The sequence below is a fragment of the Equus przewalskii genome, chromosome 12 (genome assembly GCF_037783145.1).
Source record: "Equus przewalskii isolate Varuska chromosome 12, EquPr2, whole genome shotgun sequence".
NCBI classification, from domain to species: Eukaryota; Metazoa; Chordata; class Mammalia; order Perissodactyla; family Equidae; genus Equus; species Equus przewalskii.
This window is the reverse complement of record NC_091842.1, coordinates 18,424,747-18,711,835: the sequence shown is the minus strand read 5'-3', so window position 1 is coordinate 18,711,835 and position 287,089 is coordinate 18,424,747. Positions and strand designations below refer to the sequence as shown.

At 41.2% G+C, this 287,089-nt stretch overlaps 9 protein-coding genes, 2 long non-coding RNA genes and 2 other non-coding genes across 48 annotated transcripts; 7 read left to right on the top strand and 6 right to left on the bottom strand.

Annotated features, from left to right (window-relative positions):
* The first annotated feature begins 658 nt into the window (after positions 1 to 658).
* Positions 659 to 30,441, top strand: NIPSNAP2 (nipsnap homolog 2). 2 transcript variants are annotated; one of them, XM_070567896.1, is made up of 10 exons: positions 659 to 873; positions 10,504 to 10,643; positions 10,725 to 10,770; positions 14,029 to 14,123; positions 14,457 to 14,527; positions 15,553 to 15,693; positions 16,611 to 16,642; positions 23,902 to 23,996; positions 28,089 to 28,172; positions 29,272 to 30,441. In XM_070567896.1, exons 1-10 carry the CDS (start codon positions 782 to 784, stop codon positions 29,334 to 29,336), a joined length of 861 nt encoding a protein of 286 aa, XP_070423997.1. In that variant the 5' UTR covers positions 659 to 781; the 3' UTR covers positions 29,337 to 30,441. The 2 variants fall into 2 exon arrangements, with proteins under 2 accessions (XP_070423997.1, XP_070423998.1); XM_070567897.1 differs by lacking the exons at positions 10,725 to 10,770; positions 14,457 to 14,527 and having other exon boundaries at positions 704 to 873.
* Positions 30,442 to 48,572: 18,131 nt separating this feature from the next.
* PSPH (phosphoserine phosphatase) lies at positions 48,573 to 94,739 on the bottom strand. 20 transcript variants are annotated; one of them, XM_070567916.1, is made up of 8 exons: positions 94,504 to 94,630; positions 62,571 to 62,705; positions 54,929 to 55,062; positions 54,029 to 54,187; positions 53,170 to 53,304; positions 52,580 to 52,725; positions 51,160 to 51,308; positions 48,573 to 49,087 (listed from the first exon to the last, which is right to left on the bottom strand). In XM_070567916.1, exons 4-8 carry the CDS (start codon positions 54,166 to 54,168, stop codon positions 48,980 to 48,982), a joined length of 678 nt encoding a protein of 225 aa, XP_070424017.1. In that variant the 5' UTR covers positions 54,169 to 54,187; positions 54,929 to 55,062; positions 62,571 to 62,705; positions 94,504 to 94,630; the 3' UTR covers positions 48,573 to 48,979. The 20 variants fall into 20 exon arrangements, with proteins under 20 accessions (XP_070424017.1, XP_070424014.1, XP_070424018.1 ...); XM_070567913.1 differs by lacking the exon at positions 54,929 to 55,062 and adding an exon at positions 50,175 to 50,238 and having other exon boundaries at positions 94,504 to 94,584; XM_070567917.1 differs by lacking the exon at positions 94,504 to 94,630 and adding an exon at positions 68,448 to 68,536.
* Positions 93,915 to 105,372, top strand: CCT6A (chaperonin containing TCP1 subunit 6A). The gene is made up of 14 exons (XM_070567881.1): positions 93,915 to 94,462; positions 94,898 to 94,961; positions 96,319 to 96,453; positions 97,801 to 97,974; positions 98,530 to 98,633; positions 99,471 to 99,581; positions 99,852 to 100,011; positions 100,105 to 100,187; positions 101,080 to 101,176; positions 101,792 to 101,939; positions 102,355 to 102,488; positions 103,043 to 103,145; positions 104,054 to 104,126; positions 104,385 to 105,372. Exons 1-14 carry the CDS (start codon positions 94,326 to 94,328, stop codon positions 104,455 to 104,457), a joined length of 1,596 nt encoding a protein of 531 aa, XP_070423982.1. The 5' UTR covers positions 93,915 to 94,325; the 3' UTR covers positions 104,458 to 105,372.
* On the top strand, positions 97,290 to 97,423 carry LOC139074980 (small nucleolar RNA SNORA22). The gene has a single exon (XR_011524997.1). It is a non-coding gene; the product is annotated as a small nucleolar RNA SNORA22 (small nucleolar RNA).
* Positions 101,989 to 102,125, top strand: LOC139074979 (small nucleolar RNA SNORA15). Its single transcript, XR_011524996.1, has one exon. It is a non-coding gene; the product is annotated as a small nucleolar RNA SNORA15 (small nucleolar RNA).
* Positions 105,373 to 105,605: 233 nt separating the features above from the next.
* Positions 105,606 to 117,767, top strand: SUMF2 (sulfatase modifying factor 2). 3 transcript variants are annotated; one of them, XM_008542280.2, is made up of 9 exons: positions 105,606 to 105,765; positions 107,020 to 107,176; positions 111,047 to 111,161; positions 111,604 to 111,648; positions 111,982 to 112,132; positions 113,029 to 113,084; positions 115,015 to 115,099; positions 115,282 to 115,426; positions 116,917 to 117,767. In XM_008542280.2, exons 1-9 carry the CDS (start codon positions 105,624 to 105,626, stop codon positions 116,999 to 117,001), a joined length of 981 nt encoding a protein of 326 aa, XP_008540502.2. In that variant the 5' UTR covers positions 105,606 to 105,623; the 3' UTR covers positions 117,002 to 117,767. The 3 variants fall into 3 exon arrangements, with proteins under 3 accessions (XP_008540502.2, XP_008540505.2, XP_008540504.2); XM_008542283.2 differs by lacking the exon at positions 111,982 to 112,132 and having other exon boundaries at positions 113,034 to 113,084; XM_008542282.2 differs by lacking the exon at positions 115,015 to 115,099.
* PHKG1 (phosphorylase kinase catalytic subunit gamma 1) lies at positions 117,633 to 126,564 on the bottom strand. The gene is made up of 10 exons (XM_008542278.2): positions 126,329 to 126,564; positions 124,147 to 124,260; positions 123,443 to 123,621; positions 122,967 to 123,021; positions 120,235 to 120,300; positions 119,887 to 120,050; positions 119,379 to 119,469; positions 119,086 to 119,239; positions 118,785 to 118,910; positions 117,633 to 118,402 (listed from the first exon to the last, which is right to left on the bottom strand). The coding sequence occupies exons 2-10, from the start codon at positions 124,227 to 124,229 to the stop codon at positions 118,157 to 118,159; spliced, it is 1,164 nt and encodes a 387-aa protein (XP_008540500.1). The 5' UTR covers positions 124,230 to 124,260; positions 126,329 to 126,564; the 3' UTR covers positions 117,633 to 118,156.
* A 2,485-nt stretch (positions 126,565 to 129,049) lies between these two features.
* Positions 129,050 to 139,161, bottom strand: CHCHD2 (coiled-coil-helix-coiled-coil-helix domain containing 2). 10 transcript variants are annotated; one of them, XM_070567872.1, is made up of 8 exons: positions 138,791 to 139,161; positions 138,046 to 138,207; positions 135,969 to 136,079; positions 134,854 to 134,932; positions 133,644 to 134,039; positions 131,483 to 131,732; positions 130,135 to 130,291; positions 129,050 to 129,349 (listed from the first exon to the last, which is right to left on the bottom strand). In XM_070567872.1, the coding sequence occupies exons 5-8, from the start codon at positions 133,691 to 133,693 to the stop codon at positions 129,339 to 129,341; spliced, it is 468 nt and encodes a 155-aa protein (XP_070423973.1). In that variant the 5' UTR covers positions 133,694 to 134,039; positions 134,854 to 134,932; positions 135,969 to 136,079; positions 138,046 to 138,207; positions 138,791 to 139,161; the 3' UTR covers positions 129,050 to 129,338. The 10 variants fall into 10 exon arrangements, with proteins under 10 accessions (XP_070423973.1, XP_070423972.1, XP_070423974.1 ...); XM_070567871.1 differs by having other exon boundaries at positions 138,050 to 138,207; XM_070567873.1 differs by having other exon boundaries at positions 134,812 to 134,932; positions 138,791 to 139,146.
* On the bottom strand, positions 138,003 to 139,093 carry NUPR2 (nuclear protein 2, transcriptional regulator). The gene is made up of 2 exons (XM_008542284.2): positions 138,791 to 139,093; positions 138,003 to 138,207 (listed from the first exon to the last, which is right to left on the bottom strand). Exon 1 carries the CDS (start codon positions 139,091 to 139,093, stop codon positions 138,797 to 138,799), a length of 297 nt encoding a protein of 98 aa, XP_008540506.1. The 3' UTR covers positions 138,003 to 138,207; positions 138,791 to 138,796.
* A 1,268-nt stretch (positions 139,162 to 140,429) lies between the features above and the next one.
* On the top strand, positions 140,430 to 193,068 carry LOC139074864 (uncharacterized). Its single transcript, XR_011524738.1, has 3 exons — positions 140,430 to 140,560; positions 153,753 to 153,952; positions 192,737 to 193,068. It is a non-coding gene; the product is annotated as an uncharacterized lncRNA (long non-coding RNA).
* Positions 193,069 to 193,966: 898 nt separating this feature from the next.
* Positions 193,967 to 271,317, top strand: VKORC1L1 (vitamin K epoxide reductase complex subunit 1 like 1). Of its 2 annotated transcripts, XM_070567870.1 has the most exons (3): positions 194,013 to 194,337; positions 263,715 to 263,824; positions 267,460 to 271,317. In XM_070567870.1, the coding sequence occupies exons 1-3, from the start codon at positions 194,144 to 194,146 to the stop codon at positions 267,684 to 267,686; spliced, it is 531 nt and encodes a 176-aa protein (XP_070423971.1). In that variant the 5' UTR covers positions 194,013 to 194,143; the 3' UTR covers positions 267,687 to 271,317. The 2 variants fall into 2 exon arrangements, with proteins under 2 accessions (XP_070423970.1, XP_070423971.1); XM_070567869.1 differs by lacking the exon at positions 263,715 to 263,824 and having other exon boundaries at positions 193,967 to 194,337.
* LOC139074865 (uncharacterized) lies at positions 271,244 to 271,727 on the bottom strand. The gene is made up of 2 exons (XR_011524739.1): positions 271,626 to 271,727; positions 271,244 to 271,521 (listed from the first exon to the last, which is right to left on the bottom strand). It is a non-coding gene; the product is annotated as an uncharacterized lncRNA (long non-coding RNA).
* Positions 271,728 to 272,874: 1,147 nt separating this feature from the next.
* GUSB (glucuronidase beta) lies at positions 272,875 to 286,527 on the bottom strand. Of its 4 annotated transcripts, none has more exons than XM_070567865.1 (12): positions 286,170 to 286,454; positions 284,435 to 284,620; positions 283,907 to 284,088; positions 283,624 to 283,766; positions 282,958 to 283,145; positions 282,428 to 282,580; positions 282,004 to 282,182; positions 281,776 to 281,922; positions 279,461 to 279,545; positions 277,572 to 277,748; positions 274,832 to 274,967; positions 272,875 to 273,253 (listed from the first exon to the last, which is right to left on the bottom strand). In XM_070567865.1, the coding sequence occupies exons 1-12, from the start codon at positions 286,377 to 286,379 to the stop codon at positions 273,084 to 273,086; spliced, it is 1,956 nt and encodes a 651-aa protein (XP_070423966.1). In that variant the 5' UTR covers positions 286,380 to 286,454; the 3' UTR covers positions 272,875 to 273,083. The 4 variants fall into 4 exon arrangements, with proteins under 4 accessions (XP_070423966.1, XP_070423965.1, XP_070423969.1 ...); XM_070567864.1 differs by having other exon boundaries at positions 279,368 to 279,545; positions 286,170 to 286,443; XM_070567868.1 differs by lacking the exons at positions 283,624 to 283,766; positions 283,907 to 284,088 and having other exon boundaries at positions 286,170 to 286,443.
* Positions 286,528 to 287,089: the final 562 nt, after the last annotated feature.

Below are 287,089 nucleotides of genomic sequence, written 5' to 3'. Positions count from 1 at the left end.
CACGGCTTTCAGTTGTTTCCTCAGTCAGCGGGAGCAGTCGTCACTCCTCACACTGGCCAATTCGTCTTCCCTTGGGACTGCGCTGTCCTGCCAGCTCCTTGGAGGTCTATCCTCCATTTCACAGCCACTGCGGGGTACATGCTCTCTCATCCGTGCTCCCTTCCCGTCTTGTGAACCCCTTCATTTGGACACTTGACACACCCGATCCAATCATCATTTCACATCCTGCCCCGCTAGACCGGGACGATTTAGGGGCAGGGATCGGGCAGCGCCAACCCTGCCGAAATGAACTGGAACAAAGGAGCCCCAAAACTACGAGAGAACTTGAGTATGTTTCCACCCAGAATGCTTTTATTAAAGCGTTATTTATTTGTTTGTTTTTGAAAAGGCAATATATTTACAAGGTATTGAGGGAGAAGCCCGCCTCCCAGCTTTGCCCTCAGGCCCTGGATGCCCCTAGCAAGTGTCCCTCCAGCCTGTGGAGCTTTCCGCGTACATTCAGGCCACGCCCATGTTCCTTTCGCGCGCCCTGTTGTGGCCGCAGCGCGCGTTTCGCTGTGGATTACTGTCTCCCAGTTGGCTCCTCTCCGGCTTCCCGCTCCTTTTTTGGGGCTACCGGGCTGCCCGCCGCCGCGCGCCCTGCTCCCCCTGGCGGCGGCGCCCCCTCGCTGCAGCGGCCGCACGCCCCGCCCCGCCCCAGCCTCGGCGGGCCTGGCGGGGGGAGGGGTCGCGGCGGCGGCGGCGGCGGCCCGGGCGGTGGGAGCCGAGGCGCCGGAGCAAGATGGCGGCGCGAGTGCTGTACGCCCACGGAGCGGCCGCGGCCGGCGGCCTCCTGCGGCGGGCCGCCCCCTGCAACCTCCTGCCCGGGCTCCGGTGAGCAGCGCCGCCTTTTCCGGGAGCGGCCGGGGAGGGGCTGCGCGGGGCAGAAGGCGCGGGGTCCCCGGCGCGGGTCTCCGCCTCAGCTCGGCCGCGCTCCCCCGGGCGGGGCTGCGGGGCGGCGGGGGCAGAGGTCGCGGTCCGCGGGGTTGGCCCGGCCAGGGCCTCGACGGGGTCGGAGCGCCCTCCTGGCCGGCCGGACTCAAGGTCACGGCCGGGACCGCGCTCGGCGCCGAGGCCCCGTCCGCCCGCCGCGCGGGCCCGGCCTGCGGGACCTTGACCTGTCGCCACCCGGAGCAGAGGCCGAGGGCGGGCCCGCAGGCCCTGGCCCGCTTCCCGCCGGGCGTCCTGAGCAAGCTGCCCGCCCCCGCAAGCCTCGGGGTCTGCACCTGTAAATGGCAGTAGTGATACCGCTTATCTCCTAGGTGGTTGTGAGGAAGAAATAACGCACCGTCCCCGGTGGGCCGTCATTGAAGGGAGGGAGGGAGTAGTGAGGCGGTCTCAGCACGACGGAGTCTTTGACTTACATCTTAAAATAGGTAGCCGATCAAACAGTGTTCACAGTTACCAGCACTGAGTAGGCGTTGGGTTCATGTTTAAACTTTTTTCCTAACCTCCTTGGATTACATGTTTGGTTTTCTGAATCCATCACTTTGACATATCCACGTCCAGTTTTCCACATTCAAAAGCCAAAGCCCGTGCTAACTTACCTGTAGATTTGCTTTATCGTTTTCTTTACATCGGGTAATTTAAATGTTAACCGTTTTGTTTGTTTTTAATTAAATAGTGAGCCTCTAGAAAATACAGTTGGCGCTTAAAAATGAAAGAGCAAAGGAACTGCCTGTTTGTTAAACTCTTACTATGGGCCAGGGAGCTTTATATCATATGGCTTATTTAATTTAATCCTAGTAGCAATCTTTAGAAGGAATAGGATCTGCGTTTTAGAGATGAGTTGGAACCTCACACTGTCGGACAAGGCGTTTGAACCCAAGTTTGTCGGGCTTCAGGCCCAGCGCCCTTCCTAGGACTGATGCTCAGCTTGTATTTCCAAATTTGATGTTTATGTTTCCATGTTGATTAAAAGTTTTATTTTTATTCCGTTATTGAGCAAATACTGAGTGTCGTATTTTCTCACACAAGTGATATGAGCACATGAAATTCATAGTTTCTTCTTCCCAAAAAAGACAGCTGAGACTGAAGGTGTTCATCCAACATGTTCACCTAAAGTGCCCAAGATCACAAGGCTAGTACCTGGAGTTGCCACTCATTCTATCAAATATTGAATGTATACATTGTCTTTGAAGCCCTGTGGAACTGAGCGTAATAGCCGTGGTCACTATCCCAAGGAAGCCATGGCAGGAGTAAAGACCCCTATAGACTTAACGACTGAGATAGGTGCTGTGAGAGAACATCAGGAAACCTACCACACGAGATCATGGAAGGCCACTCCAAGAAGGTGACGTTAAGCTGAGACCTGAAGAGCCAGTGTGCATGAAAGCCCTGACTGGGAAGGAGCCATGAGTACTGGGAAACCCCAGAACAGTCTAGAAGGCTGTAGCACAGGAATAAAGGGAAGACTGACCGGAGAAGAGGTGGCAAAGAGTGGGGCCAGATAATTCTAGGCCTTACAGGCCATTTTAGAGAGCTTGGATTTTATTCTGAGAGCCATGGAAGACATTTAAAGGTATAAACTCTAGTGTAACGTGAACTGATCTACATTTTTAAAAGATCGGTCTGACTTTGGAAAGGGGACAAAATCAGGGGTAATGGCCAACTGGGCAGATGCTGGTGCCATTTACTGAGTCATTTTTTCCGTAGGTATGTGAGTGCCTGCCACGTGCCAGTTGCTGTTGAGAAACAGTGAATAAGGCACTCAAGATCCTTGCCATCTGGGAGCTTGCTAGGAATTCAGAGAAGGAGGAACAAGTGCTGGGTGGAAGGGGTGATCCAGAGCAGTTTTGAATCTGGTAAAGTTTGAGATGGCTGTGAGGTATTCAGATGGAAAGGCCATGTGGGCGGTTGACCTATATGACTCCTCAAACAAGGTGTCTGGGCTACTGGTAACGTTTGGGAGTTGTCAGCATATAGGAATGCTAAATGTTGATAGACACATGGGTTTCATTGTATGTTTCATGCTTGATTGAAATTTTTCATAATAAAACGTTTTTTAAAGCCATCGGAATGGATGAGATTGCTTGAGGAGAGCGTGTGGATAGAGAAGGGGCTGAGAAACGGGACCTGGGATATGTGAACATTTACAGGTTGGATACAGGAAGGAGAGGGGGCAAGGGAGCCTGGGAAAGAGCAGCCAGTGAGGTGATTGTTATGTGACAGTGCCTAGAGGGAAATATTTCAAGGAGAGAGTGGTCACCTATGCCAGATGCTGCTAAAAGGTTAAGTAAGATGACAGAAGAAAACTGAATTTGCCAACAGGGATGTTGTGGGTGACCTTGCAAGAACGTTTTTAGAGGGGATAAAGAAGTCTTCCTGGGAGACTTACTTCCCAGCATAGAGTTCCAGCTGCTTACTGGACATTGCACTAGTGTCCCACAGGTGCTTGAGATGCTTTTGTACCCAGAATTTAACTCATCTTCCTCCTACAAAGCCTGCTTGCTCTTTCTGGGTTCTCTCCCCCCAGTAATGGAATGTCTTGTGTTTAGTGGCCCAGGCTAGAAACGACAAGGTCTTCCCCAAGCCATCACCTTCTGGTCCCTCCCATCTAGTCAGTTGCCAAATCTGTCAGTTCTGCTTCTGGCCTGTCTTGGCTCCATCTTCTCTGTCACCACTCCCCTAGCTCAACTCTTGGCAACACTCGTCTGGATCCCTAGGAAGAGTAGTATGGACTTGAACCCATTGGTGAAGTGGACAACTAAAGAATTCTGAGCAGAACTTTTTCCTATTAGAAAGATCTCTATGACATGAAACTTGACTGGATCCTAATCCCTCTTCCCTTCCACCCTGCCCCACCCCGCCAAGAAAACTATAAAAGACATTTGGGGAACAATTAAGGACATTTTAATATGGAGTGGAGATTAGATATTACAGAACAATTATTTTCCTTAGATGTGAAAATAGTATCATGGTTTTGTCTGTTCTTAGGAGATGCATGCTGAAGTATTTAGGGATGAAGTGTCATACTGTCTGTACTCTGCTTTCAAGTAGTTTGGTAAAAATAGAAAAGCAAATATATAGAGAAGGATTTAAAATGATAAAATGTTCATCATTTTTTCCTCTGGATGCAGGGCATAGGGGTCTTCGTTGTACTATTCTTTCATCTTCTCTGTGAGGTTTTTCAAAAGGAAAAGTTGGAGAGCAGCTTTCTATAGCAGCAGTGTGGAAGACACACTGACTGGGGTTGAGTGTGGGGAGGGGGTCGGGGAGCTGTTGCTTTGATGCAGGACTCTTTGGATTGGGCCCTTCACCCCCCTCTCTCCCCCCCATAGTATTCACACACTCCTGGCTTTGGCAGGTATAGTTTCTTTCTTAGAATGTCCTTCCCGTGGGCGTCTTCCTGACAAACTGCTCCTCGTCTTTCAAGTCTTCAGCTCAACAGCTTCTTCAGAGAGTTGGTCCATGTCCATGTCTCCCTCAGGCCCACTTAGACTCTGCTTCCTCTGCCCCCCGCCCCCCCCAACCTCCTGCGTCACCACCGTATGTCTCCATCCAAGAGCTCATCTCACATTGGGCTGTAATCTTGTTTGTCTATCTGCTGCTACCAGTAAACTGAGCTCTGTGAAGTCAGGGCCAGGCTTATTCATCTTTGAACTCTCAGCCTGGCCCACTGCTTGGCACATGCAGTGCGCGTCAATAGATATTTGATGATCATGTAAAACAAAGCTCATTACACTACTGCTGCCTCATCCTGTGGTCTCAGTGTTAAAGGTATTTCCCTTCTGTGATTTGCTCCAACCACACCACCAGCTTCCACTTCCAGCTTTCTAGTAGGACCCTTGTCTTCTCCTTTTTGCCTCAGGAATCTCTTTGGAATGTATTCCTTCCCCTTCGTCCCCATTGCCATTGTCTTAACCCAGGAGCATCCTTTGGTCCATCCGGGGAGTATTAAATGCTCCCTGCCTTTATTGCTGCAGTCCATCCACCGCATCATTGCCAGGCTGCTTTTTACACGTAGATCTTTTTTGAAAACTTGCTAGCATTGCACTGCGTACAGGATAAAGTCTAGCTGACAGGTGTGGTACACAAGAGCCTGACCACCCTGCCCCTTTTGCCCTCCCATTCTCTCTGTTGCCATCCTCCCACACCCTGTTCTCCTGCCTCACTGAACTCTTTGCTGCTCCAGAAATATGTGATAACGGTTTCGTGACTCCGTTGCCTGGATGTGTTGTTCCCTTTGACTAGAATTATCGCCTGCCTTGTTCACTTGTCTTTCTTGTCCTCCAAGACAGGACTGGAGCGTCTCCACAGGAGTCCCTCTCACTCCTCGCAGGCCAAGCCAATGGTTCAATCCCTTGAGCTCTCACAGTGTGGTGTGTGTAAGTCTACACTATCTGTGACCACTCTGGCTGCTTACTGATAGGTTTTTCCCATGAGACTCAACAGGCTAGGCATCTGCTTCATCTTTGTATCCATAGAGCCTGGCACATAATGCTTATTCTACGTAAAGTCTAGTGTTTTGTAGAATGCGCTCTCCCTCCCCAACCCTCTGTAAAGTGCCACACAAGAACATATCTGATATTATAACTGATAGTGGTGCTATCAGTCAGATGACTTATAGTGGTGTTTATCACAGTGAAGAACCCCAGCCTGGATCTTATCAGCCTGACGCTGTTGCACAGCTGCTCTACCCTCTTCCGAGATTCAGCTTGGACAGCTAGGTGGACTGGGCATGTTAGGCAGCTTTCGTCGCCTGACGCTTGGAAAGATTTCAGAGTTTGACAGTCAGTTGTGGGTAATCTCGGACTGTTTTTCATTTGTCAAGACAATTGCTACCCAAGTTCACAAGCAAACACCACTCAGGTTCTGGTATGTGTTCCATGATGCTGACTATTTCTTAGGCTCATCTTTGGTTTACAAAGCATTTCCATGTCCTTTACCTCATTTTACTCATCCTAAAGTAAATCTCTTTGGTATTATTAAAATATGGAATGAATACTCAATTGGAGAGATTTGTGTTTGGGAGGTATCCTTATTAGTGAAAATATTTTGAACTGTATAGTTAGATCTGGGTTCATATTTTTATTTTGCCACTTCTTAGCTCAGGGCATTTAACATCTCTGAACCAATCTCTAAAATGCGATAATCCCTTCCTTGCTACGTTGTTCTGAGGATTAAGTGAGATGACATAGACAAACTGCCTAGTTGAGTGTCTAGAAGTAAGTATGTACCTATTAACCTGTAATCCCCTTAAATTCTAAAGAGAAGGAGAAAAATTACTTTGGGATTTTCCCCCCTCCAGACTTAGTCTACCAATAATTCTTTATTATGCTCTCTTATTTTGTAAAGTATTAAATGCCATAGAAATTAAATATCTATATCTATCTGTCTATATATATATATATATATATATATATATATACACATACACATGCTATATGCTTGTCTATGCATTTCTGGAAGGATACATTAAAAACTGTTAGTGGTGCTTGCTTTGGTGAGTATTTCTTACTTTAAATGAAATTCTCTAGTGCTGATATTTTTAGAAATTTTCATTGTACCTCTTTCTCAATTGTTGATAATTGTTATTCCAAGCTTAAGAATTTATTTATTTAACAATCCCCCAAAATCTTTTACACAATTTCTGCGTAGTGAACTTAAAATCTAAAATAAATAAAAAACAGGAATTATACAAAGTCTCATTAACAAATCTTAAAACTTTCTATTTTGTATGTCACTAATTTTATATGCTTTCCATTTTGCTTCTTGAAATTATTAAGCAAATATCACAAAATGTATGTGTAGAACACCTTAAACAAATTGACACAGTGTTTTTATTTTTAATGAATTAAATTTTACCGTGATTCATTTGGAAAATTGCCTTCTTCAGAATTAGTTTATTTATATAATCAAAAAGTGAATTGAAAACAGAAACAAGTAGCATGTGATTTTGGTTTTTGCTAAAGGACTAATAGTTTTTGTATATAATTTCTTTTGGTTTTAAAAGTTAGTTTTATTGAAAAAGTAGTTTTAAAAACTGAATTGTTTAACCTCTCACTACCATCCTAAGTGCTTTCAATTTGTTTACTAGGAGTGTGGGGTTCAACACGTACTTAAAAATATACAAAAGTCAAAAACAGTGCAGGTATATGGGGAAAGCTGTCTCTTCTACTTAGCTCTCTATCCTTCCCTCAGGGATACCACCATTAACACTTTCTTAAATCTAAGGAATTTTAGCTTGTAATAAAAGCAAAGTGGAGGAATTTCCAACATCTTTTTATAAATGCCATTTTTCGGGTTTTATATTTTTGTCCTATGCACTTACAAGAAAAATTGCTTATACTGGTATTGTTATTTTGCTTGTTTAGTATAAGATTGCTGCTTTTTAATCTTTGAAGAATTTGAAAAAATATTTTTATATTTCTTGATCATTATTTATAGAAAATATTTAATTATTAATTTTATATTTGTGTATTTTATGTTTGTATATCTGTAAGCTTAAATTATTCGTAAGTCTTTTTATCTGGTTTCTAGCTATTTGTGATAATATCCTATGAATTGTTTTTAAATTAAAAGAACATCTTAAGGGGAGAAAATTGCTCTGTAATATTTGTTCATTATAGCAGCAAATCGACTCTTTAAGCAACAAAAGGAAAAGGCTACCAATATAACACATGAAACTTAGAGTTCTGTTATTTCTAAAGCCCCATAGTTGAATGAGAATAGGAAATTGTATTATTGTAATGTAGAATCTACATGTGCATCTCATGAGGCAATGGAAGTTTGCTTCTCATGAGTTTTCTTGCCTCTTGTTTAAATTCCAGGTCCCCTTCCTTATACCTGGGGTCTCATTCTTTTCCTCTTACATTTGCTTTGTGGTATCTGTGTCCTTAAGCAGGCCTGCTAGGCACATTGGAAATGCAGTCGTATCCCAGGTTCCACGAGTCCGTGAGTTCAAATGCCTACAGTGGTTGCATCTGTGCCAAACATGTACAGACTTTTTTCCCTTGCCATTATTCCCTAAACAGTACAGTTTTTACATTGCATTTACAACTATTTACTTAGCATTAACATCATATTAGGTGTTATAAGTAATACAGAGATAATTTAAAGTATAGGGGAGAATGTGCATAGGTTATATGCAAATACTACACCACATTATATGAAGGACTTGGGTTTCTGCTGGGAATTCTGGAACCATCCCCAAGGGATGACTGTGTGGAAAATCATCTAATGTTTCCATAGCGATCCCCCAGAAAAGGCTCACACTGGCCTGTCAGCCTCTCGACTTGTGTTGAAGCACTGAATAAGATCCTAAGCATTTATATTGGCCATTTGGAATCCCAGCACGTTACTGCTCCTGGCATGATCTAGCAAAGGGCAGGAAAGATCATTTATGTGTACATGAGTTAAGATCAAAACTATAAAGAATATCCTGTAATAACCCTGGCCAGAGATGATGGTCATCAGTTATAAAAGGAATTGTGCAAAAAGAATGGACACAGACTCAAAAAGCTACATTATGTATGATTCCACATGTAAGACATTCTGGAAAAGGCTAAACTGTAGGCACATAAATGTATCAGTGGTTGCCAGCAATTGAGAGTGGGGAGAAGGGTTGATTACAAAAGAAGGAATTTTAGAGAGTAAAGGAACTGTTCCATATCTTACGCATTTGTCAAAACTTGCAGAACTGCATGCCAAAAAAGAATAAATTTTACTGTACGTATATTTGATTAAAATGAAGAAGATAAAGAGACACAGTTTGCCGTTTGATTGTGGTCATGTGAGATTAGGAAGAGGATGAGTCTCAACCAGGTTCTTATTTTTAAAATCCTGTTTTCAGGTTATATGTACTTATATACCTTACCTGTAAAGGGGTTTCTAAACATGCACCTTGAGATATTTTAGCTAATTTTTAAATATAAAAATAATGTATGTATATGGAAAAATTTCAAATAGTCCAGAAAGTTAAACAATGAAAAGGAGAAATCGCTACTCTCACCCCATGCCCAGTCACGCTCCCCAGATGTCATCACTATTAACAGTTCACTTTATTTGCATGTATGGTACTGTTCTGTGCCCGCTTTTTCCACACAATTTGTCTCTGAGATAGCAACATTTCAGTGCATGTAACTCTACCTCTTCTTTTAATGATTGTAGTTTATTACGATTTTTGAATATTCCCTAATTTGTTTGACCAGTCCCCATTAATGGGTACCCACATTGCCTATACCAGGAAAAAACTGGAAACAAGGCGGTAGTGAACAATCTTGTGCATTCACCTTTCTGCACTTGTCTAAATATAGCTGCCTGTAGGACATAACACAAGTGCAGTTATGTCCTGCACTTAACAGGGCCAAAAGGCCTACGCACTTTTAATTTTGATATAGATAATGCCACACTGCCCTCTAGGGAAGGTATGCAAATTTGTAATCCCACTAGCAAGTATATGGGAATTACACGTGCACTTTACAGTTCATGTTTAAAGTATATTTTGTTACTTCAGTCAAATTTATCCTCACTTTCTGACAGCATATATGGTAGAAGTTCAGTTACAAGATGAGAATTAACAAGTTACATTTTTGTTAATGAAGTTGTATTCTTAGGTTTTTGTGACTGTTAAAAATCTTGATCCTGAGGCTGCCCCGTGGCCAAGTGGTTAAGTTCGCACATTCTGCTTCGTCGGCCCAGGGTTTTACCAGTTCGAATCCTGGGTACGGACATGGCACCACTCATCAAGCCATGCTGAGGCAGCGTCCCACATGCCACAACTAGAAGGACCCACAACTAAAGATACACAACTATGTACTGGGGGGCTTTGGGGAGAAAAAGGAAAAATAAAATCTTTAAAAAAAAAATCTTGATTCTAAGGTTAGTTTAGAGGTAAAATAATTTTTTTTAAGGAAAGAGTTTACTTCATTTTCCCTGTATATTTCTTTTCACATTTTTTTATTGTGGTAAAATATGTATAACGTAAAATTTACCATTTTAACCATTTTTAAATGTACAGCCCAGTAGCATTAAGTACGTTGTTGTACAAACATCACCACCATCCATCTCCGAGCTTTTCCATCTTGCCAAGCTGAAACTCTGAACACATTAAACAATAACTCCTCATTTCCCCACATCAGCTCCTGGCAATGACCAAACTACTTTTTTTCCTTGTGAATTTGATTACTCTGTTTCCATGTATATTTTTTCTATGTCAGAAATTGCTTTGGAGGAGGGAAAAGCACATAGCGGAAATTGCAAAGATAAACGTGAGAACTCTTAGAAGAGCCACCAGTTACATCTTTTACACTTCGCTCCTGCTGTTTAGAGTGTGTGTTGTCATAATAGAAAGTGGACATTTTGTGGCATCCCAGGTTCTAGAAGAGTGCCTAGAACAGGTAATCAAGGCATGTCTGCGGAGTGCATTGATGAGTTCATCAAAACAGTGTGCTGTGTGACACTGTTTAAAGACATTTTTGTACCTCTGATTAGACTCAAATTTTTATATTTGTTATTCCATAGGAGATTGACATCTTCTGACAACAGACCTCGAGAAGACAGCTGGTTAAAATCCTTATTTGTCCGGAAAGTTGATCCAAGAAAAGATGCTCACTCTAATCTCCTAGCCAAAAAGGAAACAAGCAGTCTATACAAATTACAGTGTGAGTGATAGGTTTGCTATCTTCATAGAGTTGACTTTTTTCCTTTTGTTCATAAGTTTATTGAATTTTCTTTTGTTTCAGTTCACAATGTTAAACCGGAATGCCTAGACGCATACAACAAAATTTGGTGTGTATACCAAACTATCCTTTACTTGGGGAAAAATAGTGCTTTTAATATTTGTTGGTCAGCTAACACTTGACAGCAGAATGACAACTTTCATTCCTCTTCTTAAAGCTGAATGTTCAGAGGCTCTTAAATTGAGCTCTGTATGGGATTACCAAGGACATTTTGATTTTAAGCACTCATATAGCTAAATTATCACATTGGCTATCAGACTTTAGGATGTTACTAGACTCTAAGGTTAGAAGGAACCTTACAAGGCTGTCTAGTCCATCTGCTCTTCTAGTGCTTGAGTCCTTTCTGGAGACCGTCCTGACTGTCCGTGCTTAAATACATTCAGACATTCCATCTCTGGACAGGTTTGACCGTTAGGAATTAGAACGCACTTCCCTTTGTCCTCCTTTGTTTCCAGTTTACTCCTAAGTAAAACTGCCATATGAAAGTCCTATAGGTATTTGACTGTCCTGCCATTTCTTCCCAAGCCTTCCATTTATCAGGATCCAAGTCCCTTCGGTACATTGTCATGTGAAATGAGATCCATATGCTCTTATAGAATTTGTAAACTTTAAGACTGAAGAGAGAAGGGCATCAGTTCTTAAGTTATCGGAAATAGTATTTTAATGATAATGGTGAGCAAATATAATTAAAAAGCAATTTTTACCTTTAATATCTGCTACTTTCATGAGAAAGCAAATGATTTTGTAACTGGAATCAGGATAATTTTCAGAAGCAAAAATCTTGTGTTTTATTTTTGGAGATGGTTCATGAAATGTAACATTAGCATAGGATTCCTTAGCTCAGCACAGTTTTCTTTATTAAAAAATGCTCTAAACAGAGCAGATGCTTATTTCTAAATCTTTTCTCAGAAAATGAAATTTTTTTCTCTATCCTGATGTTTCCCTGGATTATCTTTCCTGTCCTGTTTTATCATTTCATCTGTCTCAGATTTCTGTCTATTCATATATCTATTTGGGTGTCTTGCTCTCCCTTCAAACTCAGCATGTGGAATCAACTCGCCCTTCCAGCTTCCCTGTGTGTCACTCACCATAGTTTTATTTAACCGTTTCCTTAGTTCTTTGTGATTAGTTAGTCACCAAGGGCTGTGCATTCTTCATTTGACATGTATTTTGGTTCTCTTTGCTTGTTTCCTTCTCCATCTCCGTCTCCCAGCCTGTTGCGCTCCATTTCCAAGTAGCCTCCTTTCTGACTGCCTTCCTGGGCTCAGAGCTCTACCTGTACCTCCACCCCACCCCACAATCTATTGCAAAAAAGTTTGTCAAATTGATTCACTTGAGTTCTGTTTTCTCTTTCATCATGTTTTTCTTTTCTCTGAAACTTTCAGCAGCTCCCTGTTTCCAGTACATAAAGACTTAACTCCTGCTGGTTTTTAGGGGCCCCAATAATGAGGCCCAACCCATCCAGTTCTGGGTACAAGTACTGCCTACCTTACAACCTCCATTCAGGTAAGGCCAGGGCTTCCAAGAGCAAGTTTGGGGCCCCCCAAAAAGAGAATTGGCTACAAATCCATATATAATTTTGTATTGGTGAAACACGTAGGCCCCTTTCCGGACCCCGCCTGGGTCATCTATACTGGGTTCCTTCTTCCACATTGGTCCTATTCAGGATTGTTTACTTCCTGCTCATGTCATATGGCAAAAAGGAAACTCATGTCCATTTCCCTAACATAATCCATCTTTACCTGTCTCCAGTTGTCACCAATCCCATGTTATTTCTAAACATGTGTTTATGACCCAGTACAATGACACACCATATATATTTTTTTTTAAAAAAGATTGGCAGCTAAGCTAACAACTGTTGCCAATCTTTTTTTTTTTTCTTTCTGCTTTTTCTCCCCAAATCCCCCCAGTGTATAGTTGTATATTTTAGTTGTGGGTCCTTCTAGTTGTGGCATGTGGGACACCACCTCAGCGTGGCCTGATGAGTGGTGCCATGTCCACACCCAGGATCCAAACCAGAGAAACCCTGGGCTGCCATAGTGGAGTGCACTAACTTAACCACGCAGCCACGGGGCCAGCCCCCATGTATATTTTTTGAAGAGTGGCATTTACTGTTAAGATCTTAAGAGCAAATGCCACCCTTCAAAGAATACTTATAGTATGGTCATTGTACTGGGTCATAAATACGTGTGGGTTTTCATTTAGTTAGACATAAAGCCATGCTGAGCTTTTCTCTGTTAACTTTTCATATATACCGAGTCCTGGTACCCCAGCATCTGGTGGTGATCACTAGCTTAATATCACTCAATGTCAGCAAATAGTTTGAACAGGTTCTATTTCTGAGCTTTGGTATCCTTTTGCATCTATTGTTGAATCTGTATTGTACTTTTTCATCATAATTTTTCTATTAAAAAAGTGTGCAGGTTTTAGCTTTCCTCTTAGTATGATACAGTTATGCCTCTTCCCTTTGCCTTTCCCCGTACATTTGAATCTGTACCATGGGAAGGTTTCCATAGAACCAAGCTCTGACACCTCCGTTAAATTAATACACTGCCTTGTGTACACTGTCATGGCTTTGCCACTGCTCCTGTACAATCAATGGTAATGAACTAGGTGGTGTGTTCAATATGGGATTATGCTGTACCTCTCAGATCCCCTCAGCTGGTTGAATTGAGTAGAACCTAATTTATGCTTCATGTTGTATCTTTAATTTGGATTCTGCCACATTGATGCCCTTCGGGACTGTTGGAGTTGGGGTTGCTTCTAGGCTGTGTTTTGTTCTAGCTCTTTCTTCTTCCTCTTTCCTTAAGTCCAACTTGTTCTCTGCCTACTTGTGCTGCTTCTGTTGTTTCCCCTATCTTAAACATTACTTTCTTCTCTTTCTTATTTCTTCCATGTTCTTTTTCTACTATTTCCGATTCTCTCATTCTTCCTATCTTTGGAACCAGCAGAACTTAGCTTTCATAAACATCGCTATTCCTAAGTACTTCTTTTTTCTTCTAAAATGGCAAATAGTAGACCCATATTTCCTGGAATCTTGGGACCTTTGTCTCTTCTTTATCATTTTTATCACTAGAGTTTCTTACAGCTGTTCTAGATAGTTGGGGTATCAGAGACCTAAGCTTCTGATAAGTGGAATATTAGAGTACAGTAGAATTTAGCTAAAAGGTTAATTCTGCACATCATTTTGTCATAAATATATTCTGAGATCATTTGTTAGAACACAAAGTAAATGGCTTTTTCCATGTGTTGTCCACCTGGTATAATTTTATTGGTTTAATTAGTGTTGCTCTTTCTTCTCTTTAAGTCAAGAGGTGTTGCCAAAGGTTCATGAAGATAAACATTACCCTTGTACTCTGGTGGGGACTTGGAACACGTGGTATGGCGAGCAGGATCAAGCTGGTAGGAAGCAGAAGTCTTTGGAATAAGGACTTCTTCCTTAAGCCTTTATTATAACAACTTAAATAAATAAATTTAATTCTCATTTTTATAATCAGAGCTTTCCAAGTCCCAGTCTAGTTTTATGGTTAGTTTCTCCAGTAATTCGCTGCAAAAACTACTTTTTATTGTTTTTAATGTTTGAATCTATTATGGAAACTTTATGGTGTAACCCGTAGGCCAACACCCAGCACATTACAGTTTGTACTGTGTTAACATTATTTGTATCTAGAATATTTTCAAGGTAAGAGTATCATGAAACTCTAAGTAAATGTTATCTTTTAAAATATATTTCAGTCCACCTCTGGAGGTATGAAGGAGGCTATCCAGCCCTCACGGAGGTCATGAATAAACTCAGAGAAAATCAGGTAATGATTTTGAAAAGTGTTTACTTATTCAGGTTATTGATATAGTAGATGTTAGTACAGAATTAAATGACTCTTGGGGCTGGCCCCGTGGCTGAGTGGTTAAGTTTGCGCGCTCCGCTGCAGCGGCCCAGGGTTCAGATCCTGCGCGTGGACGTGGCACTGCTCGTCAGGCCCCGTTGAGGTGGCGTCCCACATGCCACAACTAGAAGGACCTGCAACTAAGATATACAACTATGTACAGGGGGGATTTGGGGAGATAAAGCAGAAAAAAAAGATTGGCCACAGTTGTTAGCTCAGGTGCCAATCTTTAAAAAAAAAAAAAAAGAATTAAATGACTTTTCTGTCATCAGTTTTTGTTAATAAACTGGTTTTTGTAGTAGGAATTTTATTATTTGGATTCTTGAAGTTGTATTAAAACGTAAAGTAACCAGTTGTACTACTATTAAAATAATAGCTTTTATTGTAAAAGTCAGTTGTACTTTGAAACTGATAAGCTGGTGCTTTGAAACCTGTAAGTCAGCGTGGTTGACAGTCAGCCCTGGATTACCTAACACACATCTGCTTCAGAAACTGCCAACCACATATTCTTGACCTTGGGCTGACTTTGCTATCCTCCCCCTCCCTTCACTAATAAGTGCATGTTAGTGGAGAAAATTTTAATAGCCATACATTATTAGGAAAGAAAACCTTTTCTTTAGATTCCAAGTCCAAATATAAATGGCTTTTAGATTATCTGATGTCTTGTAGTGTCCATGTTGCCTCTATTAATATGCTGTCAAACACTGTTAGAAGCACCTAAAAACGTAGGAAATTAAATTTATTTATATTGTCATTTAGATAATTAGGATGATCATATAGTTGTCATCTAAACCTAGACATACAAGAGGTAAACTGGGACTTTGTCAGGCCAACTGGGCCCTACTCATAATAATATTCTATCATGGGAGAAACAGAAATGTTACTTAAGTAGTGGGTTTATATATAAGTTTTGGATGATTTCATGAACACATTTTTTTCACTCAAAGGAATTTGTGGAATTCCGTAAGGCCAGAAGCAACATGCTTCTCTCTAGGAAGAATCAGCTGCTATTGGAGTTCAGTTTCTGGAATGAGCCTGTCCCACGGTCAGGACCTAATATTTATGAACTCAGATCTTACCAACTCCGAGTAAGTACTAAACATGAGTTAACTGTTCCCTCGTTCTTCTCTGAAGAAGCATGAGCACCCCTAATGCTGACAGTGAAAGTTGAGTGTGTGTGCACTCTGTGACGTGTATTTGGCATTACATTTTGATTGGCTTGTTTTCTCCCCCATCCAGTCCTTCTCTTATTTCCTTTTTTTCCTTCTTTCTTTCTCATTCCTTCCCTTCTGCTAAGCTCTTTTGTTTTTTATAATCTTACACATAATGTTAATTATTGGACATTTTTCCTATAGTGTTTCTATTTTTAAGAAGAACCATCTAAAATACAGGACTAGGTACAATATGTTAGCGTGTATTGTAATTGAACTAGAGCAACTTATAAATGTGACTGTTGAATAAATTATATAACACTGTAAAAGTAAGAGGGAATAATAGTTTATGAGACTTTCTAGATGTTTCCCTACTGACTACTAGAAAGAAAGCTCCAGATAACAACATTGTTAGAAGGAATACATATTAGTAGATCTCAACTGTCTAATACTCACCATTATGCTGGAAAAAAATAAAGTGACGTCCTTGTTAAGTTTACTTAAATTGAATTCTTTTTAAATTTCACAATACAGTCTGAATGGATACCCACAATTGTGACTTCAGTACATTTGGACGATGGGCCTAAGTATGGTTTTGATAACCATGATTGGATGATTTACTCTTACACTGTATATATGTTGTCTTCTCATATGATGCTGTGGGATATTACTCCCACTATGGGATAGGTATGAATACAGTGAATAGTATTATTTTGTTACTTTTTTTATTTGTTAATCTCACATTTTTAAAAGTTAATTTTTAAGTTAGTTTTGTCATTTGATATTTTTTATACTGCTATTCCCATATTTCTTGACAGAAGAACTAACAAACCAAAATCCAAATCTCTTTTCAGCCAGGAACTATGATTGAATGGGGCAATTATTGGTAAGTATATTACCATATGGTGAGTTTCTAAATCTTCTTAATAGATTATTTTAGGCCATAATATTAATTTTAAGAAGAAAATCTGGGGATAACGCCATGATATTTTGTTTGACGTTTTTATTATCAAACTTTTTAAACATATGCAAAACTAGAGGGACTAATACCATGGATCCCCCCGCCATCCCCAGTGTTTAGTTTCAATAATTATCACCACATGGCCAATCTTGCTTAGGTTCAACCCCCAAGCCAGATCATTTGGAAATAACTCTTAGACAATATACCATTTTATCCATAAATATTTTAGTATACATCTCTAAGAGATAAGGACTCTTCTTTTTTTTTTTTAACAAAACCCAATGTTACATGAGGTTATTTCATATTCTTGTATATTATCTTTTCTGAAATACTGCTTTTGTCGCATGAATGGAGCAGCTCAATGATACAGTTGGGTTTTTTTTTCTTCTTAGTCTAGGTAGCAAAATACACGTCTTTCCCCAAACTTTCTATAGATTTAGCACAATTGCAGTCAAAATCCCAGCTTTGGAGATGTACATGACCCCAAATAGCTAAAATAGCCTTGGAAAAGAAGTACAAAGTTAGAAGAGTCACACTTCTCAATTTCAGAACTGACTACAAAGCTAGAATAATCGAGACATTATAGTACAGGCATCAGGACAAGCATACAGATCATGGAATAGAATTAAAAGTCCATAAATAAATTGTCACGTATATGAGCAGTTGGTTTCCGACAAATGTACTGAGGCAATTCAATGGGGACAGATAGTCTCTCCAACCAAATGTGCTAAGACAACTGGATATCCTTGCAAAAAGATAAATTTGGACACCTACCTCACATTGTATATAAAAAATAACCAAAATTGAACTGTAGACCTAAATGTAAGAGCTAGAATATAAAACTTTTAGAAGAAAACATAGGAGAAAATCTTCTTTTCATAAAAATTAAAACCTTTTGTAATTCAAAGGATATCATCTAAAAAATTAAAAGACAAGTCACAGACTGGGAGAAAGTTTTGCAAATCATCTCTCTGATAACGAGTGTATCCCAAATATATTTTTTAAAAATCCTGCTACTAAATAATAAGAAGATAAATAACCCAACTAAAAAATGGGCAAAGGACTTGAATAGATAATTCTCCAGAGATATACAGATGGCCCAAAAGCATTTGAAAAGATGCTCAGCATCACTAATCATAAGAGAAATGCAAATCCAAACCAAAGTATTATCTCACACTCTTTAGGATGGCCATTATCAAAAGAACAGGAAATAGCAAGTGTTGGCCAAGATAGAGAGAAATTGGAACCCTCGTGCACTGTTGGTGGGAATGTAAAATGGCGCAGCCGACACGGAAAGTAGTACAGCGGTTCCTCAAAACGTTACAGTAGAATTGCCGTGTGATCCAGTAATCCCACGTCTGGGTATGTAATTTAGAAGAACTCAAAGCAGCAGCTCAAAGAGATATTTGCACACCCATGATCATCACAGCATTATTCACAGTAGCCAAGAGGTGAAAGCAACCCAAATATCCATCTACAGATGAATGGATAACGAAAATGTGATATATACATATAAGGGAATATTATGCAGCCCTTTAAAAGAAGAAAATCCTGCCACATGCTACAATATGGATGAAACTTGAGAACATCATGCTAAGCAAAATAGCCAGTCACAAAAGAGCAAATATAGTTTGATTCCACTAATACAAAGTATCTAAAGTAGTCAAAATCACAAACGGAAAATGAAAAGGTGGTTGCCAGGGCCTGGGTGGAGTGGAGTTGGCATTTAGTGGGTATAGTGTTTCAACATTGCGAGATGAAAATGTTCTGGAGATCTGTTGCACAACAATGTGAATATTCTTGGCACTACTTTATTGTTTCATAAAACAAAAATATAAATACTATTTTAATAAAAATTCAGTAAAACTAAATTTAATGTTACATGTTATTTACCGTAATAATAAATAAAAATGATAAAATAAAATATATTTTTTTAAAGATTGGCCCTGAGCTAACATCTGTTGCCAATCTTCTTGGTTTTTTTCCTTCTCCCCAAAGCCCCCCAGTACATAGTTGCATATTCTAGTTGTAGGTCCTTCTAGTTCTGCTATGTGGGACGCCGCCTCAGCATGGCTTGGTGAGCAGTGCTAAATCCACACCCAGGATCTGAACCAGTGAAACCCTGGGCTGCTGAAGCGGGGCACACAAGCTTAGCCACTTGGCCATGGGGCTGGCCCCAAAAATCATAAAATAAATTTTTAAAGATTTTTTAAATGGGCCAAGAATTTGAATAGACATTTCACCCAAAGAGAGATATGAATGCCTAATAAGCACGTGAAAAGATGGTCAGTCTCCTTAGTCATTATGGAAATGCAAAGTAAAACCACATTTCATACCCATTAGGGTGGCTGTAACTAAGACAGATAATAACACATGTTGGTGAGGTTGTGGGTAAATTGGTACCCTCATACATTACTGATGAGAATGTAAAATGGTGCAGCCATTTTGGAAAACAGTCTGGCAGTTCCTCAAAATGTAAACATGAAGGTACCATATGACCCAGCAATTCGACTCCGATGTATATACCCAAGAAATGAAAGTGTGTACAGTAAAGTTTGTGCAGAAAGTATGTAAAGTAAGTTTGTATGTACATCCATACAAACTTATGTACGATGATCATAGCATTTGGGGGGAGGGGGAGAGGTTCAAACCATTTTATTGAGGGGCTTTGGGGGAGGGTCAGAAGGCTGGAAAGACAATGAGATTGGACATCCTTGGCCTGGCTGGGTTCCAGCTTCACGTTTTCCCTAATCATAGCATTTTTCATCATAGCCAAAAAGGTGGAGATAACCTAAATGCCCATCAGTGGCTGAATGAATAAACTTGGTATATCCATGTAATGGAATACTTTTCAGCAATGAAAAGGAATAAACTACTGATACATGCTACAAATGTGGATTAACCTCAAAAACATGCAATATAAAAGAGCCTAATACAAAGGAGCACATATGCTGTGATTCCATTTGTATGAAATGTCCAGAAAAGACAAATCTATAGAGATGGAAAGATTAGTGTTTGCCTGGGACTAGAGGCACAAATGGATTGTGGTGATGGTAGCACAGGTCTGTAAATGAGTAAAAATGGAATTGTACACTTAAGTGAATTTTATGGTATGTAAGATATACCTCAATAAAGCTGCTAATGACATGACTAAAGAGAATTTATACCACAAATCTAAGAATGATTCAAAATGAAGAAACCGATTAGTATAGCACATACAATCAAGGCTGGAATAGGTGTCTTAACACACACGCTTTCTGAAGGTGCCTGACCCCTGCACGCCCGTGCACATCACCTCCATGCCTCTGTTAGAGCACTTCTCACACACCCCAGGGGAGCCTTCAGTTTCCAGTTCTATGACTAACTACCAGGTCTGGCACATCCTGGGTGGTAGTAAATGTTAAATGGATGGTAGAAAATAGTGGTTACATAAAAAAAACAAGGTCAGTTGTAGTGGCCAAAATTGTAAACAACCTGTGTGCCTTAGGGGAATAGATTATAGCACTTTCATGCAGTGGAGTCTAATGCGGTTAAAGTAAAACGTCTGCACGTGGATAAATCTTGAAAACACCAAGTTGAGGAGAAAGAGCTGGTTAAAGAATATGTACAACGTGTTGTCTCTTACGTACATTTTTTTTTTTTTTTAAGATTGGCACCTGGGCTAACAACTGTTGCCAATCTTTTTTTTTTTTTCTGCTTTATCCCAAACCCCCCTGTACATAGTTGTATATCTTAGTTGCAAGTCCTTCTAGTTGTAGGATGTGGGACGCCGCCTCAACGTGGCCTAACAAGCAGTGCCATGTCTGCGCCCAGGATCCAAACCCTGGGCCACCGCAGCGGAGTGCGTGAACTTAACCACTTGGCCACGGAGCTGGCCCTCTTACGTAAATTTTAAAAAGATGTAAGAAGAGAGTTCTATAAACAGGTTATGTATAACAAGAGTTATATAAAAAGATATAACTACTGTTCATGGATACATACATACAAAGTAGAAATATGAAGCATGGACAGGAAGACTTGAGAGCTAACTGTTTCCAAAGAGTGGTGACGGATGGGGGGATAGGAAAAGATTTGAGGCGACTCTGAAGTATTCATGCTTTAAACATTTAAGTGATTAGAATGTTTGGAATATTTCATAAGTAAAAGAAAATTTAAAAATCATAATGTGTGTTCAGAAGGCATTTGATAAGATTCTACACCAGTTTTATTAGACACTAATTCTTAATGAAAAACATTTTAAAAATTGGTAATAGAGTATATTTTATTTAAATCAGAGGTTGACAAACTTTTCTGTAAAGGACCAGATAGTAAATATTTTAAGCTCTGAACCGTGCTGTGTCTGTTTATTTAACTCTGCTATTTTAGCGCAAAAGCAAACATGGGCAATTTGTAAACGAATGCGCGTGGCTACGTTCCCACAAAACTTTACTTATGGACAATGAAATTTGAATTTTATAGCTTTCATGTGTCATGAAATATTCCTTGTTTTGATTTTTTTTTCAAGCATTTAAAAATGTAAAAACCATTCTTAGTCCCTGAGCCATAAAAGCATGCAACAGAGGATACGATTCAGTCTGAGGGCCAGAGTTTGCTGGCCCTGATTTAAATGACGAAACTTATTTTCCCCATTTTAACGGCTACATTAAACTCAATGGTAAAACACAGGAAGCATGCTCATTACCATTATAACAAAATACCAACTTTCACCATTATAATTTTATATTCTTTTTGGAAATCCTATTGTAATAGAAAAAACCAAAAGATATAATAAGATAAAGTCTCAATAATTAAGAGGGATACGCGAATAGATTATTGGCCCTTGGTCAGCTATTGACTCTTGGTTTCTTTATCTTTAAATGAGAACCTGTGACTTTTTACTTACTTTCAATTTATATATGTTCTTTTTTCAGTTAGGAAATTTCTTGCTTTGGACTAGATAATTTCTAAGACCTATCTGCAAAATATGGTTTTGTGATCTTTATTTGTAATGAATCTTTTCCTTCTTGGTGATCACAGGCTAAATAATTCAAGTTAGAATTTCTTTTAATTAGAAAACTGAGAAATACGTATTTGATTGTATACTATTATTATAGGTACCATCTTATTAAGGGATTTTTATAGTTGGGGGGGTGCTTATAGATGTAGTAATTTAGTTGCCCACAGAATAGGATCACTCAGCAGCTCTGTTTTTGCAGGTTACTAATTAAGACTTGCCCAGCATGGATCCACAAGGAAGCACTGAAGTGATTCTTTAGTTATTTTAAAAATTATTTATAAAGCCAGTTCAGCATTCAATTTATATTTTGGCACATAGGTAACTATTTAAGATGGTGATCTCCTCTTCAGTACATGCTTCTGATTATTACCAGGCTAAGGCAAGTATGTTTTCTTTGCCTACTCTAACTGAATGAGAAAAATTCAGAACGAAATGAATTATCCTAAATATTTATCACTATCAATGAAAGACAGTTTTTTCCCCTTCTGAGTAGAGTTAGAATGCACATTAAAGTGATTTGTTTAATTTCAGTAATTTACCAATCAGATTTGTAATTTTTGTGAAGATATTGATCACTTAATTCTAAATCTAAGGTTAAAAAATTTACTGTCATTTTGGGGTAACCCAAGAGGGCAATAGCAAGAGATCCCTCCTTCACCCAAGAACCCAAAACCTTAGGTTAGCCGTGTGGAGCTGAGTGCATGGAGGATGAGAGCTGAGGTGTACGAAGTGATCTGAGGGAGACTAGCTCCCTCACTCCCGAAGCAGGGTGCCCTTGCTCTGATTCCATACCCACCTTTGTGATATTCTAATTCAGTTGCTATGAAGTTGGCCTCCGGGAAGAGAATGTATAGTCAAGCCCACTCAGATCTTTTGTCCCTTGAGAGTTCTGTCTCTCACTATAGATATCAACTCGGCCCCTGTTGTAACACACTTTGACCAGAGCCTGGGCAGTGTTGATTCCAATTTACTGCATAATCTGGGTGTGGAGTCTCTTGAGAGACTCCAGCTGTGCTGCTCCTGGTAACTTCCTGTCGCTTCCTCCATTTTCAACTTTTATTCCAGGAAACTGTTTTTAGAAAAATATCTACATTTTAAAAATATTTTCAGGATTTCAGATGCATCACTAAATAGAAAAATAAAGTACCTGGTGCAAATATGAAAGAAGGTGTTTAGAGAGCTGATACCTTTTGCAGCAGGAAATCTTGAAAAGTTTGTGCCAATTTTTAACCAATTTAACCACAATTTCATGTTACATGCATAGACATAATATATGTACACACTTTCGTTCACACATATACATAATAAATGTCATTTGGCACTTATTTTCCTAATGGTTTGCTCTGGTAAAAAAAAAAAACAAAACAGGAGGCAGCTCCAGTGTTGATAGTGATGGTGGTGATGGTGTGTCGCCAGGAAGCTCTGCTTTCGTGGTTCTCCCAGATGCTGTCCAGGAGGTTGCAGAATGCCTCTTAGAGTTCACAAAGCTCACGTGTTTCTCAGAATTCACTGTCTGCAACTGCTTTGAAGGTGTGCTCCCTCCGTCTCTGTTTTAAGCCTCATTCTTGAGGGGTGGTCCCTGTCTTGGATATAGTACCTGTGGCGTCTTGGATGGTCTAGTATCCGGGTTTCCCTCACTTTCCCTCAGCATGCTCTTGGAGGTGCAATTCTTTTTCCTTCTCCCCAAAGCCCCCGCCGTACATAGTTGTGTATTCCAGTTGTAGGTCCCTCTGGTTGTGCTGTGTGGGACGCCGCCTCAGCATGACTTGATGAGCAATGCTAGGTCCACACCCAGGATCCAAACTGGTGAAACCCTGGGCCATCGAAGCAGAGCACACAAACTTAACCACTCGGCCACCGGCCAGCCCCAGAAGCAATTCTTTTTAAGTTGACTGGTCCTATCCTCTGCCAATTTTTTTTATGTCAAGAATCAGCAGGGCAACCATGTGTCCTCACGTTTTTATTTTAATAGCCAACGTTACTTACTGTCTACTCACAAAAATGACTAGTATAGCTACAGAAAGGTATATTTACATCTTATATATCTTAAAATAACTTTTGATTGCATTTGATAATTAAAAAACAATTAGTCTTCATTCTGAACAACTTGCTCTGAATATGGAGAAAATTTACTAATTCTTTTTAACATATCTAATTCAACATCTGAACATTGTTTTATTTCTTACAGGGCTCGTGCAATTCGCTTCCGACAGGACAGTAATGAGGCAGTTGGAGGATTCTTCTCTCAGATTGGGCAGCTATATATGGTGCATCATCTTTGGGGTATGTAGTTTTTTCCCTTCAGTTTTGTGTTACTGGGATTTCAGAGTTGATGACTAAATAAGTTGTCCTAGGCAGTAAAGCATGTCTCAATTCAGTAACCTCAAACACTGTAGCAAATCCAGTGGCAGGTAAGTGCTGGGCTAGCCCTAGATTCATGGGACATGAGTAAGCTGATCGTGCAGGTGGGGATAATGGTGAAAGGAATGAGAAGTGAAGCAAGCAACCATGGGAGAGGGAAGACGGTAAAGCTGCTGAGTGCCTTTCACAGAGTGGTCCCAACCCCCCTTTGTAGCCACTTCCCGTTGCTCCCTCAGAGACAGTCCTGCATTTTACCCAAAGGAGCAGCTCCCCGCACGCACACTCTGCCTCCCTTGGGTCTGGTTCCATCATCCCGGAGGCCATTCCCCTCTCGCCTTTTCCATCCCACCCACTTTGGTTCAGCACCATCTTTGGTGTCTTTCAGGGCCTAACTCACATGTTCCCCTTCCCCAAAGGGGAACGTCTCTCTGCTCCTGAGCCTCCCAGAGCCCAGTGTGTGGATTATCACAGTTGTGGCTATTTGCTTCTGTCTCCCTGCTGGAACAGGAACTGGGTCTCAGTAATAGCTTGGTACATTCTGGGCACATTTGTAAATGGTTATTAAAGTTAAAAAAGTGAAAAGTATAACTCATTTCCAGACCATTATCAGTTAACTGAGGTATTGGTTTGACCTGTTTGGTCCTATCAAGTGTTGCACCCTGTCTGCTTGCTGTGTTAGCAAGGCAGGCTTACAAACATAAGGTGACAAGTCTAATGAGGGATAAAGCAAACACGAACGACATGCCACAAGACAGCATGTGATCAGTAACGTGGGGAGTTACATTCAGGGTACTCCTAACACTTAAAGGGATATAAAGTTACATGTATTAGGGGAAATCACTAAAAGGTGGAATATGAGCTAGACTTCAGGATCTAGATGGGGTTGACAGGTAAAGGTGGGAAGGAAGGGCTGGAACAGTGATGGAGATCTGAGAAATCATAAAAAGTGCTCAGAAAAGTACAAATAGTGCACACTTGCTAAATGGAAGGTTATCTGCCAGGGACCTAAGTCTGAAGGGTAAGTTGAGGCATGAAAAGCAGTTTTACATTGTGCTTCTGGAAGCCTCCCTGCAGACCCTCAGGTCTGGGGAGGAGACCGCCGTCCTTCCCCTGCCAATCACTGCTTCAGCTAGGTGCTCGTCTCAGCTGCAGACGCTGGGCTCCTCTGGCATTTAAGAGATGGAAGACCTTACACCAAATGATAAATACCACACATAACCCTCAGCTGCCCAGAACGTCAAGGGCAGCCTTGTCCTAGGGAGCTTAGTTTTCTAGCTAGCTGAGATTTGACCTCATAAGTATCAGTGTTTTTAAATGTAGTAGATTTGGAAACAAATCTCTAAAAAATGTCTTCTGTGCCCTTGCCTTTTGAGATTATACTAAATGTAATTTAACCTTTATGGGTTTGAGGTAGGGGTGAAGTAGATTCTATTATTTTTCAAATAGTGTAGATGGTCTCTCCAGGGGATACAAACTGAAAAGTCAGACCACTCCTTTTCCCGCCCCTTCCTTTCAGCCTGGAGAGGCCACTGAGGGCATCTCCTGCACGCCTTCCCAGACATCCTCTGTACATGAGTGAGCACAGGGACTTGGTAGGCCAGGATCACCACATGCTTTGGCTCATAGGCGGAGGTCAAGCCATGCATACGCTCTGTTCACATGAGAGCCTACAGCACGTCTGGATAGGGACTGCCAGGTGTAGCAGCCTGGAATTGCAGCCAGGCAGGCACCAGGAGGTGTGAGTGGCAGAGCTGTGACAGGGTGTGGGGAGTACAGGGCAGAGCCCTTGACTCTGCCCCATGGAGAGGACGTGAGGCTTCACACAGCAACAGCAAGATGAGGAGGAGTCCTCTAAGATCCTGCTCCACGCGGAGACGCAGAAGCCAGGAACAACGTGGTGATTTGGCATCTGAGAGTAGCTAGATTGCAGCATGTGTCTTTTCTTAGCCAGTGCCCTTCTCCACTCTGTTGTCCCCGGTCAGTGTCCCAGATGTCCACTGCCTACTTCCTACTTTATAGGAAAAATTATTAGGATATGCAGAGATGAATTCTCACTTGCCTGCCCCTAAAACTTACCCTCACTTTTCCCTATATTTTAGAGAAACAGAACCAACATCTATTGAGCACCTCCATTGTGTTGGTTATTTTACTCATCATTCTCTTTAATCCTTACAACCGCACACCACAAATGAGATACCTGTGACTCATAGATGGTAAATCAATTACCCAGAACCCACAGCTATTCAGTAACTTAGCCAGGCTTGGACCTTGGCACAGTTTGGCTTCAAAGCAGGTCTTTCCACAACACTGCACCCGTTCCTTTCCCCCTTGCGCTTGATGCCATCCCTCCCCTCCCCTCCAGGCCTTGCTCCATCCATTTGCTCCACCACCACCCCATCTGTGGGCTCCTTCCCTCAGCATGAATATGCTCAAGTGCTGCCCATCTTTAAAAGCCTCCGAAACCCAAATGTCCATTGATGGATGAACAGATAAACAAAGTGTGGTATGTACATATATAACAGAACATTATTCAGCCATAAAAAGGGATGAAATTCCAATACACACTACAACATGGGTGAACCTTGAAAACATTATACTAATTGAAATAAGCCAGACACAAAAGGACAAATTGTGTGATTCCGCTTATATGAAGTACCTAGATTAGGCAAATTCAGAGAGACATAATACAGAAGAGAGGTTACCAGGGGCTGGGCGACGGGAGCAATGGGGAGTTATTGTTCAGTGGATAAGAGTTGTAATTTGGGATGATGAAAAAGCTTCAGAGTTGGATGGTAATGATGGTGGCACAGTGTCAATGTACTTAATGCCACTGAATTTAATACCTTTAAAAACGGTTAAAATAGTAGATTTTATGTATATTTTACAATAAAAAAATTTTTAATTATGAAAATTTAAAATTAAAAAAAGAATGCAGGCCTCTCCAACCTGTGTCCTACAAGGGGGCTCATACAGTGCACTAGTTAGGCACCTGACCTCTGTGAGAAGCTGCTGCTTGTCACATGAAGGTTAACTTTTTTCCTGTGCTGGTGAGAGGTAAAAGTTTTCTTTTTCCTTCTATTTTTCAGCATCTTCAAAATTTTATGTAATATATGTATACTCCATTCCTACTAGAGGGACATTTTGTCTTTAGATGGTTAAATCACTAAGCCTACAAGGGTAGGGCTTCTCATAGGAAGAAGTAAGTCACTTAGAGAAAAGGCGTGTGTCCCAAAACAGAAACTAGAACTGAGGGAGGTAGTCCTGGGTGATCTTTTAGTCTTGACTGACCAATACCAACACCACTTCGAGATGCCTAGGAGGTATTTCCCTGGTAAGTAGTTGGAAGGATCTTGCCCACGTTGGGAATCAGAAACTAAGGCACCCAAATGAGATAGCTGTGAATTGTACCACATGACACCAAGGACTCTGATGCCTTCGACCCTGCTCTTCCTTCCACCTGGAGTGTCTTTCTGTTCCGTTGCTCTAGGTCAATGACTTTCTTTTCAACCTTCCACGCAGCTGTCCCTGGTCTCCTCCCTGTTCTCCTTGTGGACTCTGTTCTGGAGGATACCACAGTTCTCAGCAGGGGTTGACCTTGCCTTTACCTGTCTTTTTGTTCTCCACCGCATTGAACACAGTCTCTCACCCAGATCGTTGTAGTACTTCATAAATGTTGAGCAAACTTGAATCTAATATTGCTTACCTATAGTCTGACAGTTCCTGGTTATGAATTTAACATATTATTAAAGAAGTTCACTTGGTTTGTAAAGGTATGTCTTGGAACCACTAGACTGTAAAACTTAAGAGCAGATTGTTTTGCTTCCCCCACAAAGCCTAACGTAATTTTGCTCAGAATAACCAGCTCACAGTGATCCAAGCTTAGTACTAAATTCCTGAAGTAGTCTCTTTGAGAAAACTAGACGAGCAGGTGAATCAATACTTACTGGATATACTAGTGGAATGTAGGGCATTATGTTTGGTTTAAGTCTTGCTTCTTCTCTGGTTATTTTTAAGCTTACAAGGATCTTCAGATCAGGGAAGATATACGAAATGCAGCATGGCATAAACATGGCTGGGAAGAACTGGTGTATTATACAGGTAATTTTTTAACAGGCATAAAACATTTCATTCTTCCTGTCTTATGGTTTTATGTTCCCTCACCCTGAAGCTAATATGTATATAAAAATACAGTATGTTGCTCTAGGATGGTGAATTTTAAGGTTGGGGGGATGGAGAATTAGTCAAATTTTTCTTCACCAGTTACAGATTTTTTTTCAATAAAGAATATTCATTCTTTCAACCATATATGTTGCCTTGTACAGTTTTGACACTCTTGTATATTGTAAATTTTACATCATTACCCTTTTTTGTACATTTATATATTCTCTGAAAATTTATTACACCAATAAATTTTTTTCTAAGCTTTCCCTTTCTCATCAAAATTGTCCATTCCCAAAAACATTACAATTTAATACAGCAATTAAGTAATTTTGAAAACTTATTTGATATTTAAACTTTCCATATGTACACGTGTATGCCTATACATGTGTGTATACCCACATACATATATGCTATGAAATCCTGGTTGCTTGACTTTAATAAGAAAACAAGAAATTGGGCTGAATACAACCCAGTGATGCCAGCACATGTAATAAGTACCAACCATGTTGCATGTCAAGTACATTTAAGCCCATATACTACCAAGAAAATCAGAGTAATTCGTTCTAGAAAATGAGTATTATCTTTTATTTCAAAAAAACCATATAATTGCACGTGACTTTACTGCTTATTCTTATACTTTCGTCAGTTCCCAGAGGCATGTTTTAACTCAGCAGTGACAGTTTTGCAAGTACAGTGTATCTTATCCCTTTATACAGGATACAGTCAAAGGCAGTATTAGTTGATTTTATATAAATTTATTTTAGTTGAAGGAACCTTTGGAGAAAGCACCATTTTTCTCACAATATGGACTTCCCTAATTTCCTGCAAATGAAACATGTCTACAGACAGAATCTGTTTTAATTTTAATAACATCTTATAGGAAGTCAGCTTGTATATCTCTGAGCTCAGTCCTATGTTTTCCAGTACTCTATTCTGATTTCAAGCAGCACATTCTCAGCAACCTGTTTGTTCCTATGTACTTACCATGATCTGTTTAGAAAAGAACAAGCACAGTAATCTTGATCCTTGTTTTCAGTCCCACTTATTCAAGAAATGGAATCCAGAATCATGATCCCACTGAAGACCTCGCCCCTCCAATAAAGCTACAGAATTTAGATGTGCCTACACAAATTTATGTGACAAGTATTTGTCATAAATTAATTTTAATTGTATATCAAGTGAAAAAGAAACACTGAAGTGGAAACTGCTGTATATAGCTTGTGAGAGACCTCTTTTCTTTAAAATTTACATAATCACAGGAAAGGAAACTATTACAGTCTGGCTGATGATATAACAGTGCTCTGTAGTCCTCTCTGAAACATCCCTCTGTTTGCTGAATATACCTTATAGTACCGAACTGCCCCTCCCCACTCTCTGGGAAAGGAGGGCCCAAATTAAAACTGGAATCATTTCCAAATGAGAATCTAACCGTGAAGAGAAAGCTAGCCATTCTTTATAAAAAGCAAATCTGTTTTATAATTACAGATGTTTAGACAAACTTCTTGTATCAGGAAGAAATACAAATTTTGTGATGTTTCTCTAGCAGTTTTTCTGAGTCTCAGACTAGGAGCAAATTATGAATGTACCCAGTACCTGAAAATGTTTTAATTCACTCTCATTTTTGACCAGTTGGCATAGTAAACAATAGGTCATTACTAAGCTGGTAGTGGTTGCCAAGGTACATGTAATCAGTAACGAATGCACTCTTTACATAGTGTGTTGTAATGTCTCCACATGAAGGAAAAAATGGCTTGAACCTGTGTATCATATGTGATTTTGAAATTAGCAGCTTGAATAGCACTAATTTTTATTTGTAATATTTTTCTATAACAAAATGAGTAGAACTAGGAAAAGAGGTTTTATTTTGTAAACAATCATTTGTGACCTCAGATATTCTCTAGTTAATACTTTAATAAGCCCACAGCAGATTCTTCCAAGAGAGGGGTGGTGCATGTTGAGATTTAAATTGGCATAAAGCTGCATACTTTGTCTAGCTGTTTTATTTAGTTTTTTTAATATAGTGTGCCAATTTTGTGACTATAATCATGTGAAAGTCCTGTTAAAATGAAAAATTGTCTGACCCCCAAATTAAAGAATTTATGTGTAAAATAAAGCATGAATAAATCTCATATGAAACGTCAAACTTTTACATGTGAATGGTTTTCTCCAAGAACATATATCAGTGAATAAAATCTTCTTAATTTCACATATTACATGTTTGCAATCTTTTTTTATGAACTTGTGCTGAGAATGACCCTGTCACTCTTGAAAAATAGCTTGTCCCAGTTCAGTGGGCATATGTGAGTCTACAGAATAAAATATTAAAGAAGCTCATCAGCCTCTCCCTCTGGCCGGTTGGTAGGATGTTGATGGGGAGTGAGAGTTTGCGTCCCACGCGTGGTGTCTTGGTGTCTGGGCTGCTGGCAGAAGAACAGGCTCTTCGAAGCCCAGGCTCTGCTCCTTGAGGAGGTACTTAACGCTCTCTGGTGTTGGGTGCCTTCATCTATACAATGAGGAGCTTGAATCCAGTGACCTTTAAGGCCCCTTCAGCTCTGAATTTTTGTAACTAGCTCTTATTGGTGCCAGGGGAAACAGCAGAAGAGAGGGTTTAGCAAGCTCTAGCATAGAGAACCTGCATTTTAGCACCAGCAATTCTACTGATGAGACGCTCAGAGCATGTTTGTAGGATGTGAATGAAAGAACTATTTATATGAAACTGCTTTCTAAACTACTGAAAGAAAAATGGTAGAATTGTTTTATTAGTAAAGGTAATTAGCTATTCAGAACTGAAAAAAAAATTGCTGGGAACAGAGGAAATTTTCACTTACAAATTCTGTGGACTTATAAATGAAATGAACCCTGCAGAAGTCGGGAATCTTCTATCATTCACTGGTGTGTTAGGGTTCTCCAGAGAAACAGAATCAATAAGATATCTAGATAGAGATACATATAAGAGATTTGTTATAAAAATTGGCCAACACGGTTATGGAAACCAAGAACTCCCACAATCAGCCATATGCAAGCGGGAGAACCAAGGAAACCAATGGTATAATTCTATCCAAGTGCAAAGGCCTGAGAATCAGGGAAGCCAGTGGTGTAACTCCCAGTCCAAAGTCAAAGGCCCAAGAACCTGGAGCTCCAGTGTCTTTAGAGCAAGAGAAGATAGATGTCCCAGCTCAAGCAGAAAGGAGGAATTCACCCTTCCTTGGCCTTTTTGTTCCATTCGGGCTCCCAACAGATTGGATGATGCCTGCCTGCTTTGGGGAGGGTGGATCTCTTTACTCAGTCTATTGAATCAAATGCTAATCTTCCAGAAACACCTTCACAGACACACAGAGAAATGTTTTACCAGCTATCTGGGCATCCCTTAGGCCAGTCCAGTTGACACATAAAATTAACCATCACAACTGGGCTCAGGGGCCTCCCCAAATTGCCTCATCGACCCAACTCCCTGTTCACAGGCCACTCCATGTCTGGCGAGCAATAGAGTGTCCAGGTGCCAGATAGAATATGGAAGAATGATGTTTTCTTTTAGAAATAGCTTCTCTTTTTATCTTGCTTTCTTAAAGGATCATTATGTTCAGAAAAGTATAGAGCAGTAAACTGACTTTCAAAAGTGGAGTTCTTTCAGAATACACCCTACTCTCAGAGAAGGAATTTCTGTCCTGATTAAGTCATTGCATTTCACAAGCCTGCCTAACTCACACTGGACTTGAGTCTTCATTCAATTCAACAAATAGTGCGCTTCTGCTCTGTGCCAAGCACCAGGCACTTGGAATAACAACATGAACAAAGTATGATCCCCTGCCCTTGTGAAGCTTACAATCCAGTGAGAGGAGACTGGCAATTAAAATATGAAAAATTGTAAGTGACATGGTGTGGTAGAAGTTGATAAATGCTATAGGAGCAGAAGATGGAACAGGGTAATAGAAATCAGGTACCTAAGGGTGGGCTGGGAGGGGCAGGACATAGTATCAAATATGCCTGGTCAGAGTCGGCCTCACTGAAAAGCTGAGCTTTACGCAAAAAATTGAAGGACGCGAGGAAGTTAGCCAGTGTTAGGGAGGAAATCCCTCCATTCTAAGGGATTGGCTACAGCACAGGCCCTAAGGCAGGGTCATGTCTGGTGTGCTCTAGAGCAGCGGAGCCCACTGGCTAGAACAGATGACAGGGAGAGCTTGATGGGAGGAGTCAGAGAGGTCACGGGGCTGGATGAAGAAGGGTGTTGGAGGCCATTGGAAGGACCTTGGCTATTACTCTCAGGTGGGATCCACTAGAAAGTTTTGAGCAGAGGAAGAGCATGATCTGACTTGCATTTTAAATGATGGCTTAGACTAGTCGTAGCAGTGGGAAGTAGGGAGAATGGTCAGATTCTAAATGTATTTTGACAGCAGAGCCAACACAATTTCCTGAATGATTAACTGAAGTGTACAGGAAAGAGAAAAATCAAAAGTGACTTAAGTTTTCAGCCTCAGCAACTGGAAGGATAAGGAAGGCTGTAGATGGAACAGATTTGGGGGAATGGAGATCAGGAATGCTGTTTTGCTCAAACTGAGTTAGAGATGTCTATGCAGATATCCAGGTGGAGATGTCAGGTAGGTAGTTGGGTATATAAGTCTGAACTTCAGGAGAGCTGTCTGGCCTGGAGATAACACATTTATGAATTATCTGCATATAGAATTTAAAGTCATATGAGGAGTGAGTGTAGATAAAGAGGAACCAGGAAGGGAGAGTGAGAAACCACTAGGGAAATAGGAAGAAGCTCCAGGAAGTGGGATGTCATGAAAGCCAAGTGAGGAATGTCCATTAAGGATGAGACCATGGGGCCGGCCCGGTGGCGCAGCGGTTAAGTTCACACGTTCCGCTTCTCGGCAGCCAGGGGTTTGCTGGTTCAGATCCCGGGTGCAGACATGGCACCACTTGGCAGCCATGCTGTGGTAGGCGTCCCACATATAAAGCAGAGGAAGATGGGCATGGATGTTAGCTCAGAGCCAGGCTTCCTCAGCAAAAAGAGGTGGACTGGCAGTAGTTAGCTGAGGGCTAATCTTCCTCAAAAAAACAAACAAAAAAAAGGATGAGACCACCTGTGTCAAATGCTGCTGCGAGCTTGGGTTAGATGAGGTCTGAAAACTGATCCTTAATTTAGCAACATGGTGGTCACTTAGTGACTTTTGACAAGAACATTCTATTATTAAGCTAATTTACCAAATTATTACTTTCTTGTAGCAATTCCTGCCCAATTTGTCAAATCCTCTTATTAAACCCCCATAAAACAAACTGTATTATTTTTTCCCCACTATTAATTTTCACTGGCAATATTCAAAACCTCCAAACTCATTTTCCATTCATTGGGTATAAATCTGGTGAATATTACTTATACAAGCCAACTCATTTTTAATTATCATTCCTGTGATATCACACCCTTTTTTTTTTTTTTTTTGAGGAAGATTAGCCCTGAGCTAACTCCTGCCGATCCTCCTCTTTTTGCTGAGGAGGACTGGCCCTGAGCTAACATCGTGCCTATCCTCCTCCACTTTATATGTGGGATGCCTACCACAGCATGGCTTTTGCCGAGCAGTTCCATGTCCGCACCCAGGATCCGAACCAGCGAACCCCAGGCCACCGAAGCGAAACGTGTGCACTTAACCACAGCGCCACCGGGCCAGCCCCCTCCTATTTTTTAAAAGCCCTCTTGGACTCACACTTTGCTCTCCTCCAAACCAGCACTTGATAGAACGTGCTTCTTTTCCCTTATTTTCACACCTGCCTGTGAAAGATCCTTTTCTTCAGTTCTACATTATACTTCTTTATTTCTTATTACATTTATACTTTCAGTTTCTGGCTGGGACATAGTAGATGTTCAATAATGTGCTTGATGAATCTATAGAGAGAAGGAGGAAGTAAAAGAAGGAGAAAGAGAGAAAAGGAAGGAAGAGAGAAAGTATGGCGAATGTCACTTCTAATTAGATGATACATTTTGAAAGCAGGGCAGGTCTTTATTCATACTATTTTGGATGCAAATTCTAGAAATGATTTTAAAATTATTTTGATATGCCTGGATAAGCTCAGTAAAAACAATTCAAAAGGAGGACAGTAAACATAGAAATATGTTCAGAGTTGGAAAATGTGATCAGCAAAGTACTGAATAGTCCTCTATTAACTAACACTAAAATTGGTACTTTTTCCAGAGTTCAGTGACACTAAAAAAATCACTAGAATTTTTTGTAAAACAGGCCTTCCATGTTAGGGAGTAAAATTTCATCTACAGTCTTAATATATGTTGACACTGTGATCACATATAAGTATTAGCTTAGGGTGGGTTCTCCTAACCCCAATAAATTGTTAATTCTTTAGTAACAGAGAGCTGGGCCTGGGTCCCAGCACTGAATGTAACCTCATAGTAGTCATTAACTTTTTTGTTTCCCATCTATTAAAGAGAGGACAGCGATACCTATACTGAGGACCTCAGGGTTGTGAGAATCACATGAGGAGACATGTGAAAACACCCTGGAAAACGTGTAAAGACGTAGTGTGACTTGTGGTCAGATCACTCCCCAAATTTTCTCAACATGATCATAAAGATTCTGAGGATCACAGAGGCAAAAGCCCTCATCCTTGTGCCATCACTTACTGAGGCCAACCACCTGAATCTCTGGAATCTCCTGCTACACTCCTGCCCCAGGTCTGGAATGCCGTCCCCTGCTCTTGGGAAGAGCAGCAAGTGGGCCTCCCCAGGTGTCCTGGAGAAACACTTGTGTTCAGCAGGAGAGAGAGAGAGAAGAACCATTAGAGCAGCAGTCAAACCAGAGGAGAAGGGGGTGGGAGTAGGGTATGAAGGCCGGACGGTTGTCCTGTTTGTTTTTTCAGGCATATAAAAGCTTTGAGGGAGAGGTTGGAGAGGCAAAATGGCAGGGTGAGCTGACCCGGGACTCTCCCCTCCAAAGTACAATAAAGGACTGAAAAAAAAAAAAACACCTGAATTTCAGCTAATGAACCTAATGCCAGGACTCAGAGACCTACAGTATCAAAAGACAGAAGACGAGCCCCTACTGCCCGCCTCAGAGGAGGTGGATCCGGGTAAGAGAGAACATCGCTCCATCCCCTAGAAACTGGGATCGCCGCCTGGGTCCGGGAAGGAGCAGGGGAGGAGCTGCGCGACCAGGGGATCATCCAGGACTCCTGCCGCCGGTACAGTGGAAACCTGCTGACCGGGGAAAGCTTCCGGGCATGGGGACACCATAAACGCGCGGCAGGAGACCAGAGAACGGAACTGATCGAATCCAGATCGGTCCGCGAGAGAAACCACCCCCGCCCCCGCCCCCGCCCCCGCCCCGGCAAAGCGCACTGGGCACTGACATCTTGCCCGAAGGCAGAGAGCTCAGAACATGCAACTCTCGACCCCCATCTAGTGGCAACAGGCGGTAACTGCAACCGAATTCTACCACCATCCTCTACCATCCAGCAATTTATAAAAGCCCCAGACCAGAAGGAAAACAATAAAAACATAGAATTAAGTCCTGAGGAGGTAAACTAAATGAAAATGAGTTCAGAGCAGCTATAATCAAAAACTCAATGAGGTAGAGAGAAAGATAGAGAAACAAGCCGAGTTCTGGAGTTACTTCACAAAAGAGATTGAAATCATAAAGAAGAACCAAACAGAATTACTAGAGATGAAAAACACAATGGACCAGATAAAACAGAATACGGATTCCCTGAATGCCCATGTAGACACCACAGAAGAGCAAATTAACATAATTGAAGATAGACAGGCTGAATGGCTCCAGACAGAGGAAGAAAGAGAACTAAAGATTAAAAGGAATGAGGAAAGTATTAGAGAGATAGCAGATTCAATGAGGAGAAAGAATTTAAGGATCATAGGAATTCCCAAGAACGTAGAAAAGGAAAATGGAGCAGAAAGTGTGTTTAATGAAATTATAGAAGAGAACTTCCCAAATCTAGGGATTGAGGGAGAAATGTGTGTGGAGCAAGCTTTCAGATCTCCTAGATTTGTCAAGGTAAAAAGACCTACTGCAAGGCATATAGTAGTAAAAATGGCAAAAAGGAAAGACAAAGAAAGAATACTCAGGGCTGCACGATCTAAGAGAATTACCTACCAGGGAGCCCCTAACAGACTTTCAGCGGATTTCTCTGCAGAAACCTTACAAGCTAGGAGAGAATGGAGTGACATATTCAAAGCTTTAAAAGATAAAAATCTTCAGCCAAGAATACTCTATCCAGCAAGAATATCCTTCAGATATGAGGGAGAAATTAAATCTTTTCCAGACAAACAAAAGTTAAAAGAATTTGTAACCAAAAGTCCTCCACTACAAGAAATCCTCAAGAAGGCTCTCATACCTGAAAAAAGAAAAAAGGCAGAAAGGGGACACAATCCACAGAGTAGGGAGACAGATAAATAGAACCAGAATAGGATAGCAAATATTCAACTATAGCATTAGGATTAAGGTAAGGAAACTACCAAAGCAAAGACGATCTTATCACTCTAAGTAAAAACTCATAACACAAGTTGGAACAAGAAGTGAAAATAATTTAGGAGGGGAAGAGCAAAGGGACTAAATTAGTCTAGGCCAAGTAAGTAAGAGACCACCAGAGAATAGACTATATTATACACGAGATTCTAAATACAAACTTCAGGGTAGACACTAAACTAAACAACAGAACAGAGACACAAAACATAAATAAGCAAAAATCTAAGAAACCCAGCATAAGAAATTGCAGTATCAACTGGGTAGGATAAAGCACACAGGAAGAGAAAAGCAGGAAAGCCAGATAATGAGCAACAGATTGACAGCTTTAAGTCCACATGCATCAATAATCACTCTCAATGTAAACGGATTGAACTCTCCAATAAAAAGACACAGAGTGGCAAAATGGATTAAAGAACAAGATCCAACAATTTGTTGCCTCCAGGAAACACACCTCAGCCCCAAGGACAGACACAGGCTCAGGGTGAAGGGGTGGAGGACAATACTTCAAGCTAATAGCAAGGAAAAAAAAGCAGGTGTTGCAATTCTTATATCAGACAAAGTGGATTTCAAAATAAGACAGGTTAAGAGAGACACAGAGGGACAATATATAATGATCAAAGGGACACTGCATTAAGAAGAAATAACGCTTATAAATATCTATGCACCCAACACAGGAGCACCAAGATTCATAAAGCAACTATTAACAGACCTAAAGGAAGATGTTAAAAACAACACAATAATAGTAGGGGACCTCAACACCCCACTCACATCAATGGACAGATCATCCAGACAGAAAATCAACAAGGAAATAGTGGAGCTGAATGAAAAACTAAAACAATTGGACTTAATAGACAGATATAGATCACTTCACTCTAAAAAAGCAGAATACACAGTCTTCTCAAGTGCACATGGAACATTCTCAAGGATAGACCATATGTTGGGAAACAAGGCAAGCCTCTACAAATTTAAAAAAATTGAAATAATAACAAGCATCTTCTCTGATCATAATGCTATAAGGCTAGAGGTTAATTACAAGAAAAAAGCTGAGAAAGGCACAAAGATGTGGAGACTAAACAATACACTACTGAACAAGCAATGGATCATTGAAGAAATTAAAGAGGAAATCAAAAAATACCTGGAAACTAATGAAAATGATAACACGCCATACCAACTCATATGGGATACAGCAAAAGCTGTATTAAGAGGAAAATTCATCATAATACAGGCACATCTTAACAAACAAGAAAAATCCCAAATAAGCAATCTTAAACTACACGTAACTGAACTAGAGAAGGAAGAACAAATGAAGCCCAAAGTCAGCAGAAGGAGAGAAATAATAAAAATCAGAGCAGAAATAAATGCTATTGAAACGAAAAAGGCAGTAGAAAGGATCAATGAAACAAAGAGCTGGTTCCTTGAGAAGATAAATAAAATTGACAAACCCCTAGCCAGACTTACAAAGAAAAGAAGGGAGAAAGCTCAAATGAACAAAATCAGAAATGAAAGAGGAGAAATAACAACAGACTCTGCAGAAATACAACGGATTATAAGAGAATACTACGAAAAACTATATGCCAACAGAATGGATAACCTAGAGGAAATGGATAAATTCTTGGACTCCTACAATCTCCCAAAGCTCACTCAAGAAGCAGCAGACAATTTGAACAGACCAATCACAAGGAAAGAGATTGAAACAGCAATCAAAAGCATCCCAAAGAATAAAACCCCAGGACCAGACGGCTCCCCTGGGGAATTCTACCAAACTTTCAGAGAGGATTTAATACCTATCCTTTTCAAGCTATTCCAAAGAATTAGGGAGGATGGAACACTTCCTAACACATTCTATGAGGCCAACATCACGCTGATACCAAAGCCAGACAAGGACACCATGAAAAAAGAGAACTACAGGCCAATATTGCTGATGGACATAGATGCAAAAATTCTAAACAAAATTTTGGCCACCAGAATTCAGCAATTCATCAAAAGGATCATACATCATGATCAGGTGAGATTCATACCAGGGACACAGGGATGGTTCAACATCCGCAAATCAATCAACGTGATACACCACATCAACAAACTGTTGAATAAAAACCACATGATCATCTCAATAGATGCAGAGAAAGCATTTGACAAGATCCAACAGCCATTTATGATAAAAAAAAAAAAAAAAACTCTGAACAAAATGGGCATAGAAGGGAACTACCTCAACATAATAAAGGCCATATATGACAAGCCCATAGCCAACATCATACTCAATGGGCAAAAACTGAGCACCATCCCCCTGAAAACAGGAATGAGACAAGGATGCCCTCTATCACCACTCTTATTTAACACAGTACTGGAGGTCCTGGCCAGAGCAATCAGGCAAGAAAAAGGAATAAAAGGAATCCAAATAGGGAGGGAAGAAGTGAAACTTCTGCTGTTTGCAGACGACATGATCTTATATATAGAAAACCCCAAAGAATCCATTGGAAAACTCTTAGAAGTAATCAACAACTACAGCAAAGTTGCAGGGTATAAAATCAATTTGCATAAATCAGTAGCATTTCTATATTCTAACAACGAAGTAACAGAAAAAGAACTCAAGAACACAATACCATTCACAATAGCAACAAAAAGAATAAAATACCTTGGGGTAAATTTAACCAAGGAAGTGAAGGACCTATATAATGAAAATTACAAGGCCTTTCTGAGAGAATTGGATGACAACATAGGAGACGGAAAGACATTCCATGTACATGGATTGGAAGAATAAGCATAGTTAAAATGTCCATTCTTTTTTTTTTTTTTTTTATTAATGTTATGATAGATTACAACCTTGTGAGATTTCAGTTGTACATTTTTGTTAGTCATGTTGTGGGTACACCACTTCCCCCTCCGTACCCTCCCCCCACCCCCCCTTTTCCCTGGTAACCACCGATCAGATCTCCTTCTCAATATACTAATTTCCACCTATGAGTGGAGTCATATAGAGTTCGTCTTTCTCTGACTGACTTATTTCGCTTAACATAATGCCCTCGAGGTCCATCCACGTTGTTGTGAATGGGCCAATTTCGTCTTTTTTTATGGCTGAGTAGTATTCCATTGTGTATATATACCACATCTTCTTTATCCAATCATCAGTTTCTGGGCATGTAGGCTGGTTCCACGTCTTGGCTATTGTAAATAATGCTGTGATGAACATAGGGGTGCAACGGACTCTTGAGATATCTGATATCAGGTTCTTAGGATAGATACCCAGTAATGGGATGGCTGGGTCATAGGGTATTTCTATTTTTAACTTTTTGAGAAATCTCCATACTGTTTTCCATAGTGGCTGTACCAGTTTGCATTTCCACCAACAGTGTATGAGGGTTCCTCTTTCTCCACAACCTCTCCAACATTTGTCGTTCTTGGTTTTGGATGTTTTTGCCAATCTAACGGGGGTAAGGTGATATCTTAGTGTAGTTTTGATTTGCATTTCCCTGATGATTAGCGATGATGAACATCTTTTCATGTGTCTATTGGCCATATTCATATCTTCTTTTGAGAAATGTCTGTTCATGTCCTCTGCCCATTTTTTGATCGGGTTGTTTGTTTTTTTGTTGTTAAGCAGTGTGAGTTCTTTGTATATTATGGAGATTAACCCTTTGTCGGATAAGTGGCTTGTAAATATTTTTTCCCAATTAGTGAGCTGTTTTTTTGTTTCAATCCTGTTTTCCCTTGCCTTGAAGAAGCTCTTCAGTCTGATGAAGTCCCATTTGTTTATTCTTTCTATTGTTTCCCTCAACTGAGGAGTTACAGTGTCTGAAAAGATTCTTTTGAAACTGATGTCAAAGAGTGTACTGCCTATATTCTCTTCCAAAAGACTTATTGTCTCAGGCCTAATCTTTAGGTCTTTGATCCATTTTGAGTTTATTTTGGTGTGTGGTGAAAAAGAATGGTCAATTTTCAATCTTTTGCATGTGGCTGTCCAGTTTTCCCAGCACCATTTGTTGAAGAGACTTTCTTTTCTCCATTGTAGGCCCTCTGCTCCTTTGTCGAAGATTAGCTGTCCATAGATGTGTGGTTTTATCTCTGGGCTTTCAATTCTGTTCCATTGATCTGTGGACCTGTTTTTCTACCAGTACCATGCTGTTTTGATCACTGTAGCTTTGTAGTATGTTTTGAAATCAGGGATTGTGATTCCGCCAGCTTTGTTTTTCTTGCTCAGGATTGCTTTAGCAATTCGGGGTCTTTTGTTCCCCCATATGAATTTTAGGATTGTTTGCTCAATTTCTGTGAAGAATGTTCTTGGGATTCTGATTGGGATAGCATTGAATCTGTATATTGCTTTAGGTAGTATGGACATTTTAACTATGTTTATTCTTCCAATCCATGTGCATGGAATGTTTTTCCATCTCTTTATGTCATCGCCTATTTCTTTCAAGAAAGTCTTGTAGTTTTCATTGTATAGATCCTTCACTTCCTTGGTTAAGTTTATCCCAAGGTATTTTATTCTTTTCGTTGCGATTGTGAATGGGATAGAGTTCTTGAGTTCTTTTTCTGTTAGTTTATTGTTAGTGTATAGAAATGCTACTGATTTATGCACGTTAATTTTATACCCTGCTACTTTGCTGTAGTTGTTGATTATTTCTAATAGTTTTTCTGTGGATTCTTTGGGGTTTTCTATGTATAAGATCATGTCGTCTGCAAACAACGAGAGTTTTACTTCTTCGTTACCTATTTCGATTCCTTTTATTTCTTTTTCCTGCCAAATTGCTCTGGCCAGCACCTCCAGTACTATGTTGAATAGGAGTGGTGAAAGTGGGCACCCTTGTCTTGTTCCTGTCCTCAGAGGGATGGCTTTCAGCTTTTGTCCATTGAGTATGATGTTGGCTGTGGGTCTATCATATATGGCCTTTATTATGTTGAGGTACTTTCCTTCTATACCCATTTTACTGAGGGTTTTTATCATAAATGGGTGTTGGATCTTGTCGAATGCTTTCTCTGCATCTATTGAGATGATCATGTGGTTTTTGTTTTTCATTTTGTTGATGTAGTGTATCACGTTGATTGACTTGCGGATGTTGAACCATCCCTGTGTCCCTGGTATAAATCCCACTTGATCATGGTGTATAATCTTTTTGATGTATTGCTGTAATCGGTTTGCCAAAATTTTGTTGAGGATTTTTGCATCTATGTTCATCAGTGATATCGGCCTGTAGTTCTCCTTCTTTGTGTTGTCCTTGTCAGGTTTGGGGATCAGAGTGATGTTGGCTTCATAGAATGTGTTAGGGAGTTCTCCATCTTTCTCAATTTTCTGGAACAGTTTGAGGAGAATAGGTATTAAGTCTTCTTTGAATGTTTGGTAGAATTCTCCAGAGAAGCCGTCTGGTCCTGGACTCTTGTTTTTGGGGAGGTTTTTGATTACCGTTTCTATTTCCTTACTTGTGATTGGTCTATTCAGATTCTCCATTTCTTCCTGATTCAGTTTGGGGAGATTGTAGGAGTCTAGGAATTTGTCCATTTCTTCCAGGTTGTTCAATTTGTTGGCATATAGTTTTTCATAGTATTCTCTTATGATCTCTTGTATTTCATTGGTATCTGTTGTGATTTCTCCTCTGTCATTCCTGATTTTATTAATTTGCGATTTCTCTCTTCTTTTCTTGGTGAGTCTGGCTAGGGGTTTGTCAATTTTGTTAATTCTTTCAAAGAACCAACTCTTTGTTTCATTGATCCTTTCTATTGTCTTTTTTGTTTCAATATCGTTTATTTCTGCTCTTATTTTTATTATTTCCCTCCTTCTACTGACTCTGGGCTTTGTTTGTTCTTCTTTTTCTAGTTCTGTTAGGTGTCGTTTGAGGTTGCTTACGTGAGCTTTTTCTTGTTTAGTGAGGTGAGCCTGTATTGCGATGAATTTCCCTCTTAGGACTGCTTTTGCTGCATCCCAAATGATTTGGTATGTCGTGTTCTCATTTTCATCTGTCTCCAGATAATATTTGATTTCTTCTTTAATTTCTTCAATGATCCATTGTTTGTTGAGAAGCGTGTTGTTTAGTCTCCACATTTTTGCACCTTTCTCTGCTTTTTTCTTGTAGTTGATTTCTAGTTTAATAGCGTTATGATCAGAAAAGATGCTTGATATTATTTCAACTCTCTTGTATTTATTGATGTTTGCTTTGGTTCCCAAAATATGGTCAATCCTTGAGAATGTTCCATGTGCACTTGAGAAGAATGTGTAACCTGCTGTTTTTGGATGAAGTGTTCTATATATATCTATTAAGTCCATCTGGTCTAATTTTTCATTTAATTCTATTATTTCCTTGTTGATTTTCTGTCTGGATGTTCTGTCCATTGGTGTTAATGGTGTGTTGAGGTCCCCTACTATTATTGTATTGTTGTTGATGTCTTCTTTTAGTTCTATTAAGAGTTGCTTTACAAATTTTGGTGCTCCTGTGTTGGGTGCGTATATATTTATAAGTGTTATGTCTTCTTGGTGGAGAGTCCCTTTTATCATTATATACTGTCCCTCTTTATCTTTCTTTATCTGTTTTGCTTTGAAATCTACCTTGTCTGATATTAGTATAGCGACACCTGCTTTCTTTTGTTCATTATTAGCTTGGAGTATTGTTCTCCATCCCTTCACTCTGAGTCTGTGTTTGTCTTTGGGGCTGAGGTGTGTTTCCTGGAGGCAGCATATTGTTGGATCTTGTTCTTTGATCCATCCTGCCACTCTGTGTCTTTTGATTGGGGAGTTCAATCCATTTACATTTAGAGTGATTATTGAGACGTGGGGGCCTACCACTACCATTTTGTGTCTTGTTTTCCGCTTTTCTTCAGTTTCCTTTGTTTCTCGTCCCATGGTTTAATCTGTTCTGATGTAGAGCTGCTACTCTCTGTTGTTGTCCTTCTACTTATTTCCTCTGCTCTTGGTTTTGTAGCCCCTTTCCTTTTTTGGATTTTTCAGGAATGAGGGTTTTCCTGAGGATTTCCTGAAGAGGAGGTTTTGTGGCAATGAACTCCCTTAATTTTTGTTTATCTGGGAAAGTTTTTATTTCTCCATCGTATTTGAAGGATATTTTCGCTGGGTAGAGAATTCTCGGCTGTAGATTTTTGTCCTTCAGATTTTTGAATATATCATTCCACTCTCTTCTAGCCTGTAAAGTTTCTGCTGAGAAATCTGCTGATAGCCTGATGGGGGTTCCTTTGTAGGTTAGTTTCTTTTGCCTGGCTGTCCTTAATATTTTCTCCTTGTCGTTGACTTTTGCTAGCTTCACTACTATATGCCGTGGAGTTGGTCTTCTTGCATTGATAAAGTTTGGAGATCTATTGGCTTCTGTCACCTGAAGATCCATCTCCCTCACCAGATTTGGGAAGTTCTCAGCCATTATTTCTTTGAATAGGTTTTCTGCCCCTTTCTCCTTCTCTTCTCCCTCTGGTATACCTATAATCCTTACGTTGCATCTCCTAATTGTGTCTGATAATTCTCGGAGAGTTTCTTCATTTCTTTTAAGTCTTGCTTCTCTCTCCTCCTCTGCCTGCAACAATTCTATATTGCCATCTTCCAAATTGCTAATTCTTTCCTCCATATTATCGGCCCTACTGTTCAGAGCATCTAGATTTTTCTTAATCTCCTCTATTGTGTTCTTCATTTCCAGTATTTCTGTTTGGTTCTTCTTTATCGTATCAAACTCTTTTGTGACATAGCTCCTGAACTCGTTGAGTTGACGGTCAGAATTCTCTCTTAACTCATTGAGAATCTTAATGATGGCTGTTTTGAAGTCATCATCATTTAGGTTATATATCTCATTTTCTTTGGGATTGTTTTCTGTGTATTTGTTACTTTCTTTCTGTTCTGGAGACTTAATGTATTTTTTCATATTGCTTGATGTTGTTGATTTGTGCCTCCGCATGGAGATAGAGTTTAGTTGCTCCTTTCACTTGTTTCAGCTGCTGCAGTGCGGGGAGCAGCTGTTTATACTTCACCAGCCAGGAACCCTGTCTGTAGTTGCTAACTGGGCCTGGGCCCCTCTTCGTAGCCACAGTGGCCCTTTGGATTCCCTCCTCTGCTGTGGGGGCTGTCACAGGGGGGCTTCAGGCTGCAGGTGCCTACTGTTGCAGCCCACCTAGATGTGCTCTCTCCTTGGGGTCTGCAACAGTGTTATGGGCTTTTCCAGCGGCCAGGGGTGGGATCACTTATATTTGTCGCTCCGTTGCTGTCAGCACCCACCGAATCTCACTTGTCCTCTATGGGTCGCAGGAGAGCTACTGGCATCTTCTACAGTCTGTGGTTAGTACACCTAGCTATGCTGCTTTTGCCCTGGGGTCTTCCAGCCTTGTGGCTGGCGGCTGGGTGCCTTCTACTGGTGCTGTGCAGAGGCTTTCCCTAAGGCTGCTGTGAGCCTGTAGGGTTTCCCCCTAGGCTACTAAGCTGGGTCTCTGGAACTCTCTCCAGCCCCAGTCCTCTCCGAGATCTCCAGCAATCCCTAGTCTCACGGGGCGGGCAATGGCAGCTGGGGGTCGCCCCGCCCTCTGGGCTTCTCTCCGGGCCTCTCCCGGGAGCCCTGAATGCTGGGCGTGGCCCCTCTGCTAATGGCAGACAGAGAGTTCTGTCTGCTGCCTGGTGGAACTCCGGCGCTTCCCCTCCGGGTCGCAGAACCGGCCTTTGAAAGTTCCCCCCGGCCCGGTCCTCTCCGAGATCTCTAGCAATCTCTAGCCCCAAGGGGCGGGCAATGGCAGCTGGGGGTCGCCCCGCCCTCTGGGATTCTCTCCGGGCCTCTCCCGGAGCCGTGAATGCTCGGCGTGGCCCCTCTGCTAACGGCACACAGAGAGTTTTGTCTGCTGCCCGGGCGGAGCTTAAAATGTCCATTCTACCTAAAGCAATCTACAGATTCAATGCTATCCCAATCAGAATCCCAATGACATTCTTTACAGAAATAGAACAAAGAATCCTAAAATTTATATGGGGCAACAAAAGACCCCAAATTGCTAAAGCAATCCTGAGAAAAAAGAACAAAACGGGAGGCATTACAATCCCTGACTTCAAAACTTACTACAAAGCTACAGTAATCAAAACAGCATGGTACTGGTAGAAAAACAGGTGCACAGATCAATGGAACAGAATTGATAGCCCAGAAATAAAAGCACACATCTATGGACAGCTTATCTTCGACAAAGGAGCAGAGTGCATACAATGGAGAAAAGAAAGTCTTTTCAACAAATGGTGCTGGGAAAACTGGAAAGCCATACGTAAAAGAATGAAAATTGACCATTCTTTTTCACCATTCACCAAAATAAAGTCAAAAAGGATCAAAGACCTAAATGTGAGACCTGAAACCATAAGGCTTCGAGAAGAAAACGTAGGCAGTACACTCTTTGACATCAGTATTAAAAGGATCTTTTCAGACACCATGTCTTCTCAGAGAAGGGAAACAACAGAAACAATAAACAAATGGGACTTCATCAGACTAAAGAGCTTCTTCAAGGCAAATGAAAACAGGATTGAAACAAAAAAACAACCCACTAACTGGGAAAAAATATTTGCAAGTCATATATCTGACAAAGGCTTAATATCCATAATATATAAAGAATTCTCACAACTCAACAACAAAAAATCAAACAACCCGATCAAAAAATGGGCTGGAGACATGAACAGACATTTCTCCAAAGAAGATATACTGATGGCCAATAGGCACATGAAAAGATGCTCATCATCGCTGATCATCAGGGAAATGCAAATCAAAACTATACTAATATATCACCTTACACCCATTAGAATGACAAAAATATCTAAAACTAATAGTAACAAATGTTGGAGAGGTTGTGGAGAGAATGGAACCCTCATATACTGCTGGTGGGAATGCAAACTGGTGCAGCCACTATGGAAAACAGTATGGAGATTCCTCAAAAAATTAAAAATAGAACTACCATATGATCCAGCCATTCCACTACTGGGTAGCTATCCAAAGAGCTTGAAGTCAGCAATTCCAAAAGACCTATGCACCCCAATGTTCACTGCAGCATTATTTACAATAGCCAAGACATGGAAGCAACCTAAGTGTCCATCAACAGACGAATGGATAAAGAAGATGTGGTACATATATACAATGGAATACTACTCAGCTGCAAAACAGAACAAAATCATCCCATTTGCAACAACATGGATGGACCTTGAGGGAATTATGTTAAGTGAAATAAGCCAGTTAGAGAAGGATAATCTCTGTATGACTCCACTCATATGAAGAATTTAAAAATGCGGACAAAGAGAACAGATTAGTGGCTACTAGGGGAAAGGCGGGGTGGGGGGTGGGCACAAAGGGTGAAGTGGTGCACCTACAACACGAATGACAAACATTAATGTACAACTGAAATCACACAAGATTGTAACCTATCATTAACTCAATTAAAAAAAAAAAGTTTTGAGGGACTTCTAATGTTCCAACTCCAATTTGTTAATACCGTGACAAATTTCAATTCTTTACTTTATGACCCCAATTCTTAACTTTTTCTGTTTACATAAGAAGTGTTCATAATCAAAATGAAAAGCAGTGTCAGAAGGATAGGAGGCCGTATAAACACTACCACCATTTTCTGAATCCTGCCCTAGTGTAACCATGTACATAACTCCTGAGAGAGCCATTCTGTAGCTGTTTCCAGTGAATCCAGAATTAGAAAACAGGTTAGCACAGTTCTTGCATCATTTCAGACTCACTCCTCCAACATAACAAAGAAGGGATTGTGCATGCTGCTTTTGTGCTGCTTGCTGAGAGCCTGTGGGCCAGAGGAGGGGTTGTGTACTTGGTATAAAGGTTCTATACAGACATCATGATTTTTCAGCAGATCAGATTCCTATGAACTAAATTCAGTGTGCGCCTCCTAGTCAGGCCATTGCCCTGTGGCCAAAAGCTCCTTACTCTTCCATCTATCCACTGACGGCTTGCTCCAGTTCCTGCACACCAGGTCATGGTGAAGGCTGAGGCAGTTTGCAGCATGCTTCACAGCCCTGGCATGCCTAGTCCTGCCCAGAGCACAGCACTGCTAAATAGCTTCTGGAATTCCCCATAAGCATTCACAATTATGAAGCTACACCTCATTGTTTGTGGCCTCATTTAAATGTTGTCAAACCTATTTCATGTTTCTGCTATAGACACTCTGATTTTGAAGGAAATTTGATTGATCCGAATTGATTATTTGACTAAATAATTATCTGATTATTTGGTTAAATTATAAATTTTCCAAATAATTTCAATATTAAATCCTTCCGGCCTTTTCTACTAAATTATCCAACAGTATCCACTCACTGCATGCCTCTTCCTAAACCTGTGTTTTTATCCTCCCCAATTTTTCCACCAGGGAAGGTATATAATCTCAGAGTATCAAAGCATGTTCTGAAATTTCCCTTTCTTGGCCCTGCTCAGAATACACATGAACCTGGCTTTAAGGTCCTTCCAACTCATCTGTAAGAAATTGTTCATATATGCTATTAGGAGTTATTTCTTAATTCATTTAGGGAAAAACGCTGATCTTCATTTGGGATGAGTAAAACTTTTTAGTTCTTCACATGATTATCAAATATCCATTTTTTAAGGTCAGTACTTTTGTTTAAGTTTCCATTGTTATTTTTTTTTGAAGCTTTTGTAACATTCCCTAAATGACAAATTCCAAGAAGTACTAAAAGAAGTTCCATCCCTCTGGCCAAGGCTTCACTCAGTGCAAAGATTGGTTGGGGCGGAGTGGTGGGTACATTGTGACAAGCACTGTGTTCCAGGGGCGGGTCTCGACTCCTTGGTTCCTTGCCTGGAGGTTGTTTCTACTCAGACACTTAAAGTACTTGAAATACTGGATATTGAGATACATGATAGGCAGAACTGAAACTTCTACCAATCTGTTCTGATACATGGATGAACTTTTATTTATATGCCAAAGGGAAAACGAATATTCACTTCAGTTCACTTAATATTCACTTAAATTCACTGCCTAATCCATATTTCCAATAGTGAAGGTGTTTAATTTACTATCCATCTTCAAAAGGCTTCAAATAAAATATAGCCAGGAAATTCATAAAGAATTCACATTATAAAACTCTCCAGGTAATTAATGGTCATAATAATAATGGAACTACACTTAAAAAGAGCGATTTTCTAGGAGGTGTAACTATAGTTTACTTAGAAGTACAGATAATCAATACCAAATTCATACATTAAGTTCTAATAGGCAATTGGAAGCAAACAGTATCAAACTGTATAACTTTTAAAAATTAACCTGAAGTTGTTATGAACTGTATAAAACTTGCTATTATTCTTCCAGTTCTCCCAAAAGCTCTACAAAATCAGTTATGTACCATTCCGCGTTGTCCTTTACTTGTTGCCTGATCACATTTCCTCCAAATCCAATGAAAACATCCTAAGAAGGAAAAGAAAAGAGAAATAGTTGAAAGAAAAAAACGATACAGTAGCAGTCTAGGGCACTAAGTGTTGCTTGAAAAAGTAAACCATTCCATGCAAAGAGAGGTGAGCCCAGCCTCCCCAGCTGCCTGGGAACTTCCTCCTGCCCTTTGAATGAGCAAGTGCACCAGGCCCACAGATCCACTCAGCTGCACATTGTCGGTTTCAGGAGAATTTAAGCCCTCTTAAAACAAGACAGTTGCTTACAAACAAAGATAAAATCACATCAGGTGGTAAATGTCTGAGCTCTAACCTGGATGGCCATCACACCCAGACCAGGCAATTTCAAAGGGGGGAAATCAGAGAGGGCTGTGGTGCAGTGGAAATCCCCTCGTGCCCGGAATTGGGACCAAAGCAGGCATCTCCTGACTGGCGCCCTGGGTGAACCAGGGAGGTATGTTATTCTGGGCTGAAGGAGATGATGACCCCAATAGCTGTTGGCAGTACTCTACTTTTCATCATTCAAATTATTTAAAGTTACATCATTTCATTAATTTATACTAAGTGATACCTTCTTTTAATCAATGATCTTTTAAGATGGTATTTTTTTTCTTCCAGGATATAGACACAATACCCACTAATTTGGAAGTACAAAATTCTCTTATTTGCCCTTTTCATTTTTATTTTCATACCACACAGGGGAAAAAAATAACTAGAGTTCTTACCTTCCAGTTAAATTTAGTCTCCCAACTGAGCCTCCTGCCTGTGGCAGCACTTTCTGCATGCTGGCCCCAACTTAGCTGTCCTAACACAAGGACTCATTCCTTTTCCGTCCAGAAGCCTTCTAGGGCTTCCCAGGACCTAAAGGTCACACCACGGTGCCTAGTATGTGGAGTCTTCGGCAGTTGCTGAAGGGAAGGCCCACTCCCGCTGGCTCTTGCCCACTGTCCAGCCCAGGACTATACGTAGTGTACACATGCTCACTCTGCTCTGCTGCCTCCTTCCCTCTGGAAACTTCCTCCCCTAAGTCCTGCTAAGCCTTCACATGGTGGCTGTTAACCTTCCTTAGCTCACAGGTTCCTCTACCACCTTCGAGGGCTACACACCTGCATGCGTGCCACTTTCTCTTGGTTCAGTCAGGCTCTGTCATCTTCCGATTGGTAGGGTCATCTGGAATTTATAACTTTGTCATTTCTCAACCCTGGGATTGGGAACTCCCTGAGAGAAGTGTTATTTTATGTTTATGTACTAACTAGCCCAGTGTTCATTACTTAGTCAACCAACATTGGTTGTAAATCATCTAAGGACTTGTTATCTTGAACTGATTCAAGTAATGATAAAAGGATCCAAAAAGATTCTTTAACCCCCTTTGGTTAATCATTTATAAAGATAATTACTATTTTTAGATCTCAGGAAACTAGGCAGTAAAAAGTTCACCACTATATTTTTGGTTCATTTTTTCTTAAGTTAGAATGAGATTATAAAGGAAAGTCCTGCGTGAAATGAACATATTTGATATTTAGGACACTTGCTATATAGTACTTGTTTCCTGCTAGTCTCAGAAAACAACAATGTTAATTCAGAAGAATAAAATGCTTTAATATAAGCAAGTTATCAAACCTCCATGAGCCTCAGTTCCCCAAGTAGGAAAAAGGAGGAGATAATACTTTACCTCACAGGGCCATTCTGAGGACAAAATAAGATAATATATGAGGAAATAGTTTATCAAATATAAAAGGGCATTGACGTTTCGGTTACAGCTATAAGAGCCACATTCTTATCTGTGGAACTATTTGGGGAAATGAAGCTCAACCTTGTCGAGCACATACTTGGGCTAAAAGGTGGTGGCCATACTGTAGAGACAAGAGTCAATGAAAGTTTTAAAGGTTTTTAGTTCCTTATTTGCAACCTTTCTTGGGTTTGCAAAAAAGTCAATCGACGTATTGAGATTGTATTTGTTTTCTTTTGTTTTTCTATTTTACAATGATACTTAGATGTTTTTGTTTAACTCTTGTAAATCTTACTGAGCTCTACATCACCTGTCTAAAGCAAAAATACAACCGGAAAAATGTTAGTCCACTTAATACATACAGCAGGAGGACAGGCTTCCATGTCTGTAGCTCCATCTCCAATCATGACTATTTTCTTAAAATGAAATTTTTCCTTTAAAAGTTTAATAACTTTTCCTTTCCCACCAGATTCAGCTGTTGGCTGCATCTCATCAAAACCTGCATATTCACCTAAAAAGAGAAGTTAAAACAATGTTAAAGAGCCTCAGAATTGTATCAGTAGGGCCTGCTTTTTGCATAGATGATATACTCACTTAAATGTCACTGAGGAAGCTAAACATGGCCCTCAGTAAAGTGACACAGCCTGGACTTCCACACCTATTCCTCAGAATAAACAAGCTTTTCTTTTAAATTACAAATACTTCTTGTAGAGGTTACTCCTTTAGGTAATACACACCTTGGGGTAAATTAGTTTTATCTTTTAAGCTTCCAGTGTAGTAATTCTTAAACCTTGTTGGGTGGCAGAACACCATGAATATATTAAATTTAAAATAAGTTAATATATAATTTCATCTAAGAGGAAATTTCAAGTTATATTTGATCGATTATTTCCATTCTTATAGTAATTACCACACTCATTCTCTACTTTTTTTCAAATGATCTCTATCTGTAGTTCCTTCAAAAGTGTTCTATTGGGGCCGGCCCCGTGGCCAAGTGGTTAAGTTTGCACGCTCCGCTTCAGCGGCCCAGGGTTTTGCCGGTTCGCATCCTGGGCACGGACATGGCACCGCTCATTAGGCCATGCTGAGGTGGCATCCCATATGCCACAACTAGAAGGACCCACAACTAAAATATACAGCTATGTACTGGGGGGATTTGGGGAGAAAATAAAGCAGAGAAAAAAAGATTGGCAACAGTAGTTAGCTCAGGTGCCAATCTAAAAAAAAAAAGTGTTCTATTAACACATTTAAAATTTTTAAATTAATATTATTTGGTTTTAAGAATGTCAGCCACCCTTTGATGTCATTGGAAACATCTTGAGATGATAGAAAACTACAGCTATGGCTCTGTGGTAGTCCAGAGAGGGGCCAGGAGGCATCTTGAAAGGCAGCTATAGTGCAGTGACTTGCTAACACATTAACTCTCCTTCCTGAGTCTAAACTGGCTCAAATACATGACAGCTCTCATAAAATTGAAATATAATGCATAGCAAAATAAGTAATGTGGGTTATATAGGAATTAACATTAACATTTTACCAGGCACAGACATTTATATAGAGATAGACAATTATATGGATACTAAAGCGAGGAGAGATGATGACCTAAGTCTATTTTGCAGAGCAAAGGATACCAAGGAGCAAAAGACATCAGTCAAGAGAATCTTTTATCTGAATATTTAACTCCAAAGCCACTTTGCCTAAGTTGTATTACAACAGACATTACCTAGGATATTGAATACAAAAACTGATATGAAAGGGAAAATGTTACCATTAAAGTCTTACCATTAAAGTAGAATTTCAGCCTGTTGGCAAATACATTGGTTGGAGGGATGTTGAGCTTTGAAGCTACATGCTCTACAATGCTCCTGAAGCCACCAGATATTAGGAAAACCTGAACATTTCGCTCTTGAAGGCGACTTACTAGCTCCCTGCAAAAAAGAAACATAAAATACCAAACACTGATTAATACAAAAGAGAAAACATGAAACATGAAAAGGAAACTAAAATATTTTTTTCTCCTGAATGCATTTGCCTGAGGTACATTGGACAAGGTATATTGCCTGGTGAATTAATGTTTTATATATGTTTTTCTAAACGCATTCGAAATTAATGGGTGAGGCTTGACTGCTTTAGGAAACCATTCCACAACTCTATTCTGCCCATGGATCTAGAAACACAAAATGAAGAGGAGGCTTAAGCTCTCTCTGGGGAGAGAGGGAGGGCAGACACGGGCAGGACCAACCAGCCACACAAGACCATATGTAAGTGCTGAAAGAACCACAGGGAAGGGAGTTCTTCAACAATAGTGAGATACTCTCAGGAGGACGCAGGTGCTGCTAGGGAGACAGTACCCAGACCGGGGCTCCTCTTACCTTATACCAGGGGTCAGGTGTGGGGGGTGCTCTGCTATGAGCCTTTGCACCTGTTCCCTGGAGGGCTGGATCAGAGATAGGCGCTCTGTGAGGGCAGCCTTGAAAGGCACTGCCCCACCCATGGCTCGCCGTGTCCTAGGAGGAAGACCCAACAGTCAGGCCAGACAAGTTAGCTGTCGTCGAAGTTTACATGCCTAACCTCCCCAGCTCCTCACAATGTCCACTCATGAGGAAGGTGCTGCCTAGAGCCCCACTGCACAACAGACACGCTATGATGCATGGGAGCGAGGCCTGGGAATAAACTATTGAAGGTTTGCTTGAGAATCACAATAATATTTTGGAACCATGTCTTGCATCAAATGCAGCTGAACATGAAATGGTCCATGACCAGGTGAATGCAGGTGGTACTGGGGGGGACAGGAGGGAGAGCGGGGCTCTCACCTAGGCATCCCACTGAGAGATTCTGAACCAAAACTAGCTTCCCAGCAAACCACTAAGGCCACAGTGTCAACCACGACACAAAGCACTGGACACCTGGAGCCTCCTCTACCCCCCCGGCCATCTTCTTTGGTTAGTTATGGTCATTGTTCCCCTGACCAAGCTAAGAGTGTATCTTATCCTCATTTGTCTGTCAGAGACAACTATTTTTTTTTTGCCATAAATATTTGTATAAATGGAGGATTGGATAATGTATACTACCAAATTCAGCTCTAAGTGATGGAAGAAAAAGCCTAGTGCTTATGTTCCATAGCCAGGGACTGAATCAGGGAATTGTGGCTCTGGTCCTGCATGTCATCCAAAAATCACTCTCTTTTGCAATTCTTGATCATTTCATAAAGTGAATAAATACTGTTCCTACATTTCTGACACAGCATCCTCAACTCCACAGAATTTGGCCAGTTCATCAATTCCTTCTTCTCTGATGACTGTGCTATCAACATCGAAGCATACTGCATCAGCTGCACAGAAAAGCTCCCTCAACTCTGAATGGGAGACCATCCTTGGAAGAAGTCTCCTCCTACAACAGAAAGAGATAAATATAGTTAAAGACATAAAATACAATCATGAAAAGGTCCAATTTTGCCTACTATTGTCAACATACTTTGATTTGTATCAAAGTCAGTGTAGACCTCATAAGCACGGAGTCATTCATTTTTTTAACACAATTTAAGCACCTTCTAAATGTCAGGCTCTGGGGTTACAAAAATGAGCAGGACCAAAACTCTGTTCCCAGGAACTCAGTCCAGTGAAGGTACCAACTTGTAAATATATTTGATATTTAACCACTATTCAACTATTTTTGACCTAACAATTATAGCAATAAGGCAAGTGCTACAATGGAAATGTGCATGTGATACTATGGGCACAAAGAGAAAATGCTTAACCTTGTCTATGAAAAGGGCTTCCAGGAGGGACAGGCATTTGCACTGAATCTTGAAGGGTAAGTGGCCCTCTGAGTGGGTTCTCAAAGGGCAGGGTATCAATTTGGTGTGTGCTGGGAGTAAGGGGGAGAGAGATGACAGCAAGGAAAGAAGGTAGTGATGGCAGAGGGAAGAGCATGGGCAAAAGCAAGGAGGAAGAATGATGGATGACGTGCTGGAAGCTGCCCAATAGCTCAGACCAGCTGCCAGGCAGTGCACGAGGAGTTCAGACCAAGCAGGGCCTTGGGCCAGGCTAAGGAGCTTGCATTTTAACTTCTAGGTGATGAGAAACCTTGAAAGGCTTTCCGCTTCAGAAGAGAGATCAGAGTTAAACATACACATTTGTTAGTTGCCCGTGTAGAGGCGGTAATTGAAGGCATGGCCTGACGAAAGTCACAAGAGAAAGTAGAGAAGGAGAAACGAAGAGGGCTGGAAACCAAGCCCGCAGGAACGGAACCTTCAAGTCAGGAGCCTGGGAAGGAAAATGAAAAGGAAAGGTCACCGGAAGAAACTCTGGGAGACCACAGTGCTGCAGAAGCTATGGAGGACAGAGTTTCAAAAAGAATTTTGAGTTTTTTCATTTTTTAGAAAATCACTGGACTAGAATCACGAGGGTGAATAGGATCCTAGAGGTCACCTAGACTAGACTCCCATCAAAGAGACTAATATGTCACGTACAAGGCCACACAGGTTATGCAAATTAACTATATTTAGAATAGATAGTGGTTGAAAACAGACTCAAAGGAGCTGGCCAGGGGCCGGCCCGGTGGCACAGCGGTTAAGTGCATATGTTTCTCTTCGGTGACCCAGGGTTCACTGGTTCTGGTCCCGGGTGTGGACATGGCACCACTTGGCAAAAACCATGCTGTGGAGGCATCCCACATATAAAGTAGAAGAAGATGGGCACAGATGTTAGCTCAGGGCCTGTCTTCCTCAGCAAAAACAGGAGGATTGGCAGCAGATGTTGTTAGCTCAGGGCTAATCCTCCTCCTCAAAAAAAAAGGAGCTGGCCAACCCAATTCATAACTGATTTCTAACCAATGCATTTGGCAGAATGATCCAGCTCAAAGCTGACCTGGGAAAAAAATCTTTTAAGCCAGGGGTTAAACTACAGCCAGTAGACCAAATCCAGCCTGCCACCTGTTTTTGTACAGCTTATGAAGTAAGAATGATTTTTACATTTTACATAATAGTTGAAATAAATCAATAGAATATTTTGTAACACATGAAAACTACATGAAATTCAAAATTCGGTGTCCACAGATAAAGTTTTATTAGAACACAGCCATGTTCATTTGTTTATATGTCTATAGATGCTTCCACATTACAACAGATGAGTAGCTGCAACAGACTGTACAGCACGCAAAGCCTAAAATATTTACTAACTGGTCCTTTAAAAATTGCCAACCATTGGGACCGGTCCTGTGGCCGAGTGATTAAGTTCACTGGCTCTGCTTTGGTGTCCCAGGGTTTCACTGGTTAGGATCCTGGGCGCCAACATGGCACCGCTCATCAAGCCATGCTGAGGCCGCATCCCACCTAGCAGAACTAGAAGGACCCACAACTAGAATACACAACTATGTACTGGGGGGCTTTGGGGAGAAGGAAAAAAAAATAAGAGTGGTAACAGATGTTAGCTCAGGGCCAAACTTTGAAAAAAAAAAAAAAAAAAGCCAACCCTTTTTATGAGCCTATACAAGAGAGTAGTCCAAATAGGAAACATGAGTTTCATTGGAGACCCACTAAAAAGGGGAAAGAGGATAAATTAATGAATCCAGTTAGCAGAATCTTAAACTCTGCATTACCCATATAAATGTGAATAAAGTTTCCATTCAACAGAAACTACAAAAACACACATATGCTACTGGTTATCTGCAATCTGTTTTTCTCCCCACCATCATGCTCTTGTTCAAGCTAATCCCTCAACTCTGACTTCCCAGGTTCACATATTGTCCCCTCATTGAGGCTGAGCTCCTTTGCTGGTTGGTTCTCTTCTGTTCTCTTAATGACCCACAGCCCATCCTTGGTCTTCTCCACCTATACTCACTCCCTTGAATTCATCCAGGCTCATGGCTTTAAATGTCATCTCTATAACAGTAACTCCCAAATGTATACCTGTAACCCAGTCCTCTCTCCCAAACTCTAAACTCCAATTACCTACCTTTCACTCAGATGTTTAGTAAACACCCCAAGCTTAAAATGTCCAAAACTGAACTCCTGATCTCCCCTCCCAACAAAAAACTGCCATTCTGGCAGCCTTCCTTCTCTCCCTTGATGGCACCTCCATTCTCCGTTCATCCTTGACATTTCTCTTTCTGTCAAATCCCACATCCAATCTTTCAGGAAATTCTGTTGGTTCTACCTTTAAAATCTAACCAAAATCTGACCACTTCCATCATATCCACTGCTATCTAGCCTGAGCCACCAATGTTTCTTGCCAAGATTGTACCAATAGTCTACTAAAAGGTCCCCCACCCCAGTATTTGTTCTCAACATAACAGCCAGAGTAATGATTGTAAAGTATAAGCCAAATCATGTCACATCTCTATCTCAAAATCCTTCAGTGGCTCCTCATTTTGCTAAAAGTAAAAGCCAAAGTTCTTATGATTACCCATAAGGTCTGCCCTCCAACACTGGCACCACCACCACCATGCCCTCCCCATTTCATCTCTGACTTCATTTCCTACACCTCTCCCCCTAGCTCACTCTGCTCTAACCTCACTGGTTCTCTTGCTGTTCTGCAAATACACTATGTAGTCTCCCCACTTAGGGCCTTTGCTCCAGCTGTGCCCTCGGTGGGAATGTCCTTCACTCAGATAGCCACTTGGCCAATTCCCTCAACAAGAGTTTGCCCAAATATCACCTTCTTCAATGAGCCAACCCTGACAACCCTGTTTATCATGGCAACCTCCCCCTCCCCTATCGTTACTCCCAACATTACTAATCTCCCTCACTAGGCCCTACTTTTTCTTTCTTCTGTAACAATCTATCATCTTCTAGCATATAATAAAATGTACTTATTATATTATATATATGTATTGTCTATCCGTCCTAATTAAGATATAAATTTCAGAATAGTAGGATCTTTATCAGCTTTGTTCACTGCTAGATCCTTAGGATTGAGAATAGTACCTGGCACATAGTGGGGCTCAATAATATTTGTTGAATTAAGTGAAAGAATAAAGCTCAAATGCCATCTTCACTGTAAGTCTTTTCTGATTCTGCTGAGCTGGAAAAAATTCTTCCCAGAACTTCCACAGTACTTTATGTAGACCTGTTTTTAATATACAGAATTCATAATATGCCAACTTATCTTAAATTTATTCATGTGCATGTCACTTTCATTTCCTGGATTGGAGGCTCTTTATACTAAGATCCAGAATTTTCCAAAATACCCATAGTGAGTAGATGCTCAATTAATTTCTGAAGGGTGAATGAATAAACAAAAATGATATAATTGTGAATTACATACACACAAGTAACCACTTTTTAACTTTTTATTGTGGAAAATTTCAAATACATGCAAAAATAGAATGAATACATGAACTCCATGTATTCATCATCCTGCTTCAACAAGCATAGCAAACCCTGCTTCATCAACAACCCACTAAAAATAATTCTGCACCCCAACTTTAACTTGAGGGGGAGAGTTCCCACACATCCAAGCAATTCTAGGACACCAGCAGGGTGTCCTACAATTCAACTCAGTTCTGACACAAGCCACCCAGAGAGAGCATCAGATTCCACAGGCTAATGGTTCAGTCCCACAAAACTGAGCCCTGACACACACACTTCACATGCCAGTTGCAAGTCCAGGTTGTCACCTGTGCTTCTGATGGACTAGCTATAGATTGGAAGTTCCCAGGACTCCCTCCTTAGGTTTGATTAATTTGCTAGAGCAGCTCACAGAACTCAGCAAAATATTTTATTTACTTATTTATACATCGTTGATTTATTATAAAAGGATATAAGTCAGGAACAGCCAAGTGGAAGAAAGGCATAGGGCGAGGTATGTGGGAAGGGGCACAGAGCTTCCATGCCCCCTCCAGGTAGTCCACTCTCCCCATATCTCCATGTATTCACCAACGCTGAAGCTCTTCGAACACATCCTTTTGGGTGTTTCTGGAGCCTTCATTACAAAGGCACGATTGATTAAATCACTGCCATTGGTGACTGAACTCATCTCCCAGCCGTCTCCTCTTCCCAGAGGTCAGGAGGTGAGACTGAAAGTTCCAACTCTCTCATCACATGGTTTGCTCTCCTGACAAACAGCCCCCATCGGTAGGTCCAGTCCAAAAGTCACCCATTAACATAGCAAGAGACACCTTTATCGCTCTCATCACAGGAAATTCCAGGGGTTTTAGGAGCTTTGTGCCAGACATGGGGATGAAGACCAAATATATGCTTCTTATTATAAATCTAAATTACAATATCACATCCACACACTTCCACTTTCCCTCATTATCTCAAAGCAAATCGTATCATTTCATACAAAAATATTTCAGTTTATATTTCTAAAAGGTAAAGATATTTTTTAACATAGTCATTGGCATTTTACTTTTAACTATACTGTACCTGCCTGTATTCAGGTTTGGCTGCTGAGGATTCTAGAATTTAATCAGGTCAAATCAGGTTCTTAGGGGCTGCCCCAGTGGCGCAGTGGTTAAGTGTGCATGTTCCACTTCGGCGGCCTGGGGTTCCCCAGTTCTGATCCCAGGTGCGGACATGGCACCGCTTGGCATGCCATACTGTGGTAGGTGTCCCACATAGAAAGTAGAGGAAGATGGGCACAGATGTTAGCTCAGGGCCAGTCTTCCTCAGCAAAAACAGGAGGATTGGCAGCAGTTAGCTCAGGGCTAATCTTCCTCAAAATAAATAAATAAATAAAATTTTAAAAATTTAAAAAATAAAAAATCAGGTTTTAATCATATCAGACCTCGAGATGCCCGTGCTAATCCATTCCCCATCGTTAGCATATAAATTAACATAATGTCTGTTATTCAATTGGTTTATGCCCTTCATGATTTGGATTCTGTTTCACCAATCTATTCCCCCATTGCTGTGCTCCTCCAACAAATGCACACATACACACTCACACACAATTTATGCTCAAAGAATACAGAGGACTTCTTGTTCCTTAAATATGTCATGGTCTTTCATTCCTCCACACCTTTGCAAATGCTGTTTTCTCTGTCTGAAAAAACCTAATCCCTCATGTCTAATGGGCAAATTCCTATTTATTCTTCAAGGTGCAGATTAAACGACCTTCCCTATTCTACACCATCCCCTCCTTCCTCCTCCTCTCAGAGAATTATCACTCCCATTCCTCTCCTAGAACGTGAGTTCCTTCAGGATGGGCACTTTGACTGAATTATCTTTCTATCTCTGTCTCCAGCACCCAGTAGGTGTTAAGTAAGGTGTCTCACCGATTAGAGTTGAATGTAAGCAGTTATTGAGAACTTAACACAGTATTGAGTAGATTACTGTTCTCCACAAATCAATTCCAGTTTAGTGCACTATTAGCCTAAAATTAAAATCCTTAACCAGCAATGACGAAAATACTAGTGAAACAGAATCAACATCACATATTCTGAAGTTGGAAGAAACCTCAAAGCCATCATTTGGGTCTGGTCCCACACCTTTCTGTAGGAACAATTTTGTGTCTATTTCATAGATTAACTAAAAGAGGTATAAGGAAGCTAAGTGCTTTACCCAAGGTCACACAGCTCCTAAGAGATGGATAAGAACTAAAACTTGGATCTCAAATGCACAGAGACAACATAAAACAGGAGGATAAATTAAGCAGAACTAAATAAGGTTAAGAACTGAAGAGAACCTAATGTGGACCCAGGAAATGTCAAAGATTTTCATCAAGGATTTAGACCAAAGTTCTCCTAGTTGGACAACCCAATGGGCGATAATTCATTAACAGTGAAAGCAGAAAGTCCACACATTTTTGGAAAGACCAGCAAATAGGAACAGATTTAATAAATTATCAAATTCCTATGAAGCCAGAGAGCTCCAAGGACCTCCATATCCCACTCTCTCTGTGGCTCAGAAACCACCAAGTTGGCTCTAGTCAAGAGGGAATCAAGTTAATTCACATGACAGGGTTGGGCAGGCTCACTATAAAAGTCTATAAGACAGCTGCCTATCAGCAGAGTAGCAGTGCTTAATGCAATGCAATTACACTGAGCATGGAGAATAAGCCACATGTAAATGGAGAGAAAGCCAGGAATAGACAAACAAATGATCTAAGAGAGGCTAAAATGAGATAAATGGGACAGGCTAAAGAATCTTTTAAGAAAGTGCATGAGGCAATACAATATAACTAAGAATGGACAATTCTCCTGAGAATGACTGACAGGCTCCTGAAGCCTCAAAGCTAGTAAGAAGACAAATGCCACTCCGTGCCTAGCACAGGTCCTCGGAAATAGAGAATGAGCACCATCTTTAAGAAGCTCCCAGTCTTGCTGACATGATCAGACAAAGCATTACTGCACATGTTCGAAAACCAGCGATTTGAGCCTCTTTCCAACCACTAATATCAGCAATAGTTTCAATCAGACCATCAGCCTCAAATACGAAAGGAAACGTACACTTCCTCAAATAAAGTGAGGACTGATTTCCATATCCCCAGAAGAACGCTAGTCCTGACTTATGACTCAGAATTGCTGACACCTGCCTCCCAGGTTGCACTGTGATTCCAAAGACAGAGAAAATAGGATGTTTGAGACAAATATTACACTGAACTTACTTGGAGGGCCTGTTCTTTCTCCATGCCCTCCTTAAGAGACAGAGCTGGATTATATGGCCTTAGCTTTGCCCATGAAATGCTCATGCCAGGGCATATGCCCTCCACCCCTAGGGTTACATGAGTTTCAACTCCCTGCGTAGCCTGCAGAGCAAACAGCCTCAGCTTCCTTTAGTTTCCCAACCTGCATTGTAAAATGCCCTGCCTCCTTCTTCACTTCCAGTTCCCTCTTTTTTCATTGTCTCCCCCAAGAATGACTCACAATTCATGCATATTCAAACTTCTCACAGCTACAGGTGGAAAAAAATCTGCTGAGTAAGTTCAGTTGTTTCAAAGTAAATTGTTTACATTAGAATTTCACACAAAGAAAAATCGTTGCTGGAGAATGGACTCTGGATCCCTCATACCTGGCCCTCGGGGGATGGGCAGACAGGACTGGGGATGGAAGAAATCCTGGTGGAAGGCTCTGTACTTAGACATGGCAGCTCCCAGGCCCAGTCCCCACCACTGAACCACTGCCTTCTGCAGCTCCAAACGGGACTCTAGCCTGCGTGGCCGCCAGCTGGTCCATCTGGGGAAGCAGAGGGCCAACTGGTAAAGAAACCACTGCTGACAACCCCTTTCCACTCCCAGCTCCAAAAGTACAAAAGCAAGCTTTCCTTCAGGGTTAGACTTAAGAGGTCTGATTTTTGGATAAGAGGAAAAAACCTCCTCACCCAAACAAACTCTCTTCCAACTTCTCCATCTACATATCTCGCAAGAAGCATCTAAGATCACCTTCACCAACTGCCCCTTTTGTTAGGATTGACCTCTTACCTTCACCAGTGTAAGGACAAATACAAGCTGGCACAGAGATTGTGGAGGTTGAGCACAGCCTAGAGAACAAAGCTTACTGGACTCAGAGGGACATCATCTGGGGAGGCGTTGGTAGTAGGAGCAAGTCTGTTTCAGGACCTCTGGGCACTGAAACAATTCACAAAGGAGTCTGAGAAGCTTCTGGATCAGAGGACAGTCAAGGAGCCTCCCGATAACTAGGACTAGGGTTCCTGACCAACAAATTTATAGTACATTTTATGATAAAAAAGGAACAGCTATTCTTCAGGGAACCTGAGATTTTATGCATACTACACAGGTTATAGCAGACAATTTTTTTTATTCAGGTGAAAAGTAAACTGCTGATAGACAAAAAATTATAACAATGACAATGACAACAACAAAACACTCACGTTTCTCCAGAGCTGGATTCTTAGGAGCTGATACTCTTCTCTTCCACTTCTTTCCTGAATAAAAATGCAGCATAAAGTTCTGACTACAAATTTCTTTAAGAGAGATGTTGTGAATTCCGCAAAAGCAAGAACAGCCTAGAAAGAGAGAACAAGGAAATGAACATCAAGGTCCAGATAACATGAGAAGAAAGAGGAAGACAGTCTGGCTTCACTCTCCCTCCTAGTAGGACCAGTACAAAGAAGGATTAGATGCAAAGTTTCTTAAGACGGTTTCCCCTGGAACACACTGCACTCCCACCTCCTTCAGGCATCGGAGAGGAGTAAACACACTCTGTTCTGTGGCTTTGATTCTGAAAAAGCTTCAGGTCTGATAGGAAATCACCTACACCTGATTAGCAGGGCACAAAGGCGAGAGAAAGAGAAAGAAGATCTATTGTGAGAACAAAATGCAAATACAAAGCCGACTCAGGTGCAATACAGACTCTACAAAGCAATCCCTGCTGTCTTCAACACGAGGAGACAGAGTCAACAGCATTCTAAGAACAGCTGGAGAAGAGTCCTGCTGCCCAACACCGAGCGAACAAAGCCAACTTTGAATTCTAATTCTCATAATTAAAACTGTAAACAGATAAAGGTGCTAAATATCACACAGAAAAAAAGACTTAAAAAAACTAGAGAACATGAGGCAAGAGAAAGCAAAGCAGAGATTGAAAAGGAAGGGAGTCAGAATGCCTCCTTACAGTAAAGGAAATGTATAATTCAGAAGGTTCAAACACAGTCCTTAGTGACTCAAAGTGTTCAGTGTACCCTTCCGCTCAGCCGAGTCACATAGACAATACTCTTGTGAAGGAAGAAAAGTACAAGTCGTACTCAAAGCCCTGTACCTGGGGATAAAAGTCTAGCATTGCTTTTCCCACTCTGCTGAGCATGACTGGCTTTGGCAGGTCGTCTGAATCCCGCTCCCCTACAAGCCAGGGCGAGCTGTAGCCTACAGCTGGCTCCCTGGAAGCTGCCGCTCCTAAGAGAGGACTCACTGCCCAGAATGGCAGGACAACAAAAGGAATATTTCCAATTTGCTTCTTTAATATAGTTTACTCGTTCTCCTCTGATGCCATTTACATCTAAAAGAGAATTGTTTTAATTATAGAGGCCTGCCCTATTTCTCTTCCAATTTGGAATTCATACATTGCTACTTGACTTTTGTTTAACTGGGGATATATCAAGTCATTTGAAAATTTAAAAAGTCCCTTCTATTTTGTTTCACCAACATGAAAAGGACAAGACTATGATTATTATTATATTGAAATCCTACCTGGTAGTTGTAATAAAATATAGAAAGCCCGGAACTGATATTCTTCCCTAATCTGCAGTCCAATACCAAAAACTAACCCGAAATGAATCAAGACCTAAACACAAAGCTAAAAGTATAAAACTTCTAAAACATAGGAGAAAAATTTCACAACCACGGTAGGCAGCCTCTGAAATGGCCCTCGTGAACCTGTCTCCAACCCTTCTGTAACCCCTGCCCTTGATCATGAGCTGGATTTAGTGACTCTCTTCCAGTGAACAGAATGAGGCGGAGGTGAAATCACTTGCAAGATTATACTTTGACACAAATGAATGCATGTATAACTCTGACATCTGAATAAACTGTATGGACTATGCCAATATTAGTTCCTGGGGAGGTTGGCCTCAGGGGAAGGGACATGAGGGAAGAAGTAGCACATGAGACTTCCCTGCATATTTCTTTGCAACCTCCTGTGAATCCATAATTATTTCAAATAGAAGTTTTTTTTTTTTTAAAGATTGGCACCTGGGCTAACAACTGTTGCCAATCTTCCTTTGTTTTTAAGGATTGGCACCTGGGCTAACAACTGTTGCCAATCTTTTTTTTTTTTTTTCTGCTTTATCTCCCCAAACCCCCCCATACACAGTTGTATATCTTAGTTGCAGGTCCTTCTAGGTGTGGGATGTGGGAGGCTGCCTCAACGTGGCCTGACGAGCGGTGCCCTGTCTGCGCCCAGGATCCGAACCCTGGGCCACCGCAGCGGAACACGCGAACTTAACCACTCGGCCATGGAGCCGGTCCCCAAAAGTTTTTTTTTGAGTTAATCTCAAAAACAAAAATAAAGAATGTGTCTTCCATCTTGCCCTCGCTCCCTGCTTGCTCTGAGGGAAAGCAACTGTCACACTGGTAGCTACCCTATGGAGAGGTTCACGTGGCAGAACTGAGGGGGCCTCCGGCAAACAGCCAGTGAGGAACTGAGGCCCTCAGTCCAACATGTTTCAAGGAACTGAATCCTGCCAACAACCATGTGAGTGGGCTAGGAAGCAGGTCCTTCCCCAATAAAGCACTCAGATAAATTGACCTTGGCTAACAGTAACTTCTTAGGAGACCCTAAGCCAGAACCACCACCCAGCTAAACTGCTTTCAGATTTTTGACTCACAGAAACTGAGAAAATAAATGTTTGTTGTTTTAAGCTGCTAAATTTTGGGGTAATTTGTTATACAGCAATAGATAACTAATAAAACAACCTTGAGGTAGGCAAAATTTCTTAAATAAAACTCCAAAAGCATGGATAATGAAAGGAAAAAGTGATAGATTAGCTTCATCAAAATTAAAAATTTCTGCTCTTCAAAAGACACCATTATTGGAGCCAGCCCGGGACCAAGTGGTTAAGTTCACGTGCTCTACTTCAGGGGCCCAGGGTTTTGCTGGTTCGGATCCTGGGCACAGACATGGCACCACTCGTCAAGCCTCATTGAGGCAGCATCCCACATAGCACAACGAGAGGCACTCACACCTAGAATATACAACTATGTACTGGGGGGCCCGCCTGGTGGCTCAGTGGTCAGGTATGCACATTCCCCTTCAGTGGCCAGGGGTTCACTGGTTTGGATCCTGGGTTCGGACATGGCAACGCTTGGCAAGCCATGCTGTGGTAGGCGTCCCACATATAAAGTAGAGGAAGATGGGCACGATGTTAACTCAGGGCCAGACTTCCTCAGCAAAAACAGGAGGATTGGCAGCAGATGTTAGCTCAGGGCTAATCTTCCTCAAAAAAAAAAAAAGACTATTATGGAAAAGAAAGAAAAGGCAAGCCACAGAATGGGAGAAAATATTCACAATACATATATTTGACAAAGGACTTGTATCCATAATAAAGAACTCACATTCAATAATAAGACAAACAATCCATTAAAATATGAGCAAAAGATTTGAATAGACATTTCAAAAAGATATGCAAAAGATAAACTCAAAAGAAGGACTAAAATAAAAAAGACTAACAATACTAAGTATTGGTGAGAACATGGAATAACTGGAACTCTTATACATTGCTAGTGGAGATGTAAAATGGTATAACCACTTTGGAAAACAGTTTAGCAGTTTCTTATAAAGTTAAACATACGCTTACCATAAGACTCAGCAATCCCTCTCCTGGAGATTTCCAAGAGAAATGAAAACATATTCACAGCAGCTTTATTTGTGAGAGCCCAAAACTAGAATATCCATCAACAGATAAACGAATTTAAAAATTGTAGGTAGGGGCTGGCCCCGTGGCCGAGTGGTTAAGTTTGCACGCTCCGCTGCAGGCGGCCCAGTGTTTCGTCAGTTGGAATCCCGGCGCGGACGTGGCGCTGCTCATCAAACCACGCTGAGGCAGCATCCCACATGCCACAACTAGAAGGACCCACAACGAAGAATATACAGCTATGTACTGGGGGGCTTTGGGGAGAATAAGGAAAAAAAATAAAATATTAAAAAAAAAAATTGTAGGTATATCCCTACAATGGAACACTACTTAGCAATAAAAAGGAATGAGGGGCTGGCCCCGTGGCCGAGTGGTTAAGTTCACGCGCTCCGCTGCAGGCAGCCCAGTGTTTCGTTGGTTTGAATCCTGGGCGCGGACATGGCATTGCTCATCAAACCACGCTGAGGCAGCGTCCCACATGCCACAACTAGAAAGACCGACAGCAAAGACTATACAACTATGTACTGGGGGGCTTTGGGGAGAAAAAGGAAAAAAAAAATTTCTTTTAAATCTTTAAAAAATAAAAAATAAATAAATAAAAAGGAATGAATTACTGATACACACTATAACATGGATAAATATAAAAGCATTGTGCTGACCCAAAGAAGCCAGACACAAAAAAGTACATAAAACATGATTCTATTTATATGAAATCCTAGAAAATAAAAATAATATAATGACAAAAATCAAGTCAGTAGGCTAGAGGTGGAGAGCCTGACTGCAAAGAGGCCCTAAGAATCTTTTAGGGGTAATGGAAATGTTCTGTTGTGGTGGTGATTATAAGTTTGTATAAAACTGTCAAAAGTCATTAAAATATAAACTTAAAATGGGCGCATACTATTGCATTAAATTATACATCAATAAAACGTTGGGTTAAAAAAAGTTATTAGGCATGTATCAAATTATTTGAAAACTTAAAACGTCCCAACTTTGTTTCATCAACATGAAAGCGACAGCCTATGCTCATTATTATATTGAAACGTACCAGGGAGTTGTAATACAGAAATCTTGGATTTTATTATTTTCTTCCCTGATCCTCATACCAACATCAATCAGTCAAATATTTAAAGAGTAACCATAATGTGCAAGTCACATATAAAGAAAATACAGTAAATAAGTTTAATGATTGAAAGGATTATTTAATTCCCAACTTGAAGCTGTATCTTTACAACAATGTATCTGGTAAGTACTTATTTAAAATTCTAATTCTAATGGGAAAGAAGACGACCAAGTCGGACACTGCAAGGCGAAATTCTGGGGATTTTCCTAATCTTGTACAGATGATTCTCCTATGCAGGATTGCATCATTCATTCATGCGGTTTGGTAACAGGCGGCAGCGGAATAAAGCAAGTTGAAAACTACTCAAAAGTAAATTGATGAAAAGAAAAGCCTTTAAATTCCATGAAATATTTTACCTATCCCGATTAAGAAAAATAAATGTAGCAATCACAGAGGCTCTGGATGTCGAAAAGGCAGACCAGTAAATGAGAAAGTTGGGCACACGGAGATATAAACGCATGCCCTTACCCGGGCTTACCCGGGCACTGCCGCTTCCTCCTGGGCCGCAGCCACCGCCTCCAGGGCTCCCCGAGGCTGTAACTTTCCGACTGCAGGGGGCCGAGGGCTGGCTCCGACGTTCAGCCGCGGAGTTCCGAGGTAGGTGACCCGTGCAGACCGGCAGAGCCTTTACCAAACAATCCTATGAGATCTGCTGAGAAGTGCGGCTGCTTCTGGTCGGTTTTGCATGTAATTTTCTAAACTGGAGACTGCAGATCTTTCCTCTGCAGAGCTGGGCTGCGAAGACGACGTCGGCCCCGCCCCCAAAGGAGGGGCTCCTGAGCCCGCCCCTCCTCCTCCTGGTGCTCCGTGCCGGCCGGCCTAAACTTGCTCTCCGCGGTGGACGCTTTCCAACAAAGCTGGGAGCCTCACCACCCCCGGTTTGTAGAGGAGGAACAAACAGCTCTCGACCTTCAGAAGCGCTCCCTGCCGCCGCCACTACTTATGATAAGGGTAGGTGAGAGAATCGAGGGACCTCTGCACTGATTTTACAATTAACGAAAGCCACTTAGGGGCCTTTTTTGAAATCCATGTTTGACATTATGCTCCTGTAGGAATGCAAATCCCAAGAGAACTTCAAAAACTACTTATATTCTCAACGAAAATGCAAAAAGCCGTGAATGACAAAATGAGTCTTTGCACCCTTTCTTTCGTTTTCTTCTAGGTGTCACTTGCCCAACTACTTTGATGTTGACTATAATAAATAAGGGATGATTGCCCCCAAACATTTACCTCTGGGCGCAGCTGGCTGAAACTGGGCAATGAGGTCCCACTCTAAAACTCACCTGAAACCTCAGATGCTGACAGCTCTGCAGGCTCCCTCCAAGCTGGTCACTCAGGCAGAGGGGACGCAACTGCTGGAGGAGGACACTTGGTCACAGTATCCCTGCTCTTTGCTACAGAACCCCTCAAAAAACACAATTCTATCCAGAAACAAGAGTTCTGATGCTGTTTGGTCAGATGTGCCTTTAAAGTTCGATATTCTCAGATTTCGTTAGTAAGAAAATGGTTGCAGGTTTGGGGCACACCGGGTTTAATTTCTCCCAGATCTGCCGGAGATGGTTCTTATGAAGGATGGAGAGGAGGAATTTTGATGTTTTGAAATATGAGGTAAAAGATTACACAATTAATGGGGGAGGGCAAAATAAGGGGGCCAAAAATAACAATTTAGTCAAGACCCTGTTTATATTTTGTAGTAATTTAGAAATAAGTATAATAAAGGAAACAAAATGTTAAACACCAAATATTTGTGTATATATAGTATGAACAGCAATTGAGAATTTATTTCAGCGGGAAAAGAAACTCAATATAATTTTTAGAAAAAGAAAAAGAAGAGCAAAATAAACCCAAAGCATGCAGAAGGAAGGAAATAATGAATATTAGAGCAGAAATCAATGAAATTGAAAACAAAACTAGAGAAAATCTATAAAACGAAAGGCTGGTTCTTTAAAAGATCAATAAAATCGATAAACAATAATGACGATAATTATAAAGAAGAGAGAAGACACAAATTTCCAATGTAGAAATAAGAGGAGATAGCACTGTAGATCTCACAGACATTTGAAGGATAGTAAAGAAATACTCTGAACATACTATGCACATAAATTCAACTTTGACGAAATGGACCAATTCCTTTGAAAATCACAAACTACCTAACTCACCCAATAGGAAAAATAGATAACCTAGATATTCCTATATTAATTAAAGAAATTTAACCTGCAGTTTTGGGTTTTTTTTTTTAAAGAACCTTTTGGGAAAAAATTTCTAGGCCAAGACGGTTTCATTGGATAATTCTACCAAACATTTAAGGAAGAATTAAGATCTGTTTTACACACTCTCCTAGAAAATAGAAAAGGAAGAAACACTTCCCAACTCATTTTATGAGGTCAGTATTACCCTGATATCAAAACTAGGCAAAGCTACTACAAGAAAGCAAAACTATAGATCAGTACCTCAGGAACTTAAGCACAAAAATCCTCAAGAAAATATTAGCAAGTCACATCCAGCAATATGTAAAAAGATTTATACACCATGACCAAGTGGGATTTGTTCCAGCTATGCAAGACTGGTTCAGCACTAGAAAATCAATCAATATAACCCAATATATTAACAGACTAACGAAGGAAAACCACATGATCTTATCAATCGATGCAGAAAAAACATTTGACAAAATTCAACTTCCATTCATGATAAAAGCTCTCAGCAAACTAGGCATAGAAGGAAATTCCTCATTCTGAGAAAAGGCATCTACATAAAATCTATAGATAGCATCACACTTAATGAAGAAAGTCTGCATGCTTTCTAAGATTGAGAATAAAACAAAGATTTCCTCTCTCACTATTACTTTGGAAATCCTAGACAGTGCAATAAGGCAAGAAAAAGAATAAAACTGTCCTTTTTTTTCAGATGATGTGATTATCTACATGAAATATCCCAAGCGATCTGAAAAAAAAAACCTCCTACAACTAATAAGTAAGTTTAGTAAGGTCACAGGATACATGGCCAACATACAAAAGTCAGTCATATTTTTATATACAGATGGTCCCTGACTTACAATGGTTCAACTTACAATTTTTTGACTTTACCATGGTAGAAAAGCAATACACATTCAGTAGAAATCATGCTTTGAATTTTAAATTTTGATCTTTTCCTGCGCTAGCAATATATGGTATGATACTCTCTCATGATGCTGGGCAGTAGCAGCAAGCTGCAGCTCCCAGTCAGCCATGTGATCACAGGGTAAACAACCAATACACTTACAACTATTCTGCACCCATACCACCATTCTGTTTTTCACTTTCAGTACAGTATTCAATAAATTACATGAGATATTCAATACTTTATTATATAATAGGCTTTGTGTTAGATGATTTTGCCCAGCTGCAGGGTAATTTAAGTGTTCTGAGCATGTTTAAGGTACAGCCCACTATGCACCTGGCTTATTGCTCCTAAGCTCAAACCTGTACAGCATGTTACTGTAGTGAATACTGTAGGCAACTGTAACACAATGGTAAGAAGTCCTGTATCTGAAAATATCTAAACATAGAAAAGGTACAGTAAACATATGGTATAAGGGGTCGGCCTGGTGGTGCAGCAGTTAAGTTTGCACATTCTGCTTCTCGGTGGCCTGGGGTTCGCCAGCTCGGATCACAGGTGCGGACATGGCACACTTTGCAAAAGCCATGCTGTGGTAGGCGTCTCACGTATAAAATAGAGAAAGATGGGCATGGATGTTAGCTCAGGGCCAGTCTTCCTCAGCAAAAAGAGGAAGATTGGCAGTAGTTAGCTCAGGGCTAATCTTCCTCAAAAAAAAAAAAAAAGGTATAAAAGATAAAAAATGATACACCTGTAAAGGGCACTTACCATGAATGGAGCTTGCAAGACTTACCATGAATGGAGTTGCTCTGGGTGAGTCAGTGAGTGAGTGGTGAGTGAATATGAAGGCCTAGGACATTACTGTACACTACTGTAGACTCTGTAAATACTGTACACAGGCTACACTAAATTTATTTTAAAATATTTTTCTTTCTTCAATAATGAATTAATCTTAGCCTACTGTAACATTTTTACTTTATAAACTTTAATTTTTTTTAACTTTTTGACTCTTGTAAAAACACAGCTTAAAATACAAACATATTGTACAGCTGTAAAGATATTTTCTTTCTTTATATCCTTATTCTATAAGATTTTTTCTATTTTTAAAATTTTTAAAGTTTTTTACTTTTTAAACTTTTTTGTTAAAAACTAAGACACAAACACACACATTAGCCTAGGCCGACACAGTGTCAAGAACATCATTATCACTGTCTTCCACCTCCACATCTTGTCCCACTGGAAAGTCTTCAGGGGCAATAACACGCTTGGACCTGTCATCTCCTATGATAACAATGCCTTCATCTGGAACACCTCCTGAAGCACCTCCCTAAGGCTCTTCTTGAAGAGGTGTCACTCTTTTCAGAAATATATGCAAGGTGGTTTGCTTTGTTTGTTTCTTTTTTTCTGCATAGATTTCCTTGTAAGCACCATGAGCATTCTTCTCTATTAATGAAAACCTTTTGGTGTTGGGGGTCCATGTTTTCAAATTTTTTAAGGAGCTTGTTGAGGTCTGCAAAAGCTTCTACTAAACCCTTCACTGTGAGTTTTCTTGGGAGTTCTTTTTCTTCTCCTGCAGTTTCCTTTTCCCTTACCACTTCTTCAGCTATGCATGCCTGTTCCAGTTCCAATAACTCCACGTTAGTCAATTCCTCAAGAACCCCGTCTAAGAGCTCCTCACTGTCATCCTCATCCACACCCAGGTTAAAGTTTGCCATCTCAACCACAGCCTTGTTGATTTTTGCAGCCTCCTGATTCTTGGCAAATCCTTTGAATTCATGGATGAACCTCTTGAGTGTCTTCCTCTAGATGCCATTCATACACTCCTTGGTGACATCACTCCAAGCCCAAGCAAGGCTCTTGATGCAGTCATAGATGTTGTAATCCTTCCAGAATTGCATCAGTGTCTTCCTCAGTTGCAGCAATAGTCTAGGCAAAGGTCTTCCTCAAGCAGTAAGCCTTAAAAGCTGCTGTAACTACTTGACCCATTAGTTGAATCAAAGAGGTGGTGTTTGGAGGGAGAAACACAGCTTTGATATTGGAATAAAAATCACCAGTAAAGGAGGATGTCCAGGAACATTATCAATAGTAAGCAAAATCTTGAAAGGTATGTTATTCTTCAAAGAGTACTTCTCCATTTTGCTGGCTTAGCAATTCAGGAGGGCATCTTGGAAAAGGAGCTGGGTCATCCATGACTTCTTATTGCTCCTGCAGTACACTGGCAGTGTGTGCTTATTGATATGCTTGAAGGCTCTGGGGTTCTCACTGTGCCAGATCATGAAGGGTTTCAGTTTGTAGCCTGCAACATTGCCCCCAAGCAAGACTGTTATCCTGTCCTTAAAAGCCTTGAAACCTGGCGTTGACTTGGCCTCCTTATGGATGAAAGTCCTTTCAGGCATCTGTTTCCAGAATAGGGAGTTTTCATCCATATTGAATATTTACCTGGAGAGTAATTTTCCTCCACAATCAGCTTATCTAGAGTTTCCAAAAATTCCTCAGCTACCTTTGCATCAACACTCACAGACTCACCACTCACTTTCACATTATGTAATGAATAATGATTCTTGAATCACTTTAACCACCCAGAGCTCACAGTGAATTCAACATCATACTCAGGTCCAGCCTTTTCTTTCAACATCACAAACTTTTTACTTTGGCTATGATTGTTGTGGTGCTGAGAGGGATGTGCTCCTGTGTCTGGTCTTTAATCCAAGTCATTAGAAGTTTCTCCATGTCTGATATAGGCCCTTCTTGAATTTTTGTTAGGCTCATTGCCTTCAAGAAAGCAAATTGTTTAACAGCTTCTGTCACTTTGTTTTTATTCTTCAAGATGGACTGGGACATGCCTGACTGGTGAGGGATAACCGTCACTGATTTTTCCACCTTTGTACTCCTTAACCACTTTTAATTTTGTTTCCAGGTCAATCATTTAACATGGCCTCTTACTGGCAACATTGGCAGTAGCCTTGATGAACAAAACAACATGAGAGTAAATCAAGCACAAGAGAAAATGCAACCAAGAAATGCAGTAGGGGCTGACCCCGTGGCCGAGTGGTTAAGTTTGCTTGCTCCTCTGTGGCAGCCCAGGGTTTCTCTGGTTCGGATCCTGGGTGCAGACATGGCACCGCTCATCAGGCCACATTGAGGCGGCATCCCATGTACTACAACTAGAAGGACCCACAGCTAAAATATACAATTATGTACTAGGGGGATTTGGGGAGAAAAAGAAGAAAGAAAAAAGGAAGATTGGCAAGAGTTGTTAGCTCAGCTGCCAATCATTAAAAAAAAAAAAAGAAATGCAGTAAACATGAAATGTGTGAGGCTGAAGCCCGCATAACATAGCATATTGTTTTACAGTAAGCTTTTTTAATAAGTAGAAAGAGTACACTCTAGGGCCTGGCCCCATTGCCAGTGGTTGAGTTCATGCACTCTGCTTTGTGGCCCGGGGCTTCCCCAGTTCAGATCCCGGGCACGGGCCTGGTGCCATTCATCAGGCCATGCTGAGAGAGCATCCCACATGCCACAACTGGAAGGACCCACAACTAAAAATATACAACTTATGTACTGGGAGGCTTTGGGGAGAAAAAGGAAAAATAAAATCTTTTAAGAAAAAGAGCTAATAAATTAGCCTGATACTGTTTCATGGGTGGTGGCTGAAAACACAGATTCCTGGGTCAGAGACAAAGGATTTTATTACTTACAGCATAGCAAACAGCATGAGCATCATTTTATTTCCATCATTTCCTTTGTTCCCAAGATCCATGGGAGCAATTTAATATGGCCCAGATGGATGACTCACACACAGGGGGTTTGGCTCACAGCTGAGGAACACCGAGCTCAGGAAATCTATTGCTCTCATAGCAAACAGTAGGCAAGCCTGATCTTTGTCCAGGGGGAAACATTAACCTGTCTCTGAAGATTACTATCTGCATAAATAATCCCGAGAAAAGGTCCAAGTAAGAAACAGTCAGGGCCTTGCATTCTTGGCACACACAGCAAGATGTGTAGGAGCACAAGAGATCCATGGAGGACTGTCTTTCTCAACACAAATATCACAGTAATAATTGTTTCAGGCAAAAAAATCATTGATGGATGGCTAAAATTAGTGGGCAATTAGGGTGGATATTATCAGAAAACAAGAGTTGGCAAGGATGTGGAGAAGAGGGAGCACTTGTACACTGTTGGAGGTAATATAAATTGGCACAGCCATTATGGAAAAGGGTACGGAGGTTCCTCAAAAAATTAAAAATTGAACTACCATATGATCCAGCAATCCCACTTCTGGGTACATATCTGCTATGGTCTGAATGTATGTGTCCTCCAAAAATTCACATGTTGGAATCTTAATGCCCAATGTGGTGGTGTTAGAAGGTGGAACCTTTGGGAGATGACTAGGTCATGAGGATGGAGCCCACATGAATAGGATTAGTGCTCTTATAAAAGAGATTCCACAGAGTTTCACAGCCCCTTCCAACATATGAGGACAGAGAGAAAAGGCACCAGTTATGAACCAGGAAGAGGGGCCTCGCCCAACTATGCTGGCACCTTGACCTTGGACTTCCTAGCCTCCAGAACAGAAATGAAGTAAGTATGCCCACTTTCACCACTTATATTCAACATAGTACTGGAAATTCTAGCCAGAACAGTTAGGCAGGAAAAGAAATAAAAGTCATCCACATTGGAAACAAAGAAGCAAAATCATCTCTCTTTGTAGACGATATGATCTTATATGTAGAAAATCCTAAAGACTCCACAAAAAAAGCTTTTAGAACTAATAAATGAATTCAGCAAAGTAGGATACAAAATCAACATACAAAATCAGTTGCATTTCTACATGCTGACAATGAACAATCTGAAAAGAAATTACCAAAAAAATTCCATTTATAATAGTATCAAAAAGAATAAAACACTTAGGAATTAACTAAGGAGGCGAAAGATGTACAATGAAAACCCAAAACATTGCTGAAAGAAATTAAAGAGGATATAAATAAATGGAAACACATCCCATGTTCATGGTTTGGAAGACAATATTGTTAAAATGTCAATACTACCCAAAGCAATCCACAGATTCAGTGCAATCCCTATCAAGATCCTAGTTATGTTTTTTGCAGAAATAAAAAAACTCGTCCTAAAATTTGTATGGAATCTCAAGGGACCCTGAATACCCAAAATAATCATGAAAAAGAAGAATAAAACTGGAGGACTCACACTTCCTGATTTCAAAACTTACTACAAAACTACAGTAATCAAAACAGTGTGGTACTGGCATTAAGACAGACATATAAATCAATGGATTAGAATAGACAGCCCAGAAATAAACCTTCACACATATAGTCAAATGATTTTTGACAAAGGTGCCAAGACCACGCAAGGGGGAAAGGACAGTCTTTTCAACAAATAGTGCTAGGAAAACTGATATCCACATGTAAAAAGTAAAGTCGTACCCTTGCCTAACACCATATACAAAAATTAACTCAAGGTGGATCAAGGCCCTAAAACAATAAAACTAAAATAAAATGTGGGACACAGTTTTCACAACATTGGATTTGGCAATGATTTCTTGGCTATGACACGAAAGGCAAAGGTAACAAAAGAAAAAAAGACAAATTGGACTTCATAAAAATTTTAAAATGTTGTGTATCAAAAGCCAGTATCCACAGAGTAAAAAGGTACCCCACAGAATGGGATAGAATATTCACAAATCATATCTCTGATAAAGGATTAATATCTAGATATGTGGAGAATGCCTAAAAGTCAACAACAAAAAAATGAAACAACCCTATTCAAAAATGGGAAAAGGACTTGAATAGATATTCTTCAAAAAAAGATACAAATGGCCAATAAGCACATGAAAAGATGCTCAACGTCACTAATTATTAGGGAAATGCAAATCAAAACTACAATGAGATACTGTCTTATACCCATTAGGATGGCTACTATGAAAAAAACAGAAAACAACGTGTTGGTGAGAATGTAGAGAAATTGGAACCTTTGTGCCCTGTTGGTGTGAATGTAAAATGGTAAAGCCACTGTTGAAAACAGTATGGTAGTTCCTCAAAAAATTAAAATTGGAATTACTATATGATCCAGTGAGAAAGGGAGAGAAGTGTATTTTAAGGAACTGGCTCATGTGATTGTGGAAGCTTGGTAAGTTCAAAATCTGCAGGGTAGGCTGGCAGACTGGAGACCTCGGGAAGAATCGCAGTTCAAGCCCAAAGGCAGTCTGCTAGCAGAATTCCTTCTTGCTAGGGGGAGGTCAGTCTTTGTCATGCTACATGAGAAAGGAATAAGAGAGGGAAGAAAACAAACATATTTTATTAATACATATATACACATATTCATAACAAAATAAGAAAGAAACACTCATGACAAATACAGCTCTCATTTCTGTAACTAGTCCTGTGGCTGTAGATCAGCAAGCACCTCAGCTGATCATTGTTCTTTATCTGTTGGTGAAACTGGCCAACAGCCATGAAGATTAAGTCTCTAGTAATAAACTTTTTTTCCCTTTTTGCAATTACTGAGTATAGCTTTTAGTTGTTCACACACCCATTGTTAACTATGCTGTTTAGGCAATATGCTATCTAACTTCCACTAGGTTCCCAAAGATAACATCTTCCTGGAGCCTGAGTCACCATGGTAATGGGTATTTGAGCTGTTTTTCAGGAATTAGAACCCCTTGTCCACTTCAGGCCGGTTGAGACCACCAACTCATCAACTGAGCCCACACAGATGACTGATGTGACCTTTTGACATCAAGAGGCTAAAAACTCCACCCTCAGATCATGCTAATGCCACCATTTTGTGGACATGCATCCTATGAGGAGGCATGAAGTCTGACTACGTTTGCCCAGATCATCAATTACCTCACCTCTTCTCAACTCAAATCATCTCCACATTTCAGACCACCTTGCCCCCTTACCCCATAAATATCCCTGAGTCCCCATTTTCAGGGAGGTGGATTTGAGACTCGTTCTCCCATTTCCTCACTTGGCTGCCCTATGATTAAACCCTCTCTCTACTGCAATCTCATCATCTCGGTGTTTGGCTTTCTGGGCAATGGGCAAAAATGAACCTGGTTCAGTAACAATTTGGCAAGCCAGCCAGAAGGTAAGTCCAGACAGACCTTTTTGCCCAAGTTTCATCAGCCCCTTGCCAGTGTGGAGAACCTGTGGACAAGTCCAGCAGCTGCCAGGATCATTTCTTCTGGGACCATTCTGGGATGTTTTTCCTTGCTTGGTGCTGCAGACTCCTTGGTGCATATTTTCATTTGCGGTGGAGAGATGGTTTCTGGGTTTGGAAGATGTCTTTTTGGCGAGTAAACTTCAGTACAAGTGAGCAGATTCTTATTTCTTCTTCCTTTTGGTCTGACAACTTCTGAACAGGAAGCCTTGGTCTGGCAAGGGATGCCCTCCCTGACTTCCAAAAAAGGAAGCTTTGGTTTGGCCTTCATTTTGAGAGTCTTGGTTTTGGGGATACCCAATATTAAGGAAAAATTAGAGGATCTGCTCACAGAAGTTCTCTTGGCTTGGTTTGATTTTGAGATCTGTTTCTAGTTGCGACATTTAAGTATACTTTGACTGGCCATGTCTAAATTCTGAAACAATGGGTAATGCTAATTTGATTCCCACTTGCAGCCCCGTAGGCTGCATTCTTCAAAATTGGGCAACTTTCAGTTATGAGTCCATTAAAAAGAAAAAGATGGTAGGGCTGGCCTGGTGGCTCAGTGGTTAAGTGCGCACGTTCTGCTTTGGTGCCCCGGGTTCGCTGGTTCAGATCCCCAGTGCGGACATGGCACCAGTTGGCAAGCCATGCTGTGGTAGGCGTCCCACATATAAAGTGGAGAAAGATGGGCATGGATGTTAGCTCAGGGCCAGTCTTCTTCAGCAAAAAGAGGAGGATTGGCAGCGGATGTTAGCTCAGGGCTAATCTTCCTCCAAAAAAAAAAATTTTAATGTTCAATTGGAAAAATGACATAAATACAAAATACAAACAATACTGGGACAAGTTAATTGCAACACAGAAACATAAAGAGCTCCTACAAATCCATAAGAAACCAAATAGGAAAACAGACAAAAGACATGAATAAATAGTTCACAGAAAAAGAACCATAAATGGCTCTTACATATATGATATAGACTCAACTTCACTGTCAATAAACAAAACTTTTTTTTAAAGATTGGCCCTGAGCTAACATATATTGCCAATCTTCCACTTTTTCTTTTTTTTCTTCTCCCCAAAGCCCCCCAGTATATTCTAGTTGCATATTCTAGTTGTAGGTCCTTCTTGCTGAGCTACATGGGACGCTGCCTCAGCATGGCTTGATGAGCGGTGATAGGTCCGTGCCCAGGATCTGAACCCGTGAAACCCTGGGCTGCCTAAGCAGAGCACGTGAACTTAACCACTCAGCAATTGGGCCAGCCCCAATAAACAAAACTTTAAGATACCATTTTTCACCTACAAAATTGACAAGGACAGAAACAAAATGTTAAATATCTTAAGGTATACGCTTCTGGTCCTTTATTGATATATATGTAATATATAATATATATATTTGGGGTTTTAATAAAAATAAGACACTGGACATACTTTATATATTTTCTAGTTTGATGTATATACTTCTTCACCCTCCTTTTAAGGATACATAAATCTGGGGAGGTTTGAATAAATGAAAATATCCTGAATTTTTATATATAGTTAATGTTAATATTTTGATGCATATCCTTTTTTGTATAGATGCATGGGGAGTGGTTACAAAAATGAGAACTTAGTATACATACTATTTAAAACATATCTTCCCCCCTTATCAAGAACATCTATTTATGTCATTAAATATGTTTCCATCATCTTCTGCATGTACTTTTCAGCACCCTTCTTTCTGTCTTGATTTCCCTGTCATTAGTCTTCTCCCTTAGTTCATCCTCCATTCCATCTCCAGGGTTATCTTCATCACTAGGTCTTTAGTTTCCCACTGCAGGTAGGCTTAGGCCCAGATTTCTCAACTAGCAACCCAGGCCATAACAGTCAGGACAAACTACTTCTCTAGATTTGTCTCTTGCAGACTTCTTCCTTCCATCCTATGTATCTACCTTTCACCAGGCATGCCAGGTCCTTCCACTGTCACTCTCTGTCTGGAATCACTCTCTTAAACCCTCTTCCCCTTCTCCTGTATCTATGTATCTTTCAAAATCCCACTCAGAACTCACCTCCTCCAAGAAGCCTTCCCTGATGCTCAGAGTTAACACTTTTGTGCTCACAGCACTTCATTCATCTCTTAAATATAATGTCCTGTACTTTACTGCTATTTAACTGTTTACAAATGTATCTCCCTAACTAAGCTATGTGATTCTTGAGGATTAAGGATCTTCTTTATTTATATACTCACTGGGTGGGGATTGGGACAGGGATGAGAATGAGGGCAGGAGAGAAGATGTCCTCAAGTAGTGTTTCAGGCTGAAGAGAGGCAGGTATAATGTTCCAAAAGTGAAAAGTTCAGAATGACCAGAGCATAAGGTGAGAGGGGAAAGAGAGAAGTGTTTTAAGCCTGGAGAGGTAAGCACAAGATACAGTTGGCCCTGGAAGCAAATTAAGGCATTTAGATTGCAGTCTAAGGCCTTAGGGATAACTGAGGGACTATAAGCAGAGCTGTAGCTTATAGATTTACTTTTAATAGATTTTCCAATAGCAACATGAGGAATAAAGGCAGAGCAACTACTTAGGGCATCATGGTAGTTATCCAAATAAGAAATGATCATGGTCTAAACATGAGGGGCATAAATGGGGATGGAGAAATGTGGATAGAGTAGTGTCAATGAATAAGAACCAAGAAGCAAAAAGTTTATTTGGGGTCTCAAAAATTGTAAATTTAGGGATCATAGATTCAAGTAGAAACCCAAATAGTGTCCCATTAGGGCAAAAAAGTCAGGGGGTTTTATTTTTTTGAGGAAGATTAGCCCTGAGCTAACATCCGCTGCCAATCCTCCTCTTTTTGCTGAGGAAGACTGGCCCTGAGCTCACATCCATGTCCATCTTCCTCTACTTTATATGTGGGACGCCTACCACAGCATGGCTTGCCAAGTTGTGCCATGTCCACACCAGGGATCCGAACCAGCAAACCCTTAGCCACTGAAGCGGAACATGCGCACTTAACCAATGGGCCACTGGGCCAGCCCCAGCCAGGGGTTTTTAAAGGCAAAGAAGGAAAGTTTTATTACAAAGAATTTTAATTAGAGTTGGAGGCAGAGAGCTAGTCTTGGCTAAACATTGATTGACTATTGATTCTATCTTCAGAAAGTCCACAATCCTCAGTCTTTGTGATCAAGATATCCATTCTCCTGCTGACTTCTCAAACAATTGCTTGTAAAATAATTGCCATTTTGGCCCAGTTCAAAGGTTGGACCCAGTCCAAGGTTCAAGACAACATGGCAGTTTCTCTAGAAAAGGCAGTTCCAGCTCCATTTTAAAATGGCTCCACTATAGTAAATTTTGACATTTTCCCATTTTGATCAAGATCTTTCTTTGAAACCATCACTGACCAACTATTTGAAAGCACTGCTGATCAACCATCAACACATCATTGATCCCTCATCACTAGGAAGGCTCATTCCCAGTATGTCATGTCCCATGAACGAGGGAAAGAGGTTTTTTTGGGAGGTGAGGGTGCTTCCATAGCAGACTGCATCTTGAAAAGCTTCTTTTCCCTCTTTTTTTTCTTTCAATCTTAGGAATTGGGGGACGGCCTAGATAACAACTCCTGGAGAGGTTACAAGCTGTTTGAGATAAACAGGGGAGGTTAGTTGCTTATCAAAGGACTGATATACCCATTCAATTACATTATCCTTAATTTGTTTCTTTTCCTCTGGGTACATAGTTTTATTTTAGCTTAGTTGGGGGAAGACTAGAAAAAAATCCTATCAGGTTCTCTTAGCTTCCAATTTGTTCAAATTGCTGATCATAAGTTACTAAATCCTTTCAAATATCTTACGAGGTTTTAGCCAGGACAAACAGTAAATATTTCTGGCAGTATTAAACAACTCCACTAATTTTTAATTTTAGTTTCCCCTTGACTGTTTAAGGGAATAACGTAGCATTTTACCAGAAAATCTCTGAGTCTCGTTAACTCTGGGAGTGGCCCATTTGGGGCCCTCCTTCAAAGGTAGATATGGGGGTTTCTGTAAAGGTATTAATGGACTTTCGTATAGTCTTTTAGGTACCTTTTATATCTTAATTTTTCATTAGTTTTTTGTAATAAAATTTTCAATAAGGCTATTTTGGAATTTTTAAGCCTTTGCTTTTAAGTGCACTTCTTAAATGACCTTATCTAATTGGATAAGATTCCTTCTAATGGCCAGTGTAATTCTCCTGAGGGCAGGCAGAAGTTGGGTGGGACCTTAACTGCAAAAGGGATGCAACTCATATTTTTATCTGACCACATTTTGGGCCCCTACTGTGACAGTTACCAAACCAAGCTCTCAGGACATGAAATGAGCTTAGTAAAATTTTGCTGTTCTTTTAAAATATTTACAGCTTCTAGGACTACAGTTTTTAAGAAGGTGTGTGGGAAGGTGGCGTGCTTGATTCTTTAGAAATTAAAGATTGCGTTCAATTTGTCTGGTCCGAGGTTCTCAAATCTAGTATGCAAAAAGACAAGTTTTGAAAGTTCAAAGCAGCTCCAAAGTGGCCACTGTAATTTTAAATCATCTTTTGTATTATCAGTTCACTGGGACAAAAATTTACAAGAGGAAGGACCATAGTTCTTAAATATAAACCCTGCTGGAGTTCCCAAGGGAAGAACTTCTCAGGAACTTTTAGAAGATGCAATTCCCATGTTAAAGCACCGCTGGACAAATAGACACTAGTTACAAACCCTAGGTTGTTATCTGTGCTTCTGACCCACTGGGTACATTGGTTTGGACAAATGACACAAAAGACAGAATTGGAGTACTCACCAGATAGGGAATAAACCCACAGACAGCAGCAGCTGTAAGGCGGCCCAAACAGGGAAACTCTTCCTGACAAGCCATGAGTTGGCTTGGAGACAATTGTCTCCTGGGGTATTTATATTCTAAAGGCATGGTAAAACTTACAACTTCAAAGGACAGAGAGAAAAATGCAAGTTGAGAGGTCTGAATTCACCTTGGTGTGTTTAGAATTAACAGCCTGCAGGGAAGCAACTTTTTTCGTGTTTCATTTACAGGCCTCAAGATACCAACTGAAACAAGCTACCTTTTCAATTTGTTTAGTTTGATAATTTTTTCCAACTGAGCATGCAAGTAAACCAATTTAGGAATTTCAAAGGAGTCCCATTTAGGCCAATAAAGCCTCAAATCACCCTGAGTAGTGTGAATCTAGCAGGACAAAAATCTACAAGTAGAAGGTCCATATTCAAGAACATAAAACCAGCAGGAGTCCCAGAGAGCGGGGGTTGCCCTTTGGCAGTCACCTTAAAAAAATGGACTTCTCATTTGTAAGTATTTACCAAAGAAACGAAGGATCAACAAAGTAATGAAATAAACAGAAGTTCCTTTAAACAGCCAACAACAAAAGGACAGCCAGAACCAGTATCAAAGGACACCCATGTCTCATGATAAACTCACCTCAATTTTGATTTATAGATTATGGATTATTTGTGTCAACATTTCTTGGCGTAGTTGGCAGGATTTCAGAGAAACCCACTGGAGACCACCTGGAATATACACTGAACCGGCATTCAGTACCAATAGGGGCCCATTGAGTGCCCCCCAGATCACTGCATTCTTCAAGGGATCCCAGTGATTTCTTCTGAAACCCGGAGCTCCGTATTTTAAGTCAATGGTCCAAAATTTATATGAGACGTTTCAAGCCTTAAGACTAGGCGTCTTAAGGGGGAGCTGGTACACACCCTAGCTAAGAAGAACCTAGGGGGAATTTCCTAGACCAGGGGAGCCCAGGGGAAACTTTGGAATGAATGAGGCAGGCTGATCTTTTTAAATTTGGCTTTAAATTGGAAAGAATTGTATTTATAAAGTCTGAACAAACTGCTTGATAGAGAAATAAGAATCTGAACTTGTTCAGCTCTAAAGAGAAGGGACACCAGCTCCTTCCAGTAGAAAGGTGTTCTCAGTGACTGAGATCCTCAGAGAAGTGTCAGAGGATCAATCCTCATGACATGTAGTGGTCCCATAGGGAACTCCACTATCACTCACGTTAATTCATAAGGTTTATCTGGGGATGCACATATGAGTAGTGGTCTTATAGCACTCTGAGCCCCCATAGCAGTTTAAGACTGCTGGCAAGAGAAACTAAGGCACGTAAGAGAGTGTTTATGACTATTCTTTAGGGAATAACACTCACAAGCAGCACATTTCTGATCCACTACACTGTCCCTAGAAATTGTTCAGACTTTATAGTAAAATGAAACTAAAAAAAACCCTGGAAATCAAGCTTCTAAAAACTTACCAATTCCCAAATGGGCAGCCTCCCCTCAGAGCTCCAGCTGGCTTCATGCTGAAACTTGCAAGTGCTTAACAAAATGGAGATAGCTGCAAATTGCTGGCAAGATAATGCAGGATAATTTAAAATTACAGTGGCCTCTGTGGGGCTCCTTTTTTTTTTTTTTTTAAAGATTTTTTTTTTTTTTTCCTTTTTCTCCCCAAAGCCCCCCGGTACATAGTTGTGTGTATTCTTCGTTGTGGGTTCTTCTAGTTGTGGCATGTGGGACGCTGCCTCAGCGTGGTCTGATGAGCAGTGCCATGTCCGCACCCAGGATTTGAACTAACGAAACACTGGGCCGCCTGCAGCGGAGCGCGCAACTTAACCACTCGGCCACGGGGCCAGCCCCTGGGGCTCCTTTTTAAGAGCCAGTAATAGAGAAATTTTTATAGGTGAGCTTACCACCATCCTTCACAATTACTCAAGACTAAATGTTACAGAAGCTGTAAATATTTACAAGGAACAGTAAAAAAAATCTTACCGAGCTTGCTTTGTGTCCTGAGGGCTTGGCTTAATAATCATAAGGTTGGGGTCCCAAAATATGGTCAAACAAAAATGTGCTTGCACCCCATTTTTCAGTCAGAGATTGTTGGATAGAAACGTGGGTTGCTATAGAGATTAAGAGTCCTAACAAACTGCTGTCAGCCTCAGAGGAATTACATTGGCCATTAGAATGAAAGTTCTGATTAGATAAGATTATTTAAGAAGTGCACTTAGGGGCCGGCCAAGTGGCCAAGTGGTTAAGTTCATGTGCTTCACTTTGGTGACCCAGGGTTTTGCCAGTTTGGATCCTGGGGGCAGACATGGCACCGCTCATTGGACCATGCTGGGGTGGCATCCCACATGCCATGGATAGAAGGACCCACAACTAAAAATATACAACTATGTACCAGGGGACTTCGGGGAGAAAAAGGAAAAATAAAATCTTAAAACAAATAAAAAAGAAGTGAACTTAAAAGCAAAAACTTCAAAATTCCAAAATAACTTTATTGAAAATGTTGTTGTAAAGCTAATAAAAAATTGTGGTAAAAGGTACCTAAAAGAAAAATATATTAGGTCATACCTCCATAATCTACTCCTCAAGTTCATGAGACTGAGAGATTTTCTGGGAAACTGCTACATTAAAGATTAGCAAAATTGTTCAGTACTGCCAGGTAGTTGCTGTTTGTCCCAACTGAAACTTGATGACATAATTGAAAGGATTTAGCAACTTATGATCAGAAATTCAGCCAGTCTGGAAGCTGATATTCAGAGCTTGATAAGAATTTTTAGGCCTTCTTCCCTAAGTTAAAATAAAATTAAACACTCAAAGGGAAAGAAGCAAATCAGGGTGATGTAGCTGGACAGGTAGATTGACCTATAATGTCATTTAAGGTACAACCCAAAATTCTGAGAGATTAAGAGCAACTGTCCTCAATTTACCAATCTTCAGAAAACTGGAAAGCATCTCTAGAGGCAGTTCAGATTCCACTCATTTCCTTTATCTCAAAAATGCTTATCACCTCACCTATCTGGGAACCGTTATCTAGCCCATCACCAATTCCTAAGAATGAAAAAAAGGAAAAAAGGCACAAAAAATAGCCATAAGAGCACCCTCTCCCAAAATCTAGCATTTTGAGTGTCTTCTCCACTAATGTTAATAGAAAAAGCTTAAAATTAAATCTGATTATTCTTTCACAACTAGTGAGACATATTATTATACATGATTCATGGCAGTAATTTTAAAACAATAGCTGTGGAGTTGTTGTGTATGTGTGTCACTATGTATGTTACATATGTATGATGTTTTACCTCTGGATGGTATAATTTCTAAAGAGCTCTATTAATTGGCTTAAAGTAAGCACTTATATAAATGTAATGGAAACTAACTCAAACGTTTTTCAAGCTAACATGATATAAAATAGTCTTTGGTAAATAAAAGTTTATTTAAGATTGTTGATTTGATTAAAATGAAAATGTTTTCAGAGTTATCAGCATGGAAACAAGTAAATGAAATAGACATAAAAAAGAGAATGGATGAAATTTTTAACAATAATTATGTGTTATGGTGTATGTACTTAAAATAATTTCAAAACCTTTTGGTAACTTAAAACCTTAAAGTTTTGCTAATTGAGTTAAGTGATAAAACTTATTGAGCATCTAGGTCATTTCTACATAAAATATAATATTAGATATTAATTACCAAACATAGATTTATCTACCTTTGACTTTGTATTGTAGAGAAACTGGAAAAATACTTGGGTTTTATTGATAAACATGTTTTGTGCCATGCTGAGAAATTTTCTATGAGAAAGCATGTTTCTAGACAGTATTTGTGGATCTGCCAATCCACAGGGTGCCAAAAACTTTAAAAAGTAAGGAAAGTAAGAGGCATGTTTTTAGTAAAGGAGATTTAAAGAATGAAGATATTTTTGTTTGTTTTGTTAAGAAAGATAAATTTGTCCTAAAGTACTCGGAAGGAAAGAAGGCATAGGATAAATTCTGAACGTAAAAAGAAAGTTATAGAAGGTTTGTGGAAGAGTAACCCCAAGGAAAGAATTTTGGGCATGATCAAGTTGGCAAGATTAAAATGAATTTAATTAAGTAAATAAGTTTTGATATCAAAAGTAAGCATGTACAAAAATTAGAATTTGGTTTTCTCTTTATTAAAAGGATAATTTTCCTGGACTTCCAGTCTGCTCTTGATAAAGAGATTATAAAAGGTTTTCCTTACTTTTGAGTGAGTCTCACTTTGGTTAAATGGATAACTAAGCATTGTTTCACAACAACAATTGTTTCGTGGCAACAAGATCAGCAAACACTTGATCTTGTTTGACCAAGTGTTTTAAAACCTTTGGATATTTCTGACACGCTTCCCCAAAATTCATATCCTAAATGAAGTCTTTCTTTTAACTTGAAAATTTCTCTGAGAATTTTCAGAGGGCCCTGAGACTTCTCAAAGAAATTTGTTCTCTCTTCCTTTAAAGAGGGAGATACTAAACTAATTAGGCTTGTTTGGTATGCTAAATTTCATGGGAAACAGTGCCAAGTAAATGATGATAAACCTTAGCTTATATTGCCTAAGGTAAATATTATTCACTGTCTTAATCCTGCTACATTGCTTCCAGCACCACAGAAAGAAAATGATCATGACTGCATTCTATTATCTAATTTGGTTTACATTTGGTCTTACTTAAACAATAAGCAAGAACATTGTCAAGCTGGATATGCAGTCCAGTCTCAAGAATACCCACTACTTTCTATTAACTCTGCTAATCCAGTAAAAGATTTCCTTCTACAGGCTCAAGAAATTGCCATGGAAGAAGAGAAACAAAGGTGGCATCAAAAGAGGGAATTTTTCCTACCACCATGCAGATGTGGTTTGGGCCTGAAAAAAAAAGCACAGTGCCTATTGGAGCACAATTGCCACTGCTCCAGCATATACACCAATTAACCCATTGGGCACCTGAAAAAGATGGTTTTATGGGGGAAACAATACTTTTATGGCGGAAACCTTCTCCAACAGTGGCTCATAAAGCCTATATTTCTTGTGCTTTATGCCCAAAATATAATCTAGGAAAACTATTTCATGGGCCATAAGGTCACTTTCCCCTTCCTAAGGGACCCTTTGAGGTATGGCTATTGGACTTTGTTCAAATGCCACCATCTTGAGGATATATGTATATCTTGTAGTGATCTGTATGTTTTCACATTGGGTTGAGGCCTTTCCTTGCAGAAGAGTGACGGCTTTAGGTAAATTATTATTGGAAAGGATAATTCCTGTTTGAGGAATTCTTACCGAGTTACACAATGACCAGGGAACTCATTTCACTGGACAGATAATTAAATCTATCTGTGACATTTGGCCAATAATGCAACATTTTAACAATGGCACAATCAAAAGCCAATTGGCAAAACTTTCAGAAGCACTTAATCTCTCACGGCCAAAATCTCTTCTGCTAGTGCTCCTCAGTCTTAGATCTACACCCTTTGGCAAACATCAGCTGATCCCTTTTGAGATAATAACTGGATGGCTTATGCAATTAGATGAAGGAATATATGAACCAACTTTGCTTAAAGGAGACATCTTACATTATTGTCAAGGTCTCATTGAGACACTTAAAAGAAACGAGGTTGGTAGCTGATTCTTTTCACAGTGAGCTCCCAGGAGACAAAGACCTCAAGGATCATGGACTGCAACCTGGAGGTTCCGTTTATTGGAAAAGATACCAGATAAAAGATTCTTTGCAGCCTTGTTGGAAAGGACCATACCAGGTACTTTCAACCAATTTATGTGCTGCAGAAACAAGAGGCAGAGACTCATGGATTCACACTTCTCATTCAAAAAATGCTTCTCCACCTGAAAGGGTTTCAGTTCCTATTTCTGATATCTGACTTCAACTGACCAATGCAAATATCTCCAAACAAGGATAAGAAGACAGCATCTATTGCAGACAGCTGTCCCAAGACTCCAGACCAAGACTGTATTCCCAACCTTATATCTCCTCACTTTAAAACTTTGTAATGCTTAAACCATATACCTACTTCATAATTGTTTCATTTAAGGTTTTCAGAATACTATCATACTTAAAGAAGGTGATTAATTTGGAACAAATTGGTCTCCAAGGCCAGGCATTTATTGGGTGGCTCCTAACAGAACTCAAGGGTTATGTGGAACAAACCTCTGGCCTAGCCTTTGCCTGGATGACTAAAACACTGCACCCAGAGCTTTGCTTGGATGCAGGGGAAGGAGTCACCCTGAGCTAACATCTGTTGCCAATCTTCCTCTCTTTAAGGCCAGATGGGCTTATTCAGGGCTCCACTGGTATGGCCACCTAGTGGCTATATTTGTTCCTTCCTTGGGGCTAAGAGATGTCATATCACATATAGAAGATCTGATTAAATTCACTCAACAAGCCCTTAACGATAGTCAAGCAGGAATAGCCTTATTAAATACTGAAATGTTTTTAACAAGAAAGGCTATCCTTCAAAATAGAATAGCCTTAGATATTTTAACTGCATCCCAAGGTGGTATGTGTACAATCATTCAAACTGGATGCTGTGTTTTTTGGGTTAATTTTTTTAAAGATTGACACCTGAGCTAACAACTGTTGCCAGTCTTCTTTTTTTTTTTCTGCTTTTTCTCCCCAAATCCCCCCAGTACATAGTTATATATTTTTTAGTTGTGGGTCCTTCTAGTTGTGGTATGTGGGATGCCACCTCAACATGGCCTGATGAGTGGTGCCATGTCTGCGCCCAGGATCCAAACCAGTGAAACCTTGGGCCACTGAAGCTGAGCACGCGAACTTAACCACTCAGCCACGGGACTGGCCCATTTTTTTTGGTGAGAATGATTGGCCCTGAGCTAACATCTATTGCCGATCTTCCTCTTTTTGCTTGAGGAAGATTTTCACTGAGCTAACATCTGTGCCAATCTTCCTCTATTTGTATGTGGGATGCCACCACAGCATGGCTTAATGAGCAGTCTGTAGGTTCTTACCTGGGATCTGAACTCATGAACCCTGGGCCACTGAAACAGAGTGCATGAACTTAACCACTATGCCACTGGGCCAGTCCCAAATGCTGTTTTCATACCTCATGGATATTCCAATGTGTCACCTCTGCTAAAGCACATGAAGAAAAAAAATAGGTGAATGCCTTAAGTGATTCTACACCCAGTCTTGATTTGTTTGGTTGGCCCTCTTCAGGTATTGGTTCCCTTTTCTGATCCTGATTGCAATTCCTATTTCTATTACTCCTTGGAATTCTTGTAGTAGTCATAATACTCAAACTAATCACTACTGTCTTTACTTAGTGGTAAGACTGTCATGCAGGCTAGAGTAATGACTGCTCAGTGAATTGAGATGGTTGATGGATCTTACAACCCTGGATGAATTTTCTTTTCTGATATAGACTATGCCAAATAACTCATTTTAAAATTAATCTTTTCAAATATTGAATTGTCATCATTGTTACCGTACCCATTCTATAAGTGTAAAGAATGTGAGCATGAGGGGGCTGGCCCAGTGGCATAGCGGTTAAGTGCGCATGTTCCACTTCGGCAGCCCGGGGTTCAACCGTTGGGATCCCAGGTGCGGACATGGCACCGCTTGGCAAGCCATGCTGTGGTAGGCATCCCACATATAAAGTAGAAGAAGATGGGCACAGATGTTAGCTCAGGGCCAGTCTTCCTCAGCAAAAAGAGGAGGATTGGCAGCAGTTAGCTCAGGGCTAATCTTCCTCAGAAAAAAAAAAAAAAGAATGTGAGCATGAGGAGTCACACAAAAGTACAGGTATAATGTTTGTACAACAATCTGAAATTAATTGAAAAATTACATAACCTATGAAATGCTTCCTCTGTTAGTATATACATTTATGCTTGTCTGACTATTTCCCCGCAACGTGAATAACTGGGCAAATAAATGAGATGAAAGCCTAGCACCAAGAGACATGGTGGATCCAGGGCAGGCAGCAACCACTCTGGCACCGAGGGACAATATTTTGATTATTAGTGCTTTCTATTGAAAGATTATAGATCAAAAGGGGGAACACAATAAATAAGTGAAAAGCAATAGGATATATTGGAGTATATGAGGAAGCCATTTGGTTTAAAACTAATTCAGCCTGACCTTATTTTTCCAAAAAGGCCTGACATGGCCTTTTAAGCATGCATCATACACCTGCTTTAAACATTTACTATGTCCCAAAGACAAGAATGATGCCCTTAAAGACAGGGATGTAACTTCTGCCCATATCAGCATTTCTTTATGGATAAGCATCTCTTCCTGGAAACTAAGGATTAATTACCAACCTGCTGTGCTCACCTTGTGACCACTGACCTGCTGACCACCACCCTTCTGTGCCAGCTAAGCATCTTGTGACAGTGGTAAAAGATATTCCTATCATACATGATGTATGCTTTTTGTTCCAAGACAGTTTATAACCACTCTGTACACCCCACTTCTTTGGTGCCCTTCCTTCCTTGAGAAGGAAGATCCCGGGCTATAGTCCTCAGACCTGGCTCATAATAAACTCACCCCAATTTTGACTTATAGATTGATTATGGATTATTTGCATTGACAGAAGCAAAAGTGTATTTGGCGTCTCAACAATTGCAACTTAGGCAGCACAGATACAGGACAAAACCCAAATAGTGTCCTGCTAGGGTATAAGAATCAGGGGCTTTTAGAGGCAAAGAAGGAAAGTTGTATTAAAAAGAACTTTACTTGGAGTTGGAGGCAGTGAGCTGGTCTTTGGCTAAACATTGATTGACTATTGATTCTATCTTCAGAAAGCCCACAATCTTGAGTCTTTGTGATCAGAATGTCCATTCTCCTTCTGACTTCTCAAACAACTGCCTGTAAAACAACTGCCATTTTTGTCTAGTCTAAGGTTCAAATATCAAGGCAGTTTCTCTAGAAAGGCAGCTTGGACTCCATTTCAAAATGGCTCCACTACAGTCAATTTTGACAGTGGAGGAGGGCAATAGCTAGAAAGTAAATGTGAAAATATTCAGGGAGTATGTGAATATGGGGGACTGAGGCAAAGGGAGGAGTCAAGGGTGAAATCTAGGTTTTTGGCTCTTCCTTAATACAACACAGTACGACCTTGAGTTGGCCATTTAATCTCTCTCTGTGTCGATTTTATCATTTGTGAAACTGGTTTAACAATACCTGACCTACCAACTTCAAAGGATTCATATTAGGATCAAATGAGACACTGCATGTAAAGGTGGTATGAAAATTATACAGAGTTAATTACATTATATGAACGCAATAGTAGCAATTTACTTAACACCTTCCATGTCTGGCACAATACAAAGCATATTTCACACGCAATCTCATTTAATTTTCTCTAAGATGCCACTTACCCCTACTTTATATACTAGAAAATTGACTCCAAAAAGTTGAGTAGGGGCCAACCCGGTGGCGTAGCGGTTAAGTGTGTACGTTCTGCTTCAGCAGCCTGGGGTTTGCCGGTTCGTATCCCAGGTGTGGACATGGTACCGCTTGGCAAGCCATGCAGTGGTAGGCATCCCACATAGAAAGCAGGGGAAGATGGGCACGGATGTTAGCTCAGGGCCAGTCTTCCTCAGCAAAAAGAGGAGGATTGGCAGCAGATGTTAGCTCAGGGCTAATCTCCAAAAAAAAAAAAATGTTAAGTAATATCCAAGGTCACATATTGGTAAACATTGCAAAATCAGAATTCAAACTCAAATTTTTTGACTCTAGAATTCTAATACACCACTCTGCCTCATTAGAGTTCTTTCCTTAAAATTTTCTTCTATATTGAAATCCCTGCTGAATCACATGGCTAAGCAGCTGCTGCCATCTCAATTTCTTCAATCATGGACTGAAATGGATGTGCTCCCACATTTGACCTTTTGTTTGAAATTCTCCAAAAGACATATTAAAGTTCTTCCATTCTATACATACATTAGCACATAGGCAACACTCCCTTGCTACTCTATTTTGCATAAGATAATGAAAACTATTAATTTGCTCAAAAGTGTGATAAGCAAAACCAGTAGAATGATATATGCAAATAGATTGCCTCTACAAGGATCATATGGATCCTTCTGTTTTGCTGAGACTTTGTCTAAGGCCTTGTAGGATACTACTGGAGATTAATAATTTAAAATTCCAATACTTGTTCTCTGTGGGCTTTTTGCATTAATTTTGACTTTTAAGAAATATTCCATTAGGGGCCGCCCCCGTGGCCAAGCGGTTAAGTTTCTGCGCTCTGCTTCGGTGGCTCAGGGTTTCCCTGGTTCGGATCCTGGGCGCAGACATGGCACTGCTCGTCAGGCCACGCTGAGGCAGCGTTGCACATGCCACAACTAGAAGGACCCACGACTAAAATAGACAACTATGTACTGGGGGCACTTGGGAAGAAAAACCAGGGAAAAAAAAAAGTTTGGCAACAGTTGTTAGCTCAGGTGCCAATCTTAAAATATATGTATATATTCTACTAAAATATTGATGTTAACTACTGAGTTTTTGGTGCCCCCTTAACATTGCACCTCAGGAGCCTGGAAGTCTCCATTCCCCCTTTCCCTACCTGCAGGCAGATGCCTGAAATTCCAGTCTTCATCTCTGCTCATGTCTCCCCATACATGTCCAACAGTAGTTAAATAAATCTTCATGCACACCAAGTACCATCTGCAGAATATATCATGAGTCTCCTTCTACTGTTTAGTGCTATCACTTAAACATATAGATGTTTCTGCGATTCTCAAATTCACAAACCAACTTAAGGGGGTTTGTGTACATACATGTATTTATGGAGTTTGTGTAGAGATACATACTTATAGTAACATATATATTTATAATAATTTTATAATTTTCTCCATGATATTCATCGCGGCCTGAATACCAGAAGATTGGGAACAGCCAGTAGGTGACCGGTTAACTACGTCATTCTTAGAAAAATTATCATGCAGCTGTTAAGAGGAATGAGGAATCCGTATCGGTATTGATATAGTACACCCAACAATGCGTATCCTAAATTGCCATTTTGTGTGGGGGAAAGTGCTTCTATTTATAAATTCAGAAAGCATCTGGGAAATTCAAAGTATCTAAAGATAACGGTGCTTGTATGGAAAAAGTTGAACTAGAAGAGGGAGGAAGAGTTACTTTTCACCATATGCCCTTTGGCACCTTTTAAATCCTAAACAATTTTATCTATAAAAGCAAAATACAAAGCGTTAGTAAATACCTGGTATTTGGGGGGCACTAAATACTAGCAAGCAATTGTGGACATCCTCCGAAATTTTTTTGTCTTAAAAAGGAGTCACCTCAAAGGACGGAAGCCACTGCTCAATCAAGTTTGAGTTTTCAAGCCCACTTTCAGGGCTTCAGGCCTCAACAGTTGTCCTGAGCCCAAAGGGCTGCTTCTCCTCAAATGCCATCGCACCCATCCTGCCTCTTTCTAAAAGCATCTAGCACTTTCTACCTTGCATTGTTATCTCTTCATCTTCCGTAGGCTTAAAACTCCTAGGACACTGGGCGAGGGTCCTTATCAAATTCACTTCTGAATCCCCGCAGCACCTACAACATCGTTAAGCACACGGCATACAGTCAAGAAAACTCTGGTGACAGGGAAAAAAGCAGCAAGGGGAGGAAACACGGCACACGGCGCGAGAGGAGGAGGGAGGAAGCCCACTTTACTCCCCGCGGCCGGCGACCTCCAGGAAACGGCGCCGGTCCTCCAGACACGCCCAGACGCGCGGCCGACAGGCCCTGCCTGGCGCAGAGCGGCCCGCGCGCCGCCTACACCTTCAAGTCCCGAGTCCGCAAAGCCGGGGCCCCGGCCGGCGGAAACACGCGGTCACGACGAGCCCCTATGACCGAGCCCTCTCTCCCGTGAACACGCCCCTCCCGTGCGCAATGGCGCCTCGGCCAGGGCGCGAGGGGCGGAGCCGCAGGCAGCAGTGAGGCCGCGACCCAATCAGCTGCGCCGGCAGTGCTGCGGCCCAATGGCGGCTGCGCGCGGGCACGCTGGGGGCAGGCCAGGCGCGCCGGACTTTTCCAGAAGACGGGGATAGCGCCTCCTGGCCACGCTGAGCCGGCTTTGGGCGTTCCGCACGTTGCTTCTCCTCCTTTTCCTCTGTGGGGTCAGCCATGGCGGCCGTGAAGACTCTGAACCCCAAGGCAGAGGTTGCCCGAGCCCAGGCGGCGCTGGCGGTCAACATCAGCGCGGCCCGGGGGCTGCAGGACGTGCTGAGGACCAACTTGGGGCCTAAGGGCACCATGAAGATGTAAGGCGGGGCTGGCGGGGAGGGCCGGGGGCACCGCGTACCTGCGCCGCCGCGGGCCTGGCGCTGGGGACCGCGGCCTGGAGCCTGCCGCCTCCGCGCTCGCCGCGGCGGCCCTTCTTCCCGGCGTCCTCCCGGGTAGGACCTGTTTCCTGCCCGGGTCGTTTCCTCTTGTCGATGCCGTCTCCGCGGAGAACAAAGCTGCCCGCGTGCGCGGCGCTTCCCCCGCGCTCTGGGACTTAGTGACCCTGAGGGCTCAGCAGGCTCTTACTCTGAAGGCAGGGGGTGGGCGCTGCACCGTTCCTGTTACCGGGGGCAGAGAACCAACCCCACCTGCCCAGACTCTCTAGGATCTGGGTGAAGCTCGATCTTTGTGGGACTCTTAATTTGATCTCCCGTTGAAAAAGTCACTCTGATTCATTTCTGCCCATTGCACAGGCTTGTTTCTGGTGCTGGAGACATCAAGCTTACTAAAGATGGCAATGTGCTGCTTCATGAAATGGTGAGAGGCTTCTATCCTAGGTCAGAAATGTCTCGATTTTCCGTAGTACATTTGAATTGTCGGAAGGTTTTTAACGTTCATTCTCAAGGTGGGAGAATATCGTATCAGCTCGCAATAGGTGGTCTTTTAGACAGTGGAGGGAGTAGAAAAGCAATGTGATCAATAACAGTACTGGTAATATAATACAGTGAGGAACCCTGGGCTCTGATAGACTTACTTTTGAAACCCTACTCTTGCCCTTTAAGGCTTTGGTTAAAGGATTGTAATGACTAAAATTAATTATAATAAAATCTGAAAAAACTAAGAGCAGTTGACATAATCAAGTGGGCAATATGCGAGAGGATAGTTATACTTTTCACTTTTTGAAACAGCAATACTCTGTTACATCTCATCTCTCCACCTCCAACTGGAAAGGAGATAAAACTCTGCTTTGCCATGTTTCAAAGTCCCAGTCATCAAGAATGTAAGATTATTGAAAGGAGCGGTCATTTTACTTATCCCTAAGTTCCTGAAACCTAGCAGTTCGAATTCAAGAAAGGAAAATGACTTGCCTGTGTTTTGAGTTCAGAATAAAATTTAGGATTTTGATAGTACTGTACCATGCCGTTAACATCCAGACATTTGTAAGTATCTTCAGAAGGACTGGCTAACCTAGTCCTATCAGCAACTTTAGATAATGAGATAGTCTGCAAGATGACTGGCCTTGATTCTCAAAACTGTCAGTGTTCCCAAAGACATAAAAGGCTGAGGAACTTCTAGATTAGAGGAAAATAAGGAGACATAAAAACCAAAAGCAGTGCAGGAGCCTTGATTGGATTCTTTGTAATTAAGAATCTGTGGGTGACGTTGGAGATTTGCATATCCTGTTCAGAAACCCTTCCATGTGATGATTTAGTATCCACTGATGATCTTTGCTAAGAGGGCAGTTTTTTATTTTATTTGTTTTTGGTCAGTGCCAAGTAATAGTGGAGGCTGCTGGGCTTTTGTTTGAGAAGATACCTGGTTTATTCTCACAAGAGCCCTAGATTTGTCGTAAAGAGGCATGCATGGATTTGAAATTGTTACTATTACTTGTTAGCTCTCTCACCTTGGGTAAACCATAGCTGAGGCTCAGATTTCCTCATCAGTAAAGGAGAGATAATCTGAGAAGTAAGTTTATATATGAAGATGTTTTGGTCATCATAAACTGATATGCAAAATAGCTAATGGTAAGTTTTTAAAGTAATATGGAGCTGAACATTTGGGCAATTTATACAAATGGATAGCACTTCAGGAGGCCCTTCACACATTTTAAGGTATATTTGGACTGTTTCGTTTTAAGTTGTTTAAGTAATTTTTTTTCTCTTTTTACTTTCAGCAAATTCAACACCCAACAGCCTCCTTAATAGCCAAAGTAGCAACAGCCCAAGATGACATAACTGGTGATGGTACCACTTCCAATGTTCTAATCATTGGAGAGCTGCTGAAACAGGCTGATCTCTACATTTCTGAAGTATACATGACTCTCATGTTTCTGTGATATTTATTGTGTGTAGGAAATAACCTGTTTTATTTATAGAAATTGATTTGTTAATAGTAACTGAGGCCATATAGTAGAATATAGTAAACAGGAGGTATTAAATATGGAAACCAGAGTCTTTATCTTGGTCTGACCCAAATTTATTGTGATCATGGACAAGTTAAGGAACCTTCCTTGGCCTGAAAGATTTTTTTATCAAGTTATATTGCATGTATGGTTTATATCTGTTTATAATATAAATTAATAATTAAGATCTAGAAATGGGATATTCAAGACTAGTCATATTTATAAGCAAAAAGTCAACCAAAAACTTAAGTAAGAATTCCAGGGCTAGCCCGGTGGCACAGCGGTTAAGTTCTCATGTTCTGCTTTGGCAGCCCGGGGTTTGCTGGTTTGGATCCCGGGTGCAGACATGGCATCGCTTGGCAAGCCATGCTGTGGCAGGCGTCCCATGTGTAAAGTCGAGGAACATGGGCACGAATGTTAGCTCAGAGCCAGTCTTCCTCAGCAAAAAGAGGAGGATTGGCAGCAGATGTTAGCTCAGGGCTAATCTTCCTCAAAAAAAGAATTCCACAACTTTTTTTAGCCTTGAGTAGTTCTTAGGTTAAAGCGAACCTTAGTGATTATTAATCTGGCGTCAGGAAGAATTTCCTGGGAAGAGAGAAAGCAGACTCTTAGCCTCCCTGTTTATTTTTTATTAGTAAATGATGTGAATTAATTTCAGATAACCTATAGAAAGGATATACTGGTCCTATTGACTGCAAGTTGTTATGACATAGGTGTGGCTTTTTGGTATTACTCCTTGTAGTTTGCACAGTGAACACCCAAGTGTGCTTTATAGTTCCCTTGGTTTTGAATCTGTGCTAGAGCAATGTCTGTTCTTTTCCTCTGCGTTGAAAGGACTATTTATCCTTTTAAATGTATTCAGAAAGTCAGCACATATATATTAACTTAATTGTATTAAAGGGTATGAATGATCTGGAATATCCCTTCAAAAATTTACTTTTTCGGGGCTGGCCCCGTGGCCGAGTGGTTGGGTTCGCGCGCTCCGCTGCGGGCGGCCCAGTGTTTCGTTGGTTCGTGTCCTGGGCGCGGACATGGCACTGCTCATCAAACCACGCTGAGGCAGCGTCCCACATGCCACAACTAGAAGGACCCACAATGAAGAATATACAACTATGTACTGGGGGGCTTTGGAGAGAAAAAGGAAAAAATAAAATCTTTAAAAAAAAAAAAATTTACTTTTTCATAAGCAGTATAGTTGCATCTAATTAAAGAACTGCAGTGTTAGTCATGGTTTTAATTGTGTCTTTGTTATAGGGTCTTCATCCCAGAATAATAACAGAAGGATTTGAAGCTGCAAAGGAAAAGGCACTTCAGTTTTTGGAACAAGTCAAAGTAACCAAAGAGATGGACAGGGAAACACTTATAGACGTGGCCAGAACATCTCTACGTACCAAAGTTCATGCTGAACTTGCTGATGTCTTAACAGAGGTATGTGTTAAATTTGGAATGTATCTGGTACACCTATACTGAAAACCCCTGATGTTAGAAACATGAGTATACTTAGCAATTCTAGTTATAGGGTGCTATCTAGGGTCTTTACGGTATCATACTGTGTGAAATAAATAGGCTCATTTTTGTGGCAGTGATAACCTGATCTGTGTACCCAAAAAGTAGAATGAGAAAATGAAATAAGAGTATACCTGACCAGGTGGTAAAGCTTTATCTTTATAATCAGAGCTTTCATGAAAAGGTTTATAAAATGGAGATTTCATTATTTAAAAAGCTTTCTGTTATCAATCTTTTTAATAAAATAATAGGGGTATCCATGATTCTTGGTAATTACTAATTGAGATTTCAGAAATGTAAATGATTTAAGCTTTTTACAAATAATCTATTCCATTAGCTCATAGAAGACAACTTAGATCAGTTCAGAGATTTTAAAGTCAAGAAACTGTCTACTTTAAACTCACCTGAAGAAGAAGCAACATAAGTGTCTCAACTTCTGCAAATTAAATGCATTTAATGGTTATACTCCTATTGTAGGCTGTAGTGGACTCCGTTTTGGCCATTAAAAAACAGGATGAACCTATTGACCTCTTCATGGTTGAGATCATGGAGATGAAACATAAATCTGAAACTGATACAAGGTAGGTGGTAGAAGCTATGAGATCCAAAGTTTATATATTTATAGATGCTTGATACAATACATATCTTACGGCCTAGGTATTTGATTTACTCAGTAATATTTCCCCTTGAAATGAAGTTAGTGGTATGATGTGTTCATAGTTAGAATGATTCTGAAAAGTGAGCTACATCAGTCATTTGGCATTTCTTTTTTCTTTTTGAGGAAGATTAGCCCTGAGCTAACATCTGCTGCCAATCTTCCTCTTTTTTGCTGGGAAAGACTGGCCGTCAGCTAACATAACATGCCTGTCTTCCTCTACTTTATATGCGGGATGCCTGCCACAGCATGGCTTGACACCTGATACATAGGTCCGGACCCAGGATCTGAACTGGCAAACCCTGGGCCGCTGAAGCAGAACATGGGAACTTAACCGCTGCGTCACCAAGCCAGCCCCTCATTTGGCATTTATTGAATTGTTGGATCTGAAGCATAATGGGAGGCCGTTGGGGAATTAAAAATATATGTATTATTTCAGAGACCTGGTTTAAAAACAATTTTTAAAGGAGATGATCACAGTTTGATAGCCTACAGTTGAAACTTTCTCTGCAGAATATTCTATACAAGTTAGGGTTGTTACTTTTGTTCGAATGGCTTGTTTTAGTCATTTTCTGGAACATTGCCTCTTCACAATTGAACCTATCGAAGTTTCACCCAAAATCTTATTCAAATAACTGAAAAAATAAAGCTGATTATGTGAAAATTATCAATATAGTCTCAATTCAGTGTTTTTAATTTGCTAGCATATGTTACACCCTGTCTGGAAATCAATAACAATATAATTTTTTGTGTGTTTCAACAGCTTAATCAGAGGTCTTGTTTTGGACCACGGGGCACGGCATCCTGATATGAGAAAAAGAGTAGAAGATGCATACATCCTCACATGTAATGTGTCATTAGAATATGAAAAAACGTGAGTTTCTGGCCCCTCCAGTGGTGGAGCTGGTTATTTTGGGCAAGTCTCTTTTTTTGTGAGACTGTTTCCCCACTCTAAGGATGATAGTACCTCAGTTGGGTTTGAGAGAATTATAGGAAATTTGAAAATGTACCAGGGTCAGGATTGGAGTTCAGTGACTATTTGTTAAATTAAATTTCAAGATTAACCCAGTTTCTGAGGCTACTGGCTTATCTTCTATTTAAAAAATAACCATTTCCCTCCCTTTCTGTAATTTTTTTAAAATAGAGAAGTGAATTCTAGCTTTTTTTACAAGAGTGCGGAAGAGAGAGAGAAACTGGTAAAAGCTGAAAGAAAATTCATTGAAGATAGAGTTAAAAAAGTAATAGAACTGAAAAGGAAAGTCTGTGGTGATTCAAATAAAGGATTTGTTGTTATTAATCAAAAGGTGAGAAAAATTTGGCTTCATAAACTAGTCTGTTAGCTCTTTTTTATTTTTACAGTGGAATATGTTGAAACTAATTTTTTGTTACTGTTGTAGGGAATTGACCCCTTTTCCTTAGATGCTCTTGCAAAAGAAGGCATAGTAGCTCTGCGCAGAGCTAAAAGAAGAAATATGGAAAGGTATGGCTAGCACGTTATCTGAGTGATGCAAATTTTACTTATTTTGCAACTTAATGGGGATTATTCCTTTTTCCCTTCTATTTATTTTTGCATTTTTCTTTTTTTATTGTGATAAAGTATACATAATGTAGAATTTATCATTTTATCAAAGTGTACAATTCAGTGGCGTTAAGTTACGTTCACAGTATTGTGAATCACCATTTTGCGTTTCCAGAACTTTTTCATCATTGCAAACTAAAATTGTACCACTTAAACAGTAACTCTGTCTCTGAATTTGGGACCTCATGTAAGGGAATCATACAACATTTGTTCTTTTACGTCTGGTTTATTTCACTTAGCATAATGTTTTCAGAGTTCATCCATATTGTAGCTTGTATCAGAATCTCATTCCTTTTTAAGGACCAGTAATATTCCATTGTGTGGATATACCACATCTTATTTATCCATGTATCTGTCAGTGGCCATTTATTTGGATATCTGCCTTTTGGCTATTGTCAGTAATGCTGTGTGAACATTGGTGTGTACTTGTTTTATTTTGAAACCATGACATATCCTATACATATTTTTCTGTGTCAAAGAGAGAGCATCAAGGGGTTTCAGAGAAGTACCTTCTTCCCAAATGCCTACCGCAATGAAGAGCCCTTGTCTACCTTTAGATTTCATAGCACAGAAGTATTTGCTGCCTTGGGGAGGGTGGTTTAAATGGAGAGTGGGAGAAAAGACCAGTTTTCAGTTGGTTGGCAGTGAATGGAAAGGCTTAAGTTAAAATACTTTTTAGAATATAATATGTAATTCTGAAAGATTGCTTTCTAAAAATTCCACATTCTTCTCTTTAAATGTTTAAGTAATAAAATCACTTACACATCTCCCTTAAAACACTTGAATATTGCAGGCTGACTCTTGCTTGTGGTGGGGTGGCTCTGAATTCTTTTGATGACCTAAATCCTGATTGTTTGGGACATGCTGGACTTGTCTATGAGTATACCTTGGTAAGTGTATTTTCTTTCTGAAGGTAATAATAGATTTTAGGTAATGAATTTTTCAGGAGTAAAAATTCATTCAAACTCAGGATCAGATTTTTGCTTTGTTTATATACATTTTGGTGGTTTATGTGTACTAATGATAAGCCATTGATGGAAGAATCACATTTCTTTTATATGTGGTTTCTTTTTTTTCTTTTAAGAAATAATTTGGGGGCCAGCCCTGTGGCCAAGTGGTTAAGTTCCTGCACTCTGCTTCAGCAGCCCAGGGTTCACCAGTTTGGATCCTGGGCAGGGAGCTAGCACTCCTCATCAAGCCATGCTGAGGCAGCATCCCACATAGAAGAACTAGGAGGACCTACAACTAGGATATACAACTATTTACTGGGGAGCTTTGGGGAGGGAAAAAAAGGAAGATTGGCAACAGATGTTAGCTCAGGGCCGATCTTCCAAAAAGAACACTGACCAGCTTAAACTAGTTTTTAAAAAAAGAAATAATTTGCTTTAATGTCATCAGTGGTGTTCTCTGTTAATTCACTACTTATCATTCCTCCATAAGCTCCTCCCCTCTGTTCAGTCTTTGTGCAACCATTTTCTGCTTTTGAAAATATTCTCTCTTCACAGGGAGAAGAGAAGTTCACCTTTATTGAGAAATGTAACAATCCTCGCTCTGTCACGTTGTTGGTCAAAGGACCAAATAAGCACACACTCACACAAATCAAAGATGCAATAAGAGATGGCTTGAGGGCTGTTAAAAATGCTATTGATGATGGTAAGGTCCTAACTGTATTTAAATTAGGTTCTTTTTGTTAGTCTAAAAGGCATGGCTGAATACTGTGTTTTTTTATCAGTAGTTTACACAGCCAGACACCATGCAAAAGTAAAGTCTTCTTTTAAAATAACTATGATGTTATGCTATGTTTTTTATAGCATATCATTATTAAAAGTGGATACAAATAAATAAACTAGTGCTAAGAGCTTGCAAGAACTTAAAAGTGCTAGTTAAATCATTCTGCTATTTGATATGTTGCTTGTATTGCTTTTAAATGTAATATTAAAATTGCTGTGGTTATACTGAATTCTCAAGAAATTAGTCGCTTTTCATGTGTGTTTTAATTTATATGTTTTCTCCTAATTGATTCTACAGTTTTTTTGTAGCTTAGCATCTCTCTCTCCCCACCCAATAGGCTGTGTAGTTCCAGGTGCTGGTGCAGTGGAAGTGGCGATGGCAGAAGCCCTGATTAAATACAAGCCAAGTGTAAAGGGCAGGGCCCAACTTGGAGTTCAAGCATTTGCTGATGCATTGCTCATTATTCCCAAGGTATACAGGCTTTAACAGTCGATTTTCTAAACTAGACTAAAATGATTCAGCTGATGAAAGCTTTTCGATAATGTGGGTTTTTTCATAATGTGGATTTTGAAAAAACAAGTTTGATCAGTGTTCTCCCTAACACCAGAACAGGTATCTTTCATCATCCAAATGTTTTTGGTTCCTCTGGAAGGGAGACTTGAATATCTGGAAGTTTCAGATGGCAAGAGATAACTATTTTAAGAGGATTTGTGGTGTAGGGATTATACTTGAGTACAAGATTGCTTTTTGTTTTTATTTGTTTTAGTTAAACTGTGTTCAAAATCATGCTTTCCTATTGTATGCTCATTTGGGGTTATAGTTTATGACCAGTGTATTGCTGGTCTTGGGCTGGATTAGTGAGTTGATTAGTAAAATGTTATTCTCTAAAATGAGCATAAATACTGGTCTGTTTTCATTTGTAAAGGGTTTTTAAATTATTAATTGGGAACACTGTTCATTTATTGTACACTTGACTCCCAGTTCTTAGGTCCTGTCTTTTAAAGGATTAAATTTGTTTGCTTTAGGTTCTTGCTCAGAACTCTGGTTTTGACCTTCAGGAAACACTAGTTAAAGTTCAAGCAGAACATTCAGAATCAGGTCAACTTGTGGGTGTGGACTTGAACACAGGTAAGAGAATGCAACTGTTTGTCGGAGGAGAACTAGATAATATATGTGAGGTAAAGCCAGGAAAAATCAAAACTGGAGATGGAAGAATCTTGGAGAGTTGCTTTGCAGTTTGCTACCAGCACTCTTGGGGAACTCTGGGTTCTAAAATATGAAATAAAAATAGAATGACTGGATGTAGTAATTAAGGGAATAGAGTAGACATTTGAATAATTTCAAAGACTGGATTTGTTGATGTTGCTGAGTTGTGGTAGGTAGTTCAGGTTAATATTGTAGGGTTTCCTGTTGGGCTTGCTTTACTCTGTCTTTTATCAGGGACTTTGATAAAATAACATTAGGTGATCATATTCATGGGTGAAAAAAGACTGAGGATAGCAAATACTTGCTGGAATAGGGGACCAAATCTAATGAAATTATTAAAGCCCCAGTCTTAGAGCAGTATAACACCACAAATTATACAAGTACAAAGTGGGAGAGAGAGAACTAAGATGCATCCATGCAGTATGTGTGAGTAAGACCTGTTGTTAACAGCATCATTTACATTCAAGTTAATAGAAAAGGTTTCTGGAATGTGGGAAATGGTAAGCCCGTTTTGGCCGGATTTAGTTCAAGTGCTATCCTCTAATAGTGTGTCCAGAGAGAGAGATTCACCTATTGGGTAACCAAATAGAGCGTTCCTATCACGGAAGGTCTAAGTAGAGATTAGCCACTCATCAAAGATACTGTGCACAGGAGTCATGGTTTGTACAAAATTGGACTAATTGAGGAACTTTGGGTTCTCATAGATAATACTGGAGGAAATGAGAGTGATCAGTGATGAGCAAAGCAGCACAAAATACTGTTCTTCTAGACAGCATTGTGATCTTATGACCTGCTGTATGTGATTTTAAGAATACTGGGTTACTTTTCAGGTGAGCCAATGGTAGCAGCAGAAGTAGGCATATGGGATAACTATTGTGTAAAGAAACAGCTGCTTCACTCCTGGTAAGTTTGGGAAAACCAAAATTAAAATAATCTTTAGGGGATCGTCATATTCTTAATTTGGTATGTTTTAGTTACCTTTTTTGGTTACATAAAAAATGTAATCAACTGAAAGTATAGAAACTAACCTAGCCTTCTGTTGTATGGAGAGGAAAGGGGAAACTTTATTGGATGTAGTTTGCACAGTTTAGTTGGAAATTAAGTTGAATTAGGATTCATATCTCAAATCTGAGTCATCTGACTTTTTTTTCCCCCTTCCAGCACTGTGATTGCCACCAACATTCTCCTAGTTGATGAGATCATGCGAGCTGGAATGTCTTCTCTAAAAGGTTGAATTGAAGTTTCCTTTCTACCATCTGAATCATGAAGACTCTACAGCGAACCTAAGAATATAGCTGTGGAATGTTTGTCCAAGCTTCAAATGACTTTCAAAGATTTTTTTTTCCCTTATGAAAAAAAGAACATTGGCACCTATTCAGATTCTGAAGTTCTGAAATAATAATTACAGATTTTTTTTTAGTTGCACTGCAATGTACACGTATAAAGCAAGCTGTTTTTATCCAACGAACAGAATGTTTTGCTTTAGCTTTAGTGATGAAAAATACATGTTAGATAAGCATGTAACTATCTTGTATTAAATATTCCTTGAAAAACAAATTTATTGGTTTAATAATTTCTTCTAATGGATGTAATTTAATTTATCCAGTAGTTTCCAATTGTCAAGCATTTAAGTTTAAAATTTTTATGCTAATATAAATAACACTTAAGTAACTTAAGGTTTTGAAAGCATCCCTGTTTCCTTAGTATAAATTCCTATGGATAAAACTATTGGATCAGTTGGATTTTTCATGCTTTTGAAGTAGCTTTGCTAAAATGCTCCCCAGAAAAGTTGTAGTGGGTAGAAAGATGGGTGAACTAGAGGCAAGAGAGTTGAAGCTGCAAGTACGAGTGGCAAAAACAAATAAAGGAGGCAAAGGTAAAAAGATAGCTGAAGGCATGATGACTAAGGGCTAGATGAGATGCAGCTTTCAGGCAGACCGTATTTTCACACCTCTGAAGCTTTTCTTAGACTGAAACATCCGTCTCAAAACCCTCCTCACCTAATACTGTTCTCCGACATGTTTCCACAGAATTGTTTTTATACAGTTGGTATATCTGCAGTCATTGAAGGTGAAGTTTTGTGTTGCTAAGCTTTGTATTTTGAGAACTTGGCAGTTTTGAGTGTGCAATAAATGTTATGTTGAAACCATTTCTGTCATCTTGTGATGGTACTCCAGGGGAATCCGAATATAAAAGGGACAGACATCAGTCCATATGTTCAAAAGATAATGAAGGGGCTTCTGGACTGGCAGGGCCCCTCGATGCTAACCCTGAGAGAATTGCTTTTTCTTAATTAGGTGCCTCCACACGTTAAATTCAGGCCTTAGGCGCCGACAATTTCAAGAGGACGCTCGAGGGTGCAGTGCGCGTGCGTGCGGGCAGTAGTGGTCGGCCGACGTAATGCGTGCGGGGCGCATGCGCAGCAGAGCCGCACTGAGCACGTACCGTGTTCGCGTTCCCATGGCTCGTGATCCCGGCTTGGGCTCCTCGCTGCGGCTGCTCACCTTGCTCTCGCTCCTGTCCGCCCCGTGGCTCTCGAGAGGTCAGTGTGCTGGCCTGCGCTCCTTTTCCTGACGCCGTTTGTCCCAGGAGGCATCAGGAAAGGCGTTAGTCTTTCCGCCCTATTGGGGAAGGAGACTGGCGTCTCTGCCCGCTGCCCGGACGGGCTTGGAGCGGCCGGACGTGCCTCTCAGAGGCAGCCGCCTTGGCGACGTGGTTAACAGCTCATGTCATTGTATCTCACTTCTTTTTTACTTTTAACTGATAATCTTGCCATCTTTTGAACATAAAAAAAGTTAGAAAGGAGAATATAACGAGCCCTGCCACGTACCCATCGCCCAGCTTAGCAGTTGTAAATTGGCAACTAATGGCTAGTCTTGCTTCCTTGTTTGGTATCCCTCCCGCTTTTTCCTTCCCCTGGGAATATTTTGAAGTGAATCCACGCATTATAGAATTTTATTTGTAAATATTCAGCTTTAATAGCCAAAAAGACATGTCACGAAAAAAATACCGTACCGTTTTCCCACCTAAAAGATTAACAGTACTCCTTAATATCATTAAATATCCAGGTAGTGTTCACATTCACCTACAAGTGTTTTTAAATTATAGTTTACTTGTTGAATTAGTGTCAAAACAAAATTCATACATCGCAATTGTATGTTGTTTCTTAATTCCCTTTTAATCTGAGATTTCCCGGCTTGCTCTATTTTTTTTCCTCCTTGAAATGGATGGAATTAGCATTGTGAGTGTGTCAGAATGAGAATGAGAAGAGGGCCAAAGATAGGATCCTGAGGAATGTGAAAAGAAGTGGGCTCTGCCTTTGAGGAACTTACAATACTTAGACATCCTTACCTAGAAACACCACCATGAAGTAGTACATCAAGCCAAAGAAGTGTGGCCTATTGGAAATAGCACTGACCTAGAAGTAAAGAGACCTGGATCTAGTTCTGGCTCCTGCTAACTAGCTCTTTAAGTCATTTTCCTTTTTGGGTCTTGATTTCCTCCTGTTAAATAAGTGGGTTGAATTAAAGATCCTTTTAATCCTATGATTTTCTAAAACATTCAAACAGCAAGTATGAAGGAGCTCATTCAATTATTTGATGGTAATTATTGTGCAGTTGTGCTAGGTGCCAGGGTTACCTAGCAAATTAAGTGGCCGAACAAGAATTTAAAGCCAAATTTTTAAGCCTCCATTTTTTTTCATTATACTATTTGAGTATTATATGTGATCCAAATATTAACACTTGTTTTATATATGTATTCGTGTATCACTGATGACTCTCCTTTTTCTCTGCAGGGACCGGGCAGGCTACTAGCATGGTCCAGCTACCAGGTGGGAGATTCCAGATGGGAACAAATTCACCAGATGGCAGAGATGGTGAGGGGCCCGTCCGGGAGGTGACAGTAAAACCATTTGCCATTGACATATTTCCTGTCACCAACAAAGATTTCAGGTACATCAGATGTTCTTCTAGGAGGAATAAAGGCCCTTTCTAATTGTCATTCCTAATATCTAAAAACAAACTAGCTTGTTCACTATTACGTATCATCTTTGTAATAGTACTGTGGGATAAGTGTTATCTACATTTTTCAGATGAAGAGTCTGAAATCCAAAAAGATTGACCTCACTCTCTGTTAGTGGCAAAGCTGGGCCTGGAACTCAAATCCCCTGACTCTTGAGCCAGTGGATTTTCCGTTACACTGGGCACAGCACTGAGAAATATGGGCAAAAGTCAAACACTCAACAGAAACCTCTTCAAGGGGGAGAAAAGATTGGGAGAAGGGTCATACAGCTGAGGGTCCCTTAAATTCTGCTTAGGGAAATGGCCTTGTTAGGAGTCAAACATTGTGGTTCCAGCTCAATCTAAGAAGCCATGTTGAGCTCCCTCAGTTTCCTCAAGGTGATATGTTTTGGGTAAGCTAAAGTAGAAAATGATCCAGAAGATATCTGTAACTTACCTCCAAATGGTACAGGGGGGAATAGGAGGGGGAAAGGAGGGGGTAGGGGGGACAGAAAGACTGTAAAGCAAATATAAGCAATGACTGAAATATTACATTTGTGGACTTAAAACTTTTCAAAATAAATTATGAGGAAAAATTGATTCAGGAGACACAGACTAAAATAAGCATAAGGATTGTTTATATACTCCTCAGGCCCTGTGACTTAGCGATTCCACCTCTAGGGATTTGTCTTAAGGAGAGAATTAAGGTTGTACAAAACATTTAGCTAAAAAGATGACATTGTAAACAAATATTAACAATTTAAGGATCACTTAAACGTATTGTATCGACATAACAGAATACTTAGCAGCCATTAAAAATCCTGTTGTCAAAATGGGACTTCATCAGATTAAAGAGCTTCTTCAAGGCAAATGAAAACAGGATTGAAACAAAAAAACAACCCACTAACTGGGAAAAAATATTTGCAAGTCATATATCTGACAAAGGCTTAATATCCATAATATATAAAGAACTCTCGCAACTCAACAACAAAACATCAAACAGCCCAATCAAAAAATGGGCTGGAGACATGAACAGACATTTCTCCAAAGAAGATATACTGATGGCCAATAGACACATGAAAAGATGCTCATCATCACTCATCATCAGGGAAATGCAAATCAAAACTACGCTAAGATATCACCTTACACCTGTTAGAATGACAAAAATATCTAAAACTAATAGCAACAAATGTTGGAGAGGTTGCGGAGAAAAAGGAACCCTCATACACTGCTGGTGGGAATGCAAACTGGTGCAGCCACTATGGAAAACAGTATAGAGATTCCTCAAAAAACTAAAAATAGAACTACCATACGATCCAGCCATCCCACTACTGGGTATTTATCCAAAGAGCCTGAAGTCAGCAATCCCAAAAGTCCTGTGCACCCCAATGTTTATTGCAGCACTGTTTACAATAGCCAAGACGTGGAAGCAACCTAAGTGTCCAGCAACAGACAAATGGATAAAGAAGATGTGGTACATATATACAATGGAATACTACTCAGCTGCAAAACAGAACAAAATCATTCCATTTGCAATAACATGGATGGACCTTGAGAGAATTATGTTAAGTGAAATAAGCCAGCGAGAGAAAGATAATCTGTGTATGACTCCACTCATGCGAGGAATTTAAAGTTATGGACTAAGAACAGTTTAGTGGATACCAGGGGAAAGGTGAGGTGGGGGGTGGGCACAAAGGGTGAAGTGGTACACCTACAACATGACTGACAAACATTAATGTACAATTGAAATTTCACAAGATTGTAACCTATCAATAACTCAATAAAAAAAAAAAAATCCTGTTGTCAAAAAGAGAGGTATGAGGGGCCAGCCCAGTGGCCGAGTGGTTAAGTTCGCCCACTCCGCTTCAGCGGCCCAGGGTTTCGCTGGTTCGGATCCTGGGCACAGACATGGCATCACTTGTCAAGCCATGCTGAAGCAGCATCCCACATGCCACAACCAGAAGGACCCACAACTAAAAATATGCAACTGTGTACTGGGGGGCTTTGGGAAGAAAAAGGAAAAATAAAATCTTTAAAAAAAGAAAAGCTATCAGATGTTAAGTGAAGAAAGTAGTTTTACAAAACAATATATGGGGTATGATCCCATTTTTTAGAACTATGTATATAGAATGTATATGCATTAAAAAAGAACTGGAAGATGCAACATTGCATTAGTTGACAGATTTTGCCCAGGTTTTTTTGACTTCCAAATGAAAATAATTCCAGGGAAGCACCTTATTAAAGTTATTTTAAAATATTTGGTGGTGGGAAGGGGGCTAGAATATGGAAAGATATTAGTTGGTATGATAATGGATGATTTTCATTTTTTTCTTTTCACCTACCTCTATTTTCTCATTTTTCTAAAATAATGTGCATTGCTTCTGTATGATTTTTAAAAGTATTTTTAAACAGGAAAGTTGTTAAAATTGAAGGAGAAATCACTTCTGATCAGGTTTGTACCATATCACAATAACCAGAAGTAGCTAGCTAGATGGATGCACAGTATGCATTCTTTTCTGTTTTTATTTTTGTTTTATTTATTTATGTTTTTGAGGAAGACTGGCCCTGAGCCAACATCCGTGCCCATCTTCCTCTACTTTATACGTGAGACGCCTACCACAGCATGGCTTACCAAGCTTTGCCATGTCCACATCCGGGATCTGAACTGGTGAACCCTGGGCCGCCGAAGTGGAATGTGCGCACTTAACTCCTCTGCCACCGGGCCTGCCCTCTTTTCTGTTTTTAAATTATGACCTATTAAATGATAGAAATGTAATGTCACCTCCAGCAAGCCCCTAAACTTTGCCTAGCACCGATAATTTGTCTCTGCTTCTCTGGGAAAAGAGTCTCAAACTGTTTAGATTCTCTGAGATTGGTAAATAGCTGTTGCTACCAAATCTGATCACCTCCTCTGTTCTCAATGCCCCTTTGATGAGTGAACAATGTCTCCTCATATCAGAGGGCTGGCACAGATGAGATACTATTAGCCCAGTGAAAACAATCCATCTTACCCTGGCAATCTATCTGCTGAAATTTGCTGAGCCATACCAAACTATATGAAAATCCATTCTAAAATCTCAGCAAGTCTTCTTTATTTGACTCAGTTTCTTTCATCTGTTTGATGGAAATAAGAACACCTGTTCTGCCTTCCTCCCGTGATTGTTGTGAGATTAGGTATGTGAAGACCTTTCAGAAAAGAGACCCATTCCCCATTCTTAAATCTTCTCAGCAGCTTTATTCTTCTCCAAAAACTGGAGCTGAGCCAAATGACCTGCAACTGGTGAATGGATAAACAAAATATGGTACATCCATACAGTGGAACCCTATTCAACAATAGAAAGGAGAAAACTACTGATGCTGGCAGCAACATGGATGAATCTCAGAAGCATTATGCTAAGTGAAAGAAACCAGAACCCAAAAGCTACATACTGTGTGATTCAATTTATGTGAATTTATATTCTGGGAAAGGCAAAACTATAGGAACAAAAGCAGGTCAGTGGTTGCAGGCCCACCAGGGAATTTTTTGGGGTGGTTGCTGGAACTGCTCTGTATTTGTATATTGTGATAGTGACTATATGCTTTGTCCAAATTCACAAAACTATACACTGAAAAGAGTGAATTTTACTGTATGTGAATTACACATCAACAGATTTTAGAAGAAAATCTCCTGCTCAGGATTTTAGGTTAATTCCTTGGAATTCATGAAAATTCTGTGATGTGTAACTTATAGAGTAAGGATATATGAGGTTTTCTGGCGCAGGAGTAGCTGAGAGTGAGGCATGGAACCCTGTCAGCTGAACCAAGTGGCATATCTCTTTTCAGGGAGTTTGTCAGAGAGAAAAAGTACCGGACAGAGGCTGAGACGTTTGGGTGGAGCTTCGTCTTTGAGGACTTTGTCTCTGATGAGCTTAGAAACAAAGTGACCCAGCAAATGGAGGTGAGAGAACCTGGGCTCGCAGCTGAGGGAATGGGAATGGGACCTGGACAGAGAATCCTGTGGGATAGGGGGTCACCTGGGTCACAGTAGAGAATCAACCCTGAGAGCTGGAGGCAGGACAGAAGCAAGAGAAATCTTCCCTGGAAGAGTCAGATGAACACACACTCCCAGGAAGTTAACCCTGAGCTGGTTTCTGCATAGAGAGACTCCATAAAGCTCTAGATACACACAGGGTTCAAGATACTCCCTGAACTGGCAAGAGAACATCTTGACAAGCCTCCCTCTATTAAGGGTGGTGAGTTGTCACACTGTAACAGACATAGCCTCACTTGGATCACCTGAGTCTCAGCCTGAAATCTCTGCTCTTCCTCCTGTGTGTCAGTCAGGAAGGTGCTCTTGGTGGGCCAGAGCATCTTGCAGTCATGCTCCTTCTTTTTTGCAGTCTGTTCTTTGGTGGCTTCCAGTGGAAAGGGCATTTTGGAGGCAGGTAGGTGTTGGTTCCTCTACTTTTCTTCCTCTACCCTGTTGACTCTCATTCTGGAGGCCTGGCTTCCCTAGCCCCCTTGCCCATCTATGAGTAGTAAGTTAAAGATGACAGAGAAATTTCAGGGAAACAGCCAAGCAACCCTGTTTCCTCTGCCCCATCCTTTTTCCCATCCCATTTCTCCCTTTAGTCTTGTTATAGTCTCTTCTTTCTGATTCTGGACCTCTCCACCTCACCAGTGTGAGTAAAAGATTGACTCAGGCACCCTAAGCCTAGCCTTCCTCAGACTCTTCCATGAGCTCCTAGAAGCCTATCTCACTTCATCCTGGCTGTCAGCCTGCAGGTCCCGGCTCTGGCATCCGAGAGAGACTGGAGCTCCCAGTGGTACACGTGAGCTGGAATGATGCTCGTGCCTACTGTGCTTGGCGGGGGAAACGGCTGCCCACTGAGGAAGAGTGGGAGTTTGCTGCCCGAGGGGGCTTGAAGGGTATAGAGATGCCAAGGCGATTTCCATTTATTCTTCTCCCCATTCTGCCGTGCGTGGGGGTCTTCAAAGGGTGGGAAGGGTCCATTCCCTAGAGCAGTGCTTCTTAAACTGTGGTAAAGGACCAATTGTTGTTTTCGTTTCTCATCCATCTCAGATCAATATTTCTGTAAAATGCCATAAAAATTAATAACTGGAAAAATGGAATGAAAAACCAGACATAAAATTTTTTATTGTTGGAAATTTCACAGACATGTTACACTTCGATAAATATAATCATAACAACATAGCATAGACAAAGAAAAGAATTACCCAAACTACATACCCTTTCCCTAGGTATATGGGGATTAATCTAAAGAATCACTCTTTCCTAGTGACTTTGTTGTTCTGCAATCCTAACTGAACAGAAAGTTATGAAAGTGAAATAGCAATTCTCCACAGTCAGCACCTCTACACACTCTTGGAATGAACACTGGCTATAGCAACAGTCAAAGTTATTGATGTGATGAATGAGGTTGCTTGTTCATTTATCCAATCTAAGTCCCATTAACAAGTTTCCCAGTGCTTACTCTCAATTGCTGTACTTATCTGATGAGTACATGAGATGTATTGGTGACATGAACTGGTAACAAATAGTTTACAGACTGGTATTACAGCCACACCTAGGATTGCACTCTCCTGGAGTGGATCAGGTGATCAGGGCTCCAAATGTGATATCCAAATGTGATACTCCAAATGTGAGTGGAAGGGACGGGCTTGGGAAAGAGAAGTAAATAATCTTATTCTTCTTTTCTCATCACCTTCTAACTTCCTTTTGGTTCCCTCACTCTTTCTATCTTTCCCTTCTTCCCCAACTCTTCACCTCTCCCTACCCCACTGTCTCCTTGCTGTCCTGGCAGGTCAGGTTTACCCATGGGGAAACTGGTTTCAGCCAAACCGCACCAACCTTTGGCAGGTAAGACATGCATTCCTCCTGTCTTTTCTCACAGCATTGAGTGAGACCTACTGTAGGCTAGGCATTGTGTTAGGCCATGGTATTCGGGGGGCTTCATGTTTTCGTGGAACTGAAAACTGGTAAACTGGTAAAGCAAAAGAATGTGGTAGTGCTGCATATTAAAGATTTGCGGAGTGTGCTTGGAGGTAAATCCCTGCCTGAGAGTGCTGGGGGTGACTTTACAGAGAAGATGACATTTGACCTGATTGCATAAGAGTTTGCGAAGTGAAAAGTGGAGGAAAGGGTAAGAGTTTGCAAAGTGAAAAGTGGAGGAAAGGGTGTTCCAAGCAGAAGAAACAACATGAGTATCAGCATTGTATTAGGAAAGGGTACTGTGTGTTCCAAGACATGACAGATTTAGAGAGACTGGAGCACCTGGAAACAGGAGGTGTAGGAGATGAAGTAGACAGTGGGTTGTAGGCAGATTAAGAAGGAGTAGGTGTGCCAAGATATGGTTTTAGATTTTACCCTCTAAGCAGTGGGGAGCCGACAGAGTTTTTTAAACAGGGGAGTAACAACATCATTTGATTTGGGGGGATGCTAATTGTTGCTAATTCATGCAGGACCAGATGAGGTAGAGCTGCAGTGGTGGCAGGGGGGGTCTCTGAATTTGAGGCTGTGGCAGTGGCCCAGGGCATTATGAACTCTTGAATTAAGTAGGAGTGGAATCAAGAGGAAACCAAATGAGAGAGGCATGACTGAGAAGTTAGACAGGGTTTGGTAATTAATCAAAAGTGGAAGGGTGGAAGATATTTGGACTGAAGCATGAATTCAAACTTGGGAAATAGGGTGATGGTGCTGCCATTATCCAGAATAGATAATATGCATGTTCAGGGTCAGAGGAATAGAACTTGATCACTTTAGGATCAGCTTAGCTTAAAATACTTTTGGGTCATTTATATGCTCAGTCAGAGGCTGAAAATGAGTCTGAAGCTTAGGACAGAGCTCTGGGTCAGAGCAAGTGGTTTGGGAGTCATCCACATATACCTTCAGCAAGAATGATATCCCCCAGGGAGACTCTGTAGAGTGGGAGGAGCAGAGCACCAGCTCTTCAGTGGGAAGCACTGGAAAGGGCCTGAGGGGTGGACTGACCTTTTAGATGATCTTGGGTTCAGAGTTTGCAGAAAGACAGATCTTAGTCACTGTGTGATCTTTGATAAATTAACCATTTTGAGCCTCTGTTGCTAGTTTTTTGAAGGGAGAAAATACTTGCCTCACATCCTTGGAAGTAGGAAATTAAAAGAGATAAATGTAACAGCCCTAGCACATAGTAGGTGTTGAGTAAATTATAGCCTCTTCATCTTCTCTTTCATAAGAGCAGCTTCCATAGAGTGGTGGCAGCTGACCCCGATTTTAATGAGAAGACAAATGATTAAGTTGAACAAATTGCATCAGCAAATTTAGGTTTCTTTCTCAAGAATTTAGGTGGTAAAGAACCGGAGATGAGGAAGGTAGAGTCTGGGTGGATGGGGGAGAGTTAAACCTGTTGGTGGTAGAAGAGAAAGAGATGGTACAGGAGAGCACAGGATGGGCATCAGTGGTTCCTGAGAAGGCAGGGGTGCAGGGCATGAAGACAGGGTGGAGGAGCCTTTCTTCCCAAACCCTGTAGCACATGGACTTTGAGGCAGAGGGGAGGAAGTTGCTGAGAGTGGAGAAAGTAGGAGTGGGATGGGCTTGACAAGGACCACTGTGGGCACAGGGGAAACCACACACTTCGTAATCCAGTCAGAAGGTCATGGTGGAGGACATGAGGTGACTGGTTTGGGAGCTCAGGATGGGAACCTCATGTCACTGCCCCATGCCCTTCCCCCTACCCCAGATGGTCCAACAAAATGACCTTAGTTTCCTTCTGGGCAGGCAGGAACACCTGTCTTAAATTTCTCCCCCTCAGGGGAAGTTCCCCAAGGGTGACAAGGCTGAGGATGGCTTCCATGGAGTCTCCCCAGTGAACGCTTTCCCCCCACAGAATAACTATGGTAAGATTTCTCATCAAGTTGCTATCAGCATTCACAGATTGGTTGGTGGAATCATTCTGCCTGATAGATGAGGCAGAGAGAAACACCACTGGGGAAGCTTTTGCCCCCCGGAGCCTCTGATGGCTAGGAGGGGTGGGTATGGTGCTTCCCATCCTGAGACTGACCCGCCTGCTGTGCTGCAGGGCTCTATGACCTCGTGGGCAACGTGTGGGAGTGGACAGCTTCACCATACCAGGCTGCTGACCAGGACATGCGTGTCCTCCGGGGAGCATCCTGGATTGACACAGCTGATGGCTCTGCCAATCACCGGGCTCGGGTCACCACCAGGTAAGGGGCTTGGTAACTGAGGACTGAGGGTCTGGGTCTTGGTCTCCCAGAGCACAGGTGGCACCAGAGCTGGTCTGGGCGCTGCTTCCATAACTCCGCCTCCACTGGGAGTTGTGGGTACAGAAAAGAAAGCAAGCAGCATTTGCCATGAAAAGCAAGAGGTCAGGACAACTTGTGCCTTTTCTTGCCAGCTCTCAGCACCAAGGGAGACTTTGTGTCTAGCATCTTAGTTATGTGGGTTTCTCCTTTTGTCCTTATAACTAGGTGTGCAGAGGGAGGGAAATGGAATGGCCAGGGGTCATGGAAATATCGACTCTTCAAACTGGTGGGCACTTGAAACATCATTTTCTCCAACCATTTTGTTTTACAATCAAGGAAAAATAGGCTCAGGGAGGTCCTGGAGTCTGCTCATTTCACACAGATGAATGGTAGAGTCCCAGGCTCCCGAGTCCCCTTCAAGGACTCTTTATTTTGTTCATCTGTAGAAAATTTTGGTTGATTTTGGTTGATCTCCCTGCAACTGCTCTACTCCTGGGTTCCATAAGGATTATAGGGAGGCCACTGTTTCTGTGGCCTCAGGCTATCAGGTTTGCAAGTGTTTCCTTCACGTTGAGGCCCCTGGATTTTCCTCACCTCCTTTTTTTTATATATATATACTTTTAAAAAAAAAAAAATTTATTTTTTGAGAGGAAGATTGGCCCCGAGCTAACATCTGTTGCCAGTCTTCCTCTTTTTGCTTGAGGAAGATTGTCTCTGAGCTAACATCTGTGCCAGTCTTCCTCTATTTTATATGGGATGCCTCCACAGCGTGGCTTGATGAGCCATGCTGGGTTTGTGCCTGGGATCTGAACCTGTGAGCCCCAGGCCACCAAAGCGGAGCAGACAAACTTAACTGCTACACCACTGGGCCAGCCCCCCTCACCTCCTTTTTTAGGACAAAGTAGAGGGAAAGTGCTGGCCCGAGAACCAGGAAACTGGGTTTGCTACTGATTCTGTTGTGCCACTAAAACAACACTTGGCCTAGGGCAAGACATTTAAATCTTTCTAGTATCTTATTCTGGGTCTGTAAAATGGTGCACAAATCCTGCCTTCCAGAGCAGTTGGGAAATGACAAATGAAGGAATATATGTAAAAGTTCTTTGAAAAGTGTGAAGTACTTATTGGCACTATGATATTCTCGCTTCTCGCTGACAGGTTTTTTTTTGGCCTTGTTATTCTAAGTTACCGACAGACGAAGTTATTTCATTGCCTTTCCTGCCTTCCAGTGCATTCTATCAGGACCTCTCTCACTTCCTCCACCTAGTCCCAAGGTTCCTTCTTACCCCTTTCCCCCAGGAGTGCCCTCAAACCAGGCTTCTTTCCAGACCATGCCCTCCCCAGTCCTCAGGCCAATAGACACAGGCTTTTGAGAGGTTCAGCAGGAACGTTAGGTAAGGCACCAGGCCCTTTTCTCAACAAATGTCCATCTCTCTCCCCTTCTCTGGTGGCAGGATGGGCAACACTCCAGATTCAGCGTCAGACAACCTAGGCTTCCGCTGTGCTTCTGATACAGGCGGACCACATGGGGAGCTGTGAGCAGCCATGCAGAGCCTAGGAGAAGAGTCCACCGTGGTATCCATGCCCCTCCCTGGCCACATTCCAAACGTAGCCAAACTCCAGGCTCTTCAACTTCAGCCTCAGAAATGTCCTCCCTCCCTTTCCCCCATCCCTCTATGGCAGGCACCTCTCACCAGGGCAGGAGAGGACTCTGACATCAGAGGAGGGGTGCCACTGTCTCTTGGAGAAGGGACCAAATTATTGATTGTGGCCAGGAGCTGGGTGTTTCTCTTAGAGGTCAAATATTAACCACATAGGGGCCAAATTCTCAAACAGTCGGGGCAGAGTGCTCTTAAAGACAGTTTGTTAAAAAATTCTGTTTTCTCCCCTTTTTTCCTGTCTGATTCAGGGATCTGACATTGTTTTCTCAAGGCAAAATTTCCCGGGTTTTCTTTGTTTTTCCAAGGAAAATGCTTCCTTCATTTGCCTCATTCATGGTGTTTCGTGTGCCTCTGAAAGAACCTAATTTCCACAATTGTAAAATGCAATAACTGGGCTCTTTAAAGCGCGATGTCAGTTCTAAAAGGGTCCAGGAGAACAGAATGATTTACCAGGCAAAACTATGCATCATGGAAGTCACAAAGTAAATAATACTCCAGAAAGACAAATATTAGAAGCTTCCCTTTCTATTGTTAATTATGTAAGGGCTTCCATATGCCTCTAAAAACATGTCCCCAGAGAGAAAACCTTCTCCCATGGTGTCACTGGATGTTGTAAGGTCAGTAAACTCTCCTGTGATTGTGTATCTCCGACTCTTCTCTTTTATTCTCACCCTGGAACCCTAAGGGGAGTACTTCCGAGTGTCGGGAACTCTGGGCCTCCCGTGAGGAGAAACTGAGATGTGGTACAGCTGGGGAGTGGAGACGCAGGAGGGCTTTTGGCTCTCGGGTGACATCTCGCTCCCCCTCTGTGGGGCCTAGCCCTGACTGCACTTACCATCATGTGTTGGGAACACCTGCTCTTCTTGTGCAGAACCTCTGAGAGGGTATAGTGGCCGCACTTCCAGGGGTCCTGGCCAGGGCCAAGTGCCCCCTCTGGACAGAGGCCTGCACATGATCTCACTCCTTTGACTTATATTTCTGTGGCTTTCCCTCCCTGCCTGCCCCCAACCCCACCTACCCCCCTGCCAGCCCCTCAGTAGTCCTCCTCAGCCAAGGAGAGGAGCACGGCCTTGGGTGTGTTCTCAAAGAGGGCAGCCCGGTTCTGCTGCTGCCCCTTCTTTACCCAGTGGCCATATATTCGGAAAGCATAGGCATCGATGAGTCGGCGCAGAGGCCGGAGGGCATAGGGATCTCGGATGACAATCTCCCGGGTCACAGGCTTCACCCGGCGGTACTGGTAGTAGATCCGCACTGAGGCCAGCACTGTTAGACAGATCACCTGCGGAGGGCCAGGACTGAGAACCTGAACTGAGGCCCTGCAGGCCTGTCTCCTTCCCCCTGCAGTGCAGGGAGGCCCTGAGCTTGTTTGCCAAGAAGTCTTGTGTGGCTTCTGCTGGGCCCCTCCTAGTGTTCCCCCCATTCCACCCCACCAGCATCCGCAGGGATTTAGGCTGTTGGAACTAGTCGGATGACATCTGTCTTCCCTGAAGCCAAAAGGTGAGCTGGGACCATCACAGGGGTGAGTGAGAGGGGAAGGGCAGGTGCTCTGGAAACCCTGTGGGTGTAAGGAGTCCCTGGGGGAAGGAAGGGGACATGGGGCTTTGACTTCACGGGTCAGCAGCAACTACCCAGGGCCCTGGATGGGAGAGGAGCTCTAGTACCTTGAACTTCCCCCGGGGGCTGAAGTGACGTACTTCTTCAACCACATACTGCTGGAAGAAGGGATGTGCTAAGGCCTCTTCTGCTGAACAGCGGCCCTGGGGGCTCACCACCAAGAAGCGGGAAACCTGAGAGCACAAGGAGGAGGAACTGAAAATATCAAGGCAGGGGCCCCTCCAGCACTTCAGAAGACATGGGGTCACTGCTGGCAGCTTCCTCCATCCTGTGGCATGCTACTTCCCTCCCCCTATCGTATCCCTCCCCCTCGCCTGAGCCCAGGAGCCAGCAGGCCTGGCCTCTCACCAAGTCCTTCACTGTGTCTGAGTAATCATCCCATTCAGGTGAGCCAAACTGGTAGTTGCCACTCATGATCATCCTCAGCATCAGCATCTGCTTCCGGTGCCAAAAGGGCGGGGAGCCAGCCAGCAGGGTGTACATGATGACCCCTGTACTCCACCTGGCACCGGGTGGATGGGGAGGAAGGCAGGATGGTCAGCTGTAGCTCCTGCTATTTCCTCCCGTCCCAAGCCAGGTGCTTCTGGCCATGGGGGCATCCCTGTCCCTATGGGCCACCTCCTTCCCCCCAGCACACTCACATGTCCACCTCCTTCCCGTAGCCTGGGTGGTCATCATTCATGGAGCACTCAATGATCTCAGGGGCCAGGTAACTGGGGGTCCCACAGACCTCTGCAGGAATAGGATAGGTTACTATCAGGATAGGTCAGCAGGGGACACTTGGAAGAGTAAGGTCCAAACAAACAGTTGAGATGGAACTGAAATGGTGCTTGGGCTGAGACTCTCCTAACACTGGCTAACTTCAAGGCCAAGGCCAGGGGCCAGGTGCTGGCTCATCGGGCCACCCACTTGGGGTCCATTGGTTCCCTGGTCACATCTAGCCATCCTGGCCTGGAACTCAAGCAGTGGGAAGCTGGCTCAGCTCAGTCTTTGGAAGAGGGCCTACCTGAAGATACATCTAGACCTGAAATGGTAGGATTTTTATTCTGGGGGTAAAAAGAACAGGGGAGAACCAGGCAATCTCTCTTCCTGGGAGAGTTGATGAAAGAGCCTGAGACCCTGACATGGGCCAAGTCCACGTTACCAGACCTCGCAGCTTCTCTCCTGGCTCCAGCTGGCAGGAAAAGCCAAAGTCTGTGAGCTTGATGTTCATGTTATCATCCAAGAGGATATTCTCGGGCTTCAGATCCCGATGCACGATGTTGAGTTTGTGCAAGGCGCAGATCACCTCCAACAGGGCTCTCATGATCTTTCTGGGGTGGGACAGGCACGTGTTACTCTTATCTCCTACTCTGCAGGGTCAGGTAACAGGCAGGTAACAGGGAGACCAAAGCCCACAAAACAGCCAGACTGCAAGTGAGGCCTCCTCTGAGACCTCAGTGTCTGTAGCACTAGGACTCAGGCAGGGAGTGGAGACAGGGGCAAAAGGACCTTCACCTGGTTTCCTTCTCACTCAGGGTGACCTTCTCAGTGAGGTAATCAAAGAGCTCCCCTCTCTTCATCCTGTAGGGACAGAGGGTTTGTAGCTGGATTGATGCCAAGTCCACTCTCTCCTTACCCTGCTCCCAGAGAGCTGTTTCCCACCCTCATACCTCCATAGGCAAAGTGGGCCACTCCCCACAAAGGACCAAGGTCTGTGGGAGGAGCTGGAGAAGTGAGTGGAGAGGTTGTCTGGGAAGATTGGAATAAGAACAAGGGAGGCTGGAGGGATGGGATGACACCAGTGTGACTGTCCCCCCATCTGTGGAAGTAACAAGATGGACAGGGATCTATCAAGGCTAAAATCAGGGCTGGGAGGGGAAAGAGTGACCCTGAGCCACTGGCACAAGGCCCTAGGTCCACATCAGGACAGGAGTAACCTGACTTTTTCCAGAAACAAAAGCGCCAGTGCACATGTTGGAGGAGCAGTTTTGCCTATTTTAGGATTAAGAATTATGGTTCACAGATTAGTGGCTACCAGGGGAAAGGGGGCTGGGGGTGGGCACAAAGGGTGAAGTGGTGCACCTACAACATGACTGACAGACAATAACGTACAACTGAAATTTCACAAGGTGGTAAACTATCATAATCTCAATAAAAAGTTTAAAAAAATTGTGGTTCAGTCTTATCACTTCTCGGGATGATCTAGAAAGAGGTCTCTGCTAGAACAATCTCGTTATACACTGGAGGGCAACTCAGGGCAGCATTAAAAATAGCTTCCCCAAGCAACTTCTTCAAAGGTTAGAGACATTCGAGCTTCCCTCCAGGGCTCTACAGGACAGTGCCACTGAGCAGAGTTGGGACAGCTGCAGCTGGTCAAGTCTGGAGGGGTCCTGGGAAAGTCTCCCTTGGTTAAGTAGGAAAAGTGCGTCCTCCCCCCTCCCACCCACCCCTCCCGGGAAAGCAGTGGGATTCCTAGGGCACAAGGGATTTGGCCAGTGTTGGAGAGAGGCAAGAAAACCCTCGGGCTTAGCTGATAGGGCAGGGATGGGGGTTCTGTTTGAGGAGAGAACCTAGAAATTATAGAGGTGAGCTTTGTTTTATACAATATCTGTACTGTGTTCCTAAAAGGCAATGTGTGAATCCAGTTTTTATTGTTTTAATTCCATTTTAAAGACACTAGGAGAACTTGCTATTAGCAGAAGCAAAAAGCTTTACCAGTAAACACTGGGGACTGACTGTACAAGGCGCGTGAGCAGGCCCCTGCCTTCCCAGAGTGGGTGCTTTAACTGTACGCACACCAAGTTAAACTGTGTCTTCAAGTGAAATAGCACTGTGTAAATGCAGTATGGCTACACTGTGAAATGTTCCCACAACACAAAATCTACTTGAATAATTTTCTCAAGTAAATCGAGTCCCTAAATTAGCTGCTAGGTATGGAGAAATCAAGACGCCTCTACAACAATGGTTCATGCAACAGAGACTTATGTTCTTGAGTGACAACTCAGTGGAGTGGGGGGAACAAGGAGCTGAAGGGGTCCCTTCCCTGGGAACCTTTTCTAATAAAAATGATAATAAGTCTGAATGCACCATTCACGGGGTTCTTTGTGTTGTTCAAATTTAATGCTTAGAGCCTGGTGAGATGGGCAGAGTGGTGGGTATCATTTTTCCTTTCTTGAGAAAACAGAAGCTCTCAGGCAGTGGGCCCTGTGACAGAGTTCATTTCAATAGCCCTGTTGGTGCAGAAGTAGGGGAATAGTGACATTGATAATGACAATGATGATGTCAATGTTTGAACCACACCCCAAATACAACCGCTACCTGCTGCCCTCCTGGTGGACCTGTTGCCTCATTACTGCTGGCCTTCTCCATTCCACCCTTGCCTCTTTTACAGTCAGCAGGATCATTATCAAAAGTAAATCAGATCACATCGCCCTCCTGCTCTCCACCCTCCAAAGTCCTTACCAGGGGTAAAATCCCTGCAGAATCTGCCCTTTGGTACTGACTGACCTTGCATCCTGCCATCTCCACGAGCTTGCTCTGCTCCCCCACCCTGTTTCCTTGCCGATCCTGGAACACGCCAATCCCATCCAGCAGGGCCCTTGCTCTGGCTCTTCCCTCTGCTGGAAGGCTCCTTCTCCAGGTCTTGGCTCTGATCCCTCCCTCACTTCATCCAGGTTTCTGCTCAGGTCACCTCTTGGAGAGAAGTCCCTGACCACTCCATCTAAAGAAGCCCCACCTCTCTCTAACCCCTGTTCTGCTTTATATATATGTACATGTACATAATTACGTGTATATATTATGACTTATTTTGATTGCTTTCTGTTCACTCCCTGTGAAAATTATTACCTGAAATTGGGGACCTTATTTGTCTTGTTCATTGCTGTATCCTCAGTGTCTAGAATAAGTGTTGAATGACCACCACCATCATCATCATTGTAGTTAATAAGTATTAGCATTTACATTGTAGTTAACAATTATTAGCATTACAGCTGTAATTACTCCTGTAATACTGATGAGAAAACCAATACTTCAACAACTCATCCAGCCCCTAATGGTGGACCCAGGATTGAAAACCTGGCAGCCTGATCCCAGGAGCTTATTTGCCTAAAAGAGCATGTGTGATCTCATTTGGCGTCCACATTGTGGGGGCTGGCTGCTGGTCTCTAGGAAGCACTGGGTGGGGGACCACAATAGGAGGTTCTCCAATAGGCCCCAAGGTGTGGCTGGCTCCAGGGCTGGGTACTTACAGATCAAACACCAAGAAGAAGAAAGTGTTGGTCTCATAAGTGTCCTTCAGCTGTACTGAAATGGAAATGGCTAACTCGTCTCACGTAGCAGAGGAGCCTGGACAGGGGCAGCGGGGGCACAGAGGCAAGGGGATTAAAGCTGCTGTGGGGTGACTTCAAAAGCTGGAGGGGAATCAGGATGGTGCTCAAAGGAGGCCCACAAGGGGAGGAGGAGGCCTAAGGACTTCACACTCCCATTCCCCCACCCACATCAAGCCCCAGCCCTGCCTGGAACCCCTTCTTTCTGGCAGGAAGAGAAGGCTTAAACAGAGCTGAATCCCCGGGGCAGTGAGAGTGGAGCTGGGCATTGGGACTGGCAGAGTCTCAGGGTGCAGGAGACCCGCTAGATGGTTCTGGTGGGGCCGCACTCCCTGACTTGGGTTGTCAGGGCAGAATCACGGCGCAGCACCCTGCTGTGACTGGGGGCCATCACTCACTGATGTTGGGGTGCCCTGAAACCTTGCGCAGGATGTCCACCTCCTTCAACGTGGCCTCTCGCAGCTCCCGCACCTCCTCGGAGCTGAAGCTGCCCCCACCAGTGATGTCGATGATCTTCACAGCATACTCCTGGCATGTGGGCTTGTGGATGCAGCGCCTGACAACACTGCTAACACCCCTAGGGGAGCAGAGGACAGATGGTCCCAGGGGCCTCTCACCGCAGGGAAAGTCCCACGTCCAAGCCACATTAGAGATGTCTTGCCTTGTCCTCTAACTCCCTGTGAGCTTTTGGGGACAGTAGGATGAAGAAGGCACAGAGAGGGTGATTTGCCTGGAGCTGATGAGTAACAAGCCTCAGGCCTCTTGAGTCCTAGCTCAGTGCTCTTTCTCAGCACCTAGGAAGAAGCCATAATCTTCCCTCCCATCTCTGATCCCTGACCCTGGCCCAAAGCTAGGTTTAGATATGCTTGTCAGCAGCAGCGGGGAAGCTCTTTGCTGGGAGAGGTCTGTGATCTGGGTACTCTTCTACCCCCTTATCTGTCCTGGTTCAGGAGGGCAGGACCCAAACTGAGGGATTCTCCAAGTGGACAGTGCTTTGTGTATAGAAATGAGGCCAGTGCTCAGGGTCCAGCAGACGTTGCTCCAGCCCACAGAGCCAGCTGGAGCCTAGGACAGCGCTTCATGGAGAAGGTCTGGGCCTTACCTGCCCAGGATCTCCTTGGGCTCGTAGTTCTCGTAGAAGCCCTGTGCAGAATACGAGTCCGGCAATGCCTCGTCTCGGGTCATGCTCAGCTCCTCCGGGGTGATTCTGAGGGCTCTGACAGAGGAACAGAAAGAAGCTGTCAGCCTCCCTGACAACAGGGGATGTGCTCTTTGAGGGCTGGAACCGTTTCTCACACATCTTTGTCTCCTGGCACAGGGCTGGCCTCTTGTGAATGTTCAAAATGAATGTTTGTGAGTTGAAAAAATGCTTTGGAAAGAGCCCAGCTTGCTTCTTCCCAATGGCTATAAACTCTTGTGACCCCTAGGTGACCATGTGGTTCCCTCCGTGTTCTCACTGTAAGCTGCTGCTCCCCTGGTAGGAGGGGCAGATGGTCAGCCAGGCCCTGGCCCAGGTTCAGTCCTGAGGCAGGAGATTTGGCCATCAAGGCCCAAGGTTATCTCTGAAGAGGCCGGCACACCCTTGACTTTAGAAAGAACCACAGAGAAACTCCATAGAGGACAAATTAAAGCGCTGTTTTCTTTCCTCTCTAAGGAGACAAGGCTGGTCCTGCTTTTCTCCTGCCTGCTCTCTGCACTTGTAGAAAAGGTGAGAAGCTTCACAATTTCATCTTCTTAATATGCTGCTCCTATAGCATCTCCTTATCTCCCCTGGTCATAACTGTCCTATCCTGAAAACACCCCTCCTTCCAGGACATGCTTCCTGTGCTTTCCACTGCTCCTCCCTCATTCATTCTGTCCTTAACCAGGACTTTCACAATCACTCTCTCATTCGTTCATTCTTTCATACTCTTTGCAAAGCACTGTGCCAGGTGCTCTGAGGGATGCAGAGCTTGATGGGCGAGTCCTGGTCCTAGCCTCTGGTATCACTTGTTAGTGTGTGTTGTCATCTCCCCCATTAGACTGTGATCTTCTCTAGGATGTCCCAGCCATCCCTCCCCTCTATGCTCAGTGCAGGCATATAGCAGGTGCTGCTCCCTAGATGTGAGTTGATGGTTGGACCCCAGGGTCCTGCTGACAGAATGCCCCATGTCGAACCGAATGATGGCTAGTTAGCTCTGAGTGGTCCTGCTGCAATGTGGGGCAGTACAGAGCCGGGATACTCAGGCCTAGACACAGAGGAGCTGGGCTCAGTGGCTCTGCTTCAGCTAAGTGGAGGTCACCGGGGTACTGAACAGGATTTGAGGAATGGAGAAAATCATCTACTGACAGGAGGAGAGGCAGACAGAAAACGGGCACAAGCTGCCACTCAGCAGGGTCAAAGCTACCTCTAGCCCTACTTCTACTACCCTTTCTGGACCCAAGAAGGCCTGGCCTGTCAAAGGGGCCAATTTGCTGATCAGCCAAATGGCAGACTTGGCTGCCTCAGGACTCAGGCTGGCTGTTCCAGGAAGCCCGATGTCCCCACTTCTGGGTGCCTGGTCACCAGAGGAAGGAATAGAATAACAACAGTCTCCTCTGCCAGCAGCAGATGCCTGGGCTGCTCAAAGGCTGCCTGCACCCCATCAGCAACCCGAACTGAGCACAGGAGTGTCTGTTCCCCATAAAAACAAGCTCATTTCCTGGCAATTCCTTTTAAGTTCCCAAGATGGGCATATGTGCGCCCCACCTCCCAAAGCTGAGTAGCACCAGGCCTCTCCCTTCCCTTAGCCCTCCATGGACAGAGGTATATCTGGACCCACCCCAGGATGCCATCCTGGCTGGAGGTTCCATTCTCTGGCACAACCAGCTTCTCCAAGTTCTGGCTGCACTCACCTCTCCTGGGGTGGGGTGGGGGATGTTTATCTTGCCCCATCCCCTTGCTCTAGGCCTAACTTGGGGCCAACTTTTGCCTCTGTCCACTGCCCCCATCCACACTCCCCACGCCTTTCCCGAGACCCCTTTGGAAAGGGTCCCCAAATGGGAGTAGGTAGCCTGATCCTTTTTGGAGCATAACATCCCTCCCCCAAACTGAGTTCAAAAACACAGTCACAGGGACCCACTTTCTGTAGACAAATATCCCAGAAGGGGGGCTTCAAGAGTCAATGCCGCCACTCTTCTGGGTCCGTCCGCCTTCAGAAGGGAGGAGATGTGAGTCTAAGGATTTTCTGTCTTCTCTACCTCACAGCCTCTCCCTCTCCTGGCCTCCTGCCTGGTTCTTTTCCATCACTGGCCTGGCTACTCACCGTTAGGTCCTCGCAGGCCCTTGAGTGAACTTGAAGAATCCCAAAGGTCCCAGAGCCCCTTGGGGAGAGGGGACAACCGAGGGCTGAAGTGTATCCCGAGCAGACACTTGTGGCTGGAGTAGGATATCTTGCTGCTCTTTCTGCGGGCTTTGCTACTTGATGACGGAAGACTGACATACCAAAAATAAATCACAACTGCAAACCCGGGATGCAGGCCAAGACCCAGCAGGGACAGAGCATGCGGCCAGGGCCAAGTCTCACTAGGGGTGACCTCTGGTGGAAGGTGACGGAAGCTCAGGACAGCATGAGGTGACCAATCTTTCCTCTGAAGCTCACTTGGCCCCCAGGCCCAGAGGATAAAGCCAGCCTTGCAGGGAATGTACCCATTTCTCTGGGAGCCATGTCTGTGCATGCTGAGAGCAGGGCCGTGGGGAACACCTAAGCGTACTGGTGCACTCACACTGCAGCCCTGCCTACCACAGGGACCCAGATCTCTGGACCCCCTCAAACAGTTTATGTGGCTGCCCTGCAAAAAGCGACCTTAAAAGTCAGGGAACGTCTCTTTCAGGAACCTAACTTTGATCTGCCTCCATGATTTCATCCTTAACCCATTTTGTTTTCAGGCCTGCAGTTTCCATTGGGAGGAGTTCTCTGTGCCAGGAACAGCATATGGGCTCTAACCGTGTTCGACTTTGGACTCTTTGGGTGAGGGTTCTTAACAGTACGATTCTACCTTAAGAGGTTGGCAGAAGTGGAAATCATGTATGTAACATGCTGGCATACAATAGACACTTATTGCTCTCTCTTATTCTAAAGCTACCTTTTTCAAACCCCTAATTCTAATACACCAAATGAAGGGAGGGGTAATACAGTGCTTCATACAGATGCTGAGCCCCAAACACCCATCTGATTAGCATTTTACAAAGCACTTCATACACTCTCTTGTGGACCCCAAAACTCTGGTATTAAGCCAATTTTAGAGAGAATGTGACTTGCTCAAGGTGACCAAGTAGGTGAGCAGGAGGGCCTAGATTAACCCCAGACGTAGGCCCAAGAGCTCTTCCCATTTTATCATGCTGACCATCTATTTCTTCTACTCTGGGGAAATACCTTGCTGAACTGCTATATAGAAGAGTTGAAACGACTTGGCACTATGCATAAAGGCCTCTAGCTTATTGAGATGCAACAGCTGGCTCCAAGGATGAAAACACCTCAATCTCCTTTTACTTACTGTCAGTAAGCCTATTTTTTAAATGAGTCTCAACTGTAGATTTGACTTGTGCTGGTTTATACTTTTTTTTTCTCCCAAAGCCCCCCATTATATAGTTGTGTATTTTTAGTTGTGAGTCCTTCTAGTTGTGGCGTGTGGGACGCCGCCTCAGCGTGGCTTGATGAGCAGTGACATGTCCACACCCAGGATTCGAACTGGCGAAACCCTGGTCCGCGGAAGCACAGTACATGAACTTAACCACTTGGCCCTGGGGCCGGCCCCTGGTTTATACTTTCAATGAATGACAAAATCTCTTCTGACCTTAGGGCAAAAGGCCAGTGCATCTCGTGGATTATTTCCTGTGCCCTTCTCTGTGTAGCCATGGCACCTACCAGGGAGAGGCCAGACCAGCCAGGCTGTTGCATTTTATTGATGTCCTTTGATTCACTGATTGATCAATATTTGGGGACCCACCACACACCATCACTCTTGGACATAAGGGGCATTAACATTATAAACGCAGAGGTCTTAAGCCTCCAGGAAAATGGGCAAAGGAACCCACTGACGAAGCTAGGAGGGAATATGCTAGGGGACTGGCCATGAGTAAATTGTCCACAGTCATTCAGGTTCTGGTGAGAGGCAGTTTTAGCCCTTTTGAGGAAGTGAATGATTATGTAAAGTGGGGCACGCTAAGAAACAGCTGAGGACAGGAGGCAGCAACTGAATAATTCACTCACTCAGGAGCACTTCAGGCACCTTGTAGTAATAGAGGTCTCTGAAACTTAAGAGGGGAAAAAATTCAGTTAACAGCAGCTCTGAAAGGTAGATCTGAAAGTAGGAACACTGCAGAACATAACGTAGCCTGGAGGTCAACTCCCAGAAGTGAACTGAGATTTTGAATTGTGAGGGATGGAGCTGGGTTCACTTAAAAAAATGATGCACCCCAAATCATGTCCATCTCCTTAAGACAACATGGAGTGGGACGACTGTAGCTAGCTTCAGTCTTTCAGGAAGAGGCAGGGACAGTGCCTGAAGCAGAAGAAAAACATTTGCAAGGGAACTGCTTATATTAAGAGAATGGCTCTCACCTCTGACCAATTAATTGGCTATACTAGGGGAACAGTGATATGTACTGCTGACCTGGCCACAGGGAATCCACCCATGTAATGGGTCTATGCCTACATTTCCTTTATCATTCACCTGATTAGAACAGTTAGTTTTCTAAACAAAATTACTGCCCAGGTTACTGAACATTGGCTCCAAAGGCCTGGAGCAACTGGAACCTTTTTAATGAGCAGGTTTGCTAGTGAGCTACTCCTTACATAACTATTTCTCTACAAAAGCTCCTTAGTGAGCTCTGCCAGATCCTCCGGGTGGATGGTAATTTAATATCCAGAGACTATAAACTAGATAGAGACATGTTGACACAACTGTGTCCTTTTGAAAAATGACTATGTTCACCATGTATATACCATACCTAATTTATGACCTTACACTTAAAATACACCACATTTTGGAAGAAAATCACTTTATTCTAATTAATTCACAAATACCAACATCACAGAATCTGGTTAAAGGAGGCCACACAAACATGTGCCCTGCCCCAAACTCAATCCCATCTCAGTGAATAGAAGAACATCCTCTTCCATTGCAATTCTGAAGCAAGGAAACGATTCATCACAGAGGACAGATTTAACGGATGGTTTCACACTTTGTATCTTCATTATCAATTATATTTTTATGCTAAATTAACTCGGTCATGAGAGATGATTTTCCATGTCTTCAATTTGAACTTCTTAATTAGGCTAATCCTGCAAACAGAAAAGGTAAGTTAGAAGAGCACCAGCTGTATATTTAACAAAACAGAAGCCCTCCAAATTATGAAAGGAGGGATGAGGTTATTAGTCTCTTTCATAAGCTACTGAAGGCATCGTGTAATCAACAGAACTTTACTCTACCCTTGCCACAACTGAGGGAAGACAGGGCATATGTGCTTCCAGGGACAGAGTCCTGAAGAAGAAATATAGCCACTTTGGTACTAGCTTTATCAAAGACATGCAATCTCTTAATTTCACAGTTCAACCACCTGAAAGCATTAATTTCTCCCTTATTTCCTACCTAAATAAAGGTGGGAAAATGAAAAAAAGCATCTAAATAGATGGTGAATTCTTAGGAACAAGCGGACTGCTAATATTTCAGGGAGCCTAAATCTCGAGTTCCACTGAGGGACTTAATAAACTTTTCTCTCTCATATAAGATACGGAGAATGCCAATAATATATCAGATGGTGAAATCAGAATGTAATTTCATGTTCATGGCCTTAAGGCTAGATCACTCCCATGCAGTAACCACAAAAGATCTGGCACATTAATCTATACCTGCTAACAAAGAATCAGATTCAGAATATACATGGTGAAAGCTTAAGATAATGACTAGAAATCTCTGAAACAGCTCGTTAGAGTAATTTAAACAAAATCTCCTCTAATTTGTCAGTTTAATTTATTAAACACAGACTCCCTAAGCTCTACTGGGTTCAGGAGTACCATTCAGTGAACTGAGCAGATGCAAGTTCAATCATGGACTGATAATCACCTACCATTTGCAAATCTGCACTGTTTCAGCACCTCGCTGAAACCCTCACAAAGCTTAAGGTCACTCTGGTTCTGGGCGCATTCCAAAAACTGTTTCATTTCATAGTGGCACGGGCCAAACTGCTCCTGCTGCTGGTACACTGGCTGGGTTCCCTGAGGCTCCTGTAAAGACATAGCATTCAGGACCATTGAGAAAGGAAATCACATTTACACCTGAACAAAGAGCAGTATCCACTGTCTTTGAGGTTAACTGAGGAAACAGAACTAAATCCAGATGCAAACGTAAGTTTCCATCTAGTAACATGGAAAGTGAAAATTTTTAAAAGCAGAAAATAAATCAGCTTTAACAAAACTCCAGTTGTAATCAGAAAGATTCAAGAACAAAGATGCAAATGAAGTGAAATGGTTATGTGGGCATCCAAAGACCAGTGGTTCAGTGAAGTTTCTTGGAGGAAAAAATGGGATTACTATTAAAAAATAGATGGGGGGGCGGCCCCGTGGCCTAGTGGTTAAGTTTGGTGTGCTCCACTTTGGCAGCCAGGGTTCAGTTCCCAGGTACAGACCTACACCACCTGTCGGCAGCCATGCTGTGGTGGTGACCCACATACAAGGAAGATTGTCAAATCTTCCTCAGCAAAAAAGAAAAAGAAAAAGAAAGAATGAAAAGAAAAGATGGACAAGAGTTTCAAGTATACCAGAATACAACAAAGTATACTCAGAGTATAGACTATACCATTGAGATTTGTAGAAGTACACTCTATGACGCCTGCACAACAAAATCGCCTAAGGATGCATTTCTCAAAACGTATCCCCATTGTTAAGTGACTTGTGACTGTACTTAACCAAGATTGAGACTGAATTAAAGAGTCATCAAGGGGCCGGCCCTGTGGCCGAGTGGTTAAGTTCATGTGCTCCGCTGTGGCAGCCCAAGGTTTCACCGGTTTGGATCCTGGGTGCAGACATGGCACTGCTCGTCAGGCCATGCTGAGGTGGCATCCTACATGCCACAACTAGAAGGACCCACAACTAAAAATATATAACTATGTACCAGGGGGCTTTGGGAAGAAAATGGAAAACTAAAATCTTAAAAAAAAAAAAAAAAAAAAGAGTCACAAAGACAAAATATTTAAAATAAGGGGAAAATATCAGGTTGAATTGCTATAATTCTACTCCTTGGGAAAAAATATAATTTGTATAATACTTGCTGATGCTGGCCTGAGGCACTAATTCAACTGCCAAATGTGGCTTTTGATAAACCATTTTCTGTTAACAGCATTATAGATTCTAAAATTACAGAAAGTTATGTTTTTTTCATAAAAGACACCCATTTAAGGGAAATGCCCAAAATCTTACCTGGTAAGTGATGTCAGGCCTTGAGGGCTCAGCATTACTTCCTCCACTGAAGCCCCCAGTGATGGCATGACCTAGCGTGTGGCCAACAGCAGAGCCCACAGCCACACCAGCAGCAGTGGTTGCCATCTGGGCCATCAGACCTGGCTGCCGGGGTGCAGCAGCAGGTGAGCCAACAGCGGATGGTGGAGCCGGTGCTGGTGGCTGGGCTGCTGGCGCTGGCCTAGGCGCAGCTCTCATCTGAGGTGACCGGCTGTGAAAGAAAAGAACACAAAGTATGAAATTCCCACTTCCAACCAGGTTTGGAGATTGTCAACTTAAAAACCTTGTTTATTAAAATAAACCTCAGGATTTTCATTTTAAATTATTAAACACAAATATTATAAACATACAAGAAAACTTTACAGAACACAATTCCCCAATTTATATCATTTTCTCTCTTTAACCTTTCGTGAAGGTTGTAATCAAGTATAAACTATCTTTTCCTGCCTTTTTGCAACTATTTCCATGTATTCACATAGCCCACAGTATCACTAAAGAGCATAGCTATTCAAGTATTTCATAAAAGCTATAAAATATTAAGAGTTTAAGAGATCCTTGGAGAATTCATCCATTCAAATATTAGGGATAAGTATTGTAGGTGTTGGGAATATAACTGTTAATAAGAGACAAACACCTCTGTCTTCACAGAGCTGACATTCTATTGAGGGATCAAACACATAAAATAGGTCATATGGATTAAGTGTTACAGAAAAAATATCAAGAGAGGAAGCACGGTGGGGACCTCACAATTTTAGGATAGTCAGCAGAGGTCTACCAACAGGGGAGTTGGTAACATTTGAATGAAGACGTGCAGACAGTCACGTGGGGAAATAATCCAGTCCAATTCCTTCATTTCACAGATTAAACTGAAGCCCAGTAAGTGGAAGTGACTTGCCTGAACTGTTACACCAAAACTAATTTCAACTATTTCCCATCTGTAGGACGTTTGGATGCTTCCAACCATTTCACCCGGTATATCCAGTGCCGCTTTAAAAATCTTCACATATAACAGGCTCCATCTGCCCATTTTTAGATCGTTTCCTTGAGTGCCCTTCTCTCAAATAAGGCTAGATCAAAAGTTTGACTTCACTTCCTATCAGGTGGCATCTGGCATAACTTTATAACAACATGGTTTCCGGTCCCTTATAGAAGCTTCTTTCTATAAATGAAGCCCTTCCCTACAATACTAGCATACTGTGTGAACACAATCCATCTTCGTCCGGAGAAACAATGTGGTACTGTGCTAAATGTCCTCAATCTGTCCTCGGAAGACTCGGGTCTGAGACCTGGCTTTCCTACTTACTGGCAGCACGACCTTGGACAAGTCACTTATTCTGAGTCTCCAGTTTCTTTATCTCCGTAAAAGAGGAATAACATCTATCTCCAAAGTTATTATGAGGTGTAATTGGCAGTATATTTTTAAAGTATTTTACGAACTAGAAAACGTCATGTACACGTGAGGCTTTAGTGACTGTCCCCTACTGGGCCGAATGCTCATTGCTCATGGTTGGTGCTGAAACATTATTCGTCATTCAAATGCGCTCATTTCCCCGAGTACATTACTTTTTTTTGTTTGTGCTATTTTTGACGTTTACACTTACAAAGTCCAGCTCTTTCTAGAACTTCCCTGTGTCGTTTTTTTTTTAGGAAGATCAGCCCTGTGCTAACACCTGCTGCCAATCCTCCTCTTTTTGCTGAGGAAGACTGGCCCTGAGCTAACATCCATGCCCGGCTTCCTCCACTTTATATGTGGGACGCCTGCCACAGCACGGCGTGCCAAGCAGTGCCATGTCCGCACCAGGATCCGACCTGGCGAACACGGGTCGCTGAAGTGGAACGTGTGCACTTAACCGCTGCGCCACCGGGCCGGCCCCTAGAACTTTCCTATTTTAACTTAAAATGAGCTTTATCTTCAGTAATAAGTCATGGACATTCGAAATTAGGAATTTTGCCACAAACGGGAAATCCAGCCAAAGCCCATTTACAACCACCTTGCGGCGAGCGGGGGCGGGCCCACGCCACACCGGCCTCCGCCAGCCGACCCCCGCCGCGCCGAGGCCTAAGCGAGGCCTCCCTCCGCGTCACGGCGCCGGCAGGGCCCGAAGCCCCGCGGTGGCCTCACCTAGCCGGAGGGGCCATGCGGGAGGTGCGGCTTCGGCTTCCACGCGGCATCGCAACCGGGCGTCGGTTCTGCGTCTACGAGTGCGAGGCTCGGAGGACACCACCGCAGCAGCTGCGGAGCAGGAGAACGGAAGACGGGAGACGGGACTGGCCTCAGCGCGGACCAATCAGCGCACAGGCAGAGGCCTTCCGCTCGCCAACGGGTCCGCCGGCCCTGAAGGTCACGGGTCGAGCAGGACGTCACAGCGGCGCCTGGCCGTGTGCGGTCGGCGTCATGAGCTCGGCGCCAGGCCGATTTAGAAAACCGGAACTTTCTGAGGTTGTTCCGCAAACCGTGTCCTTCGAGCCTAGAGTGAGTCGCTTCCTAGGGCTCAAGGACATCGCTGCTTCTTTCAAACTGTTGTAATAACAGGGTAGGTTAAATCCAACCTTGAGAGTGACTCAGATTTCTCGCGTGACTGCTACAGGACCTTGGGCAAGTTACTCAACTTTCCTCAGCATTAAGCTGCTTACTTGGGTAAATGTTTTAGGAGGCCGGGATCAACAGAGCTGAGTCGGTTCTATTTTGCGTTTCTCGTCTGTGGACCCAGTCCCCAGATTAAATTTAGACAGTAACAATGCCTTACATTTATGTTATTACCATACATTTTCCACCCCTTTTCATATATATTACAGAATTTATGCCCATAATTGGGATAGTATTCATTCACTGATAATTAAAATGTTCTGCATAATTTACAAGTGTTAACTAGATCCTGGAGATAACAGCACCAAATAAAACAAAACTACCTTCGTGGAGTTTCATTCGGGGCGGGGGGAGACACAAATACTTAAATCAGGTGGTGACTACATGAAGCAAAAGCAGGGTAAGGGAGCTAGGGAGTTAGAGGTGGGAGAGGGCAGCCTTTGAACGGAGTCCTTCAGGAAGTGGGGAAGCAAACCACGTGTTTGTCAGCGGGGAGAGCACTCCGGGCAAGAGGGAACAGTCATTGCAAAGGCCCCATGGGTCTGTGCTTCAGTGCTCCTTGCTGTGAAATGCTTTTAACAGTAACGTTTTGGCACCTCTGCAATAGGGGAAAAGTTGACTAGTGGCATTTCATGGGGGGCTTCATGGGAAAGTCCTTGGGGGTGGGGTGGGATTTATGGAGGAAAGAGAGCAGAGGTGGAACCTTCATTTCTGCTTGGATGTCAATCAGAAATTTCTCCCTCACCAAAGGTAGCAGAGTTGTACACAGCCTTTCCAGCAATAGCAGAATGTTTGTGGCACCGAGGGGTAAACGATGCAAAAACCTTTTGTGAAAAACAAAGTTTTATTTTCACAGAACTTTTTAAATGAAACCTTTAAAAATGGTAAGTGTTTTTACTTGCCTTTGGATAATTCATAAGCAGAGATGGAGAAAAGGAAACTTATAAAGGACATCCTGGCACAAGGAGAGCTTAGAATGAGCAAAACATTGGACAATCAAGACAGACCGGAACAGGGATAATTTTAATTGTACTTGGCTAATTCATTAATTCCTAGATTGAAGAGAGAATACTGAATGTTTGTACAAGGTTATTTAGTGATAGTAAAAGATTACCAACAACTTAAATTCCTGTCAGTAGAATACTGGTAAAAATAAAAAAAAAAATTATGGCACATTCACACAATATGCAGCTATATAAAAAGAATAAGGAGCTTCTCTATATTGATATGAAATGATTTCCAAGATAAAAAACTTCTTATTCCATAGTGATTTTGGTCATTCTCAACAAATTCACTTATGGTGATCAAAATTTGAACAAAGAACTCTTGCAGATATGTGGCTGAATGGACTCTTGATGACTGCAATAAAAATTCTACTTAAATTAGGTGGTAGATATCAGAGGTTTTAAAATTGTGCAAACCCTGTTCCAAAAATTCCATGTCTAGTAATTTAAGAAACAGTCATGAATGTAGAAAGAAATTGGCTATAAGGATGTTCATTTAACAAAATGTATAAAATAGGCAAAACCTGTAAATAAGTGTTCTACAATATAGAATTAAATAAGTTATAATACATACAAATGAAGAAATATACTGTCCAGCCATTTAAAATGTTATGAAAGAATACCTGACATGAAAAATATTTTCAGAATATATTAAGTGAAAGAGCAGGTTACAAAATAGTATACATAGGATGTTTCTATTTTGAAAAAGTTCATATATATTTTAAAGACTGGAATTATATACACCCAAATAGTGATGTTATCCCTTGGATAGTGATCTCTTTCTTCCCTTTTTTTTTGCTTGTTCATAAGTTTCCAATTTGTCTATAATGAACACACTTATAATAATTAAACATACCATGGTGGTGTAAAACAGATCCCTTCAAAAGGTGGAGCCTCATTCCTCTCCAACCTCATGAGACCCTGAGCTAGAACCATCCAGTTAAGTCACTCCAAAATTCTTCACCCACTGAAAGAGATAATTGTTTTAAGCCACTAGATTTTGGAGTACTTTGTCACATAGCAATAGGTAACCAATACACATAATTTCTACGGTGACCATAATTAAATTTAAAAAGTTCTAGTATCTAAAATGAGCAAAACCTAGTTAGAAGACCTTATAGAATGTTGCTTTAACATGGCTCATGCCTGTCTGGGTATGCTGTAGTTTAACAGCAGGAATTGTGTAGGAACTGAGATGTTTTAAGACATTAAGGTCCTTAGACTAAATGTAGCTCTTCTTTGGATAACTAAGACATATGAATATAGTGCTTTGCACATATCAGACAAAATAGAATTAAAAAATGAATGAATTTAACTGTTGATTTAAAAGTACAAAATACTATATAAACAAGTGGTTTTTGTATTAAGTTCTAAAGGATTTCAAAGGAATGGACATTAAATGTGGATGAAGGCTTGAGAGAGAGAGTGGCACTTAAGTGCAGGTGGAATTAGTTTCAGAAAGATTAAAGTTGGAAAGGGGAAAAGGGCATGCTCAGTAGGACATCACAGATTCAAATGAAGAAGTAGAATTGAATATGGTGAATTTAGAGTACAGAAGACCTGTGTCAAGAACCAGAGTGTGTTTTTGGAAGTTGTGGGAAAGAAATTTAAGAAAATTCCATAGATGATTTCCAGCACAATATAAGGAAACTAGGCTTTTTATCCTCCAAGGTTAGAGGAGTCATTGAGGGTTTTTATATGATTAAAATGGTCTTCAGGAATATTAATCTAGACGTGGTGTCTGAGACATAGCAGAGGGAGACTAGGGGTAAGGAAAAAAATCCTGAAGGCTAAAAAAGTGGCAAAGGGAACATTATTACAAATTATTTGAGTACCTATTATATACCAGGCACTAAGAGTATTACATGCATTATTTCATTTACACCTCACAAGAACTCTTGAAATAGGTACTGTCTTATCCCCATTTTGTGGGTAAGGAAACAGATGCTTAGAGTTTAAGCAACTTGCCCAAGTCCATACAGGTGTTTGACACCAAAGCCAGGACTCCTACTGTACCATGCTGCCTGGACATTGGTGACATTTTAAAAGAATTAATGTAGTGAAAGAATTTAAGACTTCCAGACTAGAGAGGAAGGAGAGGGGATTGTGTTGTGTAAATTTAAAAATTGTTACCATTTATTGAGCACCTATTGTGTGCCAGGCCCTTAAGTGTGTCAGATGTTTTATATAAATTTTATCTCTAACCCACCGTTTGGCATGGTAATCCAATGTCATTCCCATTTTACAAATGAGAAACCTTAAGCTTGTGGGAACTTGAAACTCAGAAGTTTGCTGAATGCCAGAGCGATGAACAGTCATAGCTAGGATTAATATTCAGGTTGCTCCTCCCAGCACACCACTGCTCTCTCCTAACCAAGGACTCACTGCTGGGCAGAGGCCAGACAATGCACACTGAAGAGAAAGGGAAGCTACCTTCCCGTATTCTGCATAATGTTTAAACTGTAACTCAACTCTTGTCTTTGGAATGTGGAGTTTGTGTGTGGTTCTGAACCACAGAATGTCGTCTACAGTTGAGAAAAACTATGATGCTGGAAAGAGTGAATGCTTTTGCTATCTGTTATGCCTGGTCGTCTTTCTAACTAGCTGTTACGACCTCTGGAAAGTTACCTGAACTCTGGGATAACTTTGGGTCAGTAGTGCAGAGACTAGCAACTGTTCTAGTATTCACAGCTACAATTTAAAATATCCCTACTTTGGCAAATATTAAACCTGCCCAGTAGTGTGACATTTGTGTTGAAATCTTGTACAAATTCCTTTCTTGCTCTTCCCCTATTCATCTTTGTGCCCTCTTCTTTACACGTAAGAATTCAAGTATTTGTGCATTTTAAAAGTTACCATAGCAAGTGAAAAAAAAAAAGTTAAAATGCCATTCTTGCTGCTCTCTTTTAATTAAAAACCCTAAAAAGGCATACCCACTTGGATGTTACTTAATAATCACTAAGGAGAAGATACTGAAGCAGTAAACTTAAGCGATGTCAAAAAGAAGTTCTGTTGACCAACATCGATTCTCTCCCCTTTAGGACCAGTTACCGCTGGAGGTAGAGAAAATACTTTTATCAGGTCCTTCGGGTATCCTGTAGAAAATCAGACAAAAACAAAAATTTCTTTAATCCCTGCATAAATACAGGAAGTAAATCCTTCACTTTTTTTGTTGTTGTTAAGGAAGATTAGCCCTGAGCTAAAATCCGCTCCCAATCCTCCTCTTTTTGCTGAGGAAGACTGGCCCTGAGCTACTATCTCTGCCCATCTTCCTCCATTTTATATGTGGGACGCCTGCCAGCATGGCTTGAAGAGCAGTGCATAGGTCCGCACCCAGACGGAACCTGGGAACCTCAGTCTTCCAAAGCGGAGCGCAGACCGTAACCACTACGCCACCCCGCGGCCCCAGTTCACATGTATTTTTAAAAAGATGTTTTCTAGCCATTTCTACCCAACTGCAAAATTCCAAAAGGTGGAGTTTTCACTATTCCACTCGCAGCAGGGAGATAAATTGGGGGCTTACGGGGTTCAGCTATAACTCGCTAACGCGGGGCAGACTCAGAACGGGGCGACTCTGCCTGAGTCGAGTCGCAGGGGGCCCGAGGGGAGCGGGGCCGCGGTGGCGCAGGGCGCTCGCGGGGCTTCCCTGGGCCCAGGCCCGTCGCAGCCCGCACGTACCGGCGCTCAGGGGAGGCGAGTGCGCGGCCGTGGCTGCAACTGGCGCTGGCGACGCTTGCGCTGGCCGTTGACGAGCTTCTGCGCGATCTTGCGCTCGTGGCCGCCGGGCACCGGCCGGTTGGTGCGCAGTTCCCGCTCGCGCCGCGTCCGGCCCTTGCTGCGCCCAGCCCCGGAGGCCGGGAAGTCGCGCAGGTAGTAGTAATCCAGGCAGTCGTAGAGCTCCTCCTCGGAGTTTACGGCCGGCCGCGCCTCCGGTGGCGACGGTTGCCCCCTAGCCTGGGCGCTGAGACCCGCTGGGTTCATCACCCCGGGCCGCCGGGCCTTCGGGCCGCCAGCCCGCGCGTGCGCGCGCTTCTGGAGGACCCCGCCCCGGGTTTCGATTGGCTCTGCCGGCGGGGGCGGGACCTACGGTGACGTCACAGAGCCCGGTTGGAGCGCGGCGCGAGGCCTCTGCTCTCCAGTCCCGTGACCCGGGACTTCTTCTGCCGCCCGGGCGTGTGCGCCGCTGGTGCGAGAGGGGCATTTGGGAAAATCCGAGCGAGCACTTTGTTGATATCGGTCAAAAATAGAAAACTACCCAAGTGTCAACAATGAGGGACTGCTTGAAGAAAATGCGGGGATGTGCATTCCTCCGGAGGACTTTTATCAGCAAAAAACATTTTCTTAGGCTGTTTAATGACATGAGAAAGTGCTCAATAATGATGTAAAGTGAAAAATTACCTTCTGAAGAAAATCTCGGTATCCCAGTAACGTATTTTGAAAACATCTGTCTATATAAAAGACTGAAAGGAAATTCATCAAAATGCTAAAAGTATTTCTGGCTGGTAGGGCCAGTTCTTTTTCCTTTTCACAGTCCACGTTTTTGATAAAGAGTATGAATTAATTGTATTAAGCTAGCGATGAAGAAGGAGAAGGCACCCTGCCTGCTGCAAGGCCCGGAACCGCGCGCAATTTCGGATTATCCGCGGGTACCCAAGTCCTCGGGTCAGGAGATGTTAAGCGTGATAACTTCATACGCTGGCAATTTGGGTTGACGGTCGAGAGTCGAGAGTGGCGGCGTGGAGGGGTCGGGGGACGACCAGTGCGAACCAAGCGTCCCGATCGCCAGTCCCGGCTGCGCCCGCCCCGGCTCATGGGGGGAAGCGTGCTCAGGAGAGCAGCGGAGGCAGAGGAAGCGGCCGGGTGAGCTCGCTCAGAGAAGGCCGGCCTCCCCGCTCTCGGAGGGCTGCGGCACCGCGGAGCGGAAGTCATTACGCCCCGCTGCCGCCCGGGCTCTGCGGGGACTCCCAGGTCTAATTACCTAATTACTGCCTCCCTGGAGCTCTCAGGGAGTTATTGCGAAGAAGGCCTTTGTTTTGGTTTGGTGTAAGTAGCGCAGATAATTCTCTTCCCACGGATGTTGCAGCTACTCTCTCGGATATTTTCTTTTTAATAGAGCAAAAATAATTCCCTGCTTTAAAGAAGAAGAAAAAGCCTTCTCAGTGTCCCCCAAAATAATCCATAACCAATCTATAAGTGAAAATTTGGGTGAGTTTATTCTGAGCCAAAATCTGAGGACCACGGCCCAGGGCCTTTCTTCCCAAAGGAAGGGCACCAAAGAAGTGGGGTGTACAGAGTGGTTATATACCCCCAAAGAGGATGTTTCACATATGATTCAAATGTCCGGAGACTGCTCTCGGCACAGTGATTGATGGACACAGCAGGTAGGTCTGCTGTCTCCGTAGACACAGCAGGATGGCAGGTCTGTTGTCTCCAGCTGGGTGGTCACAGGTGAGCACAGCAATCAGTTCCTAGCCTAGGGAGAGATGCTTATCCCTACGGAAATGCCAATGTGGGGGAAAGTTGCACCTTTATCTTAAGGCCGTTTGTAAATGTTTACAGCAGATATACAATGCATGCTCAACGGCTATGTCAGGCCATTTTGGAAAAAACAAAGTCTGGCCAAATTAGGTTTACACCAAATGGCTTCCTCATATACTCCAATATAGTCTATTGCTTGCCATTTCTGTTTGTCGTCAGATATTTGATCTTGCTTAGTTTCTGTGTGTGACCAAGTTGCCACTATGACTTATTTTTTTGGCACTCTGAAGCTGTATCCCTGATGTATACCATGCTCTGAGGGCAATTTTGGTGGTTCCTTAAATGAAAAAGTCACAGGAGAGTGTTTTTAATAAAACACCAAAGGGATTTTCTCTTCCACCCACATGTCGTACCTCTGCTCTTGGGAGAGAGAGAAATGAGTATCTATCCCTATGCCACTCTCCCATACATTCTCTCTTTTTAAAAAATCTGTTTACGGCCCAGCCCTGTGGCACACTCCACTTTTGCAGCCCCAGTTCATAGGGTTTTTGGATCCTAGGCTCGGACCTACACCACTTGTCAGCCATGCCGTGGCAGGGACCCACGTACGAAATAGAGGAAGATTGGCACAGACGTTAGCTCAGGGCTAATCTTCCTCAGCTAAAAAAAAGAAAAAATCTCTTTAGCATTTTTCATTATGAAAATATTCAGACATTCTCAAAAGTGAAAAGAACAGATCAGTGAACTCCCATGTCCCATCCACAGATTCAACAATTATCAAGACCCTGTCACATTTGCTTTATGTATCCCTGTTTGCTCTACTGTAGCATTTTAGATCAAATCACAGATCTTATGTCATTTCATTCCTATATATCTCAAAATACAGCTCTAAAAAGCTAGGCATTTCTTATATAACCACAATGCCATTTTCATATATTAGAAAATCAACTGGTCCTATTATTTTCAAGTACCCATTCCAGAATCAAATTTCTCTGATTGTCTAAAAGACATCCAAATACATTCAACTCAGAATACATACACGATCCACACAAAATCTACAAAATTCGCTCGTATGGCTTTTAAGTCTCATATTCTAGGGCAATCCCCTGCCCTTTTCATTTGCTGACATTGACTTGTTGCAGAAACTGGGTCAGTTGTCCTGTAAAATGTTCCACTTTGTGGATTTGCTTGCTTCCTTATTGTGTCATTTAACTTGTTCCTTTCTTTCATTTTCTGTAATTTAGGTTGGATCTACAGACTTACTTATACTCAGATTCAATTTTGGGGGCAAGAAAACTTTGTAGGAAGTGATGTGTGTTGGCATCATGCCAGGAAACACACAATGGCTCATTGTCCTAATTTTAGTGCTGCTAAGACCAATCATTGCGCTCAGGTGGTGACAGCCTGTCCCAATTGCAAAGTTCCACATTAAACTTTTATCTCATGGTTTCATCTATAGTTCATTGCTTTATTTGCTATTGTGTTCATTTGCTATTATTTAATTAGGGGTTGCAAAATGGTAATTTTCTAACTCCATCATTCCTTCCACATTTATTAGCTAGAATTCTTTCCCTCAGGAACCAAGACTATATGGTTACCCTGAAATACATTTGACAGGAGAGGCAAGACAAATGCTTAATTCTTCCCCTTTAGAGGTGGCTTTTCATGGGTTCAAATGGACTTTACTTTTTTTTTTCTTGAGAATCATTATGAACTCGTGAATTTTTAAAAACAGTGTGTTTCAGTCAATTTTATTCATTTTCATTCTTTTTGAATGCTCGAATTGTTCCATATTTGGCCAGTGGGAGCACCGTGTGATTCCTGAGTTCTTTTGATGTTAACCTAGTTGTCTTGGAGAGTGTTTTCTGGTAAACTAAGATGTCCAGGCTCATCCTGTACATTTGTTGCCCCAGACCTGGGATCAGCCCTTCTTCAAGGAGTCTTTGATCTTTTCAATGTGGCGAATGGATTCAGAGACAACAGTATCAGTGCTAAAAGTATTACATCCCTTGATCTTTACAAGAACCCTGTGAGATATCACTGTCCCAATTTTCCAAATGAGGAAACAGTTTAACAAGTTTCCCAAAGTTATATAACTAATAAAAAGCAGAGCCAGACTAAGACTGAGATCTTCTGACCCCTGGGTAATTATTCCTTCCATTTTACTGTGCCTCTTAGTGTGAACTCATTGCTTTTCAGTTCACAGAGAGATTGCTAAATATCCGTGTCCTCCTAGCTTCTGAGATGATATTTAAAAGCTGGTGCCACCATCTTTCTTGGTCTCCTGCCCAAGGACTCTAAGTAATGCTAATAACGTCATTGGAGTAAGATTTTAAAATGGACTTTGTTTAGTGGTTTGACTCCAGACCCAGGGGACAAACAACTAAACAATCATGCTTCAGGAGCAAACTTCAATTCCTTATATTAGCATAGCTATGAACAGATTGTAAAGCTCAGTCTCATTACTTTCTCACTGAATCATTGCAACTACTTCATGAGGCAGTGGAAAGAGAAATAGAGATTCAGCCAGGTCACATGGCTTGCCTAAGGTCCATGGTGGGTTAACCTCCTGTATCTGCATTTGAGCCTTAGCAGAACTGGCTTCTGTCCCTGAGGTCCCTCAGTTAGAAGTTAAATGACACTCGTTTGCAAACTTGAAGCTGGCTACAACTTACATTCAACACTTCTCTCTCTTCCTCATTTATTCATGCTTTTGCATTATTTGTGTATTTGTCTAGCTCCTCTGTAAGATTAGAAACACCTTTGCCCTCCATCTTCAGCTCACAGTACATGTAAATGTCTGTTAAATAAATAAATATATGGGTATATAAACAACCAAACCATTAAAACCTATTAATGAAAGTGAACAAACTGTAAATAGCTATTTAAGCCACATTCATTCATTCAAAATATATTTATTAAACATGTACCATGTGCCAGATATTGTTTTAGACTTTCAGGATAAAGTTCCCCGCTCTCATGCAGTTTCTATTCTCGTGGGAGGAGGCAGACAATAAAAAAATATACCTCTTGGTGATAAGTGCAATTAAGGAATATGAAACATGGGAATGTCATGAATATGATACTTCAGACAGACAGGTTAGAAGATCTCTTTGAGGAGGTGGCACTTGAGCAAAGGTCAAAATGAAAAGAGCAAAAGTGACATAAGCAAAATGGTGGACTAGGAAGCTCCAAGCCCTTGTTCCCACATGAAACAAAAAAAACCCCAACACCCTCCCCACCCTGAAACTGGCTAAAGTAACCTTATAGGAGCTCTGGAAAACAGTCAGTGTCTACAGCAACTAGGCAAATACTCCATCAAGAAAAAGTCACATTTGGGGCCAGCCTGGTGGTGCAGCAGTTAAGTGCACACGTTTGGCTTTGGCAGCCCAGGGTTCACCAGTTTGGATCCCAGGTGCGGACATGGCACCACTTGGCAAGCCATGCTGTGGTAGGCGTCCCACATATAAAGTAGAGGAAGATGGGCATGGATGTTAGCTCAGGGCCAGTCTTCCTCAGCAAAAAGAGGAGGATTGGCAGCAGATGTTAGCTCAGGGCTAATCTTCCTCAAAAGAAAAGAAAAAGAAAAAGTCACATTCAAAACAGCAGGAAATTTTCTGTTTTTACTTGCTTTTGCCTCACACCTTCCTTGGCACAGCAATGGTTTTGGTCTGGAGGAGGCAGCAGCCCAGTTCCAAATTCCCTCCCTCAAACCAGAGGAAGCAGAGCAGACCTTATTTGCAACATTCTAACCTGTCTTGGGGCTGAAGGACTGGTATCTATTTTGTCTCACTGGAGGCTCAGGTGGAAAGTTTGTGGGCACCACTCAGGAAAGCTGCAGGGGGACTACAGACCCACAGAGGCCTGGGGGAAGAGATTACAGGTGGAAACATACAATAGACCATGTCAGGCCTGAAAGAGAAGCTGGATGATATTCTGGAAAATTAAGACATTGAAAAGCAGCTGTGTATATGGGGGAATTGATAAAGCTGCTCAAACCCAGGGAAGTCACCTGTTCAGAAAAGACCTGCAAAGACCATCAGCTTTCACCTTAGGTTGATCTCAAGGCTCAGAGTAGACCCAGATAACTAGGGAAGGACTGCTCCAGCATAGAGCTTTATCATTATTTATTATTTGTGTCTTTTTTTCCAGTGGTTACCATGCAGTTTGTATTCAAAATCTTCGAGATAAGATAGTCTGTTTTCTTTTTTTTTATAAAGATTTTATTTTTTTTCTTTTTCTCCCCAAAGCCCCCCAGTACATAGTTGTATATTCTTCGTTGTGGGTCCTTCTAGTTGTGGCATGCGGGACGCTGCCTCAGCATGGCCTGATGAGCAGTGCCATGTCTGCGTCCAGGATTCAAACCAACGAAACATTGGGCCGCCTGCAGCGGAGCACATGAACTTAACCACTCGGCCACAGGGCCAGCCCCAGATCTGTTTTCTGATGGCCTCTTATTTCCTTGGACTAAACCGATTCAGTCCCTTTCCTCTTCCCCTCCTAAGTTGTTTTTTTCACATCTTATTCCATCTGGTTTTGTGAGTCTGTGGTTAAAATGACAAGATTATCTTTGTTTTTGGTGTTTTCCTTCCCTTTATCTATAATGTTATAATTGAGTTTTTGCCAACTTGTTCTGATGTATACCTACAATTTTCTGATTTTGTCTACCTATTTATCTCCTTACTCTGTGCTTTGTAACCCCTTTCTGCCTTTTTTTTTTTTTTTTCCAGGTATGAGGGCCTTCTTGAGGATTTCTTATAGGGAGGTCTTGTGGTTACAAACTTCCTTAGCTTTTGTTTATCCAGGAAAGTTTTTATTTCTCCATCATATCTGAAGGATATTTTTGCTGGATAGAGTATTCTTGGCTGAAAGTTTTTGTCCTTCAAAGATTTGAATATGTCATTCCAGTCTCTCCTAGCCTGTAAAATTTCTGCATAGAAATCCCCTGAAAGCCTGGTAGGGGTTCCTTTGTAGATTATTTTCTTCTGCCTTGCTGCCCTTAGTATTTTTTCTTTGTCATTCAATTTTGCCAGTTTTACTACTCTATTTCTTTCAGCAGGTCTTTTTTACATTGACATATTTAGGAGATCTGGTAGTGTCTTCCACATGGATTTCCTTCTCTTTCCCTAGGTTTCGGAAGTTCTCTGCCATTATTTCTTTGAACAAGCTTTCTGCTACATTCTCCTCTTCTCCTTCTTGAATACCTATAATTCTTATGTTGCATTTCTAATTGAGTTAGATATTTCTTGGAAAAATGCTTCATTTCTTTTTAGTCTTAGTTCTCTCTCCTCCTCTGTCTGGAGCATTTCAATATGTCTATCCTTGATTATGCTGATTCACTCCTCTATGATGTCCCCTTGAGTTTTCAGGGAATCCATATTTTGTTTTATCACATCAATTGTGTCTTTCATCTTAATATTTCTCATTGATTCTTCTTTATAGTTTCAATCTCTTTTGTGAAGTAGCTCCTGAACTCATTGAAATGTTTCTCTGCATTCTCTTTTAACTCGTTGAATTTTTTGATGATCCCTATTTTGAATTCTCTGTCATTTAGATTACATATTTCTGTGTCTTCAGGACTGATTTCTGGGTACTTGTCATTTTCTCTCTCGTATGGAGATTTAACATAATTTTTTATAATGCTGGAGGGCGTGACTTTGTTCTTTCACATCCTGACATCGTTTGGTCACAATTACCACCTATCACCACTGGATGAGGGTCAAGAGCTGTGTATTCTCAGCCCTCTGAATTCCACCAGGATCCCAGGGATCCCAGGCACTGGAGCCAGCTCTGGGTGGGTGGGGGGGAGGGGAGCTTTCTTCTGCATGCTCTTGTGGGCTTACTCATTCTGCTCTAGCTATCTGCTCTCCTGGGGTGTTGGCTTGATGAGCTGTCACCTCAGTAGGGGCTTTCCCCTAGGCTACAAGGGACCTTGGGGATCTTTGATGTTCCAGTGAATGAGCGTCCCCTCCCCACTTCCTTCCCTCTTGGAGGCTACATGAAGTACCAGATTGCAGTCTTTTGCAGGGGGAGCGAAGTTTTCTCTTACCCCATTCCACCTCATCAGAGGGAGTCTCCAGCCTCTCCACCCTCCGATGTGTGGCTGTGTGGGTTTCTCAGACATCTTTTGTGTTGTGTGGATGTCCTCTGTTGGAGTATGAATGTCTTTTTTGTTGTGTGGTGGAGGGGCTGGATTGCCAGGAGAACTCACTCCACCGTGATGCTGACGTCACTGTCTTATGGCCATTCTTGCATTTGTGGTTTTTGGCAAGTGAAAGCTAAATGATATCCTGTCAAGCTGGATGAACCAAAGTTTCCCAGTAGCTGGAATAGAGAAAAATGATAGACAGATGTGTTCCATTCAGCACCTATAGCCCAGCATGTTGACCTCCAAACCTATGCCCCAGACGCCACCCTGCACTGCTGGTAGCTCTAAGGTGAAGCTTTTGTTTTGTAAGTGCCAACTGGCAATAGTTCACAACAGTAAGTGAAGTAGTAAACACTTTATGAATAAACTCTCTGTTCCCAATTCCAGCATAACTTGGATTGGATAATCATCTTCAGGCAGATTTCAATATGCCACAATCCTAACCATATCTTAAAGTGAACAGAACAGTTCCACTAAGATAAAGAGTTGATCCTTTCAAACGGGCTTTCAAAAATTGCCTATGGCCAGTGTTGGTAATGTATGAGTTCTTTTTTTTTTTTAAACATTGGAACCTGAGCTAACAGCTGTTGCCAATCTTCTTTTTCTTTTTCTGTTTTTTGTCCCCAAATGCCCCCAGTCCATAGTTGCATATTTTAGTTGTGGGTCCTTCTACTTGTGGCATGTGGGACACCGCCTCAGCGTGGCCTGATGAGTGGTGCCAAGTTGGCACCCAGGATCCGAACCAGCGAAACCCTGGGCCGCTGAAGCAGAGTGTGCGAACTTAACCACTCAGCTGTGGGGCAGCCCCACATATGAGTTCTGATAATCATGAATGAACAAAGCCTCACTTGAATTTATTAATTTCATTTTGGAATGCTTGTTTATTCTGCAGTAGTTGTGGAGGTAAGTATAATTTTAAAAAAATTAATAGACTTTATTTTTAGTGCAGTTTTAAGTTTACAGAAAAATCGATCAGAAAGTAGAGAGAGTTCCCACATACCCCCCTCTCCCACTGTTTCCCCTACATTTACATCTTGTTTTAGTTCGGTACATTTGTTATGATTGATGAACAAATATCAATACATTATTATTAATTAAAGTCCAATAATTTACATTAGGGGTCACTTTTTGTGTTGTACATTATATATGTTTTGAAAAATGTATAATGACATGTGTCCATCATTACTGTATCATAGGAAATAATTTCATTGCCCTAAAAATCCCCTGTCCTCCACTTATTTGTCCTTCCCCTCAGCCCAACCTCTGGCAAAACTATAACACTTGTGGAAGATAACATAGGTGAAAAATCTAGCTAATCTTGGGCTTGATGATGAGTTTTTAGATACAACACCAAAAATATGATCCATGAAAGAAAAAATTGATAAGTTAGACTTCATTAAAATTAAAAACTTCTACTCTGTGAAAGACACTGTTAACAATAAACAAAAAAGCCAAAGACTGGGAGAAAATCTTCGCAAAACACATATTTGATAAAGGACTGGTATCGAAAATATATAAAGAACTCTTTAAACTCAACAATAGGAAAACTAACACACGGATTAAAAATGAGCAAAAGTTCTGAACAGACACCTCACCAAAGAAGATACTCAGATGGCAAATAGGCATAGGAAAATATGCTCAACATCATAGGAAACTGCAAATTAAAACAGGATACCACTACACACCTATTAGAATGGCTGAACTTCAAAACACTGACAACACCAAATGTTAGCGAGGCTGTCGAGCAAACGAACTCTCATTCATTGCTGGTGGGAAGGTAAAATGTACAGTAATTCTGGAAGACAATATGGCAGTTTCTCACAAAGCTAATTGTAACTTTTAAATTGGAAATCAAATATATAACTTGTTTGAGGTAAATAGTGCCATAAGCAGATTTTCTTTAAAAGCCAAAGCTTAAAAAACAAGTAACGATAGACGACAAAGTTTCTGGTATAAGACCAGCAGTACAAAATCATGCTGCGTAAGTACCTGGATAATAAACCCATTTTGCAATAGCACAACTTTAAGTATATATTGTAGGTTCTCCATAGTTCAGGCAGGATTCAAACTCTACATTTCAACAGTAGGCTGACTGTTTCTAAAGAAAACTGTTTTTATAAAAGCATAACCTAGGTGTTCTTTCATTTGACCAACTCCATCTAAGTTTAGATGTGTCAAAGGGTTTAGATCAGTGATTTTCCAAGTGTGAGCGGGGGTCCCACAAGGTGAAAACGTTTTTGATAACAATATTAAAGACGTTGTCTGCCTCTCACTCTCATTATCTCACTAATGTAGAATGGAATTTTCCAGAGGCTATATGAAATGTGAGATTACAACAGATTGGATGCTGATATGAGAGTTCAGCTGTCTTTTTTTAAGCCAGACATTAAAGAGATAAGCCAAAATGTAAAATGAGTCCACTTTTCTCACTAATTTTTTTGTCTTGGATAATATAGTTATTTTAAAAATATATTATTTGTGTCAACATGTAATGGTTTCATTATTATTTTATAATGAATAAATATTTAAAAATTCTGTTTTAATTTTTAATATGGTGAATTTTAGCAGATATAATTCATATAAACAAAAAGTTTTAGAGATCTTCAATAAAATTTAAAAAGGTAAAGGGATGCTGAACCCCAAAATTTCAAGAACCACTAATTTAGTAAGCCACGTGCAACTTGCTACTTGATGCATTTTCTAAAATAAGGTACCAGACAATGATAGTAAGATAAGGAAAAAAAAACATAGAGGAATAAGTCTTAATGACTACTCATGCATATTCGTTTGACAGCAAGAAGAACCTTTTACAAAGGAAAAAGAAAACAAATAAACATTTTTGTGTAAGAACTTCAACACATTTTGTACAATGTTCTCTCAATTTGGTGACATCATTGACATAAATTCTTCATAGTTTACTTGACTATCACTGTCAATATCTGCTTCTCTGATCATTTCATCAACCTCTTCATCTGTTAAATTTTCTCCAAGGTGTTTTATCGTGTGACGTACTTCTGGTGCATTAAGATAGCCAGGTTATCCTTATTAAATACAAGAAATATTTCTCTAATTTCTTCTTTACTCTTTGTCTCTGTTTCTTTCATTTTTCTTGTCATCATTGTCAGAAAGTCCAGAAAGTCAATTGCAGTATTTTCATCATCATTTGCTTCATTAATTTATCCTGAAAATTTGCTTCTATGGCATTTTGCCCAAGACCTCATCATCATTTCCAAACGTTTTGTTTTTTTTTTAGCAAAATTAGCCCTGATCTAACATCTGCTGCCAATCCTCCTCTTTTATTTTTTTTTTTGCTGAGGAAGACTGGCCCTGAGCTAACATCTGTGCCCATCTTCCTCTACTTTATATGTGAGACACCTACCATAGCATGGCCTGCCAAGCGGTGCCATGTCCGCACCTGGGATCAGAACCAGCGAACCCCAGGCCACCAAAGCGGAACGTGCACACTTAACTGCTGAGTCACTGGGCAGGCCCGTTTCCAAACTTTTGATGTCCATCACTGTCCTTGTCAAATAGTGAAAAACTTCTTTGAATTCTGCAGTCCATTTTCCCTTCAGTTGGTCAACCATGATGCCAGTGCTACTTGTCTTTAAGTGACAATCACACACACATTCAGCTCATTAGCTTTATTCAGACTTTCTGTAATGCTATTTCTTAATGTTTATATATTTTTTAAGGTAAAATTTATATACAATAACATGTGAAAAGCTTATGTATGCATTCATTTGGTTGTGACAAATACTTTGGTGTATTTGACAAATGCATTGGTGCATTGGTCACCACACCAAGGAGAAAGAAGATGTCATTCCAGACAGCCAGGAGCTGGCTCTGCACTATCAGGCTTTGATATTCTCCTGTTTTTCATTGCTGAGTACAAGTCTGCTGTATGAACATGCCATATTTGTTTTATTCACTCACGTATTGATGGACATTGGGTTGTCTCCAATCTTTGGCTATTAAGAATGAAGAGGGGGCGCTGGCCCAGTGGCGTAGTGGTTGGGTTCTTGCATACTACTTCAGCAGCCGTGGTTCGTAGGTTCAGATCCCCAGTGTCGACTTAGCACCGCTCATCAAGCCATCTGTGGCAGCATCCCACATAAAGTAGAGGAAGACTGGCACGGATGTTAGCTCAGAGACAGTCTTTCTCAAGCAAAAAGAGGAAGATTGGCAACAGATGTTAGCTCAGGGCCAATCTTCCTCACAAAAAAAGAAAGAATAAAGATAGTGTGAATAAAAAGACTTTGTACAAGTCTTTTTGTGTACATATATTTTCACTTTTCTTCTAGAAAATATCCCGGAGTGAAATTGCTGAGTCATATGGTAGGTGATATTTAACTTTATGATAAACTACCAGGTTTTTCAAAGCTTTTTACCATTTTAAAGATTCCAACAATGTGTAAATATTCCAGTTGCTTCACTTCCTTGCCAACAGGTGGTAGGTGTTGTCATTGTTTTTAATGTTAGCCATTCTAGTGTGTAGGAAATGGTATCTCATGGGTTTAATTTGAATTTCCTTTTCAGAAAACATCATCCATCATCTTAAATTAATGCTCATTAATATTCATTTTAATTTTACTAGTTTTGTATAATTATATTCAATTTTAAAATTTGCTTTGGTTTTATACTTGTATGAGGAGCTATAAGAATAAGGCATTTATATCTAGTTTTCCATTTGTACATATTAAAGTAATAACATAATAAAAAATAATATAGGTCAACATTTGAGGGTCATAATTTTTCCTTTACAAGATGTAAGTGTATTACTCAAGTTTGAACCACTAACCTCGCCCACACATCTCTGCTATTCTAGTCTTTGTCCAAATTTCAGTAAGTTAATTCAGCTACAACTTTTTTCATCTACATTTATGACTTGTTTCTAGTCATCTTATCTGGATTCAGGTGTATCTCAAGCCACCATTAAGATTTCAAAGAGTTTCCTAGGCTAGGTTTTTTTTCATAGATGTCTTTCATTGTGTTAACATTTACTGATGTAATTCTTAGAATTTAACTTTATTCTTCATATTATGAGTGCCACAATTGAGTGTGTGACAAACTCGGTATAGCTCTAAATATCTTTACTAGGCTCTGAACATTTTGATAATATTAACTTTGGGAGTATATGTGACTTTTTTTTTTTTTTTTTTTTGAGGAAGATTAACCCTGAGCTAGCTACTGCCCGTCCTCCTCTTTTTGCTGAGGAAGCCTGGCCCTGAGCCAACATCCGTGCCCATCTTCCTCCACCCTATACGTGGGATTCCTACCACAACATGGTATGCCAGGTGGTGCCATGTCCGCACCCGGGATCTGAACCTGCAAACCCGGGCCGCTGAGAAGCGGATGGTGCGAACTTCACCGCTGCGCCACCAGGCCGACCCCTATATGTGACTTTTTAAATTTGGGCTTGAGGCTAGGTGAATAATGCGCTCAAACATATTTAAAATTTATTTTTATTTTCATTTATTTTATTTTTTTCTCTCTTTTTTTGTTAGGAATATTAGCCCTGAGCTAACTGTTGCCAATCCTCCTCTTTTTGCTGAGGAAGACTGGCCCTGAGCTAACATCTGTGCCCATCTTCCTCTACTTTATATGTGGGACGCCCACCACAGCATGGCATGCCAAGCAGTGCCATGTCCGCACCCAGGATCGGAACCAGCGAACCCCAGGCCGCCGAAGTGGAACGTGCGCACTTAACTGCTGCGGCCACCGGGCCGGCCCTAAAATTTATTTTTAAATTATAGATGTATATAGCTATATTATCAAGAGTTTGGACAACATGAGAAAATGAAAGAATCACCCCTACTCTGATCCTAGCACATCCATAATCATTTTGTATTTTCATTTTCAATATTTTAACGTTACATATGTTTTTATGTAGCTATACTCTAGGACACATTGTTGTCCATAGACTTGACAATGTTAACTTTTAATGACAGGCATTTTTAATTGAGTGGAATTGCCATAGTAATAAAAGCCATAGCTAACGTGAATTGAGCTTTTGCTGGGTGCCTGTAAATAACATAGATTGTTTAATTCCCCACGACTGTCCCTTATTTTACTTAACCACTCTACCTCAAATTGCTCCCAGATTTTCACTGTCTTTGTGCATATGACCTTTACTTTAGGTTGATTTATCTCCAAAAATTATATTTCTGGAGGTGAGATTACTGTGTCATATGACATGAACATATATACAAATTGCCAAGCTTTATTCCTAAAAGCTTATATAAAATTTAAATTAATTAAAAATTAAATTTAAATTAATTAAAAGTTAAAATTTGTACTATAGTACAAGAAAGTGTCCATTTCAGTATACCTTTGCCAGCATGAGGTATTATAATGAAATAGGTTATTTTTAGTTTGACTATTTTGTAGAGATAAAAGACCTCACTATTATTTTTACTTGTTTGTCAAAATTCACTATTTTTCCTTATGTTAATTAGATCAATTTTTTCTAAATTATCTGTCCATGTTTTCCCCGCATCTATTTATAGATTTAATGTATCAGTTTGAAGATCTATTTATTTAATATTTTTTTAAATTATAAAAATAGTAAATGCTTACTTTTAAATGAAGATGTGAAAATTTTCCCTCCACTCCTTAGCTCCATGCCTTTATTTTAAGAAATAATTACTGTTAACAATTTGGAGCATATTCTTCCAGATACACACTCACAAAGCAGATCTCACTTCATATTTTCACCCCTTAATATATCATGGACATCTATGCTAATACCTACTGATCTACTTTAATCTTTTTCATGGTCATATAGTGTTTCATAATATGGATGTTTCACAATTTATTAACCAGGCCCTGTGGACATTTAGGCTCTTTTGAAATTTGCTATTACATAATTAAAAAGTAAACCTTTATCCCATTTCCTGGCAACATTTTCCTCCCTAAGTTTTCCCCAGAAACTTTTGAATTTTGGTAACTTTTCTCATGCCAGTAAAAACTTTTAAGTACTTATCTGTCTGTGTACTCCCTCTTTTTATTCAGGATGTCTTTTATCCCTTCCAAGCGGCTGTAACCTGGGCTTCACAGTTGAGGAAGAAAGATTGACAAGGCAACATGCCATTCATGGGAGTAACTCAAGAATGATCAAATAATAGTGCATAAATCAAATGCTATTGGAAACTGCCTGGGAGAGTGAGATAAAGCCCCACAGATAAGACGACATTTATGCTGGATCTTGAAAGGTAAGGAAGAAATACATGGAGGCAAAGAGGAAATGGAATGGGGGGTGGAGGGAGCCAACCAGACAGGAAAAATAGCACTGGAAAGGCCTAGACAATTAAGATGGCACACTTTGTTCAGGGATTGGTGTGTTAAGTGTGCCTGGAATGCTTTGGAAAGAGAATAATGACAATAACTACAATAACATCAAGCACACTATTTCATTACTCCTCACAAAAAACACAGGTAGGTGCCAAAATTATCCCCATTTTACAGATGAGGTGATTAAGACTTGGGGATAATGAGTGATTTGCCCAAGTTCATACAGATATTAAGACTGAGTCAAATTTAGTGTGTGGTCCGACTTTAGAGCTTGCTCTGTTCACAAGCACCAGGCGCCGCCTCTCTGTGCAGTGAAGAGGGCAGGTAGGTCAGATGAGGAGGGACTTGTGTGCAGTGTTAAGATGGGGCTTTTTCTTAGAGACCACAGGGATCAACCAAAGATTCTGAAGTGGCGGAGTAGCAACCAAATCTGCTGTTTAGAAAGATAACTTTGGTGGCAGCATGGACAATGGATTGGATGGGAAGAGAAAGAAGAAGGAAGGAGGGAGGGAGAGAAACACCGAGAAAGGCAGGAAATTAGATAGGTACTATCTACTAAAATTTTAATAATTTTCGCACATTGGACTCCAAAATTTCAGTTGCAATAGCCGAGAGGTTAAAAGTGGAATGGAAGAGGGGCTGGCCCGGTGGCGCAGCGGTTAAGTTCGCACGTTCTCCTTTGGCCGCCTGGGCTTCACCAGTTTGGATCCCTGGTGCAGCCATGGTACTGCTTGGCACACCATGCTGTGGTAGGCGTCCCACATATAAAGTGGAGGAAGATGGGCACGGATGTTAGCTCAGGGCCAGTCTTCCTCAGCAAAAAGAGGAGGATTGGCAGATGTTACCTCAGGGCTGAGCTTTCTCAAAAAAAAAAAAAAAAAAAAATATATATATATATATATATATATAAAAGTGGAATGGAAGAGAAACCATCCAGAGATTCTTAGAAGGTAAAGTCAATAAGGTTTGTTATGACTGGTTTGATGTGGACAGTGGAAGAGTAGGAAGTCTTGATGAGAAAAAAGGGATCTGTTTCGTATGTGCATATAATGAATATAGCTGGGGAGCTATTCTCTTGGAGGTGCCTGGCATCAATCCGGATAAGACTAGAAAGCATCTGGAAATGAGTGTAGTGCTCAAGAAGAAATGCAGCCCTGCTGACACCTTGATTTTAGTCCTCCGAGACCTCGTTTGGATTTCTGACCACCAGAACTGTGAGATAATTTGTGTTGTTTTAAGCCAGTAAGTTTATGTTAATTTGTTACAGCAGGAATTGGAAATTAATGGCGGGAATGGGCACAGAGAGCAATAGAAAATAGAGTGGTCAGGGTTTGCCCCATTAAAGTGAAAATTAAGCAAAGGCTTGAAGGAGGTGAAGGAGCCAACCAAGTGGCTAACTGGGAGAAAAGCATTTCAGGCAGAAGGAACAGAATAAAGGCCCAAGGAGGGAGCTGTCGGGTGTGTCTGGGGCTCAGGAAGGAGGCCAGTGGAGCAGAGAGAGAAGTAGGGGAGGAGGCCAGAGAGTCGTTCAGCCAGGGTCACTGCAGATTACTTGAGCCCCTGGAGGTCATTGCCAGGACTTTGGCTTTTACTCTGACTGAGATGGAAATCACAAGAGGGTTCTGAGCATAGAGGTGACATGATCTGTGTCCTGATTTATTTTTTATTTATTTATTTTGTGTGTGTCCTGATTTAAAAGGATCCTCTGGCTGCTGAGTTGAGAAGAGACTGCAGGAAGATTCGGGTAGGAGCAGAGAGACCAAGCTGTAGCAATGTCTGGGTGGGAGATGATAGTGGCTCTGACCAGGGTCCTAGCAGTGGTGAGGAGCGGTCAGATCCTGGATACATTCTGAAGATCATCAACAGGGTTTCCTGACAGACTGGATGTCGGGTGTGAGGAAAGACAGAAGTCAAGGTTGGGTTTTATTCTTGTGAAATTCTTAAATGATTTTGAAAAACAATACTGCCTTTCCCAATCCTACCAAGTGTGGGAAGCTAGATGAAAGACATCTCAAGTCGGACCAGTCCATCTTTGGTTACACAGCCCTTTCAACACCCCAGCCATGCACTCGAGTTTGTGTTGCTAACATAAGGGACTCTTGCACAGTCATTGCCTGTCTAATCAGTTTTTTTCATCTATTAATCGAGGTTATTTCATCATTCTTGATAGTCTTGTATACATGTGGTTTTTGGAATTCTTTGAACAGCTTGTAACATCTTATTGGTTCCCTCATTAATTAACTTTTTCCTTTATCAGTTTTGATTAATGAGGAAATGAAATTATGTTGTTTGCACACTTTATCCTAGATTGGTGTCATATTGGTTAAATCAAATCAATACTTGAGCAAATGTGAAATTAGAGCATCTTTAACATGGAAGATTCTGAGTGTCATTATTGAAGAAGATGTCGTTTTTTAAAATAGTCTTTAATAAACAGCTGCTATCATTTCAGACTACTTGCTATTTAGGCACTTTAAATTTTTTTCCTTAGAAGACACATAAAAAAACGTAGACTACTGGAATGTGTAACGGATTTAGCATTCATGGTTTGACTCCGCATGACTGCCCTCCAGAATTGTGATTTTATTAGTGAAGTTTCAGAAGCCACTTAGCTGGTGATTGAGCCCAACCGGCCACCCAGCATCACATCTCAGTGCTCTTTTGTTCTCTACTCCTCCTCAAACTTGGTCACGGTCACAAAGTGATAAAAACTTGCTTTGCTTTGCTTTTTTATAACAGTTTTATTGAGACGTAATTCACATACCATACAGTTCACCTAAAGTATACAATTCGGTAGTTTTTAGAATATTCCTAGTTGTGCATCTGTCACTATGATCAATTTTAGGACGTTTTCATTACCCTATAAAGAAATCCGCACCCCTGGGCCATTGCCTCCTCTTTCCCCAACTCACCTGAGCCCTGCCTTAGGCGACCACTAATTTACTTTCTGTCTCTACAGATTTGCCCAATCTGGATGTTTCAAAGAAATGAAATTGTGCAGTATGTGGTCTTTTGTGATTGGCTACTTTCACTTATAATGTTTTCAGGGTTCATCTATGTTATAGCATGTATCAGTATTTCATTCCTTTTATAATATTCCATTGTTTGAGTATACCATATTTTGTTTATTCCTTCATCAGTTGAGAGACATTTGGTTTATTTCCACTTTTTGGCTATTATGAAAAATGCTGCTATGAACATTCATGTACAAGTTTTTGTGTGAACATTTATTTTCATTTCTCTTGTGTGTGTTTCTAGGAGTGGAATTATTGCTTCATATGATGACTGTATATTTAACCTTCAGAAAAACTGGCAGAGTGTCTTCCAAAACAGCTGCACCATTTTGTGTCCCCACCAGCAATGCATGAGGGTTCCAATTCCAACACGTCCTTGCCAACATTTGTTATTATCTGTCTTTTTTATTATAGTAATCCTGCTGGTGTGAAGTGATAAAACATATTTCTTAACAAAAAATGGCCTGAAATGAAAATCAGGGCTAGATCTGGTGACTAAAGTTAAGGAAAAGCTAACAGGCATCTAATCATTTTTAGCCGGAAGGCTGTTTCATAATGGACTTTCTCGTCCTGTATGTACAGGAATCACTAAGAGTCTGAAGGCTAACTTAAAATTTTCAACTAAACTTTACACTAAAGTGGTATTCATGAATTTGGGAATTTGGGAAGGTCTCAGGACTAGACCTCTGACTATCAAGAGCCTGCTCTAGGTTAGAATGTCAAATTTGCCTTGTCACAGAGACGGTATTCTAAAAATCTTGCCATTAGCTATCACCTGGCCTCAGTGGCAGGGTAGTCACTGAGCTGTTCATGCATGCTTTAGTCTATTGCCATAAGAGACTCAAACCAAGGTGAGATATGTTTACGTTCTTTGCTTCCCCATCCAAGAAGCCTCTGTGTTCTGAGTTTGGGCTCTCCATCCTTAGAGGGTTCCTGATGGCTTTTATGCTGCAAAGCTGGAGGAAGGGGGAGTGATGGTAAGGTTGCCAGGTAAAATACAGGATGCCCAGTTAAATTCATATTTTAGAGAAACAACCAATAATTTTTTAGTGTGAGTATGCCCTCCACTCCCAGTTATTTGTTATTTATCTGGCATACAAATTTAGCTGGGCATCCTATTTGCTTAATTTGCCGAGCCTAAGTCGAGGGAAAATTTGTAGTGCCAGGAGCCCTTACCCTACTTCCCCCGACTCATAAGGCTTTTGTTTGGGGGAGTTCAGACAGTTCAAAGAGACTGTACTGAGGGGGGAGGAAGTGGAGCTGGCAAACTCCAGAGGTGGAGTATTGGGGATGGCCTCTGGGTTGGATTTAGTGAGGGTCCGGGCCCTGTGCTTTACTGCCACATGGCTCCTGAGAAAGTTCAGTCCACCCATGGAGCTGGCAGTGGGGGTGGGTATCGTGGAAACCGAACACAGTGTGGTGGCTGGAGAGTCACACTGCCCAAACCCCTGCCAGATAATCCTAGATTGCTGTATGACCCAAGAGAGGGAGCAACAGGGGCAAACGGGATTTATCTGATACATTTAAAGTGCTTAGGTTGGTGATTGGCATAAAGTAAGTGCTCTATAAGTAGTAGCTGCCTTTCAGGACAAATGGAGTAATGGGATGTGTCTTGAATTTCCATAGCATACATCAAAATAATACTCACTGTATTTCTATCAAAGAAGTTTCTTTAGGTCTCTCCTTTCCTGAGTGTCCATAGATTTTATTCTCTTAGACCATATCTGCCTTGCATCAGGCATAGCAAACACAAAATCCCTGTAGTATCAATTTCACTGTCCAAATTATAGAAAAATACATACTATTTGAGCACCACAGGAATATCCCAGTACTGTCCAAAGATGGTTTCAGCCCAAGATTTTTAAGCATTGTTCAGTACAATATCTTAGTACAGCTGAGATATTTGGAGAGTCCCTTGGAGGTTTGTGACAAAGGAATGTGACCTGTACCTTTCAGGTTACTCAGCCTAATCACTAAATGATTATTAATTCAAGTCATTTATATACCTCTAGGTATATGTGTGATTTCAAACATGGCAGATCCTTAAGGTAGAATGTGAAGAATGGAGACTGAATGCTTTTTCTCTGCCACAAATGACCCTGCCAGACACATGACCTGGAGAAATTCATTTAGCCTCTCTGGGCTACAGTTTCTTATTTGGGCTCAGAGTTAAATATTACTAAGATTCTTTCCAGTGTAAAGAGAATGGTATTTGCTATCCAAAGACCTGGATTTTAGTCCTGGATTTACCATTTATTAGCTGTATAACCTTGGGCAAATTACAAAACCTTTTTGAACCCTTGACTTATCACCTGTAAAATGGGGATAATAATACTTCACATGTTGTTCCAAGGGCCAAATAAACCAATAGGCAGGATAATACTTTCTAATAAACCATAAAGTAATAAATTAATGCAGAGCTATCAATTTTTGTTTTTGAAAGTAGCTAAATACAAACAAAACAGTTTTGATTTGTGGTTTTGGTTTCTTCAGAATTCACAAAAACAGGAAAATTGTAAATGTACTTACTGGGCCTTTATAGCAACGAGCACATAATTTAAAATGTTAGTGATTTTCTAATATATAGACCAGTGCACTCTCGGAATGCTTGGCCGAGGTGAAGGAATAGAGCCCATCAGCTCTGACATGGAGGAGCATTGAGCCAACACCAAGGAGCAGCTGGGTTATTGGTTTCCTGCAGGGCACAAAACACAGCACATCAGCTGGTCATGAAACTTTGATTCCTGGGACCTAAAATACATCATACTTCTTACTGGGGACAAACCGTAAAGACTCAAATCATATACAACAATTCTCTGGACTCTGTAGTGGGGGGTGGATAATTTTAGGTAATAAGAAGAATCTGCTTAACTGTTCCATGACCTGAATAATTTAAGCATACAATGCACTGAAATGATGTTGAAAGTCCCAACACAATGGACTGACATTCTTAGTAATGCATTTTCTTCCACCAAGAGTCCCTCGACTGCTCCATGGGATCCTAAGATTCTTTAGAAGATGCACTGGGGCCAGGGGGTGATTCTCAAGGGTCATTAAACTTTGTGTTTGTATTGGGTGTGATTATGTGATATGGTATCTGTTTGGGATAGATCATCATTAGTTAAATCATTGACTAATTAATTCAGCCTTTAGTGGAAGCCTACTGTGTGCTAGGCTTTGTGCCAGGAGCTGGAAACACAGTTAAGTAGGACTGATCTTGACCTCAACTAGCTCACAGTGTGGTGGAAGAGAAGGATATAAAAACAAATACTAACAACTCAAGGCGTTAACTGCATAAATCTGGATTCTGCCACTTTCACTTACTTTTTATGAGCCCCAGTTTTCTCATCTATGAAATGGGGGTAATAACACCTCCCTTGCAGTATATGCACAGTTGTCTGCACAGGGCCTGGCTCCTGATATGTCCTTGTGTGCCTCCCCCACACAGACAGTGGCTTGGTGATTGGGGAAAGTGGTGCTGTTTCTCTGAGGGACTGATTCTATATGGTCCCTTCAGGTTGCAAGGAAGAGCCGGGCAAGCTGAAGACCTGGGAGACTTCCTGTAAGGAATTCTAGTGTCCAGCTAGCTACTCTCTTGTTCTTGGGGTCTTTGTCTCTCTTTCTACTTTCCATCATCAACCTTTCTTTGGTTTTTTTTTTAAGGTATGCTTTTTCGGTGAGGAAGATTGGCCCTGAGCTAACATCTGTTGCTAATCTTCCTCCTTTCCCCGCCCCCCCCAAAGCCCCAGTACATAATTGTATATCCTAACTGTAAGTCCTTCTAGTTCTTTCATGTGGGATGCCTCCACAGCATGGCTTGATGAGTGGTGCTAGGTCCACACCTAGGGTCTGAACCAGCGAACCCTGGGCTGCTGAAGTAGAGCACATGAACTTAACTACTATGCCACGGGGCTGGCCTCTCTTTGGGTTTTGATTGGATTCATTAGTTGCCATCCACTACGGAAGCTCCACAGTTGGGAAGACTCAATTGGATGGGAGAGGACCCACCCACCAGAAGCCAGACTGATTTTTTTCTAAGCCCAAAATGAACCAAGGTTGCTATTGTTCAAAAAATGCAATAGGGGGCAGTGTAAACGGATTGTAAACCTCTGGCTGTAAGACACAGACCTGAGAACTAATCAGTTGTTTTTGAGACACTCACAATTGCTACCAGGAATTGCTCACATATAATGTGCTTTACACATTCCCTCATTTTATCCTCACAGCAGCCCAAGGAGGGTGGGGATTATTACGCTTATCAGAAGAGATAATTGAGGCTTACAGAGCTTAATGAAGTTGTTTCAGTGCTGGAACCAGGATGTGATGAAACAAGGCCTGCTGGACTTTCAAGCCCCTGTGATGTCGTGGGGGTTTTCCCCTCCACGACCTACACAGGAAACTTTTTCTGAAGTCAGTACCATCACTGGTTATATTTCTCATTGCTTGCTGGTATATGTTATCTTTAGGACACTTGGCGAACTGCTTATTTTGTTCCCTTCCTCGCAATGGCAAATGGAAAGCTTAGAGTCAAAACTGTGGCCCTCCATACATAGTGTATAGGAATTTGTGGCATGGATTTTGTATACTAATTTCACTCTTAGTTTCCTTTTTACTTGCTTGCCCTTATTTTCTCCTTTTATCATCATCCCACCCCACCTTAGCTTGTTGTATCTTGACATGTTTGTGTATCTTTTTGAGCCACCTTAAATCCTTTCTGATTCAAAGTTGGGCATAAACAAATAAATAATTCCTAATAGGTACTTATTATAACATGATGACAATTATTATCTCAACAACTATCACCTCTAATTCTCTGAGCAACCCATTTCCATGCCATACCCTGAGTCATACCTTCCAGTGGAACTCTCCTCTACCCCAGCCTTGAACTCTAATATCTTATTTTCTAGTTATACCTTCCTCCCTGACTCCTTTATCCTACCGACCCTTCAACCTCCTTGACCTGGCCCATTAGTCCCCTTCTGGTCTCCCTTAGCTAGCCAAACCTCACCTCAAGAGCCACCATGCTTCCCTTCCTTGGTCCTCCTGAGTGCCCTGCTCTAGAGATTCCCAACCCTGGATTGGATCACCTAAATGCCTTCCTTGGGCAACCTACTGTGGCTGAAAAAAACACAGACAGGAGTATCAGCCAACCTTCCAGCCTCTGTGCTTCCTTGGCCTGTTCAGAGAGCCTTCCCTGGGTCCCTGGTCAGTTATCTCTCCCGTTATTCATATGGCCTATCTTGAAAGGCCTCCATTTCTCTGGAGTCCCCCTGCAGTTGGCACTTTTCAGTTGGCATATCTTATGCCTTTGGCCACAATGATTGGTTCAAGAATGAGCATGGACCCAGGTTGGTCCAGTGAGAGAGCTTGGCTCCTGAGCCAGACTCTCTCTTCCTAGACAGCTTGTACAAGGTCCAGCTGCTGTTGCTGAGGAAGTTTGACTGGCTGTGTGTATTTGGGGGATGGGAGAGGTCATCACCATGAGGGTCCTGAGGATGAATGAAGCCAGCACCGTGGAAGGCAGAGTAGAGAGATGGAGAGAAAAGGCACTTTGAACCACTGAGCAGTTCTTGCTTCTTGGTTACTAGGCCAATTCATCCTCTTTTTGTAAGTTGGGTTTTCTGTCATTGCAATTGTACAGCTCCCAACTGAGGAAGCACTCTGTGGGTACTCTTCTGTGGGTGCCCTTGTGTCCTATTTTATAGAGTAGGAACTGCTAAGGTTAACTTTTTCTTCTAGTCTAATGAAAAAGAAAGAAAGAAAGAAAGAAAAAAATTGGTATTGTTCTATTCTGCCCAACAATAATCCTTCTGTCTGTGCTGGTAGAACCTGCCCAATCCTTTCTCCATTCAGTTCAATGCACTCTGCTAAGTCTATCAGGGGAATATGAGCCTGTTTTGTTCATTGGTGTATCCCCAATGCCTAAACAGTACCTGACACAGAGTAGGGGTTCTAAACATATTTGTTGAATGAGTGAGTAACTGTATTAGTTTTTTTTTAATTTTTTTTTTTTAAGATTTTGTTTTTTTTCCTTTTTCCCCCCAAAGCCCCCCGGTACAAAGTTGTACATTCTTAGTTGTGGGTCCTTCTAGTTGTGGCATGTGGGATGCTGCCTCAGCATGGCTTGATGAGCGAACCAGCGAAACCCTGGGCCGGCGCAGTGGAGCGCACAAACTTAGCCACTCGGCCACGGGGCCGGCCCCTGTACTAGTTTCTTATTTGGTGGTGTAAAACAACACAGATTTATTATGTTACAGTTCTGGAGATCAGCAGTCCAAAATGGGCTCTCACTGGGTTAAAAGCAAGGTGCTGGCAGGCTGCGTTCTTTTCTGGAAGCTCTAGGAAAGAATCTGTTTTCCTTCCTTTTGCATTTCTAAAGGCTGCCCGCGTTCTTGGCTTGGGGCCCACTTCCATCTTTAAAGCTAGCAATGCTAGTTGAGTTTTTCTCAAGATGCCGCCTCTGCTTCTGCCTCTTTTGCCTCTCTCTTCCACATTTAAAGGACCCTTAGAATTACTTTGGGCCCACCTGGATAAGATTATCCACTAGGATAATCTTATTTTAGGGTCAGCTGATTAGCAACCTTAATTCCACCTGCACATTTAATTCCCCTTTCCTGTGTAATGTAACATAGTTACATGGGGATTAGGACATGATATCTTCAGTGGGGGGCTATTATTCTGCCTGCCGCAGTGACTATTTTTGTCACTGTGCTGACAAGGCCAAGTGCTGAGCTCAGCACTGGGAAATTAAGCATGAATAACATGTGCTCCCTAATCTCCATTCACTCATGGGAGGAGCATCTCTCCTAGGTTTGGGGAATTAAGGTGGGCTTCCAGGAGGAGGTGATATCAAAGCTGACAAGCGTCAGATGAGCAGAAGCTAGCCAAGTTGAGAGCAGGGGTTTAAGAATAGTGTTCCAGGGAGAGGGGATAACACACTCCAGAGGCTCCCTGAAGACAGGGCTTGAGGCATTTTGGGGGGCAGAAGAGATTCAGTAGGGCTAGATGGGAGATAAAATGGTAAGGGGGAAACGATGCTGCTGCTTTGTGAGGTAGAACAGCGCAAGGACTGTTATCCAGAAAGCAAGGGGAGGCTATTTAAATGGGGGAGTGACATGATCAGATTCATGGAGTGGAGACATCACTCAGGCTGCTGTGCAGAGAAGGCACTGATAGGAGCAGATGGCTTGGTGTAAGTACTGGGACTCAAAGAGGGGAGAGGCAGTGAAGACTCCAGAGACGATGAGTGGACATAGGAGATCCCGAAGAGACAGAATCATGAGGGTTGGTGAATGGAGTTAAAGGCAATGCCTCAGTTTCTGTTTTGGCAACAGGTTCTTCTGTTTGTGCTTTTCGCAGAGATAGAAATGCAGAAATAGGGTCATATTTAGGGGAGAGTTGTAATAAGAGACTTTTTGGACATGTTAAATTTGAAATACTGCGGCCATGCTAGTGTGGATTCCAGCAGACAGATAAATATGCAAGTTTAGAGGCTCAGAAGAGTATAGGATGGAGTTGCGTGTTTTGATGTGATCATCAAATAGATGAAAGCCATGTGAGGGGATGACTTCACCCATGGAAAGGGTGTGGAGTGAAAATACGTAAGTCGTAGGGTAAGGTGCACAAACATTGGAGGGGCTGGAAAGGAAGGGTAAGCCTCCTATAGCTGAGGGGGAGGGCAGCTTCCTTTTCCTTCCTCCTTTTCATCTTTTCTTTCTTTTTCTCCCTTTCTTTCTTCCTCACTTCCTTCTTTGCTTCTTCCTTTCTTTTCCACTTGCTTGCTTCCTTCTCCTTCCTCCTTTCCTTTCTTCCATTCATATTCAGTCCAAAATTAGGCTTGATAAGCCCAAATGAGGTGGGAATGGTGGCTTATGTGAGGACAGCACAGAAATAGAGTGGCAAGGGCAGCAACTTGCCACATACAAGGCATTGAGCAGGTAGAAATATATATATATATATAAAGGATCCTGGATGCTAGATTTCTCACTGTTGGAGAGAGAGATACAAATGCGGAAAGGGGGAACTAGATGTTCCCCCTCTGGTGTTGGCTTGGAATTGGAACTGTTGGTGTAAATTCATGCTTTATAATGTAGAGAGAGAGAGAGAGATAGAAGTATTGATATAAAAGTGTGTGTGTGTGTGGGGGGGTGTATACATACATTTATTCTCTATTCTGTTCCCTGAGAGGACCTTGGAGCAGTGACACCTAATAGCAGTGAGCATTCCTAGTGCCCAGATCTTGGTTTCTAAATACTACTTTCCACTAAAAGAAACCAAAGCTTTTTGAGAAATGACTAATTTCAGGCAAGACTTGGGCAGAGAATGTACAAAATGGACCTGGAAAATTTTGTTGTGAAGAAAATGTTCAAATAGTGATGGGAACGTGTCAAAAGACACAGAAGGTAATTTGAAGGAGCTCCCACTTGCCAAATCTGGGACAATTCGACCATCAAGTAAACAATGGTAATAATTGGTTAAAACCAATTGAAAAATATAGGAATTCATGAGTCCACACAGACCTAAATAATGAACACATAAATGCAGAGAAGAGAAACCCTTCTGTATATAGTAGAATATAAATTAACAAATGCAGAAATAACCAAGCGGGGCTAGAGATAGGAGGGAGTTGAAGAAGTAGAGGGGAGACCAAAAGGAAGAAATGTATGGGGAGGGTGTGGTCAACAATGTTGACTGGTACTGAGGAGACAAGCAAGGTAAATTCTAGAAAGGGTCTGATGGGTTCAAGCCGTTGGAGGTCATTGGTGAGAATCATACTGAGCAGGTTAAGGAGGGAATGGGAAGTGAGAAGGTGAAAACAGTGAGCACAGACAACTCACTGAAGAAACCTGGCTATGAAGGGGAGGAAAGGAAGGGGTAGCCGCAGGAACACGTGAGTTTAGGGAGGGCTTTTGAAAATGGAAGAGATGTGAGTAGTTTAAATGCTAATGGAAGGAACTAAAAAAAGGACAGGTTAAAGATACAGGAAAGTGGGAAGAAAGTTCATAAGTGAGGTTCCAGAAGAGGCTGGAGGAGAGGAGATCCTGCAGATGGGGGAGCACTTTCTTTATAACCTGAGGGAAAGAGGAAAAGTGGACTACAGGATGGTATGTAGAGTAGGGACAGAAAGTTGAGGGAGTTTCTGTAATGATCTCTGAGTTTTGTGAAATAAGAGATGGGGTTATTGTCTGCAAGTGAGGGGCAGATGCCTGTGGTTAGGACACAAAGAGCACGGAGAAGCATCCGGGGAACATGGGAGATAAAAAACTGGCTCAAAACATGCAGACAACTCCTTGGAAGTAGCAAGGGTTCAGTGGTGGGTGGCTGTCATTAAGTTATAGTTGGCCCTAACTTGTGGTCACAGGGGCCTTTCTTTTAACCCTCTCAGACTGGGTCTGCGAACCTGGAGGGGCCAGATTGCTTTTCCTTCTTCCCATCCTCCCATTCTTCTTTCTTCCCTTCTTTCCTTGGCAGGCGGAAATGATGTATCATGTATCAGTTATCAATTGATTGCCTCTGAGCTCCGAATCCACCCTTCATGGCCTGCTCTGCAAACATGGAGATGGGTCCTTTAAATCTTTCCTTTGCCCCCGACACAATATTAGAGACTGTCAGTAGAGGGCGCTGGAGAGACATTGCAAGAGGAAGGGGCTTTTCTTTCTGGTTCTGGTGTACTAATCTTCACAGGCAAAGAGCTTGCCAGCGCCAGGCTCATGTAGCACGTGCTGGTTAGTAGCGCCTAGTGACTAGCAGCTTTCCCCAGCACCTCCCTTGGGCGGTTTTGTAGTAGAATGTAGAAGTCATCTCTTCATTAACAGCTTAATCTAGGACCCTGAAAGGTGGACTTCCAGCAAGTTCCAGAGGGTGGATTTCTAGCCTGTTCCACCAGTGCTGCACCATGACAATTTCTCTGCCTTTCAATTTCCCATGACTGTGCCCACTCCAAGGAGGCAAGGAGGTCTGGATCTCAGCCCTGGGGAGGGGCAAGGGGTCCCTTCCTTGGGCACTCTATCTCAACCTAGGGATACTCTTTATATCTGCTAATCTCATATGCTTTTGAATTCTCTACTTTTCAGTCTCCTGTCACTCTGATCCTCTGTTATAATAATTCTTTATATTAAACTTTACCTGTTCAACTTCTGTATCATTTATGTCTCCTGATTGGACCCTGACAGATACAGAATTTGTACCAGGAGATAGACCCACAAAAATGGGATTTTGGGATGGGTTTGGTCATGCCTTTGGCCTTGAGTGCAATGCTGAGCTTCTTGTCAATGGAAAATGGCATTTTTGTAATTTATGACATGAAGTCACATCACAATTAATCAAGCTACCACTTGTTTATTGTGATGAAATGCCAACTGAAGCACATGCCTTGGAGGCTAAGTGGCTACTGCAGTCGACAGCTATGACAGTAATGATGACTATGAAGACTGTGGTGTGGGAGAGATTCTTCTGAGTGCGTTGAGCAGTCACAGAGAGAAAAACAACAAGCTCAGGTCTTTAACTCTCAGCTTAAGCCACCATCAAAGAACCTGAGTGTTGTTGTGACAGACCTAAAAGAATCTCTTATTTCTTATGTCCACAGGGCTGATATAGTTGAAAATCGAGCACAAATTTAAGTGTGTGGGTTGCTGAATTACCACAAGAGTTGAATTCACAGTCTCACCAAGCTTCTCATGTGAAAGTTAGGTCATTAATTGGTAAAGAATGGGGTCCTAAAACTTGGAATGAGAACATATATTACGACCCAGATGAAACTGACAGTTTCTGATGGAAACTGCAAGGCCAAAGGGGTGGATTATGCTAGTTATTAATTTATTGCTTCTCAGGTCCAAATCCATCCATCATTGCCTGCTCTGCAAAAATAAAGATGGATCCTTTAAATATGTTTTCTTTGCCAGCTGGTATGATGTCCAGCTTTCTCAGTAGAGGGTAACTGGGAAGACATCGCGGGAGGAAGAAGTTTTCCTTCCTGCTTCTGATGTGCCCTTGTCAGCACACTCCTGTGACATGGGCAACTTCTCCAGTACCCAGCTTATGCTTCACGGGTAGCTACCTTATCCCACATGTTGGATCTACTTAGTCGTGTAGGCTAGAAACCTGAGAGTCATCTGAAATTTTTCTGTTTCCCCTGATCTCCTATATGTTGACCACCAGGTCAAGTCAATTCTGTCTGCTGAATATTTCTCATCCTCCCCACCCCCACCCCACTCTCCATTCCCACCCCACTGCTTCAGTTCAAGGCCTGATTGGAGAGTTCAGATAGCTCCTAGCCTACAGCCTCTGCCTGTATTTTCACCTCAAATTAATTCATTCTCCACACTTCACACAGGGTGATTTTACTAAAATAAAACCTGATCTTGTTCCCCAGCTTACATTCTTCAAATGGGTTCCCATCGTTTATAACAGAGCTCTCTCAACTTTGTTCCTGCCATCAGTAAAACATTTTTGAGTGTGCAACCACAATACATGTGCATTAAGTTGTATACATGTTCTACTCTACTTAAAATTATGAATATAATAAAATATATACAAAAAGAGGAATGAAAATAAGCAAGGTAAAAATAAATAGAAATTCAAGTATTTTCTTTCCAGGTCTCAATAGTTATTTTTGGAATCTCCCAGGGAGCAATTGCCCACTCTGGATACCACTAATTAATTGGACAAAGAACTGCTTAGGGGCTGGCCCCGTGGCCGAGTGGTTAAGTTCGCGCGCTCCGCTGCAGGCAGCCCAGTGTTTCGTCGGTTCGAATCCTGGGCACGGACATGGCACCGCTCGTCAAGCCACGCTGAGGCAGCGTCCCACATGCCACAACTAGAAGGACCCACAACTAAGAATATACAACGGCTTTGGGGAGAAAAAGGAAAAAAATAAAATAAAATCTTAAAAAAAGAACTGCTTACCTCAGCATACAAAGCCCTCATGATGACTCTTATTTGATATTAAAACTTGGCTTAAAGACTGCCTCACCTGTGCCGCCTTCTCTTACTTTTCCAGTTGAAGTTGGAGACTTCTGTCCAAGATCCCATAGTCCTTTTTCCATATTTTACCATAGCAGTTTTCCTTAGGGTCAGCTCCAGAACCTCCACCTAGAAAACTTAGAGGAAAAAATTTGGTTAAGGTAGTTGTGTTTGGAGGGGTTTGCAGCTACCTGACTTGTCTTACTGCCAAAATAAGCTTTTTATTTCGATTGTAGGGACTTATTTGGCATGACTTTAGTGGGGATGTTGATGGGGATATTGAAGCCTCCCGGCACTCACCTCTTGGCACATCTGGGGGATTGGTGTGGGGCCTGTCAGGGTCTGTTTATAGGGGACTCATTGGGAGGAAAGAGCACCAAGGCACACATGTCTGGCTCAAGAGAGACAGGACAGGGCCAAGAGGAAAGTGGTTCTGAGAGGCCTGCTCGGCCTGTTACTTTCATCATCCTCCAGCCCACAGCTATGTTAGAGAGGCAAATTGGGTCAGACTCTGCATGGGCCATGATGAGCCATTTAGCATGTGTGGTGGCATGACACTGTAGGGTTTGGAGCCAGGGAATCATACAGTCTGGTTCACCTTTTACATACACCACTCTAGCTGTGTTGTGGAAACTAGATTGTAAAGAGACAAGTGGAAGTAGAATCAGCTTTATGTGGGTTCTGTGGCAACAATGGGGCCTCAGGTGGGCCCTGGCCCTGGCCGTCACTGCTACGACCAGTCCCCAACAGTGCCAGGAGACATGATTAAGAGCATGCCACATTGGAGGAAGATCAAATGGGGTAGCCAAGAACACATGTGACACACACCCCAGGCAGCTCGGGATTTTATAGGAGATGGAGTTCCAGAGAGCAGGTAGGGTGGGAGCAAAGCCAATGACATTCTTTCATGACTATGATGGTGGCCTCATTTTTCATCTCCAGGCCAGCATTAGCATGGCCTGGGAAGCATGCGTTACATCTTTTTTTGCCGTTTGCTTTTTATCTGTCATTAAGAATTTACTTTTTGATTCATAAAGTGTGAATATATATAAACATTCATTGTGAAAGAGATATTTGAATACCTAAAAATTGATGTTTCCTGAGGCTTTTGAAACCACCCTTAGAACAAACACTGAAGAAGTACAAAGTATCATTGTTAATGAAAATGAACGGAGATGACCATGTGTCAATAGTACTTTGCACTTCAACCACCTTCCAGCAGAGAATCTCAAAGGGCTGGACATATCTGAACATCATGCTCTTCCACATAGATCAGGAGGCTCTGTAATTATTACTTCTCTTAAGACCTAAGCATGACCCTTGTCAGGGTGAAATCTGCAGCTATTTCCCAAATCATAAAGATATTGGATAACAGCTTAGGTCAGGAAATGAGTATTGCATTTTGCTTGTCATAACAAGTTCCTGGACTAGGCAGATGGAGCATTGCAGAAATGTCTGTGTGTGAACACTCTTGTGCGCACAGTGGGAGTAGGGGTGGGGGGTTGAACTTGATAAAACCAGCAGGAGGCAGGCTGGTAGGAGGGACATTGGCTTTGGCATCAGGCAAAGTTCTGATCCTGCCCTTACTAGCTGTGTGACTCTGGAAAATTAACACATACCCACGAGCCTCAGTTTCCTCTTCTGGAAAATGAAGATTATTATTCCTGCCTTGATGACTTACATGTGAAATAGATGACCCAATATGTACAAAATATCTAGTACATAATAGGCGTTGAATAAATATCATTTCCTGTAGCTCATTCTTAATGACCGTTTAATTTAAAAATTTTTAGAATGGCTATTGTTTTTGTAAAAATCATTTTTAATTATGTAAAATTCAAGCCATATACAAAAGTACAAGAAGAAAGTAACAAATAATGAAATTTCCTACCAAGAAATAACTGTTTTTAACGATAGGTGATAATCATTTCATACGTCTTTCTGTGCAAATAGGTAGTTTAATATGTAGTTGGATAAATGAATGGATGAAAAATAACTTTATACATTTTATATATGCTTTGGTTTAAATACATTTGTTAACTTTAATTTTGCTTGATATAACAAAAGCTAACGAAACTGAAGTAAGATGAAAGATTTTCTGAACTTCAGATAAATGCTTATGTACAAGCAATAGTTGTTTCTTCAAGACTCACTAAGGTTATAGAAAAAAGGTCATAAAAATATCAAGCCTCTTTTTATTCTAAAGTTGCCATTTTAGCTCATCTGTGCTTTCTTTCCTGAATTGGTGCAGTTTGAGAGTTTCTGCATAATGCTTTTCTGCTAGGATGACATCTTTCTGGGAGGAATGTTCCTGATCTGCTTGCGTTTTCTTCAGCCTTCCTTTGAGTTATGACTGTAGTATAATCTCGTGCTAGCCGGGCTGTGGAAAGTTCTGAGGGTTGACTGAAGGTTCTCCTCATGTGTAAGTGTGTTTTCCTGCCTGAAGGCCCGTGGAATGCTTTCTTTATCCTTGAAGTTCAATAGCTCAGGCTTGGCTGTGGGCCAGTCGTTCTCTATTAATTTTTCCAGGTAGCTGGTGTGCCCTTTGACTGCTGATTACATTCTTCTGTATCTCCGCATACTTTTCCTGTCGCATTTTTTAGGTTCTTTGCCTCAAGGTCACCAACTGACAACCTGGTATGGGATTGTCTCTTTCTAATGCTCATAATTATTAATTTTTTTCAGATGCTTTAATTATTTTTATCCTCTGGAGTCACTCTGATTATCTCAGGCATTTCCACTGTTAATTATTTTGATTTTTGATTGTGTTAGTTCTCTTCCTTGTTTCTAATTGATTAGATTTTAATGGTGGTGTTTTGGCCCACTCTTCGCCTCCTTAATTCTATCATCTTCCTTGTCATCTCATTCTGTGTGTCATTTTCTTGTCTTTGTCCTCTTACTTCCTGATTCATCTATAGTGCAAAGCACTTGTAGGGCATTTACTTCTAATTTTGGGCTACATTTTCTTCCAAGCAGGGTTCTAAATGTAGCATTTCTAGGATTGGTTCTCTTCTCTTCTCTGTCTATATCCTCTGGCTAGGTGATCTCTTCTGTCCTGACTGAATGCCATGTATATGCTAATGATTGGCAATTTTTTTTTTTTTTTAGGAAGATTAGCCCTGAGCTAACATCTGCTGCCAATCTTCCTCTTTTTGCTGAGGAAGACTGGCCCTGAGCTAACATCTGTGCCCATCTTCCTCTACTTTTTATGTGGGACACCTTCCACAGCATAGCGTGCCAAGTGGTGCCATGTCCGCACCTGGGATCCGAACCAGTGAACCCCGGGCTGCCGAACTGGAATGTGCGCACTTAACTGCTATGCCACCGGGCCACCCCCGATTGGCAAATTTTTATCCTTAGCCCACACCTATCTCTTGAATTCAAGTTAAATTTCAATTGACTTCTTGACATTTCCACTTGTGTGTCTAATACGCATCTCAAAATCCAAATGTCCTGTATGAAACTCTCTGTTTTCATCTCTTGCCTCTCAACCACCTGTTCCTTCTTTCTTCTTCTCCATCAGAGTAAATAGCAGCAATACTCCCACTGTTGCCCAAGCCAAAGGCCTCACAGTCATCCTTCACCTCACACCCCATATCCGATTCACTATCAAGATCTGTTATTTCTACCTTCCAGGTGCGTCCTAGCATTCTGCACATCTTTCATCTCCACTCCATTGTCATTTCTTGCCTGGATACTGCACTGACTCCTACTCGGCCTCCCTTCTTCCACTGTTGCCCTCCTATAATTTATTTACCACTCAGGAACAAGGGTGTGGTAGTTTAAAACATGTATGCAAATTCTTTGACACTTCTCTCATCAAGAGATGGAATCCAGTTCCCTTTCCTCTGAATATGGACTTAGTCACATGCTTCTAAAACAGAATGCCCACGACTTCCAAGGCTAGGTCATAAAAGATGATATAGCTTCAACCTCCTCTCTCTCCTGGGATGGTTGCTCTTGGAACCCATTTGCCATTCTTGAAGAGAGCCAGGCCGTGTGAAGAGGTTACATGTAGGTGTTCCACTGATCCGCCCCAGCTGGGGTCTCAGCTGGCAGCCCACGTTAGCTACCAGATATTTAAGTGAGGAAACCTTGAGATGACTCTAGCCCCAGCTATTGTTTAAAGGCAACCACATAAGAGACCTTGAGCAAGAACCGCCTAGTTGAGTCCAGTCAACCTCCAGAATTGTGAGAAGAATAATGAGTATTGTTGTTATTTTATACCACTAAGCTTGAGGTAGTTTGTTGCACAGCAATAGATACCTGATGCACAGACTGATTTTCAAATATAAATGATATCATGTTACTCTCCCATTTGACAGCATTTAATATTTTAGAATTGAGTTTAAAATAAAATCAAAACCAAATCCTAGCATGATGTGACCCTGCCTGCCGTCTTCTATCCATTGTGCTCACTGTGCTCCAGCCACATGGGCTTCCCTTTCTGCTCTTGTAAACACCAAAAGTGTTTTCTCTCCTTAGGACCCTTGCACACGCTCTTCGCCGCATGAAATGGTCTTCCCGTACCTCTTGCTATGGCGTGCTTTCTCATCTTTCAGGCCTCAGCTCAAGCATCACCTCTGCAGAAGATTTCTCTCTCATCCTATCCAAAGAAGGAACTCATCCTCCTCCCCATCGCATCACTCTGCTTAGTTTCATCAGAACAGACATCACAGTCAAAACTTAGCTTGTTATTTGCTATTTTTTAAAATTATGTGTCCTTCTCCCCAAATCAGAACATAAGCTGCATATGGCAGGAGTCTCATCTTGTTCATTCTCAGAACTTACTGTAGTAGTTGGCCCACAGTACACACACAATAAATGTCTTTAGAATGAATGAGTATCAAGGGAGGGAGATTTTGTGATTTGCCACATTTATATGGAAATCCTACTTAACATTGAAATGTTCCATCTGATGGCATTTTCTGTTATTGAATCTGAACTAATTAAAAGAAAATAACCTTCTGGGGGCCGGTTCCGTGGCCGAGTGCTTAAGATCGCGCGCTCCGCTGCAGCGGCCCACGGTTCGGATCCTGGGCGCGGACACGGCACCAGTCGTCAGGCCACGTTGAGGCAGCGTCCCACATCCCACAACTAGAAGGACCTGCAGCTAAGATATACAACTGTGTACAGGTGGCGTTTGGGGAGATAAAGCAGAGAAAAAAAAAAAAGATTGGCAACAGTTGTTAGCCCAGGTGCCAATCTTAAAAAAAAAAAAAGAGAATAACCTTTTGTTGGTTGTCATCGCTCTTTTTTTCATTCATTCATTCATTCATTCATTCATCAAGCACAAGATTCCTTCTCCCAGAAGGGAGGGGTAAACAAACAAAAAGTATTAAAGTTATAGTGTAATGTTAGGTTGTGATAAATCTATAAAGAAAAATAAAGCAGGGCAAGAGGTTAGAGAGTGATGGGGGACTGTTTTAGGTGGAATGGTCAGAAAAGGTCTCTCTGAGGAGGTGATTTGAGAAAAGAAATGAATGAAGTGAGATCTGGAGCCACGTGAAGATCCAAGATCCAAGAGCCTTCTAGCAGAGAGATCAGCAAGTGCAAAGTCCCTGAGAAAGAAGTAGCCTTGTGTTTGAGGAAGAGCAGGGAGGCCAGTGTGGCCAGAGCAGGATAGAGAGGGAGACAGTGACGTCAGAGGGATCGGGGGGCCAGTCAGGAACGGTTTCTGAGACCCTAGTAGGGTCTTTGGTCTTTATTCTAAGAACTATGGGAGGCTATTGGAGGGTTGTGAACTGAGGAGTAACTGATCTTTGTTATAAAGAGCATTCCAGCTGCTTGTTGAGAAACTAAGACGTGGAGGAGCACGAGAAGGGGGAGGACCATGATGAGGAGCTACCACTCCGGCCTCCTTTGATCACTCCAGGCCAGGTTCTGAGCAGGGCCTCTGAGAAAATATGGCCCAGCTCCAGATCCCTTCATCTTCACATGCAGGGTTTGTGGAGGCCCAGACTGCTCACACTGTGGAGGCTTCTTGGGAAATCATTGGCTCCTCAAAATCAAAATCTTGATTCATTCCTTTGATATTGGAAACAATGGCCTGTCTTTCCTCACACATTGGCTGCATCCGATTGCAAACAGAGTGGAGTGTCTCAATTCAGGAGTGTGCGTTGCTCAAGAGTTCACACAAATAGAAATCATTGTCACAGGCTCGCAGTCGAAGTGTCTTAGTTATGACTCAAAACAGCCCTTCGGCAACAGTGGGCTTCTAAATGATGAAAGTCCCCCAAATACTTCTTTTCCCAGGTTTAAAAATGAAACCCACACTTTGAGAGGGAGAAAGAAATGGGGAAGAGAAAAGGCCAAGAAACCAACCAGGTTGCCTGTGTAAACACAGAGTCCCTTAATAATGGTTTAACTTCCACTGCTACCTCTGATTGACCTTTTTTTTTCAGTTTCTTTGAATTACCTATGTTTTTAAACGTTCCCAAATGGTATTTAAACTGTTTTCCTTCTCAGTAAATGCAAATGTTGAGTGTCTATTCTGTCATTGAATGAAGCAAATATTTTATACTCAGGAAACCTTTTTTTTTGGTGAGGAAGATTGGCCCTGAGCTAATATCTGTGTCAATCTTCCTCTATTTTGTTTGTGGGACGCCTGCCATAGCATGGCTTGATGAGCAGTGTGTAGGTCCGCACCTGGGATCTGAACCTGCAAACCCCGGACTGCCAAAGTGGAGAACTTGAACTTAACCACTACGTCACCAGGCCAGCCCCTTGGAAAACCATTTTTAAATGATTGGATTATAGAAAGGAATGGACAACACTGGCAGCAAGGCGGAGGAGGGTGTCATTGTGGCTGTGTCCCTCTGCTCCTCACCACCTCCTCAGTCCCTGCTCCCCTGCCCAGACTTCTCTCACAGCATGCTTAAGTGGCATAGTGTGCAAAAGGAGGGATTACCAGCTGGAATATCCAAAAGACATAATTCTTGGCTTCATGAAGTTCACTTTTATTTAATTTGTTTCCTCATAAAATTCATTAAATAAGCACATTCTCTGAGGGCTTCTGAATATCTACACCAACTGTTATCTATAACAATAATGTTATTGGATTCTTAAAATGAGCTTTATTTTGTAATTGTGAAGACAGGCAGCCAAGGTGAGTAAGTTGTCCACAATCTGGCAGCAAGTCAGAGTTCCTCTGGCCCTCCGTAGGCACTTGGTCAGAGTGTGTTGACTGGCTGCATGGTGGCACGCATTCCTCCTCCTTTATCCTCAGTGATGGGCAATGCCATGTGCCTTACCCGCCATCTAACCTGGGGACCTTGGGAGCCTTCTTGGTTCTTCTTCACCCTCACCACCAGATCTACTTGCTCTCCAAGTCTTACATGGTTGTACCTCTGGATCATCGCTCCTGTCTGCCTCCCTTCCCCTTATCCCCACCGTCGTCATTCCAGTCTAGCTATAATCATCTCTGCCCAGGAGCACTGCAATAGCTCCTAGTTAGAGTCTTTTAATCAAAGATAGAGCTCTGTACCAAATACCTAAATTTAGATACTTACTAGTATTATCACGCACTGTCTTTTAAATGATCCCGGTAGCATTTCTGTATTTCTAAAATGTTTAAGCATTCTAATTACCATGGGATCCAAAAAAGGACACAATTTGACCGCCAAAACTCATTGAGTTATATGCATTAAATATGTACAGCTTTTTATATGTCATCATACCTCAATAAAGTGGGGGGTGGGGAAGGACACAACCTTAAAGAAAACTAAGTTTAATCATTATTAACTTACTTCAAGTGATCTCATTAGGCCATAATGAAAATGACACTTTGTAAACTCACTGGATTTTCTTAGACCCCAGAGCTATTGCTGTTGTATTTTACTGTATCTAGAAGTGGAAAATCATTTCCATTTCCACTTTGCTCAAGTTCCTCCCTGGCAAATTTAGTTAAGCTTTATTCTGGTTCACCAGAACAAAGGCATCCCTGGCTGCCCCGGAGTGAATGCTTGCATTGTCTGACTTTATTGTGTCCTATTTCCAGAGGGAAAATTCCTGAGGTGGTGGGGAGCCAATTGTACTAGCTCATGGCTTTCCTCCCTAACTAAATACTTGAGGAACAAGCATGGATTTAGGACTATGAGAGATAAACCAAAGTAGGGCTTGGAATCTTTTCTTGTGCTAAATATAGAATTGGTGGGGAGAACAGTGAAGCAAGAGCTTGAATCTGCCGGCAACTTTCTTGGGGATTTCCCTGGTTCTCGCTCAAATCCTCCTTCTCTTTCTCCCTCCTCCTCTGTCTTTCTCTCCTCCTTTTTTTTTTTTTGGATTCTGGAAACCATAGGGAATAAACACTAATCTCATTTCCATGGGCGATATTTTAATGGAGGGCAGTCCAATAAACACTATCTCTGATTTAAAAAATACCTGCTTAACTCTCAAAATGTCGCTCTTTTCACCTTTCATTTCCTCCTTTCCTTATCTCTTAGCATCCCAGTTTCATTGAACACTTCTGGATACAACTTTCCTCCTTGGATTCTTCGGTCTTTTCAATGTGCTGTCTTGCATTTCTGTGTTTTTGATCTGGGACTAAAAGTTAAATTTTATTTGGGCTCAGGGAAAACATACAGAAAAGCAGACAAATTATTTCAATCTCCACTAGCATTAACATCAAATATCTTTTGGGGGTTCTCCTCTTTCCCATCTGTTCCCTGCCAATTGACCAGTTGTGAAGTCTTATACAGACTAGTAACAGTCCATGCTCTCCTCAGGTTGGAATACTTTTCCTATACTTCAAGAGGAAAGTAACTTTTACCCCTACTTGATGAGCCTGGTTTCTACTCAGCTAACTAGGAAAAATAGTGTGTTTTTTCTGTCACCTCAGGTATCTGGGAAGGAGTTTGAAGTGGGGGCAAACCTTCCCAGCCTTTGCCCTCAATTGCAAACAGAGTGGAATGTGTCTTAGTTCAAGAGTTTGTGCTGCTCTGAGGGCTTGCACAAACACAAAGTTGAGAAATATTGCTTGCTGGAGGGAGTGCAAGACGCAAAGGATGAACTGGTTGTCCCTTGAGGTGAAGACGTTACTGTGTTGGCTTTAACTGTTCTATATTGGACAACTCGTGGGAATGGCTGACCTAAGTGTCACTCTTCTCTGTCTACTTGGTGAGTTGCTCAGCCTCTTTGGAACCCAGTTTCCTCGTCTTTAAAATTAGGGGTGAGACTACATGTTCCCTAAGATCATTTCATCTCGATCATTCTGTGAGTTAATTAATGAGATTTGTTTTCCAAGAAGCACACACCCAAAACAGTGCTGTGATCCTCAGGGTAGGCCTTGCATGTATGCCCATAATCTTGTAATCACCCAAAAGGAAGGGGGAGTATTTGAGGGAGGGGCCCTTTCTTCCCTGCTCCCCACTCTCCCCCTCCCTCCTTCCCTCCTTCCTTCCTCCCTCCTTAGCTTCATTGTTGTTGTTGTCGTTGTTGTTCAGGAAGAACTGCCCTGAGCTAACGTTCGTGCCAATCTTCCTCTATTTTTTAGTATGAGGGCTGCCAGCACAGCATGGCCGCTAACAGAGTGGTGTAGGTCTGCTCCTGGGAACCAAACCCAGGCCACCGAAGCAGAGCATGCTGAACTTAACCACTAGGCAACTGGGGCTGGCCCCTTCACTGCTTTTTTATGGTCTTAATTACCTTCTACAATCTTTTGTCTTTTGAGGCTAGAGTTGACATTTATAAACAGCCATTTGAGCCAGGTCTTGTGAATAAGTGAGTGGTCAAGCATGATACCATATCTTCAGCTATAACAGTTTCCCAGAGATCCTGCTGTGAACTCTGAAACACTGTCTGCCAGCCACTGGGCCACAGTTCACACTTCTTGCCAAATTCAGAATTGCATATGAAAGATATCCTTAATGTCAAAGGAATAAAGCACTAGGGCCTTCCCTTTCTTTTGGTCCGTTTATTTTCTTGGTTCTGGAATTTTTTTTTTTTTTAAAGATTTTATTTTTTTCGTTTTTCTCCCCAAAGCCCCCCCGTACATAGTTGTATATTCTTCGTTGTGGGTCCTTCTAGTTGTGGCATGTGGGACGCTGCCTCAGCATGGTTTGATGAGCAGTGCCATGTCCACGCCCAGGATTCGAACCAACGAAACACTGGGCCGCCTGCAGCGGAGCGCGTGAACTTAACCACTCGGCCACAGGGCCAGCCCCTGGTTCTGGAATTTTTAACTGTTGATTTTGATGTCTGGTTTTGGTTGTACTAGACACTTCCACTACTTTTTTCTTTAAAGCTTGCTGATTTGTCCAGCTCCTTAGAGAGATCTTTGGTGTTTTACATATCAAAATATGTGGACTAATAACTACAGAAACATTCTACATGTTCCAGGCTACTTTAAAAATTAGACCAAATCTTTATTTACAATTTACTTTTCAGCTTTTATCAAAGCAGTTAACCATCATTTAAAGGAATAGAATCTTCTGACCTTTCCACCATTTTCATAGGTTATAAGGTGCCTGCATGGGCATGGGTGAACATTACAGGCAGATAGTTTCTAGCCCACTATAACGAGCATACCATTTCTAACTGTGTCATTGTGCAGATGTAGAATGAAAAGCCGCTTGGTGGGGGCTATCTGGAGAATTCAGGCATCTTGTGGGTGACTGGGTTTGCAGAATCTTTTCTTTTCAACCAGAAAATTCTACCTTTCTGTGATTCTGACCCCTTCCCTACCTTCTATACACTATCTGTGGTAGGCATCTTCTGACACGGCTCCAATAATCCTGCCTCCTGGTATTCGCTCCTTTCTATAATACTTTCCTCTTAAGTGTGGGTTGGACCTAGTGACTTGCTTCTAAGGAATAGAAAACACAAAGGTGATGAGATGTCACTTCCATGATTAGGTTACAAAAGATTGGGACTTCTCTCTCACTAGTATTCTCTGTCTCTTGCTGGCACTTTTTCTTGCTCTCTCTGCTTGCTCACTCTGATGAAGTAAGCTGCCATATGGCGAGGCTCAGATGACAAGGAATTGAGGATGGCCTCTGGGCAAGAGTCATTAAGGAACTGAGGACCCCGAGTGCAACCACCAGTGAGGAAGTGAATTCTGCCAAAACCATGTGAGGGAGCTTTGAAGCAGATTCCTTCGGCAGTTGAACCTTCAGATAAGACTGCAGCCTTGGTTGACACCTTGGTGCAGCCTTTTGAGAAATCCTGAGACAGAGGACCTAACTAAGCTGTGGATTCCTGGGAGCCTGGATTCCTGACTGGGAGAAACTGTGAGATAATAAATATTGCTGTTTTAAGCTACTAACGGTTTTAAGGTTTGGTGGTAGTTTATGTAGCAACAAATAACCAGTACATCATCCAAGATTGTCAAGAACTCTTACTCTCTTAACGTTGTTTTATTTACCAGAACTCCTTTTAGCATGTCAAGTATTTTGCTTACAGATTTAATTTTGCTGCAATTTGCTATCAAAGGGGTTCGACTCACTCATCTCAAAAATTCCCTTTGGCTGTAAATTTCAGAGTCAAATTCTTTGCTCCAAAAAACAATCATTCATTTTTTTCATCTTCATGAAATAAGAAAGCTTAATTGGCCGCAGTTGCTGGCACAAGATTAACTGGCTGCCTGTGCAGAGGGTGCTGGTGTGAGTGGATTCAGGGGCCGGGTGTGCAGCCGTGACCCCTACAAGCTCCTCTGCACCTCCACCCTCTGGAGAAGCTCAGGGTCCTCACCTGTCAGTCACCCCTCTCTCACTACGGGTGGGTTCTGACTCAGACACTTACAGTTTGTTCTTATTGTGGTTTCTGTCACATAGCATTATTAAAGATACTTCTGGGATTACATTTTTGTTTCTTTTTCATGAACATTTGAATTTATAGTAAAAAGGTGCCTGAGTCTTCCCTTCTATTTTTCCTGCAAGGATATTGAGGCAAAGACAGGTTAAGTGGCCCACCCCTGGCCAGACTCTGGACTCCTTCCTTCACGTGGCGGGGCCTCCCTAATCTGGAAGTACCGTCACTGGGAAATGAACTGTAGACCCCTTAGAATGGTGACAATGCTACCAGCACATCCTGAGTCTCCCGAGTTGGACATTTCATGCTGCTGCCTAAGTTCTCTAGAGTTGTATAAAAGTGACATTGTCAGCTTTAAACTAATTTCCCTCTTTCTTTTTCTATTTTCCCTATTTTCTGCCCCTTTCTTCCTCTCTTCATACCACCTTTCTATATCACCTGCTACAGGTAAGACATTAAAAGAGGTTTAAAAACAACCAGATTGATATACTTAAATTAAAAACTTAAACAAATAACCAATTCCAGAATTCTTTCCCTCTCAGCCCAGGCGTTCTAGCAAGCCCTGATGGCCCCCATTTTGAGACGACAGTCTGTGGCCGGGGCCTGACCACGGGTTCTCTGGCGTGTGGTGGAGGTGGTTGTGGAGTAACAGGTTTCCTGGGGCTGCATCAGCCTCTGAGTAAATGGAAAATCACGTCAATAGTCATGAATATTCCAAATGTCTCTGGGTCTTACCCTCACTGCTCTTGTAGGGTCTTCCTCCTGTTCTTGAAGGGAATCTTCTAGATTGTCTTACTGGTGCTCCTAAGAACTACCAGGTTTACAACCCCAGGGCATCCATCCCTGGCCATGTTCTTCCCCTCTGCTCTGGCCTCCTTGGTTGATGCCCACAGCCCCTTGGCAGGCCTAACCCCTGCTGGGCCAGTGGCATCCTCATAGACACTGGTGTCCCTGCTGAGGGCACTGTGCTCTGAAGCTTCTCCAGTTAAAAAATGCTTAACGTGCCAGTATTGGTTAAGGCCTTATGGGCAAGCATCACAATCAACTCTGGCTAATTTAGAAAGAAAAAGAATTTATTAAAAGAATATTGGATAGTTTACAAAATCCCTGAATGTTCAGGGAAACATAATGAGAAGTGCTATAGACAGCAGCAAAGGCTGAAATTCCGTCTGGGAGCTGCTGTGGTGAAGACACCCCTTCCTGTTGTCCTGGCTGGACACTTGGCCTGTTCCCATTGGCACCAGAACCCTGTCACTGATACCTCCAGAAACTAGATGTAAATACTGTCACTGTATCTACCCTCCCTGACACAAGGCCTGTGAGTCTCTTCATACCCTACCACCAGCAGAACTGGGAAAAGCAAGTGTCTAGTGTTTCAGCTCTTTCAATGGTGAGGTGGGCTCTGCCTCCTTAGGTGGGATATTGCCCAAACGTAGGAGAGGTTTAGATCCTGGTTCCTAGGAGAAACCAGATGTCTACTGTAGTGGGGCTAGATCCCCTGACGACCTTGACACTCTGAGTCCCCCGACACCTCTGAGCCACACTGACATTTGTACACCAAAGTGCATGGTGTGGGCCCCCGTGCCCTTAGGATCACTTGTGAGAACTGCTCCTTCAGCCTCCAGCTGTGGCTCCTCCTTCCCCAAGGCCCAGTCTGACTCCTGGTGATCTCTTCAAGCCCCTCTTTGTCTCCTCCAAAACGCCTATGACCTCTGTTCTTGGTGGGGCCATCTCACCTGTCCAGGGTAACAGTTCTCCCACCACAGCAGAAGTCAAGGAAATCATGAAAACTCTCTCCCAAATACACGGCCACTTCCTGAACAGGGAAGTGATTGAGGGGGTCCTGGTAGGAGTGACAGGGTATTCTGGCAGACAGAAGCTGAGACTTAAATGTTTTCAGTGACTGGGTTTAAATGGCTCCATTCCTCCCAAGTATCCATCTGCATCTACTGACTTTTATGGGGCACTCTGGGGAAAAACCAACTTCAGTCCTGTCCACAATTTAAAACTATGTGAGTTTGTAGAAAGGACTTGTCGAGAGCAGTGGAAGCAGAATATGGAGTTTGCCATATTCCTAATGACACCTGGTGGGATAGTCAGATGTTTAAACTGGACCAGGGTGAGGAGGGAGGGGCAGGTGTACAAAGGGAACAGCACTGAGTCTGACGTCAGAACCCATCCTGGGAGTGTCTTTGCTCCAGGGAGAGGAACGACCTTGTATATCAGTTGAGAAAATGGTTTTACTACAATCCGTCAGTTTGGGGCCCAGATAGTAGTCTCCCAGCCTCTACAACTGAGCATAGTACCAAGGGAGAGAGTTGTTTGTTTATTTGTTTTACATGCTTTTTATAGACATTTGCGACTGGGGGAATCAGCAGGCATTTGCCCCTCAGGGGTGGGGTGGCAGCAGGATATGGTGGCAGAGCAGCTCAGAGGTGGCTCCTCTAGGGAAATGTTGGGCTGCCTACCAGAGTTCGGGATTGGTGGCAATAATTACACTGAGGCAATGGCACCAGTGGATTGCAGCCAATCAGCGTGGGGTCCACTCATTGGCATCTTTGAGAAGCTTTGGGGACCAGCAGCTGCAGGGTCTTGACTCATTCAACGGGGGCACTAGCAACGGTGGAAGATTTATAGGCAGTGACAGCGATTCAGGGAAACAGGACAGAGGCAGTGTTGTACCTGGGCTCAGAGAGGCACTTCTGAGGACCTGTGTGGATGATGACTGCACAGTCCTGGTTCAGTGAGCAATGAAAAGATTGATCATGGTAATGGTGATAATAATAGCTAGTATTTATGTAGCATGCCAGGTACTATTCTAAGTGCTTTCTCTGTATTTATTCACTTAGTCCTCCCTACAATCCTATCAGGTAGATATTATTATTAGACTCCTTTTACAGATGAGAAACTTAGGCTTGATAGTTGTTATGGGGCAGATTGCATTTTCCAAAGATGGCTGCCACAATATCTCCTAACCCATATGCTATTCTCCAATGTGACCTTGATCCTCCTACTATTGAGAGATGGGGTCTATTCCCCTTGACAAATAAAAATGGCAAGCAATAGGATATATTGGAGTATGCAAGGAAGCCATTTGGTATAAACCTAATTCGGCCTGACTTTGTTTTTTCCAAAAGGGCCTGACTGTGGCTGTTGAGCACGAATTGTGTATCTGCTTAGACATTTCCTATGGCCAGAACAAAGGCCCTTGAGATAAAGGTGCAACTTCCCCCCACATTGGCATTTCCTTAGGGATAAGCATCTTTCCTTAGGCTAGGAACTGATTGCTGCACTCACCTTTGACCACCCAGCTCACCTGTGACCACTCAGCTGGAGACAAAAGACTGCCACCCTGCTGTGTTCACTGAGACAGAAGACCTACCTGCTGTGTCCATCAATCGCTGTGCCGACAGAGCAGTCTCACGACTATTGTAAAAGGGACATTTCAGTCCTATGTGAAACATCCTCTCTGGGGGTATATAACCACTCTGTGCACCCCACTTCTTTGGTGCACTTTCTTCCTTCGGGAAGAAAGGCCCCAGGTTATAATTCTCAGATTTAAGCTCAGAATAAACTCACCCAAATTTTCATTTATAGATTGCTTATGGATTATTTTCGTCGACACCCTCCACTTGAATCTGGGCAAGCTTCTGACTCTCGTAACCTATAGAATGCAGTGGAAATGAGGCAATGTGACTTTCAAAAAAGGAGATGCATTTTTCACCTTGTTTACTAGAATACTTACCCTGGATCCCTGAGTTGCCGTAGAAGCTGTTTGACTGCCCTAAGACTACCATGCTGTGAGGAAGCTCAAGCTACACTACACGGAGTGACCACATAGAGAGGTCCTGAAACTACACAAAAAGGGAGTAAAAGAGATACCCAGCCAGTCCCAGCTGCTCTACCCGCCTGCTGTTCCAGTTCCAACCACTTGCAGGTTTCAACCACATGAGAGACACTGAGCCAGCCAAGCCCTTCCTAAACTCCCAACCCACAGAAACAGTGAGAAATAATAAAATGATGGCTGCTGTTTTAGGACATTAAGTTTTAGGATAATTTGTAATGCAGCAATAGATACATGACAAGAAACTTACCCATAGCTTGTAAGTGGTAGAGCTGAGATTTGAACCATCAGTCTGGTGAACGAAAAGACAGTACGTGCACACATGAAGACACTTTTTTTGAGATCTCCAGATATACCTGGGAAAGGAAACTGATTCTTGCATAATCATCCAGTCTTCAAAACTCATATGGTTCAGTTATAATTTTAAAGTGACTTTGTACCAACAAGTTGATAAGGTCTGGTATATTCAAATTACACAGCAAAGTCAAACTTTTTCTTTTAAAAAATATGTTTGGCTTCTTTCTAGCATGTGAATGACAAGAGTCACAAGTGCTTTTCAAAGACTTACCCTGGAGGGGAGAGGCTGGTTAAAAAACATAGATTCCTGAGTGCTACCCAGATCTCTGAATCTGAATCTCTTGGAGGTAGGAGCAGGAATCTGAATTTTTAACAACTCTCCAGCTGATTCTTATGCAAAATAGAATTTGAAAACAGTTGCTCTATAGCCAACATCATTTAACCTGGAGAATATTCAAGGTAGGGCTATAATAATTACCCTCCCCAGGAAAATCATGCACTCACCATTCCTTCAATCAATGTTACCACCTGAACTTGCCTGATCATAAGGATCACCTAGAGAGCTTGACAAAATACGCATTCCTAGGCCTCTCCTCTGGTGGGAATCAGGTATGAAGCAAAGCCCAGGAATCTCCATTTTAAATTAGTTATTGAATGTTCTTCTAAGTAACTGCACAAATTGAGATGTTTCATGGAGTTATTGGAATATAGATCAGTTATATTTTGGATAGCATTTACCCAATATGATAATTTTAGTTTTCAAATAGCAGTTTATTTTAAGCCATTGCTTCTGGAAGAATTTAATTTCACCAAATGCTGTATTTTTCTTTTACCCATAGAGACAAGGATTAAGACAACAAGAGTTAGCATTTATTGAGCACTTACTATGTACTAGGCATCATGCGTATAATCCTCCTCAAACCCTCCGAGGCAGATACTGTTGCCATCCCCATTTTGTGGATGAAGATATTGAGGCAAAGGGAGGTTAAGTACCTTTCTAGGCAGCTGGTAAAGAGGCAGGACTGTGATTCCAACACATGCTCTTAACCAATGCAACAGTGCCTCTCAGCCCTTATTCCAGACCAATTCCTCCAATGCTCAAAATGTGCCTTCATTCAATATGCTTTTGTGAAATGTATTTCTTACATAAAAGAGAAGGTTTACCTTGTGCAGTGTGCAACTTGTGACTGCAAGATTGCTAGAAGAGGTCTTGTTCCTAACACACAAAGGCCTCTTCTAAAAAATATTTTCTATACTAGCAAGAAAAGATCACCAACCAAATTACAAAAGAAGGTAAAGCCTTTTGTTAATTATTTGTGAATAATTTATTCTTAGGCTTCTTGTGAATTGTTGAAAACTTGTATAAAGTATCTTGGGAAGTCTCTAATTAGGAAGTTCTAAAGTAAACAAAATGATAAACATTTCTAGGAGTTATATTTGAAGACAACTGTTTTAATACAGTCCCACTAGGAATTAAGCATCTTGGCAAGGGTTTATTTATTATGTTTTACTCTAAACAGAAAGCATGTACTCTGATTAGCTCAAAAGTGTTCTTGTTCTCATGAAGTTAAGAAAATGTACGCAAGAAAATACAGTGTGGCACGCAGGGAGAGCCAGGTACAGCTGATGCTTGATTTCACTGATGGCTGGAGTGTGGACCATGGGCAAATTAAATCACCTCATAATGGATGGTATATGAGCCTCTTCAGAGAATCTCAGAAATCCTTAGGGAGAGAAGCCTGTAAAGTCAGGGCTTACTGAAGACGCGCAGATTGAGTATTCAAGGTGATAGAATGCGAGAGAATACAGAGATATTTAGGTCAGCCAAGCAGGGAATAGCCTTGAAGAGCAGGGAGATGTCCCAACTTGTCTCCTGCTAGGACTATAGGGAAAACATTGATTAGGGCACAGCAGGTCTCCAGGGAGAGACTAGGTTTGGTGAGTAAGAATCAGAGGTAGAAGGAAAGAAGGGTGTTTCAGTTATTCTTGCTGCATAATGTATAACCCCAAAACTTTAGAGGCTTAAAATAACAGGTTTTTTTTCATAGTTGTGGAAATTGACTGGATTTGGCTAGGTGGTTTTCACTCGGGCGTGTCTCTTGTGCTGTTGCCATGGCTGGGGCTGGAGTCATCTCAAAGGCTTCTTCAGTCCCATGTCTGGTGACTGATGTTGGCTGTCAGCTGAGACCTGGGGCTATTGGCTGGAAGATCTAAACGCAGCCTCTCCATGTGGAGTGGGCTTCCTCACAGCACAGTGCCTGGGTTCAAAGCGCAAGCATCCCAAGCAGACCACGGAGAAGTGGTATCACTTTTATGATCTAGCCTTGGAAGGTACAGAGCATCACTTTTGCCACAATCACAGACCTTCTCAGATTCAAGGGGAAGGAACATAGACCCAACCTCTTGATGGGAGCAGGGTCAACATCACAATGAAGAAGAGTATGTGGGATTGGAGTTCTTGTTGCAGCCATCTTGGAAAATGCAATCTACCATAGAGGCTAAGTATAAAAGTAGAATATTGGAGTTTAAGATTTCAGAAATCTGGCTATTCAAAAGGATCACAAGGGCCACTCCTGTGAGCAGCTTAAGTGGAATGAAAGCAAAGGTCATCAAAGTTGAGAAAGATATTGGACAATGAGTCATGGGAATGGCATGGCCATCCACATGGACACTGACATCCTTAAGAAAGCGGAGGACTTGAGAGAGGGGTGGTGAAGGCAGAGGGGGCAAAGACTATTGTGAAAGCTGTCTGAGTTTTTGCCTTTTGTTCTGGGGTGGTGAAAAAAGTAATCTCTGTGGGGAGGACTTCTATTTTTTTTTTTTTTTAAAGATTTTTATTTTTTCCTTTTTCTCCCCAAAGCCCCCCGGTACATAGTTGTGTATTCTTCGTTGTGGGTCCTTCTAGTTGTGGTATGTGGGACGCTGCCTCAGCGTGGTCTGACGAGCAGTGCCATGTCCGCGCCCAGGATTCGAACCAACGAAACACTGGGCCGCCTGCAGCGGAGCGCGCAAACTTAACCACTCGGCCATGGGGCCAGCCCAGGAGGACTTCTATTTTACTTGGGAAAAGATAATTGCTGTGGGCCTATTGTTTTTGCAAAGATACTAGTAGCTAACATTTTTTCAGTGCTCATTCATTCATTCATTCAAAATGTACTTACTACTCTGTGGTCAGGTCCTGTTCTAGGTGCTGATACAGTACTTAACAATGCAGACAAAGATCTCTGCCCTTGAGGAATTTACGTTCTAACAGGAGAGACAGACAGAGATTTTTTTTAAAAGTCTAATACATATTATGTTATATGGTGGTAAATGCTAAGGAAAAAGAAATCCAAATTCTCTGTGCATATTAGCTCACAGCACAGGAGTTAAGAGCGTGGATCTGGGAGCCAGAATTCTGGGGCTTAAATCCCAGTTCTGCAACTTACTAGCTATGTGATTTTTAGAAGGTTACTTAGCCTCTCTGAGCCTTAATTTCCTTATCTGTAAAATGTAAAAAATAATGATTCCTACATCAAAAGTTGTTGTCAGGATTAAATGAGTTAATACAGGTAAAGAACTTACAGCAGGATGACAGGGATGTGGGGCCTGGTGGCAGAAGTCATGGGCTGGGGCCAGCCCCGTGGCCGAGTGGTTAAGTTCGCGCACTCTGCTGCAGGCAGCCCAGTGTTTCGTCAGTTCGAATCCTGGGCACGGACATGGTACTGCTCTTCAAGCCATGCTGAGGCGGCGTCCCACATGCCACAACTAGAAGGACCCACAACTAAGAATATACAACTATGTACCGGGGGAATTTGGGGAGAAAAAGGAAAAAATAAAATCTTAAAAAAAAAAAGAAAAAGAAAGAAGTCATGGGCTTTGGGGTTCCTACTGGAGCTCTGGGATCAAGCTTAGGCTGGTGGTCAGGGCACCTGTGCTGGGGTTCATGGATCTTGGGAGGAAAGGACTCCAGTGGAGACATATCATGGGGGCCTCAGGCTGCCCTGAGGTAGTGTCTGGGATGGCAGCATGCAGATGGAATCTCAGCAGACTTCAGGATTTAACCCTGGGTCCCGCCTACTGAAGCCACAGGGAAATATCTGTTTTCACCTTGAGGCAGGAACGAGGAAAGACCTTGAAACTTGGTTACACTAATAGAGTGGAATGGAAGGGGAGGGTTGGTGAATAATGTATTCATTGCATTCTGGTAAGAAACAGAGCATCCATATAAAATTGAGTGGTGGTTTCTCAGAAGGAAGCCACACAGGCTGGTGGAAAGAGGGAGTGCATGAGAATCAAACAGGTCTGGGTGCTGACTCAAGCTCTGCCTCTTACAGTAATTGGCTTAGTTACTTACCACTCTGAGATGTACTTTTCTCTCATGAAAAGTGGAGATCATGATACCTACCTTGTGCAGAGCTTATGAAGTTTAAATATAACATATTGAAAAAGCCTTGTGTTGACACATTGCCTAGCATGTAGATATGTGCTCAGTGGACAGCCTCTTTACCTGGTGGGTCAGCAGGTCATCTGTGTACATAGGATGTTTACTGGTCCACTCCTCATCCAGTATTTAAAAATGAGCATTTCCTGATAATACTGACAATACTGACAGTACTGACAATAATGAAATGATATCAGCATCCATTATCCCTTGAATGTGAAAATGACACATCCATCAACAGGACATTCACTCTGAGTGGTGTTTTCCTGAAGGGCCCTGGGAAGCCTGGGCTGTCACAGACTCTGCTATAGAAAGATTTCTGGCCAGTTACTGCCATGCTTTGAGGGTCCTGCTGTATCCTTGCTGTGACCTTTCCCAAAACTTTGGCAGAAAATGTAGAGTACAGCTTTGTAACTCAGCAAAGCAAATTTGGGGTCATGAACAAATTCACAGAAACATTTTTGGATTTCTAGTTCTGACATGGTGGTTTAAGCCAACACAGAAAGTGTTAGCGTACTGGGTAAAATGTTCTAAGAAAAATTGTTTAAACACATAGTTGAGCTTGGCAGGAAGAAAGGTGTCAATGAAAAAGAGACCTTAAAACTGCCATAGGAAATGGAGTGCTGAAGCTGCAGAGGCCCAGGGGGATGGGATGTGGCTATGGATACTGGCCCCAGAAATTGGGGTGATGAGCTGGAGCGGAGATCCCTGCCAGCCTGAATCTGGTCCTCCATGAAAGCGAAATGGGGAAGAGGGTCTTTAGGAGCACAGAGGGGGAGGTTTCCTAAATGAAGCAGCATTTAAGCTGGTCTCTTTCATTTACCCGTTCTCCATGTAATTCTTGAGCACCTGCCATTGTGCCAGGCATTGCAACCAACTGCTGGGAATACGAAAGACCCACTCACTGTCCTCATGGAATTTGCAGCTGATGGAGCAATTACAATGTGAAGGCTCCTCTGTGTACATATTTTTAAAATAACAGCTTTATTGAGATATAATTCACATACCAAAAAATTCAACCTTTTAAAGTTGTTTTAGTATATTCATGGAGTTGTGCTTCCACCACTACTATCTAATTTCAGAACATTACCCCAAAAAGAGACCCCATACTCATTAGCAGTCACTCCAACATTTTCTGTCACCCCAGCCTCTGGTTACCATTACTCTACTCAGATCTCTCTCTAGGTATTTGCCTATTCTGGACATTTCATTTAAAAGGAATCATACAATATGTAGCCTTTTGTGTCTGTGTCTATCTTATTTCACTTAGCATAACGTTTTTAAGGTTCATCCATGTTGTGGCGTGTATCAGTATTTCATCCCTTTTTGTGGGATAATATTCCATCGTATGCATATACCATATTTTGTTTATCCATTTGTCAGTTGATGGACATTTTTCGCTATTAGGAATAATGCTGCTGTGAACGCTCACGTACATGTTTTTGTGTGGACACATGTTTTCAATTCTCTTAGGTATACCCTATGAGTAGAATTGCTGGATCACGTGCTAAGTCTATGTTTAACATTTTGAGGAATTGCCAAATTGTTTTCTGAGGGGCTGCACCATTTTACATTCCCACCAGCAATGTATGAAGTTTCAATCTATGTACAAATTTTGAAGTTTACATTCTTGGCTTGGCACAAAGTGACCACCAAGAACTGTGCCCCCCAGCCAAAAAAGGCCTTAGCTGCCCCTTGGCACTACAGAAAAGCTGGTGAACAGCTTTGCCTACCTGGGAGCCGAGAAGCTTCTCCTGTACAGCAACAAGGGCTCTTCTCTGTGAGCCCCTAACAGGGACAGCCTCACCCAGCTTCCCCCCACAATGTGAGCTCTGTGAGGCAAGTGCTGTTGATCATCTTCTCTGCTATGGCCCCAACCCCTGCAACTATGCCTGGCACATAGTGGGTGCTCAATAAACATCTGTGGAACAAATGAATGGATTAGCTTCCTGCTTTATTTGCCCAGTTACCCCTGCCTGCTTCTGGGAACAGCACTTTCTTGTTCTTCGGGAAGACTGTTCTTTCGTGGAATCTCTGGTGGGTCTGGGGGTTCTGCCATCCCCAGCACTCTTTCTTTCTAGCTACTGGGCCCATGAGTGACCTAAGTCTGGTCAGTCTGTTGGAATTCTCCACAGGATTTTTAAATTTGGATTTAAGGTATGAGAAGCAGTCTCTTTCTGGCAGGAGAAAACAAAAATGCAAGACATAGGAACTATGGGGGCCACTTTTCCTTCTGTATGCAAAAATCAGACTTGAGAGAACAAAATCCACACATACAAGTGGGAGAGAGAGTACTGACAGGGTTTGAGTCCCTGGCCTGGTGAGCAGGGTTTGTGTCACCGGAGTCCTGACTATTACAACAGAGGTGAGAAAGCCTTCCAGGAGAAAGAGATATCTAAGCTGTGGATAAGTAGGAGTTGGAAAGCTCCAGGGTGAGAGGCAGTGGAATGTGTATGAGGAATTCTAAGAAATTTCTTCTACTGTTCAGCCAGATGATCAATAGATCTCATTAAGAGAGTAAAGGATTCCAGAAGGGGGGAGTCATAGGAGAATGAGTCCACTTAGATTTATGAAAACCAGTAGAGAGTTCAAGCGGTGATCTTTCTGAGGGTTGTGGTAGGCAGCCTTTAGGATGGCTCCCAGTGATCCTCTCTCCTGGTATTCATGTCTTTGTGTAATTGCCTCCCTTTCAGCATGGACTGAATCTAGGGGACTAGCTGCTGCTTCTTTTTTTTTTTTTCCAGCTTTATTGAGATATAATTGACACATAACATTGTATAAGTTTAAGATGTACAAGATGTGCCATACATATATATTGTGAAATGATTACCACAATAAGGTTAACATATCCATCACCTCACAAAATGACCTTTTGTGTGTGTGTGAGAGAGAACATTAAGATTTACTCTCTTAGCAACTTTCAAGTATACAATACAGTATTATTAACTGTAGTCACCATGCTGTACATTAGATCCTCAGAACTTACTCATCTCATCATAATTGGAAGTTTGTACCCTTTGACCAACATCTTCCCATTCCCACCCCCACCTCCCTCACCCCCACCAACCACCAATCTACTCTCTGTTTCTATGAATTCAGCTTTTTCAGATTCCACACACAAGTGAGATCATACAGTGTTTGTCTTTCTCCGTCTGACTTATTTCATTTAGCATAATGCCCTCAAGGCTCATCCGTTTTGTTTCAAAAGGTAGGATTTCCTTCTGTTTCATGGGTGAATAATATTCCGTTTTATGTACATACCACATTTTCTTTATCCATTCATCCTTTAATGGACACTTAGGTTGTGGACTAGCTTCTAAGTAGTAGAATATGTAAAAGTGATGGGCTGTCTCTTCCAAGATTAGGTTACAAAAAAGACTGTGAGTTTCATCTCCCTCTCTCTTATCCCTTGCTCTAGGGGAAGATAGTGCCATCTTATGGAGAGGCGCAAGTGGTCAGGAACTGATGGATCCAGCCAACAGCCAGAGAGGACCGTAGGCCTGCCTGCCAACCCGAGTGATTGAGCTTGAAGGAGAATTTTCCAGCCTTGAGATGCCTGCAGTCCTGCCAACACCTTGGCTGCAGCCTTGTGAGAGACCCTGAGCCAGAGGACTCAGCTAAACGGCACCCAGATTCCTAACCCACAGAAACTGAGAAAATAAGGGGTTTTTTTTTTTGTTGTAAGCTGCTTAGTTTGGGGTAATTTGTTACCCAACAATAGATTAATACAAGGACATTGATTCCTCAAAATCACTATTTTAAAGCTTCTGAAATCTCTTTGGGAGCTGCAACCAGGAAAAAGCTAGCATTCTCCAAGAATGGTGTGTTTCTTTCTTCCTAGGGACAGTGAGAATAACACACAGGTGTTTTCCTTTTAGTTTTGGCCACCAGGAAGCTCAGAGCCAAATTTATGGCTCAGTTTTAATAATTATGCAAGACCCTATGGCATGCTTATCTGTATTCTTACACCTGGTCTTTTCCTTTATTCTGATTTGTCTTTTTCTTTGACCTGAGTTTTTAGTTCATTTTTGTATTTTTCTATATTACATGAATTATTTTAAGCCATCTCAAATTCAGCTTACAAAGAAGCAAGGCATTCACAAGTAATTTTTCAAAAATAGTTAAGTTTGCACCTGTTGAACACGAGGTGCCTGGAGGTGGTGGTGAGGAAGATCAGGTCATGGAAGCGCGGCTCTGGAGGTCTGGGCATTGGCCAGGGTTAATTTGGACTGGGTCGGAAAATATCAAGTGATAATGACAAAAAAGGACAAAAGGATGGCAATTGATCACCACCCCCGGGGCGGGGGGGGGTGGGGCGAGGACTTACCCAGCCACACACTGTCATATCTTTGAAATTTATTCATTGCACCGGGTTCCCCTAAGGCCCTCCCGCCCCGGCCCGCCCCGGCCCGCCCCGGCCCGCCCCTCCTCCCCTGGAGCTCCGCCCCTCCCTCCTCCGGGCCCCTCCCCTCCACTCCCCTCCCCGCGGCCCCGCCCGCCGCGCGCCGCACCGCCTCCGTCTCCGCCTGGGGGCCGGGCCTCCGCGGCGGTTGCGCGCCCCACCCTCTCCCTCCGCGCCCGCGTTGCGCCTTCCCCGCCCCGCCCGGCTCTCTCCTTTCGGGGCGGTTGGGCCGCGCGCCTGTTGGGGCGGGGCCCGGAGGAGGCAGTCGAGCCAATGGGGCGCGGCGGCGGTGGCGGTGGCGGTGGAGGTGGCGGCGGCGGTAGCGGCGGTGGCTGGGTCGGGCCCCGGCGGGCGGCGGCGGCTGAGGTGGAGGCGGAGGGAGGCGGCGGCGGCGGCGGCGAAGGAGGCGGTGGCGGCGGGAAGATGGCGGCGCCCGTCCTGCTGAGAGTGTCGGTGCCGCGGTGGGAACGGGTGGCCCGGTATGCCGTGTGCGCCGCCGGGATCCTGCTCTCCATCTACGCCTACCACGTGGAGCGGGAGAAGGAGCGGGACCCCGAGCACCGGGCCCTCTGCGACCTGGGGCCCTGGGTGAAGTGCTCAGCCGCCCTTGCATCCAGGTAGCCCGGCTAGGGGGAGCGGGCGGGGAGCGGCCGAGCGGCTCGGGCGAGGGCAGAGGCTGGGGGTGGGGAGCGCGCGGCGGGAGCTCGGGCCTGGGGGGCGGCGGGGACCGGGCCGCGGAGGGACCGACCGCGCCGCGAGCCTGTCGAGGGGCCAGGGGGAGGCTGCCGGGGGCTCTGGCCTGGGGGACGGCCCGAGTTCAGGCCGCTGGGGGGGAGGTGGCGGGGCCGCGAGACCGGCGAGGAGGGATGAGGTGGCAGAGTGCAGCCCGGAGGCCGGAGCGGACCGGGAGCAGTTGAGCAGGCTGGGGCCGGGCTGGGAAGGAGCGAGAGGGGTTCGCGAAGGGTGGGTCCCGGCCAGCTTGACGGATTTCCTAGTTTTCGCTTGTGGAGGCGGGTCGGGGTTGTGGGACCCTGCTGGAGGGAGCAGTGAGGTCAGTGTCCACCCCTTGTCCCGGATCGTTGCAGCCCGAGGCTGTGCGGCCGGCGTGGGCTGCGGGCTTGCATTTCCCACTGTCTTCCCGGTGCTAGGACAGGTGTTTCCGTGGTCAGGCCTCTTTGTACTCTGTAGCGCTAATGAGAATTTGCAGACTTCTTGAAACGGTGACATTTGCGGGCAAACACGAATTTGACCCTACTCTGGAAGAAGATACCAACACTTAACATATCTGATTTCTTGGACTCCACCTTGTATATTTCAGTGTGCCTAGGAAGGGGAAATGGCCTGAGCTTGGGTCTAATTTAAGCTTAATTTGAGTAAAATATGGGTATGTCATGTATAGTGATGACATTTTGGGCATTAGATGACTTTTAAACGTTGTATAATGGGATAAGGGGTATAATAGGATACCCACAGAAGATTAAAAACACGCATTGCTAATCTGGGCTAATTGGTTTGTTTTACTGATAATTTTAGGTTTTTTAAAATGTAGTTGGTTTATCTGTTACATTTTATTTTCTGCATTAGGTTTTTCTAGGCAAGTTACTTTGAAAAAAAGAGGAATTTACATCTTAAAAAGTGGCTGCTTTTTTTTGAGGAGGGTTCATTAAAAAAAGTAGCAAAAGTGAAAGAAATTATCTCAAAATTGATAGGTTACAGTTTTCATAGAGACATACTTTGCCTAATATTTTGAATTTAAGTCACATTTGAGCAGTTTCTTCTTCTGTTGCTCTGTAAATTGCTAGGTAGACAGTAATGTATAGCTCACTAGTTTATTTTGACCTACATATTGGTGATTACATGAACAAGCTAGCACTGGAGTTTGTCTTGTTACTATTTACAAACTTCAGACTGCCTATCTTTTTCACTTAGGCAGCCTTTTTCATGGACCAGGTGGTCTAACTCATTTGCCCTTAAACCAAAATGTTGTAGCTTTTTAGTGGGAAAATAGTCATCATTATTGCTACATTAAATATAATGCGTTTAGAATGTAGCTATCAGTTAACAGTTAAAATATGGCAATGTGACAGAAAGCTCACATTCGTTGTTGGGTATTTTGAACCAAGTTAATACACTTAATAGACTCTCAGATACCTTTTGAGAACCACTGAGTATTTTATGCAAACATTTTAATGTTATTTTCACTATCCATTGGACAGGATTTTTATACTTAAAAGTACCTTGTACCCAAAGTTAGTTGAGTGAATACATAATGAAAAGACTGTCCAGCAGTATATTTCAAGTGTTTAAAAAAAGAAGAAATAAAAATGACTTTGTGTAATAGATTAATAGGGAATTTAGGCAGAATTATTACCAATTTTTTTTAAATAATTTTATTTTTGTTATTCTTGTTTATGGTGTTTATCTTTGTTTTTTTAAAGATTTTATTTTTTTCCTTTTTCTCCCCAAAGCCCCCCAGTACATAGTTGTATATTCTTTGTTGTGGGTCCATCTAATTGTGGCATGTGGGACGCTGCCTCAGCGTGGTTTGATGAGCAGTACCCTGTCCGCGCCCAGGATTCGAACCAACGAAACACTGGGCCGCCTGCAGCGGAGCACGCGAACTTAACCACTCGGCCACGGGGCCAGCCCCTATTACCAATTTTTGATTTTAGAAACACTGTAGTCTATAATAAGCTTACCTGGACCTTTTAACATTTGGGCATGGAAAAAGTGCTTTATGTTATCCAAACTGTATGTTTAAGTTCTTAAAATTAACTTTCCTTTAAAAAAGACTGTTTATGAACCATGTGATAAATATAGACTATAAATATTTTCAGTTATGTATCCTGCAAGATCCAGGTTTTGTGCTCTTTTTTCTTTTTAATAAAGCACCATAAAATAATACAAGTAACATCAAGTAGAATATTAAAAGTATGTGTAAGACTAAAAATAACTGGATCTCTTTATAGTTTTAAATGTGAATTTAATATGTTGTGACTGAAACTAGTGTTTAATTGTGTTACCGTGTACTTAAAATATTTTAAATTTGATGCTCACTAAAGGAGGATAGGTAAGAAATAAGACATGCTAATAAGAGGAGTAAATAGCTTATTTGCCTTGTACACAATAAAATTACTTTCAAGAAATTTATTCAGTTTGATAAGCCTGTTTGTAAACTACTTGCAAAACTATATGTATATGTAATATATATGTGTGTGTATATGTATTACGTATATATTTAATGGAGATACAGAAATTTGGAAATTAAAGTAGCTCGAGTCTGATTTATCGACCAATTTTCTTTTGAAAGTAGGTAGTATAAACATCATTAAAAGTTTTTTGTCGTGAAAAAGTGAAAAAGGCTTTAAATAAAAGCAGATTCTTGGAGACCTTTAGTTCTTTTTATTTGGCATAAGTATTGATTGCCATTTGTAGTAGTATTTAAAAATGTGACTATTTTAGGAAAAGAAAGTTTGAGTCCAGGTTTGAGTGAGTACAATTGACGATAAAGGATGAGAAAAGATAACCAATGAAAAGAATTCTGAGTAAAGTCCTCTGCCGGAACCCAGTGTTGACTCATGACTTCTGACTCCTGAGATTCACTGTATTCTCATTTCTCAGTCCTTAAGGGTCCTAACAGAATGGAGATTAATGAGAGGATCTTCAAGGGGTTGTGTGTCTGTGTTTTGGAAGGCGTCGTTATCTAAAGGAGTAGTTCCCAGACTTTTGGATTTCATAAGAAATCTTTCCCCTCAAATTGGGCGGCTGCAACAGTTGCCAGTTTTTTTGTTCTGCCAGGTATAGCCGATAAAAACAGCAACAGTAACCCACACCAATATCTCCTGTTGTTATGATTTCATTTAAAGAAAGGATATTTTAACTCAAACAATTTGGAAGAACAGAATCTCAGAATAAAAGACCTTTAAATTGAATCATTTAGCTTTATTAAAAAGTTTACTTTCTTCTCATTTTTCCTTATTTTTATATAAATTAGTGAAAAATCTGCTGCAGACCTACACCAGCCTGCCAGCCAACATTAAGTAACCCCTGTCTGGTGCACTGAGCTCAGATCCAAAGATTCTGGGTGGGCTCCCAGCTCTGCCACTTGTTGGGTTGTGGCCTCAAACTAGTCACTTAGCTTCATAGAGCCTCAGTTGCTTCTTGTGTTAAATGGGGATATTAAAACCTGTTTTGCCAGATGAATGGTAGGATTAAAGATGATACAGTGAATAAATACATGGATGATACCTGGAAAAAAAATATGTAATCAATTAATTATAGCTGTTGTCATTGATTAGAGGTGTTACTTTTTTTTGCAGGTTTAACAATAAACACCTTTAAGTAGTATAAGTTTTTTGTTTTAGGTATACTCATTTATTATGTATTTTAAATGTAAATTGTTTTAGTGTACTTTTTTTTCTGCTTTTTCTCCCCAAATCCCCTCAGTACATAGTTGTATATATTTTAGTTGTGAGTCCTTCTAGTTGTGGCATGTGGGACGCCACCTCAGTGTGGCCTAATGAGCAGTGCCATGTCCGTGCCCAGGATCCGAACCAGCAAAACCCTGGGCCGCTGAAGCAGAGCATGCGAACTCAACCACTCGACTACAGGGCCGGCCCCCATTTTAGTGTATTTTATTGCTCACTCTATGGCATAGTATAAAGACTTAAAGTCCATTTAAAACAATTTCAGAAATGTGGCAAGAGAAACAAAATAACATGCAGAATATTTTTTGTAAGTAATCCCTGTAAGTTACATTAGGTGCCTTCTGAGAAGGGTTTTATATAAAAATAGTACAAATGATCTTGGAAGATTAATAGGCTTGACAAATCTACAGTTGTTAAAACTGTAAAAATAGTGTTTGAAAACCAAGTCCTCAAAAAGTTGTCTTATGTTACCAAATGTTGGACTAGTAGGGCTCTCATCTCTTAAAAAAATAGTACCATCTATTTGCTACCTCCTTCATTGAGATCTTACCTTTTTAGAGTTAGAATAGAACCTAGAAGTTTTTGCTGCTCCTTGCTTTGTCCAGCTAGACTCGGAGGTTAAATGACTTGCCCAGGGTAACAAGGTGGCAGGCTGGGACTGGAAGCCTGACTTCCAGAGCGCTTGTTTAGAGTCCCCGCCTCCATTTTTTAAGCATTTTTTGAAAATACTTCAAATTCAAAAGATACCAAAGCATACACAGTGAACAGTCTCCTTCATATCCCTTCCCCCATATCTGCAGTTCTCCCTCTCCATAAACAGCCATGGAACTTTCCAGAGCTGTTTTATGCATGTACAGGTACAAATATGACCATATTCTCCCCATTTCTGAAACATGAAATTCTCGTATTATATATTCTGATCTGTACCTTCATTTTTGCTAGCATTCTTTCTATCACCATCATACTTTTAAGTGCTTGCATTCATATTTGGTGGGATGTTAATAACTGCTAGTAAAAGAAAAAAATAAGTGCTAGTAAAAGAAAATTTGTTCTAGTAGTTTTGACTAAGATGAATTTAATAAATAAAATATAGATTCTTATGTTACCATTGTTTCTTGATATAGACATTTCAGAAGCGGTATGAACTCATAGAGTACAAGAGGAATGGAGAGATATCACACAGAGTTGAATCTGGTCTGCCATGTGGTAGAGATAAAAAAAACCGTTAATATTTAGACAATGCTTACCGTGTGCCAGGCAGTGTTCTAAATACTTTATGTATATTATTTCATTCTCATAATAGTGCTGTGAGGCACTTTTATCACCTTTTTCCAGATGAAAAAACCGAAGCACACAGAATATAAGTGAAACTTGATTTAGATGGTACAGTGGCAGAGGCCTGATTGTAACCCAGGCAGTCTGGCTCAAGAGTTCAGGCTCTTTACCACTACTTTAAATTCCATTTAGATCTACTATTGATATAGTGATACCTATATTGGCCAAATTTTTTAAAATATGCAAACATTGGTGCCTTTTTTCTTTTATATCTGTATGCCAAAAACACCTAGAGTTTGTAGAATAGCTTTTGCTTGTTTAGAGCAATCTTTTTGGAAAAGCGGGGACATTACTATGAAGGCGTGGTATTCAGGAAGAAGTGAGTTCCTGGATTGTTTGCCTTCTAAGCCTAAACTTGTGAAGATAAGGCGTTTGTCATAGCTAATGAATGAACAGATATGTATGGGGTGAGCTGTCAGGAAGACTTAACAGAAGAGGGAAGGGAAGAAAGATGAAGTGGATCTAGGCACCTGGAGGTGACGTGGGGAGGGGTCAAAAGAGTTAGCTTGAATTTTTACTAGGGTGGGGTAGACCTTTCTGAGAGAGGTGTTGAGTCATAGGGACCTACCGCACATAGAACCAGGAGAATTGACCCTGGGGCGTGGTGCTGACTAAATCACCAGGCAGAACTAGGAATTTAAGAATTTGTTTCCTCGATGATTCAGAAAAACTCTGGAGAGCAGCATGAGGAAAGGCAGAAATGGTGGCCATTTGAGATGAATAGTAAGTGGTCATATTTGAATGTAACATAAACTCACCTGGGTTGGTAAAGGACTGGAATCCAGATTGTCCAGAAAAATGCAAAACCAGGCGTTCTTGTTAACCACGTGTTCTTGTAAACATAGATAAGATTTATAAGCCCTGAGCCTTGGGTTTTTCTTCTGTATGGTATTTGTACTAGATTGCACTAGACTTGTACTAGATTATCAGTTTTCAAAATTTGTTCCCCAGAATCCTAGTAATATACAACAGGGATTTCATACGCATTTGAGTCACATTTTAAACTTTAAAACACTATAAACACTTGTATGCATTCAAATGTATATCAGGCTAAATTTTAACACTGTAGAGACCACTGATTTGTACTGCCAGGTTATCTCAAAGGAGTTATGCTAGGTGAAAAAAAAAAAAGCACCAGTCTTAAAAGATTACATACTATGTGATTGCATTTAGATAACATTATTGAAAGAAAATTACAGACATGGAGAACAGATTACAGGTTGCCAGGAGTTAGAAATGTGAGAAGGAGTGGTGTGGTTAAGGAGGTAGCATGAGGGAGGCTTGTGGGGAGGGAACACATCTGTATCTCAAGAACTACACACACATACACACACACACACAGGAGTGGTTGTAAAACAGGTGAAATCTGAATTACTCTGTGGGTTGTACCAAGGTCAGTTTCCTGGATGTGGTATTGTACTAGGGTTATGGAAGATGTTACCATTGGGGGAGGTTAGGTGAAGGGTTCTTGAGACCTTCCTGTGCATTTTTTGCAAATTCCTATGATTTGTAATTATTTTAAAATAAAAAGTAAAACAAAACAGCAATGTGTTTAGAATATTTGGGGGAAAATAAGCAAAAGGAAAACATTAAGATTACCCATAATGCCAAGACCTAGGATGACAATCCTTGTAATAGTTTCTTGCTTTCTTTGTTCATATACTTGAATTTTTAAAAATTCTATTGATTAGAAAGATTGTAGCTATAAATTGGTATTTTAAACATTCAGGGCTTGTTTGCTCATGTAAAATTAAATAAGCAAATCCACTGCTATAGAACTTTTATTGCATTATGCAATAACATGTCGCCTTATGCGTAATATCCTGATGTCATGTTTAGTATATATTTTAGGAGTTTTATTTTTTACCAAAATGTTTGTGATTACCAAGTTTTCTCATTCCTTAATATTATTAGAGATTTGACTTAGAAATGTTCTACTTCTTAGACTTCTGGACAGGTGTAATAAAATCGTTAGGTAGCATTAATGTACTGTTTTTTTTAAAAAAAACTCATTTGCAATTGCTATTCTCTGTGAATCAGATTTTTCTTGATACTGTGCAATGAAAACAAAACAAATTTGACTGCCCCAATCATCCATAATTTAAAGTTTGTGTTCATCAGAAGAACTTCATTGTAAATGTTATAAATTTGAGCTTTTAAAATACTCTGATAGAATAAAATTCTGCTTTAATCTTTCTCATATTGCAGATCTACATGAAACTTCATTTAGAAAAAAGTTCTTTTGCTAAAAAAATTTTTAAAGCCATTGGATTGTGATCTATAAAGTTTCTTTTGTTATTAGTGTCTGTAATGTAGGGGAGTTTCAAGAACACTGTTGTCACAGTTGTGTGATTTTTAGAAATGATCGTTGTATTTGAGAAATAAAATAGTGGAAGATCCATGACAAAATAGGAATTAAAGTGGAGTATACTCAACTCCACTGTGTTTTAAGAGTTTGTGCATTGTGCTAATAGTTAAGATGACAGAGGTACTTGGGTTGAAATCTTGTCTCCATAACTTGATCTCTCTCTCGTCTCAGTTTCCTCCTCCATATAATGAGGATAATAATAGTGTCTAACTCAGGAGTATTGTGAATGTGAAGTGCACCAATACCTGTAAACAGTCTTAGCACGGTTCCTGGCACAAAAGAAACTGCTCATAAAACTTCGCTATTACTTTTTTTTTTTTCCTGAGGAAGATTAGCCCTGAGCTAACATCTGCCAATCCTCCTCTTTTTTCTGAGGAAGACTGGCCCTGAGCTAACATCCGTGCCCATCTTCTTCTACTTTATATGTGGGATGCCTACCACAGCATGGCTTGCCAAGTGGTACCATGTCCATACCCCGGATCCAAACTGGTGAAACCCGGGCCGCCGAAGCGGAAGGTGCGCACTTAACTGCTGCACCACCAGGCCGGCCCGCTATTACTTTAAAACATGATTGAGATCATATTGTATGTATTTTATATCTTTTTTCCTCATTTAACATGTCACAATTATTTTCTCATGTCATTAAAAATTGCACCAGTAATGTAAGAGAGTGTCAAGTGCCCTGTACCCTTGCCAGTACTGGGCATTCTCATTTTTTAGACCTTTTATCAATTTGATATATGAAAAGTATCATCTCATTGTTTTGATTTGCATTTTCCCCCCAAGCATAAGGAAGGTTTAATGGTTTTCACATTTTTATTAACTGTTTATATTTGTTCTCTTTGGTCTTGCCTGTATGGGTCTTAGAAGTTTTTATATTGATTTAGACAAATGCTTTATATATTTAGAGGATATGAATGTTTTATTATATTTGTTGTTAATAGTTTTGTCATTTTCTGTTTCATTAATTTTTGTAGCACATATGTTTTTGTAAGTAATGAAAAATTTAATTATTTTTCTTTGTAATTTTTTTCCATAGGCTTTAAGTTTAGAAGGGCATTTTTCATTCTGAGATCAGATTGAATGTGTAGTTACAATTTCTTTTAGTTTTGAAAAAAATTAATTCCTTAATAATCTAGAATGTAGCTTATCAGGTGTTAGATGAGTCTGTAACCTGATTTTTGTACGGACATATGTTTAATGGGCATTTATATTTCTTCTGGATATTTCCTGTTCATACCTTTGCCCATTTTTTCCCTTCTGGATTGTTGCCCTTTTTTTCTTACTGGTTAGCAAGAGTCCTTTAGATATCACAGTTGTTAATTCTTTGTTATAAGTATTACACATATTTTCTCCTAGTTTCTCTCTTGTCTTTTAATTTCGTTTATGGGATCTTTATTCATATAGATGTTTAAACTGATGTGGTGCCATCTTTGACTTCTTTGTAGCTTTTGAGTTTTTTTCTTTAATCTTGTTGAGCAAAATCTCTACCATCCCAAGATTATTTTTTTAACTCATATATTTTGTTTGAAATTTTTTTTTCATATTTAGCTCTTTTAGTTTGTGTGGAATTTATTTTTGTGTTTGGTGTGAGGTAGGGATCTCACTTACTTTTTTCTCAATTGATAGGCTTTTGCTTAACTCCATTTACTGGCTTGTCCATATTTGAAATGCCGCAAGAATTTCCTTACACACAGAGGGCCTCTTTCTGGATTCTCATTTCTGTTCCAGTCATGTTTGTCTGTGTTTTCACACAGTTCCATTACCATACGTTCCTCTCTCCCCTCCCCTGTGGCTTCATATAGTAAGTATGATGTCTGATAGGACAAATATGCTCGTTTTCAAAATTTTCTTGGCTATTCTTATGCATTTACTATTTCAGGTGAATTTTAGAATTTATTTTGATGAACTCTAAAAAAAAATCCCATTGAGATTTTGATTAGAATTGTATGAATTTATAGATGAATTTGGGAAGGAGTCAATCTTGACTCAGATCTTCTCATCAAGGAATAAACGTATGATGTCTTTCTATTTATTCTGGAGTTGCTAATCTGATACCATTTTTTTTTAAAGATTGGCACCTGAGCTAACATCTGTTGCCAATCTCCTCTTTTTAAATTTTTTTTCTCCTCCTCAAAGACCCCCAATACATAGTTGTATATTCTAGTTGTAGGTCGTTCTGGTTGTGCTATGTGGGACACCACCTCAGCATGGCTTGATGAGCAGTGCTAGGTCTGCACCCAGGATCCAAACCAGCAAAGCCCTGGGCCACCAAAGCTGAGCGTGTGAACTTAACCACTCGACCACGGGGCCAGCCCCTAATTTGATACCATTTTAACCTAGTTGCACATTGTGGTTTGTTTTGGTTTTGTTTTATGTGTGACTTATGTGGTGTTAGAACTTGAGAAATTTTGTGATAATATTCCAGTCAAGGATCCCAGGAATGTTAGAATTCTCTCCAGTCTTCAGCCACTGTTTTCAAGTCTATAGGGTCCATGAGGAAGAGATTTGTATTAAATATTTGTACTGGCAAATGAAAAACCAAAATGCTTTGCATTTTATTCTTAATTAGGACTTGGGCACCAAACTAGAAGACAGAAGACTGGAATGAGCCCAGCTGGCTCATGTGGAGATGCTGTTTTTTTCAATCTAGATAAGCTTAATTTGTTTCAAACTGAAACAGGCTGTGAGATGGACACCCCCCACCCCCCACCCCCAGCCCCCAGTACCCATCTCCCCAGTTCTCAAGCACAAGCCAGCTGTTTCCCTTGTGATGTGAGCCAAGCCTGCTGTAACTCATTGCTATCAGTGCTCAGGGACATGCAACCAGAGAGAGCCCATTTGTCCTGGCTGACTGTTGATCTGGCTTTGGCCACCTGCCTCAGGCCTTTTCTGCCCAAGTGATTGGTTTGGCCTTGGCTCTCGCTTGGAGAAGAGAGAGCCCTTTCTTGAAGGCTTCTCATACCACTTCAGTCACATGGAAGAAACAGAAAAGTAAGCCTGCGCTTGTGTACCGACCTTTTAATGGTGATTGTACCCAGTAGCACACAGACCCAATCAGTGCTCTCAGATCAGTCTTCCTTCCTAAGTCAGGGAGAAAGAAGAGTGAGAGGGGCCTCGATTCCTCATTTCTAAAGATAACACAAATACTTTGAGCCATTCTCAGAAACATTGATTTTTTCTTGGGTTGTTGTCTGAAATCAACCAGAAAGAGGTGGAGTAAAAACCAGCTTGCTGTGTATTGCACATAACCCATAATATCCTTTCTTAACTGTGTATCAGCCTGCAGTGAGTGACATTACTCATGAGATGTGCTGTTCTATCTTGATGGTTCACGACATGTTCTTGATTTTCCTCCTCCCTCTTGCTTCCTTCTCCGTTTTCTTTGCTGGCTTATCCTCTTGTACCTAATGTACAGGGCAGGGGTCAGTCCCACACCCTTGTCAGTCTTTTTTTTTTTTTTCATTTTTTTGTTTTTCCTTTTTCCTCAAAGCCCCCTGGTACACAGTTGTGTATTTTTAGTTGTGGGTCCTTCTAGTTGTGGCATGTGGCTCACCGCCTCAGCATGGCTTCATGAGTGGTGCTATGTCAGCGCCCAGAATCCGAACCGGTGAAACCCTGGGCTGCTGCAGCGGAGTGTGCAAACTTAACCACTCGGCCACGGGGCTGGCCCCTACCTTTTTTTTTGATTTGTTACATACAGAAAAGTCATTGAGCTGTATATCTTTTTTTGATGTAATAATTACAAAGGATAACCCTTGTAACTAAGATTCATTAAATAGATGATTGTCAGAGCTCCAAAAAGCCCTCCCTAAACTCCGTCCGGATCGACTGTGCTCTCCCTCTCCCTCAAGAGAAACCTACGTTCTGACTTTTATGATAACCACTTTCTTACTTTTCTACCTGAGGTTGTATCCAAACTTGGTAGTTAAGTTTTGCCTGCTTTTTTAACTTTATATAAACGGAACCCATTTAGTTTGTATTCTTTACTTTGGCTGCTTTCACTCAACATTATTTGGTGAGGTTCATCCATGTTTTATGGAGTTGTAGATTGTCATTGCTGAATATTCTGTTACACGAATATATCACAATTGATTTATTTACTCTTCTTTTGGAGGGACATTTAAATTGTTTTCTCTTTGGAGCAATTATGAATGATGCTGCCATAAACTTTTTTTGTGTATCTTTAATTTTAGTTGGTAATGCCAGACTGTTTTCCAAAGTGGTTGTGCTAGTTTAGATTCCTACCAACAATACATGAGAATTCCTGTTATTCCACCTCTTTGCCGAACTTTGGAATTGTCAATCTGTTAAATCTTATTAACTAATCTGGTGTACATATATGTGTCTGTATATATATGTGTGTATATATGTAACGGATTTTTGTGTGTAATTGAGGTATATTTCATGTACAATAAAATGCGAAAATCTTAAATGTACAGCTTGAAGAATTTTTAACGTATGCATGTACCACTACCCAAATGAAGATATAGAACATTTCCATCACCCCACAAAGTTCTCTCATGCTCCTTTCCATTCAGAAGCTGTTATTCTGACAATACCGTTTTGATTTCTACCACTGTAAATTTGTTTTGCCTGTTCTTGAACTTCATGTAAATGGACTCATAACAGTATGTACTCCTTTGTGTCTGGCTGCTTTTGCCCAGCATAGTAATGTTTTTTGCATTTCATCCAAGTTGTTGGTTTTATCATTCTTTTTTTATTGCTTAGTTCCATTGTCTGATTATCATTTTCTTATTGACTGTTGTTTCTAGGTTTTGGCTATTGTGCATAAAGCTGCTATGAACATTCTCTTGCAGATCTTTCTACATATGTACACTCATTTCTCTTGGGTATATATTGAGGAGTGGATTTTTTGGGTCATAGAGTAGGTGTTTAATTTTATTAGAAACTACAGAACAGTTTCCCAAAGTGATTGTACTGTTGAACACTGTGCTTTGGTTTTAATTTGCATTTGCCTGAGTACTAATGGGGTTGAGCAGCCTTTCATATGTTTATTCCTCATTCGATACCTCCTCTTTGAAAGGCTCATTAAAGGCTCATGAAAGTCTTTTGCCCACTTTTCTACCTGGTGTTCTGTCTTTGTCTTGTTCATTTGAAGGATATATATGTCATATGTATATACTTATTCCGATATCAGTGTTGCAGATCTGCTCTTCCTCTTCCACTCTGTGGCTTGCCTTGCCTTTTCATTTTCTTAAAGATATCTTTTGATTAACAGAAATTCTTAATTTTAATGTAGTTAACATATCAATCTTTTCCTTTATAATTGGAGTTTTTTGTATGCTGGTGTTGAAGATATTCCTTATTATTTTCTGTTATGTTTTACCTTTCACATTTAGATCAACGATCTGTGGAATTTTTTTAATGGTGTGAGATATAGGAGTCAATTTTTTTCCTATATGACTATTCATTTGTTATTGTGGCACTGCCACTTATTGAAAAGACCATTCTCCCCTGCTCTGTAGAGTCACTTTTGTTATAAATCCGCTGATTGTATATATAAGGATTTGTCTGGGCTCTCCTATTCCCTTCTTCTATTTGTCTGTCCTTGTGCCAGCGTGCCACTGTCTTAAGTACTCTATTTCATTAGTTCTCCCTCGGATTAGGTGGTGTCCCTGAGACCCTTTCAGGGGGTCTTTGAGGTTAAAACTGTTTTCATAGTAATAATAAGGTATTTTCCTTATGCTCGCTCATTCTCTCACGAGTGTACAATGTGTTTTCCGGAGGCTGCATGACATATGATACTGAAACAGATTGAATACAGAAGCAGCTATGAGAATCCAACTGTCTCCTCTTAAACCAGATATTAAATAGATTTACAAAAATGTAAAACAGTGCCACTCTTCTTGATAATTTTTTTTTGTTTTGGGAAACAGTTATTTTTCTTAAAAAACGTTATTTCTGTTAGCATGTAATGAATGAATTTTTTATTATTTTTAAATGAATAAATTTTTTGTCTTAATTTCGAAGGTGATAAATATACTAGATAAACTCACATAAACTAAAGCTGTTTAGAGTCTCATAATTTGAAGGAATGTAAGACCAAAAAGTTTGGGAATTGCTGCTCCAGTCTTATAAATCTTGAAATCCAGTAGATATTATTTATGGCCCCTTGCATTTGCATATACATTTTAAAATCAGTTTGTGAGATTCCACAAGAATACCTGTTAGGATTTTGATTGAAATTGCATTGGATGGGTTTAGGAATAATTGAAATCTTTATACCATTGAGTCTTCCAATGCATGAAAATTATCTTTCCATGTGTTTTGGTTGTCTTTAATTTTTTTCTCAATAACATTTTGTAGATTTCTAAATAGAGATTTTGCACATCTTCCAAAGAGAATTTTTGAAGAGAAAAAGATCTACATAGAAATAAATTTAACAAGAAAATGAAAAATATCTCTGAAAAATACTGTAAAACTTTACTGAGAGACATAAAAGAATTGAATAAATGCTGAAACATAACTTGGATAGGATAACTCTCACATTGGAAAGATGTCAATATCCTCTCTAAATTGCCATATTTCTTATCATTAGATACACTTTTGCATTTTGTCATTTCTAAAAACTGAGATATGCCTTAAAATTGATGACATCTTTCAGTCATTTTTGGCCATGTGGAGTGGTGAAGAAGTTTAGGAACATCTTAACCAATTTATTTTACTTATTTTCCATTTATTATAAGCACAACTCATGTGGTAAAAAGACAAAACAGTATTTAAGTCTAAAAGAGCTCTTTAAATAGGCATGAAATTAAAGTCCTCAGTTATAAGGCAGGATATGTCATAGTGTGGCAAGATGTTTAGTGCTACATAAAATAATTGTACATCTTACATTGAAAGTATCTGAGAGTTGATAAAATATAATCCGTAAATTCAATGTAATCCCAATTTTTATATCTCAACAGGCTTTTCAAAACTTGATTCTAAAGTTATATGAAAGAACAAAAGTGGAATTTTTCATCAAAATTATGAAAATCAGTATTCATGAAGAGGGAATTAGTGCTGTTAAAGTCCGTTTTAAAGCTAAAATAAGAGCACCAGAGTAGACGGGTTATCACTGAAACAGAGTTGAGATACTGAAATAGCCTCATGTATAGAAATGTTATATGTGATAAAGATGAAAACAATAAATTCTTCAATAAGTATTGGGTCAGATAACTAGCCATTTGGGAAAATAGAAAGCTAGCTTGCTGTCTCAGTTGGTGAGAGATAATTCACAGATAGGAAAGTATGCATATTTTAAGGATCCAATTCAATAAATTTTTATATATGTGTATAGAAAGTATCTACCACCTAGATCAACATACACTCTCTCTAGCATCCCAGAGTTCTCCCTTATGCTCCTCCCAGTCGATACCACCTACCCCAAGGGTAACCACCTTTCTGACTTCTGTCCATAGATTAGGTTTGCCTGTTTCTGATCTTCAAGTAAATCAGATCGTATAGTAAGTCTTTTTTGTCTAGGTTCTTTTGCTTAACATGTTTATGAAATTTATTATGTTCCATGTAGCAGCTGTTGATTTTCATTGTTGTATATAGTATTATGTTGTGTTAATATGCCACACTTTCTCTATTTTACTGTTGATAGAAATTTTGGTTGTTTATATTTTTTGGCTAAAATGAATAAAACTAGTAAGAACATTCTTGTACATGTTGTTGGGCATAAGTACTCAGAATTAAGTGAAACTGCTGGGTTCTAGGATATATGTATGTTTAATTTTAGTATATATTGCCAAACAGTTTTCCAGAGTGCCTTTACTAGCTTACACTCCCACCAGCAATATATGAGAGTTCCAGTTGCTCTGAGTATTACAAAACCCCAGAAACCATAAAGAAAAGAAGTTGAATTTGCATAAAGACAGACAGAACCTATGCATGAGAAAAATTACCATAAACAAAGTTGGAACTCCAAAGGTGAACTGGGGAAAAAAATTGCCATGCATAATGTTCAAGGAACTAATTTCCCTTAAAAAAAAAACCAGGAGTCCTTTTAGATTAATACAGAAAAAACCAACAACTCAATAGACAAGTGGGCACTGGACATTCGAAGACAGTTGAAAGTAAAGACGAATAGTCCTTCAATAGGAAATGATCCTCAGTTTCACTCATAAGAGAAAAGCAAATTGAAACTCTATTGAAAGCATTTTTAATATATCAGATTGGCAAAGATCAAAAAGTTTGATTAACTTGGCTAAGATGTAGAGAAATAGCTACTTACATATAGTAATGGTAGGATTCTAAACTATGAAGAGCAGGTTGGTAATATCCATTGAAATTAAGGATGCACATACCTCAAGAGTAGTAAGAATAAATTATGATATATTTACACAGTGGAATATTACAAAGAACAAGAATGAATTAATTACAGTTCACACATGATATAGATGATTCTCATAAACATAATGTTGAATGAAAGAGCCAGACACAAAAATATAAGTCCCAAAATAGACAAAATTAATCTATGATGTTAGAAGTCTGGGTAGTGTTAGCGTTGGGAGAGCTCACTGAAAAGGAACACAAGAGAGGCCTTGGGGGCTTGTGATGTTCTATGTCTTGTCGTTGGTGCCTGTTACATGGTTGTGTTTACATTGGGAAAATTCATCAAGCTATAATATTAGGATTTGTGTACTTTTCTGGGTATGTGCTGTACTTCAATAACAACTTTAGATAAATAAAAATAGTGTGTATACACAGAGTCATAAAGAATGCACATACCCTTTGTTTTAGCAGTTCTCTTCTATGCTTGCAAACACACATACGTATACATACACACGTGTGCAGGGTTTAAAGAGTATGAAGACATTCATTGCTGTGTTTGTAATAGCGAAATTTTGGACAAAACCTAATTATCTGTCAGTGGGGAACTGGTAAAATAACTAATGGTATAGTCATATAGTGAATTAATAGAAGCTCTTAAAAGGAGTAAGGCAGTTCTATGTGAACTAATGTAAAAACATCTCTAAGATAAATGAAAAGACCAAGGTGCATGAACAGTATAGGTAGTATGCTACTATTTCTGTGTGGACATTTTTTTAAGGTATGTACATACAAGCATATGTAAACAGAATGTCTCTGGAAGGATAGAAAAATATATTAATGCTGGCTCTCTCTGAGGAGAAGTAAGTGGCTGAAACAAAATGGGAGACACTTTCTCTGTATACTATTTTGACTTTAAAATTAAAAAAAATTTTTGATTGTGCCAAAATATACATAACATAAAATTTACTGTCTTAACCATTTTAAGTGTAAATTCAGTACTGTTAAGTATCTTCACATTGTTGTGCAACAAATCTCCAGAACTTTTTCATACTCATTAAACAACTCATTTCCTCTGACTCCTGACCCCTGGCAACCACCATTGTACTTTCTGTTTTTGTGAATTTGACTACTCTAGATACCTCATAAAAGTGGAATCATACAGTGTTTGTCTTTTTGTGACTGGCTTATTTCACTTAGCATAATGTCTTCAAGGTTCATTCATACTATTTTGTGATCTTTTAATTCTGTACCTTATTCATTTATTTCCTATTTTTAAAAGAGCATTAGAATAAAAAGGTATGATCTTATCAGAGCTGGTTAATTTTATGGTAAAAAGTTGATAGTGTGTATTATTCAGCTCAACCAACATTTGATGCCAGTTTTGGCAGCAGAACAACTTTATACCAAAATGCTATTTGAAGCCTTAGTTTACTACATATTTCTCCTTTTGTCAGCTATAGGTCCTAACCAAAATAGAGGCTTATCCTAGCCTCTCAAGAGTCCCTAGCCTCTTGACCCTCAGTCTGCTCGGTAGTTTTCCCCTTGGGCTTATTGTCCACTTTTGGCCCCCTCCTCAAAATCTGCCTCTTTACCCCAGGCACAATCTGGTTCTCTGCTAAGGACATTGCTTCCTGTTTGCACATTTCTCCTGTATCTCTGACCTGGAAAAACAAGGGCATTTTCGTTCTGCTAACTCTTCAGTGCTACTTGAGATCATTATTCTAGAGCTTTGTCCAGTAATATTGTTTCCCATGAATTGAAACTCATTGTTTCCACTAGGATTGTTGACTGGATGTAGAGACAAAGGAACAAGTTGAGATGACTCTGAAGTTTGTGGGAGGGTTCTGTACCATTAACTAGAACAGAGGGGGACAGGCAGGCTTTAGGTGGAAGATATTTGACTGGTTTTTGAAAATATTGGCTTGAGATGCTGGCCTACAAAACAACTGGAGCTGTGAGCTAGAAATAGGAATTTAGAAAATAACTTCTCATTTGTAAATTTAGTGTGTGTGTGTGTGTGTGTGTGTGTGTGTGTAGAAAACACAGAAAAGTGTAAAGAAGAAAAAATTATAAAACATAATAAGACAGATAATCTTCCTTAACATTTTAATTGAATTAACTTCTGGTTTTTCCCTAGTTACATACGTATATAAACTCACATTTTAAAATGTAGTTGAGGTTTTACCTTTTGTATTCTGCTTTTTTTCTTTGTGTTCTATTCATGAACGAAGAAGTTCAAGGCCAGTTACATATGATGCTTGTGTTAAGAGTCAGAAGCAAAAGAGGTCATAAAAGAAATTGTGGGGCTTGTTGAAATTATACATGGTGAGATCCTGCACAGATGGATGAGAAAATGTGGCAAGAGCAGAACTTTGGAAACTTGCCTGTATTTGAGGATTCAGTAATAAGAAATCATAATCAGAGAAGTAGGAGAATTAAAAGAGTTTAGTGTCAAACTAAGGGTGGAGCAAATTCCAAGGAAAAAGTAGTAGTTAGCATTGTTCGATATTTAAAAATAGTTGAGCTTGATGAAGACTGAGACAAAGGCTTTAGATAGGAAATTGTGAAATTACTAGTTGACTTACAAAATTTATTCTGTCCAGGAATGGTGGAATAACAAGGACTGAATTTACCTTTCTATGTTAAACAACTAGAAAACTAGACAGTATATGAAATAAGTTTGCAGACATTGGATAACAGGCAACACAGGACTGTGATCACTGAAAGAAGGGAAACAAACCTACTATGCTCTATTGCCCCAATTTATTGTCTGGAAGTAGTTTTCATGATGCAGAACAGAGATGGGAAACACATATAGAGCCTAGTGGTCTCACCGAGTTGAGAAGACCAAAGTTTGAGGGGACCAAGGCAGCTATACTTTGTGGGGCAAAGTACCAGAGAGGAGGAAGTTGCACAGAGAAATCCAGAGTTCTGCGGAGATGTCCCCATGAGTCTGGCTGAGTACTGATCTGCATATGCATGATAGGAAACCACCTGAGGCCAGAGAAAGAACCCCACTGGAAAACGGTAGGCTGGGCTCACACAAGTTTGGAAATAGTCTGTGTTCTCACTAGCCACCATATATGCAGGGTATCAAAAAGGTGTTGCCTTGGTAATGGGGCTAAATTAGCCCTAAATTAAAAGCTGCTCTGAACCTGCCCTAACAAAACATAAAAGCAAGCCTTGGAGGATCCAGCTGATTCCAAGAAACTTAATTGTATGCCAGATCAAAGTCAAGCACTATTTAAAGGAATACAGCAAAATCCAACACCAAAACATGAAATTTACAATGTCTGGCATCCAATAAAAAATTACCAGGCATGCAAAGAACCAGGAAAATATGACCTATAGTCAGAAAAATCAGTCAATAGAAATAGACCCAGAGATGATGGAATTAATGAACAAAGACATTAAAGCAGCTATTATGAATATGCTCTATATGTTCAGTCAGGTAGAAGAAATGGTTAAGATAATGAGGACAGAAATGGAAGATATAAAAAGACCTAGACGGGGACAACTCTGTGGCCTAGTTGGTAAGTTTGGCACCTGGGTACGGTTCCCCAGCATGGACCTACTCTACTCATCAGTGGCCATGTTGTGGTGGTGACCCATATACAAAACAGAGGAAGACTGGCACACACATTAGCTCAGGGCAGTCTTCCTCAAGGGAAAAAGAGGAAGATTGGCAACAAATGTTACCTAGGGCAAATCTTCCTCAGAAAAAAAAAAAAAAGCTAGATAGAACTTTGAGATAGAAATGGAATGAAAAACACACCAATGGGATTAACAGCAGATAATGCACAGCAGATCAGTGAACTTGAAGACATAACAACAGAAACTGTCCACAATGAGACAGAAAGAAAAATGTCAGAAAAACTAATAGATCATCAGTGACTATAAGAGGGACAGTAGTCAGGGACAAAAAGTCTAACATATATGTATTGGAGCCCCAGAAAAGAAGGAAAGGGGAAGACAAAAAAGATTTTTAAAAATGACAAGGGGGCTAGGCCCATGGCCGAGTGGTTAAGCTCGTGCACTTTGCTTCAGTGGCCCAGAGTTTCGCCAGTTCAGATCCTGGGCACGGACATGGTGCCGCTCAGCAAGCCATGCTGAGGTGGCATGCCAGATAGCACAGCCAGAAGGACCTACAATTAGAATATACAACTATGTACCGGGGGGGCTTTGGGGAGAAGAAAAAGAAGGGGGAAAAAAAAGATTGGCAACAGATGTTAGCTCAGGAGCCAATCTTAAAAAAAACAGAAAAACGGAAAATTTCCAGATTTGCTGAAAACTGCAAACCCGCAGATCCAAGATCAACAAAGCCCAAGGAGAATAAATATAAAGGAAACCACACCAAGGCACATCATAATCCAGTTGCTGATAACCAGTGATAAATAGAAAATTGGAAAGCAGGCAGAGAAAAGATACATTATGTAAGAATGTCAGCAAATTTCACATCAGAAATTTAGCAAATCAAAAGACTGTGGAGAGACATCTTTAAGGTACTTTTTTTAAAAAAAACAACAAACAACTGTCCGTCTAGTATCTTTTGCCTAGGAACATACATTTCAGAAACTGGAGTGAAATAAAGACTTTTTGAACAAACTCATGCTGAGGGCATTTGTTGCCAGCAGACCTGCACAACAAGAAATGTTAAAGGAAGTTATTCAGGCAGAAAGAAAATTATTTAAGATGGAAATGTGGATCTTTACAAAGGATTGAAAAGTTCTAGAAATGGGAAATGTGGGGGTAAATATGAAACATTTATTCTTATTTTTTAAATCTCTTTAAAAGATGAATGAATTGAGAGTGACTGCTAACAGGTATAAGGTTTCTTTTTGGGGTGATGGAAATGTTCTGGAATTAGATAGTAGTGATGGTTCCACAACACTGTGTATTAAATAGTAGCTTAAAAAAGATATTTGGTTGTTTAAAACAAATATAATAATGTATTGTGGGGTTTACCACATATAGAAGTAAAATGTATGACAACAGCACAAAGGATGGGAGGGAGAGAAATGGAAGTATATGATTGTAAAGCTCTTAAATAATACATGAAGGGCTATACTACAGGAAAGCAGAATGGAAAGTTAAAGATGTATAATCTAAAGCCTAGAGCAACTACTAGAAAAAATTAAACAGAAGTATAGCTAATAGCTAATTGTGGAGATACAATGGAATCCTAAGGAAATACTCACATTAATCCAAAGATGGCAGGAAATGAGGGAAAAAGGAGCAAAACACAGATGGGCCAAAAAGAAAGCAGCAAGTGGTAGATTTAAACACAACTATATCAATCAACCATTACATTAAATATAAATGGTCTTGAAAAATTCATTCTAGTTAAAAAAATTTTGCAAAGTAAAGGAGAAGATAAAAATCAGTTCCAATCTCACCACCATTAACATTTTAGTGCTCTTCCTACCAGTAGATTTTGGCTATACATATGTACATGTATATGTGTATACATGTTTAATATGTATATTCATACAAATGTATATGTATACACATAAATATGTGCTTTTTTTCAAGAAACAAAATTGAGACCATTCCCTTTGTTTTCATTTAACTTTGAATCATAAGCATTTTGACATGGAATAAAATATTTGAAAGTAGCTTTTAATGTCTGTATAATAGTCCACTGAATGGCCAAGATATAATTTGTTTCATCCTAGGTAGTTTGCCATATAGGTTGTTTTCTAATTTGCCATTTTAAATAATGCTGTGATGAGCATACTTGTACACTGTTATGTAAATCTTTATATCAGTGATTGTTTTCTCAGGCTATATTCATAAAAATGGAATTGTTAAATTTATCTTTAGAAAATTATGCCAGTTTACTGTGTGTAGGAGTACCAATTTAACCTTATCCTTGTCCACATGTGGTATTAGTTAAACATTGCAAACCGGATTTTTAAACAATTGTAGGTAACTTGAATGCTTGTAGGATACTTTATTTATCTTTGAAGTTTGAAAATTCTATCAGAATCTGTTTGTATTAAATTTGGCTGGAACACAGAATGTGTAGATTTACTTTTCTTTCTCCTTTGTTCCCTCCTTCCTTCCTTCCTCCACAGTGTAGTTTTCTTCCTTTATTTCTTTGGTTATTACTTCAGCTTCATTTGTTCTAGAATATGAACTTTTCCACATCTATCTTGTTCATTATTGTCTCCTCCATGCCTGGCTCTAACATACTAGATGCTCAATAAATTTGTCAAAAGAATAAATAACTGTTTTTCTTTCTATAACTCCTCTTATTGGCAAGGTTGATCTATATAATATTTCAAAGATTTTTGTTTTTCATTTTATTAATCTATTTGTCCTTTTGATTAGATTTGTGGGATAATTTGCCCACTTTTTTTGAATAGGAGTGGTGAAAGTGGGCACCCTTGTCTTGTTCCTGTCCTCAGAGGGATGGCTTTCAGCTTTTGTCCATTGAGTATGATGTTGGCTGTGGGTCTATCATATATGGCCTTTATTATGTTGAGGTACTTTCCTTCTATACCCATTTTACTGAGGGTTTTTATCATAAATGGGTGTTGGATCTTGTCGAATGCTTTCTCTGCATCTATTGAGATGATCATGTGGTTTTTGGTTTTCATTTTGTTAATGTAGTGTATCACGTTGATTGACTTGCGGATGTTGAACCATCCCTGTGTCCCTGGTATAAATCCCACTTGATCATGGTGTATAATCTTTTTGATGTATTGCTGTAATCGGTTTGCCAAAATTTTGTTGAGGATTTTTGCATCTATGTTCATCAGTGATATCGGCCTGTAGTTCTCCTTCTTTGTGTTGTCCTTGTCAGGTTTGGGGATCAGAGTGATGTTGGCTTCATAGAATGTGTTAGGGAGTTCTCCATCTTTCTCAATTTTCTGGAACAGTTTGAGGAGAATAGGTATTAAGTCTTCTTTGAATGTTTGGTAGAATTCTCCAGAGAAGCCGTCTGGTCCTGGACTCTTGTTTTTGGGGAGGTTTTTGATTACCGTTTCTATTTCCTTACTTGTGATTGGTCTATTCAGATTCTCCATTTCTTCCTGATTCAGTTTGGGGAGATTGTAGGAGTCTAGGAATTTGTCCATTTCTTCCAGGTTGTTCAATTTGTTGGCATATAGTTTTTCATAGTATTCTCTTATGATCTCTTGTATTTCATTGGTATCTGTTGTGATTTCTCCTCTGTCATTCCTGATTTTATTAATTTGCGATTTCTCTCTTCTTTTCTTGGTGAGTCTGGCTAGGGGTTTGTCAATTTTGTTAATTCTTTCAAAGAACCAACTCTTTGTTTCATTGATCCTTTCTATTGTCTTTTTTGTTTCAATATCGTTTATTCCTGCTCTTATTTTTATTATTTCCCTCCTTCTACTGACTCTGGGCTTTGTTTGTTCTTCTTTTTCTAGTTCTGTTAGGTGTCGTTTGAGGTTGCTTACGTGAGCTTTTTCTTGTTTAGTGAGGTGAGCCTGTATTGCGATGAATTTCCCTCTTAGGACTGCTTTTGCTGCATCCCAAATGATTTGGTATGTCGTGTTCTCATTTTCATCTGTCTCCAGATAATATTTGATTTCTTCTTTCATTTCTTCAATGATCCATTGTTTGTTGAGAAGCGTGTTGTTTAGTCTCCACATTTTTGCACCTTTCTCTGCTTTTTTCTTGTAGTTGATTTCTAGTTTAATAGCGTTATGATCAGAAAAGATGCTTGATATTATTTCAACTCTCTTGTATTTATTGATGTTTGCTTTGGTTCCCAAAATATGGTCAATCCTTGAGAATGTTCCATGTGCACTTGAGAAGAATGTGTAACCTGCTGTTTTTGGATGAAGTGTTCTATATATATCTATTAAGTCCATCTGGTCTAATTTTTCATTTAATTCTATTATTTCCTTGTTGATTTTCTGTCTGGATGTTCTGTCCATTGGTGTTAATGGTGTGTTGAGGTCCCCTACTATTATTGTATTGTTGTTGATGTCTTCTTTTAGTTCTATTAAGAGTTGCTTTACAAATTTTGGTGCTCCTGTGTTGGGTGCGTATATATTTATAAGTGTTATGTCTTCTTGGTGGAGAGTCCCTTTTATCATTATATACTGTCCCTCTTTATCTTTCTTTATCTGTTTTGCTTTGAAATCTACCTTGTCTGATATTAGTATAGCGACACCTGCTTTCTTTTGTTCATTATTAGCTTGGAGTATTGTTCTCCATCCCTTCACTCTGAGTCTGTGTTTGTCTTTGGGGCTGAGGTGTGTTTCCTGGAGGCAGCATATTGTTGGATCTTGTTCTTTGATCCATCCTGCCACTCTGTGTCTTTTGATTGGGGAGTTCAATCCATTTACATTTAGAGTGATTATTGAGACGTGGGGGCCTACCACTACCATTTTGTGTCTTGTTTTCCGCTTTTCTTCAGTTTCCTTTGTTTCTCGTCCCATGGTTTAATCTGTTCTGATGTAGAGCTGCTACTCTCTGTTGTTGTCCTTCTACTTATTTCCTCTGCTCTTGGTTTTGTAGCCCCTTTCCTTTTTTGGATTTTTCAGGAATGAGGGTTTTCCTGAGGATTTCCTGAAGAGGAGGTTTTGTGGCAATGAACTCCCTTAATTTTTGTTTATCTGGGAAAGTTTTTATTTCTCCATCGTATTTGAAGGATATTTTCGCTGGGTAGAGAATTCTCGGCTGTAGATTTTTGTCCTTCAGATTTTTGAATATATCATTCCACTCTCTTCTAGCCTGTAAAGTTTCTGCTGAGAAATCTGCTGATAGCCTGATGGGGGTTCCTTTGTAGGTTAGTTTCTTTTGCCTGGCTGTCCTTAATATTTTCTCCTTGTCGTTGACTTTTGCTAGCTTCACTACTATATGCCGTGGAGTTGGTCTTCTTGCATTGATAAAGTTTGGAGATCTATTGGCTTCTGTCACCTGAAAATCCATCTCCCTCACCAGATTTGGGAAGTTCTCAGCCATTATTTCTTTGAATAGGTTTTCTGCCCCTTTCTCCTTCTCTTCTCCCTCTGGTATACCTATAATCCTTACGTTGCATCTCCTAATTGTGTCTGATAATTCTCGGAGAGTTTCTTCATTTCTTTTAAGCCTTGCTTCTCTCTCCTCCTCTGCCTGCAACAATTCTATATTGCCATCTTCCAAATTGCTAATTCTTTCCTCCATATTATCGGCCCTACTGTTCAGAGCATCTAGATTTTTCTTAATCTCCTCTATTGTGTTCTTCATTTCCAATATTTCTGTTTGGTTCTTCTTTATCGTATCAAACTCTTTTGTGACATAGCTCCTGAACTCGTTGAGTTGTCGGTCAGAATTCTCTCTTAACTCAGTGAGTATTTTAATGATGGCTGTTTTGAAGTCATCATCATTTAGGTTATATATCTCATTTTCTTTGGGATTGTTTTCTGTGTATTTGTTACTTTCTTTCTGTTCTGGAGATTTAATGTATTTTTTCATATTGCTTGATGATGTTGATTTGTGCCTCCGCATGGAGATAGAGTTTAGTTGCTCCTTTCACTTGTTTCAGCTGCTGCGGTGGGGGGAGCAGCTGTTTATACTTCACCAACCAGGAACCCTGTCCGTAGTTGCTAACTGGGCCTGGGCCCCTCTTCGTAGCCACAGTGGCCCTTTGGATTCCCTCCTCTGCCGTGGGGGCCGTCACGGGGGGCTTCAGGCTGCAGGTGCCTACTGTTGTTGCCCACCTAGATGCGCTCTCTCCTTGGGGTCTGCAACGGTGTTATGGGCTTTTCCAGCGGCCAGGGGTGGGATCACTTTTATTTGTCGCTCGGTTGCTGTCGGCACCCACCAAATCTCACTTGTCCTCTATGGGTCGCAGGAGAGCTATTGGCATCTTCTACAGTCTGTGGTTAGTACACCTAGCTATGCTGCTTTTGCCCTGGGGTCTTCCAGCCTTGTGGCTGGCGGCTGGGTGCCTTTTACTGGTGCTGTGCAGAGGCTTTCCCTAAGGCTTCTGTGAGCCTGTAGGGTTTCCCCCTAGGCTACTAAGCTGGGTCTCTGGAACTCTCTCCAGCCCCAGTCCTCTCCGAGATCTCCGGCAATCCCTAGCCTCACCGGGTGGGCAACAGCAGCTGGGGGTCGCCCCGCCCTCTGGGCTTCTCTCCGGGCCTCTGCCGGGAGCTCTGAATGCTCAGCGTGGCCCCTCTGCTACCGGCAGACAGAGAGTTTTGTCTGCTGCCTGGCGGAGCTCCGGCGCTTCCCCTCCGGGTCGCCGGACCCGCCTTTGAAAGTTCCCCCGCCCCGGTCCTCTCCAAGATCTCCGGCAATCCCTAGTCCCTCGGGGCGGGCAACGGCAGCTGGGGGACGCCCCGCCCTCTGGGCTTCTGTCCGAGCCTCTGCCGGGAGCCCTGAATGCTGGGCGTGGCCCCTCTGCTACCGGCAGACAGAGAGTTTTGTCTGCTGCCTGGCGGAGCTCCGGCGCTTCCCCTCCGGGTCGCCGGACCCGCCTTTGAAAGTTCCCCCGCCCCGGTCCTCTCCAAGATCTCCGGCAATCCCTAGTCCCACGGGGCGGGCAACGGCAGCTGGGGGACGCCCCGCCCTCTGGGCTTCTGTCCGAGCCTCTGCCGGGAGCCCTGAATGCTGGGCGTGGCCCCTCTGCTAATGGCAGACAGAGAGTTTTGTCTGCTGCCCGGGCGGAGCTCCGGCGCTTCTCCACCGGGTCGCCGGACCCGCCTTTGAAAGTTCCCCCGCCCCGGTCCTCTCCGAGATCTCCGGCAATCCCTAGTCCCACCGGGCGGGCAACGGCAGCTGGGGGTCGCCCCGCCCTCTGGGCTTCTCTCCGGGCCTCTGCCGGGAGCCCAGAGTGCTCAGCGTGGCCCCTCTGCTACCGGCAGACAGAGAGTTTTGTCTGCTGCCTGGGGGAGCTCCGGCACTTCCCCTCCGGGTCGCCGATCCGGCCTTTGAAAGTTCCCCGGCCCCGGTCCTCTCCGAGATCTCTGGCAATCCCTAGTCCCACGGGGCGGGCAACGGCAGCTGGGGGTCGCCCCGCCCTCTGGGCTTCTGTCCGGGCCTCTGCCGGGAGCCCTTAGTGCTCAGCGTGGCCCCTCTGCTACCGGCAGACAGAGAGTTTTGTCTGCTGCCTGGCGGAGCTCCGGTGCTTCCCCACCGGGTCGCCGGACCCGCCTTTGAAAGTTCCCCCGCCCCGGTCCTCTCCGAGATCTCCGGCAATCCCTAGTCCCACGGGGCGGGCAACGGCAGCTGGGAGACCTCCGTGCCCTCCGTGTCTCTCTCTGGGACCCTCCGGGCGCCCCGAGCACCAGGCCGGGTCTCCCCGCCAATGGCGGGGAGAGACTCTCCCCGCGGGCTCAGGTGTGCAACTCCAAAGTTTCCCTCTGCGTTTAGGAGTAATTGCGGGGGGTTTAAGTAGGGTTCTGGTCACCTGTTTCCACCGTCGCTCCTCTGTTGTGTTCTCGCTCCTGCCCTAGATGTGTGTGGATCCTCTGGGGGCGTCCGTTGGAAGAAAGCCGCTTGCGGGTACTAGGCTGCCCGTCGGGGTCGGAGAGTTTTCACCTATTTCCACATCCTCCCGGAGGAAAGTCCGTCCGCCTTCCGATGTATAGTCGCGTGGGTGTCTCAGACGTCCTGGGATGCTGTCTGGATATCCTTTGTCAAGCGATAAGTGTCCAAATAATTGTAGACTCGAAGGGCGAGAGACAAAGAGGACTACTCACGGCGCCATCTTGGAATTCCTCTTGCCCACTTTTTTTATGTTATTAATTTTTGTTTGGTAATATTTCATCTGCTCTTCACTGCTGCTGTTGCTGTTTTAAATTTGGCAAATCATGTTTTTCATCTCTGAAGTCTTTCCTCATCTTAGATTATTCCCACTTCATGATGGTTTACATGTGCAGAATTCTCTCAGATTCTTTTTAAACATTAAATACTACACATTTTATTATTTTCCCCTCAATTTAAACCAGCTTTTTGAGACTCAGATTTTTATATCTATTTTTCAGCTCTTGGGTATTTAAACTTCAATATTTATTATATTTTAAAACACCTTATGGCTGGGAAATAATAAAAGAAAATGGAGTATCCATTTGTTTATTATTTTTGTCATTTGTTACTATTATACTTCAACCACCTCGACACACAATAAAAATGTGGTAAGTAGTAGAAAGTTAGGGCTCAAGAGTTTTTATTTTCAAAGATTACCATGTGGGAGTATTCTAGACAATATTTACTCCTTGAGCTATTTTTTGAGACCCCCAAAACATGAAAACTGGATCAAAGAAACACACACGTAATCAAAATTTGAATACAAACTACCTATTTTTGAAAGGACTACAGATTCAGAACTTGAAAGAAGTGGAGTTATTCCTTTCCTTATAATAATTCACACTTTGGAGTTTGGCTCTGGGAACCCAAAGATGAATGAGAGCTCTTATTCTCAAGGAGTCCAGTCTAGTGCCAAACACAAATGATAGAAGCAGAATAAGTACAACAAAACATTGGTGGTGGTGGTGTACCAGAAGCTGAAGGAGATCCATAATTCACGGTCTACGTTTTCACTGAGAGAGGCCAGCAGAGGTTTATGCAGAATGAAGGAGATTTGAAATTGCATTTTGGAGTTATACACTTTAATCTGGGATGAGTAAAAAAATTACAAAAAAGGCTTAAGGGTTTTTTCCTAATAGTAAGAGTCCTTATACAGGCGTGGAAAATAAAACTAATGTATTGACTTAAGATGGGTGATTTGAAGGAAAATGGGACTGAGCAATGAAGTGCTTGGCAGTCCCCCTCAGTTTTGTGCATATACCTGCTACAGTCCTCATTACTTTTCACATTTAATGTGAAATTAATCATGAAAACCTTAAGTTAAAATGGAGGTTTAAAATTTTTCCTTATACCTGAACACTATTCATGGTAGCAATATTTCTGATAGCCTCAAGCACCCTCTTTCCCGTCACTGATTACTGTCTTGAAAGAGTGGTTTAGATTTGCTTTTACCTTCCAGAATGACCCACACTAGACCTTCCAGTGTTCAGTTTTGATTACTGGCAATATATGCTACTATGAATTCTGGTTTTGTTTGTTTTTTTAATCATGGAGGAAAGGTCTAATATTTTCATTGAAATTAGTGAAGCTAACGATCTACAGATCTCTGAGCCATGTATTTAATTATTTTTAAGTTCAAGTTTACTTGAACTTCAGGGAGTCTGAGATTACGATCAGAACATTTTGATATTTCCAAAGACAATTTTGTTCCGCTTGTTAGTCTCAGCTAGATAGATTTTGTTTTTAAGAAACTCTTCCTTCATCAGTTTTTTTTCTCCTGTCAGGAACAACAGTTTCAATGGGTAGAATACTAGATTAAATATGAAAATGTGCTCCCCTCCGGCTTTTCACTATACTGTGAAAAACAAGCAAGCAACGTGTCAGACCTGTTAACTCCTCTGACACAGGGAGGCTTCAACTATTCTGCGTATGAATACCAACAATTCAAGACAGTTTCCCATACCCTTGAAATTTCTAGATACTTCAAAATGTAAGTTTACTTCAGATGTTTGAAAGATCTCTGTTAATAGAGACTTATTCAGGATTTACTATGTTGACACAAACTCGAAATACAAGTAGCTACTTAAGGCCGGCCCAGTGTTTCTCAAAATGTGGTGAAGGAAGCTTTTAAAATTTGCCATCCGCTATGGACTGATATGTTTGCAAAATGAATTATATGAAAACAATAGACATGCTAAATACAAGCTCAAGTAGTTTATTCAACTGCCAAAATTACATTTTTATAATATAACCTGTAAAATAATAGTCAAATATGAAGAATTATAAAAACTATATGTATAATCAGTTACTATTGTGAATTTCTCTATTTCTCTCTTTGTTATTTTGCAATTGTAACTAAAGTTATGAAACAGGAATTAATGTTTTAACATTGACATTGTTTTAACGTTAATTCATTAGCAGTCATTTATAAGATACTTCTTTATTATTACATAATAAAGAGAATAATCTCTAACTTAATGCTTTAGCATTTGTATTTTCATAATTTTTATTATGATACTGAACATGCTGTTTAGTTCAACTGACTTTTTTTGTACCAAGATTTTCTTAACGAAAGAAGCAGTGTGTTGATTTACTTTCTGGTGCTCCACCTTAATCTGAGGAATTACTCCCGAATATTTTCTTGTTTGTGCAGCTGTGCCATCAAAATATTATTCTCGGGGCCAGCCCCGTGGCCGAGTGGTTAAGTTTGCACGCTCTGCTTCGGTGGCCCAGGGTTTCGCCAGTTCGGAACCTGGGCACGGACATGGCACCACACGTCAGGCCATGTTGAGGCAGTGTCCCACATGCCACAACTAAAGGACCCACAACTAAAATATAGAACTATGTGCTGGGGTATTCGGGGAGAAAAAGCACAAAAAAACACAAAAGATTTAAAAATATTATTCTCTACAAAACTCCAGACCACTTTTGTTGGCAGTGTAATTCTTCACAGTTTTACTGAGCTCAAAACTAATTGTGTTTGTTGGCTGTAAAACTGAGAACAAGAATTCTTCCTTCATATCACCATCATGTCCAAATGGCACATTGGCAATATCTGTGCATTTGTCAAGGTGCAGTGGAAAATAATTTGCAAGTATTGTTTTATAAATTGTTCTTTCCTATCATTGTTTGTAACTGTGGTGAGCTGTGCTGTCTTTGGAAAGTGCAGATTTAGCCAATATTTCCAAGCAAATATCTTTGAGGTAATTGTTCACTTGTTTCTTAACAAATTGTATTTAGCATTTTAGTCTTAGCAATCCAAAATGCTAGGATAGAAAGCCTGTAAAACAAACATTTATGGATGAAATACTGCACATCTGCTTCTGTTAGCTTTTTAAATTCAGTACTCTTTCTTTGAAAGAATGCTTTTGGTTTTGAGCTTATTTTTGCATACATTTTGCATGTAAATTCTCCTTAAATTTTGATGATTTTGTTGCTCCATTAACTAGTGTATCTCTGCAGTTCACACATCGTGATATTAGCACTTCATCATCAATTATGGGTACCAAACTGAACTGAGTGTATGAGGAATCATTCTGAGTGAAAGTAGGCCTCTTTTGGTCCTTACCTGTTCGTAATCACTTCCTTCACCGTCAGCTTTGGTTTACTGCTACTGGGGCATTCAGAAGAGGTGTGTGTTTTTCACTAAAAAGATGCTGAAAAATCCACTGAAGCTTGTTTGTCCATGTGTAAATTAGATTAAAAATAATATAAATTTTACTTCTCTAATTTAGCTAATGTTAAATTATAAATTAAAAAACAGGTTTGATTAAGATTAAAATGTTTGTAAAATTAACTAGTTGTAAAAATGAATAAACCTGTGCATTTTCTCCGAATTTTATACACCTTTAGGTAGTTGACAAAATAACCGTGAAATGTCACATGTAACTTGATTCTACTATGTCTGACTCGCACACGTCATGCCGTATGCAACTCACCATGTGTTTGACAACACTTGGATCTGTCTCTCTTCTGTTCAACAAGACAAATCCACTAATTATGCGCTTTGATTTTATGGCAATGTCAAACCTGTCTACAAGTTTCTGACTGCCTACTTTCAGCTTCTGACCTGATCTCATCATGGATCCGTAACAGATAGTTATAGACCGTCACTGGTTTGTGATCCATGCTTTGAATGGCCGTGGACTAGATGATTGTATCACTCCCAATAAATATGTAGGCTTTACATGCACTAATACTTAAGTCTATAGAAAATAACCAGTTTTACTGCATCTTTTAAAAGGGTTTATTTGATACCTGTTGTATGACACAACAGAACACATTACACACTATTGAGAATTCCGTAATAAGATTTTTTTCCAATTTATTTATTTATTTTTAATTGCAGTAACATTGGGTTATTACATAGCTTTTGGATGTGCATCATAATATATTTCGAATTCTGTGTAGATTATATCATGTCATAATAAGATAATATTAAGTTAAAATAGTTTTATTAGGAACAATAAGAAATACCATAACTTATATTTAGTCATTGTTGCACTTTAATTTTCAAATATCTGACATTGCATTCTTGGAACAATCTGTAGGCATCTGCTGTTTTAATTTCAGAACATTTAAAGTAGACATGAACTGTTCTTAAATGTTTATGAGATATAAATTTACAGATGTAACTTATTAGTGATGGTGGAGCAGTGGAATATTGTTTCTTCTCCAAGAAGCCATCGAGAACCACATATTGTGTGCTGTAATTTGTGGATCTTTCCAAGATACAGTGCTTTCAGCTGATGCTTTTCAGTGTACGTGTATTCCCATGTTTCTGAACTGGCTTCATGGGGTGTCTTCTGATTTATGTAATGGATAAATGAGAATAACCCAACATTTTATTTTGAAAATTTTCAAACATACAGAAAAGTATAAAAAAATTTATAGAGAGTACCTGTATACCCACTACTTAGATTCTTGTATTAACATTTTACTATGCTTGCATTATTATGTGCCTATACAAATATCCAACCATCTGTCTAACCCTCTATCCAACCCTCACTGAAAACTTTCTCCTAAATATTTTAGCATGTATATCATTAACTGGAGTTCATTGTTTGTTTATAGTTTGTTTTCTTTTGAGCTAAAAACACATACAATGCAATATGTAGATTTTAAGTGTATGTTCTTTGAGTTTTGACAAATGCATATTGCTGGTGTAAGCCAAAACTCTGTCAAGATAGGGGGCAATGGTACTTAATTCGGGGCAATTTTGCCTCCCAGGGGACGTTTGGCAATGCCTGGAGATAGTTTGGTTTTTGGTTGTCCCAACAGGGCAGGGTAAGGGTGGGGTAGTTCTGACATCTAGTGGGTAGAGTTCAGTCACAGTTCTTTGTCAATAGTGCCAATTTTGAGAAATCTCAGTACAGAGCATTACCATAACCCTGGAAAGTTTCATCATGCCTCTTGCCAGTCAATTCCTCACCCCTCACCCCCTAACCTCCCAGAGGTAATCATTGGTGTGATTTTTTTTTTTTCTATAGTTTTGATGGGATCAGACATTATGTACTTCATGGCAGTCTTGCCTAAAAAGGAAATATTGCCTATAACTCTTTAGGGAAGCAAAATTTTCCCCATAATTATAAAAGAAATCTCTTGTAGGGTTTCACATAAAGGACACAATGTTTTGAGCAATATTCTTTTAACGAACAAAGTAAAGGAGTTGATATGACTGTTTCCTTTAGAAATTACCAAAGCATAATGCCAACATGAAACTCAGTGCAAGCAGTTTTACATAGGAGAGAAAATATTGTCCAAAGGCATAGATTTCTGATGGTCCAGGTTGATTTCAAAGTACAGTAAAACTTGTAATGAATGGTTAGGATGATCTCCAAACACTCTCCACAAAGGGTACTTTTTTTAGCCAGGACTTGATAAGACAGGTGCAGCATCCATTTCAAAGTTTATATAGAGTGCAGGTAACACGGTGCCGGTTAAGGGGAAATCTACCAACTTTAGAGAACAAATAAGAGGGAACTTTCCTTGCCTTAATATTGACTGTGGATTTTTTTCTTGAAGGTGATATTTGAGAATATCTGAAGGCAAAGGAAGATTCTTTAAAAACCAAAACAAACAGTGTAATTGTGGTTTCACTCCAACAAAAGCTTGAGTCCCCAAAGTTCTGCATCACCTTTTTATCCTTGAGTGCTCTAATGCTAATAGTCATGTTTATTAATCATTGATTGATGAATTGATGCATTTATCAAAGGTTGCTTGATAATGTCATTCAGTCTCATGACTTTAAATACCACCTATATGCTGACAGCTTCCCAATTTTTATCTCCAGCTTAAACTGCAAACTCATATATCCAGTTGGATATCCACTTGCATATTTAAAAAACAGTTCAAACTTGATGTGTCCAAAACTAAGTTCTCCCTAAATTCTCTCTGATTATCTCCCCTAGAGCCTTCTCTTTCCAGCTCAGAAAACAGCAACTTTTCTTTCCAGCCGCTCAAGTCAAAACCTTGATAACGGCTTAGACCATTTCCTTTGTCTCACACTGCACATCTAATCTGTAACCAAGACCTGGTTGCTGTGTCTTCAGAATTTATCCTGAGTCTAACTGTTTCTCACCACCTCCACTACTGTCTTGTGATCCAGCCCACCATAATCGCCTTCTGGGATTATTGCAGTAGCCTCATAACTGGACTCCTTATTTCTACTCTTCTCCCTCATAGACTGTCTAGAACATTGCAGCCAGAGCGCTCCTTTTAAAATAGAATCAGTGGCGAAAACCACAAATTAGCTCCCTATTTTACTCAGAGTAGAAGTCAAAGCTGTGGTAATGGCGGCTACACCCTATATGATCTGCTACCCTAGCCCTGATGTTTTTTGACTTTGTCTCCTATTATTCTTCCTTCTTTCATTTCCTTACTCCGTTCCATCTGTATACACTTGCTGACTGTTCTTCAAACCTGCCAGATGGGCATGGTTTGCTTTCTCACCTCAGTGAAGCCTTCCCTGACCATCTGACTTTAAATTTTAAATGTGTTTAAATAGCAGTTCTTTCAGCCTGTACTCACTTTCCCCTGATTTGTTTCTCTTTATTTCCATCTGACATAGTATATATTTTACTTATTTGCTTGTCTCTCCTTCTGTGAGAATATAAACTCCATGAGGGTATAGAATTTTGTCTATTTTGTTTATTATCTTGAGCACTTAAAACAGTACCAGCACATGGTGGGTACTCAGTATTTGCTGAATAAATGATTATTGAGTCCCTTTCCTGCTACATGCTATGCATTGTGCTAGACCTTGGGTAGTCAATAGTGAGTGAGCCCTCTCTGGAGCATAGAGTAGTACAGGAGACACAGTAATTAACACATAAATGTAGGGACAGAATCTGAGGTAAAAGCTCTCAAGAAAACGAGCTTGGTTGTATGACAGTATAAAACCTAGGAAGCTGCGACAGGAGGGGTGGGGAGGCTTTTCTCTGGCCAAGTATCAAAAGCTGGGATCTGAAAGATGCAAGTTAATATAAGTAGTTCTTAAGTGGCATGTCCTTTCTCATTCCTGATACTGTTTTTCTCTTTCTTTGTAAATTAAAGGTGGGTCTTTCCAGGCATCGATCCCTTTTATTAGTCTTTGATTTGTGTTATTATACTTTTGTTTCCTATTTCATTGACTGTCTTACATTTATTAGTTTTGTCCACTTTTGGTAGGTTTAACTTGCGGTTATTTTTCTAACTTTTTGAGATTGATACTTAGATCACTAATGCATGCATTTATAGGTTATAAATTCCCTCTAACACCTAATTTCCATTTCTCCCATCAGTTCTGTGTTCATTTTTCTTTCTTCTTTTGCATTAATCAAACATTTTTTATTATTCCATTTCTCCCCACTGTATTATTGAATTCATTTACTTATTCATATACATTCATTGATATTCTTTTAATTACTACCCTACAGATTATACCATGCATCCTTGGATTATTGAAGTCTAGTATAAATTAATATTTTATCACTTCTCTGTCAGTACATGGACCTTGGAATATTTATGTTTCATCTACTACTCATCTACCTTTTGTGTCATTATTGTTATTTTATTTGAATTCTACATGTTAACCCACAAGGCATTGACACTGTTTTGTATAGTCAATGTTCATTTAGCTTTCCGTCATATTTCTCCTTTCTATCTTCGTTCCTTCCAGCTTGCAGTGCTTCTGTCTGGGATCATGTTTCTTTTGCCTGTAGAACTCCTTTTACTGTAGATCTACTAGTGAACAAGTTCAGTTTTTATTCATCTGAAAACATATTTTACCTTCATTTTCAAATGGGATTTAGAGTTGAGTATGGAATTGTTAGCTGGCAGTTCATTGTCTTTTGGCTTCCCTTTCTGTTGGCATTAGCTATCAGTCTTATTATGGCTGATATAAGAGTAATGTGTCTTTCTTTCCCCCTCTCTGGTTGCTTTTTAAGAAGTCTGATTTTCTTTTGTTTTCTAGAGTTTTACTAGGATGTTTCTGCTTGTGTTTCCTTTATATGTCCTGCTTGAGGTTCAGCATTTCTTGAATCTGTGGTTTCATGTCTTTCTTCAGTTTGGGGACATTCTTAACCATTATGTATCTCTTCAAATATTGCTTCTGTCCCATTCTCTCCTTTATTTCTGGTGACAACAAAGTGGAGGGTTTGATCATGGAAATGGATAACTGAGTTGGAGTTATGAACAGGATTATTGATGTAGTTGCATGGTTCATCTGTGTGATGTTGAAGTCTCTCAGAAAGATGATAGGTTTGAGGAGGAGAGAAAGACAATGAACCAGGAACTAAAGGCTTCCTTAAATGAAAGAGTGTGAGAGTGTGACTGCAGGTGTGATTATAAGGTTTGTAGGTGGCACCAGCAGGAGTGGTGACTAGGGCATGTCTAGATATATTGAAACACAGCTGCAAGGAGCAGGGAGTTTTGCAGGAGGGAAAGAGGAACAAAGCCCTGAAAGCAAAAATGAGAGGGAAGGAGGGCATTTTCCTTCCTGGCTCTGACAAATGAGGAGTGTGAGGCAAAAAGTCGCAGATTTAAATGGACTGCAAGGGAATTTGTGTCAAGAAAGAGCTAAAAAGAAGGCAGAAGAGAGTTTTTTTAAAGTCAAGAGCTTATTGATCAATGAGCAGGAATTTCAGAGGACATAACTGAGAGGTTTGGGAGGTAGGGGAGAGGAATGAGAAATGAGATTTTAATGGAAAGTTCAGAGCAGCATGAGATTCCTGTGGTGATGGACGACTTAGGGAGTTTGACCTCCTGGCAGTAACAGGTAAAAGGGATGATGTGAGACAGTGCGATCAGTGCTGATAGTTCCTGAGATAAAGATGGGCAATCAGATTTTCTACCCTGGTCACAAAGGCTTTTCCTTCAGGTATGGGAGCGTGTGAGACGGTACCTTCCTAAAGCTTTAATGTGTTGGTTCTTATGAACCTATTGGATAGGGTGACCTAGCCAGGCAGGCTTCCCAACAGGGACTCAGTATGCTCTAGTGTCTTCATACGTGGCTCACTAAGGCTGACCATAACAGCTTCTCAAGGCTTTTCAAGGTTTTGAGATTTTAAAACCCAAAGCTGTCAATCCTGGACCATGGCGACTGCAACAAGTTAAACACCAATTTGTGAGGCCTCTGGTGGTCTCACAACTGGTAAATTTTGGGGCTAGTCTCTACCCTCTATTCATCTGGACACTGTCGTTACATACTGTAACTGCATATTTGTTATCAGTGGTGACATTATTCTGGTCAGACACAGAGGTTGTTGGCTGACTTTTTCTTTAAAAAGGGTCAGATGGCAAATATTTTAGGTTTTGCCAGCCATATGATCTCTGTCCCAACTAACTTGACTATACTATTATAGGGTGAAAACAGCCAGAATGAGAGCGGCCATGTTCCAATTAAACTTTACTTATAAAAACAGACAGCGGGCTGAATTTGGCCCATGGGTTGTAGCTTCCCAGCCTCTGGTGAAATAAAGCCTCCAGGATGTTATTCACTGGGACCACCGTCAGACTTTGATAGTGTACTTTATAGTAAACTTTCTGCATGCCATGTGCTCCTCCAATTTTATGAAAATCCCATCTAGCAATTTTTGCAAATGTGGTAACAGACAAATGTTCAAATGCTTAGTTTTATTTATCTGAATTTGGTGGGTGGTGATTGACAGCTGTGGCTACCCATTCTTTTAAGTTGTGGTTAATCACTAGCTTAACTGCCGAATGTAGGAAGTACTTTCACTCTGTATTTTACTAATCTTTTCCTCAGGATTTGATATTGAGTGTTGTATTCTTCCTTAATTCTCTCACATGCCTTCCTGTTTTTACATTCTCTCCTGGTTCTCCTGCTCCTCCTGTCCATTTTCCCTCATGATTCCTTCTCTATAATCTTTTTTTCTGAATACACTCCCTGAGCTATCTTATTCATGACTGTAGTTTTTAGAACCACACTTCTAAATCCACATTTTAGACCAATTTATACATTTTCAGACTTTTACTTTTGGTTGCTTATTGAACATAATTATCTGTGTGGTTCAGAGATATGTGAAAACTCAGCATGTCAAAAGTAGACTCAGTCATGTGTCATTCTTCTGTGATGTTTGTCTCATCTCATCCATGCAGTCATCCTGGAAACCTGGGAGTCAGTTGTCCTTCCTCCCCAGTTCAGTCAGTTATCAAATCCTGTCAATTTTATTTTCTAAATATCTTTTGAATCCATCTTTAATGCTCTTAGTCCTAGTTCACACCTTCATATTTCACCTAAACTATTACAGTAGTCTCCTAATTGGTCTCTTTCCAATTCTGACTCCTCTCATCAAGCTATCCTGTCTAGCAATGCCACAATTACCTGTTAACCCTCTCAGGCAGAATTAAGCCCTCTCCACTTAGGCACATAGGTATTTTACAGTATTTATTACTTTGCATTATGTTTCTTTTTTTTTCTTACTTTTTTTTTTCTCAACATTTTATTTTTTTTCCTTTTTTCTCCCCAAAGCCCCCAGTACATAGTTGTATATTCGTTGTGGGTCCTTCTAGTTGTGGCATGTGGGACGCCGCCTCAGCGTGGTTTGATGAGCAGTGCCATGTCCCCGCCCAGGATTCGAACCAACGAAACACTTGGCCGCCAGCAGTAGAGCGCGCGAACTTAACCACTCGGCCACGGGGCCAGCTCCTGCATTATGTTTCTTGTATATGTGTGTGTGTGTGTGTGTGTGTGTGTGTGTGTGTGTGCATGTGCGCTTGTAGTTTTCTTTTTTTGTATTTTTTAAAAATTTTTTATTGAGTTAATGATAGGGTACAATCCTGTGAGATTTCAGTTGTACATTACTGTCTGTCAGTCGTGTTGTAGGTGCACCCCTTCACTCTTTGTGCCCACCATCCCACCTTTCCCCTGGTAGCCAGTAATGTGTTCTCTTTGTCTACATTTTTGAATTCCTCGTACGAGTGGAGTCATGCAGAGACTATCCTTCTCTATCTGGCTTATTTCACTTAACATAATTCCCTCAAGGTCCATCCATGTTGTTGCAAATGGGACGATTTTGTCCTTTTTTATGGCTGAGTAGTGTTCCATTGTTATATATATATATATATATATATATATATATATATATATATATATATATACCACATCTTTATCCAATCATCTGTTGATGGGCACTTAGGTTGCTTCCACATCTTGGCTGTTGTAAATAATGCTGCAATGAACATTGGGGTGCATAGGACTTTTGGAATTGCTGACTTCAAGCTCTTTGGATAGATACCCAGTGGTGGGATAGCTGGATCGTATGGTAGTTCTATTTTTAATTTTTTGAGGACTCTCCATACTGTTCTCCATAGTGGCTGTAACAGTTTGCGTTCCCACCAGCAGTGTATGAGGGTTCCTTTTTCTCCATAACCTCTCAAACATTTGTTACTATTTGTTTTAGTTACTTTTGTCATTCTAATGGGTGTAAGGTGGTATCTTAGTGTAGTTTTGATTTGCATTTCCCCAATGCACAGCGATGAGGAACATCTTTTCATGTGCCTATTGGCCGTCTGTGTATCTTCTTTGGAGAAATGTCTGTTCATGTCTCCTGCCCATTTTTTGATCTGGTTGCTTGATTTTTTGTTGTTGAGTTGTGTGAGTTCTTTAATATATTAAGAACTATATATAATTTATATATAATTTATATAACTTAATATATTAAGAACTATAAATATATATATATTTAATATACTTAATATAATATATTAAGATATATTTAAAGGATATTAAGCCTTTCTTGGATGTATGACTTGCAAATATTTTTTCCCAGTTACAGTGTTGTCTTTTTGTTTCAATCCTGTTTTCATTTGCCTTGAAGAAGCTCTTTAGTCTGATGAAGTCCCATTTGTTTATTGTTTCTATTGTTTCCCTTCTCTGAGAAGGCATGGTGTCCAAAAAGATCCTTTTAATACTGATGTCAAAGAGTGTACTGCCTACATTTTCTTCTAGAAGCCTTATGGTTTCAGGCCTCCCCTTTAGGTCTTTGATCCATTTTGAGTTTATTTTGGTGAATGGTGAAAAAGATTGGTCAATTTTCATTTTTTTTACACGTGGCTTTCCAGTTTTCCCAGCACCAGTTGTTGAAAAGACTTTCTTTTCTCCATTGTATGCCCTCAGCTCCTTTGTCAAAGATAAGCTGTCCATAGATGTGTGGTTTTATTTCTGGGCTTTCAATTCTGTTCCATTGATCTGTGCACCTGTTTTTGTACCAGTACCATGCTGTTTTGATTACTGTAGCTTTGTAGTATGTTTTGAAGTCAGGGATTATGATGCCTCCAGCTTTGTTCTTTTTTCTCAGGATTGCTTTAGAAGTTCGGGGTCTTTTGTTGCCCCATATGAATTTTAGGATTCTTTGTTCTATTTCTATAAAGAACATCATTGGGATTCTGATTGGGATTGCATTGAACCTGTGGATTGCTTTAGATAGAATGGACATTTTAACTATGTTTATTCTTCCAATCCATGTACATGGAATGTCTTTCCATCTCTTTATGTCATCATCCATTTCTTTCAGAAAACCCTTGTAGTTTTTGTTTTATATGTCTTTCACTTCCTTAGTTAAATTCACCCCAAGGTATTTTATTCTTTTTGTTGCGATTGTGAATGGTATTGTGTTTTTGAGTTCTTTTTCTGTTAGTTTGTTATTAGAGTATAGAAATGCTACTGATTTATGTAAATTGATTTTATACCCTGCAACTTTGCTGTAGTTGTTGATTACTTCTAAGAGTTTTCCAATGGATTCTTTGGGGTTTTCTATATATAAGATAATGTCATCTGCAAACAGCGAGAGTTTCACTTCTTCCCTCCATATTTGGCTTCCTTTTATTCCTTTTTCTTGCCTAATTGCTCTGGCCAAAACCTCCAGTACTGTGTTAAATAAGAGTGGTGATAGAGGGCATCCTTCCTGTTTTCATGGGGATGGCACTCAGTTTTTGCCCATTGAGTATGATGTTGGCTGTGGGTTTGTCATATATGGCCTTTATTATGTTGAGGTAGTTCCCTTCTGTCCCCATTTTGTTCAGAGTTTTTATCATAAATGGCTGTTGGATCTTGTCAAATGCTTTCTCTGCATCTATTGAGATGATTGTGTGGTTTTTATTCCTCAGTTGGTTGATGTGGTGTATCACATTGATTGATTTGTGGATGTTGAACCACCCCTGTGTCCCTGGTATGAATCCCACTTGATCATGATGTATGATCCTTTTGATGAATTGCTGAATTTGGGTTGCCAAAATTTTGTTTAGAATTTTTGCATCTATGTTCATCAGCAATATTGGCCTGTAGTTCTCCTTTTTTGTGCTGTCCTTGTCAGGCTTTGGTATCAGCGTGATGTTGGCCTCGTAGAATGTGTTAGGAAGTGTTCCATCCTCCCTAATTTTTTGGAATAGCTTGAAAAGGATAGGTATTAAATCCTCTCTGAAAGTTTGGTAGAATTCCCCAGGAAAGCCATCTGGTCCTGGGGTTTTATTCTTTGGGATGCTTTTGATTGCTGTTTCAATCTCTTTCCTTGTGATTGGTCTGTTCATATTGTCTGCTTCTTGACTAAGCTTTGGGAGATTGTAGGAGTCCAAGAATTTATCCATTTCCTCTAGGTTATCCATTTTGTTGGCATATAGTTTTTCGTAGTATTCTCTTATAATCCATTGTATTTCTGCGGAGTCTGTTGTTATTTGTTCTCTTTCATTTTTGATTTTGTTTATTTGAGCTTTCTCTCTTTTTTTCTTTGTAAGTCCGGCTAGGGGTTTGTCAATTTTATTTATCTTCTCAAAGAACCAGCTCTTTGTTTCATTGATCCTTTCTACTGCCTTTTTTGTTTCAATAGCATTTATTTCTGCTCTGATTATTATTATTTCTGTCCTTCTGCTGACTTTGGGCTTTGTTTTTCTTTCTCTAGTTCAGTTAGGTGTAGTTTAAGATTGCTTATTTGGGATTTTTCTTGTTTGTTAAGATGTGCCTGTATTGTGATGAATTTTCCTCTTAATACAGCTTTTGCTGTATCCCATATGAGTTGGTATGGCATGTTATCATTTTCATTTGTTTCCAGGTATTTTTTGATTTCTTCTTTAATTTCTTCAATGATCCATTGCTTGTTCAATAGCGTATTGTTTAGTCTCCACATCTCTGTGCCTTTCTCAGCTTTTTTCTTCTAATTAATTTCTAGCCTTATAGCATTATGATCGGAGAAGATGTTTGTTATTATTTCAATTTTTTTAAATTTGTAGAAGCTTGCCTTGTTTCCCAACATATGGTCTATCCTTGAGAATGTTCCATGCGCCCTTGAGACGAATGTGTATTCTGCTGGTTTTGGATGGAGTGTTCTATATGTGTCTATTAAGTCCAATTGTTTTAGTTTTTCGTTTAGCTCCACTGTTTCTTTGTTAATTTTCTGTCTGGATGATGTGTCCAATGATGTGAGTGGGGTGTTCAGGTCCCTTACTATTATTGTGTTATGTTTGATATCTTCTTTTAGGTTTGTTAATAGTTGCTTTATGAACTGTGGTGCTCCTGTGTTGGGTGCATAGATATTTATAAGCGTTATTTCGTCTTGATAAAGTGTCCCTTTGACCATTATATATTGGCCCTCTATGTCTCTCTTTACCTGCTTTATCTTGAAGTCTGTTTTGTCTGATGTAAGTATTGCGACACCTGCCTTCTTTTGTTTGCTATTAGCTTGGAGTATTGTCTTCCACCCCTTCTCTCTGAGCCTGTGTTTGTCCTTGGAGGTGAGCTGTGTTTCCTGGAGGCAACAAATTATTGGATCTTGTTCTTTAATCCATCTTGCCACTCTGTGTCTTTTTATTGGAGAGTTCAATTTGTTTACATTGAGGATGAGTATTGATGCATGAGGGCTTAATGCTGTCATCCTGTTGCTCGTTTTCCGGTTTTCCTGTGTTTCCTTTGTTTCTCGTCCTGTTGTCTTTTAGCCTACCCATTGACTTCTGCAATTTCTTATGCTGGGTTTCTTAGATTTTCCCTTATTTATGTTTTGTGGCTCTGTTCTATTTTTTAGCTTAGTGGCTACCCTGAATTTTGTATTGAGAATCTCGTGTATAACATAGTCCATTTTCTGGTGGTCTCTTGCTTCCTTAGCCTAGACTGATTCAGTCCCTTTCCTCCTCCCCTCCTAAATTATTTTCCATTTCTTATTCCAACTTGTGTTGTGAGTTTGTGCTTAGAGCGGTAAGATTTGTCTTTGCTTTGGTGATTTCCTTCCCTTTATCCTAATGCTATAGTTGAATATTTGCTATCCTATTCTGATTCTATCTATTTGTCTCCCTACTCTGTGTTTTGTGACCCCTTTCTCTCTTTTTTTCTTTTTTCAGGTATGAGAACCTTCTTGAGGACTTCTTGTAGTGAAGGTCTTGTGGCTACAAAGTCCCTTTGGTTTTGTTTGTCTGGAAAAGATTTAATTTCTCCCTCATATCTGAAGGATATTTTGGCTGGATAGAGTATTCTTGGCTGAAGATTTTTATCCTTTAAAGTTTTGAATATGTCACTCCAATCTCTCCTAGCTTGTAAGGTTTCTGTAGAGAGATCTGCTGAAAGTCTGATAGGGGTTCCTTTGTAGGTTATTTTCTTCTGCCTTGCTGCCCTGAGTATTCTTTGTTTGCCATTCATTTTTGCTATTTTTACTACTATATGTACCTTGACAAATCTACGAGATCTGAAAGCTTCCTCCACACACATTTCTCTCTCAATCCCTAGATTTGGGAGGTACTCTTCTATTATTTCGTTGAGCACACTTTCTGCTGCATTTTCCTTTCCATGTCCTCAGGAATTCCGATTATTCTTAAGTTGCGTTTTCTCCTTGAGTCAGCTATTTCTCTGAGATTTTCTTCAGTTTTTTTTAATTCTTAGTTCTCTTTCTTCCACTGTCTGGAGCCATTCAGCCTGGCTATCTTCGATTGTGCTAATTTGCTCCTCTATGCTGTCTACACATGCATTCAGGGAATCCGTATTCTGTTTTATCTGATCCATTGTATTTTTCATCTCTAGTATTTCTGATTGATGCTTCTTTATAGTTCAATCTCTTTTGTGAAGTAACTCCAGACCTCGTTGACTGGTTTCTCTATATTTCCCTTTACCTCATTGAATATTTTGATGATAGCTATTTTGAACTCATCTTCACTTAGTTTACCCATTTCTAAGTCCTCAGGACATACTTCTCTGTTTTTATTGTTTTCCTTTTGGACTGGAGCTTTTATAAATTGCTGGATGGTAGAGGAGCGGTTTTTGCACATAATGCTATTATTCGGTTGCAGTTACAGCCTGTCACCACTAGATGGGGGTTGAGAGCTGCATGTTCTGAGCCCTCCACCTTCAGTTGCAATGGCGGCATGCAGTGCAGGTTGGGGGAGGAGGGGCACTTTCTCTCGTGCACAGACCTGGATTCTGTTCAACTCTCACTCTCTGGTTTCCCGGGGCCCTGGCTTGATGGGGTCCCACCACGCGAAAGCTTTCCACCATTAGCGGGTTTCTGCTGCACAGGTCTGTGGGAGTCTTGGACGATCCCACAGATGCTCGGCCCCTTCCCGGCTCCTTCCCTCACCCGTGGCAGTGATCCCAGTCTCTAGGGGAGGGAGCGCAGTTCTCTCTTACCCCGTTCCAGCTCCTCTGAGGGCAGCTCCAGCCTCTCTGCCCACTGTCATTTGGCTGCTGTGGGTCTCTGATGACTTCTGTTATTAGGATTTTTTTTTGGTTGGAAAGCAGTTGCTCTTTTTGGTTGTAATTTGGAGGGGAGAGAGTCCCAGCTGAGCTCACCCCGCCACGTTGCTGATGTCACTCTACATTATCTTTCTGAATGTTATTTTTCTCTATTCTTTAAGACTAAGCTTCTTGAGGATAGGGGTTGTGATTCATACATTTATATGTCCAACTTCACAACCTCTACTGCTTCAAACACCTACCACTTGGGATATAGTATTTGATAAAATTTGAGTAAGTGAATTTTAAATTTCCAGATAAACATATGGATTTTATGCATGTGTTTATCTCTACACCTTCAGGAAACCCCAAGGAAATGAGAGTAAAGGAATAAAGAAATTATATAAAACCACAAGGACCAAAAGAATGGGAAGGTAGATATAGCTGTAAGAACACTAGCAGCCAGGAATCTTCATCCATATCCCTACCTGTAGCAGTAGGACACTGGTGCAATTTTTTTTTCCTAGAGAAACATTCTTTTCTAGAAAAAATATGTATAGATACTGACATTCAGGGACTCTTAATGACATGATTAGCTCTCTGCCTAATTACCCACCCATGGTAACATCTAATGTTGACGAAACCATACCCAATAATAGAAATTCCATTCTGCTTTTTAAACTTAATTAATTAAAAAAATTAATTTCAGTTTACCTACAGTGAAATTTACTGTTTTGTTTACAGTTTGTTGAGTTTAGAAGATAGATACAGTCAAATAGCCATGAGTACTATCAAAATCAGAACTGTTCCCCTTTGTAGTCAGCCCTCCTCCATCCCTAACCCCTGGCAAACATTTATCTATTCTCTGTCTTCATAGTTTTGCCTTTTCCAGAATATCATTTAAATGGACTTTTACAGTATCTAGTCTTTGAGTCTGGCTTTGTTAACTCACCATAATGTATTTGCAATCCATCCACGTTGTTGCATGTATTATTAGTTCCTTCATTTTATTACTGAGTGATATTCTGTGGTATGTATCAGTTTGTTCATCCATTTAGACATTGAAGGACAAGTGGATGCTTTCCAATTTTTGGCAATTATAAGTAAAGTTAATATAAACATTTGCAAACAGATTTTTGCGTGAGCATAAATTTTCATTTCTATTGGGTAAACAGGTGGAATTGCTGGGTCATGTAAGTGTATGTTTAACTTCATAAGAAACTGCCAATTTGTTTTCCAAAATGGCTATGACATTTTGCATGACCACCAACAATATATGAGTTCCAGTTGCTTCATAGCCTCACTAGCACTTAGGTGTCTGTTTTGTTTTGTATATTTACCATTCTTGTAGGTATGTAGTAGTATGTCGTTGGAATTTTAATTTGCATTTTTCTAATGACTGAAGATGTTGAGCATCTTTCTATGTGTTTGTGTGCCATCTTTATATATTTGGTGATGTGTTTATTTAAATCTATCGCTTTTAACAAAAAATTGAGGGGCCGTCCCCGTGGCCGAGTGGTTAAGTTCGTGCACTCCGCTTCGGCTGGCCCAGGGTTCAGATCCTGGGCGTGGACGTGGCACCGCTCATCAGGCCATGATGAGGCAGCGTCCCACATAGCACAACTAGAGGCACTCACAACTAGAATTTACAACTATATACTGGGGGGCTTTGGGGAGAAGAATAAAAAAAAATTGAGTTGTTATGGTTGAGTTTTTAGAGATCTTTATATATTCTTGATAGAAGTCCTTTGATGTGTAATTTCCAAGTATTTTTTCCTAGTCTCTGGTTTCCCTTTTCATTTTCTTAACAGTGTCTTTCACAAAACAAATGTTTCAAGTTTTGATGAAGTCCACTTTTGCTAATTCACAATTGTGAATTGTGTTCGAGGTATGAGATATGGGTGGAGATTTTTTGTTTTGTTTGCATATGCATGTCTAATTATTTCAGCACCATTTGTCGAAGACTGTTTTCTCTCCATTAGGTTGTCCTTACACTTTTGTTAAAAACATCAATTGTGTCTGGCGTTGGCCCCATGGCCGAGTGGTTAAGTTCGCGCGCTCCACTGCAGGCGACCCAGTGTTTCGTTGGTTTGAATCCTGGGCGCGGACATGGCACTGCTCATCAAAACCACGCTGAGGCAGCGTCCCACATACCACAACTAGAACGACCCACAACAAAGAATATACAACTATGTACTGGGGGCTTTGGGAGAAAAAAGGAAATAAAATAAAATCTTAAAAAAAAACAAAAACATCAATTGTGTCTGTTTCTGAGCTCTGTATTCTGCTCTGTTGATCTCCATGTCTGTTCTTTGGTCATTACCACACTGTCTTGTTTACTGTAACTTTAGAATATCTTGAAATTTGTGTTCTCCAACTATATTCTTTTTCAGAGATGTTTTGGCTTTTTTAGTTCCTTTACTTTTCTGTGTAAATTTTTATTACTGTCTACAAAAAGTCCCGCTAGTATTTTGATTAGAATTGCATTGAGGGGCCAGCCTGGTGGCATAGTGGTTAAGTTCATGCACTCTGCTTCAGTGGCCCAGGGTTCACCGGTTCAGATCCTGGGTGTGGACCTACACATCACTCATTAAGCAATGCTGTGGCCGCATCCCACATAGAAGAACTAGAGGCCTTACGACTAGGATTACAACTATGTACTGGGGCTTTAGGCAGGAAAACAAAAAGAGAGGGAGATTGGCGACAGATGTTAGCTGAGGGCCAGTCTTCCTCACCAAAAAGCATACTTAAAAAAAAAAAAGAATTGCATTAAATCCGTAGATCAGTCTGAAGAGAATTAATATCCTGTCCATACTGAGTCTTCCAGTCTATGAACACAGTATGTTTCTCCACCTGTGTAGGTCTTTGATTTATTGATGTTTATAATTTTCAGCATATAGATATTAGACATATTTTGTTAGATTTATACCTATGTATTTTATTTGTGTGTTTATGTGCTATTGTAAATGATACTTTAAAATTTTTATTTCCAATAATTCACTGCTAATATATACAAATCTAATTGATTTTTGTATATTGACCTTGTGTTGTACAACTGTATAAACTCACTCATCTATTCTAAGCTTTTTGTGGATTCTCTGTATGGAAATGAATGAAGACCACCCAAATGAGAACAAGTAGAGGGTCAGCCACTATTACTTGCATTTGGCACAGACTCAAAAGGAATCTAAAAGGAGAGTATAAAAGCTTTATAATGGAAAAAAAGGAAAGTTTCAGGTTGTCCTAATTGGAAGTTGTTGGCATAGGAAAGCTAGAAGCAGGCCTAACTAGAAGTGGGGCATCCTATGTGATTGGTAGGGGAGCATATTTGGCTTTCCCTAGTTGGTCCTAAATTGGAAGTGGGGGCAAAAATTAGGGAAGCTAGCAGTTATTGGTCAAGTCCTGGCTGTTTGGAATTGATTGCTAGAGAAGTCATAGTTTGGCTTTCTGCACTGTTTGCTGCAGACGTCGTTTTTACTTATAGTCTGGCTATTGTCTGTTTGTATTTTCAATCTCTCACTTGGGATATTCTGTGTAGACAGTCATGTGATCTGCAAATAGAGTTTTATTTCTTCCTTTCTAATCTGTATCTCTGTGTTTTATTTTCTTCCCTTATTGTACTGGCTAGGACGTCCAGTACAAAGTTGAATAGGAGTGGTGAAAGCAGACATCCTTGCTTTTGTTCCCTATCTTAGGAAGAAAGAATTTAGTCTTTCACCATTGAATGTGATGTTAGTTGTAAGTTTTTTATAGATGACCTTTATCAGATCAAAGAACATCCCTTCTCTTCATAGTTTGCTGAGCATCTTAAAAATCATGAATAGATGTTGTATGTCATCAAATGCATTATCTGCATCTACTGAGATCATCAGTTTTTCTTTAGTCTGTCAATGTGATGAATCACACTGATATATTTTTGAATATTGAGCCAGCCTTGCATTCTCAGAATTAATCTCACTTGGTCATGATTTAGTATCCTTTATGCATATTGCTGGATTTGACTTACAATATTTTGTTGAGGATTTTTGTGTCTATTTTCATGAGTGATATTGGTCTGTAGTGTTTTTCTGTTTCTTTTCTTTTTTTTCTTGTAGTGTTTTTGTCTGGTTTTGATGTCAGGGTAATGCTGGCCTCACAAATTAATTGAGTTGAAAAGTGTTCCATCCTCTTCTGTTTTCTGGAAGAGATTATGTAGAATTGGTATTATTTCTTTCTGTATATTTGATATAATTTGCCAATGAAACCATCTAGACCTAGAGTTTTTGTTTTCTTGGAAGATCTTGTTACCTGGCCCACCAACCCAATAAGACATTAACTACAACCTTTCTCCACTTTTAAACTATTAATAGGACTATTCAGATTCTCTATTTCTTCTTGAGTGAGTTTTTGGTATTTGTGAATTTCAAAGGATTGATCTGTTTCATCTAAGTTGTCAAATTTATGGTCATAGAGTTGTTTGTAGTATTTCCTTATTATCCTTTTGATGTCTCTTCCTGTCTGTAATGGTACTCCCCTTTTCATTTCTAATATTGATACTTTGTGTCTTCTCTCTCTCTTTTGTTTTCCTTTTGTCAAGTGTAGCTAGAGGTTTGTGAATTTTATTATCATTTCAAAGAACCAGCTTTTGGTTTCATTTATTTTCTCTATTGTTTTTCTGTTTTCAGTTTCATTGATTTCTGCTCTAAGTTGTTTCTCCTTCTTTTAGTCCTATAAATTTCCCTCTAAACATTACTTTAGCTGTATACCACTACTTTTGATGTGTTATATTTTTATTCAGTTCAAAATATTTTCCATTTCCTTGAGATTTCATCTTTGATCTATGGATTTTTTTAGAAGTGTGTTGTTTAATTTCCAAATAGTTGGGGGCATTTTTCAGGTATCTTTCTGTTATTGATTTCTAGTTTAATTCCCATTATAGTCAAAGAATATACTTTGTATGATTTCAAATATTATAAATTTGTTAAGATTTGTTTACAGTATGTTTGCTTATATTTTGTTTACAACGTGGTCTATCTTGGTTAATGTTCCATGTGTATTTAAAGAGAATATATGTTCTGCTTTTGTTAGGTGGAGTGTTCTATAAATGTCAGATCAGGTTGGTTGATTGGTCTGTTCAGGTCTTCATTTCCTTTCTGATTTTCTGTCTATTCTATCAATTACTGAGAGAGATTCGTTGAAGTCTCGGATTCGTTTATTTCTCCCTTCAGTTCTATCACTGTTTGCTTCATTTGTTTTGGAATTCTCTTGTTAGGATTGTTTTGTCTTCTTGGCTAATTGACCCTTTGTCTTTTTATTCGCTGGTAAGTTCTCTTGTTCTGTTTTTTTTTTCTTATGCTAATACAGCCACTGATTTTTTTGTTTTTGTGGGGTTTTTTCCCCATGGTAAAATTTACTGTTTTAACCATTTTCTAGCTTTCTTTTGATTAGTGTTTGTATGGTATATACTTTTTCATCTTTGTAATTCTAACCTATGTTGTTATATTTAAAATGGCTTTCTTGTGGGCCACATATGCTTACTCCTCTTTTCTTTATAAGTTCACTTTGATAGTGTATGCCTTTTAATTTGTTGGGGTGGTGGTTTTTTTTTTTACTTGAGATATAACTGACATATAACATTAGTTTCAGGTGTACAACGTAATGATCTGTCTTTTAATTGACATGTTCAGACTTTTTACTTTTAATGCAATTATTCGTATGTTTAGATTTAAGGCAACCTTTTTATTTTTTGTTTTCTGTTTGTACCCTCTCTCTTTTTGCTCATCCATTTCCCATTTCATACCTTCTTTTGGATATTTGAATTTTTTGTATTTCATTTTAATTTATCTGTAGACTTTTTGTTTATATGTCTGAATTATTTTTTCAGTGGTTGTTCTTGACATTACAATATATGTACATAACCTTTCATATTCTATTTAGATTTGATATTTAACAACTTCAAGGAGAATGTAGAAATCTTACAACTATTAAAGGTTCCTTTATCCTCCTCCCTTATGTTATAGTTGTCATGCATTTTATATCTACATACATTGAAAACCTTATTCAACAATGTTAGAACATTTGCTTTCAACAGTCTTACATATTTGAAAGAACTCAAGAGGAGAAAAATAGTCTATCATATTTACCCAGATACTTAACATTTCTGTTGTTCTTCCTTGTTTCTTATTTCCCTCTCGTATCATTTTTCCTTCATTTTTCCTTCAGTATTTCTCTTAGTGTAAGTCTGCTGGTAATAAGTTCTTTTAGTTTTCCTGCTTCTGAAAATGTCTTTAATTATCCTTGATCCTTGGAAGATATTCTTGCTAGATATAGGATTCTCAATTGACAGTTCTTGTTTCAGGATTTTAAAGATGTTTCAGTGTCTTCTGGCCTCCATGGTTTCTGATGAGAAATCAGTAGCCATATGAATTATTGTTCCCTAGTAGATAATGTGTCATTTTTCTCTGGATGCTTTCAAGAGGTTTTTTTTTTCTCTATCTTTGGCTTTCAGCAGTTTATGATATATCTAGATATGATGATGTTTGAGTTTGTCAACTCTTTCATGTTCACTGAGTTTTCTGAATTTAGAAATGTTTGTATATGACTAAATTTAAGAGTTTTTAACCATTATTTCTTCAGTTTTTTTTTCATGCTTCAATTGGTTTTTCTGTCCTCTTCTGGGACTCCAGTTAGACCTTTTGATACTGTCCTACAAGTTCCTAAGTCTCTGTTTATTTTTTTAATCTTTTTTTTCCTGTTCTTCAGATTGGATAATTTCTGTTAATCAATCATTCAGCTCACTGAATCTTCCCTTTGTCATCTCTGTTCTGCTCTTTTTAATTTGAGATACTGTTCAGTTCTATAATTTCCATTTAGTTTCTTTTGTCAAGTTACTCTTTGTCTGCTGAGAACTTCCATCTTTCCAGTCGTTTCTTGTTACTGTCACCTGGTGGAACATAGATATAGCTGTGTTAAGTCTTACTCTGATAATTCCAACAATCTGTGTCATTTTAGGATTGACATCTGTTAATTGGTTTTTTTCCCTTGAGCATTGATCACATATTTTTGGTTCTTTGTATGTTTTGTAATTTTGGAGTGTATCTTCAAGGTATTTTGAATGTTATGCTGTTAGACTCTGAGTCCTGTTAAAACTTTTGGAGAATGTTGATTTTGTTTTGTTTTAACAGGCAATCAACCCAGTGAGATTAAGACTACAAGTCCTGTCTCTCCCTCTGTGAGTGATGGTTTCACGTTAAGTTCACACGTTCTGCTTCGGTGGCCCGGGGTTCACCGGTTCAGATCCTGGGTGTGGACATGGCACCGCTTGTCAAGCCATGCTGTGGTAGGCGTCCCACATATAAAGTAGAGGAAGATAGGCACGGATGTTAGCTCAGGGCCAGTCTTCATCAGCAAAAAGAGGAGGATTGGTGGCAGATGTTAGCTCAGGGCTAATCTTCCTAAAAAGAAAAAGCCTTTGCCATCCTGAGTTTGCCCTCACATGCCCCATTCAGTAGTTAGTCTGCAACTTGAGTGGTGGATTATATTTTATATTGCAGTTTAGTTCTCCAAGACTTTGTTGTGCCTCTTTGGGTCTGTTCTGTGCATATACAGCTCAGGGGTGAGTCTGGGACTTGCGTTAGATCCTACACAGAATTAGGGGATTCCCTCTTTCAGCTCACTCCTTACTGGGATTTTTTCCCCCAATCTCTGGCTCCCAGCGGCCCTTTTCTCAGTTCCTCTTGCTCAAAAGACAGGTTTCTCACAGAGAATTTTAGCTTTCCTCATTGTCGCACAGTTCCATGAGACAGACTTCACCCTCAGTGTAAAGCAGTGAAAGCGAGAGAGGAGAAAAAAATAACAAGATTTCTTTCACATGCTTAAAAAGACTTCAGGGGCCCCTTTCCTCATTTCTTCCAGGCAGAGGCAAGTTTTCTCTCCTGGTTTGAGGTGTCTGGACTGCCATCCCTGAGATGTAGTTCCAGAACTCTTGTTCACCTGTAGTCAAGGCCAGGAGAGAAAAAATAAATATGAAAATAAATTGTGATTATCCCCTACACCCTTCAGCACACGTGGGTCCCTTTTCCTCATCCTCTGGCCAGGAGGAGGAGCTTTTTTGCTGTCTATTCCCTCTGGGCAGTTCTGCAACTGGGGCCACACTTGGTTCAAAGCAGAAGATAAAGAAGGAAAAAAAACCCAGGAAACTCCACTATACTAGTTCTTTAAGTTTCAACTTCTCTTCCCTATCCACCTTCTATTTTATTTTTTAGAGTCCTCAGGTAGTTGATTTTGTATTCTGTCCAATTTTTAATTGTAGTCAGTAAGAGAGAGTCTGTAGTGGGCATATCCCATTTTGTCCAACACTGGAATTGGCATTCTCTCACTCTCTCTCTCTTTTTTTTTTTTTTGTGAGGAAGATTGTCATTGAGCTAACGTCTTTACTAATCTTCCTCTACTTTATGTGGGACGCCTGCCACAGCGTGGCTTGACAAGCAGTGCATAGGTCCGCACCCTGGATCTGAACCTGTGAATCCCAGGCCGCCGAAGCGGAGTGTGTGCCACTGAGCCAGCCCGCTGGCATTCATATTTTTAATGCCTTGGTCTTACAAATAAACTGACAGTTAAGGGTCCTCAGACATTTGAGAAAAATCTCCAATATGAGAGACAGACACCTAGGCACACACCAAGGACTCAGAGGAAACAAAACAAAGCTGCCAGAAGTATACTTCAAATAAATATAAATGGTTTTATCTCCTTAGAGCTAAGAAAAAAGTGGTTATCCTTAAACAAAGCAAGATGCTATTTATGTAAAAGGAACAGTCAGAGAATAAGAAAGAACACCTAGAAATTAAACATATGGTAGCAAAGTAAGTTTAATAAATGAATTTAATAGAAGGCTTGGAAGAGAACATCATGTTAACCTCCTAGAAAATAGAGCAAAAGGAAAAAGAGATGGAAAACGAAGAAAAGGTAAAAGAAAATTGGAGATTCAGTTTAACAGGTCCAACATGTGGCTACATCATAATATGTGAAAATTTTCTGCTATTGAAGGACATGAATTTCTACATTGAGAGGGTCTACCAAGAGCCCTTCACAATGAATAACTGAAGACCCACACCAAGGTACATCCTTTGTGAAATTTTAGATCACTAGGATTAAAAAGAAGTTTCTTAAAGGCTTCATGAAGGAACAGAAACAGGTCATATTCAAAGGTCAGAATGGCATTAGGTTTTTCAAGGACCAACTCTTGAAGCAGGAAGTGAAACAATGTCTTTAAAAATTCTGAGGGAAAATTATTTTTAATTTATAATTTATATGCTCAAATAAACTTTCAATCCACTGTGATGGTAGAAGAAAGATATTTTTAGACTTTCAATATCTCAGAAATTTTACCTGTACTATGTATTTTCTGAAAGAAGCTCTGAGAAGATTGTTTCACCAGAACAAGTGATTAAACCAAGGGGCAAAGGAAGATACCAAATATAAGAAATGAAGATTTAGTGTAGGGAAGGGATTGGAAGTCTTAGGATGACCTTAGGATGCAAACCTAGAGAGCAGCTAGCCTGAATCAGGTCATTCAGAGTGGATCACAAAGGTTCAGAGTTCCAGGGAAGATGTCTCCAGGGGAAAAAAATGAACTCATAGGTTTCCATATATGAGTGATCTTGTTGAAACTATTGCTCAGAAGGATTTTGGAAAATTAAGGATGATGTCATAGAAAATAAAACGAACATGACTTCACTCATGTGGAATCTGAAAGAAAACAAAACAAACAAAATAAAACAAAAACAAACTCATAGATATAGAGAACCAATTAGTGGTTACAAGAGAGGAAAGGGGGTTGAGGGGTGGGCGAAATTGGTGAAAGGGGTCAACTGTATGGTGATAGATGGTAACTAGACTTGTGGTGGTGATCACTTTGTAGTGTATACAGATGTCGAATTATAAAACTGTATACCTGAAACTTATACAATAAAAAAAACCAAAGCAAAACAAAATATGAGTTATTAAGTCCAAGAAAAGCAATTTATACACAAAAGGAAATATAATCATAGTTAATTATAGGTATTTCTGATGTAACATGTTCCTGGGGAAACTCATTTTCTATGGAATTGAGCCTTAAAATACTAGGACTAGGAACTTATAGCTTAAAAGTGACTTAACTTACCTAATAAAAGAAAGCAGGAGTGGGGACAAGATTAAACTATAGTATCTAGGAATACTCACTTGTGATAAATCCATATAGAAACTCAAGGAGAAAAGTCGGGGCAGTTAATGATTTTGGAGAGAAGGGCTGTTGGATTAGGGGCACATGGAGGGGGCAGTAAAGTTCCATTTCTTGACCTACGTGGTAGTTAGGAGGGTGTTCAACTTATAATAACTTTTTAGAATACATTATTATATTTTATTTTTACTTTATATCTTTAATATATTATTAAATAATATATTAAAATTATATTATAATTTAATATGGTATAATAATTCTATTTTTACAGGAGATATCAGGATAGTGGTTATCCCAGGGGAGGAGGAGTAACTGTAAGGGGAGCAGAAGGGAGTTTCGGAGGCACTACTGTTGCTCTGTTTCTTGGTCTAGGTGCTGGTGTACAAGTATATTCAACTTATGGAAATTTATTGAGTTTTATAGACTTATGTGTACTTTTCTATATGTAAATAATGCTTCAATGGAAAGTATTTTAAAAAATACCAGGGCTTATGGGAAAACAGGATAGGGTGGACCACTCAAAACCTATGTGACTTTGTAACCAGATGATAAAGAGAAAGCAACAGTAAGCCTGATAAAAATACTAGCAGAGTTAAAACATACATTAAATTTTAAATAAATGATCTGGTCGTTGTAAGACCTTGGGGGTGGAGGGAAGAAATGTGAAGGAAGCTTGGATGGATGAGGGGATAAGGAAGGACTGAGGCACCTGAGTTATGGAGACAACAGTAAAACAAACAATGACTAGGGAGAAGCACGCACTAAGCAATTTCAAGAAAGCATGAGGCCAGACCACAGTGTGGACTCTATTTCCTGGGGGCTGCTGCGTCCAGACTTATTCATGTACTCTGCATTCAGCTACTTTTCTTCAGTGGTGCAAAACTGTAACATGCTAGGGAAAACTATGTCAACCTATAACTTTCTGTTGTGTTGATGTCATTCTCCTGTTTACTGATCACCTATGACTTGATTTGCTGTGCAGAAACTTGTATTATAACAGAACACACCATTCCTAGCTCAGTGTCAAACAATATAGTGTAAACAGGGTACACTAATTTAACTAAAAATTGTGATGTACCTAAACAGTGTGATATAATTGGGAGTTCAGGAAGTGGGGAGAGGGGAAAGTGAAAGAGTACTAAATCATAGTCTGTTTACCAAATAATGAATAGATTGTGGGAAAATGGTAAAGCATTTCTGTGAAAAGAAATTTGTAGGTAAATACCAAAAGAAACCACTTTAAAATGAGTTGAAAGTGCTTGCCTGTGAAGAGGGTGACTCAGAGACCAGAGGACTGCTATTTTTTATCCTAAGTTTCATAGTACTATCTGATTTTTTAAACTATGTATAACTTTAATAAAATTTAATATCAAGAAAACAAAAAACCTTACCAAATGAGTATACAAGTCTTCTACCAAGTTCATCAGAAATTTTTGTAGCAGTAATCACAACTATTTATGAAACATATTACCAGATCGCATGCTAAGGCCCATACATGTATTGTCCCACTTTCGTACACTTTTCAGGATGCAGTCCTCCTTTTTAGCAGTTAGGACTCTTTTGGGTTCTTGAGATAACTTGAAAAAAGAGACCTTTTGGCTTGAAAATTTTTAAAATTTTATTCTACATGTAGTGTCCGCAATGACCTGAGGCCATTTCCTGGCACAAGCTGGTCATTTCCACAAAAGAAACTGACAGAGATTTTATAAACCCAAGCATTAACTGCTATGCTTCTATGATTTTTATGTCCATTGTTATTTAACTTTACCCTCTGGATCAATGTACATATTTATATGGTAATGTTTTTCCTCGGAAAAGTTGTTACTAAATTGATGAATGAAAGAAATATGGATTATTTTTTCATCTTTGCCCAGGACCACCTCCCTTCCATGAACCATGGTGTTTCACAACAATATGGCAGGAGAGGGTGTTCTAGCTCTTGTTCAAGGATGTCATCTCCTTTGATTTGCCTTGGCATTGGATTTTACCTGAAACTTTTGTTCTCAAGTGGATTTGTTCCTATCAGAGGAATGGGTGAAAAATTATAAGAGCAGTTGCAATTAGTTGGAGTAACAGAAGAAAAAATATGTATGTGTATCAAACAAGCTTTTTATACCAAGAGGTGGAAGCAACCCAATGTCCATGGATGGAGGAATGGATAAACAAAACATAGTGTACATCCATAAACTGGAATGTTATTCAGCCTTCTATTAAAAAGGAGGGAAATCCTGTCAAATGCTGCATGTATGAACCTTGAAGGCAGTATGCCACAGACAGTCACAAAAAGACAAGTATTGTGTGACTCCACTTATGTGAGGTATCTGAAGTAGTCAAATTCATAGAAATAGAAAATGAAAAGGTGGTTGCCAGGGGCTGGTGGGAAGGAGAAAAGGGAAGTTATTGTTTAATGGGTAGAGAGTTTCAGTTTTGCAAGATGAAAAGTTCTGGAGATCTGGAATATATTTAACACTCCTGAACTGTACACTTAAAAATGGTTAAGATGGTAAATTTTATGTTATGTGTTTTTTACCACAATTTAAAAAGTTTAATCCAGGATGCAGCTTTGTTCAGGTAGGTAGATCTCAAAGAAGGAATCCAGAAGGGTCGATCCACAGATACTCAGTTCCTTCTTGTAAATTGATCACTCAAGTAAGTTTTTGCTACTAGCCTAGCAAGGAATAAGCGATGGGACAAGAGGTAAAAGGTATTGCTCAAATGGAGGTCTCTCCACGTGGAAATTTGAGGAATAGGGAGTAATTCCTGCAAACTTACTAGACAGACACACACACATAATTCAAATATCTGTGTGTATATATAGAGAGAAATTTAAAATTAGTGTTATTAAGGAGTAAATGTTGATATTGTTCAAATATAATGGTAAAAGCAAGATAATTGCATATATTGGTAACAAAAATTTAAATACCAAAGAAAAAAGTGATTTCTAAAATGTAAATAAAGCAAGTAAATAAAGGTAATCAGAAGTTTAAACTTGTAAATATATGTCTCTATTTAAATGTAAAGTCATGTTTGCAGTTTTCATTTCTAGTTATTAAAGAAAATATTTCAGGGACTGATGGTGGAAGTGTAAGTTGGTGTAACTGTTTTGCACAATGTTTTGCTCAGGAACACAATAGTTTTTAAGATGCTTATGCCACTAGATCATTTCTCTCTTTGTAGTTTATCCTATGGAAATAATGTAATATGCAGACAGACGTTTTGCACAATATGTTCATTGAATGCTTTATAATCATGAGAAGTAGAAACAGCCTAATATTCACCAACAAGGTAAGGTTAATTATAGTTGTTCAGTTAATTTATAGTATTTCTATAAAATATAAAATGTTATGTAACGTTTCAGATCAAATTTAAAAACGTTTTAACAAAGTGTACTGATGTTTGTGGAAGAAAAAAAGCTTTATGTAAATGCATGCTATTTCAAAACCCTTGAGCCTTGAAGAGAGAATTCCAGCTAGCAGAATGTCTTGTATGTACATGTACTTATACTTTGATATTAAACTACTACATAATTATTCTTAACACAATTATTTCTCACAACGGTCCTATGAATTGGCTACCATAATCATCTCCATTTTACAAATAAGGGAATTGAGAGTCCAAGGTTAAGTGATTCACCCAGAGTCACACAGCCTGTTAATAGCAGAACAGGTTTGTCTGACTCCATAGCCCACGCTTCTAGCCCTGTGGTCTGTGTGTCTGTCAGGAAGCTAGCATGGTGGGTAGGATTTTTCCTTTGTGTAAATTACATACTTAGAATTATTTTAAAGCTGCTATGAGATAATCTTATTTTTCTTGAAGATGCCAAACTTTTTGCTATATCCCATAGGCCCCTTCATACTGCCCTCAACCAACTCTGGAAGCCAACTGGATTTTTAAGTCTGTGGGTTGCAGCTTATATAGGTTTGTTTGTTGAAGTAAAATGTGCTTCCCAGAGTTTTATAACCATCAAACACGGTACAATTTAAAATGTTTGAATAGATTTATTATACCAATAGGCTATTAGGAAATGCTCATATAATCTAATATTAGAAAATTAATAGGCAAAATATATGGTCAAGCTTGAATTAAGAGGGGAAAAAAAGAGAAACAAGAATCCAGTGGTCTTACATATATTTGTAAGCGAAAGAACATTTGTCAATGGTATGTGTAAGCAAGCACATCAACAAATTCTTCCTCAGAGTAAGGGAAATACCAGGGAAACTTTTATGGTGCTATTCACTTCCTCTCTTTACTAATTTTATATTCCTGAACGTTTTAGTTATGATATTAGGACCTCGGTAGATTTTCCATGAGGAAAGAGATTGTTTGCAGGAAAATTAAATTTGGTTGAGGGGGAAAGAGTTGAATTGGGAAGACATAAAAGTTCATTATTAATTAATTTAAATATGACTGATGAACTTTATATGGCATTCTTTTTTTTGCTGCTGTCGTTATAAAAGTAAAATTTGGTCACTAAAGAAAATTTACAAAATACAACAAAGTAGAAGTCTAGGGGAAAAAGTACCCTTAGTAAACTCTTCCCCAGAATTCAGAAACAATTTATATTTTAAAATTTGTGGTATTTATTTTCTTTTTAAAAATAATTTATCCTTTTTCTGATTACTTAGTTATACATGTTCTGTGTAGAAACATAGAAAAATACATAAAAGTTTAATAAGGAAAATAAAAATTACTTGTCATCCCACTACACAAATCTTTTTTTATTATTATTATTGAGGTGAAATTTGTTACAAAATTAACCATTTAAAAATTTTTTAGGGGCCGGCCCGGTGGCACAGCGGTTAAGTTTGCACGTTCTGCTTCGGTGGCCTGGGGTTCGCCAAACAAAAACAAAAATTTTTTTAAATTTTTTCAAGTTTTATTGAAATATAACTGACATACATCATTGTGTAAGTTTAAGGTGTACAACATAATGGTTTGACTTACATATATTGTTAAATGATTACTGCAATAAATTAGCATCCATCATCTCATATAGATACAATAAAAAGAAAAAATTTTTTCCTTGTGATGAAAACTCTTAGGATTTACTCTCCCAACAACTTTCATATATATCATACAGCAGTGTTAGCTATAGTCTTCATGTTGTACATTACATCCCTGGTACTTACTTATCTTATAACTGGAAGTTTGTACCTTTTAACCACCTTCCAGTTCTCCCTGCCCCCAGCTCCACCTCTGGTAACCACAAATCTCATCTCTTTTTCTATGAGTTTGGTCGGTTTTTTTGGTGTTGTTTTTTTTTTTTGAGGAAGATTAGCCCTGAGCTAACTGCTGCCAATCCTCCTCTTTTCACTGAGGAAGACTGGCCCTGAGCTAACATCCATGCCCATCTTCCTCTACTTTATATATGGGGCGCCTACCACAGGATGGCGTGCCAAGCGGTACCATGTCCGCACCCAGGATCTGAACCGGCGAACCCTGTGTTGCTGAAGTGGAATGTGCACACTTAGCCGCTGCGCCACCGGGCCAGCCCCTGGGTTTTCTTTTAGATTTCAGATATGTGAGATCATACAGTATTTGTCTTTCTCTGTGTGACTTACTTCACATAGCATACTGCCCTCAAAGTCCATCCATGTTGTTGCAAATGGCAGGATTTCCTCATTTTTTATGACTGAATAATATTCCTTTGTATATATGTACACAACTTCTTTATCCATTCATCCATGATGGACACTTAGGTTGTTTCCATGTCTTCATTGTTCTAAATGCTGCTGCTATGAACATGGGGGTGCAGATATCTTTTCGAGTTAGGGTTTTCTTTTGCTTTGGATATAATCCCAGAAGTTGAATTGCTGGATCATATGGTAATTATATTTTTAATTTTTTTGAGGAACCTCCCTACTGTTTTCCATAGTGGCTGCACCAGTTTACAATCCTACCAGCAGTACACAAGGGTTCCCTTTTCTCCACGTCCTAACTAGCATTTGTTATCTCTTGTATTTTTGATGATAACAATTCTAACTGTGAAGTGATATCTCATTGTGGTTTTGATTTGTATTTCCCTTTTGACTAGTGATGTTGAGCATCTTTTCATGTACATGTTGGCTATTTGTATATTTTCTTTGGAAAATGCCTATTCAGGTCTTTTGCCCATTTTTTAATTGGATTATTTGGAGGATTTTTTTGCTATTGAGTTGAGTTCTTTATATATTTTGGATATGAACCCCTTATCAGACATACAGTTTGCAAATATTTTTTTCTTATTCTGTAGGTTGTCTTTTCACTTTGTTGATTGTATCCTTTGCTGTTCAGAAGCTTTTTAGTTTGATGCAGTCCACTTGTTTATTTTTTATTTTGTTGCTTGTGCTTTAGGTGTCATATCCAAAACATCATTGTCAAAACCCATGTCCAGGAACTTTTTTCCTATGTTTTCTTCTAGGAGTTTCATGGTTTCAGGTCTTACACTTAAGTCTTTAATCCATTTAGAGTTAATTTTTATGAGTGGTGTAAGATAGGGGTCTAGTTTCATTCTTTCACATGTAAATATCCAGTTTTCCTAGCACCATTTATTGAAGAGTCTGTCTTTTCTCTATTGAATATTCTTGGCTCCCTTATCAAATATTAGTTAACCGTTTATGCTTGGGTTTATTTCTGGGCTCTGAATTCTGTTCCATTGATCTGTTTACCAATACCGTATTGTTTTGATTACTATAGCTTTATAGTACAGCTTGAAATCGGGAAGTATGATGTCTCCCACTTTGTTCTACTTTCTCAGGATTGCTTTTGCTATTCAGGGTCTTTTGTGGTTCCATATAAAATTTAGGATTCTTTTTTCTACTTCTGTAAAAAATACCATTGGATGTTGATATGGATTGCATTGAATCTATAGGTCACTTTTGGTAATATTGACATTTTCACAATATTAATTATTCCAATCCATGAACACAGGATACCTTTCCATTTATTTGTATCTTTGATTTCTTTAATCAGTGTCTTGTAGTTTTCAGAGTAGAGATCTTTTACCTCCTTGGTTAAGTTTATTCCTAAATATTTTATTGTTTTTGGTGCTATTGGAAGTGGGATCATTTTCTTTATTTCTTTTTCAGATAATTTATTGTTAGTATTTAGAAACACTACTGATTTTTGTATTTTAATTTTGTGTCCTGCAGCTTTACTGAAATCATTGATTAGCTCTAACAGTTTTTTGCTGGAGTCTTTAGGATTTTCTATATATAAAATCACGTCACCTGCAAAGAGAGAGTTTTATATCTTCCTGTCCAAATCTGATACCTTACATTTCTTTTTCTTGCCTGATTGCTCTTGCAAGGATTTCCAGTACTGTGTTGAATAGGAGTGATGAGAGTGGGTACCTTTGTCTTGTTCCTAATCTTAGAAGAAAAGCTTTCAACCTTTACCATTGAGTAAAATGTTAGCTGTGGGCTTATCATATATGGCCTTTATTATGTTGAGGTACATTTCTTCTATACCTAATGTGTTAAAGAGTTTTCATCATGAACAGATCTTGAATTTTGTCAACTGCTTTTTCTGCATCTATTGAGATTACATGATTTTTTTCTTTCATTCTGTTAATGTGATGTATCTCATTGGTTAATTTGCATATGTTGAACCATCCTTGCAGCCCAGGGATAAATCCCACTTGATCATAGTGAATGATCCTTTTAATGTGCTGCTGAATTTGGTTTGGTAGTATTTTATTGACAATTTTTGCATCTTTATTCATCAAGGATATTGACCTGTAGTTTTCTTTTTTGGTAGTGTTCTTTTCTGGCTTTGGTATCAGAATAATGCTGGCCTCATAAAATGAGTTTGGGAGTATTCCTTCCTCTAATTTTTTGAAAGAGTTTGAGAAGGATTGGTGCATAATTAACCATTTTAAAGTGTATATTCAGTGGCATTTAGTACACTTGCGATGTGTACAACCATCACCTCTACCTAGTTCCAAGACGTTGTCTTTATCCCCAAAGAGATACCCTACCCATTAAGCAGTCACTCCTCACTGCCCCCTCCCCAGCCCCTGCCAACCACTAATCTTTCTGTTTCTATGGATTTGCCTGTTCTGGAACTCTCATAAACAGAATCATAAAATGTGTATCCTCTTGTGTCTGGTTTCTTTCACTTGGCATAATGGTTTCAAGGTTCATCCATATTGTAGCATAGATCAGTACTTCATTCCTTTTATGGCTGAATAATACTCCATTGTATGGATATATACCATGTTTTGTTTATCCATTCATCAGTTGATGGGTATTGAATTGTTTCCATGTTTTGGCTGTTATGTATAGTGCTGCTATGAACAAGTACTTGTACTTGCTTGAATACCTGTTCTCAAATCTTTTAAGTATATACCTATGAGTGGAATTGCTGGGGTCATAGGTTAATTCTATGTTTAACTTTTTGAGGAACCACCAAATTGTTTTCCACAGTAGCTGCATCATTTTACCCACCAGCAATGTGCAAGGGTTCCAGTATCTCCACATCCTCACCAACATTTCTTTTGCTTTCTTTTTCAAATAGTATAGCCATGGAATCTTTTTAAAATGTAATTTAGTAGAAGGTATACTATTTATTTATTTGAGGTTTATTGACATATTTGTTTCGGGTGTACAATGTAATGATTCGGTATTTGTATATATTGCAAAATGACCCCCACAATAAGTCCAGTTAACATCTGTCACTGTAAATAGTTAGGAAAAATTTTTTTCTTATGAGAACTTTCAAGATACACTCTCTTAGCTACTTTCAAATATGTAATACAGTATTACTAACTATAGTCACAATGCTGTACATTACATCCCTATGAGTTACTCACTTTATAACTGGAAATTTGTGCCTTCACTGATTTCACCCACCCCCACCTCAGGCACCACCAATCTGTTCTCTATATCCGTGAGCTCAATTTTTTGTTGTTGTTGTTGTTGTTTTAGATCCCACATATATATGACATCATGTGGTATTTATCTGTTTCTGTCTGACTTATTTCACTTAGCATAATGCCCTCGAGATTCATCCATATTGTCACAAATGGCCAGATTCATTCTTTTTTATGGCTGAATAATATTCCATTGTATATATACCACATTTTCCTTATCCTTTCAGCCATTGATGGACACTTAGGTTGTTTCCGTGTCTTCGCTATTGTAAGTAATGCTGCAGTGCACATGGGGGTGCATATAACTTTTTGAATTAGTGTTTTCATTTTCTTCAGGTAAATACCCACAAGTGGAATTGCTGGATCATATAGTAGTTCTACTTTTAATTTTTTGAGGAATTTTTTGTTTTCCATATTGACTGCATCAGTTTACATTCCCACCAGAAACAAGGATTCCCTTTTCTCCCCATCTTTGCCAACACTCCTTATTTCTTGTCTTTTGATAACAGCCATTCTGGCAGGTGTGAGGTGATATCTCATTGTGGTTTGATGTGCATTTTCCTGATGACTAGTGATGTTGAGCACCTTTTCATGAACCTGTTGGCCATCTGTATGTCTTCTTTGGAAAAATATCTATTCAGATCCTCTGCCCTTTTTTTTTTTTGAGGAGATTAGCTCTAACATCTCTTGCCAATCTTCCTTTTTGCTGAGGACACCTGCCACAGCATGGCTTGAGAAGCAGTGTGTATGTCCACACCTGGGATCTGAACCGGTGAACCCCAGGTAGCCAAAGTGGAGCACATGAACGTAACCACTATGCTACCGGGCTTGCCCTCCTCTGCCCATTTTTTAATCAGATTATTTTTTTCACTATTGAGTTGTATGTGTTCTTTATGTATTTTAGATATTGACCCCTTATCCAGATATATGATTTGCAATATTTTCTCTCATTCAGTAGGTTGTCTTTTATTTTGTTGATGGTTTCCTTTGCTGCGAAGCAGCTTTTTGGTTTGATTTAGTTCCACTTGTTTATTTTTGCTTTTGTTGCCTTTGCTTTTGTGTTGTCAAATCCAAAAAATTGTCGCCAAGACCAATGTCAAGGAGCTTACCACCTCTTTTCTTCCAGGAGTTTTATGGTTTCACGTATTACATTCAAGTATTTAATCCATTTTGAGTTTATTTTTGTGTATGGTGTAAGATAGTGGCATAGTTTCTTTCTTTTGCACATGGCTGCCCAGTTTTCCCAACACCATTTATTAAAGAGACTTTCCTTTCCCCATTGTATATTCTTGGCTCCTTTGTTGTAAATTAGTTGACCATATATGGGTGGTTTTATTTCTGGACTCTCTATTCTGTTCCATTGATCTGTGTGTCTGTTTTTATGCCAATACCATACTGTTTTGATTACTCTAGCTTTGTAGTATAGTTTAAAATCAGGGAACATGATGCCTCCAGTTTTGTTCTTTCTCAAGATTGTTTTAGCTATTCAGGGTCTTTTGTGGTTCCATACAAATTTTAGGATTGTTTGTTCTATGTCTATTTAATTATTTTTTAAGTTCTCCTTACTTAATCCCACCCCAGTGTTAAAAATTTGTCTGAACTGTGATTTTTTTTTGAAAGTGGTCGAATTTAGGGAGTTACTGTATTAGAAATTAAAAATGGAGAAATTATTTAAATATGTATTCACTCATTTAAAAATGACAATAAACCCATTAGATATTAAAATATTTTTATGAAAAATGCTTTTCCCAAACCCACACACACAAAATAATGAAAAGACTGGCATTGTTTGTCTTGTTGCAGATCTCTTGAGTGTGCCGTAACAGAAGACTGTTGAATTCTCACATCAGCTCCTGCATTCGATCTTGCAGTGTCACACATCATGCATGTAGCCTTTGGGAGACTCCTCTATGCACTTATGAGTGAATGAGAGTGAAGGACGCAAATAATGTCTTAGATTTATCCTCAGGGACCTAGGAGATCGAAACTGGAGAGCTATTGGTTTTAAGATTTGTCATTTCTGGCACAATTAGGAGTATTTAGAAACCTTTTAACAATTTCTCATTTATACCTTAGGGAAGTGATGTTGATTGTTTATGCACCCAAATATAAAATATTCAAGGGATATTTGGGTCAAAAATAAACTTTTTTTTTTTAGAAACAAAGACTAAAGAGAAATTCTCTTTTGCATAATCATTTCATTGATGTTACTATACTGAAGCAAAATGAACATCTGTGTAAGTGTCTATTACTTTAAGAAAACATTTCTTCTTGCTCAGTTGGTTAATATTTCACCCTATTCCATAAATTACTTGGGGCAGCTCTGGAGATAAGTATAATAGAATTTTGAATATAGAGGGGACAAAGAGAAAGTGGTTACAAACTAAGATAAAGCTAGGAATAAAGTTAGCACATAAAATATATTTCATATAGCTCTGTGTAACTTTTAGAAGTGGGGGAAAACTACAGTATTTTCAAATGTTCCAACTTGAAAAAAAGATTCACTAAAAGGTTTTAAATTACTCATACCACCTTTAGCAATTTTAAGTACAGTGTCATTCATGAAAGTCTGCTCTTGTTCACCTTTCCAAGGAAAATAATCTTATGTAGTCCCAGGCTACTTCGTTGGGAGTTGACTAGCTAACAGTTATTACATCAACTTTATCAAAGTTTATTGAACTTTATTAATTGTATTTATCAAGGAATTAAGCGATTACTCTGTTGGGTTGAAAATGCTGGAATGGTAATTGCATTTGATAAGGTAATGTGGCCTAAAGGAAAGAGCACAGCACTCTGATCCAGGGGACCAGAGATTTAACTTTGGTTCTGAGGCTGGATTCCTACAAGTCTGGCCGGTCGTGTATTTCTTCCCCAGGGGTGGAGAGGTATGTGGATTGAGGGGAACAGACTAACAGAGTTTAACTTGGGAGATGGAAGCACTGTATACAGTGTTGGGGTGGGTTTTTTTGGTGTTTGTTTATGAAACGTACTTAAATTCTTGTTCCTTACTATTGTTATTTCAGAATTACTATACCAGGATTAGGATATCAGGATTACAGTTAGTATACGAGGATTACTTGGGTGTATGCATTTGTCAAAATTATACAGTTAAAATTTATGCATTTAATGTATGCAAATTTTACCTTAAAAAAACTAAAAATAATCATTGAGTGGTGAGTGGGTAGAGGTGGAGATGAAACAAGAAAGGCACAATTTTCGAAGCTGGGTGATGGGTACATGAGGTTATTACACTGTTCTGTTCCCTTTGTGTATATACATTTGAAGCTTTCCATAACAAAATGTTGGTTTTTTTCTAAAAGCAACATTCTGGCCCACCCTATTATAAAGTCGGAAGATAATACTTAGAATTCATAAATCAAGAACTAGTAATGTCAGAGTATTATTTAGAAATGTGGGAGTAAATAGAGAAACTGGTTAGAAGGCATCAGTGTTTGCCTCTGGGGATGCGAACTGATTGTGGAGAGGACTGAAGTAGGCACTCTCTCTCTTTTGTTTTATAAGACTTTCTGTGTTATTTGATTTTAAACCTTAATGCATGTATTATTTTGATAAAATGATGTATTCATTCTGTGGACTACTGCTTTGTTTTCAAGGAAAATAGCTACATGATCCTATGCGAGTAACTAGGCATAGGCCAGTGCTTAGAAGATATAAAAATTCTGTTTACCCATGATAATTTTGGCAGTATGTCCAATTATTTCCATTGCCAAAAGTGGTGATTTACATTTGAATTTCTATTTCATATGAGCAGGGCTAACACGTTTGATTACATATAGTTTCTCCCTTCTGTACTCTTGCCCTCCTGCAGTATGTTCTTTACACAAAAGTTGACTGATCATAAATAAGCTTATATTACTCTCCTATTTAAAAGCCACCGAATGTCTTCCAATTGCAGTTAGGATAAAATTCAAACTCTTCCTCATGGCCTACAACAAGGCCATAAATAATGTAAATGATTGGACTTGTGCCTCATTCTCATCAGTCTCCCCTCATCACTGTGTCAGCCTTGACGGCTGCCTTTTGCTAGCTTAGAGCTCATTCCTGCCTCAAGACCTTTGTACTTGCCATTCCTCATGAGACTTATTGCTTTTCATCTTCAGGATTTAATTCCTGAAAAAGGCCTTCCCTGACCATCTAGCTAGAGTAGCTCCCTCCACCGCTTCTCCATCTAGAGCGGTGCTGCTGAGTGTGGTCCTCAGACCAGAAGCATGAGCATCACCCCTGGAGCATTTTGTTTAGTTTTGCTTGCAAATGCAGAGTCTTAAGTTCCACCACAGACCTGCTGCAGTAAAATCTGCATCTTAATAAAATGATTGTATGCACTTTTAAATGTTGAGAAGCTCTGGTGTAGAATAACCTCTCCCCTCAATTTTCCTGTGTATCTGTTAATAGGCTCGTCCATTTCTAAAGGTAACTTAGTCATTTGTTCACCTTTTCATTCTCCCTGTATGGAATATGAGCTCCACAGGGACAACACCTTGTCTGACTTGTTCACTCCCGGACCCCAGGACCTGACCCATACGCGCACCTAGAACATGCTCAAGAAGTATTTGTTGTGTAAAAGAATACATGAAAATGATGGAGAGGGGCCGGCCCGGTGGCGCAGCGGTTAAGTTCGCACGTCCCGCTTCTCGGCGGCCCGGGGTTCGCTGGTTCGGATCCCGGGTGCGGACATGGCACTGCTTGGCAGCCATGCTGTGGTAGGCGTCCCACGTATAAACTAGAGGAAGATGGGCACGGATGTTAGCTCAGAGCCAGGCTTCCTCAGCAAAAAGAGGAGGACTGGCAGTAGTTAGCTGAGGGCTAATCTTCCTCCAAAAAAAAAAAAAAAAAAAAAAGAAAATGATGGAGATTGTTTTGTGTTCCTTGAAATATATAACTACAATAAAAATCTTCATGGCTCTCACTTGCTTATAAAATTAGGGTTATTCTTGTCTCCCAACATCATCATTATGAAGAGGTTTCACTCTATTTCTTGGACACTGAGTTCTATTAAAGTAGTGTGACTAGTAAACACTTAATGATCCTTGTTTTCAGGTAGTTTGTCTTCAGAACCAAAATCTACATTTCATCGAATGCCTCACTAAAGACTTAAAATCCTGACTGGTTGTTTTCTTTTTGGTGTTTTAAAAGCACTCTTATTCAGAGTTAAAGTTATCTCCTAAGGTTTTTATCCTAAGGAAATTTTAGTTTGATACTTGTATCAAATTTTATTATATCAGAATTTAATAATCATTTTAAAAATAAGAAAAGATTCTGAAAATGTTAAATCAATACAAAATTTGAAGTTAAACTGCAAATAAAAACTGATGGGGCAAACAATGTATCAATTTTTTACTCTTGAGATAGGATCATAGTAAGGACCTGTAACTTCTGATATTGTTCTACGTTTAAAGGTGTTCCCAGGATATGATTCCTAATGCACATCCTGGTGACATTTTCAGAAAGCACCATTTCAGTCTACATACTTTAAATGAAGAAATAGGACAGCTTACATCAGTGGCTTTCAGCTGGGGTGAATTTGCCCCCAGAGAGGGTGCTACTAGCATCTAGTGGGTAGAGGCCAAGGATACTGCTAAGGACCCTGTAATGCACTGAACAGTCCCCGACCACAAAGAATTGCTTAGTCCAGAATGCCAGTGGCGCTGCTGCTGAGACAGCCTGGCTTAGACTGAGAGAGCCCTTCCTCTGCAAATACTAACGCCATCAGAAAAAGAATGCTTTGTTCTACCTTTGGGAAAAGAGACTATATGGAAATTGGCAGCTTAGAGATTGAGATGGGTATATTGGCATGACATTCTCAGATAACTTTACATTTTGAAAATAGGAAAGCTCAAATATAGGGTTACTGGTTTTCCTTATTTTACAGATGGGGTCGAGGATTTGGTCTTTTGGGTTCCATTTTTGGAAAGGATGGTGTATTAAACCAGCCAAACAGTGTCTTTGGACTTATATTTTATATACTACAGTTATTACTTGGTAAGTATTTATACAGCAATATAAAAATAAGTTTGTTTTGTTATTTTCCATTTAGTACTTTGGGTCTTTGCCCCGAAGTGTGTCTTTATATTAAATAAAAGCATATGTTAATGACAGAACCACTAGTTTGTAGCACATTTTTTGTGTTGTAAAAACTTGGTTCACTAAGATTTTGAAAATACTAATGCTGAGCTTGGTATCTGTTGGTGTTTAATCAGAGATAGCAGCATCCCATGATGTCCAGAAAAACAGTCCCATTCAGGCAGATTATTATTCCAAACAGTCTTGCCTGGAAAACTTTTTCCTTATTATTTTGTATGCACTGTAGCTATTTTAAAATATTATGCATTGAGTAAACATTAATGGTAAATGATATTCATAATTCCATTTCCTGTACATGTCCACTATTTCCATTGTCTTCTGCTTTTTTCACTTAATTTTATGTGAACTGTTGTCTATCTTGTTTTGTTATTATTGACATCAAGGTTTCAAATTTCTTATGTTCTAAATAACACTGCGGTGATCAACTTTGTTTAAAAAGTCCCCCTTAGACACACCCATCCCTCTTTGAATTATTTATGCAAAATAAATTTCCAAATATGGGCTGAATGAGTCAAAAAACATAGTTATATGGATTTTAATAGGTATTACCAAACTGCTTTTCCCTCAGTTGTCATGTTTCCTTGAAGCTTCATCCATCCTCATTTTTAAAAAGTGTTTTCTGTAAAATTTCTAATTCAATAGTTAGATATTAGTAGCTGTTATTTTAATTTTACTGTATTTTAATTTCTTTTTATTGCCAATTTACTTATTGGGATCTTGATAATAGTCCATTTTCATATTGGTTACAAACATTTTACCCATTCTTTATCCCTTTCTATGTTAGTTTTGTGAATTTTGAGTGTACAAAAGTTTTTATAATTTTAGAGTTAAATCCCTCCATTTTTGCCCTTGCATTCAATTGTTAATATTTTACCCTATTATCTGCCAGCTCTTCCGTGCTCTCTTGTCTAGCTGAAGTTGATTTGTCATGAGGTAAATTGTGAATCTAAATTTATCTCAGTATCCTATCAAGTTTGTCCAATTCCATATCTATATATTCTGCAGAAATACAAAAATATACACAAGGATATTCATACCAGTAAAGTTCAGAATTGCAAAAAATTGGAAGTAGCTTATCAAGACATAATGGTTGACCAAATTAGGTTACATCCATACTAGAGAACACTGTGTAGCTACTACAGGAAAACGTAGGTCTACATGTATATCCTGGAAAGGGCAAGACATAGCTTAGTGAAAGCAGCAAATTGTGGGGTACTAGGTACAGGCTGACTAATGTTTATATATATGCATAGAATGCACAGAAAAGGGTCTGGTGCTCGGGGGCCAGGGGTGAGACTTGAACTTTTTGTTCCATTTGTTTTGTTTGGATTTCTAAAGAAGAATATAAAGTATAAGCCCAAATTAAAATAGCCTAAGAAACACTTTTGACTCTTAATTTTTAGAGATAGAGGTGGAACAAGTTTCTATTTATAATATTTGATTTGTTAATTTCATCATTACACATTTTAAATCAGATGTATTTTTTCTATTAACATTTTATGCATTCACATGCATTTTTAATGTCAGTGTCTACCATTGGAGGCACATTTGAACTTATCTAACAGAGTTTTCCAGCTCATATCATCTTCACTCCCTTCTAAGTTGTTTGAGAATACAGCATTTTTACTTTTAAGTTTTCCATAGATAATACATTCACGTGGTTCAAAGGTAAAAAAATGTAAAATGCTATACAGTGAAGTCTGTTTCACCCTTGTCCCCACTGCCTCTCATCCCCAACTGAGAGCTTGTTGTAGAGTTTCTTTAGGCATATACAAGAAAATACAAATATATAATCTTAATTTGCCTCATTTTTTAAATTATAAAAGGCAGATGCTATACACTCTGTTCTACATACTTACTTTTCTTCTTTTTTTTTTTTTTACTTAACTGATATATCTTGGTGATCTTTCCATACCAGTACATGAAGTGTCTTCATTCTTTTTAACAGCTGCAAAATATTCCATTGCTTGGTTGTACTATCATTTATTTAGAATTATTGCACATTTTAAATTCCATTGGGAATTTTATCCCAAGCTACCAGTTACACTACATTAAGACTGGTTTAGTATAATAGTATTTAACTAATAGCCAGTATTTATCAAGCATTCTAAGTGCTTTATACCTATTAGCTCTTTTAATATGCAGTCTTAGGAGGTAGAAATTATTATTATCCCAGTTTTACAGTTAAGGAAAAGACTGGCACAGAGAAAAATAACTTGTCCATATCGTTTTGAAACTAACATTCTTACACAGAATTTAAGGTGACAGCATTAATTTTTGAGGTTTTGATGTTTAGCATAGGTAAAGTCAGCACACTTTTTTAGGAAAGGACCGGATAGAAAATAATGTAGGCTTTGCTGGCTGTCACAACTACTCAACTCTACCATTTAGTGCGAAAGCAGCCACAGACATTACATAAATGAATGAACGTGGCTGGGTTCCAGTATATCTTTATTTACGAAAGCAAGTGGCCACTCAGATTTGCAAGTCCCTAGCATAAGTAGTCCAACAGCATTTCAGTCTTGAAAAGCCTTGTTAAAGCATCATACTGTAGTACTGACTGGTCCTGTGGGCAAGTCGGGCTCCTGTGGCTAGGCTGCAACCCACAGGCAACTCCTCATTCAGCAGGCTCCTTAACCTCTTCAAACCTACTACCACCTATTCTTATTTTTTCCTGATTCTGTTATCCTTATCCATTAGTTGTTGGGTGGGAAGGTAGTATAATATGTTCTGCTGTCTCCTCTGTTCTTGAAAATAAATGCACATGTTCTCAATACTGTTGGCTACAGGAGATTACAAAACAATATGTGTGAAGAGGTCGGATAGCATCAAGAGTTCAGGCAAGTTTTTGTCTTGAGAGCCCAAGCTTAGCACACATAACTGCCTTTTTTCTTGATCTGGTTTGACCCACATGTGGCCAACTGGCCAAATGTGGTTTCCCTTATGCTCTAGGGTGAGCTCTTTCTGAATTGTTTATCATGATCTTTTTTTTCCTTCTTCAGCAGCATATTGGTGTAATCATCTCCCATTATGGATTTTTGATAAATTTGATCTAAATGTAGGAAAACAAAAAACTGTCCACAGAGAGGGAACCTATATGAAAAGGCCAAGGGAGGTTCTCACCAAATGTGTCCTGGCTTGGAAGAGAAAGTTGTGTTCCTCACATTCCTTTATTCATTAGGAGAGGTGGGGCTGTCGATTTTAGAAATCAGCTTCATTGCATAATGTGTTTGCAAGATTGTATATTTTCTTTGCGGGCCTTAACTGAAGCTAGTTTATGAAATAAGTAGTATTTCATCTAGAATATTGACAAGTCAAAAATATTGCAGCTATAAACTGGTATCCTGTGTGCACAGTTAACCTGCGTAATCTTAACAAAACAGACCAGTAGTTTTTTTCCTCAAGTTTCCTAGTGTTTTGTATTAAGATCAGTATTCTAACACTGCAGCAAATCACAAAATGTTATCCGTTTAACTCAGAAACTCTCTCTCTAGTGTTAAGGTCCGATTGAACTGAGTGTCTTTCTCTTGCAGGCATGACAGCAAGTGCAGTCGCAGCTTTAATCCTCATGACGTCCTCCATCGTGTCTGTCGTCGGGTCTTTGTACCTGGCCTACATTCTGTACTTTGTGCTGAAGGAGTTTTGCATCATCTGCGTCATCACTTACATGCTGAACTTCATTCTTCTTATCATCAACTACAAACGACTAGTTTACTTAAATGAGGCCTGGAAACGGCAACTGCAGCCCAAGCAGGACTGACAGCCTGACGAACTCTTAACTGACAGTTTGAAGTCCCTTTTTCCATTAAGTTTATTTTGCAGAAGTTTTTTTTTATTCTTCACAACAGACACTTTCCCTAAGAATCTTAAACTGATTTTTAAAAATCTTGTAAATTAGAAGGGCCCTAGCTATTTTCTGTGTCAGTCTTCATTTTAAATATGAATACAAAAAAAAGGATATGCCGAGCCAATTAAAGACAAGCTTTAACTTTACTTTGAAGATGTTTCTGAAATAATAAAATGTAGCCCTAGCCCCCTTCCCTCAATTGTAAAGTGAGCAACCATTGCTAGTAATTCTCTAATGTGTATAAATTCAATTTCAGGTATAACAAATGTGATCATGACATGAAAATATTTTAGAATAGATATTGTATTAAATATTGCCATGTTTACACTATGTAATATGTTTTTAGCCAATGGATTTAAACATATAGACTCAACTAGAATCTGTTTATGTGATATTTGTAAATAAAGGTAGACATATTGGACCCATCCCTGCAGAACTTACTGTATAGATTAGCTGAAGTGTAGCCTTGAAGAACTGTCAGCTCAACACTGACTGAAGAAATAGTGAAAATAGTGACTCCATACAGAGCATCTTGTGAAAAGTACTGACAGCTGTGGGTCCAGCATTGAAGGCAAAAGTAATAGGATGGTTGGTTCCCTTTCATCTCCTTCCTCTGAAAGGAAGAAACTAAGTTTGGACATTCAAGTCAAGCTTGTGTCTAGTCATAAAATTGGATCAATTAGAACCTTACAGAATGAGTCATGTGAACAGACCTTCAAGTCCAAGGCCTTCAGGACACTAAAGATGGGAAAAGGGTAGATTTCTTTGGACAAAAGCTGGAAATATTAATATGGTGTTTTTAGGTAAAGTCTCCTACAACAGTTGAATTTTCACGCAGATATTTTTCCTTAAACATTGGTGCCAGTCAACCCAACAGTATTATGACTTTCCAATACCCAGTGTACGCCCAGTCACTCCAGAGTAGGATGCTCTTGGGTAGCTCCATAGTGTTTTCCCTGTTTCTTTCTGCACTAACTAATCGGATGTCTAGTTTAATTGTTTGAGTCACATATTGGATTTGTAAACTTTAGGGCTGACACACTGCTCAGTTTGCTTCATCAGGAGGAGTACTATAGGTGGAAATATCTGAACGTGAAATACAGTAATGGCATCACTCCTCTTTCTAATAACTGCACAAATGCAGAATTTTTAAAAGTGGTTTGAATAAACTGAAATGAAATTGTGACAGTATGTTTCTTTGGTCACCATCTTATATCAGAATGTTAAAAGTGCCTTCTGTCTTAAATCGCAAACCAAATATTTTGTGTGTTGAACTTGGGCAGAAGTGTCCTTCCTTCCTTTCTTACCCTGAAGTAGAAACTTACATTCTATCGGAAAGGTTCTGTATGGCCATTTTATTCCCTAGATTGAGAAGTGGTAGCAGTGTTTGCTTCCACTTGGATTAATCAGTCTGTTGAAAGCAGACCGGTACCTTTTGAGTGCTTTATTTGCCTTCTTTGTGAAGGTAAGGGACAGGTTCTGCTCTGTAAGCCGTAAGGCGCACCGTCAGCGACTGTTCAGCAGTTTCCAACTAACTGTCATAATTGACGCCCGAGGCAAGTGTAAAATCTGAATTGTAATGAACTCTTAACCAGTGTTAACCAGTTTTGTAAAAGATAGCTTAATTCAGACTTCACCAAGGTTTATGTTTTCCCATGAATGTGAATATTTCAATGCCTGTATTATTATGTATGTATTGTTCTTGTTTCTGAAGTTAAAAGAATAGAAAGCATTGATTGGATGTCTGGTGCTGATGGAGAAACAAGTCCTAATGTTGAAGAAGTGTACAACGAGAGCATCTTGTGGCAGTGCTTCCACTTCTACCGAGCGGTTTACTGGTTCTTTTTTCTCAGCTAGAATAGAAATGGCTTAAGTTAAGACTTATGTAGTATACACAACACTGGTTGTGCTAAACAAGTTCCTCGTGTCCCAATTTAAAATGGTCTTTCATCATATTTTGTATCAATCAGCAGAGTATAGTTAAAGCTTGTCTTGGTGTTGCATTCTTGCAAATGTCTTCAACTCTTACATGAGAAAACGTAAAAATGCTCAGCCAGACCCTTCAAGTTTTTCGTTTGCTTTCCTAAGCCTTGGGGAAAACACCACTGTTTCAGTTGTACAAAATTTTTTGCCACATTCCTGTGATCCCAGTAGAATTAATATCCGTTTTCTCACTGAGTGATGAACGTGTGCTGCCTGAAGTAACAGCACTGTAGTGTGCCAGCCTCTCAGTAAGCAACAGAACCCTGGTGGGTGTTATTTGGTGTTTTTGCCCTGGGAGAATTTAGGCTCCCCTCTACATCCTCTATTCCACCCCAGAAGAGGGGGGAAACACTGTCTTATAAAATTTGAGGATTGTTATGACTATTTTAGACTGAATATTTAAACATTGCAACATTACTCGCCACCAACGTTGAAGAACAGATTAGGGAAGAAATTGAATTTCTGTTTTTGGCAGTAATTCCCTGCTTCTTGGTTTTCAAAATGATTTACAACAAATAAAGCCTCTTATTTACTTGATAGTCATATCATTTGAAGAAATAAGAGTTGTGGTTAGATGATGAATTCTAGGGAATCTAGATGGTTTGGAGGATTTCATTTGGTTTTTCATCACAGCTAGTGCTGTCAGTGAGGGTAAACCTCTGGTGAAATAACTCAGGTTTAACAAGCTGTGTGCCAGGAATTACTTTTACTTGATGTATGTAGCCTCTCCTTAAATCCATTACTTTTAAAGATGTTGAAAGCGTTGACTATTTTCATACAAAGAGACAAAGATCTGTCATTTGGTAGCAGAGATCTTTGGACCTACTAGGAAGGATATAGGACCAAGACTACAGTGAAATTAAAACTATTTGTTAGCTTTAGTTTGCTTGTATTTCATTTATATTTATTTTTAAGACTATCAGCAAAAGTGCAAAGATCTTCAGCAATTACTTCATAACGTAGATCGGTGCCACTGCTTGACACCAGAGAATAATGATTTGGTCTTGAAAATCAGTATTAGATAAATGCCAACAAGAAAACCTATCACTTTTGGTAACCTATTTGAGAAGGAGTATCTAGTGTCACCTTTGGCCTCGTGTATTTTCCCCCAACATGCAAGCATTGGTGAACATTTCCGTTCAGACATTTTAGGCAGCACCTATGATTCCTAATTTGTGAGAACTACCCTTCAATAAAAGAAAAGGGGGCAAGGGTGGGAGTCCAGACTACTTGGTTAAACATTTTTTTTTTACAAATTAGCCCAGAAAAAGTAAAGTGTTTTGTTATAAAACTGTATTAAGCATGGCCTAAGTATTAGGTTTATCATCTGTATAGTGTGTTCCATCAAAATTATTTATTACTAGTGCTTTAAGCTCCACAGTAAACATTCATTTAAAATGGAGTTCACTGGGCACATTTCCCCTTTAATATAGATATTCTTTATCAGAGATTTAGGACAAAGTTTTGCTAACTGGTAAAAACAAATGTAAATATGTAAGAATGTTTATTTGTTGCACATAACTTTTTTGGTATAAAATAAATGTAGAAGTTACCTGTGGAAGTTGTGCTGCCATTATTCTCACGTTGCAGTAGTACATTTCAAAAAGCAGCTGAAATGAATTCAGTCTTCTTATAAACTATTCTTAAAGTTGATACCATAATCTAATTTCTACTGGTGTACTGAGTTGATTCTTTTTCTCGTAAATTATATGTAATTTATAGAAGACACAAGCAGAGTTCTTAGAGATTCTCGTTCTTGGAATTCCTGTGGATTTAGGATGTATGCGTTTGTCAAGAATTAATGAAAAAGGTGTTACTGCTTACAGTTCTGTGAGCACATAGAATGTAGGAATCACTGCTTTAGCTCACCTTGAATACTCTTAAAGTCTTCTAAAAAAGGAACATCTGCAAGAAAGATGAATCCATTTGAAATACAGTTTAGCCATATTTTACTGAATAAATGTGTTCTGTGCTAGAACCTTAGGACTTAAGAAATAGACCTTACCCTAATTTGTAAAACATTTAAGTGTATCCATTATGCTTAATTTTTAAAAAGTGTTTGTCAAGTGAAGAATTTTATATATTACTCCTTGACAATAAACTGTAACACAAAACTTGATTCGATCAAGGAACTTAAGAGAAGTTCAGTGGTAACAGAATATGTAGCCCCTAGAATTCCTAACTTAGTTGAACTGACTACACTTCCATTTCTTAAAAATGCTCTCAAGATGGCCACTGAAACGAGGTTAAATTATCTTTACTGTTTCTTTCATGGAGCTTGGAAAAGAAGGTAAAAAAGGCTGTGTGTTGAGACATGTGGAATCAACAAGTGACGTGAAACCATTTCTGTATTAAGACCTGCATTGGTTTATGGTCTTCCATTTGATTGTACACCAAAAGGAGTATTTTTCCAAAGCATTCAGCTTTAAACCAGGATTGAGGAACACTGAAATCTTAGGAATAATGTACCTTACTTGCCTTACTGGAGCCTGTGGAAGAAGAGGAGGAAAGATTCACTGTCTGTGATCAGGGTAGGTGGGGGTCACCCAGAGGTACGAAGGCCTGGAGTACTTGTCTGCAGGCCTAGTCTGTTTAAAGAGATCTCGTCACGTTCAGTGGAGTCACTTGTGATGGAGCCAACAGGTTTTTATGCCCATCTTTCCATTTCTGTCAAAACTAGACAATGGTGAGGTTGGAACCATGTCCTGGGACAACTGCTACCCTCTGAGCTCCCTTCTGATGCAGACGTTCTTCAGCTTTTACCTTGATTATGCCTATTTGTCAGCTTAACTATGTGCAAACTGATCCATAGACCTTTTTCATTATTCCAGCATGATAACACTTTCTCTAAATTTGCTGGGACTTGAACTCATCTGCGGAGTTTCACAGTAGTTGTCTTTTACTCTCAAGGCTGGCCTGGTTCGGTACGCGATCACGGGTGGCCCTAAGGCTATGGGGCTGTTCTGTGGAAGCACACAGTCTGTAACCAGCCTCTTTGAATGTGGTGTGAGTGCTGAAGCAGGAGTCTCTCGAGAATCTATCCTCAGTTAATGCTATGAAAACAGCTTGACACATAAAAATAATTTCAGATGCTTTGCAGCAATAGATTTACAGATGGTCACTTTTAAGCCAACTCTTTATTCACATACTACAAAAGCCTTTATTTTCACCTCTTATGTTCCCTTCTAGCAGATTACTACAAAATCCAGACTTTTCAGTCTGCCATGCACAGTCCAGGAAGCACTGCTCTGTTTGCTGTGGAAGTCGCCCCCTACTTGGGGAGGAGGGGCTGACAGAACCAGTTTCAGTAGAGAGGTAGTTCTTGGTTTAAAAAGTAAACGGGCTGTTTCCCACACACTGTGACTTCACAGCTGACCCGTGGTACCTGGTTTCATTGGCAAGTTTCCAGTATCTCTCTCGCAAAAGGAATGCTGCACCTTTTGGTTGTCTCTGACGAGTGAAGATCCCCTTTTTATTCCCCATTGCTCTCTGCGGTGCTAAAAACAAGGTAAAAGGTGTTTCAGATGACTTCTGATGGGCCAAATCGCAAACAACCTGGAGCCAAGCTGGGCAGCACTAAATAGAAATGTCCTCTTATAGTTTAGGGTTGCTTTGTCTGAAGTGGCCACTTAGTGGGTTAAAGATTTAAATACTACTGCTCCCCCAAAATACCTCAGCTCTCTGGTGTGTTAATTTTATGTCTGTTAGGGGAAAAAAATCCAAAATTGTTACCTTGCAAAATAAGGTTTAAAACATGGGTACCAGCTCCCTGGTAACTGGAGTGGAACCAAAACAGTGTTACCCTTGGAAAGGCTTGGGTCTTTCTGAAGAGACAACTCTCCTGGTGGGAGCCAGAGTCCTGACAAGTCAAAGGTGCCTAGGTGGGATCTACTAGATTTCAAAGTCCTCCTGGGCAGACTTCCGGTGGGTCCACACTGCTGGTGCTTGGTCTGCCAGAGCTGAAGCCAGGAAGGAAGCCAGGAAGTCAGGGCTCCGCCCTCAACAAACTCTGTCTACCCGCTATGAAACCACAGCTTGTTAAATGGAAAGGAGGTCCTTCTCACTGAGAAGTTCAAGGCAATAATAATTTCCTCCACGATAAGCAAATGCCAGGCACAGTGCCAAGCACTTCGTCAAATGGAATCCCTCCATCAACCTGCCAGGTGTTAGCTCTATCCCCACTTTACAGGCCTGTTAAAGGGTAGGTAAGTTGCCCAAGGTCACATGGCTAAAGCTAACTTCTTACTACACAGAGCCGGTGCACTTATTCACAAAACTAGATTGCCATCCAGGATACTTCCAGAAGCCATTAATCTCATTTGCCAAGCAGAGTAGAGGCTTGTGTTCTTATTTTTTCTCATTACCTCTTTCTATGCTAATTTTTAATTCAACTTTAACCTTCCAAAGATCTGCCTTGTCCCATAAGTAGTTTAATTCTCACTACTACCAAATCCTTCCCACCTCCCCAAATTGCTATCCTAAGTTTATGGTATATTAAGATACTAGTAACCTGAGGTGTAGAAGGAAATGGGGAACACTCATTTGGAACTTACGTGAGGTAGCCCTCATCTATCCCCTCTGGAGAAAGAGCACAGGTCGTATTCTCTTTGAAGACTTACACACTCCCCATTCAAAATGCTTTGAAACTTACCTGGATTCAGTGAACCTGCCTTTTACAAGTGAATAATATAAAACAGACCAAAATATCTTGAGTTTCTTGGGCTTTGTACCCTACTCTGGAATAATGAGTGTATCTCACAATTAAATTCAATACGAGGTCTACTTTTTCCTTATGCCGTTGTGAAACAGACAAAGGCAAGTTAGCCATTTTTGCCTCGAGATAGGAGGCTCTCCCATTTGCTTTTTTACCATAAAGTGACTGGAGAAGCAGGCAAGTGATTGCTGCTTGCTAAACACAACTTAATTTTCCTAGGAAATTCCCTATGTAGCCTACATAGATTAGATTAGCTTTCTCCCTCTTGTTTCCAGTGTTCTTATAACCAAATGTCCTGAACTGAAAGGCCAACCTAAGAAAATCAGAAATGGTACATTCCATAAACCAAACGGCCACTTACACTGGTCAGTCATAAAATCAGCAAAGTTCCAGATGAGCTCTCCAACCACATATTCTTTGCGTTTTTGATCTAGAACCAAATGATACTGTTCCAGCAGACCTTTCTGGTACTCTTCACTGAACATCAGAGGTGGGTCCTGGAATTCAAGGCAGAGACAGAAGTTAAGAGTCAGAACTGGCAGAATTGTAAATGTTAGATAAAAATAGAGATCCACATGATGATGACCAAAATATCTGTCCCCATGGTGGGCTGTGGTGACTGCAGGCCTCACTGGAGCAGGTATAGAGACACAGCTAGGCTATGACCTAGCCCAGGGTAAAAAAGAAGAGATTTTTTCAAAAACTTTAATTGGTAACTACTTTATTTATAAACCGAATTTGATATTTGCTTTATCTTACTTTCCCATCTCTGTTCACCAGTGCAGTCTTAAAGCTGAACTACACTGGAAGTAGAACTATGTCTTTGAATAATAATTTAAAACAAGTTTTAAGTAGCTGCAGGTGCATAATTTGAGAACTAGTGTGACTCAGATTTAACTCCCCTCAGATCTGTCTGTATCTGGTCTGGGTAAGTAGCTGTGGTTTAGCACATTCATCTGTTCAACAAATAATTATTTACTATCTGCTTACATGGTAGGCATTGCAGATTAAGCGATAAACAAGAAAGTTAAGTGTCCCTGCCCTCAGAGGCTTTACAATCTAGCAAGGACACAAGGCAGAGGTGTGATGAGGGTGAACAGGGAGCATGAAAACCAGGAGCTGGGGGGATGTGGAACAGGGGGAGCTGACTGAGACGGGGGCCACAGAGCTCCCTGAGGAAATACGCACGCTGAGACCTGCCAGGGCAGGAGAAGGCCATCCGTGACAAAAGCAGGCCCCATCTATGCACTCACTCAGTATTCGGTTAAGAGCTCCCATGTGTTGTGGATTAAGAATGATCTAGATGTTGGCTCATAAAGTCTGAGTTTTCATCTCATGGGAATTTTGTGGGGGCTCGAGTCTTACATGCTCAAGGACGCAGCATTTCAGTCATTTTATGCGAGAACAGAACCCTGCTGGCTTGGGCTTTCCTCTCCAAGAAGAAGGATTGAAATGCTATATAGAATACACTGAAAATATAACTGTACGATCCAAAGTTGAACATGAGGAGAAGGCAAGATGTAGATTTTCTTACTTTGTTTTAATGGAAATGACCCTGTATTGTCTCATGCTAGCCACGTGTGGCTATTTAAACTTAAAACTAAATTAAACTAACTCAACTCAGTGATACTAGTCACACTTCAAGTCCTCAATAGCCATGTGTGGCTAGTGGCCACCCTTTTGGACAATGCAGATTTACAACATCATCATCACTGCAAAAGGTTCTACCAGACAGTCCTGACCTAGACTCAGAGTTAAAAATTCAGAATTGGTTACCTTTTCAAAGAGGGAGAACAAATATGCACATACTTTGTCTTTATAAGGTATTTCCCCATACATTACCAGTTTGTAGAAGTGGCATTCTGTGTAAGCAAGATGAATTTAAGGGCGTAAACAGAATAATATAGTCCATTGTGGAGAGCTGTTCAACATACTGAGGATAAGCAAATTAAGAAATGTGCGTCAACAAGGAATCCCAGTAGTTGTGACTGATGAGTGTGAGGTGGCTGGGGTGGGGATGAGGGGCTGGCCTGAAAAAAACTCCCACAAGACAAAGCAACATATCTTTGGTGAGGAAGTGGAGAAAAGAATGAGAAAAATTGATTAAAACCTGCTCCAAGATTTTACTCATTCCCTCAACAAATCATTTGGTACCTGCTGTGTGCCGGACACTGCTGAGTGCTTGGGAAGCAACAATAAATGGTCTCCCTCCTGTAGCCCATAGTGTGGTCAAGGAGAGAGCCAAAGAAACAAGCCAGGCACTGCATAATGCCATTTCGGTCGACAAGCGCATATACACCAGTGGCCTCGTAAGATTAGTACCATACAGCCTAGGTGGGCAGTAGGCCATACCATCCGGGTTTGTGTAAGTGCACTCTGTGATGTTCGCATAAGGATGAAACAGCTTAACAATGCATTCCTCAGAACTGATCCCTGTCTTTATGCAACTCATGGCTGTAATGACAGCACATAGTCAGAAATGCTGAGACAGAGACTGAGGAGAGGGAACGGTTTACTCTGCCTGGGGCACGGGGGGCAAACCTCACCAAAGGGGACAGCTAAGCTGAGACTTGAGCACTGAATAAGAATCCCTTAGTTGGCAATTGTGGTGCTAACGTGGGCATTCCAGGCAGAAGGAATACTCTACGCCAGAGCAGGAGCCACTGAGCACAGTGAAAAGGAGTCCAGGGTCTAAGAGTGGACACAGAGGAGGAAGAAGCCCTGGGAGAGGGCAGACAGCAAAGTACCTGACTGCCCTGACCAGGGATGAGGGCTTCATCCTGTGGGCCAGGCTCCATCCCCTAGACCACAGGATGGAGCCAATGACAGGACTAGCTAGCAAGACCACTTGGGCATCCAGGAGGGGACTGTCTGGAAACAAAGCCAATAAGGAGGCTGAGCACCAAGCAAGTGAGGCAGAGGCCTGAGTCCTTGGCTGCTGTGAGTGGAGAGGAGCAGGCTGGCCTGAGCATGAAGAACTGCACGGAGATGATCAGTACACGCGAGGGACAGGGAAGGAGGCACACTTCCAGCCTGGAGCAATGAGTGACATCACTGTCTAAGAGAGCGAAAAAATAAACAGCATGTTCTATACTACTTACCTGGTGAAACCCTGCAATGGTTTCTGCTCCATACTCGCTCTGAATAATTGGCTTCTGATAAGTCCTATACCACTTCTCAAACTGGGTTGCCAGCTGTAGCTGAATCACTTCCATATGCCCGTAGTCCTGATACCAGGAGTAGTAACTATTCACACAGATGACATCCACATATGGCGCCTAGGACAGGAGCATTAAAGTTTGTTCACAAACCAGAAGACTGGATAATAGCGTTAGGACTCTCACACTCAGGGGACTCTTCTGGCACAGAAGGTAAGAAGGGGATGCAGAAAATTATTTAGATGCTCACAGGTGGAGGAAATACATTCAGGAAGTGACTGGAATGGAGCAAGTCTCTAATTCTGGGCTGACGCTGCTGACCTGGCTGCTCTGGTGAGGGCCATGAGAGGCAGAAGACGCACTCGGCAAGCTGCCCTCAGTGGAAGCCCAGGGCCCATCCCACTGGATTTTGCTCCTCTCTAGGTGGTAGTCCCCTCCCTGGTCTTCCTTCAAGCTGGCCCTGGAGAAATGCTCCCAACTGAGGGACAGATGCAGTTTTTCTGCTCATAAACAATCTCGATTCATCATGCCATACGTGAGCTAGTGCTGTGGGCCACAAAGTGGCCGGAAAATTCCCTCCTGGGAAGGAGGCTGAAATGACGGGGTGGGACTGTCTCGCTTGTAAACAGTGAACTCAGGACTGAGCAGCAAAAGCACGCGAGCCCAACTATCTAGTCTCTAATGTCACCTGAACACATGCACATCTCCAAAGTCTGCACTGGGACTGAGGCAGTCCATCTTCCCAAGTGACTGCAGCCCCTTTCCAGACTGCAGTGGAGAGATGCAGGAGGAGGAGAAAGCTGGGGGAGGGACCTTCGGGTGGACACATCGACACGGATCATACACCCCACCAGATGAGTCTGGCAACCGTCAGAACACGCCAGGCACAGGCTCCCCACCCATGTGAGAGATGAGAACAGGAAGAGCTGCCACGCAGCTCCGGAACGCCCAGGGCTGCCTGTGCTGTGCATGCTGGTGCTTTACCACAGTCTTTACGCTTCTTGGAAGAGGTCTTCTTGAGAGATGACAAAGGAACACTAAGGTTGCAAACCTTTTAACAACCATGTTAAAATGACAGTGTTGACAATTTAGATTTGTATATAGCATCTTCTCATTCATTCTTTCTTTAGGTGATGTCTCTTTCTGGAGCACTTTCCTCTTAAGTACCGGCCTTCAGTTCTCTAGTGAAGAAGCATTTTCTTGCCCCCATGTTTTACAGCTTCAGTGCAAATGAACACAGTTTCTGAGGGGCTCTGATGCCCAGGGAGGTGAGGGAGATCGTGTGGTCTAGCGGCTGTGTGAGCCTGTCCCTTCCATTCTCCGTCTGAGGGGCTGGATCCAGTCAGTGGTTCCCAAAGCCGGCTGATAACTGGAATCAGCGAGCAGCTCTTTAAAAAGTCGGGTTCCCACCCTGGACTTACTAAATCAGAGTCTCAGAATCCAGAGATCTGGACTTTCAAACAGTTTCATTAGTGGCTCTGACGATCAGCCAGACGGGAGAAACACTGGACAATGACAACTTCAAGCTCCCTTAAACCGTCGCCATTTTATGAGCAAATTAAATTGAGATTAAACAAAATTAAACTGAGGTGCATAAAACATGGAGTCTGCACTGAGAGCGGGTTAAATCGCCCCGTGCCCAGCCCCCTGGATGCAGGACCCACACTGCCTGGTGAACAAGCAGGTAGTTATCTTTAACCTAAAGATCATCTATGAAAATGGCAGGACTGGTTGCTCACAGTTCTTCCCTGCAGTGCGTTTGAGCAAGCATCAGGGCTGCACCAGAAGACAGGCAGAGGAGAAGAGAAGAGGTGCGGAGACCCCAGTCTCACCCCTAGGTCTGCTTCATAGTTGGAGTTGGTCACAAAGGTCACAGGCCGGGAAGGGTCCAAGTCTTTGGTGTGGGCGATCAGCGTCCTGTCCACGGAGGGCAGAAGACATGGGCTCCATCAATCCAGGAAGGGCTCTCAGACACCCACCTCTCATCTTCTCCCTCCCATCTTCCCCAGCCAAAGCAAAAAACAAAACAACTGCTCTCCTCCCTACCTTGAAGTGTTTTTCAGGTAAGCAAACATGTTCCTCTAGTCTTAGATCATGTTCCCTGACATCATTCTTTCTCCCTCCCCAAACCCTACCCCTCAGAGTAGAGGCCATCCTTACAGAAACAAGCAGGCATGCAGAGCTGAGGTCCTTGGGCTGGCCACTGCCAAAAACTAGGTTCTGAATCTTTGAAAAAGCTCTTGAAAATCAGAATGGATGGGGTGTGGATTAGGATGGATACTAATTTAACAAATAATTAGAGAATGTGTGCTAAGAGGCAGGCTGTGTGCTGGGTACTCACAGCCACATCCATAGCTTCATGGAGCAGTGGGAGCAGAGACACTCGCACACATACACATTACAAGTTGCAATTACGAGTGGTAGCAAGAATTAGGGTTCTATGAGACAATAACAGGGCACATAATTGAGACTGGAGAGTGAGTGACAGCCTCGCTGAAGAAACAGCGTTTATGCTGAATCACATTAACCAAGGAGGGATGGCAGGAACAGGGATGAGCCTGCGGTCAGGCTTGGCCCACGCACCTGTCAGAGACCTCGCTTGTGCAGGTCACCCTCATTCACTGTTTAAGCCTATATTTCTCTTCTCTTTCCTCACAGCTAGTTTTCTTTCCTTTACACCCTCTCACCATTGCTCTTCTCAGTTGAAGGCTGTGGGTTCTGCAGGCCTGAACAGTACCCCTTACCCTCGAGTCCCAAACCCACACTCTGAAACAGCCTGTTTGTCAAGTGGGAAGTTTCAAAGCCTAGCTGAGCTCCTTGGCCCGGGCAGCTCTCTCCATACGTTGCCCCCATCCCTGCTGCTGCAAAAATCATGCATATCCCTCTGTCCACCTCCCAAAAAAGCCCATCTGGAGCCTCAGGCACCCATTCCTAAGAGCCTCTAAATACTCCTTTCATCCTCACAACAAAAATTCTGCCCCCCAGCCCTGGCTCCACACATCCTGCACCCCACGCACTGGGAGCTGTCTTTTGCCCAGATGGGTCCCCTCCTCAGAGCCTTCCCTCCTCTACAGACAGGGCTCAGCTCCAAGCACTCCGTGAAACAGGGATGCACCGTCGGCCTCAGAAAGTGTTCCAACGGCCTCTGCTGCCTCTGCAGCAAGTGAAATAGTAGTTCCTCTTTGCAGGCTAAGCTACAACTGTGCGACTGTAAGAGAAAGAACCACAGAAACACCAGGGGGCGTGGTGGGGGGGGCAGCCTCCCTCAGAGAGTAAACCCTCCCACTATGGGAAGACTGCCCCCAACTGGTGTTTCTGTCCATTGCAAGGGGGGGTGGGGAGGTGGGGCAGAGAGGGAGGAGTTATTGGCATTTCAAGAACAGGACCATGAACTTTGGATGGCCTCGTCCTGTCAACAATGTGACTTTAGAATACCTGGAATATGCATGTTATTGAAAAACCTGTTTACAATTATATGCCTAGATAAGCTGGTTTTATAAAGCCTAACTCCTTCACAGATGAGCCCAAAGCATCACAAAGTGTTTTTTGGAATTTTAACATACACTAAATTTCCCAGGAATAGAGATACCATAAAAAGTGAGGGAAGATTATACTCGGTTTTGTTTGGAACTTTACCACAAAGAAAGTGCCGCCTGTGGTGTCAGAGTCACCACCATGGTGGCCTGCAGTCAGCTCTGTAGCTGTGTGCAGGGGATTCCACACTGAGGTGTAAGTGTTTGCCCTTCACTGCATCTTCTGGGGAGTCAGGCCCATGCATTCAAGTATTATTTGATAAATGACTGTCCCTTATACCACAGTTAGGACATGACATTATTTTCTTTTTTAACTTGAAGTTATGTGTATAAGTAGGGTAGGTTAACTCTGGATTTCATTTCAGGTATGAAAAGGGGACACTGGCTCTCATGGAGTTGAAATCACAATTTGGGTGGGTAGGTGTTTGGTCCCCTGAAGTGACCAGGTATAGATGCACCCTCAAGTCTGGGCTGAGAGCAGATGTTGACTCTCTCACAGCACATGCCCGTCCCAAGGTTGACCTCAGCTCTCCCATGGCTGCCAGCCAAGGCTGACTGGTCAAAGGGCTGAGGTCTCATCCTTGGCCCAGCCTGGGGCCGGCGGGGGTACTCACTTGAAGTAGTAACCAGCAGGTTTCAGGTAGGAAGCAGGCTCATTGGCCACAGACCACATCACGACAGCTGGGTGATTCTTGTCCCTGCGCACCAGCTCCTCCATCACCTCCAGGTGGTGCTGCAGAGACACGTTGCTGTAGCTCTGCCTGCGGGGCAGGGAGAGGAAAGGGAGGTGTCATCGCTGGCCAAGTTGGGCAGGCTAAGCGGCGTGGGAGGTGGGCACTCACGTCAGCACGATGCCCACGCCTGGACTCTCGTCAATGACCACAATCCCATAGCGGTCACAGAGCTGCATCACCTCCTCTGCATAGGGGTAGTGGCTGGTGCGGAAGGAGTTGGCACCAAGCCAACGAAGCAGGTTGAAGTCCTTCACCAGCAGTGGCCAGTCAAAGCCCTTCCCTCGGATCTAGGGGACAGCAGAGCAGAGTGACCCCATGTCCTCTGTCCCTGTCCAAGACGCACTTCTTTCTAGAGCTGGGCCCTCAGGAGTCACGCCATTCCCCCTCTATCCAGCCCAAGCACTGGCTCTATCGGGCAGCAGTTTTGAGCAGTTTGCTTAACTGCTCTGAGCTGCCCTGAACCACTTCAGGGGGCATGTGGAAGGTAAAGATGAGAACCAGCCCCCACAGGGACCCAGGATTCTCGACTCACGTCAGCGTCTTCATGCTTGTTGACCCCATGGAAATAAAAAGGTTTGCCATTGATAAGGAACTGGTTCTCCGTGACAGCCACAGTGCGAATCCCCACAGGGAGAGCGTAGAAGTCAGACACGGGCCCAGCTTCTGTCTGTGCAGTGAGCCTCACCTGTGAAAGCCAAGCACTGTGCATGAGGCTTCCTTGATGGCCTGAGCCCCACAGAGCCTGCCCTTCAGCAGGAAGGCCCTCACAAACCACAGCGGCCCGCCTTTAGGACTGTAAGCAGAGGGATGCAGAAATTACAGGCTTCTGCCAATAGCAAGGAGGAATCTTTGCCCACTCTGCCCCTGGGGTCTGTTCTTCAAAACTGGATTTCCCTACCAAGGGCTGAAAAAAGTCAGGCTGGGAACACTTCAATCCAATTGACTCGGAAGCTCAGAGGACCATGTCTACCTGTCCACCTGTCCTGGACCCCTGCTGAAGGCAGGCAGGACTGCTGAATGGGGCAAAAGGCCTCCCATAACCCCAGTCCTAACCACCATTACCTCCAATGAGTATAGGTAGGCAGGGTGCTCATGCATCAGGTATGGCCACCAGAGGTAGGCGCTGGGCACCTGGAGCTGGCCCTGGTCCCCCGTCCCCTGGGCCACGACTTTGCCTTCCTCATCCAGAAGACGCACTTCCAGCTGGAAATGTTCACTGCCCTGGACAAAAACCTTGTAATTCACCAGCCCTGCAAGAGACAAGAGAGATCAGACAAGAGAGAAGAGGGAGAGATGCGACCTGGGTCACAGAGAAGAGAGCAGGCTGCAGCCACTACCCTGAGGAATCCGCTTGGACCTTTAGACTCCAGCCAACCACCAGTTATTTCTTGAGCTCAATCTGCAGTGAGGAGAGATTAAATGAGGGTGATACAATGGGGACAAGACATAGGATTTCCAGGAACCCTGAGCTATTCATCCTGAACTATGTGATTTTAGGCAAGCCCCACTTCTCACTGGGCCTTATTTCCTCACAAAATGAGATCAGACCACATGGGTATTTCTGAAGCCCTTGCCAGTGCAGACAGGCTGGATTTTAGCTTCTTAGGTGGATGGGAACCTGTGAGGATTAAGAGATGCTGGGAGAGCCCTTCTCCTGGGGGATCTTTCCAAACAGGGAACAGAGCCACTTTGGGCCTGGCTGAGGCAGATCCTGCCAGGAGCCCTCACCAGTGTTTTGGTCCATGCCAGTGGTGATGGTGATGTCATCAATGTAGATGGTGGGTGTGGTGTAGAGGAGCACAGGCCGATGCAGTCCCGCGTAGTTGAAGAAGTCAAAGTGTGTGTTCTGGACAAAGTAACCCTTGGGGTACCTAGGGTGGGAGGACAGTGGCCAACTGGGGCCTTACTCTGGGGCCTTCAACCTCACCTCTGCTAAGGCCACCTGCCCCTAGTGGGAAGACCACTGGGCAGGGTGGGAAGCGGGGAGAGGAGGGAGCAGGGTGCTGCTCACTTGGAGGTGTCCTTCTGGTAGAGGATGGTCCCTGGCGGCAGGGTGTGGGGGGTGAGCGTGTTGTTGATGGCGATGGTAATGCGGCAGGAGGACAGGGGCCCACTCTGGACCAGCTTGCTGACGTCAGCCTCGAAGGGGAGATGGCCCCCCTCGTGCTCTGCCACATGGACCCCATTCACCCACTGCAGACACAAGGAGATACGGGGAGGAGCAGCAGGCAGAGCATGAGGAGGGGTCCCTGCCGTCTCAGGCACTCCCTCAAACAGAAGTGCAGTATGTGGGGGCTGAGGGCCCTGCTAGCTGACACCTTCCTCAGGAATGGAGAAATGGAGCGCCAAAGTAGCAGACTAGGCAACCCACCCCAACCCAGGGCACAGATTCCAGTATAGGGCATGAGCACACTCCACCATCCACCCCAGGAAGCACGCTGTCAGGTGACAGCTGGGAACCAGGCACCCCAAGGCAGCCACATGCATGCTCAGCAGCTGCACCTGCCCACTCGCCCTGCCTGCTTCTTGCTGCACTGACCACAATGGCGTAGTAGTGGGCGCTGCCAATCCTCAGCACCACTCTCGTGCCCAGGTCCTGGGTCCATCGCTGGGGCAGGGTCACCTCCCGTTCATACCACACCCAGCCAACAAAGCTACGCAGCCGCCCATCCTGGCCGACGTCATTGAAGCTGGAGGGAACTGGCATGTCCAGGGTGGGGCCCGACTAGGGAAAGAAGGGCTAGGATCAGGTCCAGACCACCTAGGAATCTAAGACCAGGGCCCAGGCAATCCCCTTCCCCAAGTGCCAGGTCCCCAGGCAACCCTGCCTGCAGGAAGAAGGCAGGACAAGACGACTTCTCCCAGACCCTGGGATTCCAGGCCACCGCACCATTGTTATTCTTTGCCAGACTGTGACCAAGGTCTTTTATGGAGCTCATTTAATTCTCATAACTCCATGAAGTAGTCACTCACTCATTCAACTGACAGTGTACACTGAACACCTACAACACTGTTCTAGGTGCTAGGAATAAAAGAGTGAACAAGGCCTCTGCTGTCAGGTGCTATGAAGGAAATAAAACCTGCCAGGGTGTGGAGAGTGGCAGGGGACCATCTTAGGGGTCAGGGAAAGCCTCTGGGGCCAGGACCCACGGGACACTGCCTCCGGACATCCTGGCAGAACTGGGTGACCCTGAGCCCTGCAGGGAATCCCTTGAACCTCTAGACCCCTAAACATGTCAGACAGAAGGCAAGGCAGGAGTGCAGCAGAGAGCTCAGTAATAGCGTGAAAGCAGCCTGGGGCGGAGCTTCCTGAACACATCTGTATGCGTGTTTGCCCCCCAAGGAGGCAGGGATTCCCTCTGTCCTTCACAGCTGTATCTCCAGGGTCTGCCACAAGCCTTGTCATATAGTAGGGACTCCATACATGTTGGCTGCATGGGTGGATAACCTGCTGATGAGAGATCAACTGCCAGGATGTGTGTTTGCGTCCGAGGGCTGACAGGGCCCAGAAGTTCTTTTTCAGGGCGGACTGCACCAGGGTCTCCACGGAAAGGGGTGAGCGCAGGGCCACAACCCAGCCTGAGGCAAAAAGGATCTACAGAGACCAGACTCTGCAAGAGGAAGATGATCAGATGACTGCCCCAGGGAGGAAGGCTGGCCGGGGGCAGGGGCTGCTTTGCTGAGGAAACTATGAGCGTGGCACATGCTTGATTCCCAGCCCCCCCTTTTGTCCTCCCCTGCTGAATGCTGGGCGGCAAAGACCAAAAAAAGAGGATCTAAGAGAGGCGAGCGCCGGATGGGCACAAAGGCCTGCTCCAGTCCCAATTTTCAGACGATCTGACCCAAGTCAGAGGGGAGGTCTGAAGTGAGGTCCCTGACTGGCTGGGTGCCAAGCCCCATCCTCTACCTGAACCTTGGAACCCAAGGTCCTTCGTGCCAGGGCAGAGCTGGCCCAACGATGTCAAAAATCTCTCCTCCTGTTGCTGCCTGGCCGCTCGGTGCCGCGAACACTGCTCTAGCTCAGCCTCCCCCGCCGCACGGGGCCCCAGCGGGGGACTTGGCGCCCCCCGCCCCGGCCCCACAGAAGCCAGGCGCTGGCCCTCCGCCCGTTTCCTCCTTCTCAGTCGGCCGGCCGCGGCCTCCAAGCCCGTTCCCCTTTAACCTACTCCTCGCCGGCAGCTCCGAGGGCACAGGAGTAGCTCCCCACGCCCCCGACCTGGCTTCTAGGCGCTTCCCTGCCCAGGCCCCGTGCCCGGTCCCCACGGAGCCCGCACCTCCCGCAGCGGCGTGCGGTACCACTGCTGCTCGAAGCCCTGGCGCCGGTTGTCGGAGAAGTCGGCGCGGAAGCTCCAGAGGCCATCCAGCTCCTTGCGCTCCCGCGACGGGCTCTCCCGCGGGTACAGCATCCCGCCCTGCAGCGCCAGCGCGCAGCCCCAGAGCAGCGGGCCGAGCACGGCCGCGGCGCCCGCCGGCCCCCGGGCCATGATTCCCGCGCCGCTCGCCGCCAGCCGCCAGCCGCCAGCCGCCAGCCGCCAGCCGCCGGGCTCCGGGCGGCGCCGAGGGCGGGCCCGGGGCGGGGCTGCGGTCACGTGCCCCGGCCGAGGCCTCCCGCGCCATTTTGGTTGAAGGCGCGCGCCCGGCCCGGGAGGGCCGGGGAGTCTTGTGTTCCGCAGCAGGCGCCGTGCCCGCCAGAGGACGGGGCGGCGGCGGCGGCGGGCCAGCCGAGGGCCCGGGGTGGGGGTCTCGGGGGGAGGGAGCCGAGCCTCCCGCGCCGGCCCTGAAGGGCCGAGGTCGCCGGCTCGGCGCCAGCCCCGCTCGGCCGCGCGGTCTCTGCCTTCTCCCCGCCCTCCCTTCCGGGGTCGTCCCGCCCAGGGCGGCCGGTCGGGGCCGCAGGCCCGAGCAGGCCTGCGGGAGGTGGCCGACGTCTCTCTCTCTTCGAGGAGGCCGGCCTGAGACACTGTCCCTCGCTTATGCCTGTGGGACACCCGGTGAGCCCAGGCGAGCCCGCTACCATCCTTAGTGGCCTCTGCCTCGCAGGGCGGACCCTCGGCCTCCACCTGCCTTTCCCTGGTCCTGAGCCCCCACCCAGGACCCGGGCTCCCTCTTGGCATTGCGGACACATAAAGATGTGAGAAGAGGCTTATGGGCCCAGTAATCTGGCCTGGATACAATTGTTAGTACAATTACCCGATTT

Coding starts and splice junctions, on each gene's coding strand:
- GUSB (XM_070567864.1), bottom strand. CDS start 286,379: ATGGCCCGGGGGCCGGCGGGCGCCGCGGCCGTGCTCGGCCCGCTGCTC. Junction 283,767..283,906: donor TACCAGAAGGACACCTCCAA/GTGAGCAGCACC, acceptor CTCCCACCCTAG/GTACCCCAAGGGTTACTTTG. Junction 282,581..282,957: donor CCTACCTATACTCATTGGAG/GTAATGGTGGTT, acceptor TGGCTTTCACAG/GTGAGGCTCACTGCACAGAC.
- SUMF2 (XM_008542280.2), top strand. CDS start 105,624: ATGCGTGCGGGGCGCATGCGCAGCAGAGCCGCACTGAGCACGTACCGT. Junction 105,766..107,019: donor CGCCCCGTGGCTCTCGAGAG/GTCAGTGTGCTG, acceptor TTTTCTCTGCAG/GGACCGGGCAGGCTACTAGC. Junction 112,133..113,028: donor TGCCCGAGGGGGCTTGAAGG/GTATAGAGATGC, acceptor CTGTCCTGGCAG/GTCAGGTTTACCCATGGGGA.
- NUPR2 (XM_008542284.2), bottom strand. CDS start 139,093: ATGAACCCAGCGGGTCTCAGCGCCCAGGCTAGGGGGCAACCGTCGCCA.
- VKORC1L1 (XM_070567869.1), top strand. CDS start 193,994: ATGGGGCGCGGCGGCGGTGGCGGTGGCGGTGGAGGTGGCGGCGGCGGT. Junction 194,338..267,459: donor TCAGCCGCCCTTGCATCCAG/GTAGCCCGGCTA, acceptor TTTCTCTTGCAG/GCATGACAGCAAGTGCAGTC.
- CHCHD2 (XM_070567872.1), bottom strand. CDS start 133,693: ATGCCGCGTGGAAGCCGAAGCCGCACCTCCCGCATGGCCCCTCCGGCT. Junction 131,733..133,643: donor CGCATGGCCCCTCCGGCTAG/GTGAGGCCACCG, acceptor TTTCTTTCACAG/CCGGTCACCTCAGATGAGAG. Junction 130,292..131,482: donor GGCCTGACATCACTTACCAG/GTAAGATTTTGG, acceptor ATGTCTTTACAG/GAGCCTCAGGGAACCCAGCC.
- PHKG1 (XM_008542278.2), bottom strand. CDS start 124,229: ATGACCCGAGACGAGGCATTGCCGGACTCGTATTCTGCACAGGGCTTC. Junction 120,051..120,234: donor CTGAGTGAGAAGGAAACCAG/GTGAAGGTCCTT, acceptor GTCCCACCCCAG/AAAGATCATGAGAGCCCTGT. Junction 118,911..119,085: donor CAGACACAGTGAAGGACTTG/GTGAGAGGCCAG, acceptor TTGTGCTCTCAG/GTTTCCCGCTTCTTGGTGGT.
- CCT6A (XM_070567881.1), top strand. CDS start 94,326: ATGGCGGCCGTGAAGACTCTGAACCCCAAGGCAGAGGTTGCCCGAGCC. Junction 99,582..99,851: donor TCATTAGAATATGAAAAAAC/GTGAGTTTCTGG, acceptor TTTTTAAAATAG/AGAAGTGAATTCTAGCTTTT. Junction 101,940..102,354: donor TAAAAATGCTATTGATGATG/GTAAGGTCCTAA, acceptor CCCACCCAATAG/GCTGTGTAGTTCCAGGTGCT.
- PSPH (XM_070567900.1), bottom strand. CDS start 54,168: ATGGTCTCCCATTCAGAGTTGAGGGAGCTTTTCTGTGCAGCTGATGCA. Junction 53,305..54,028: donor GAGGATGCTGTGTCAGAAAT/GTAGGAACAGTA, acceptor TCTTCCTCCTAG/GACACGGCGAGCCATGGGTG. Junction 52,726..53,169: donor CACCTGACCCCTGGTATAAG/GTAAGAGGAGCC, acceptor TCTTTTTTGCAG/GGAGCTAGTAAGTCGCCTTC.
- NIPSNAP2 (XM_070567896.1), top strand. CDS start 782: ATGGCGGCGCGAGTGCTGTACGCCCACGGAGCGGCCGCGGCCGGCGGC. Junction 14,124..14,456: donor TGGCGAGCAGGATCAAGCTG/GTAGGAAGCAGA, acceptor AATATATTTCAG/TCCACCTCTGGAGGTATGAA. Junction 16,643..23,901: donor ATTGAATGGGGCAATTATTG/GTAAGTATATTA, acceptor TATTTCTTACAG/GGCTCGTGCAATTCGCTTCC.